At 37.6% G+C, this 254,888-nt stretch overlaps 2 protein-coding genes and 1 long non-coding RNA gene across 8 annotated transcripts; 2 read left to right on the top strand and 1 right to left on the bottom strand.

The window, feature by feature from the left end:
* Positions 1-16,543: 16,543 nt before the first annotated feature.
* On the bottom strand, positions 16,544-112,876 carry LOC309480013. Its single transcript, XR_014199502.1, has 4 exons — positions 112,762-112,876; positions 103,722-103,822; positions 18,076-18,273; positions 16,544-17,990 (listed from the first exon to the last, which is right to left on the bottom strand). It is a non-coding gene; the product is annotated as an uncharacterized lncRNA (long non-coding RNA).
* Positions 112,877-119,674: 6,798 nt separating this feature from the next.
* slco4a1 (solute carrier organic anion transporter family, member 4A1) lies at positions 119,675-155,523 on the top strand. 6 transcript variants are annotated; one of them, XM_082145439.1, is made up of 14 exons: positions 119,675-119,958; positions 127,843-127,982; positions 131,167-131,260; positions 142,882-143,446; positions 144,542-144,914; positions 146,230-146,320; positions 146,822-146,943; positions 147,037-147,148; positions 148,460-148,614; positions 148,727-148,979; positions 151,093-151,255; positions 151,589-151,764; positions 152,440-152,653; positions 153,628-155,523. In XM_082145439.1, the coding sequence occupies exons 4-14, from the start codon at positions 143,039-143,041 to the stop codon at positions 153,805-153,807; spliced, it is 2,247 nt and encodes a 748-aa protein (XP_082001565.1). In that variant the 5' UTR covers positions 119,675-119,958; positions 127,843-127,982; positions 131,167-131,260; positions 142,882-143,038; the 3' UTR covers positions 153,808-155,523. The 6 variants fall into 6 exon arrangements, with proteins under 6 accessions (XP_082001565.1, XP_082001566.1, XP_082001564.1 ...); XM_082145440.1 differs by lacking the exon at positions 127,843-127,982; XM_082145438.1 differs by lacking the exons at positions 127,843-127,982; positions 131,167-131,260 and adding an exon at positions 121,305-121,394.
* A 32,749-nt stretch (positions 155,524-188,272) lies between these two features.
* Positions 188,273-226,846, top strand: ntsr1 (neurotensin receptor 1 (high affinity)). The gene is made up of 4 exons (XM_082144360.1): positions 188,273-189,074; positions 204,516-204,717; positions 214,820-214,904; positions 224,640-226,846. Exons 1-4 carry the CDS (start codon positions 188,406-188,408, stop codon positions 224,887-224,889), a joined length of 1,206 nt encoding a protein of 401 aa, XP_082000486.1. The 5' UTR covers positions 188,273-188,405; the 3' UTR covers positions 224,890-226,846.
* The last annotated feature ends 28,042 nt before the right edge of the window (positions 226,847-254,888 follow it).

Genomic DNA, 254,888 nt, shown 5'->3' with positions numbered 1-254,888 from the left:
TGCTGCCCTGGGGCCTAGTGTGGCCACGCAGGACAGATACGCGAACGTACAGAGAAGACCAAGAGAGGGAAGAGCTTGTGTAGAGGCCACCTCCCAGGGTATATATACAGGGCATATAACAAAAACACACTGCATTCTATGAGAAGGTGATGTACTCTGAAGTCTGAGTCATTAAATAAGGATTAATTTGATAGGAGACATGATACAGGTGGGGTTACATTGACTGTTGGTTCTATCATAAAATGCATAGAATCAAAGACATAATAGTATCAAAAGACACTACACAAGACAGTAAATCATTCACACAGTGTCCTAGGGTGCATGTTCATTTACAGATCAGTTCGTCCATAAATTAATGCAGGAAAGTCTGTTTTAAGGGCTGTGGGTCTTTCCTATGGCCACATTTTGAACAGCAATATTATTTGATCATAGTCCTGGTAACCAAGACCCTTCTTGCCCTTATTGGGGGGATGGGACTATAGATCCCAGAGTGAGTTTTAAAGATTATTTGTTAAATATAACAAATAATTGTGTCTGATTTGTCTCAGTCGTTACATAAAGGTGAAGTTTTTCAGTGTTAAACTTTCGCATATTAAAGCTTAATATACAGAGACAAGTAAGTAAGTCATTTGTAGACTGATTCCCCAGAAAAGTGACTTTTTAGCCCAACAGCTAAGAGGTGATTGATTACATTACAAACTTTGATTTAAAGCAAGAGTATTTGAAAATCGGACAAAAATACAATGAAGCATTGTGAACAGAATAATCAAATAAAAAACGATGGAGAAAGATAAAACTACTCATTTAAAAATGTTGATATATTAACAATATATTTTAAGTTAATTGCAAATATGCATATATCCAAATATTTAAGTATTTTGAGAGCTCAAGAAGACTGACTTGATTATGTCATTTGCAGTGCTTCATTGAAGTGGGCGGAGCCAAAGAAAAGCTAATGCTCTTTTGGTGACTCTGATTGGTGGAATTTGTGTACAGCATCATGGGTAATGTAGTTTTTCACCAGGAATTCTGCTGTTAAACAATTATTTTAAAAATAAGTTGAAATAATGCAGGCTGATGGCTTCAACAGAAGCCAGATACCATCGATTAACAATCTCGCAGCTCACAGCAGAGTTGTCTGTTTATAAGTTATTGTTAAAAATCTATTTCCCCATGGAGTTTTTACTTCCGGAACCAAACTGTTGCACACTACTGTGCTTTTACAGGCGTTTATGATAAATAGATAAAGATTTGTTTTTAATATAATTTAGCAGAAAACTGCCTGGGTATATTTAAATTTGCATTTCAGGTAACAATGTTTTGATTGAACAGATTTGAATTATCATATTTATTAGTGTACATGCCTCTAACAAGTTTTACTCTATGAGCAAGGAGCAATATCAATAAAATATTTGAGATCAGTTCAAAATGAGAAACAACACACATTCATAAAAGAAATTTCCTTGATTTTGAAGATTTGAATAATTTCCATAACTTAATTTTTTTTTCAGTTTTAAATGATGCGAGAATGTGAGTGTTAAAAAAAAATTCTTTAAAGGGCACCTATTATGCAAAATTCACTTTTACATGGCGTTTGAACATAAAATGTGTGTTGGCAGTGTGTATACACATCCACCCTATAATGATAAAAATCCACCCAGTGCTTTTAAAAAAAAAATCCCCATAAATCATAAGCAGTGTCTCAGAGCAAGCCGTTCTCAGATACTGGGCAATGTGACGTACTTATGCACAAGCCCCTCCCACGACTGTTGACTGACACTGTGATTTTAGCATAGACCCGTCCCGAGTGAGCTAAACACAGTCCACCATTGTTTTGACGTCGGAGCAGCTGTAGCGACAAGAATGTCTTCTAAGCGACTGAGGTGTTTTGTTGTTGGATGTAAGAATGAACATAGCAGTCTTCATTAACTCTCGTTGTTACTCGAGAATGGATCAGTACCAGCTGTTCTTACAGTCCAGCTTACAGTCTCCAGATTGATAGGCCTAATGTTACTGATCACGGCAGAAATTAAAGTGAGAGCGCACACTTTATGACAGCTCATCGAGTCGTTTTACGGATATAAAGTTTACCAGTTTATTAAGCACCCACTGAAAAGGTGTGTATATATTTGTTTACTGTTATAGTTGTAACGAGTGTTTTGTGTACTTCGCTGTATATGTTGATGATAATGAAAGGGAGAAAGAGAGAGTTTATGGATAAGACTTTAATGCGCACTTCTTATACTGCATTTATTCAGCACTTACAGTGATTCTCTGGAGTAAAACTAACGCTTCATCTTTTGTGTGATGTACAATAAACTTCATTGAACACATCAGTATATTTTTGGCCATCATTCGGACACGGTCTGCTACAGCAGGCTTGTACTAATAGTGGATAAAAGCAAGATAAAAATAAGTTATAACCGTGATTAAACTATACTATACCTGTTCTATCTCCATAAAGTGTATATTCTCTGGCTCTGTGGGCGTTATTGTCCGACTCCAGGTCGAAATGAACACTGCTACTGAGAGTTTCTGTTTTGATATTATTCTGTGAGATGAGATTGTCCTGACGTGACTGAAGTGCGAGCTCGTGAGGCTCCGCCCTCTGTGCCGGCAGCAGCTGCTCATTTGCATTTAAAGGGATACACACTACAACGGTGCGGTTTTCTCAGCCCCAAAAAGTGACAATTTAAACTTGCTGTACAAAATCATCTGTTGGGTATTTTAAGCTAAAACTTCACATACACACTCTGGGGACATCAGAGACTAATTTTACATCTTGTGAAATGGGGCATAACAGGTGTCCTTTAAACAAGTCATTACTTTCCATTTGCCGATTTTTTTTTAATCTTTTTTTGAAAGAAGGCTAAACAAGGCTGCATTTATTTGATAAAAACTACAGTAAAAACAGTAATATTTTTTCTTCTGTTTTTCTGTATTTTAAAATGTATTTTTTTCCTGTGATGTGAAACTACATTTTCAGCATCACTCCAGTCTTCGGGGTCACGTGATCCTTCAGAAATTATTATAATATGCTGATTTGCTGCTCAAGAAACATTTCTTATTATTATCAATGCTGAAAACAGTTGTGCTGCTTAATGTTTTTGTGGAAACCATAAGAGATTTTTTCAGGACTCATTGATGAATAGAACATTTAAAAGAACAATTTATTAAAAACATAAATCTTTCATAACATTATGTCCTTACTGTCACTTTTGATCAATTTAATGCATACTTGCTGTTTCTTTCACAAGAAAAAAAAAATCTTACTGATCACAGATTTGAATGGTAGAGTAACAATTTGTTACAATATGTAACAGCCATAGGCTGAAATGCTTATTCAATAGAGCAGCACAATGAGTGTTAAAGTATAAATGTACATGGGGACAGAGAGCAGAGAGGGAGAGCACATGGGACTGAGTGACCTGAAAATCTCAAACAGGACTCGCAGGTAAGACTGCAGACTCACACGCAAATGTCAGCCAATAGGAAGGGGACGGCGGTTAGGAGAGAGAAAAAAAGAAAGTGATGCATTGTGCCTGATTGTTTTTAGTCAAACGATTCAAGGCGCCAGTTGCCCCTAAGATAGCCACTAAGTTAAGACTGTCTTAAAAACTAGTCTGATCAACTAAAAATGAATTAGGGATAATCAGTCTTACTTTTCAGACCAATCTACCTTTTTATGTAACTGACTTAAAGTTATGATCACTCTTGAAGAAAAACATTACATGACTAACTTGTAAGACTAGCAGTTTATGCAACCAGCCACAGGAGATGGGACACAACACAGTGTCTTTCTATTATCTGTTTATGAGTTAGTATATATTTAGGAAATAGTTGATAGGTGAAACTTCTATTTATAGGAACAATCAGACAGGACAGGGAAACGATGGGAGGAAAAGAGGATGGGTGGAAGCACGCTTCACCCACATGACCACCGTTGCGCTAATAGAACCGCTAGGCCACATTCTGTAAAACAATTCCGTCAACAATTCGATCTTGTATCCTTTCCTTTGGAAAATAATTTCTCTATATTTTTAAATACTTTTCTGTAATTAAGCTTTGGTTATCAAATATCATCACAGACAGTCCTTCACTTCTCTGCACCATCTTTTTACACACACAAACACCCTTTTAAATGAAAGAACACTGCCATTAATAAAGCTAAACTGCAACCTAATGAGAAAGTGAGAGAGAATGAGAGGACATGAAAGTGTATTCCCCTCTCCCATCAAATGAATGCTGGTGTCCTGCTAATTTGTATAGCCGTCCTTTGGCCTGATGGGATGCAGTGGTAGATCCATTCTACATTATCTACAGTTCTGTACAGCAGATTTAATGCTGAGGACTCAATATGCTGAAGAATGGGTCTGCATTGACACAGAGTCAGTCAGTCCGTTTAGCATTAGCATGCAATGTTTACTGTGATAAAAATTAGCATTCTACAAAAAATTGGAGTGTCAGACTTTCTACACGGCAAGCAAGAAATGCAACAAAACTACAACCCACCCTTTATAATCAGTGAAGCGGTCCACACTGCAAGCATGCGGCTGCATCCTTCATTATAACTGGAATGATTTTGTTGCAGTGCGCACTTGCAGCGTACGCAGTGTAAAGGAGATTGTTTATCTTACTGTAGGTTGGATAATTAAGTCATGTACTGTAACTTCTAGAGAACGTGAACTCCATGATAATATTTATTAATCACATATAAGTGACATCAATCGATTTATAATTGAGAATCAATACAAACAACCACATTGGTGGCTAAATAAATAAATAAATAAATAAATGAACCAAAATAAATGAATCTGAGATTTCAGCTCAAGCGAGGGTGAATTTGGTTTATACTGCTGCTGTCCTTAATTGCGACACTGCAGCAGGTCACGCTGTGCCGTATGTAGACCACAGAGGCCTCAGCGGGGCCACAGGCTGGATTTAGACGCTTCCCCAGCTGGAGGGCTTCCTGGTCAGGCAGCGCTTGGATTCACTGGCAGGCATGCCCTGCAACATTCCTCAAGGGCCTAGTTTGGCCATGTTAAGAGCGACCTTGAAATGCGACACGGAACAATAAACTATAAAATGGCATCCAAGCGTGTGTAGCAAAGGAGGGAAAAGGAGGGACGGAGGGACGGAGGGAGGGGAAATTGGGTGACACCTGTCATTCTGCGTTTGTTTTATAGATGTCAGTGGGCAGTTGGTTCGCTGGGTTTCTACTGGTTTTTTTTCCCTACACCCCCCTCATTCTCCCTCTTTGGTTGGAGTTTGGCAGACTCAGCAGAACAGGAGTAATGCTTCAGGCAGTGACCTTCAGGGGCGAGAGAGGGAGGCGGGGCCAGACAGAAGGGTAAGAGAGAGAGATAGAGATAGATAGAGATGCCATTGGCAGCTGCAAGGAAATGCTTTTCACGAATGCTAGGGCACAGGCCACAGGGGTTCAACAACAGATTATGTGATCTACTGCTGCCCTCACCTATTTTACTTGATTTTTTCTCTCTCTTTCATTCTTTCTCTTTAACCTCTGCCTGTACTTCCATGACCCCATGAAAAAAAAAAAGATCTGTATAAATAAACCAAGGACAACACACAAAAAATATGATGGAATTGTACATACCTGAATGAGGGCACAATGACACAATCATATTGACAAGGACTTTATATTGTGCTCTAGTTACATAAATGCATATACTAATTTTGAGTTGGTATAATGAGGGATTTAAAGAATATGGATTATTGGGGTAATGAAACAAACATTTGTAAATAAAATATTACCTGGGACTTTGCCCATGGGTAACTAATTACCAACAATAACAGTCATAAGGCATTAAACTAATGAATGCACATGTACACACTCATTTCCACAGATATCTAACATTTATATTAATATTTAATCATTTTTTCAGACTAGCAATTTTACAAAAAAGTACTAGCAATTTATCATACAAGAGTCACCAATATCAGCAGTGCTGCAATATTGTAAACCAAAGCTGGAGAAGTTTAAATTACTTTAAACGCACAGGAAAGAGGGGAAAAAAAGGTTTCCAGGATAGGCTATTAAAAACCTGAAACTGGGCAAACTGTGTGATAGAGCAGCTAGCTTAATTAAATTATTTACAATGGTGGGAAAAACAACAATGGCAAACAGATATTGATTAATCAGGGTTTTGTATTTATAAAAAATAAAACAATATTTTACATATTTATATACTATTTAAATAAGCAAAACATATTTGTTATTTTAACACATTTGTGATATAGTAGGTCTGACATTATTGGAAATTGACATTTTCAGTAGCTTTTAATCATGCTTCCATAAAAATATGTATATTTTGATATACATTGCTATTGACCAAAATTGTAAGAATAGTGTTATGAAATATTTTGCTTATATCCAACACAAACTCACATAAAAGCACAAGTATGTTATGAGGTTTCAATTTCGTAAAAAATTGTACAATGTGATTTGTAGGAAAACGTATGATTTATAATAATAAAAAAGAAACAAAGGTCCACCCCTACAAATACCCCTCAATGGGGCGGGAGCAGATAGTACAAAAACATACAAATGAATTCATACGATTGTCATCACGCGTAAGGCAAACGTCGGTACAACATGTTCCTGGATCAACGTCTTTGCTGATCCTGGAACAACATTCAAATCCACCAATCAGATTTGAGGGACAAGTTTACAGTTTATGTCAAGTTAAGGCTTACAACCATGGTTAGGTGCTTCTACATCAGTGTTATTCATGAATTCCCTCTGATTTTAGGGATAACTTATGGATAGGGTTAGGTTTAGGGGCAGGGATATGGTTAGGACTAAATTTTCAGACAGGAATGCTGTTCCAGGATCAACAAAATCTGTTGATCCATGAACATGTCTGTCTTGGCAAAATCACAGTGACCCAAAAGTCAACAGCAGTCAGAGAGGTGGTGGAAGGCCAGATGTGAATGCTGTGAACAGTCTACAGGTGTTTGAAGCGCTTATGGTCTTGTTTTGTTAGTAGACCAGAAGAGGAGTGAGTACGAAGCATTTTTTTGGCCTTCGTTGAGGGGTCTAAGGAAAGTAAGTGTGTGTATACAAGGGAGGGAGTTGGAGGTGATAAATCTCCTACAGGAACAAGCATGTAAGAAGCTGCCATGTTTTATGAAACGCAGTCATAAGCAACACTAAGTGAAATGCATTAAAGTGGCTTGAGTTTGCCACCGCAGCCATTAATAAGCAGAAATACATGCATGGCTAATTTATTAAGGCTCCATGTCTGACATTCATTATGAGCCTCAGCGCTCTCTCTGGGCATATAAAAAGAGAGAGAGATTAAAAAATGAAAGCAAGCATTTGGAATGGGAAAAATTTGGCAGAGGGACATGCAAGGGTGTCAGCGATCTCGTCTGATTCACGCACGGTTATGGTGGAACTTAAATCAATGCGAGACCCCCGAAAAGACAAATTGGATGGTGGCCAAATTACAGATAGCGTGCTCTTAAAAATGTGGAAGTTTTTAGGTGCTTAAACATAAATTAGCACTGATGGGTAGGAAAGGGAGAGGGAAAGCTGGGGCAAAATTAGCTGACAGAACAAAAGTTGAAAAGTGTAACAGATCAGGGGTCAGAGAGCACACGGTTTGCTTGACTGATTGTCAGTCTCATTATTACAGTTTCATTTGGGAAGATGGAATTGGAAACTCCCCGAACCCATTTGATGTCTAAAGTGGAGTTATGAAAGGTGCTTCAGTTAGGATAAATGACTGATTTATCGAAATAAATCTGAGCCAATAAGAAAATCTTTAATTTTTTATTTCCCATTGCACTATGCATCTTCGTGCTGAAAACGTGTTAATATCAATCAGCTGAAACCGTATTCAAGGGCTTTCCTCATTCTACCCAATGAAGCAGATCTGTTCAAAGCTTAAAAAATAGCCAGACTAAACTGCTGACAGCTGAACAGATAGCATCACTTCACAGGCGACCCACACACACACACACACACACACACACACACACACACAGTGATTTACGGCACAAAACAGAGTCACTATGTCAACTCTAAACCTTGGTTGAGGGGAATATTTCCACTCACACAAATTTGTGTTTTGTAATATGCTAACACACACAGTTTAAAGCAGTGGTTGCTGTTTTTTTTGTTGTTGTTTTTTACAGCCGTTTCCAACCAGCACCACCAAAATCTCAAAAAACATTAACTGTATATTTTTTGTTTTATATCACAGTTTCTGACTAATGGAGAAAAACTTTTTAAAATGTCTCTTTATTGAAAAACAAATGAAAATACAAACTGCATGTGCTCTCTTAAATCAAAACTAAAAGTCCCCCTGTGGTGAAAATCAAGCTTTTAAATGTTGTTATGTCTATGTGGTGTTTTTATGTTTTTAGACAAACCATGTGCAAATTCATAAGTCAACACCATTGATGAGTATTTTCTCCTTAAAACTGCAGTGAACCAAAGACAGTCTCAAAAACGCGGTTTGAAATCGCTGGTGTTTCAGATGTCACAAACTACCTTGTAACCAATCATGTCAACGTGTGATCGTCAACGAGTGGATCTCTGAGCTGGTGTGAGTGAGTGGAGGCGGGGATAATTTGCATATTTATAGAACCGCGTATACTTAATGAGGCAAGGGTGTAGAGTTACATTCAAGCTATTTTAAGGCATGACAATTTTTTTTCAAGGAAAAAACATTTAAATATGTAATTTTTGTGATCAAAGATGAGTTTTAAGGGATACAATTATTGACTACAGGGGGACTTTAAGTAAAAAAAAAACTCAATAGGCTTAAATTGTTACTTTCTATATAGCAAAAATACATAATGCAGCATTTCAATGCTGTTAAAATATAAAGCTAAATAATGGTTATTCTTAATGTCAATGTGTTTTTGGAGACAAAGTACGAAAACAACTTTTGTTCAGGCAAAATGCAGGAAAAAAAGAAACTGTACAAAGGCTTCATAGGTTGTTCTTGTATTATCATTACACCATGTTTAAAAGTGCAGTACCAAATTTCAAACTTCACAAACTACACGACTCACTCAGTGGCTCTCAGGTTAAAGAAATGTTACAGGTTAAGATACACAGATGTAGTCAGTTACCAATAAAATAATTCCAGATCATCTCTCAGTTTGTAAATATAATGTAAAATCATGTTTATAATAATGCCCTTACTGTAACGTTTTAAGTCCGATGATGGGGACTCAAAACCCTCGGGGACTACGGCTCGCACCGTAATAGTTTGACTGAGGGAGGGAGGGGGGTTGCTCTGGAAATGTACGAGCAGCTGGCGAAGAGCTGAAAACAGGCAGGGATGCTGGATGGAAAAACCAGGGTGGAGTAGATGGTGGGAGGAGCCAAGGAGGAGCTGATTTAGTTTAATTTCTTGTATTGCTCTCCTTATTTATAAGTCGATTTGGACAAAAGTGTCTGCTAAATTACTAAATATCTAAATGTAAAATGTAGCTGACGATGGAAGAACCCCTGGAGGAGTGGATGGTGGAAGGATCCATGGTGGAGCAGATGGTGGGTGAGCCCATGGAGGAGTGTATGATGAAGGGATTCATGGAGGAGTCCAGAGCGACCAAGGAGATGGCCAGGAAGGAGGTGACCCATGGTGAAAGCGATGTAGGGAGGAGTTAAGGTGGACCCTTGAGGCCAACCGTGTGTGTGGAGACCCAGGATGTGGAGACCCAGGCGGATACTGGACTGAGAGACCCGGACTGATGTCGACGGACTGGGTGACCAAGGCAGAGTCACGGTGACGAGTGGCCGAGGTGGAGCCAGGGTGCCAGAGGACTGCAGCGACGACAGCGTGAGTGAGGCCTGAGGTGCAGCTTCAGGGAAGGAGGAGCCCGACAGAGCCGCAGGGGTGGAGGAATGAGGCACAGCCGACAGGTTGGAAGTCTGTTGCTATAGTTGAGTGATGACAGATCAGGGAGGAGCTGGCTTCAGTGGAGCAAGCAGGAGAGGAAGGTTGGGTGCGGAGACAGACTTGGTTATGGACAGGGATGGTGGCGACAAAGACAACATTGTGCTGGACAGAACCAGTGGCAATGAAGACAACACTATGCTGGACGGAACTTCCAGCGATGACGAGGACAACCTTGTAATGAACGGGATTTCTAACAGCAGAAGATGTTCGTGGGTGGGAATCAGGATATGAAGCGTTACCTCAGCCATTCCTCCTCTTCCAGCTCCACTAAAACTCTCACTGGCATGGATGTGACAGCCAGCTCACACAACTGGTCAGATGGGACCTCAGGCTTCTCTTCCGGGCTTCCGAGGCTGCTGGTTTTGGCTTCGTGGCGGGCATTGGCTCAGGCTCAGTGTTCATGGTGGGCATAAACTGGGTCTCTAGGTCTGCGGTGGGCTCTGGCTCCTTATCCACAGTGGGTATGGGGTCTAGGTCTCGGGTGGTGACTGATGTTACATGGGGCTGGACACTGGCATCGAAATCCTCTTCAACGTTGCCCACCATAAAAGAGGATTCGTCAATCCACAGGGTGAAGCCGATATACTTCCTCAGGGTTAGGGAGTCCACTGTAGAATCCCTCCATGGGAGTCAGGTCGCTGCAGGTGGTGTGATGACAGACGGTGACGAACTCCATGTATTCCAGCAGGTCTCTGCCGCTTGGAAAAATAAGCCCATTAAGCTGTAAAAATTTCCCATTAGGACAATATTTATGGAGGTGATCTCCATCTTTCACTAGGGTCTAGTATTCTGTAATGTTTTGAGTCCGTTGATGAAGTCCTTTTATTAAACAAAGTAAAACAAAGTAAACTCAGATCCAGATCCAGTAGGGAACATTTTTTGTCAAAAATACAGTGTGTAGAACACAATACCAGACAATGAACTGATGAAACTGAAGGGCTTAAATACACAGGGTGATGAAGCATGGTTTTCAAACCCGCAAACGCTCTTGCATTTCAGGATTCCACTGTTAAGGCCCGTTCACACCAAGAACGATAATTATAAAGATAACTATATTAGTGTCCACACCAGTGGATGATATCACTATGTTTATTCTAAGAGCTTGCTTGTCTGTCACTTTAAATGCTCGAGCTCGTTACAGCAAGATTGATTCTGATTGGCTGTCAATGTTTTATTGTTCATCAGCTGGATAAAATTGTTCTGAAAGTGATTCCAACAATATCGTTTCTCTGTGATGTTATCGTTATAGCTTTAGTGTGAACTCTGCTATTCTTTAATATTAAGAAAGATTTTTGGAACTATATCTTTATCGTCCATTGCAAACACTTTTTAATAATATTTTACAAAATAAGGCAGAAATCCAAATGATTTTTGTTGCTAATTAACACTGTATATAACTTGGAATATTTCTTCAAGTCAAACCCAAAGGACCAGGCCAGCAGTTTTAAAACCACTGCAAACACTCACATTTTCATGTCCAACAAACTAGATCCACTATTAGGGGAGAGCGGGGTACAACCTAACGCTTTTTGACTTTCTCAGTTTGTGTAAATCTACTTATGGTTCAGAGTATTTATTTTTTCCCACATTAATTTCCCACATGTCTAGTACAATTATGTGGTTTTGTTTTATTAATACAGTATATACTTTTTTCTTGACATACCCCGAAAGAATGGAAGTGAAATGTGGCAACATGCCCCATAGGTGGGGTACATTGTAACATGTGTGGGGCACATTGTAACATAACATATGACAGCTTAAAATGTTATCTGATCTAATAAAAAATATATACAAAACAAACTAAAATATTTTCTAAATAAAATACAATTAAAAAACTTTTTCATATAAAATAATGGCAATTTTTAATAATTAAATATAATTTTTTTTTTGAGTTTTGACTACGAACACATGAAAACACAGTTATACAACATAGTTCAAAACAAATAAATAATTAGTCATTTCTGAACATTGAGACTCAGTCTTTATTCACCTTTTTCTCACGTTTTCCCAATAAAATTAATAAAAGTATAGAATATAATAGCATATTTCTAATAGGGGCTCATTGTAACGCAGTGTTACAACATGCCCCCGCCTGCACAACTGGGGTTTAAACCCTGCTAGTGTCTTCTGCTAGTTAGCGAAGCATTAAATAACTATCTCAACTGTTAAATAACATCTTGGAGATTAAAATAATATCAGATTTGTCTTATTTTAAATAAACACAAAAAATAGAGATGAAAAATTAACTTAAGTAAGAAATTTACTTTTGCTATGGTTTAAAAAATGTCTATGGATATCTTCCCAAAAAATTATAATTTTGGCGGATTTTTTTTTTCTATATAGTGTTGATATGGCAACTAGTAAATACACAAAGTTTCGTCATCCAAGCATGTGCGGAAGTATTTAAAACAAGCGTGTTACAACTAGCCCCGCGTTAGGTTGTGCCCCGCGCTCCCCTACATGTAAAACCACAACAGCTCATACTCTAGAACAATCCCATAACCCCATTGTGCTGAAGCATAATACATTCGAGCTCCAGTCAGATGGGTTATCACTGCACAGTTCAGGGTTACAATCAAGTAATGCATTATAAATCTGCTACATCAAATTCTATTGAATTTTTTAAGGTTCCAAAGAGGCAGAGAGCAGCTCTGAAGCAGTGAAGAACATGCATAAAAGCCGTCTATAAAACACCAGTGTGTGAACTTTAAAGCTGAGTTGATATGCCAGTCTCATAAATTTGGACCACATGACATTTCTAAGCGAAGGAAAAAAAAATCCCCATCCGTTCTTTGTACTCACTTGGCAAGCATGCTTATCGATATTGCTGAACCCAACAAGAGCACAACATGAGGAAGAGGCTTTAATGACTAGAGTCTCTGCCATCATTTATCAACAAAAAAAATAAATTATAATATGGTTGAGTGTTTTACAACCAACTACTGGGAATATGTAAGAAAATGAGAGAGAGAGAGAGAGAGAGATACCTCTACAGGAAACTTTAGCTGTGTTGCCCCACTATAAGTTGAAGCAGGGAAAGACTGGCCATAGGGAGCACCTGAAACCCAATTTAGATATCAAAGAAAATATAAAAAATAACAGTATTTTAAGCCACATTATACTAGGTGCTAGTGTATAGGCAACATAGACTACATTCACTAGGGAGCAGGTAAGTTAAGTGTTGGGGAGTGGCTAACTAAAAATATAAATGCTTCTAATAGCCAATTACTATAAACTACAGTGTATTTTTTCAAAACAGGTCAGCACTTTCACTACTTAAAAAATTATGAAAAGCTTATATTTTGGCAAGCTCTAATTTTAAAGCAGCATCCACAAAATGTCTATGCTTATATTTTCATCCTCACCTGCTGTATATCAAACATGGGATGGTTGTTGATTGGCCCCATTGACTTCCAAAATATTTTCTTCCCTATCCTATGGAAGTCAAAGGGGTCCATCAACTGTTTGGTTACCCATATTCTTAAAGATATGTTAAGCAGCACAACTGTTTTCAACATTGATAATAATAAGAAATGTTTCTTGAGCAGCAAATCAGCATATTAGAATGATTTCTGAAGGATCATGTGACACTGAAAACTGGGGTAATGATGGTGAAAAGCTTGCCATCACAGGGATAAAATGCGTTCAGATAGAAAACAGTTATTTCATAATATAACTTTCATAATATAAAATTTACTGTATTTTTTATCAAATAATCGCAGCATCTGTGAGTATAAGAGACTTCTTTCAAAAACATTTAAAAGATCTTACAGACTCCAAACTTTTGAAAAGTATTGTATATAGGTAGACAGGCATCGTATAAAGGTATATTGGTATAACAAAGTGTAAGAATAGTACACAAAATTGTGATTACCCTCAATGGGAAAACTTGATATAGATTGATCTCAAGAAATATGCAAAGTCATGATACTCTTGGGAACATCCTCTGTTTGACATGACCCATTTTATGTGAGTAAAATTTAGCTGTAATTTTCAGAAAAACGAAGTGGCCCGCTCATATCCAATACAGTACTGTAGATTTGCTTGCCTATGATGTCACAGGCCTCTGAGCTCTATTAAACAGAGATTCCCCCCATGGAGAGAGATTCCCACCTAATTATATAGCTCAGAGTCTCCTCATGGACAACTGCTTCCACATTAAAAACATCTATCAGTATTCCGCATCCTGCTTGAACAAGAAACTTACATAAAATGACATTTTCATTGTCCCCAGTGGGATGCTGTGGTTACCCGTGCAAGACACGCACTCACACTCTCATAAGCAAAGCTGCTGCTCATCAGCAATTCACACCAAACTCATTTTCTTCAGCACATCTCATTTCATGTCATGCTCCAGGACCAAACGCTGGCAGCAGGGTGAGGTGGTAAAAAATTACTCAAAAAGAGAGAGACAAGAAAACAGACAATGGACCCCTGGCCTCAGTTTTCTTAAATTTGTCTAAAATACAAATACACCAGATCACATAGTATATAAAGCCTGTGAAATGCAATCTTTACAAACCCAATCCAAAACACACTCATATGTGGTTTGAAATCCAGTTCAAATTTAATGTTTGGACATGGGTTTTAGTCTAACTAGTCAAATCGAACTTCAAGTAGTTTTTTCATTGTTGGGGAAGCAATGGGTAAATGGGTATATAATGGCATTCACAAGAGCTGTAGTGTCTTCAAATCATTAATTCGCTCACATGTGTAATTCACTGTATATTGAATGGTGAAATGAACAAACAAGTGAGCATTTTTGGACACAGTATAAGCAGGTTTTATGCAGGTTGCTTTAAACTATGAAAATCCAGCTTAAAAAAACTATGATGCCCTAAACATAGCAAAATACACACAAGGAAATTTAATATTTATTAAAATTTAATATTGTAAAACTTATAAATTTGAACTTAAAAAGACTTTCCCACAGTTGTGCCATTATTTCCACCAAAGTTTTTTTTCTTTAAAAAGTGTACTTATTTACCAAGAAGGCAACAGTCAAATTTAATCTGTAAAAAACATTAAATCTGTATATAGAAAACAAACAAAAATCAAAACAAATATCACTTGTGAACAGAATACAGTATGTTTATTGCATTCAAAGTGCAGCAGTAATTTTGTCAAATTATGCAAAAAATTTAAAACCGTGTGTATGTAGGATGCATAAAATACTGGTTATGAAAAAATATTTCAATCACATAATTTCATCACTCCAGCTATCACTCCCGTCTCTTGGCTTTGCGTTAGTCTTTACAGTAACCAATGTAGATAGCCTATACTGAATATTGCAGGCTCATTGGAAAAAAATGTGCCTGTGGTAACATTTCTCCAAAATTATACTGTATTACGTTGCTTCTTGCATGTTTCACTACACTTTCAAAGTGAAATGCCCAGTAAGTGATGCTAAAAGCGTTTTAAGTTTTATCCGAAACAGATGTACGTGAATCTGGCAAAGTTTAGTATGTTGGTTGTTGTACGTTTCACAGAAGTTCAGAAATTAAATGTCTGGTGACAACCCTACTCTAAACCTAACCGATAGTGTTAACAAAATTGGGATAGAAATGCACTTGATGAGGTAACCATACCATTTTATCTTGAGCTCTTTTATCTTGACCCGATTGCTCCACATTGCGATTTGCGAATGCAATGTTGAACCAGGTGAGCTACTGAGCAAGTTCAGTTTTAAAAAAGCCATACATGTGCACAGGCCAGTTGCATTGACATAGCCGTTATGTTATGAGACTGTCTTAATAACTAGTATGAACAACTAGCAGTTAATTAGGGGTCTTACTTTTCTGTATCAAATTAGGCCAATCTACATTTTTATGTAACTGACTTAAAGTTATTGTAGCAAGGTTTGTTATTCAGGGAAGAAGGAGGTGGGAACCAGCGAACGTTCAAACACTTTAATATCAAAATAAACAAACAAACCCAAAACTAAATTAAAGTGGCAGCCCCTCACAGATGACACATTAAAGGTATAGCGGAGGATCTTTCAAAATTTTAGATAAGACCCGCCTTCTCCACTTTTTGAAAAGTTTGATTGATTCACCAGAATGATTGACAATTAGGAGGACCAATAGTATAGGTTTCCCACCAGGAAGTAAAACATCCTCCGCTATACCTTTAACAAAACATAACGTAAATGTCCAGGCCTGGTCCTGGTCCTTCACTGTTGTCGCTCCTCTTTTTATGCCTCCGTATCTCCTCTGTGAGAGATTCGAGGACAGTGTGGCGCGCAGATGACACTCATTATCAATCACGCCACCGGCCCTGCGCCATTCTCACGGCTCTCTGCCCCGCCCTGCTTGCAATAGTTATGAACATCTTAAAGAATGAAGAACATTTGATGACTAACTTGTGAAACTAGTCCTTGAAGTTTATGCAACCTGCCCATGATGATTACGTGCAGCAAATGTCAAAATTTACAAATAACAAATCATGCACTATGCTAAACATGTTTTGAGGTCTTATTAATCAATTACCTGTCCCATAAAAACATTTTAAAAAAGAAGGGCCCTATTTTAACGATCTAAGCGCATGGTCTAAAGCGGAAGTTCACTTAGGGCGTGTCCGAATCCATGGTTGCTAGTTTAACGACGGGAAAAATGGTCGCCGTTTTGGGATTTACGTGTGTTAAACCAATCAGAGTCTCATCTCCCATTCCCTTTAAATGCCAGTTGCGCTCGCGCCATGGCAGATTCGCTATTTACATGACGGAATTTGATAGTGGCAAGACCGAAGCCGTCTCCAGAGCGCAAACGGAACTGCTCGTGCGCGAGGTAAGAGTGCGCTAGCAGACCATCTACGGGACAAGCCGGATTCCACCATATCTTTATGTACACAATAATAATCTTTTACAATGTAATCCTTTTATTTTAAATATTTGGCATGTTTGTGTGCTGCCCCACGTCCCTGTGTGTTTAATAAGCAGAGTGTACGCGCGTTGTGGACCCGCCTTTAGGCGAACATTACTAACGCACTCTTTAAATGACAAAAAAATATTGTGCCATTGACTTTAGACCAGGTTTCAGTTGGTCAATGGCGCAGTCTATTTCTGTTGCCTCAAAATAGCAACGTGCCAACAATGCGCCAGAACACACCTCATTTTTTCAGACCAGGTGCACAAATGGGCGCAAATACATTTGCTATTTAAACAACATGGCGCAGGACGTGAAAATGATAACTGCGTCGGACTGAAACTAGCAAAAAAACACTTGCATCGCACTTGGCGCTGCATTGCGCCGGGTGTAAGATAGGGCCCTAAAAGTTTTTGCTATTTTATTGCCACTAGTGTCTGATATAATCACTTACAGAGTGACTTACAGATTTATTCCTACTGATCAGATTTAATTAACGAACTGGAGTTAGGTGCAGTGTCACAAAACCAAAATTTTATTTTCAAGGTCCATATTTCTGAGCTGATTTTTATCAGAATTAATTGCAAATCCTGCCTTTTTGGCAGTTTCACAGCCAAGAATCGCTATTGATTTTTGTTTTCTGACTCTCTTAATCTTTAGAGGCTTTTTTCACATTAAGTCCAGGGCAGTAGATTCAAATGCACCCAAAATATAATTAACCTCAGGGCCCATTCGGGCTCTCAGAGTTACAACTAATTCAATTAATTGTCAGATAATCGGCTGATGTTAAGAGCATTAACTATGATTTCTGCAAGTGTCTGCTGCCAAAAACCTAGTGATAGATCCAAGTGAGAATGCAGCTAAATGATTTAACACACACAGGAATTCGTGTCAAAGAGAAAAAGAGGAGAAACTGTGAGAAGGGGGAGGGTGCTAGTGTAGTGGAAGTAGTTGTAGCAGTTCATCATCAGTGTCTAGAGGAGGAAAGCAAAGGAGGAACACGGCGTAACTGAAAGACAAAGAGGCGTAAACAGCTGGCACGCTGCTGCAGCGTCGCAATGCCAACGAAAAGAAACTTGCCTGCCAACATCCAAAATCAGGGCTAAAGAAAGACAACGCCGGAGGAGAGCCAAAGGATTGTGGGACCCTGGCGTAGTCAATAGGGCCAATCCTCAGGGACAACCTGCTAATTACAAAGTCAGACAAAAGTCAGGTGACCAACTCCTGCTTTTCTTTCACTCTTCCACCAATTATCTTCCTTCTATCACTACCTTTTCCTGCTGACTTTGTCCTGCTTGCTCTTGTTCCTCATACACTCTGGACGATTCCTCGACGGTTCTTGTCATTATTCATGTTTTCTTTGGTAAACAGCTTCTGGCACAGTTGTGTCATCATTTGGACTCTGCTCGCTGAACCGGTTTGGTGCAGTGGCAGACGCGGAGGCCCGTCCTCAGGCAGATGCACTGCGACTGGAGAGATGAATGAAAACCACTTGGATTAATGAAGCAAATTCAGAACAGTTGAAGTTACTGACAGCTCCCCTAAACTTCTCACCCTGCCTCCTTTACCATGAGTAATAGTCTCACACAGTTGCTGATACTTAAGATTACTGCAGTAAATGCTGATTCACACACACACACACACACACACACACACACACACACACACACACACACACACACACACACACACACACACACACACACACACAGAGAGAGCAGTTCAATAAGGAAAGCATCAACTATTATTGCCATTATTATAACAATTTTTTTTTTATAATTTATTATAAATAAATATCAATAAATACTATACTTGCTTTACTTTCAAACGTTAAAATACCATTGGGAGACCTTAAAGTCGCATGAAATAGAAATTGTGATCGTTGTTTCTTTCCAATTGTGATGTATTACTGAGCAAAAGAGCTTCTCAAATGAGATAAAAATGTAAGGCGGGACTTGATTTTGTCCATCGGGGATTGATTGGTTCATTGTCGTTTTTTTAATTGCAAGTGCGAGTGACAGGTTGGTGGAAGGGAGAAATTACTGCACTAACCTCGTGCAGTATATTTTTAGTAAAAGTTAATGTTTTGGTCAAAGATAAGACATGCTAATGTCAAATGCAATTAAAATAAGTCTGATGTGTGGAATGCTATTTGTGTAGCGTGTGGAGTTACTGCCTACAGTATGCCCATGAAGCAGCTCATTATGCTGACAAACAGAGTACAGCACTACAAAAGTGGCTATTATAGAACTGAAAGAGCTCTATATATTTAATATGGCACAGCGTATATGTGTGTTTGTGGGTGGGTGTGATCACTCCTGTCTGTATCTTCTCCAGTGTCTGTTTACTGCAATGCAGGAGTTGCTCTTTGACTGTATTCAGTGGAAAGCGCACCAGGGAATTTCACGGAGACCTTTCTGTCAGTTCCTACTGGTGCGTGAGAAACATCATTGCTTGTTTTCTCCACTGTTATTTACAGACTCTGTTCATTGATAAATGACTTAAGAGAGGCTTGAACAGAAGTGACAACACTGAAACGCTAATTTGTCCTCATTCCTTGCCTTTCTTTCTCTCCCTTCCTGTTCGTCACTCTCTCGGTTTTATCTTTCTCACTCAATGTGCCACTGACTCCACTCTCTACAGCATTACCAACATGGTGTTTTCTGAAACCATAGTTCCAACGTACATTCACAAATAGCATTGCAAACTTGTGTGGTTAGAACTACTGCAATATAATCTGATAATTAATTTGATATCAAACCAATTAGTTAGCAGAAGTTATTACTCCACCACCTCCATGACGTCATTAACAACAGTTCTACATTATTAAAATGATGGAAGTGCGAAAGAGTTACTGCTGTTTCTGGAAATAGTTGTGACTAGCTAGTTGATTTCTCCAATGATACATCATACTATGATAGTTAAATGCACCATTGGTGGTTGGAAGTGTGTTGTTTGTTAGGTGGATACTAAGGTGTTCTGTGTGGTTGTTTGGTTTTTGCATTACAGTACCAAGTTATGGATACGTCTATGTGCTTTTAACATCTGTCATAATCCACCAAATTAAACATCCTAAGTCTTTTAAAAAAGTCTCTAAGATCTCTTAGAAAAGTAACAACTTTAGTCAATAAGCCACATGATTTGTATCATTGATGTCTGCAGCAGAAATGCCGTTGGAGGAGTAACGTGCAAAATGTTACTACATTTAATATATTTGAGTAATTAAGAACAAACCCCTAACTCACACAATGCACAATAATAAAAGTCAGGCTTTCCTTCGCAAGCACCACTTATAAAAAGAACGTAATAAATTGAGAGACATTTAGCGTGTTGAACAGGAGAGAATGCTGTGGTGCAGTACTGCTTGTCAGTGTTAGGGTGGGGACTCGGGACTGCTGCTGGAATGGTGAGAGATGTTAGCTGTGGTGCTGCTGAAGAGGATACGAAGACTATAGAGGAAATTCTTTGGAGGTATAGAGGGTGAACGAGCAAGTACCACGGCAAGGTCTTATATTGTGCATTTTGTACTAAAAAGGCAATGTGCAGCAAGGTATAAAATGTACCTCATCCACTTAAAGATCAAAGTACACTTCTGTTTTTATGTGTATGCTAGAATATGGTCATAGTGCACATGGCGTAAATTTCATCATCTGCATAATACACGCGTACAATCCAGTTTTTCAAACCGCAAAGTAAGCTGTATGCTCAGTTTGCACAGGCGCCTTGAATTTTTTTGCACAAATTTGTTTGTCTAAAAGGTGGTGAAACTGGCCAGCCACATTAAAACTGAAGTACATTTTGGGGTTATATCTGCATCTTTTTGTTCCATCTTGTCAATCGCTTGGTTTCTATTTCTGCTGTGTTGCACCGGATAGCCCCTCCAAACTTTGAAAATGCTCCACATTAAAATAAAAATGAGATGAAAAATTGTGGGGAAAACCTATAAACCGAACCTAAACCTAACCATAAAGTTCAGCTCCATACCCTAACCATAAACCTAACCAAGATACACCAAGACAAAAAAATTGGTGTGAAAATGTTATACAATAAACACTTTCAGATCAGATTGAAACGAACATTTGTATGCTTTCAATGCAATGGATTTTTTTTTTTTTTTACAGAGGTGTTCTGATCTCTTTTCCCTCACACTCGAATAAAACTGGCTAACTGATAACATTTGCTCGTTTGGTTGCATGCCCAGAGCTGCTGCTGTTACATAAAACCATGACTTTGTGCTCACAAACGACTATTTTGCTAACTGACAGTGAATATCAGTGGAAGAATCCGGAACCAGCTCTCTTGTCTCTGTACTCTTGTATTTAATGTTGTTTGATACAAACCATAGTGAATACAAAAATCTGAACAGCTGTTTGAAAACATGTAAATACCATTCAACCTCCTTTCTTCTCTCTGACAAGCGGGTGTCAAACGAAAATTTACTAAATGGTTTGTGTCCCAGAGTAACCAAGGTATTTCTGCTTTTCTGAAGTGCCACCAACAGTCAGAGAGTGAATCAGCGTATTCACTCAGCCCACTGGTTCAGCCGCATTGGTCTGAACAGACAAATCGAATGCGAAAATTGGACCGGATTTCTGTCAAACATTCATGTTGATGTGAGCAGGCCTTAAAATACAAACGGTTTCGTACATGATTTGATCATATATTTGACTTTAAATATAATTGTCTTAATATATTTTGTATTTGGATGTAGTAGGAGGTGCCAAAAGACAGTTTGGATCACGCCAAACCTCACCAGTTTTTTCGCACTGCTAAAAGGGGTGTATGTTGGTGTTCAATATAGTCACTGAAGTTGAGGATTGAAGACATTAACATTCTAGTGTGCAGGAGAGTATCTGAAGGTCTGGTATCAGTCAAGCTGCCCTTTTCAAGCCTGAATGACCGGGCAGTGGCAGAGGAGGTCCCACGAGAGAGCGGGAGGGACACCCACACACTTTCCTGCGACAGCCCGCAGAAGAGGAAGAGTCAATTTAACAGCAATCATCCCCCTTGATCACAGCCCGTCTGTAACCTGCCACCTCGGCAATGATTTTATCATCTTTTCTCCCTCACGCCATCTCCGCTGTCTCTATTTTGCTTTGAAAGTCCCCCCTCTTCACTGCAATATCAGTGGAATAGAGATGCCTTTTATAGTTTTGCAGATTAATCAATTGTTTTATAATAGTTATACTTTAGTTTAAATTTAGCTGAACACTCTATAATAGCCTGATTAATTTGACATCTTACCCCAATACTATACTAAGTGTTAGGGGTTTGTTAAAATCCTAACTGTTTTTCTTGGGCAATAAAAACAGAAATGTTCAACAGCTTTTTTTTTGAAAGCCAAGACTTTAAGGGATGTGCATAAACAGAAATATTCACCGACTAAACAAGCTAACATTTTAGTATAACATAAAAGTATGACAACTAGCCCCAGTCTATAGGCTCATAGGGGCTATTTTGGTCCCCTGTGAAGTTTAGTAAACTCAGCTGGCCCCCTGGCCCATATCCTGTAGGTCTGTGGCAGTGTGAGGAGCGAGAGCTAAATCATAGGCTGACAGGGACCTTTCCTTTAATAGATGCCCCCTGTGTAACCAGCCCAGAAAAGGGAAGAGAACAGCAGCCATTTCTTCGCACATAGATACAACCATTTGCTTGTATCTATAGACAGGTACAGGCTTATGTGTGCATTCTTACCTGCGTGCACATACGTGCCTAAAAGTGGTAACTGGGGCTAGTTGATATTTCTGAGGGTATTAGTTCATTTTTGAAAGCCAATTGCTGTGTAGACACACACCTAAAGGTCTCAACTTAAAAATAAAAAGCAAATTACAATAAAACTTGCTACTGCTAATTGATACACAGAAATGATGCTGTGAGCATGTAAGATATGCTGTAAATAGGCATACATAAATCCAGGCAGATCAAGTATCAGATCTAGGCAGGTGGAGCTGGGGGAGGTGGAGAGTATCAGAGGAACTAGCAGTGTGCAGGACTAGCTTACAGCAAACAATAACCCTGGATATTTAAATGTTGAGCAAGTGATCTCATTGGGTGCAGGATCAGCAGAGACCAGCATGACCTGTGCCATGAAGTATGCAGTATTATATTTTATATTAATGGGATTTTTATAAAAAATGTAACTTACTATTAACAAAAAAACAAATAAAAAAAACATTGCAATTAAATAAATAAGACCGTCAGGAAAGGAGACTGTAAAGTTTACACACAAACACTTCATCCATGTCTCAGACACTGAGATGAATATAAAAATGTACACACACACTCTCACAAATGATCTCTGGGTTCCCAGTATAGTCTCAAACAGAGAGAAGCAGTGATTTGTATTTTCCTTGATGTTCCTGCTGCTGGCAGTGGAGATAAACAGTTATATGGGCAGTATTTATAATTGTTATCATCTTGATATGCATTATAGTGCAGTTACCCATATAGATTTGACTGTAATACTCTGGGCATGTTATGATGATTGAGAAGCATTTCAAGCCCACCTGGTCTGCGGGAGAGATGAGTTAAACCACTTTTCAAAGAACAAAATTAAACTGCCCTAGGACAGGCAGCTCTTTTTTTGTGTGCAAAGGAAGCTTTGACATTTGCATAGCACTGAATGTAAGTATGTGAGTGTGTGTAAAGGTCTAGGTGCATTTAAAATAGACAGGAACAGGTGATTGAGAAGTTACAGAAGTGCACACAGACACACACAGAGACACACACATTGGTACTCCTATCATTATGAGGACATTCCATAAGCTTAATGGTTTTTATACTGAGCTAATGACATTTTCTAGCCCGTAACCCTAACCATAAACTTACCCATCACAGAAAACTTTCTGCATTTTTAGCTTTTTTTTATAAAAAAATCGTTTAATATGTTTATTTAGCGATTTCAATTTCAAGGACATCGGCATGTCCCCATAATGTAGGGGCATTGCCTGAAACCTGAATATACTGCAGCTCCATAGTGACCGGTCACATGACATAAAATGTGGATGATAGATGGTATCCAGGTCTTAAACTTCTTGGCAGGGCTGCATAATGAGTGGGGAAAAAATTCTAATTGCAATTTTTCTGATAAAAATAAAAGGCAGTGCAGTGCTTGATTGCAGGGCTGCACATTTAGCCAAACATTTCTGATTATATATCAATATGACTATAAAACAATTATAAAAAATAACAATTAAACAAATATTAAACAAAAAAGGAAATATTACTATTGTAGTATTTCACTACTAAATAAAAAAAAAATGATGTAAGAAAAATAATATGTTAATTTCACAGTACAACTGTAAAATTACATTGCTAATATTTATGGCAGTCTAAATTTCTTAAACGTTAAAGCTTTTATTTTGTTGTGAACAGCCGATTTGAAGTTCTTCTCATTCTCACTCCCAAATGCACGTGTATAGCAGCATTTGCTACAAACCGAGCCACTCTGAGATGCTGAAAACACCGGATCATGAGCTGCTCACGTATAAATGAACACAGTGCTGTGCTTTACTCTGAAACACACACTCCATTCATTTAATTAAATTGCAGCTTTGGCGAGAAGTTAAATTTGGTTGAGATTAACCAAGCAACACAGTTATTATTACTGTGAAAAACACTGATCTAAGCCTCCAGGACTGACTGCCATTATGGACACAGAATGGAGTTTGGCAATTACACCTCTTGGATAAAATATCAAGGTCACAACACCTTGATAGTGTCCATGTCAACAGATCATTTTTCATTTCCCCAACCGTGTCCCCACAGGGTCAAATGCATCTGAAGTCCATTTGTTACCCTTAAAGTGTTGGTGACTTGAGGGAGGGGTTTAAAAATGATGGCGATAATGTAAGAGGGGGAGAAAATAAGAAGAGCTAGACAGTGACATCCTGTCACTTCCTCTAATGGAGCGTCTCTCTCCGTGTCGTGCGGTTGGAGGAAAGGAAAGTGTGCAGGTGGGACAGAAAATCCACATAAACTCAATGTTTTCTCACTGTCAATACACATTAGAGAAATAATCAAAACAAGAACAAGACTGCTCCTCCGCTTTACGGGCTTTACGGGCACAATAACATTCCATATTAAAAGATTTTTAAAAATCAATGGAGTTATGCAGGGAATCACACCCAAATAGGTTTTGAAATTTATATAGGAGAGCTTAATTTCTTTTCATGAAGTGGACTTCTCCAATGCCAATCTAGAGGTGAGATGAGAGCTGCATTCAAAGATTTATTCACAATAGATTCGAGAAAAATAGTAGATAAGTTATGAAACAGGACTGGTCTAAAAACACACATTTGAAGAGAATATATATTGAATTAAGTTCCTTTTATTTTTCAAAAAGTATGAATTTATAAAATATACTGACAATTTAGCTTAAAACCAGATAAAAATGGCATTGGAGTAAGAATAATAAACTTAATTCAAGATACATTCACAGAAAATAAGTTCTGCAATTTTGTATTTGAATTGCATGCAGTAAATGTATATAGGCCTTGTTAAAGAGGAGATTACAATACTGATGAATGGAAACAGCCCCAAAATGAGCTGTTTAAACTAGATAAACTGATTAAGCTTGTTCAAAAGGATGTCAGGTTTTGAATCATGTAATTATAGATATTTATACGTTTTTTTTTTGTTTAACAAAAATTTCTGGGTCATTAAAAAAAAAAAAAAGTATGAATTTACATTATACTGTACATGGAAAATGAAGCACAGACAAGTGTGATTTTTTGCATTGTGATATTTTTATTTGCCTAGTAGTAGTAGTATGATGCGAGAAAATCTCATTCTCATTATATTGCAAAAAAGGTTTATTATTTATGCATTTTAAATAAAAAAAAATAGATGAGAATTATGTTGCTTCTATGGCTATTGTCATGTCAAAATCAGGGTAGAATATATATATATAAAAAAACTAAAACCTAAATTAGATTTTTAAGATCCAATATTTTTGTTGTTGTTGTTGTTGTTTTTTGTTGAAATATATTAGGGCTGGGAATCGATTAAAAAAAATTAACTAATTAATTGCACAATTTGCTGTAATTAATTGCAATTAATTGCATTTCCTCCAAGCTTGTAATCATCAATAATTAAACTTAGAATCACCGGAAAAAAAGGAACAGAAAATAGCCCTATATTAAAATAATATTAAACATCAATATATCAATGTATTATTATTTTTCAATAATCGATCAACATAATCAATTTAAGATTTTTTTTTTCAATTTTTTCTTTTACTAATTATAAAAATAAACTATAGTCCTAAAAAAACTTTTATTACCAGAGCATGTGATCAGAGCAGGTAATTTTAAAGGAATAGTTCACCCAAAAATAAAAATTCTGTCATCATTTACTCTTCCTCAAGTTGTTCCAAACCTTTATGACTTCCTTTCTTCTGCTGAACACAAAAGAAGATATTTTGAAGAAAGTCGGTAACCAAACGACTGATGGAGCCCATTGACTTCCATAGTAGGAAAAAAAATACTATGGAAGTCAATGGGGACCAGCAACTGTTTAATTACCAACCTTCTTTAAAATATCTTCTTTTGTGTTTAGCAGAAGAAAGGAAATCATACAGGTTTGGTACAACTTGAGCGAGAGTAAATGACAGAATTTTCATTTTTGGGTGAACTATCCCTTTAACATTGTTGCCCAGCAATACTATACCAGCTCAGCAAACAGAAGTCTACAGAGAAAGTTCACCTTATTTGAGCGGACTTTGCTTTTCCAGTGCGTGATCGGTACATGATTGGAGCGTTTGGTCCGTGAACGACAGAGCAGAACATGCAGCGCAAACACGGAGTCGAACATCGCCGACACCTATGGCCGACACACACACACACACAGACACACGGAACGGAGAGTGCGGCCGCGCACACGGAGGGGAAAAGACCCGCTCTCATGAAAGCTGCGCGAGAATGAAACCCGATCCCCATATTTTCGGCTTTTCAATAGCAGCCGCAACAGGAAATCATTAAAACGAGGCAAAAAAAAAAAGTGCTGCGTTAAATGCGTTATTTTTTTTTAACGCGTTAAACATCTCAAATTAATCGCAAAGATTAACGCGTTAATTCCCCCAGCCCTAAAATATATGAATATATATGAATATATAATCCTAAAAAGGCTTTATTTTCTTAATGCTTCCCCCCCCCCATATTTTATTTGTTGATTTTGGGATGAAATACCATTCCTTTGAGATTCAACAATGAACACCCAGAACATATATAACCTTCATTCATTTGATTGGATGAGTTGGCAGGCTGACTTACTACGATCATCTATGTTTGGAAAGGGCTCTGAAATGAAGTGGAACCATTAATACTAGTATGCTAAATTGGTTAGTGAGGAGAGTGAGGCTAGAGGTCAGGACGTTCTCTGTTCTCACACTTATTCATCTGGTAAAGTAGTGGAGAGTATGTGATAGAGAGTTATGTGTGTGCTGACTGCCTGTCCTGTCCCACCACATCATGGGAAAATGTTGTGAGCGGCCCAACAGAGCAGAGGTGGAAAGTAACTAATTACAAATACTTTCATTACAGTACTTGAGTAGATTTTTTGAGTATAATCAAATTGTGGTACTTTTACTTTTACTTGAGTTGAATAAAAATATATTCAACTTCGCTACATTTATTTTTCACCAAAAGTACAAAGTACTTTGACAAAGGTGCCGACAGAGCAACAGGGCAAGCACACGCCTAACAGACAGGTCTGTCTCGGGTGCAAAACCAATCAAAACTTCCAGTTTGGCGAGGGGTCGGGGTGTTCAAACCGCACTTTGACATTCAATCACTGGCGCTCGTGTTTTGACTCAGTATCGCTAACGTTTCAATATTTCAGTGAATGTAAGTGAGCTATGCTCATATTCTGATTTAAAATTTTAATTATGGCAACTCCTGAATTGGGTTATCCCATTGATTTACTCACCCTCAAGTCCTTTAGGTGTATATGACTTTCTTCTTTCAGACGAATACAATCAGAGTTATATAAAAAAATGTCCTGGCTCTTCCAAGCTTTATAATGGGAGTGAATGGCAAAAAAAAGAAAAATTAAAAAGAAAAAAGAAAAATTACTCCACACGGCTCCTTAATAAAGGCCTTCGGAAGCGAAGCCATGGGTTTTTGTAAGAAAAATACCCATATTTATAAATTTATAATTTAAAATAACTAGCTTCCGCCAGACAGCCGTACACATACTACGCAATTCGACTTGCGTCACAAGAGTAACCCATGGCGCATGTATGACGTAGGATGTAGGAGTATCGTTAGCTTAGACGCCTCTCGCGGTTTAAACAAATAAGGCTGTGCAACAAACTGAAGCTCCTCTTCTATTATATAGAAATCCTGCGACATTTCTCTTTAAAATGGCTAATTCTCGACCAGGGTTTGGAGGACTTTTATCATGAATGGATGCACTTTTTTGGGCTTCAAATTTTCTCCAGCCATTCACTGCCATAAAGTTTGGAAGAGCCAGGACATTTTTAAATATAACTCTGATTGTATTCGTCTGAAAGAAGAATGTCATATACACCTAGGATGGCTTGAGGGTGAGTAAAAAATGGGCTAATTTTCATTTTTGGGTGAACTATCCCTTTAAAGACACACATCATTCTTATGAAAATACCTGAGATAGCTTGATGAACACAGATATATTATCGCTATCATCTGTTTGTCTTCATGTTTCATCAGTCAAAACATCTCTATTTGCATGTTATTATATCCATATAAGGCATTTCCTGAAATGTAATAAGTTTAATGTTTCTATGAATCTCACTTGTGGACTTTCTGCGTGAGGGATGAATCAGTTCTGGGCTTCCATGACGTGAGTGTTTAGCGTTCCATATTGCCATCATCTCCCCATGTTGGGTAAAAATAGAAAAATAATCCTAAAGTACTTTGTAACGTAGTGACTTGAGTAGTTTTTAAGCAAACTACTTATTTACTCTTACTTGAGTCACATAATTTTTCAGTACTTCTAACTGTACTCAAGTAAATTATTACTTGAGGAATATTTTACTTAAGTACAATTTGTTAGTACTCTTTCCACCACTGCAACAGAGACAGGGAAAGATAGAGGGACACATACAGTATCGCTGACTAAGCTCAGCCCTGAGCAAGGAGGGTTCCACTGGCACACATTAAAGTCAAGGAGATCCCTTTGACAGATCAAGAGAGAGATTTAGAAAAGTCTCACTGTATTGAGCAAAGGGCAAAAGGATAGATCAAACCACAGCTGCCCCCATGAGTGTGAAATGCAGGTCTCTGGAGCTTTCCAACAGAAAGCGAGAAAGAGAACACTTTCTCTCCTCCAAATATGCAGTAAACGATAAAATGGGAAGTCAGGGCAGAGCAAGAAAAGATATAAAGAGGTGGTAGCAAGGACAGAGCGATAGAAAGACGGCGAGAACAAATAGGAGGAGGAATAGGTGCTTTCTGATAGATGATTCTCTCCATTTTTATATCCGTTTTTGTAGCGATAAGAAGATGAGTTCTTGTGGACGGGGATGAGGATTGGTGCTGCGGAGAGAGAGAGAAAGTGCTTAAACGGAGGCAGCTCATGCCATTACTAATGAGATGGAGGCAGCCTGTCCTTCACATGTGACCATGGGTTTTGTGCCTGCTATTATGTTACGTCTATACGCATGCAATGCATATTATTGTGACATGTCCAACAGTGTCCACATATCCGTCTTTAACATCTGTGTCCATTTGCAATAAACCACTGAAAGCTGAAGTGTGATATTTCTGTAACACTTGTGTCACCAAACAGAACTGCAAAAATGTTCCTTTTTTTTTTATTTTATTTTTACATTTCTGGTTTTGGAATGCGGAAGTGAACTATAGCAGGAAAAATATTGAGAGATGGATTACAGCAGTCGGAAGAGAGAAAGTCACTTAGTTTAAACTTTGTTAGTTTAAAGTCACTACCAGAACTGAACTGTTCTTTTTTTAATGCTGGGGCAATATAACAATGTATAGTGTTTTAAATGTGCATTTAAATCAATGATAATTTAACATAAACAACATTTACATAGTTTGTTAAGGTGGAAAATGCATAACTAGTCTGTGAACAGGGTATACAAAGTCCAGAAAAGGTGTGACTTCGGTCACACTTTAGATTATGGTACTATTCTCACTATTAACTAACTAATAACTCCCTCAATAAACTCCTAATAACTGCTTATTAATAGTTAGTAAGGTAGTTGTTAAGTTTAGGTATTGGGTAGAAGGGATGTAGAATATGGTCGTGCAGAATAAGCCATTAATAGGTGCTTTATAAGTAGAAACGGACAATATAGTAACATGCATGCTAATAAGCAAGTAGTTAATAGTGATAATTGGACCGTAAAATAAAGAGTTACCGTTGCTTCAGTAGGTATCAGTGGTTCTCAACCATTTTGAAAAAAAAAAAAAGATTTGAAGGACCTCCTATAAGGTATTTCCAGTAATTATGATGAAGTTGCTTGTTTTCAAACCTTTTTTATTAACCTTTTTTGATTCTAGAAGTTTAAAGCAGTGTTGGGGGGGTAACGCATTACAAGTAACACAAATTACGTAATCTTGCATTTCCTTCACCCTGAGGCTTATTCAACAAACAAATAAGCCCAGCTCAGGAGAGAAAAATGTATGCAAAAGTTATTAACGCAAGTTACTTTTAGGGAGTAAAGATATTGTAACACATTATTTGTAAAAGTAACTTTCCCCAAAACTGGTCAGCGTGTTTTTTAATTTGCAGTAGATTAGAGTTAGATTATTTTAATACATTAATAATAAATTATTTATTTAAATACTTTTAAAGTCATCCTGTGGCCCCCTTTGGAGGTTTGCTGAATCCCACTAGTGGGCCCCGGGCCCTTGTTTGAGAACCACTGGTTGGTTGGTTGGTTGTTAAGAACATTAATATCAAACACAACTCTTTCTTGATTTAATTTTTTTTTCAACAAATTCTTTATTATAAAATGGATAGTTCTAGTTTAGTTGTGACTACATTCACTATATATTGTGGATTTCTTTGATTAATTCATAAACATAAATATGGACATAACAGAGCATAAACATGAACAAACATAAACAGCACATTCTCACCAAGGAAACCTTGCTGTACTATAGCAATGTATATATCAGTGCCTCTCCAAAACGCCAATGTGGTGTTTTTACATTTTTAAATTTGGACAAATCAAGGATAAAACAATTCCAAGGGGCTGTTTAGTAGCCTTTGGTACCAATTGTAACATTTTTATACTAGAACATATCTTTTAAAAGATTCATTCAACCCTTGGAATGGTTTTAAACTCCAAAAGATTTCAAAGAAGTCAATTAGGCTATCTTCTTCTGACCTGTCTCCATCCACCCTCTGCATTATTATGTATGCTCTCTCTTTCTTTGGCAAGAGGAAGGGCCCAGTAGGTCGGATCCGGTTATGGAGACGACAGATAGGGAGAGTGGCTGATATGGAGCTGTCTGTCTCCTCCTAATATTGGATTGTGTTTCTGTGTAATCCCTCCCCAATCATCGTCTATAAAACGCCTCCCCTGCCCTATAGTCCCTCTCAGAGGAAGCGCACTAATACTAATACATCTATTCTTTCACATTTTCCACACCTGGGTAGTCTTTGAGTGGGGAGTAAATTCAAACGTAACAATCCTTCCTTCTTATAGAGATTTCACATTTTTACGGTCCTCTAGAGTTTAGTGATTTCAATTTTGTCTTCTGTGCACTGCTATCATCTAACATTGGCAGTTTTCTTCAGCTCAGGACACTGATCAGAATATTCATAAGCGATCGATCCACTTGGATCTCTTTCTCATTGCACCCTCTAGACTGTAATTCCCTTCCCCCTCTCATTTTTCCCACCCTCACTCTTCCTCTTTTGGAGCAAAGGTTAACTAATGAAAAAGATAAAAATGAAGAACAAACGGTCCATAAAGCACAGTTCAAAATGGAAAAAAGGGGATTTTGAAAGGGAGAAATTGAAGGGTTTGTAGAGGTACATGGTGTAACATCATTTTGCTTTTCCTGCTCAGATCTCGTAAAGTTTTGCACTTCCATTTGTAATCGGTGTTGCAGTTAAAATCTCATGCAATAAGAATATGTTCTTAATTTGTTTATGGCTGCCCCTGGTTTATAAGAAAAAAGCCATTATTTCACGCATTTGACTATCAGCAGCTCACTAAATATATTAAAAGGAACAAAGGAGACGGCTAGGGTCAAAATGTATAAGATCACCTATGAAAATACAAATGACAAATTTTATTATCAGATAACAATCTTATCTTAATGAACTTATGTATAGTTTTGTATAGGGATGCACATTATATAGGGCGATATATGTCCATTTTTAATGTTACCGTTATTGACGCAATAAGAAAATTTGGCCGATATATTAAAGTTGATAAATAATGGATTATTTCCTTCAGCTGAGACACTTCAGATACGCACTGTTCACCATGATGGGTTTGAATTCCAAGAAATATGATTGGAATCACTTCAAAAAAGGAAAATACAGTGTGCTGTACAGTGTAATGTGCTGTCATCTAGGCTACATAAAATTATAATGAGAACATTATAATTGTTTGCTTGGGACATGGCTTTTAATGGTGAGACACTTTGTTTTTGTAATCAGGCTCTCAAAAAGTATTTAAAATTTGGATTTAAACGTATTGGCCAATTTATCAGTTATCTGTTTTCCAATATAAAGAATTATTGGTTTGGTATAATGTCTGTATGTAGGTATAATATTTGTATTTTGGTATAATGTCATTTGATTTAATGACAGCAACACTCCAGATGAACTTCACAGGCTCGTGTAACCTGATCATGTTCTCCAACATAATAAAAGAAGCATCTTGAGCTTTAATGGGAGCAATCTGACTATTTGTAGAGTTCACATGGTCACAACATGAAAAGTTTCAATAAAAGTAGAAACTTTCTACAGTAAATATATATATATTAGAGGTGGGCATAGATTAATTTTTTTAATCTAGATTAATCTAGATTAATTTTGAAATTAATCTAGATTAATCTAGATTAAAATGGCTCATTTGAATTCTGCCGAAGGCATTCAGAATATGTGTGCTACCCAAATAATGACTATAAAAGTAAGTCTTTGAGAACGGGTTTCTCAAGCCAGGTGGCGCATTAGACCAGGGGCTCATCTCCTGTTTCCAAAATGCATCACAAACTGCTTGAGAAAGCTGTTCTACTCATAGACTGTAAAAGGTTACTACTGTACTGTTACCGTCCGTAGGCAACATTAGGTAGGCCTATGTTATTATCAACTACTATAGGCTATCAATTAGGGATGGGCGATATGGCCTAAAATCTATATTGTGATATACATTGCAGCCTCTTGCGATAACGATATACAGTATATTATAATAAAACCATTTCAGAACAGATTACACAGACCCATGCTAAACAAATGCTAAATGTATTTTTTTTTAAAGGGTGTATGTAGTTTTGAGAACATATATTGTGCAAAACTGTAAGTATACAACATAATTTTGCAGATAAATAAAATTTAAGTACACTAGCTGCAGAGACTTAAGTAGATCTAATGTTTATTATGGCTTGGAGCTTATGAAACCCCAAATTTAAAATTAGAATATTGTCTAACTGATGTCTTTTCAGTTAAAAAGAAACACAACAACGATTCTTAAAATCGAGATTATGTGCTACACCACTAAGATATATTGGAATGGGAATAATACGCGCGCGCTGGTATTCAGTGATATCATGTTTCGTTTTGAATTTGAGGTGGTCGAACGGATTAGTCGTGTGTTAACTTACCGAACTGTTACCCCACACACTCTGTATATAGTTTGCTGCTGCTCGTCTGACGGTTTAAACCCGAACCAAGTCCAAATAATGGATGTTGCACCGATCTTTTTCACCAGCTTTCACTTTCAGCCGTGTTTACTTAAGATGACGACGAATATGCGTTGCAGCCGGGTTTACCTCGCGGCCGCGGGTAGATTGCGTCATCATAGCTTGTGTAGTATAGAGCCATCTCCCAACCCAACTTGGAGAATAGATTAACGGCGATATTTTTTTTATCGCGCGATAAGAGTCTCGCGTTAACGCAGCACGTTAACGCCGATAACGGCCCACCACTAATATATATATATATATATATATATATATATATATATATATATATATTTGAAATGTTCTCCCCTTTATGTCATCCTAAACCTGTGTGACTCTTTTCAATACTTTGATATAAAACAATGAATTTTTTTTTGCAGAACTGCTTGATAGATGAAGTGAACTAATTTAATAATTCATAATTTTTACAACGGAACTGAATCAACACTGAACTGACTTCAGCTGAAAACAGCCGAAATGCATAATTTCCCTGTTATCACTATAAAGATGCTTTGAAACAATCTGTATTGTATAAAGCACTGTACAAAGGTGACTTGACCTGACATTATTGTGCATAAAAAACAATGCACATTGTGACAACCAAAAGTGTTCACGTTTTTCCATTTAATTTATGTGCACAGTAGCAATAAATCATTCATTTCTATTGTATGGAGAGAGAAAAAATAAATTTTACAAAATATCTTCTTTCTTGTTCCACAGAAGAAAGCAAGTCATTCAAGTTTGGAACGACATGAGGGTGGCTATCCCTTTAAGACTTTTAGAGCCATTCTATATTCGAGGAGTATTCGAAGACATCAGTTGTAATGTAAATTCAAATGCCTTTGGATACTAGGAGGATTCTCAAATAAATAATATATTCCTATGACATCTGTTCACAGTGAAACACTGAGTAATACACAATCTCACTCTTAATGTGTCACTAACGTCTAAAAAACGCCTTCATAAAATAAATTATCCTCCCCTACAGACTCTGGTATTCCAGGGAAGAGTTTAGAGGTATTGCTATTTCACACAGGAATAAAAGTCAATCAAAGACAGACCAATGAGCATGAAATATGAAAAGGAGACATTCCTGTTTTAAACAGTGGAATCACATAATAACTTTAAATGCACCACTAGCCCAGACTCTCTCCTCCTACTACACACACTCATTGACCACGCTCTACAGAAACACTCCCATCTCTTAGACACGTCTAATCCTGCGTAATGAATTGGAATCCTTTTCTTTCTCAGTCAAGTAAAAAGGGATTAACTGTAATTAAATGTGTAATATTATAGAGTATAAATGTCTCACACTGAAAGAGGAATGTGTTTAATGGTGTGGAGTAAAAGAATTATACTAAACAGTTGCTCTTGTGAAAACAGAACTGAATCTAATATGTTGTCCAGAGGCCTTTAAAAAAAAACAAATGGTGATTTTTATTGATCATATTGGTTCATTAAGAATGAAGTGTGTATTTTATGTGGTACTTTCCCAGAAACACTAGATGTGTCACTGTGAGTAAGGTATAATGTTGCTGGTTGTGTTAGGAAACCCTAACTGAAGTGTTCAAACTATAATATTTAATGCATACCTTCAGAAGTATCGTCCTCTCTCACTGGCATAATATTTTATGGTCATTCTCTGCTATGTAAACGGGATAAATTGGAGTCTTTGTTTAAGAGCAGCATTTATAATGTAACGGGTGGAAAATATTTACATTGTCATTTATGGTATGGGTTAGGAATCTAAAGGCACCGTGGGTCAAATAGCCAAGGGTATTTTCTTTTTAATCTCAAATAATGTTCATTGTTCATACTATTTCATCTACCCCATTTATGCACTTCAAATTTATTAAGTCTCTAGCCACCCTGTGAAACCTCCTTGATGTCAATTTTTGTCTATGCGACGTAAATGGAATTTAATTAGTGCTACTAATGAAATATATGAACAAATTTGTTATACACACACACACACACATACACACACAAAATAAGATTTATAGATCTTGAACATAAGTCTGAACATGACTCCCATTCTTCATTTTGATGACTTTACTATTATTAAAATGTGTAAAATAGTAATAATAACAAATTCAATGTTGTGTCAACGATTTTGAATTGGAGTGTATGAAGAAAAGAGCATTACATTGACACTTTAGGAATGTATCAGTCAGATGATTAAGGGAGACAGAGAAAAAGAAAGAAAGGGGAAGACAGTAAAGTGTTCAGAAGCATCAGAGATCTAAGAGTGGTGACCTTGTAACTGAGCTCAGTTTGCAAACACTTCAGGAGAAATGGCAGGTTGACCAGAAAGACAGAATAAAGGAAACAGGGAGTGTCTGTGTGTGTGTGTGTGTGTGTGTGTGTGTGTGTGTGTGTGTGTGTGTGTGTGTGTGTGTGTGTGTGTGTGTGTGTGTGTGTGTGTTCAGGAGGATCAGCATATAGTGCCGGCAATGAAATGTGACAGGCTCAACTGTTAGAGGCCATGCAGAAAATAGTTGCCATACGGCCGCAACAAGCACAGGGTGACAGAGCTACAGTTACACTGCTGACAGCTCTCAGTTTCTCTGTGTGTGTGTGTGATGAGAAGGGGAACAGGCAGAGAAGACTGTGCATGTGTGCACAAAATACAGTTAAAATCAAGATAAATATGGGTGTTTCTTGGCCACTTCTGAACCTGTAGACAATCACACTTTCGTTAGTTTATTTCATTTGTCTATTAACAATGTCCCTCAGTGAACATGTAAAATGTACTTATGTCTTTCTTATTTTGTTTTTCTGAAAGTATTGATCATTTCCACCACAGTGTCATTCCCATCACATCTCATGCGTTTTGTTTCATAGCATTCAGTGGTGGAAATATATATTTTTTCCTTACCAAGGCTATTTTCATAGCTAGAACTTTACTGATCCTAATTACACACAATTAATATGATCAATATTTGCATAATTTCTCAAAATTACAGTTTAATTGGAAAGCATGCAGAGAAATATTCTACTCACAAGCCCCGAGACAAAAGTGTTCATTTTTGAAGAAACATCCATGACCAGTCTAAGGGCAGGAGGAGGAAAGTGGAGAGAAAGAACGAAAGACTGAGGGCAGAGCAAGAGGATTAGAGGCGTCCAAATACGATTATCTAGATGGCAGTAGCGGCATAATTGCATTTATTGACAACTCTCTTCTTTATGTACACGTCTTTCCTGCATGCAGCATGGATGAAATTGCTAAATGTGTAGTCAGCTACTTCAGATGAACAAAGTGTAACAAGTGAAGCAGAAAACAAAAATCGAGTCCATGTCCATCCTGTATCTTCTCCTCCAGGGAAAACAATCACTCTTTCTCTCGAGAAGCATTCATTGTTTTCAGCTTTTAGGAAGCATTAAAAAAATTCTAAGCTCACATAAAAATAATACACACATTTTTTGTACTGATTGTGTGGAAAAATAAAATAAAATATTAAATGTTTTAAATTAGTTTGCACATCATTATTTACTTTGTTCCAAACCCATGTACATTTGTTTTTGTTTTTTCGGAACATAAAAAAGGAGCAATTTCAAAGAATGTTCATGCTAACTTTTTCCATTTACAGACTAATTTCTTTTTTTCCATTCCACAGTTCACCAAGTACAAAAGTGCCAGTCTGGACTTCGGAATGGGAAGCAGATCTTAAGAATGGTTACTAACTAACTAACTAACTAACTAACTAACTAACTAACTAACTAAATAAATAAATAAATAAATGATTAGCATCCTGTTTCCCAGATTTGAGTGCAGTGTCCTTGTTTATATTTCCTTTAGTCAGGCCTTATTCTGCGAGAGAGTGATTACACACTGCTCAGGCTGTAATGTGTTTCGGTGCATTGGCTGATGTTTAATGCATGATGGAGATTACAGGCTGCTCCTCTGCTTTGGGTTGTTAGTTGAACATTATGTTAGGTTAATAACTGTAGTGCTGGGGCAATATGCTCTTCCTCTATCTCTCAAATAACATATTCTGCTGGTTATGTATTTGTGAATGTGTGTGTGCATTTGTTTAACTACATCTGAGCATATATAACATTAATAATTTAAAACAGGGTGTCCCAAACCGGGGTTGGCGAGGGAACTGTTCGTTGGTTGATGAAAAGTTCATAATTAAATCATAAAAAAAAAAAGTAGAATTAAACAAATAAATAATTGTAAAATGAAAAAAAGTCTCAGTTTTTGTATAAGTGTGGAGTGTGTATGGAACTGCAAAGAGTGTATATTTGTTAAATCATTAAGATTCAGAAAGTGCAGGAGCCAATACTATAAACTGACCATCATAATTAAATCAAAATATAAAACAGAGTTGTGTTGCTACATTTTGATTGGATAAGCCATGTCGAAGCCATAATACCACTATGTAGTCTTGTACAGCACAAATAACAAGGTCAACATCACAAACTAGTAGTTCATAATTAAGTGATCAGGACTGGAGCCTTCTGTTTAATTCATGCACAGTCACACATTTACAAGGTAACATAGGGTTTATTTGCTTTATTGGAAATGGCGTAAGCAGCATTTCTGCACTAACTGCGAGTTTGGCTAATCGGAAACATATATTAAAGCATATTAGAGCAAAGTAAATGAACTGTTTAATCTACATCTGCTACAACATAACGAGCTGAGCACACAATCATTTTTTCTAATTTGCTAAATGTTCATAAAATGGACTTGATCCTGCCTTTGTATGTACAGTATTACACGGTATGGCCATAAACTCTCTACTCATTAATGAATCCTGAAATTTTTTTATTGGTTTTCACAAAATGACTGTTTTCAACATTGATAGTAAGAAATTATGGTCCCACTTTACAGTATGTTAGGTGTCTTTTTACTATGTACTAACATTTAAATTAATCAGTTGCACTTATAGTGAACGTACATGATTTTACAGTTCATATCATGACAACACTCTAAAGATTTTTAGCATGGTAATGGATATGACAGTGTTCATGTATTTGGTGTTGGCGGAATAGATCTGCTACACTGCTTCTATTAATTATTGCTGTTGTAGATTATTGCTGCTGCAAAACAAGTACAGGAACTTGCTACTGCCAATACATACATGGCGATACACTGCTGTGAGTATGCAAGACATGCTGCTGCTGCACAAATAACATACATCAATTACCCATAGCAGCTCTATACAGGTGGAGCTGGGGAAGGTGGTTTTTTTAGAGGAACTCTGAAAGCATGCAGCAAACTGCTATAGTGAATGTTAACCAGCCATTTAAATGTTGAGCAGCAAGCTCATTGGCTGCAGATGCAACATGAACCAATCAGCATGTGCCAAGTAGTTAATGCGGTAAATATCATCAGCTTGCATTAAGGACCCATCAGCCTGCGCCATCCCAGAGTTTCATGATAGAATACCTGACAGAATAAAAAATACCTGCAAGTAATTAAATAATTTCTGTAATGACATCTATAATTACACTGTTGAGCGTTCCCTTACCCATTAACCCACCCTTAAACCTACACATATCACTAAACCTGTCCCTAACCTTTCCTGTATCCTGTTTCCTATATCACCTCAATAGCAGTAAAAGTGTTTTGCAATACAATATGAAGATAATAAGTACTTATTTATTTATGCAAGTACATAATGTTAGGTGTCCTTAATTACTAAGTGTGACCAAAATGTTTCTAGAACAACAAAACTAGAGCAACATATTACAATGATTTCTGAAGGACCATGTGACACTGAAGACTGGAGTAGTGATGCTGAAAATTCAGCTGTATCATCACAGGAAGAAATTACATTTTAAAATATTCAAATAGAAAACAGTTCAATTGTAATAATATTTCACAATATTACCGTTTCAAATAAATGCAGCCTTGGAGAGCATAAGAGACTTCTTCCATTGTTTTGAATGTTAGTGTATGTTCCTTCTGCATGGTTGGTGCAAACGGCCTCTGAGGTTTCAAAACATATTTTGTATTATGAAATGTAGAAAATAACCCTATTATATTTAACATAGTACCCGACATATTCACAACAGAACTCACAAACAGAAAATCTTTGAATCAGAAGTGTAAAACTGTGAAAAGAACAAGCTGGTTAAAGAAGATAAATCATAAAGAAGTGCAAAAAACACGTCACCGGGGAAATCTAACCATTCTTTGTTCTGTAGCTCCAGGAAAGAGCCAAAGGCCGAAACACACACACACACACACTCTCTCCAGCGAGTCCCACTTGAGTCCTTCCTCTATATGTAACACTGTACACGGTCTCTGACATGCACAGACTACAGTATAAACTCTCCTGATACAGACATCATTGGACATTATAAGCTTGTTCTCATACTTCCATCTTTCTTTAGCTGTCTGTACCCTCAGCCCAATCTCTGAGACACTGTGTGCTTATATTCTCAGACCTACAGGGGCTGTGATCTCCGGGAAGTGTCATAGAGAGCATCATTCTAGCAGTGCTCTTCCGGGCCTCCACAGCAGAGCTCTCGCCACTAGCCTGGATCATTAATCATATTGGTACATCCATACACCAGAGATTAAAAAACAGAAATAAAATGGAAATATATATATAAAAAATAATGAAATACACATTACATTTGCTCAATATCAGCCACTCCTGCAGCCCCTTTTTCCGTTTCTCTCCCTCTCTTTTGTGCTATTTTTCCTCTACTCTGTCTGTAGTTTCTATCTTGTGCTGCGTCTCACTAATTTCAGGACCTTGAATAAAATGTTGGTGATAAATCAAAGCTGCCACGGCAAAAACACACACAGATTCATCATAGGATTAGCGCTCCACTTTTATTCATTTTTCTTTTATCACCCTCCCTCCTCCTCACTCAATCTCTCTGCTCCTACAGTACAGAAAACACACAGACGAGACACACACATGCTGTACAGCACACACAGAAAGACTGTATACTGATCGCTGCTGTTCAACTGTAAAAGTGCGATGAAATCACTGGAGGTCACACAGTCACTGTACTATTAGTTTCCAGCAGAGGATGTGAGCGGATTGGAGCGACAGAGATTTCCCTTTCATGTTCAAAGTGTTGGAATCACTCCACTCCAAAGCCACTTTTACATTTGAACCAGCTAATCACTCTTTGACAGCGATGACAGAAATATAGAGAGCTACTGCAAAAAAAGTTATTTTTATTTATTTTTTACAAATGTTTTTATTTAAATTATAAATTCAACAAATCAAAGGAATATAATTATATATACACGTGGATACTTAATATATTACTATTGCAATAATACCAGCATATAGGATTATACTTTGTATAATACTGTACTTAACTTTGCAGAAACGTAGGAACAGGATTGAGCACCCTTGCATTAGTGTGATAAGAAATCTTGAAATAGCCTCAATCATTCTTCAAAAAAAAAAAAAAAAAAAAAAAAAACTGACAATAAGACAGTTTATATATACTGATGATGATATGGTGATGATGATTATTATTAATCAAATTGAAGGCGACAAGTACGAATGTCCACTTACAATAGGGTTATTTACTTTAGGGTTAGCTGCATGTAATTATGCATAATGTACAGTTATTACTACAGTATAACTAAAATGTAACGTGTAACAAGGACACTGTAGAATAAAGTGTTACCCAAGTTCATTTTAATTCAGACGTTTTTACATTGTAAGAATTTTCACCAGTTTGACAAGTCACAATCAAGCCAATTTGTGCAGATGTTATAAATATGATAGACAGGCATTATCAAATTGACAGTGTGATCAGTTAATCACTTTTTTTTAATCACTGGGCTATTAAAACATTTTATTGATATAATAAAGGTGGCTTAACTGCAAGACTGATGTTCACCTCCCTCATCTATCACATTCAACCACCCAGATCATTGTAGCATACACACCACTACCCAAACATACAGCACTATGCTAAAAACACTTAGCAATTGCCCTTTGCTACCTCATAGCAACACCATACAACTCTGATGTTGAGTTTACATAAACGAGCACAGTGACACTTTCTTTATAAAACGTTCAGGTCTAGTGTAATCTACTCTTTCAGGCAGAAAGAGTCCACAAGAAATGTAAGGGAGACAATAAATGTGAGAGGAAGACAACACCTCCTTGTCAAAGCCAGCAGTAAAGAGAGAATTGCTGCATGCGTTGAGTTACCAGAGGAAACAGAAGTCTTCTGAAACCTTCGGGAAAGGAGAAGCCCTGGCTGTCACACTGAATTATGGTCTGTTCAAAACAAATAGACCCAAAATTCCCAAACACACACACAAGCTCTCACGCATGTGCACCAAAAAAAAGAAACAAACAAAAAAATGGCTGGCTGGTGAAATGGCCTTTCACAGTAAATGTGGTGTGTACAAAAGTTCTGGTGCTAGAGCCGATGCCCGGTCTGGAAGCTTTTTCCACCATAGAAAAGTCCGAAAATTGGCCATGGGAGTGGGAAAATGACCATATCAAGGAAAGTGAGAACAATAACAAATCAGTCCGGCATGACTGATGCAAAACAAAACTATATTGTTCCCACTATATGGCCAACAAAGCTGGCTATGTCCTGTCGGTGTATAAAAAAAGATTTTACTTATTTTAATAAAACGTGTCAAATGATTGTGATGCATTTTATTCATTATTTAGTCATTATTCATAAACATTTGACTATTGTGTTAACGATCAAACAAATACCTTTGAATGTTAAAGGGGACTATACTATGCAAAATTCCCTTTTATAAGGTGTTTGAACACTGATGTGTGACCGCAGTGCGTGAGAACAACCAGCCTATAATGGTAAAAATCCACTCACTCATTTTTTTATATTTCCCATAAATCAAAAGCAGTCCCTTCAAACGAGCTGATTTCAGACTCCCCCTACAATGACATCATCGTAGGGAGAAGCCCCGCCCACAGCCAGTGACGATCTGGCCCTATTAGCATAGAGACAGCCCTGAGTCCGCCATTTCTGTATCCTCGCTGTAGCAGCTGGAGTTGTACAATGCCTGTGCCAAAGAGGCATTACAAGTGTTGCGTTATGGGATGTCTCCATAAACTTCCACCATCTGAGTCACTGAGGACATTGTAGTTCAATTTTATTTTCAAAGTAAATGTACTGAAGAAAATTGCTAAAGTCTTATATGCTTGCGCCAATCATTTTGTGCCGGACTGCTTCACAAACGAGGAGCTTTTCAATGCTGGATTTTCAAAAAAGCTGATTCTGAAAGATGGATCAATACAACCGCTTTGTGCGCAAACTTCAGATCCAGAAAAAGTATCACACGTCATGTTGTGAGTCCTTCCAAATTGCCTTTCTGAAAGAGCTTGTTGGCACTCTGTACGGCTAATGTTGCTAAAGCTACCATTGTCTCCGACTGTTTTCACTGATGCTGCCCTCACATGCTATCAAAAGGATAGTAAATACAAGTTTCCAAGTTAAAAAATTGCACATGAATGCCCTTTGAAATCGCCCACTTTAATGCAACGAGCTCATAATCACACTTCATAAGTGGAAATGATTACATTTCTAATAGAACATTAAGGCACCAGGAGCTATGTCATTATTTTTATCCCACCATGCTCACCGTCTGCGTAATTCATAAAAACGCATTTATTATGCACAGTACAGTCAGATGACTGAATATATAAAGCTGAACACCGCTACTGACAGTTTCTGACATTTTCAGTGCGTGAGATTGTCCGGTTTTGTTATTTGCCAGTATGCCAGAGCATGAGATCTTGAAGCTCCGCCCTCTTCTTGAAAGGAGGCCGGGAGCACCAGCTCATTTGCTTTTAACCCTCTGAGGTCGGAAAACGCGCCCCCGCGTTTTGCTGGATTTTCTTCACATTGTAGTACAATAAACTTAAATTACTCCGTCATTTATGGTTATACAGAAAAAAGAAATATAAAAAAAGAATCTGTGATATTTCTACTTTTGTATGTGTCCACTTACAATCAAATCAAAACATTGTGCTTTTGTAAAATAAAGAAAATAAACAGGGTGTGCGTTCTGCCTCTCCGTCGCGGTGAACTTTTTTTTCTTGAGCACGTCTATAAACTGAAACAAAACTCAGCGAATACTTCTCACACATTTATGAGCCATATACCTTTATACACATTTAACTGTGTACTTTTAAATGATCGGATTCAAACTGAAAACAAATATTCTCTGTTTAAGTAATTTGTATAAAACCAACAGGATGTCCAGTATCTCAAACCCTTGCTAATTACTTTTAATTCGACACGCCCACTCGCGCAAAAGTGATTCACATGCAAATCTCCACATGGAACGCGAATGCCCTCGTTACCTCAAACACAAAACACCAAAACACTTCACAATTCTCTGCTTTTCGTCGAGTTTGGAAGACACGTCTGAGCTTACATTGGATTTACATCAGAAGAAGAAGAACGCGATTTGAAGACAAGAAAGATGTAAGGTAAGAAATTCTTACTTATTAGTTTATGGTATTGTTGCATAAACTTCACATTGCAGTTGAACTGTTGCTAGATATATGGTGAATATTATACTATTTAGACCCGTGTTTACTGTTAAATACTGTTTGTGGATATCTGCTCAAACATAGATATGTATAACCATAATGTTTAATATTTTGGAGCGCGATGGCGTTTGAATGTATCATATTTTGGAGCGCGCTGTGGGTTTGAGTATCATATTTTGGAGCGCGATGGCGTTTGAATGTATCATATTTTGGAGCGCGCTGTGGGTTTGAATGTATCATATTTTGGAGCGCGATTGCGTTTGAAATAGGGATGTCAACGATTAATCGACGATCGATTAATTGTCGATAATACATTTAATCGATACAACTTATCGATCATCGATTAAGCAGGTCTTCATGCGCACGCGCGCTGCTCAACCCCGAAACATGTAAAGCGAGCGCGCTGGAGTTATGTTTGGGACCATTTTACACCTTCATCATGACTATAAGTTTGCGTGTGCATTCGCAGCCTTTTGTTTTCTGCAAATGTAAGTTGTAATACTGTTTATTTTCTGTAGGCCTATCTATATCTGATTTATCTCATATTGGATGCATTTGGTTAAGAATTAACTCTGTAGTAAAGCGTCAGCTTCAGTGCGCGCAGCTCAAACGGCAGTGCACGACTAATAATGACTATTGGGACTGTAATATTACATAACATTATAAAGAGAACAATATTGTAATAAAACATTGTGAATTATTTGGGTTTAGTTGCCGTGTCGCGTTGCTCCAGGAAGACCGCGTCCACAACATGAGTAGTTCTGAATGAATGGCACGTAACTTAGTTCAAGTTCACTTGTGCATGAATTTGCGTCATTTTGTGCAGATATAATTTGTAATATTATGTTTATTTTGAATATATCTTATTAATCTCATATAGGATGCGTTTCCTTTAGATAAATAACGTGCTAGCAAAGTGCTCCAGTTTAACGGTAGCAGATTCATTCAGCGCGTGCAGTTGTTCCAGGAAGAGCGCGTCCACAACGGTCACACATTCGCGTTGGTGACACGTTGTATTAGTAGTTATATTTGATTATTAAATAATTAATTTAATTATCAATCACATCGAAACATTTTACAATCCTACTAGCCCTTTATTTATATTTAAAACCATTCTAATTGATTTGGTGAGGAACATAGCGTTTTGAGCAGCATTTGCAGACCCTGTCATGCTGTCATAGCCACTGCAGTAGACGCATATCGCAGTATTAAGGATAACGATTAATCGATTAATTGATCGTTAATTTAAACGACGATCGATCATGGGAATTTGTGAAAATTGACATCCCTAGTTTGAAAGGAAAAATGCACCAAACATTAGGCTTTATGTTTTTACTATTATCTCATTTCATATCATCTTAACGAATGGAAACATTTGAAGTAACATAAGATAATCAATATATTTTTCTCTAGCATTGTTACTGAAATCTTTTGGAATATTTATAGGCTGCTTTGTAAAATAAAATTATTTTATGCAGTACTGCACATAGCTTATGCCTACAAGGCACAACAAACATGGTGTTCTTTATATTATATATTGTTGGAAACATTTGTGTGTGTGTGTGTGTGTGTGTGTGTGTGTGTGTGTGTATTCTGTGAATTTTAAAAAGCAATTTTAACCAGAAAAATCTCAAATGTATTCCCAAAATCGTGCAGGCCTAGTTTCTCTTGATACCAGTATGTTCACTTTTTTCTTTTCTTTCAGGGACCAGATGCAACTGAGTCCTGCTGACTTCAACATTCACATGAGTCTCTGTACATGAACATGGTAAAGTGAAAATCAAACACCTTGGAAATGGTATGTACAATGTTTTTAGGAATGGCACAAAGGTCTCTATCTTTGGATCATTGTTTTCAATGTGCTCTTTTGTCATTTGTTGTGTATTTTTGGATTATGTTGTGTTGTAAATAAATCCAAACAATCTAAAAGCCATTCTTTTTTAAATCTCCTCATTCTTTGTGCAAGGTTGCTCTGAATGACAGGGCCTGATCGCTCCTAATAGGGCAGTTAGGGGAGTGTCTTTGTCTTTCTCAGGTGTTAAAAGCTTACATATTCATGAGATGATCACGCCTCTTCGAATATGGCTTTGTCACACAAAACACGTCTTAGAAATTTTAAATCAATATATTGTCTTATCTGAATGAGCAGTCAGGGTGATTTTCACATAGTTTTGGAGCAAATATTCTAGGCTACGTCATACAATTTTCAAAAGTCTTGTGAAGAAATAATCAGTATGGGTTTCATGGCCTTATTTCAGTGACAATTTTTTTTTGTATTTTCACAAACCACGCATAAATGTCATTATCTCAAAACTACAAAATTTTACATACATGCTGCTGATATATTATTGTAGCAGAGTTTGTGCTGAATACAGTGTAATTAGACTTTAGCCATGAAAATGTCACTAGTAACAGAAAAAAACACAAATGTCAGAGCATGTCAGAACACCTCCAGGTCCAGAAAACAGCTCAGACCTCAGAGGGTTAAAGGGACACATACACAAAAACGGTGTGTTTTTGCTCACCCCCAAAAAGTGGCAATTTTAACAGTATTTTGAGCTAAAACTTCACATACACACTGTGGGGACATCAGAGACTTATTTCACATCTTGTAAAAAGAGGCATAATAGGTGCCCTTTAAAATATGCATAAAATATGTAACTCATGGGCAAACGATGAGGCATGCTTATTTGTGGCCAGGATATGTATTAACATTCAGTTACATCATTGTTCATGTTCTGAGGAATAAAAATGCAACCAACTATATAATTGTGCAAAATAAGTAAGCTTATTAACAAATGATGTCAAAGGCCAAGCATGTAATCAATCCATCACATGGAAGCAGCCAGCAAGCAGTAAGGCAAACGCTAACATGGACAGTCTACTTAACACAATTGTTTCAGAACAAACTTGAACAAAATACACAATGTAAAGTACATACAATTTAAGGCCAGTTGCATAAACATAGCCATTATGTTAAGACTGTGTCTTAAGAACTAGTATGATCAATTAGAAGTTAGTTAGGGGTAATCAGTCATCCTGTTCGGTGTCAAATTAGACCAATCTACGTTTTTATGTTACTGACTTTAAAAAGTTATTAACAGTTTTAAAGAATAAAATTGGATGACTAAAGCCTGGTTCACACGGGACGATTTTAAAATTGTCGGCCGATTTTCCAAACCTGAGAAACCCCACACACGGGGATAATAAAATCACGGGTCTAACAGTTTTGGTCGTACAGTGTGTGGTGCGCAGCCACACGGCAAAATCAACACATCACACACGAACCGATTTGACTCCCGAGCATTCCCAGATCAGACGGGAAATCGCGCAAAATACCTCGAGATCAAACGTGACTTCAGAGTAAACAATCATGGCGGACGAAGAGGATGCAGTGGCAATAGTTTGTAGTTTGTTTTTAACCGGAAAAAAAACGTTATCAAAAGAAAAGGCGATGATCTCTGACGTCCACCGGACTTTCTGGTGCGCCATGCCGCCGGCTGTTTTGATTATATTTCCCGGTGTTTCCTCGCCGCCTCGTCACCTCGCTTTCTGATTGGCTACACTCCACAGTCCACAGGCTGCGTGCTCGGGGGACACCACACACGAGAAGAAATCAGGCCAAATAAATCCAACATGTTGGATATCCCCGATTTGAGATCGGAGCGGTCCCGACGTCCTTCCGAGCAGACGAGAGCAGCCCTAACACACCACACACGGCAGGAATATCTGATCAGATTATTTTACGATAATCGGAGCATCCTTAAGATTGTCGGAAGGGGTGAATCGGGGCTAAAATCGACCTAATTATCCTGCCGTGTGAACCAGGCTTAACTTGTAAGACTAGTCTTAACAGTTTATGCAACTGGCCACAGACTACATTAAATACCAGTATGATCTAATAAGAAAACAGAACTATTTTACAAGTTTGTAATTTCATGTGAATTCCTATGATTTGTATTGTGCAAAAACATGCGAATTTCAGAAGAAGATAAACTTAGCACGGAAGTCCACACCTAAAACTAACTTTCAGTGTGGCATAAGCAGATCATACAAAACATACAAATGAGATTGCACAAATTCCTACAAAATTACTACCGATTCATCAGTGTAAATGTTGTATACAGGTTCCCTGGCACACAAAAAATAAACAGTTATACTGACAATAAAAAACAGTTATACTGACAACAAAAAGTTGTGTTCTGAAAGCACAAAAGCATTGAAAAATCAAGAAACAAAGTTGTCAGTTTTCATATTCAGCATGTCATGTTAATAATTTCACATATTGTTGAGCTTATGCAGTATACAATTCATGTTTTTCTTTTTTGTTTTACATTTTGTTTTACTTTTGTACAGTTTTGGATGTGTTGGGTTCCCATTTTATGTCCTACTGTACGAGATATCTTGATGAGATAGCTACTAATGTAGAGTGGATATGGACTCAGAGAGGAGTTAAAGGGACGCCTGGTAGCTTATGATTTGGTGGGATGAATCGAGGTGAACTGGACGTACAAGGGGGTTTGGGTGATACATGCATGTGCTGCCCCAGAGAAACCAGAGAGCCCCAGTGATTGAGCCTGAGAGATGCAGTCTGCTGCATTACAGCAGCTGTTTCCCCAACACACACACTGCTGTTACTGTCATTTACTACACTTTGATTTATACACTCACAAACTGTCACATCTGAGACATACAGGACAAAATATCAGATGATACATATTTTCCACCACAAACAGTTTACAGTGCCTCACGATTCCTGTTGTGTACTTTGAATGGACATTCATAGAAAAATCTATTTTTTTGCTCAGTTACAGAAGGCAGGACTATATTTAGCTGTCTTTATTGATTCAGGTCTGACACATTACACTGTGCTATTCTCCATATCTCAAATACACTGCAAGAGTCCAGACACTACTTACAAAAAAAAAAAAAAAAAAGAGAAAAATGGTAACAAAACAGCAGCGCGTTATTGATTCGATTTGCAATCGGAAAGAGATTGCGGTAAGAGGGATGTATTTTTTCCTTTCGGTCTCTCCTTCACTGTTTCATATGGTTATCGCCTCCCTCCATGTGTCAGGGTGACATTTTTGCCCACTGAAAAGCTTCGAGTTGTGCTAGTGTAGCTGAGATTTATGGAGCTGATCAGAAAGCAGATTGTGACAGGAATTTGTGAATCTATGGCTGTTTGGGCCGTCCATCACACTACGGCAATTTACTGCTTGATCAACAAAGGAATGGTAAATATTATCACAGGAGGAAACATAGCATACATTCTTGAAACTGACATTTTTACAGCCGATCAGTGCGGTCCTCAACACAGCTGATATTAAGCTATATTTGGGCTTTCACATTTGGGTCCTGGGTTATCTTGCTTCATGTTTCACACTGGTCATACTTTATCCTGAGCTAGTGATTTATCTTGGGCAGTCACGTTTCAAGATTTCACACTGCACATTTGAAAACCAATCCTACTGTAACCATTTCCGTTTGTCATTTTCTCAGAACGATTTTTGCTTTTTAGTAACATACATTACTGTTCCAAAGTTTGGGGTCAGTAAATTTTGATGGTTTTATTCAAATAATCCAAAGATATCCAAAGTAAAACGTTAAGTTTAAGTAAGAAATATTGAACCAAAGATTGTTTACGGATATCGCTAGTTCATTCCTAAGAGAAGGTGTATTATATAAAGCTTGTTTGAGTTAGTAACAAACAAAAACATTCTTCATTGCGTTTCTTGCTGTCAAATGTAGCACAGCAACAGCCAAATTGAGAGCTCAAGCAACACACATTCAAATGGTGCCATCTAAGTTTGCTCTGACTGATTTTTAAGTCACTTGAAACATACAAAAAATATATATATATATATTTATTTATATATATGGTCTCTAAGAAAATGACACAAACACTTTGTTGAAATGTTGCTTTATCAAGGGTTAACTGGATATTTCACTCAAAAATGAAAATTCTTTTAATTTGTTCCTCACTCAACCTGTATGACTTGGTTTCTTCTAATGAACACAAAATAAGATATTGTCTCCTGTGTTTTTTTGTCCATACAATAAAAGCCAAATCAACACTGAACCCCAATGACTCTCAGTGTATGGACAAAAAACACAGACGATATCTTCTTTTGTGTTCAGCAGAATAAATATATACAAAAATGTTTGGAACAACATGAGGGCAAAATGACTTTAGGAATAACCCTACAGATACAATTATGTTCAATCAGTCTGCTTTTCTGAGATACTCTAATTCTCTTACAGTCAGTCACAAACACCGACACTGACACACACACACACACACACACACACTGATCCAGCATCAGCCCATATCACAGCAGTCTTGTGCGGTGTTGTTCTCAGTGTTCTGGATCATGCCCAGTTTGGAAAGGCACTTGCCCAAACCTCACTAAAGGGTGGTGAGACTCACAGAGCAGCCGGAGGCCATTTAACCTCTACTGTACTCAGACACTCCTACTTGACACACCAGCTGTTTCCTCAGGATCACATGCTCTGACAGGAGTCTGGTGGATTCTTTAATTAAAGTTTTACTAGAAGAAAAAGACCCACCCCTTGCCTTCTGCACAAATTACAGCATATTCTCTTACTGGACCCGTTTCTGTCGTGTGAAATCAGTCATCATAGAGCCCACTAAAATCAAATGACCTTTGTTTCCTATGAAACAGGACGTTAGGCTGGGATTTTGGCTTATGTTTTTTACTTATTTAATTTTTAAAGACAATAGGTTTTTAGTAACAGCCATGAGTCATGCTTTACTACATGCTAGTCATTGACATTTTGGGGGAGGAGCATCCTCATTCAATAGAGCTTTTGATTGGGCAAAAATCTGTATAGTGTAGCATGAGTTATATTTTTCTAGTGAAAATGTCAATCCTTCTTTGTAAAATAAACATTCAATTGATTAAAAAAAAAGAAAAAGGAAAAGCACATACATATTGACTGAACAGAATATATTGTGCTACAAATATCTGCTTTGAAGCATCTGCTAAATTTGGTATACGCAGATCTTTTTCTTTGCTTGGTTTTGGATCCGGAGATGCTATACTCTTTCAGAAGACGCTTAATAGCGCCCCCTATCATATAACAGTGAAAACATGGAAAGCCGGAAAAAATTGTCAATGAAGATGAAGCATCGAGTCTCAAACTGTTTTCAACAATGATAAGAACTGTTTCTTGGACACCAAAATTATTTTAAATGAATAGCATTTCAAACTATTGCTGTTTATCCTGTATATTTGATCAAATAAATGCAGTCTTGGTGAACTTTAAAAAAAAATTATACATTTTTAAATGTACTGACCCCAAACTTTTGATCAGTTATGTATATATAAAAGATGAAATGCATGTGAAATGTTCACATCTCATTTCATTAAATGCTGTACGAAACAGCATTTGTGGTGGATTAAAATCAATTTAGGAACTGAAGCAAACACACTGTACATTTGTAAACCCCGAGCTAATGATCTTATTTGCATATTTATGAGGTCAATAACATTGATTAGACAAATGCAGCTTGTGACGTGCATGTGACGACCCATTTCAATAACTGCTTGTCCATCTGTGAAAATAATGCAACACAAATCCACTCCAGCTGAACCTTGTCATTGTTCAACTTCATTTAATTATTTAATTTAGGAAAAGCTCGCACAGACTGGAAACTGACACACAGAGTTTAGTTCAGATCTTTTTGGCACCGACCAGTAATGAAAGTGACAACTTGTGTGTGAAATCTCTGCCACAGAAACACACAAACCCTCTCTCTCAGATTAGCCCAGAGGTGTGTGTGTGTGTGTGTTTGAGAAAGAGTGAATGTGTGTATCCCCACTGTAATGCAGAGAGAGCATTCATCTCTTAGACCATTACAGTGCCACTAAAGCGACATTCCCCTGGGAAAGTTAACTGCACCCTGTGCAGAAACACGCAACCGTACTAACACACACACTCAAGCATGTTGAAAAACACTTTGTGTATGCTTCAGTCTCTGTAGTTTGTTTCTCTCGCTCCGAGAGGCAGCAGCTCGAAAGCTTTTAGCATATCTCACCTTCACACTCTCCTTCAGAGTCACCTGTTTAGAAGACATGCGTACACACGTGCAATCACGCATACACAAGAGTCAACTGGAGCTTGTATTCACATGCAACAAGATAAAATACACGCATGTCACAGCGTCATAGAGAGAAAATGTGTTCTACTTTATTTGTTAAAAACATTACTGACCAACTGTAGCTTGACTTTTACTTTGCTTTTGCTCTTTTCTAATGTAAGTCTATGGAGGATATGTGTGTTTGAATAGTTTAATAGTTTAATTTTGTAGAAATTATCCAAAAATATGGTAAAATGTTAATGAGAACAAAAAAACTTAACTAAAAATACTTTATGGCCCCATTTTACTGAAAATTAAGGTGATTATTCAAAAATATTCAGTTAATTAATATCAAAAGTCCTGTAAAGCTTGTCTGAGGTAGTAACCATAAAGTGGGAAGCAGGGCTTAATAAAGGGTCAATTGTGGTTAAACATAAATATTTCAAGATGACATAATTCACTGACCAACTTTACTTGGTATTTCAATTAAGAACAAATCCAGTGGAATACGTACACCAAAGCCCAAGAAATGCTCAGGAAACTGTCTGAAAGTGGACTAATATTTCTTTATATTTCTATCTTTATATTTCATAATAAAAATGAAAAATAAAAATAAAAGTTAACTATTATTTTTTTTTATTTTTTTTTAAGATAGCGGCTGTGAAACCCGAGTGTTGAACACTGAGCATATATTATCTGCCATTTTCCTCTTTCAGCCAAAAACTGAAAATGCCATTGCAATTTCTAATTTGCCTAATTTCTTTTCTCTTTCGTTAACCTTATGCCACAGACAAGTTCTCTCAAATAGTAGCATTTGAATTTTAACTGCACTGCAGTGCTTTTCAATAATCTCTTTTCCACAGAGAGCACAAGGAACAAATACTGAGAACCGTGAGCAAAACTTTTATGAACTTTATTATTATGGAAATTCACAGTGTGAAAAATGCCATGCACAGAAAATATAAAAATTTCTGAGCTGCTGATTTGGTTACTCATTTAGCCCAGCCTTTTATTCAATCCGACTAACAGGACACTAATTACATAGACAGTCACCCCAGAGCAAACCAGGATGGAAAGCCTCGCTCAAGGGCACAACCGCGACAACAATCCTTTGGTAACTCTCCAATTCATGAGTCACTCCCACTTTGGATCGAACTTACGATATTTGCATTTCTAGCCCAGAGCTTTAACCACTAGTCTATCACTATCTAAGACACTGAGCTTAAGTGTTCACAGAAGAATAGAATCAAGGAAATAAACTTGTGTACACCTTTAATGACACTTGGTGTTGTAATTTAAGACTGGTGACTACAGCGGCCGGGAACAGAAGAGGCATGCTGTGTAATAACGAGTAAGAATAGATACTGGCATTGATACCCCTCCATCTCTCTTTCTCTCAGTTAGTGCGTGTACAGTATTATTAGATGTTACTCTAGGTCTGAGTCATGCTACAGACAGAACGAACGACGATAAATAGATATATAGAAAATAACAGGTAAAAAATTCGAATAAATTGTAGAATGAAACCAGAAAAAGACAACTGATAAAAGATATAAAATTAGCTGCCTTCTCTTAATAGACAGAAAGACAAAAAACTATTGAATGTAAGATAGAAAGAACGAACGAGCAAATGAAGATACGATTGAACAAACAATCAACAGATTCAACAATCAACAGAGAGAGAGTCAGGCTGATAGGAAAACGGTGAGAAATAAAACGATAGATAAAATGACAGTGATAGATAAAGCATTAGAGCAACAGACGACAGACAGATAGACTTAGAACAATTGAAAGAAAGAAAGAAAGAAAGAAAGAAAGAAAGAAAGAAAGAAAGAAAGAAAGAAAGAAAGAAAGAAAGAAAGAAAGAAAGAAAGAACGACCAATAGAACATTGTCCATTGGGAACACTAAGGCAGCAGGTTATCACTAACTCTTTCATAACACACTCAAATACCTTCACACACACTAAGACATGCAGATAGTAGCTCACACACTGTGTTTCCCCAGAGCACTTGTGTGGAGATTGCCTTTTTAAGGTGGAAATCAATAATTTTCTTTTCTTTACCTGCTCCTGCTGCCCCCCTCAGTTATGAGAGAATTCCTCCCTTTTACAGTCTCCATTCTCTTTCACCATTTCTCTCTTAGTTGTCAGTCATCTCTTCGCATAACACTATAGAAACAATTAAATTCATGTTTAAATGATGTATAATGTTTTTTTTTACAGTACAAATTGTTCCAAAGAATTGTGCCTCATTATGGTTAACTCCCTAAAAGCCCAGTGCACACTATGCTTTCACACAGCAGCAGAATACGGTTGTTAGGCCTTAATACGGTTACGTTAACACACAATTCAGTTATTTACAGGAGTGACAACTCAAACCCATAAATATTCAGGACTCACAACCACATTCTCGGAAAAGTGTGAACAGAACTGGACTGGACAACTAGTTGTCCGTCACATACAGTGCGAGAGAGCCGCTCTATACTGTACAAAAGGGGGTCTTACTGTGCGTTGAGGGTTTTCATGTGTGGTTTCGGTTTTGGTAACTTACAGCAATGGAAATATGAGCTGTGTCACATCTAAACGTTTTTAGATATAGTTACTTTTGTCCAACAGTTTTGTGTTCTGTGCGCGACTCAAATGCTCCGCTCTCCACCCGGATAAAAAAAAAAAACTGCTGTTGGTTAATGAACTCACGGGGACGGATTTTCAGTTGTATGGACGTCACCATCTTTGATATTACTTTAGTCACTTTCGCTATGGTTGCTGGTAAAGGAATATGGTCTTGACTCCAGTTGCACGTTCATACTGACAGTATTCAAGACGCTACAGTTAGTTGCTGTTTAAACGGGAAATTGAGACTCACACCTGTAAGTAAATGCATTTGTCAATCTCAAAAATTGAAAGTGTGAAGCTAGCCTTAGATAGCTTTCGGGAATTGTAGAAGATAACTTTCTGATCACTGAAGGCCCGGGCACACCAAACCAACATAAAAAAATAACATTTACAAAAAGTCATCAAAATTGGCTCCACCACGGGTCCAACTAGTGCCAACACACCACAAAAATACTAGGCTGACAGACGCCAAACAATAGACCGACTTGGTGTGTCACAGCCTAGAGTGACATGCTTAGCAAGTGTCCGAAATATTTCTGTTCTGCAGTGTAACTATACCTATAAGACAGAAAAAGGGACCAGAATGTTGATACTAGCTTGTCAATATGATATGCAACAAACATCTTGTTAATCAGCATTTCCTCATGTTGTAATCGTAATACTGAAATGACCACAAGTTTGCTGTTGAAAATGAGCAGCGCACAAATTCCCACATTGGTCCTGCCACAAAAGATTTCAGATTTGTGACTTTTTAAAATTGATTAATTTCTTATAATTAGGTCCAAATATTCACTTCACATTCAATTCACATGTATTTGAATAGTGCTTTTCACAATACATACTGTTTCAAAGCAGCTTTACAGAAAATGCATGTTTCTACATTACAATTTAGAGTAATCTGTTCTCAGAGGTGACTGTCAAAGTAATGTCCATATGTCAGAAATGTACAGTTCTAAGACAATACAGTATGCCTACTTCCATACTATATAGTACAGAAGGTGAAAAGTATGTGAAAAAAAGACTAGTATGTCTGAATTCACAGTATTCATAAAACAGTTGGCGAAGGGTACCCAGATGACTTACTACTTTCCGCAGAGATTCTGACATGCGCATCTGATGTTTTACTATCCCATGTGGCCAATGGAGAGGATTTGTGAATGACAGTGAGTTGAGGTAACCGATGCTGGTAGGTCAGATGACAATGCCAACATGGCGGATGCAATGCATCCGGATTTCATTCGTACTACACACATTCATTCTACACAGAACATACTTTTTTCAGAGTCAAGAAGTTTGTTCGTCATCAAATGTAGTAGCCACTATGTATGCGATTTCAGATGCAGCTTGCTATCCTGATGACCTTGATGAGCTAGTTCAAGTGTGTCTTCAGACTTATATAAAAGACAGTTTGTGTCATGCAGGGTGTCTCTGGGGTCATATTGTACAATCTGACAAGCAACAAGGTTTCGGACAGAAATATCACACAGTGAGAACGGAGTTTAAGATGATAAGGAAAGTTGAGGGGAAAAAAAACCTTGGAAGGAACCAAATCTCTACAAACATACATGCACATCTACACTGCTCTATTACAGCAAATAACACACAAGTACAGACTACAAAGATCAATGTGCAAACAATTAAACACTGCATCAATCAATTATTCAATGACTAAATTAATAAACAAACAAACAAGATTCAGTGGGGAAAACGACTTGCTTTATTATGCGACTCAATTTGACTCACTTTCTGTAACATATCAAACAAAGATAACAGAAATTCTATTCCATTCCATCAATCCGATGCACAAAAGCAATGCAGTGACTCTTTATGTCTGCGGTTGTCTTCAATCTCAGTGGCTCTGACCATAGATAGCAGAGTGCACAGAGTTGCCGAACTACTGGGTGGTGCAGGGTAGGGCAAGGCAGGAACTGAACGTACCTCTTTATTTGGCCTGCCTAAAAATACCTCCAGAGGCTGAGCTGAAAGCCTGGAGGTGAGGGCAGATGGCATGAGGGATTTAGGGTGTGCTGACGGAAGGACAGGGTGGGGAATGAATTATATTAGCAGATGTTTTTTTTTTTTTAGGACAGGGAGAAAAGAATAAAAGGTAAGAAGGTGTCCGAGTGACAGAAGAAGATACGCAATTCTCATTTGGCAATTAACCCCTCCCCCAGTACAGGCCCCGCCCCTTCCAGATCAGAGCAAGCCAGCGGCACTTGAGGGGCTATTTTTTACCCTGCTTCACTAAATAAGGCCAGGCAGAGTAGGGGAGTGGGTGCAGGGCCAGGGGGGCTCCTCTTTGCCTTGACCCTTGGGGTATAAAAGCTTTGGAGCAGTGGGAGGCTTTTCCGACAGCCCCTCAGCGCACTTCCCGTCTGTCCCGTTCACATGTTCGGCATAAAATATGTTCGAAGTCAACTTTATGACGTTTAACTTTTTTTTTAGCTAACATTTGTCGTTTTCGTTGACGTGGACGTGTATCGGTGACGTAATTTTTGACCTTAATGGCTGCTTTCTCTCATGTGAAAGGACAAGGACGTTTATTGGACAAAGTATGGACAGAATTGTCTAGCAGGATGGAATATACAGTAAGGGCAAACAAGAAAATGAGGAAAAGAAAGAGAGACCATCATCTCTGGTGGCTCATATATATATATATTTTTTTTACTTCTGTTAAACAAACACTCTGATCTTTCGCTCTTTACTTCACATTGACTTCCTTTTCTGTCTCTCTCTCTCTCTCTCTGGTCGCCTGTCTCTCATTTAAAACTGTCAGCATACTGTCCATACTTTCTCCTACTCCTGTTTCAGCCGGTATTGGGGCGTAGTTCTATACGTAGCTCTCTTTCTCTCTCAGGACAGGTGGGGAGGTGTTACTGAGACAAACGTAGGTCTTTTGGGCCATTTTATGCGACTCGGTCACTTTCGTCCGATATGTTGGTAATTCACTCCTTGAAGAGCCAAGAACACTCCAGTATTGATGGCAACCCTCTGCATTTCTTTTCATCCTCATCTCTTTCTCATCTGTCCACCCCTCCACCCTCTCTCTCTCTCTCTCTCTCTTTCCTCTCATCCTCAAATTCTCAAACGCTGAATCAGCTGCTTGGGAATGGACGCTCTCCCTGCCTCTTGGCTCCACACACAAGCTGCCTCTCCCTGGTGAGTATGTGTGTGTGTATTTGTGAGTAAATATGATGCGTGTACACACGCATGCACGTACTGCAAGTGTGTTTCACCACGTTTCAGCCTGTCTGCGTCTCTGCATTTCTGTTGATGTATCAGCGTGTGCATGAGGATGAAAGGGGAACAATCATAGGCGGCATGTGCAGCCATCCGGCTCCTGTCAAAGTAGTTTTAGCAGTAGTGTTAGCATGCAAAGCTAGCAACTCCTTACAGCATCACGCAGAGAGCTGCGACCTTAGCAGATTTGTTCTTCATTTAATGACTTAAACTGAAATCAGAACAAAGGTTTTTTTTTATTTTTTTAAAAAAGACTTTTAAAAGTACACTGTAGCGCATCCACCACTGTTGGCCCCTGACATTGATATTTAGCCGTGTGGTGGTCAAGGGAGATGCTTACTTTTCTTTTTCTAATTTTACTTTGATGGCTCGAGGACAGGCATTAGCCCCTGGGCTGTCAGTCATGTTTAAATGTGGAGCAGACAGGAGCTGGGATGGATCAGGTGACATCAGGATGGCAGCAGCTGTTGCTTGTGAAGCTCTGGATGTTCAGTTAGACGCAGGAATGGTACACCTGCTTCTGTGTATGTGTGTTGATGCGAGCCTATTTCCTGGTAATGCTGCTATCTATGGCGTTGAGCTGCCGGGGCAGCAACTTGTATGAGGAGCCGGTCATGACTCTGTGTGTTAATGTGGGGTCACAGGGGTCGATTTACAAAAAACACAGTCTGATATCCTATAAGGAAGGGACAATGACAGAGGTGGTTGAAAACAGGAGTGGGTTTGATTTATGACGAGTACTTTTAGTTTAATTACTCAGAGGGTAGTGCTGATGCAGAAAGAAGAGCCACGATTTACTTAGCTATTAGCTGTTAGCAACCGATGGCTGCCTCTGGAAAAGAGCTGTTAATGCACCCAGACAGAAAATGAATTTCTTAAACTGTTTACTCAACTGTAATTGTCTAAGTGCATTACCGAGACTTTGTTACTTATTATGTTGTCCTATTTTGAAGTCACACTCTTTCTAAGTCTAAATAGACTTGAACTAATGAATTGTAAAACAAAATAAATTACTACATTTTAATTGCATTAAAAATTGTTACCCATTTATTCTCTTCTATTAATCAAATTTTTTACAATTGTTTAACAGTCTAAAATGAAACTCAATGGAATGTCGTTTGGATTGTGCCTAAAATATAAGAGCAAATGCTCTAATTAATTCAAATTGCGTGTAAATTAAATTAAATGAACTGAATTTAACTTAAATGAAAAAAAAAGCTTGATCCTATTAAAGTCAGTCTTTTTAGCAGCCTAGTTTAAACCAAACTGAAATAAAAATTAACTACCTCACTACAAACTGAACTGAATTATATGTAATGGATAAAAACGAATGCTCTTAAATGAAATAAAATTGAGTTCTCTTTACTAAATTATAATAGTTAAAGTGCATTCGAACGATTGATGTTTTTAACAGTTTAAATTGAATCAAAATAAACCTCACTGAACTGAACTATACGTAATGGATAAGAACAAATGCTCTAAATCATCTTGTTAATGATTTGTTTTGTTGCTCCTATTAAAATAAGGGTCTTGACAACACTCTAAACTGGACTAAACATTTTAGTTTGATAAGGCTCCCAGTCCAATGACAAAACAAATGTACTGTCAGCGCTCAAGCAGCATACTGTGGTCACATTGAGGCGACTACGTGTGAGCATAACACAGTGTTGGATAGTGGGACATGTGGTGTGTGATGGGAGAGGCTTCTCTGATCACATGCATAAATATGTCCTGCTCTGTATGCGCGCTATGACTCGCAGTGCGTCTTTGAATTCTCATCTACAGCGCACGCAGCATGTAGGCTAGTGTGTTTAAGATAGCATCAGATCACTCACCCACAATCTTTCTTGCTTTTTTATTGTAACTATTCGTATGTATTCACTTTTGCTTATCGATGATCAAAAGTAATTAACGCTTGTTTCAGAAAATATTCAGCCGCATGGTGTTAAAAACCATAGGGTGGCATTGGATCAGAGACATGGTCTGTTCCTCCTCTGACTGCCCTCTGCTGTAATTATCAGTCACATATCATTCACACTATCTCTCTCTCTTGCTCTCTCTCACACACACACACACTCACTGAGTACAACTGCGGCCATCATATATTCTTAGTCTCACTCTTTTCCTCATAGTTATCTTTTTTTATACACAGGATGGACTGGTAAAACACTTTTCCTCTTAAATACTCTATCACACACAGGCATATGCAAACTAACCCTCTGCAGATTTGCTTAACACTCCTGAGAAGGGCTTCATTAGTGGAGTGACATCAACGACGGTCTAATTCATTAAACGGGAGAGTCAGCTGAGCAGCATTTGCTTATAAATTGGTATTGATCAGAGTAGGATGGAGAGCAAAGGGGGTTTTCAGGTGAAAGATGCTTGCCCAACACACACACACATACATATTTCCCTGGACATACCATAGACTTCTATTGTTTTATATAAAACTAAAAGACAATTGCTACAGACTAACCTTAAATTTTTTTTTTTTTTTTATTAAAACTACACTTGTGAATGTATTAAGTCATGAAGTTCTGAAATAAAAAAAAAAGTCATATGTGAATCATTTTTATATGAAATATCCCCAGATTTAGTTCACTTATAGGGACAAATTTCTCCCTAAACTGTGTGTAACCATATACACAGTCTTTATTGAATATAGAATAGTTTTGATCCATTTATTTCCTGTTAATCACTTTTTGAGCATGACCCCTGAAAATGAAATTTTCTACTGTCATAAATCTTTAATGCTTTCACAGACTAAAGTTTGGTCTCTTTTTTAAAGAAGACACTTGGCAGATTATTGGTGAAGTGGAAAAAGTTTAAAAAGGTGAAAAATACATAAAAATACTTATTTAATTGGTACATTTTATATTAAATACATATTTTCCAAAACATGTTTTACTCTAAAATTGTGAGAAAAACGAAACCATAATTCTAAACAAGTTGTGTTCCAAATTTAAAGGTTGACATCTCAAAAAATAATCTTTCAGTAAGATTTGGTTTGGGCGCAGTACCAAACATTTCCACTAGATGAAATTTGCTTACCATTTTTTTACATAGCAAGTGCCAAAACTTTTACCAAGTTTTGTTTTTGTTTTTGCATTTAAGGTTTTTTGTTTGTTTGTCAGATTTAGTTCAGTTCTGGAGACAATTGTGTTCCCAAAATGTACCACACACATTTACCTAGCAACATAAATGAGGATATATAATAGACATCTACTGTTTAATTCATTTCTTTTTTTAAAAGGAGCTAATTATTATAATTACCACCCATAACCATATCCCTAAATATTTTCTTGAATTTGCAAAAATGCACAAACTAATTACCTTAAGGTGTAATACATATCCTTTAGGAGTAGATATAGCACAAACATTTTCCGTCAAAAGGCTACACCATGTGTTCCTTCGAGGGTGTTATAGCTGTCGCAGCCTTAAAGACACAATTTTTGGCATATTTAGTGTACATTGTTCCACACATTTTTTTCATCGCACCAATCTAAACTGAAATGACCTAAGCAATACAATGGTATATAAATTTGCCATGCCAATAAAGCACTTTAAACTAAAAGTGAATGGAGAGAGACAGTGTAAGAGTAAGAGACATGGTGAATGCTTGCATGTGTCAGGGGTCAGGAAGAGAGAGAGAGAGAGGGGATGGGTAAAGGTAGAGAGAATTAGGAGGAGGAGGAGTGTACTGGCTCTATAGGCTGTGCATTATGGATGATGAGAGAGAGAGAGAGAGAGAGCAGGACAGGAGAGATGTAGAGAGGGCAGGTCAGGCACATTTATTCCCCATTCATTTGCAGACATCAGAAGATCAGGGTACACAGCAGCCCTCCGCTAGACAAACTTTCTCACTACACGCATGTGTGTGTGAGAGAGAGAGAGAGAGAGAGAGAGAGAGAGAGAGTGAGAGAGAGAGAGAGATGGGGCAGAGAGAGGAGGGGGGGTGGGGGGCAGAAAGAGTGTAAGATAGAATGAGAGAATGTGAGGTAGAGAGAAATAGACTCAGATAGCAGAACAGAGAGAGAGAGAGAGACTGCAGAGGCAGCACCTGGGACACTGAGAGAGGAAAAGCTAGAGCACTTCTTCCTGTTTGCCCTTTATTGTTTTATTCCTCCTTGTGGTGCATTGGCCCATCTGAAGCTGGGGGAATCTACCTGACAGCTACCCACTAGGTAAGAACCAAATCTCTCTCTATCCTTCTCTCTCTCTCTCCTCTCGCTGCAGCTGTACCTCTCAGGCTGACAGTCAAGGTGAATCGTGTTTGGCTGCGCTCTGCGTAGACTAAGTGAAAAACTGCTCTTCCAGTAAAACTAGCACATGCTGCCTGGTGTGGGTGTGTGTACAGCAATGCAGTTTTTGCAGGGTGAAGAGGACAGAAGAAAAATTGTATGAATCTATAAAAGGAAGTGTAAACGCATTTTCTGAGATTCGCATTCGCCTTTCTGGAGTGTCAAAAACGGAGAGAGCTCCTCCTGATGTTATTTTTACGGACTTCAGCTGGCTTATTGAAGTGAAATGATGTGTAAAAACCCTCAACGTTAGTGACCTGACCTGTAAAGTCACAGGACCATGCAATTTCCGGGATATAATTGGCAAAAAAATATTAAAAAAGGACTACGCTGGTGTGGCACAAAATGAACTGTGCCGTCCTGTGACATTTGTGCGCAAAATGGACGTAAAGTTTTTAAAAGTACAAAAGACATTAGCGTGTGTATATATGTGTGCTGTAGGACTGCGTTTATTTAGTAAAAGAGTAATTAATGTTCAGTACCTCTGTGGTTTGGCCCTTAACCGCCTATATCTGTGGAATATTAGGGCTGAAAGATGTCCATTCTTCCATGTGCCCACATATCCTGCTTGGTAGACATACTTCTTTATATGCCCATATGAACAAGAGCAGCTATGGAATGTAAAGAAGTATGTATCCCAGGTGAGGGGAAAAACGGGGCTGAGGAACACACATACACGTTCTTAAGCAATTACTGAATATCTATAAGGACCAGTGTTTTTTCAATAGGTTTGAAGGGTACATTTGTTGCGTGAATAGCGTAGGTGTGTTTAAGCGCGGATGTAATATGTAAATTGAAATTTGTCTTATGCAATTATAAAAGACTACTCTTGGCCTGATAGTGACCATGTTACTGTTAAATTGGCCATTAACTAATGATGCACCGGGTGACGTGATGCAAGAATCGCAAAAACGCTTGGGTTTCTATGGAGTAATCAAACTGTGGTCGCCTCATGTCGAAAACACACAGACAGCAGTTCAGATGGTGCAGTGAACAAATGCTTACTAATGAATAAAATCAGGGAGGAAGAGAGAGACAGTGAAGAAGAGAGAGAGAGAGAGCTTTCACATAGCATCAGAGTGATACTGATGAAGCCACTGGGATGAAGAGTCTTCGAAATAATTGATGGCAAAGTCCAGTTGCTTTGAATGTTGAACATTTACGTCTGTGGTTTCCTGCTGAACTTGATTGTCCCAGTTTTGACACAACTGGTTATGATGACCTCTACTCTTCACTGGGAACAGATTGGCCAATGGAGTCATAGTCTATGTATCCATCTCAGTTAGGTGGAAAGGATATTCACAAGTTTCATATTGTTTCTACAGGATTTTTTTTTTTTAAATAACCACCCTTTTAACCGTAATACGTATCTGAGTAAATCCTGCAAAGCAAAAACTGTGTGATTGAAATCTGGTAATGAAGAAATGTGGTGTATTTTTTGTTTTTGGTATCTTTTAAAAATGCATATTTACAGAACTATATATATATATATAAAAAAATTATTAATTGATTTACGCAAAAAAAGTTGCAGCAAATTGCTTTAAATTGGTACTATTGGTAATATATGTATAATTTTATATTATACAATAACAAACTAAATGTTTTTGATATAAAAAGTAAAAAAGAAACATTAAAAGTAAATACACTATATATATATACACACACACTATCATTAAAATATATTCTCAAATTTATATATATTAAATACAAATATATATCAAATATATCAAGTATTAAAAAAATTTTTTTTAAATGCATAATCATTTTTTTATATATATATTTTTCTAAAGCCTTAATTTGGAGCTATACTCAATCCAATAATGATGATTTTATAAAATAAACTAAATCTTTATGACCAGTAAAATATAAAAGTAAAAAATATATATATTGATGTGATGTTCACATTATTTTATATTTTATTATAGAATAAAGTGTATTATACTAATATATATATATATATATGAAGAGTTCAGATGCAAAAGCCTCTAAATGCCATCTGAAATTTTCTTGTAGAATGATCATTTTTATCAAGCTCGTATATTTAAATTCAATAATTTCACTTAAATGGCAATGAAGATTACCTATTAATTGTCATTTAAGTGAAATTAATGAACTTAAATATACAAGCTTGATAAAAATGATCATTCTATAAGAAATTTTCAGATGGCATTTAGAGGCTTTTGCATCTGAACTCTTCATATATACACACACACACATATACACATACATACACTTATTTTACTTATATATATAAAAGTATAAAACAACATGCAACATCTGAGAAGGTTACACAGGCACCTTCACTTCACTGGCACAATTTTGTCCTCTTAGCTTCTGGCAGTCTTGACGCTTCATTAATAAATGTATATGTTTTATCTCCACAGAGTCTCTGTACTCACAGAGGGACTAAGTACATAGATGAACTTTTGGATAGACAGGCCCAGCTGTCCCGCTTTTGTGTCGAGTGAGTGTGTGTCAGCACTGCTGGGGAATATTCTCTCAGCCTTTAACAGCAGGGCTGTGTAGAGTCTTGATGTCTGTGGACTGTGTTACGGGAAGCTGTGTGATGGTCAGAGGTGGTCAGAACCCGGTAAAGCACGTCCACTGAGACCAATAACCCCATCAGAGGATGCTCTGGCTACACCAATACCAAGCTAAGCAGTGCCTGACTTGATCTGATGAGTCTGTATGCGTGTGGATTAGAGTCTAGGAATGATTTGAAAAAGAGATGTTGAAGATATATGTCTAAAAAGAAGTAGGTAGGACATCTATAAAAAAGTTATAACGGTCGCTATGCATTAGTTGTTTAAGGCCTTCGGTGGGTTAGGGTAGAAGAAAGTAAAGCGAGACATTGCAAATCAGAAAGAATGGTCAAAGGAAGAAGCGAATGAAAGTGGGATAAGCCTCCCATGGGATGACTGGAGAGAGAGAACGAGTGACCGAGATGAGAGAATGGACGATATGTACATAGACGAGTAAATCACAGGAGGAGATTCATGGGATAGACAGAAGATAGGTCAGGTTGTGAAGTGTGTGAATGTGAAATAGCATGTATGAGAGAAAGAGAAAGAGAGAGGCCGGATTGATGATGGCGGTGTTCCCGGCAGACGGGCTGTGAAGCTGCTGGACGGAGGGATGGAGGGGGCTGGGAGGTGTATTGTTCTGTCACTTTTCCTGTGTCAGCAGGTGGAAGCATTCATCAGGACATTAAATATGCAACAATGCTGACTGAGCCAGTGAGCTGAGACAGTCAAAGCCCAGCACTGAGGGGCCCACTAGAATCCCAACACACTTACTAGCCCCAGCTTAAATACAGGACAAATCCAGCCCACCATCCAAACTAGGTTTCCAACAAGCTATTTGTCTGTGACACAATCCCAGCCAAAGATATATGAGGTTTAATGTACAGTTTTGAAGAGTGTGATTTGGGACCAATGAGTTATAGGTGCATCCAGCACAACACTAGGGCTGTGAATCTGCACAAAAGTCACGATACGTATTCTGATACAGAGGCCATGATATGATATAGTTCACGATACAAGTCTGCACAAAATTTCATCTCAGTAGAATTTAGTATAACAGCTGTTTATTAAACACTGCATACTATATAGGGCCATTGCTAACTCTAGGCAGAGCAGGCAGTGTCCCTCTGCATTATGAAGGGCCTCTGTAACACTGTATAACAATATTATAGGTAATGGCATAGGTTTCGTGTTGACATTGGGCACTCCCCACCAGGTACAATATTGTGTTTGTTCTCTTCTGTTTTTAAGCACATCAATAATATATATATATATAATAATGTATTTCACTTTTCTGTGATTAGAATATTGAACTGGAAATCGCTAAACTACAAGCTTACTGGTGTTTTGCCAGGTTGAGAAAAATAAGTAAAACACTTAGCAGATATTTCCGTATCGCGCAAGTGTGAAGCTCTGATTGGGGAATTACATCTCTTGATATCAGGCGACCCCAGTTATGTTCCTCTGCGGGACCGATTAAACCTTGCTCTAGCCTATAAATTATATTCTATCAATTAATTTCAGCACATTTCCACTTCGTTTAAACGTTGTTCTTGTATTTAAGTTAAGCATGGTCCACTGATGCGCACGTGCTGCGGAATCGATACAGAAGCAGCTGTATCAATACTCATATCGACTAGTAATCGTCGTATCATTGTATTGATACGACACTGTAAAAAAAAGAAGAAAGCAAGTGAATGACAAAATGTCTGATCACTCATTGCATTGCAGAAACTTCAGAGGGATAGTTCACCCAATTGTTTCCTCACTCTCATGTTGCTCCAGACCTTCTGCTGACCACAAAAGATGATATTTTGAAGAATGTCGGTAACCAAACAGTCGAAGGTAGCCATTGGCTTCCATAGTATTTTTTTTCCTACTATGGAAGTCAATGGTTGCCATCAACTGTCTGGTTACCGACATTCTTCAAAATATCATCTTTTGTGTACAGATTTGGAACAACTTGAGGTTAACATTTTTGGGCGAACTAGGCTATCCCTTTAACAATTTACATGGAAGAAATAAACGTATCACATACACTGTCGACATTCTAGGCCATGACGTGGTGGAGGATATCACAATAGTAAGGACACATAGTTTTTACTTTTTATACTAACATAATTCTCAAAGTCAAAAGCATATTTAGACCAGCTAATAAGTTATTAGGAGAAATATTAGTTTAATGTTTTAAATGGCTAATTTTTCCACTTCAGTTTAAAAAGGAAGAGAGGACTGGAAATGATGGACAGAAGGCATAACAATTACCGGATAGGGTTTACTAATTTATATATATCAGCATATTTGCAGAAAGCACTGAAGACTAGAGTAATGGCTGCTGCAAATGCAGCTTTTCCGTCACAGGAATAAATCAAAACTTATTTCTATTTTAATATTTTTAATTATTTTAGAGCATGCTAACCACTAAGCCACAGACCCAAGCTAAAATACCTCAGAGATGTCAAATGAAATCAAGGCATTAAAAATAAAGGGTTGTGTATAATGATATCACAATTGATCTACAAGCAGTAATATCCCATTAGAAAAACATTCCAAATTGGCTTGAGTGGTAAATCATTTTTCCTGTATACGGGAAATCGCACTATGTGATGAAATAATTTCAGAGAATTAATCACTTGACACGTGTGCCAAGCAGAGAAGCAATAATGGAGGAGATAAAAAGAAATATTTCCAGGGAGGATTTGGGATTTGTTAAATCATAAATCGGTGTCTGATTTGTGAGATTATGAAAGATACGTTGGCTGATGGTGTCAGGTCGAGAGCAGTGATTAAGTGCAGTGCAGCCTGGGAGTGATGCGGGTGCGGGCAGATAAATCAAGCACAGTTTATCAAGGTGGGCAATAAGGAGGCAGGTTACAGAGCATAACATTATTAGTCTTCCTAACACAAGTGTACTGAAGGGTTGGGCTACTGACACATGATGAAAGGAAACCATTACACAGGATGTGACGCTTTTGTTAATTTAATACAGCAGCTTATAGACAGCATTTCTGATGGACACTGAGTGTTGGGGTGTACTGGGACAGGACCATCACAACACACAGCATATAATCCCTGACTACATATATATGCATATAATATGCACATAACGTTCACATATCACATACAGTAGTGGCCAAAAGTGATGTCCGGCGTAGGAAAATTGCTATCTTCTCCCCTTACACAAATATTATAACCAATTTTGTAAGCATATTGCATAGTTGTGCTTTGAGTCAATTATTTTATTCGTGATAACGCAATGAAACATGCCAGACATCATTTTTGGCCAAGCTGCCGTACAGCTTTTTGTTTTTATATGCTTTTTTTTTGCATAAAATCTGTAGCAATAGTTTGCCTTTTTCTGCCAGTCTTTTGTACTTCCCTCATATAAAAAAAAAAAAAAAAATGTTTCATGATATTTTTATGGTTTAATCGAACTTGTAGGGTCATTAAAAACAAATACTATTTGTTTAAATAAATAAATATTTATTTGACTTAATTTAATAATTATTATTTGACTGATAATAAAATTATTAATTTCCTCAAATTAATTGACCCCAAACTTATTTTTAACATTGGAAAGGCAACACTATTAAGTTGCACAATTAATTATGTTAAATCAGTCCATAATTGGGTGGTCGAAAGATAAAATATTTACAATGAGAAAATGGAAACCCATAAACTTTCAGGCTGGCTTTAATTGCATTTGTTTTATGATTTAACTGACTTAATTAACTTGACAAGTACCATACATTTTTAAACGACATTCATCCCCAACCATGTTCGTCCTGTAGCAGGTGAAGAAACTCTGCAGGCTTAAATAGGCGGCCTAATGATGGTGGAAATTTTATTCCCAGTCCATCCATCCCTGTTCGGGTGTGTGTTGTTAATTTATGAAGTTAGTTTCCAACAAAAAGACCAAATAAATCTGTGCTCTTTAATCTCACTTAATTTATCAATGCTTATTTTGGAAGAATTAAACTGTACAGCAATTAAAATTTTAAAGCGAGTGTGCGTGTTGACACTTTAAAGCGTATTTTTTAGTCTGTAAATCAGCAACATTAGGTATTCTGAGAGGTGGAGCAGTGGACAAAAGTCTTGTCTCAGGAGAGCGTGGCAGGATGCGATCAGTGTTTGATCCAAATCTTCTGTCCCTTCAGCCAACCTCCATGTCCTGTACTACCATTGGGGGCTCATCAAGCTGTCAATCAAATGGTGTGTGTCAGTGTGTCAATGTCCTCTGTTTGAAAACCTAGTAAGCTTCCTCACTGCCTAGTGAAGCAGCATCCTGACTGGAACAGAACCTTGTGGGTGACTGATTTTGAGGACTCGATGTGAACAGAAACTTCATCATACGGAGTAGTGCTTCACACCTAAAACACATAGGAAACTCTTCAACTTGATTTCAGTACACTACCGTGTAAAGTGACATGAGGGAATGATGCTAAACACTAATATCGCACTACAGTTCAAAAGTTTGGCCAGTAAGATTTTTAAAGAAATTAGTTCATTAGGAAGAATGGATAAAATGTTTCAAAAGTGACAGTAAAGGTATTTACAATTTTACAAAAGATTTCCATTTCAAGTAAATGCTGTTCAAGTAAAAAAAAAAGATCACTGTTTCCACAAAAAATAGTAAGCAGCACAACTCTTTTCAACATTGACATGAATAAGAAATGTTTCTTGAGCACCAAATCAACATATTAGAATGATTTCTAAAGGATCATGTGACGCTTTGCCATCACAGGAATAAAATATTTTAAAATATATTAAAATAGAAGACTTCTTTAAATTGCAAACTTTACTAAACTTTAAAATTGCAATAATATTTCATAATATTACAGATTTTACTGTATTTTGGATTAAATAAATGCAGCCTTGGTGAGCATAAGATACTTCTTTTAAGAACAATATTACAGATCCCAAACATTTAAATGATACGGTCACAAAATTGGGGTAAATTAGGCCTTATTTGAAAAAATATATTTTTCAGTACTTTTCAGAATTGAAATAAATATAAATATTTAATATGAAAATTAAATTATGCACCCTTATTTTTATCCTTAAAATGCAGCCTTCAGAGGCAGCTCACAACATTTTTAAAAACAAGGTGAGCAGTGACAGGGTCTCAGAAAAATTCTTACTAGGCAGCCATTTAAAACTATATAACCAATTATGAAGGTCATTATTCAGCTGCAACTCACTATAAATGAACAAGTGTGAATAAACCTAGAGAATAAAGCTTTTGAAATCTTTTTCACATGCCAATGCCCTGCGTCGGCGTACGCAGAGCGTTTCGTCTCCATGAACCGGAACAATTCCTTTGCGGCACACACACCTCGCTTCAGTGCCACTCACAAGGAACACTCTCGAACCGAGGATCAATGCGTTGGTAATTTGTTTCAATCAATTAAAGCGACATCTGCAAGCATTTAAATCCCAATAACAGTCAGCCTTATCTAAAACATGCTCCCACTGCAGAAAAACAGAGAGAAGGAAACAGAAAGACATGCTTTAAAGTCCTGCGAATATAATTATAGCACATAACAGTATAGCTGAGTATCACAGATGGACGTATTATTATAGGCTGTAATTTTTCTTTTAGCTGAGCTGAAGGAATTTTCTCAGTAGGAAGTTTGCAGTATGACATCATAATTACTTTCTCCCCATCACACGAGAATTGTTGGAAGAGCTCAACATTTCCTAACACCAGCAAAATCACCCAGAGATGAGCGTGCGGTTGTTTTCTTCCAAGTGCAGTTACGTCCAACTCTCCCAAAACGGCCCGATAGCAAATGGATGTTCTTCCCAAAAATTAGCATGTTGGATAATTAAAATTCACTGGAGCTGTAAACCAGGAGGAAGTAATTAAAAGAACAAGGGCGCTTCGACGCAAAGCTTCATTCCATCAGCGACGAGGAAAACATAAATTCCTATACTTTCTCTCTTTCTCTTTCCATTCTGATATGAAATGGGAGTTGTTCACTGCTGCAGACTGCATGCAGCAATGTGGCTCACCCTCAGCTCGAGGCATCTTCTTAATTGAAATAAGATCATATTAACAGCAAATTTATTACAAACACTAACTACACTGCTACTACATGGTAATAACTATGTAATTGGCATATTAATATCAGAAACCGCCCTGAGTATCTGAGAGTGGTGGGTGTGTGTGAGAATGATAAAAACTCCTGCAGTGGTCTATCTTTCCTCTCCTAGGGCATCCGCTCCTGCAGAGTCAAATCCACTACCTGAGAGTCCAACGCGCATTCAGCAATACTGGCCGCCATAAAAACACATTCTCTACTTTTCTTACTACTAGCAGGGACAGAGGAAATATTTACGGTTTGAATAAAAAGTAAACATAATGTGAAAAAAAAAAACTGAAATCATGTGTGGAATAAAAAAAGTATATGAACATTTGTAAACTCAGAGGAGACTAGGGACGACTGTATTTTTTTCCTTACATTAATGTTAACCCACTCCATCTCAAATAATTAAAATATAATCTCAAAATGAAAATATAATTATCTATTCAATTATTAATATTACTAGTTTACACCTTCATTACAATTACTATTTGTTTAAAGCAAAAGTCATCTGAATATAGTCCAAAATACTTTAAACAAACTATGGTGTTAACCTGTCAGTCATTTTACTCTTAACTAGGGCTGCAACTAACAATTATTTTTATAATTAATTAATCTGTCGATAACTTCGATTCGTCAATTAATCAGATGAAAATTGTATATTTTTTATTTATATTTTAAAACATTTATATTTTTAATTAAAAAAAATACACTTAATCCAAAAACGAAAAAAACATCTAACAATGTGTACTATAAAGGCTATGAAAACACACATAGTGAATGTATCTATGTAGGCTTTGATATACATTATGTGCAAAAAAGGGTTACTACTTTCTAAAACAAAAAACAACTGATTGCTTACCATTTTTTAAGCAGACGTTAAAATGACTAAGACAAAAACAAATGCACAAAATGTTAATTTGTACGAGGTGAGGAAAACACACATTCACTCATCTGTGAAATGTGTTGTTCACTAATCTGTGAAATTTGTTGTTCACTACTGTAAAGCGACATGACTAAAGGACTGTTTCCGTCCACAGCGGGCAGACGCGATTAATCGATAATCAAGTTCGTTGTAGATTTTTTCATTATCGATTATAATCGATTTTCATCGATTTGTTGTTGCAATCCTACTAACAACCTTGATTACGGGTGTGGTAGCAATCCAACACAAATGACTCAGGAATTCAATCCAAAAAGTCTTTAATCCACAAACAAAATAAACAGGAGAATCTGAGGAGAACATACACGCAAACCCCACTTAATAATGATGATAACCGACAATGCACTGAACTAAACAGGGGATATACTATATATACACAAGGGAATAGGCACAGGTGGAGCTAATCAGAAAACAAGGCAACTAACTGGGTGTAATTAAGATCAAACTGAACTGAAACAAAAGAAACTAATGAAACCACAATAACAACATAACCCTGAAAAATACAGATAAAATGGCTAAATAATAGTAAATAGGCAAGTCATTTAGACAGCAGAAGCAAAATACTGGACATCCCAATAAAAAAAAAATGAACCTTATTTTCATCAAATACCACAGTTGCTATACTGTAAAACCACAATAACTTAATATTCATACTACATTTCAAATATAAAAGTATTACATCAAATATTTGTTTTGGTCATTTTGATGACAGTGATGCATGCCAAAAATTAAGTTTTAAAAAATGAACAATTACTCCAGCAACTGCTATTTTGTGCAAATCTACGTTTACCATGGGAAATGTGTTGCAGTGGATAACTGGAGCAGAATGGAAGTTTAAGCACAGGTGAGCAGGCAGTACTCGCATATATAAGGAGCATCCGTGATCACACAGCCCTTTAAGTGAACATATATTTCAGAGGTGCAGCGTCAGGAAGAACCTAGTTAACATTCCAGCATCGCCGCACAGGGTGTTAGCCAAGTGCTGAGAACATTACTGAAAGAGAAAGAGAAATGAGGAGATTGAGTGATAGAATTCAGGGTAATAAGGAAGGACATTGGGGAAAGAAGGGTAAGATGATCCTGAAGAAGTTTCAGTATGAAGAGACCTCTGAAGAGTTCTCAGTGCTGATCTGTGTATTCATCATTTGCATTGCAGAGTTTCACCGTCTGCTGCTGTGACATTACACCGACCTCATTGCATTTGCAATAGAGCTGAAAATAGAGCCATAAAAATAACAAGACCCTGTGTTTGAATTAACATGCAGTAGAAGTTATTCTCAATATAAATGGAAGGTTAAAAATATAAATCAGCATGCCTCTCACTGAGAAACAGCAACAATGATGTGAACAATTATATGAACTTTGTACAAACTTGCAGAATTAGATTTTTTTATTATTATTTCTCATTTGAACTTTTTACTCACACTGTTATGCTGATAATATATTTGTAAAGAAACAAACAAGTACAGAGAGAGAGAGAGAGAGAGAGAGAGAGAGAGAGAGAGATACTTCATTTGTCAGTACTTTGATTTGATTTAATTTAAGGCAGCAATTAAACTCATGTTTTCAAATTTACTTTATAGTGCATGAGCAGAATACATTTAAAGCACATGCTTCTACGTGACTTCAGAGACTCTCACAACATATGACCTCAGCTCTGAGTGTGTTTAAACTTACAGGCGAGCTTAGCCCTCATCCGTTCACTAGGCAGGCACACACACAACCCTTCCACCGGCCCCTGGCCCCATTCTCTCGGTCATTGTTTCAGGTGGACACACATTTAAACAGTCTCTGTAACACCAGGTTTTTCTCTTTGAACACAGAGGGAGGAGGGGGACACAGCTGGGCTACAGTACAAATCGTTTCAGTCAGATCACTTTTCCACTTCAGTTCCTCTCCATTTCTTTTCTTCACCTTTTTATTCTTCTGTCCTTCACTGGTAGACTTTTATTGTGAGTAAGTGTGTGAATCTAAAGCTCTAGTGCTGTTTTCACAAATGCCTGTAAGTTGTGTTTGTATAAGTAGCTACTAATGAAGAGGTGTACAGATAGCAAGGAGAGTTAGAGATGCAATGAAACGGCCTGATATTTGACATACACTACTATTTAAGGGTTTGGTGTTTTCTTTGAGCAGCAAATCAGCACATTTGAATGATTTCTGAAGGATCATGTGACACAGTAGACTGGAGTAATGATGCTGAGCGTACGAGTTCTTTTAAAAGTATTTTTATCAATATCGCAAGCGGTAGTGTACTATTCAAACAGAAACATGATGTGTGACACACTTTAAAATAACTTTAGCTATAAGTTAGTTTTTAGCTTTTAGGCATCATTTGCTAGTTGGTTGCAGGTAGTATTAGGACTCTTATTTTACAAAGTATTTGATTGGACAAAAATATGCGTTGTGCAGGATGAGTCATCAATATTTTAGTTTTCCTAAAAATACAAATTTGAACATGGATATAACACTCTTGGACTAAAAGCCACAAACATTGCATGGGCTCTTTAAGGAGAGTGGAAGGTGAGGGAGAAAGAGCAAAAACAAGAAGGAAGTGGGAAAGCACATTTCTGAAAGATCACAGTATCAGATTACTTAAGCCCCTTTCACACAGCGCGTTGATCCTGGGAAATTGCCGTAAAATTGCTAGAGTGCCTTCTGTGTGAACGCAAACACGTCCCGGGATTGATGCCGGGATCGATCCCGGGATGGGGACCTAGTAACATTGCCGGCATCAGTACCGGAACGCGCCACCCTGTGTGAACAAAAGCCAGGACCAATGCCGTAAGGAGTATTTTGTTGCTCTTAGAAGAAAGTTTGTGTTCGTCATCAACAAAGAAAGAATGAAAAAATGTGTGCAAACTAGAATGAAGCAGAGACCAGGGAACTATCCGCACTGAAGCTGAGATTGTTCGCCAGCTTTGTGGAACGGTACGCGATGCGTTAGTGTACGACCGAATCCGGAAAAAAATCAGATCGGAAAAAGATCGAAAGTGCAGATCATTAGTAAACTTAAGACGCTGCGTAAAAAAATCCACCAAGTGCACGACTACAATGGAAAGAGCGGTAGTGGAAGATTAGACTGGCCTTTCTACAACACATCCTGACGTCACGTGTCTTTACGGGATCTTTACGGGATGTGTGTAAACGCACTCACAGATTCCGGAAAATCACTGGCAGTGAGAATGAACCAAAATCAATCCGTGTATTTTCTGGAATCTCTGTGTGAAAGGGGCTTTACTGAATTGTATTAAGTACTATACGCATATATGCATGTTGTAAGAATACAATCCAGACATACTACAACTGTTTGTCATGTGTCCATATGTCATGTGACCTATAACATCCACTGTATCAGTTTTCCATGCCATACATAGGAAGTGTACAATCCTGGTCTTGGAGGACCAATGTCCTGCAGAGTTTTACAGCCTGTGCAAACACACCTTGTTTAGCTGCTTTAGGTGTCCTTAGTTAGGGTTGAAGCAAAACTCTGCAGAATAATGACCCTCCAGGAGCAGGATTGAACAACCCCTGCTATTCATGAATATGACAATGACTCTCCCAAAGCCTCACCGTTTAGGTACTTTTTAAATGAATGTTGCATATTAGGACATAATACTTATTCGACATATACAGCGTTTTAACTGAACTTTTATCATATTCTATGGTGCATCTTGATCAGTGTTCTTTTGGTATTATTTATATACTATTATAGTGTTTATTAATATTTTGAATAAGCTTTTATTATTATATTTCAGTTTTCATTTTAATTTAAGTTTTAATACTTTTATTATGTGCTTTTTTTGTCATTCATTTTATCCGTTTTTATGTTTCTATTTAGATTTCATTTATTTTTATTTTAGTTTTTGTTTTACTAATTTTAGTACTTAAACTTATTTCAGTTAGTTGCAAATCAAACGAGTATTTCATCTAATATTTATATTTGATTTCAATTACCGAAAAATCTTCAACAGTAATCTCAGTGATATCATAAATACTTGATAGCAAAGAACATTTTCTGTTGATGATTCTCAAAACATTTTCTGTTTCCTTTGACTCTTGAGTCAGACCTCCAAGATATAAATGATGGTCATTAGGACATGAGAAACTCCATCAGTGCCTGTGGGTGTACAGAGGCCTTCAGTGTGTTGGAGACCTCTCAAAAACAGCATGTGAACTTGCTTTAGCAGCCACTTTAAAGACTTTAAAGCTGCTCCATTCCACATATCTCTTGGTGGACAGACAATATGATAAAAGAGAGAGAGAGAGAGAGAGAGCAGAAATAACAGTGCTGCAAATTAGAGTGGATAAGAACTTCAACGCAACCACAATTTAGATGCTGCAATTAGATGAAAATGTTACACCCCGGAGTAGAAGCCTCTATTAAACCAGATTACAGTGGCCCAAAGGCAATAAGAATTTTAGACCCCCTACAGTAACAGAGGAGCAAATGATCTAGATGACTCCCACTGATCTAACATCTGCAGAGAGAGAAGCACAAGTAAAAAGGGATTAAATAAATAATTAAAAGAAAAAAATCTAAATTGCTATTGATTTCCTTAAAAGGTGTTCCCCTTAGATTAAAAGGTTAAGAAATAAAACCGCTTTGGGGATTACATCATTCTGAAAGATCTGCAAAACAAAGATGCCAGTAATCTCAGAGTAACCAAAACACGATAAAAGATCTTTAATTAAATGAAACTGTCAGAGCATACAGTATAAAGCTGTGGTGCTCTTATGTGGACAAGTTTTAATCCTTCTAATTCTATTAATAATAATAAAAATAAAAAAAGCTAATTTCTGGTACCCAGAAAATTCTGATACTGTTATTATCATTTAAAAAATAAAACCAAAAAAGGAATATTTATAGAAAGTTGTGAACTGGTGAATGTGCTTGGAAGTTGCACAGTGGCGCTTTTTGACAGGAACACCAATCTTCCTATCATTTGCTGTCACTGTTGTTATAAATGGCCCAACGAAAAAAAAAATATATATATATATATATAAACCGATGTGTGAATAAGGATCCTTTGTGATTTAACAGCCCCACAGCACACAACATACAACAAAATGCAGCTTCAGAACCAAAAACCAAGTTCAATGATCGGTGAATCAACCAAAATTCAGACACTTTGTTCCGACAAAGGAGAGTCAAAAAGCTGACTACTGTCTACTGTATTTGTAGCGGTCTGATGCATGGATCAGCCAATCAGGACCAGAAATAATGCTGAGTAAGGGCCTACGCAAGTGCTCACGTCCGAATGCAGAGGAAAGGAAAGAAGCCAGCTCTGCAAGCACACTGCAGCACGCTCAGCACCTCTTCCCACATCCTCTGCTCTATCTGAGGGCACCTCCAAAACTCTAGCCCCAGGCTTTTGCGCAAAGTCAGGCCCAAATCACCAGTGTTGGGGTCGCTAGTTGCGCTACAACAATTCATCTCCTTTTTTGAGATTGGATGTATTGAGAAGGAAAAAGCTATTTACAAACTACTAAAGGCCTTTCTAAAGTTCATAGCAAAACACACTGGTCAGTTCAATGTACTGCTGCAAAGTGAATTAACTCAGTTAGCAGGCCAGCTAATTAAAATGTCCACAGAGACTCTGCTGTGGTGTCCACAGCGTGTGTATCTGATGGGGTCAGGTCTGCTAAACAATCCTCAGCTGCTGGCTTTTAAGAGCACTCTATGAAGCACAGACTCACACAGGGTGCAGTAAACCATTTCCCCTCTTTTTTGTCGTTTTCTATGTGTCCAGCAGTTTGGAATTTCTTCCGTAGCATCTGTTAAATAAAAGTGTCTGGTAGTGATGCAATGGTACAAGTGCTGCAGTCACATTTTAAAGTGTTGATCATTTATTCACCCTCATTGTCATTCCAAACCTGTATGACTTTTTTTATTCTGTAAATAAAACAGAACTTTATGGACTTTTTTTGTCCATAAAGTGAAATCAATGGTAATCAAAACCTTTTTGTGTTCTGCAAAAGAAAGTCAGTAAGTAACCTCTTGGTAACCTCTTGGTCTCTGTTTGGGAAGCGAGGGTCACTCACGTGGGCAACTAAGAACCCCTTTTGTCCAACTATGGAGATGGAAAGAGAGAAAAAGTCATAAAAACTGAAATGTAATTTTGTAACACCACGCAATACCATGTACGCACACACGTTACGCTGTCCTGATAATAAAAGTAATGTGGGGGATATATAGTACTAGAATGGACAGAGACATGCAATGTCTTTAATTCTGACACATGAACTCTTTAACCTGAAACTCCTTTAACATATAAGCACAACCATCCAAGAATGAGTCTTCCAAAAAGCCGATAGGAAAAGCTATTCTGGGAAAAAACACATTGTGTCTGTAAGCGGCTGAGTGTATGGATTGGTATTAAAATCTGTGATGAAACATGTCTTGAACATGATTCCGCACAGTCTCTTTATATCCTTTCACTTTGTCCTCTACAGCATGTGTGCGCTGATCCACAGACAAAGCTGAAATGAACACAGTGGACATAAAGGACATTTATCGTTATAGATATGAAGTATTATTGTTGGTATTTAGATGCTAATATTAGTAATTAGACTGAAATGGAAGGTTGTGTATTTATTATTATAAGCCAAATTAAAAGCAGAAAAAAAAAAAAGTTCAAGAAAACAATTCTGCAGTAATTCTGCAATGGGGTCATGTATTCACTCTGCCCTGCCTTGTTCTACTTCCTGTTTTCTTGTCCTCCTCTTTTCTCCTACACTGTGTCCTAACTAGGGATGAGGAGAACTTTTTTTCCCCTTTTTCCACACTGAAAGCAAAAATCTTGTCAAATGGTTAGGGGACAGTGTTAGAACCCAAATGGTGTACTAACAGAAAGTGTTAAGTAATGGTTACACTTTATTTCAAAGGTCCACGTTAGACATTCTACTAACTATAAGTAACTTGTCAACTACATGTCAACTAACTCTCATTAGAGTATTAGTACATTGTAGTAGACTGTTTGGTTAAGGTTAGGGTTAGGTTTCATGTTAGTAGAATAAATTGACATGTAGTTGCAAAGTTACTTATAGTCAGTAGAATGTCTGTTGGGGAGCATCAAAATAAAGTTTAAGCAGATATTAAGCAGACAGTCTACTAATACTCAAATGAGAGTTAGTTGACATATAGTAAAGTAATTTAGTTAGTAGAATGTCTAATAATAAATAATTGATTTGAATGAGATAGAAAATTCTAAATACTGCACAAAACATGCATTTTAATGTTGGGAAATAATCTGTGCAGCCCTAGTTAGAGAAAAAACTTAGAAATAATTGCAGAGAAGTGGAGGAAGAGCGAATTGGGGGGGGGGGGGGGGGGGGGGGGTATGTGGGTTGCTCTGAGGTATACTGCAAAACTGAAGTGGATGCGGGAAAGATTTAATAAATAGCCTATCATAAAAAAATATATAATGCCACTTTCCTTGAGCCAGATCAAACACACACTTACACTATGAATACATGCTTTTCTCTTCAGGCTGTCTAGGGAGAATGGCAGGCAGTTTCCCTAATGGCAAAATTATTAGCTCATGCTAATTTAAAGATCCAGCCTGAAGGACAAACATAAAGAACCAAGCACAATGAGTCGGCCTAAACTGCAAAGAGCCGCCTTGTAAAAGCACAGACTTCAGACAGAATGAGAAAACAGACAGAGAGAGCTTAAAAAGGCAACGAGGGAGAATGAGACATAAAAAAGACAAAGGAAGAGTGGAAAGTGAGGGGGGTAAATGGGAGTTAATTCTAGCTGTGTGTTGTCTTCTGGCTTCATTAACCATATTGACAAGCATGTGATGAATTCATTTTCAGAAGATTGTCCGCAGCCATCATTTACACTGATTCCTCTGTCATCGGTGGTCACTCCTATTTTCCTCTATAACCTCTTTAAATCCTTTCCTGCCCTTTCTCTATGAACAGTGATGCATCCACCTCCATTCTACATTCGTACACCACCGTTATCTTGATCCTGACTGCATTAATTCTTGTTTGTGTGCGTTGTCTAACCTGATACAAGCTGTAATTGAGTCTCTAAAACAGGTGTCAACTTCATTCTAGGTTCTGGGTTGGATTGGACTAAAACGCCTTCACAACGGGCAAACTTGGACAGTGCATGGATAGTAGGAAAAATAAAGTCAGATCCATGGTGTTTTTCTACTTTGGAAACATTATCACATGATGCTAATACAACTTAAAAGATAAACATTTTAAAGTGCATTGCAAAGTTCAGAATCACTTCATGCTGCTTTAACAATATTGGAGAAAAACAAAAGGGAAGGGACTGAAAATATTATTTCACTAACCAAAATAAATATTATCTGACTGTTTAAACAAAAGAGAGAGAGAATTTGTCAACTTATATTGACAATTTTTTTTTCCGGCTGAATATTTATCTATCCAAATCTGAACACAAAATTAGCTATAAAGAAAGATAGAAAGTTTCTCAGTCAAACACTTACAGCATTAAATCAGTTTATATTATTTTATAGAATTTCTATTATATCTACTTAGCTTTTCTTTTTTTTTCTTTTTTTTAGTTTTCCTTTTGATTTTAGTTTAGGTTTAGTCCAGTAATTTCATATGTTTTGGTAATTTTTTATTTTTTTTTGATATATTTCCATTTAGCTTCAATTGTTTTTTATTTCATTTTTAGGTTTAGTAATTGTAGTACTTCAACTCTATTTCAGTTAGTTACCAGGGCAACATTTCCAAATATTGTTTTTAAAGTTAAAATTTTATTTCAATCAACAAAAGCTAAAAGTTTTAGTTTTAGTTAACAGAGACGTTAACTAAACTAACAGAGAAAATGTTTTGCACCCCAGTTGTGGGCCACTCTCTTGGAGGAATGAACTACATTGCTCTGGGACAGCTGTGTCACCCATAGATTCAGTTTCAGTTTCAGTTTTGAAAAGTGCAAATTTATGCCCAAGTGCCAAATTCTGCACCAAAACACATACAGCTTTAAGACGGAGCCATAAATTAAAGTCAATCTATCTTGCTGAAGCTATACTGAATATATGATTCTCTCTAATAACCTAATGTATTAGATTTTTTTTGTCCTCAAATTGTCCCGCTGGACGTATTGGATGGAGGTGTCCAATATATCCAGTGAGATAACCGTCCTTCAGATGAGACGTAAAACCGAGGTCATGACTCTCTGTGGTCATTAAAAATCCCATGGCACTTCTCGTAAAGAGTAGGGGTGTAACCCCGGTGTCCTGGCCACATTCCACCCATTGGCCCTTACCAATCATGGCCTCCTAATAATCCCCTTACATTGAATTGGCTCTATCACTCTCTCTCCTCTCTGCTCCTATAGCTGGTGTGTGGTGAGCGCACTGGCGCCGTTGTACTGTGGCTGCCGTCGCATCATCCAAGTGGATGCTACACACTGGTGGTGGTTGAGGAGAGATTCCCTGATATGATTGTAAAGCGCTTTGGGTGTACAGTAGTACATATGAAAGCGCTATATAAATACCTCATTCATTCATTCATTCATTCATTCATAACTTGAGGACAAAAAAGGCCTGCATTTGTGTTTGCTCTACGCGGTTTCTGTGCGATGGAGTACAAATCTGTGTTGCTGCTTCTTGTAAACATTAAAGTTGTTGTGATTGACTTTTAAAAGAGACAAAAACCACCACTCAACTTTTCTGTTCTTCTTCTACAGGTTCTGTGGTGTCCTTCCCCGGTCCTGTTTGAGATTCTGGTCTTGCCCTAAAATGCTTTGCTAAAGCTGGTAAAATGGAACCAAATCAACTGTTTTATGGATTTGGTCCCCTTCAACCAGCTGTAGCTGTGCATTGATCACCCCGTAGAGCTGTGATGAAGAAAGAGAGGTGTTCAAAAGCACAACGTACAATAATTGCTCTGTGTGGATCTAAGTTCACAGTGCAGGACCGGCTGTTGAATGAATGTTCCTTTAAGCACTAATATCATGATTAAACACTCTTTGTCCTCTTAAAACCCAGGCAAGTATTATATATGTCATGTCATTTATTATTTATGAGCTATAATTGTTGATTATGTATTCAAGTCAAATCACTATCATTGGAAAGAGGGCTCTGGGCTCTTTATGGTCGCCCATTGATTTCTTGTCTCTCCGCTGAAAGAGTGAAGGCGTGGGGTGGATGGATGCAGGGAACGGGGGAGGAGGTGTGTGTGTCAAGCTGTTGAATAAGTAAAACAGTCGTTCCTTTTCTCTCTCTCTCTCTTTTCCTTCTAGACTTGTCATGATTCTTAATGCACATGGTTGATCAATAAAAGCTCATCCTGAAGTTCATAAACTGCTGAAGTGGTTTTTGCTTTTTAAGTGAAACAGACTATTCAGCGGGAAATAATGTAGGGCGGGGACGTGATTTTATCCATAGGGATTTGATTGGACTGAAATGCACAACACTACGATATGATTGGTTAGTATTATTTTTCTCTACTCGCATAGTCAAAAAAAAAAACTGCAGAAAAAACTTTTCAGAGACGTAAAACTGAATTATTAACAGATTGCAATTATATGATAGTACTGGTGCAAATATTTTCCTTTAAAGGGTGAAATGTATATTTTTCATCAATGTAAAATACCATCTTCATTATTTTAAATGTTGGCGTGTGTAATATGTATTTTTGCTGACAGTTAAAAAAAAAAAAAATTACTCTTACACCATGAGCAGTACTGTATTATTTTTTTTTTTCAATTCCATATCAAATTTTACACACATAAACTTTTCTTTTTGTATCATGAGAGTATCATGGGCTGTAAGGTTAACAATCATAGCCTGTCAAAGACTGGAAGAGATCCCTTGATGGATGAGATATTTAAAATATTTCTTTATGGCATTATAAAAAGAAGCCATTATAGAATAACTGTGTGTGTGTGCAATCAAAGATAAATGTACTCACTTCACAACTGTAAACATTGTATTATATTATAATTACATTTCATATACACTACTGAAATTACTGTGTAATCTGTGATATCTTTTTTTCAGGATTCTTTAATGAATTTTTTTTGAAGAACATCGTAAACAGTCACTTTTGATCAGTTTAATACACCATGAATACATTTCTTTTAATAAAGAAACATCGTATTAGGGATGCCATTTTTCATGGCCGATTCTGATTTACAGTAGATTGGCTGATTCAGACACCGGTTACAGATGTTTTTTCTTAAGTAAACATGTTTGTTGTTTATTTGCTCTATCACAGGTCAAACTTTAAAATGTCAAACACATAACCTCATCCAAAATGCATTTGAGTGAAACTACAATCTCTACTACATTCTATCTCCAACAGGTAAACATGCATACAAACACATACACACCATAAATTTAGACTCTTAAGTTAACCAAATAAAACAAAATTTCTCTCATTGCACAGCATATTTTTCATTATTTGCATGATCAAGGCTGCAGCCATAAAAGATCAGAATAGCTCTCTTTAACCTCAGCATGAAACCAGACACCACACTTACACGCGCTCACAAACACAGCAACTCAGCCAAAATACTGTATAATATGATACGGCTGCTCTGCAGAACATGGATTTATGTCGCAGGTGACATTGAAGAAGCCGGGAGCGCTGTGCCAAGTAACATAAAACAATAGCAGACATTTTAATATTGAGATTGAGAGGGAGGATAGGGTGGAACGGGACATGGCGGAGAAAAACAAAACGTCAACATGGCAGACTGAAGAGTCCAGCCTCGTTACTCACACCGTATTGATGTTTGAACACATTCATCACCTGCATTACAGCACGGACCAGTGAACTACGGGAGCAAACATGCACACGTACACTTTTACTGTCCCTCTGTGGTCTCAGAATTTCTCCAACTCACATATTCTCTATTTCATGACTGGTTGTGTAAAAACATAAATGTTTCATGCCCATAAATTAATATTCTGGGTTCAGTACAAGTTATGCTTAATTGACAGCATTTGTGGCATAATGTTCGTTACTACAAAAAAGAACTTCAACTTTTCCCTCTTTTACTTGCAATGGCAGAGACTGGGACCAAATCGTAAACCATGATTTTGAATCCAAAAAATTGCTTAAAGCTTTTCTGTGTATAGTTTTATCAATTTTTCCAACTTTATTGCCTTTTTAATGCAATAAACCCAAAAGTTGTGTAAGCTCTCGCTCAATCGGCCCAATGGAGGCATCCGGTCAGCGGGGAAGGTCTCTGCGTGTTACTGTCTTTTCAAATGGCAAAGTATTTTTGATTAAATGCAATATATTTTCTCATATGTAATTACTTCATTATTTCATCTGACTCCATAAATGAAAAGGTTTTAATGATATCTGTGCATCATTAAATGTGAGCGAATGTTTGACTATTCCTTTTAACTCTTTACTGAAAATAATGTCCTAGTCCGTTAGAATAAAATCAAATGTTTACAATTTATTATGTCAGGTTAATGTATCATGCTAATTTCATAATCAGTTCAAAGATAATAGATACAAAACATCAAATGCTCTGGAATAAAGAGAGAAGATGCAATACCTTGACATTATAAAATACATGATGCAAAGTGTTTTGCTTGCACTTCGCATCACGGGCTGATCTGGGTTACAGAATCGCGCCGATCCTCTAGTTGCATTTCATTATATAGACAGAAAATACCTTCACATTGAAACATCTGCAAACAATGGGAATTTACATTCAGAGTTGACACCTTTTGGGAGTAGGAGACCATTTGCCTAGAGACCACCTTCCTTTGTGTGACAGTTATCTCTAAACTCTTAAAAACCTTATTACCTTTCGTTTTACTTATTTGGGAATGAGACCTTTGTACCAGTCGCACTGAGACATTTCAAATGATACCAAACATGTGTAATACTGTAAGATAATTATTCACATTAAACTATAGAGATTCTTGGGTGAATTTTGGTGATCTCAGCATGAGGGAGGAGGGGGAGGGAAGAGGGGAAGAAATGTAGATTAGGATTGCTTAGGTGAGAGGTGCTAGTTTCACAAGAGAGAGTTCCAATGTTAATTTCCAGAAAGGTCCTTTGTCTTCTCGAGGAGTGGTCGTTCCTCAACCAGTTCTTCCGGTTTCTCCAGCTTACAGTTGCAAAAGAAAAATTAATGTGTTTTCATAAAATTAAGCTTCACATTTCTGCTTTTAAATCCCACAAAACTAGCCACATTTAGGTGCCATTGTAATTTCCTCAACTTAACCTAATTTCTTTATTTTTTATGTGTTAAATCAACATTAATGTTGGAGAATGGAGAATTGTAACTGTCAGCAGGATCTGATGTAAGAACTCAATTATCTAGAAGTCTCTCTCTTCCTCAACAACTTAAAGAACAGTGTATCCACCATCATAAAAACAGGTCTGCTAGAGACCTGATCGACTGCTGAACTGACATACCAGAGCAAGAGAAATCAATGAAGTCAACGTTGTCAGAAGATCTTGTCTGTGTCAGCCCCTATATGCGTCGTTATCCTGCGTTTCTCTCTTTCTCACACTCACACTCTCTCACACACATACAATGTCAATGTCTCTATGCATGCCTTCTCTACTGTATGTTTGGCTGCATACAATGGAGTTTTTTCTTTGAAAGAGAATCATTTTCACATAATTTGCAAGAAATCACATAAATATTCCAAAAAATTAAGACATTCAATGAAGTTTTTACATGTGAACAAAAGAGCATGCACCGAAATGAAAATTCTGGGCCAAAACCTCTGGATGCACTCGGATGAAAACCGAAAAATAGTTTTAAAAACGTTTTATTTTTCATTTATATAATTGTATTAATATAAGACTTTATGAAATTCAATCATTTTAAAGATGCTGAATTTTAAAAATACAAGACAATAAAAACAAAATAACCACACTTTTATTGACACTAGAAAGTAACACTACAATTGGACAGAACATATATTAATAACGTTAAATATTAATATTCGGTTCTATGTAACAGAATCAGATTTTTACAGATTTATTTTTTGACCAATAAAAAATGTATAGTCCTACAAAGCTATTATTATCAGGCTCATATTTGCATCCATTTTTCTCTTTCGGACAAAAAACGAAAATGCCATTTTCTAAAAATTCGGTGCATCCCTAATGCTCTGTAAGCACAACAAAATAAAGAAAATCAAACCACAAAGCATTTTGGTAAATCTAAAAAGATAGGAGCACATCATACAGATAGATCTGGATATACTGCATTGGATAATGTTTATACTGTGCCCACCATGCAAAAAAATAAATGATATTAATAATAATTTTTATCAGAATGAATGCTTTTAGGTCTCTCAAAACATCGGACGACAAAGGCAAGTGTTTGCATTTAGCTCAGGGATCAAATATCTTGAGCTGCATTTCCCATTCTATGAAAATAATTTTTCCGATTCGCCATCACATCACTGGGTCTACTGGGAAACATGAAGGGAAAGAACTTTGAGTTCGGTCAATGAAATAGGGCAAAGTTGCTGATGTGGCAATGGTCAAATGCTCCAGTCATCATCGCAACAGCATGGGCAGTTTGAATTGCATTGGGGTCCTCTGATATTTGAAGGTAGGAACATAGTGGTTTCATAACTATGTCACTTCAGGACAGGGAAACTTCCCTATTTCAGCAAAGTTCACTTTTTTGCTGTTCAGCAGAAAATTTACAGCATTACTGTAGATACATGGAGTCATGTAGGAGGTGGTTTATTGAAATAATAAATCTGCATACATAAGTCAGTGGTTCTTAAAGTGCCCCTATTATGCCATTTTAAAGGTAACTAATTTTGTTTAGGAGGTCTCCTACAACAGGTTTACATGCATCTAAGGTCAAATAGTTTCATTTTCTCATAATATACATTGCACATCACCACATTTTTCAATGATTCTCAAACGACTCGTCGGATGAATAAGTCTCTCTAAATCCCTCCTTTCTGTGAGCCTGCTCTGCTCTGATTGGCCAGTTATGAAATAGAGTATCGACAAAGAGTTAATGGCCCAGTCTGTTGTGATTGGTCTACTGCGTACAGCGCGTGTCGGAAGCTAAACGTATTGCTCCGTACGGAGGCTTCCAACAGCTCAGCGAATGAGCACACTGTAAAGACCGTAACGATGACAATCTGAATTAATAGACACAGTTTTAGTAAATACTGGCCCACAGCTAATTAGCAGAAGTATTTCAGTAAGACAGTAATAACAACAATAATCCGGTTAGCCGGAAAAGTACACAATATAAAACCCAAAACTACGCATTTCCAACACCCGGTAGAAAATATATACATCTATAATTATTCACACTTACAGGCTGTGATTTTGAGGAGCAAGTTAGTCCAAATAAACTGGGTACTGACCCTTTCAAGAGAAAGCGTTTTGAGAATCCCGCGTTGAACTCCAAGATTTGAGAAGCAGTCGTCAGTAAAATTGTTGGCTGGTCAAATTGTTCAGAGGCGGACAACGCGCAACATAGCAAATATGCAAATATCTTTTCTAGTGACGTAGAACCGTAAAGCAGTAGGATTCGACACAAACGACTCATAAAGGCGGTTCAGTGTCAATTCTTTCTTTTGGGAGACAATAACTTTATTTATCGTGCACTTCGACTTTACAACTTTGTAGAACATTTACATTCTTAAACAGCTATATTACACACTGCATGAAAGGGAATATTTGAAAAAACATAATAGGGACACTTTAAAGGGGGTCCAAAAGCCTGACGACAAAACCTGCAGCACACGCTTATAATAAACAGAGTGTTATTGTGTGTTGGTGTAGACATTAGTATAGTTATCTTAATAGTTATCTTTGTAGTTGGTCTTGGTTCTTGGTCTTTAACGTTACATGTTATTTAATTTCATGACAGCTTCTTGCTGATTTTGGAGACATCTGCAAGCACAGGCGTAACTATCGGTAAGCAGGGTACGCGGTTGCTTACGGGCCTGGACCAATCAGGGGCCCGTGTGACTGGAAGATATTGATTGACAGCCGGGGCCCCCAATCGCATTTTACTACTTTTAGTCTGATCGCATTTTACTTTATCGCAAATTTATTTGAATAAATAATGACAACAACATATTTTACTGATCATTAAATACATGTTTGAAACGAACAATGATTGATTTTGGTGTAATTTGTTTCGAATTGGGACTGGGGAATCCCCGGGTTCCAATTCGAATCCCGGATATGGTAAGTGAACATGCGTATTGCGTGCAAAACAGTAAAAACGTTGAACTTGAGACAGACAATATCGATATGGAGTCGTCGTCAAATTACAAACACAAAAGTGGCTTTCAAAAGCGAAAACGAAAAGAGGAATTGGAGAAAATAATGAGTAAATTACCCAAAATAGGAAGCTTCTTTAAAAAGATAGCACAGGAGGGGGAGATTGAGATTGAGCTGGTGAGTAACAATGTGTTATGGTGCACCATCACCAGGAGTGTTTTTTCATGTGTTATGGTGCACATTCACCAGGTTTTTTTTTTTTTTTTTGGTGCACGTAGGCTACTCCTGATTTTGTCAGTCATCTCATCTCTTATCTCTTATATGCTGTGTCTCTATGATCCTATCCCGGCCTATTCATGGCAGCCTACTCGTGGACATTGCGTCATCACGTGCTGTAGTAGGGGGGCCCGCCTTGATAAACCTGCATAAGGGCCCGGTGTTGGCTCGTTACGCCACTGTCTGCAAGCTACAAACAAACATTTACAAGTGTTACAGGGGTTTATAGAGTCTTACTTTACCCTGCAGTCCTTTGGGGTTAAGTATTGTACCCATGAGACTGGTAACTGTCCCAGTGCCAGGACTTCAAGAACATGGTGCTGATTTTCTAAACAGCCTCCTGTGGTCTCATGTTAATAGCAGGTAAAACAAAAAGACTACTAGTATGTAAATCTTGCAAAAGAGTGTTTGAAACCAACAGAAGTAAACACAAAAATTACTTTCTCTTTGCCTGCTTTAATTACTATCATTAACGTTTCCATCAGTCTATTACTGTGATTAACCTCAGTTAGCCTCTCAGTGGGGTCTGCATGATGCTGCAGTGTAATTTAGTACCACAACGTACAGTTTTTTTGCATGCTAGAGTAATTGAATATTAATTAATTAGGCATTAGCTTAATGTGAAAATAAAGGAGATTTAGGGGAGACTGGATACAGCGTCTCTAACTCAGAATAAAAGCACAAAGCAAAAAAACAAACAAAAAAACAACAACAACTATATAGTAGCCTACTTTTAATTTCAGTATCAAAAAAGTTTGTGGTCAGTAAGATTTGTGTTTTTTTGAAAGAAAAAAACACTTTTATTTAACAAGGATGCAATAAATTGATCAAAAGTGACATACATTCATGTTACAAAAGATTTCCATTTCAAATAAATGCTGTTATCTTTTGAACTTTCTATTAAAGGGGTTGTATAATGCCCCTTTTTACAATGTCAAATAAGTCTCTGTTGTCCCCAGAGTGTGTATGTAAAGTTTTAGCACAAAATACCCCCCAGAGAATTTTTTCCAGCATGTTAAAATTGTCCCTTTTTGAGGGTCAGCAAAAACGCGTCGTTTTGTGTTTTCCTTTAAATGCAAATGAACTGCTGTTCCCGGCAAATAGGGCAGAGTTTCAAGAGCTTGTGTGTGTTAGCAGCGCCGATTACCTCAAGCAGACAAGCACTAAAATGTCAGAAACTGTTCTGCCTTTTATGTTTAAACTGGAGTCGGACAATGATGGAGAGACTCAAGAAGAAGTGACAACATGTAGAATGCAACAGGACGTTTCTGAATGGTTCGTTGATGAATTTATGTTGCTGATGAGGAGTTATCAATCTTCAAGTCTTTGATTAGCATATTCTGTTATGATAATCTATAAAATTGCTTGTGTGGGAACTGTTGTAAGATGCCTAGAGTGCATTTGTGTTACGTACTGTATTGCATGTGAAAAGAGGGATGCAACAGCTTGAGCAGACTCACAAATGTGCAACAACGCTTCCTCTTCTCAACATATGCTGCGTTCCAGTCCAAAATTGTCATACCCTTCACTCGCTAACTTCCCTCCGTCTCGTTCACTCGGATGTACGTCATTGCTTACGTTGCACGAGTGCCCACTACTGGCGGAAACTGCAATGGGCTGAATTGGAACGTCCTAAGCCCTTGATCACTTGGAATCAGCTATGGAGTTGATTTATTATTTTATTTATTTTTCCTTTAAGAATTTGTTTAATGCAGCATCCAAACGTTTATATGTGTGTTTGGGTGGTTTTAAATTAAAAAAATTATAATTAATAAATCATAGAGTTGTTTGTTGTGGTGGTGATTAGACGAGATATGTGGTGACGTCACAATCGTACTGCATTGTGGGACATATAGGTGCCTGAAGTGTACATTTGAAGTAGACTCACTCCCTCGGTCAAAATTGAGTGAACGAGGGTCTGACCATATAAACTTCCCTCATTCACTTCACGAAGTGGAACGCACTTCAAAATGGCAGCAGGGATTCCCCCAAGGGGAAGTGCTTAGGGAAGTTTGCAAGTGCGTGTCTAAAAGTGGACTGGAACGCAGCCATGGACTGCGTGTTCCTGGGGAGGGGTTTATGTAAATTCTAGGGTTCGTGATGTCACTAACCCGGGAGGAATGTTGTGTAGTCCCTACCAGCTGTTTGTTGTAGTCCTTAAAAAACGATTTCTTTAAAAGCAAATATATTCCTTTGCTTTGAACTTCATGACTACATCATGATTTCCACAAAAATATTAAACACACCAACCGTTTTCAATAAGAATTGTTTCTTGAGCACCAAATCAGCATATTTTAATGATTTCTAAAGGATCATGGCACACACACAAAAAAAAACAGTAGAGTAATGACTGCTATAAAGCATCACAGTAATAGAAAACAGTTATTTTAAATATATTCACTGCAGTGATGCGCGGGTCAATGTATAAACAACCCGGACCCGACCGACGTTTTCAACTAAACCGCCCGCAACTCGGACCGCAAAAAAAAAGAAAGAAAATATTGTACCCGACCCGCTTCCTGACCCGCATTTTTTAAAAGTAGGCTAGTAAATGCATAGCAAGAAATACACATGACAAAGCCAGCACTTTGGTCATTATCTTTCATTATTTCGGCAACTTTGCTCTTTCTGTTTGTGTATTTGCGGAGCTTCCACTTCCCAGTCTTCACCTTTTCTCTTGCCGCCTCCATCTCTACCTGCAGACTGAGCTCGTGCGTCATCTTCGCGCCAGTTATTCAGCCAATAAAGTGTAGGCCTATGTATTTCATAGAAAATTGCATGTGAGCGGAGTGGAGCGGGAGCAAGCGGGCGGATCTTGGACAGAACGCAGAGCGGCATTTTTAAAAGGATGGAGCGTCGCCCTATTTCCCGCTCCAATTTGGCTCCGCGCACACCACGATTCTGAAGCATGCTCAGTCAAGCCTGACTCAGTCTACTGTTGATGACTGCAAGATGGATTCTATTTTCAGTCAAAACTCGGCTCAATAATGGAGTTCAAAAAGTAGGCTACTTCAAAAAGGAAAATAAGAAGTCATACAGGTGTAAAACTAACTATTATGTGGTAGAAGAAAACGACATCGTTTCAGTCAGTAGGCCTAAAGATTAATTTTGGAATCTAAAAAGACACATCTCTCGAAAACATGCAGTGTGATATGTGAACACGCTGGGAAGAAAGCAAAAGGTTAGCAAATTGAATACGGTAACTTAAAGTGTAGCCTAAATTAAATACAGCGTAAAATGCAAACAATTGATACAAGCCCATTTAAATTTTAATCCTGCGCGCTGCGCACAAGTTCAGTTATAAGAATGTTGTCCTAATAGTTAATTTAGCATAGGCCTACTTTTAAAACGTTTATGTATATTTATTTTATATTTTTGTTTATATAAATTTTATTTATATTATTAGGCCCATTTATTCGTTTTATTTTACAGCAGTTTGTGTGTACAATGGATATAAGCCCATTTAAATTTTTATCGTGCGCGTTGCACAAAAGTTAACTTATCAAAATTCTGGCCTAATAGTAATTTTTTTATGTAGGCTATATTTTTGTTTATATAATTGTTATTCATATTATTAGGCCCATTTATTCGTTTAATTTTACAGGACTTTGTGTAGGCTATATTCCTTCTTACATAGGCCTAATTTGTCATTTGAAATAAAACATTTCTATTTGAAAAATGTTGTTGTTGCTCATTAGTTCTTTAGGAGGTAAGGCTGTGGTCTAAGCTACAGTGATATAGGCTACATGTAGATTTTTTTCCCCCTTTTTGGAGCGAGCGGGGGGCGATTTGAGTGGAGCGCGGATCAAACTGCGTTGAGCGCTGATCGAGCGATAATGAGCGGAGCGGCCTGATGTAGCTTTGAGCGGGGGAGCGGAGGGGTGGACAGTTCCGTGAGCGATGAGCGAAGATTCTCACCGCTCCACTCCGCTTATGCTCTCTATACTACTATATAAATTACAAAGGTTTAATTGGCATCTTTATTTCAAACGACCCGACCGACCGCGACCCGAATATCATTAAAAATATTTTTGGATGACTCGTAACCGCGGGTAACCGCGGGTGACCGCAGGCACCCGCTCATTTCGGATGAACCCGCGCATCACTGATTCACTGCGATTCAAAAGTTTGGGATCGGTAAGATTTTCTCTTATGCTCAGCAAGGCTGAATTTATTTGATTAAAAAATGTATCAAACTTTTGAAATGGCTGTGCATATATTTCCACCTGGCTCAATTACAGTAGATGTGATTATAGTCACTATTGAAATGCACATACAAACATACTTTAATAAAGAGGATAATTACCTCCTATACTGTATACCGGAAGTTCTCTCTTCCCCCACCCTCTTGTGTTTCTGTCCCTTGTTACAACAAAAAACTTTTTTATCCCTAATAAAAATTCATCCACCTACTGAGGTCAACATCACACTTCCGTGCAACTTTGAGACAACATACAGCACCTGACAACATAAGGCTCTTCAAATGCCGGCATCTCTATAACATGCGCACACACACACACAAACTGGCTGCTGAGCCTGTGTTTACTGCCTGTCACATCACAACTACACACACAGCTGAAAACAAACCCTCTTGAATATGTCTAATGCAATCATGGAGTTGTACATCTACAGCTGGTCCTGACAGAGCAGAGAATCATGTCTCTCTCTCTCTCACACAGACACACACAGCTCCTCCAGACTCCAGGAGAGAGAGAGAGCGCAGAGCACCACATTACGTCCTTCAGCCGACCGCCACCGACAAAGCATCCCATGAGACCGAGAGAGAGAGAGAGAGAGAGAGGAAGAGAGAGAACGCTAAAGAACTGAACAGTGACATTGGCAGGGACACAGGGTGAACTACGCTGCAGCCAAACGACAATACTGAGAAAAAGATACAGAGAATGAGAGAACAGAGTGATAGAGACTGAGGAAGATAAATCCAAAAGATTTGCAGGAAATTCGTTTTGAGGTTGAATGTAAAATCTAAGATAGAACTAGCATACTTTAAGCAAAATATTTCACAAAAACTACATTTGTGAGAACAACAAAAGTTCTGATAAAAAAAAAAAAAAAAGTTTCTGGACACTTTCTGGTTGCCAAATGCAAGTCAAGTTTATTTATATACTGTAGCACATTTCATACACTATGGCAATTCAAAGTGCTTTATAGAAAGGAATTAAAATAATCACAAAATAAAAGCAAGGAAAATTAAAACAGTTATAAAAGAAATTAAAATAGATATATGGTATAGTTATAAAATGAATTAAAAGACTATAAAGATGATACATAGATAAACTTCTCATCTGGCATATATTTTTCACAACTCCCAGTTTTACTCTGAGATTTTCCCATGGTGGTTACACTGTGTCTGTGGTGTTCTTTCGGCATGCCTAAGAAATCTATTGGACGTCTCCGATGGACCCGATATTCCCCTAAAATTGGACAGGAGAAGCTCTAGGACTGACTCACAGGGTAACCTCGGGTTCACTGCCTCATCAGTCCGCACCCCAAAAACCCATTTCTTCGGAAGCTCTAGGAATGGAATCAATCCAGTCCGCACCCCACAGACCCTCGAGTTTAATCACGTCAAACTCACTACTCCACCACAGACCCAGGCCATCAGCATGGTTTCATCTCTCTTACCCAATTCTCAGTGCCATTTGAGTTCAGTTTAGAATCAAAAGGAGGAATACAGTGGATACAGTTATAAAAAGAATTAAAAGAGTAATAAGATTATACATAAATAACTTTCTCATCTGGCAAAACACCGGTGTATCATAAATGTAGAAAGAAGAAAATCCAAGGCACTCTTCTTCAAAATTATTTAAAAAGCCTTTATTTTACTGGCTTTTTCTTAATAGAAAATTGAAAAGACATTGGGGAGAAACAACCCACGCGTAGCGGCGCAAACAGCCTTCTTCAGGGTGTGCTTTCCAAACAAACAATTTCCCTTTTTGTGTGTGCTAATTAGAAACACCTGAGTGACATGGTGAGTTACCAAATGAAGCATGCCAGAATAATACATACACATACAGAGAGACTCCACTAGGTGGCTACATTGCAAATTGAATCCAAAAACAAAATGTACATATTTTGCACAGCTGCTTGTTTTACTGTGAGATTTTCCCACGTGGATTGTACTGTGTCTGTGGTGTTCTTTTGACGCGCCCAAAAAATATATTGGACGTCTCCAATAGACCCGATTTTTCCCTAAAATTGGACAGGAGGAGCTCTAGGACTGACTCACGGGGTAACCTCGGGTTCACTGCCTCATCAGTCCGCACCCCAAAAACCCATTTCTTCGGAAGCTCTAGGAATGGAATCAATCCAGTCCGCACCCCACAGACCCTCGAGTTTAATCATGTCAAACTCACAATAGCTAAAAGCGGACTCGCCATGCTTAGAGTGAACCCTTTGTATTTCTAGCTGATGTGATCCTAATGATCTGAGTGATCTATTAGTTTATATTTAGTGAGCATATCTGCAATGTATTGACTAGTATCAAACCAAATTACTAGTATCAACAACTACACCACTTGCCACTTTGATACTTTTTTTCTGATTAAATGACTAATTAACACCTAAGTGTAAATAAACTGTTCAAATACTTTTTGGGGCCATGTGTGTATGCATGCAAAGGTATGTACAGTAGTGGCCAAACGTGATGTCCAGAGGGGTATTTGCTTTTACACTACAGGTTCTATTAAAAAAATCAAAACATGAGTAGTATGTTATATTGGGAAGAAGAATACACTAAACTTGGTTAAGGTATTAAAAAGGACACAATTATTTGGCAAGAAAGGCAAACCTTAGGATATAATAAAATATGGGGTTTATTGTATTATGAAAAAAGGCATATTAAAAATGTACAGTAGTAAAGCATTGACTACAATGTAAGCTGTTATTAATATGTAGTTGGTTCTCCCTTGTTTTTGATTACAGCAGCCATTGTCCTGGGCATTGAACTACACTTTGTTTAGTTATGTGTATATGTGTGTTGCTCAACTTCTTCCCAAAGTTTTGCTTCATTGGAACACCTGCATGACATATCACAACTGAGGTTTATAATTTCCCAAAGGTTTTCAATGGCTTTAAGGTCAGGGGTATGAGGTGGTCACTTAAGGGACAGTTCATCCAAAAATGACAATGTTGTCATTATTTACTCACTCTCAAGTTGTTCTAAACCTGTATGCATTTCTTTCTTCAGCTGTACACAAAAGGAGATATTTTGCAGAATGTCGGTAACCAAACAATTGATGTACCCCATTGACTTCTACAGTATCTTTCCCATCAACTGTTCAGTTACTGACATTCTTCAAAATCTCCTCTGTGTATGTGTAAGGATCATGCTATGTGTAACAACAACAATCACAAGGCCATCTGCACCCTCTACAGGCAGTTGTAATAATATGTACATAAGTTGATTATGTTTATATTATGTATTTTACATTATGTATTTTAACAGTGTAGTTCAATAAAACCACATGATTACTTGATACTTTATTTTCTTTATTTTTGATACTTTATTCTTTATGATTACCAATTATTATTGCCTCATTGTTTTTATGTATTTTAAGTCATGTTGATGGTCATTGTTTACGGGCATATTTTTATTATCACAAAAAAACAAAACAAAAATTATATTACTCGATTAATTGCAAAATAATCAACCGATTACTCAAATAGCAAAATAATTGTAGTGACAGCCCTAATTTAATTATAGGCTTGGAATAATGAGTGCAAGCCTGGTATGACCACTTGGCCAAAAATGACGTCCACATGATTCGGTATATTTCTAATTGTAATGTGAAAGGCGTAATTAGTTTTATACTTAAGGCACAACTACACACACACACACACACACACACACACACATACACACAATAACTAAATAAAGTAACAACAGATTGACTTCTGTAACAACGTAACCTTGTTTCTGATTTGCCTTTGTATGGTAAATCTCCTGAAGGTTTTGGAGTTGCATGGTTAAGCTCTATAAACTGCAGTTACACAGCGCTGCATTATGGTTCAAAAAGTAAAAAAAAACTGGATCGGCACTGCACTCACTCTCACTCCCTCTCTGAGGCAGAGAACAGGACCCTAAAGGAACGAGGAGCAGAGAGAGAGAGAGAGAGCTAGTGAAGTAACCAAGCACTAAATTCTGCCGCTCCACTCCTCTAATGCTGCCTATCCTCTGTCTCCGTCCTCCTTCACACACCAGCTGCTCTCTGCTACTGACAGGAGCAAACACACACACACACACACACACACACACACACACACACTTCTTAAATCTGATATTGAATCGTAATAGACTAGGTACTACAGGTACATGACAAGTATGTGTGCATAACAGCCATAGAGAGAGTATGTGTGTATAGAGGATAGAGCTGCTTCTCATATGTGCCGTTTGTGCTTTCAGGATGAAACAAACCTTACACATACATTCTAAGGCCCATTTAACAAGGACAGTGAAATAAAGGACAAGACTGAGGGCCACAGAGACCAAACACAGACAGCAGTTCACACGCACACATAAACACCTTGACTATCTCATCAGACAAAAATGTGTAAAAAACACATTTTCTCGTCTGTAAAGAAATATCAGTTGTGCAGAAGGTAGCAGCCTCCTTCCTTTACACCTGCAGAGGTGAATTATGAGAGGAACATTGTCACCAATAACAACACATACTGTGAGAGAGAAAATGTGGAAAAAGACAGATGGAGGTATGTGCATATAAACAATCCTGAAGTCATGTTTTGAAAGTCATAATAGTGAGTAAATGCCGATTTTTTTTTCTTTTTTTTTTTTTTCTGTTCTGGTTTAAACTGTGTTGCGGTTTTCTTATAGGCAGTGCTACACTAGTTACACAGTGTGCAAATAGCCAATCATGTTGGCAAAGGTACTTTTCACTAACTCCGCCCACAACTGCTCAGATATTACTTCTATTTACACTTTGTGTGCATAGCATCCATCACTATTTGCACATATTGCAAACAAGATGCTATTTTTATATACACTACCATTCAAAAGTAAGATTATATAATGTTTTTGAAAAGTCTGCAATTATTTGATCCGAAAATAAATTCAGTAAAATACGGTAATATTGTGAAATATTATTACAATTAATAATAACTGTCTTCTATTTTATAAAGCTAGTGTATAATTGGTGCAAACAGTGCCTGCAGCACCACTATTTACACTCAATTTAAATAAGTCATTTCATTTCACACATCAGTCATTTTCTATCAATAACATGTTGTATGTATTTTGTAACAAAGGATATAGAAGATAGTAAGTCAAATTATGTTGCTTTCTTTAATAGACTTTAACATGGCCTTTTAATTATTATTAAAAAAAAATTCAGCATTTGTTTTTCAAAAACTTTATTTCTGTAATATTGTAATATTTTATAACAGAAACAGAGACATAAACAGCATCCACCCCCAAAATGGCTCTCCAAGGACCAGGAGTGACGAACTCTGGGATTTCGAGTTTGAGATAAGGATCATGAAAAAGAATTAAGTCCAAGCCAAGTAAAGCCAACCTGTTTAATCCCCTCATAGATCCCAACCCAAGGCTATAAAAGAAATTTGAACTGACAGTTCATCCTTTACTTCCAATTTCCCTGAGCAACTTCTAATTATAACCCATTTACTACAAGACGCACCAGTGACAGCAGACTTGGCGATCACAGACTTACAAGTGCAAACTCCAAACAAAACCGATGAAGTCAGCCATTAGGGATGTGACGGTGAGGAAATTTTCCGGTAATACCGGTATCACTCGGGGGAAGGGTTTGGGACCTGGGACTTTTTCCCTCTTTTCCACCTCGCTTTTAAATCGCTTATGAATGCCTGTGCGGCCGTGTGCATTTTACTTTACAAATTAGCGGCAATTCTGGGGCAGCATTTGCTTGAATGGAGGGTTTATTATTATTCTTGATGAAAAACAACAACAAAACAGTACAATGACAAACTCGCTTATATTACGAATAAGCACGGCATACACCATGCTGATAAATGAAATCCGACTCCTGCTGCTGACCTGCTGCTCTCGTTCGGTTCACGCTGAATTGAGATGACGCGTTCAGTTTTTGATTGTAGTGTCTGTTCTCCAACTGAAATGCTTTTTATTAGTATAAAAAAATCTAAATGACGGTGGGGGGCGGTGCCGTGGTGGGCAAGTAATGTAATCGGGGCTGAACACTGTGTAACACCGGGAACACTGACTATCGCAGCAAGCCTAGCAGCCATACACCTTCTTTCCTTAATATATCATTACCTTAAAAAAAAACATCAGGATCAAGAGGTCTGCACATTTTCCTTCAGATTCCTCAGCGTAATGACTTTGAGAACTGCTGATTTTATTAGCCGTGATCGGCTCACCCACTCTGAAAATTACCAATTGAGTTTCTCCAGACCTGGGCAGGGATTCAACCCCACAGTGGGTCACAGTGCGCATTTAAACTTTGTCACCCATGCGCATCACACTCCCTAATCTAATGATAAATTAATCAAGATTTTAAACTGACCACTATTTTAGCATTTTTACTACAAAACTGCTGACACGGGAGCTTTAACAGGCTCCACTTTCTTCCGTCAGACAACAGGCTTGAGTTACCTCACAGCTGTTGTGTGAGAAGATATGACTGAACCTTTTATTTTTTAGACAATTAACACGATAAATTAACTTAATGTTCAAGTCAGCCTGTTTTACAACTTCTTTACAGCCTCATTGTCTTTTCCCTTCCGCTCTTGTCAATACACCCATAACCAGAACACGTCTTATATGTTAGTGGTTTTCTTGCCATGCGACTTTGAGAGGACAGGGAAAGGAGAGAAGAAGAAATCAATAGGGAACCAAATTGGAGAAATTCTTCCCATTACTCTCCCTGTTTCCCATTCCACACAACGCATCACAGATACAGCAGCTGCTGCTGCTCTGGTCGCAGCTCATCCTCTTCAGACACACACACACACACACTCACTGACAGGTGGTACACACAAACAGGCAGTTTGCACTGATATGTTGTCTCTTTTCTTGTACTGTGATTGTTTTTAGTTTTATGTTTGTGTGACACAAAACATCATGATATACTTTTATCATAGTTCTTTCTTTCTCTCTCCAACAGACATCAATTGAGTTTGAATCCGTCGTAAAGCCACAATGATGTGGTTCATACTGAGATTTATGACTTCAGCTTGTCCGCACGCTCACCCACAGCAGTTTGACTCCATCAGTCAGCCAGAACAATTCTGAAGCTCATCAATTTCAATCTGGATAGATCTCCAGCATCAAATTTAATACATTATGTGAGTTCGAGAATGCAGAGACTCCAGCTTCACGTTAACATGGACCTAATGATACTGATGCATTATTCTCAAATTTAGCGAGTACACAAACAATATGAAGGGAGGAAGTCATCAGTGATTGAATTGACGAGGCTTCTATTATGTGGCTATCTATTACAAGTTAAGGGCTTTAACACCATCGTTGCAGCGCACAGTGCTTAACCCCAGGTGTTTGTTGTTCTAAAACTTGCTTTTATCCTCGGGGTAAAGGAACGTTTCACACTTATTTAGAAGTGTGGTAAGCACCCCTATTACCCGGGGGTTATGAAACCCTGCTCCGGCTCCAGACTGCAACCAAATGGTTGCATTTTGCTACCTTTTTTATTGCCAGTGCAACTAAATTTGTTAGAGGTCGCACTGGTGTGACCACCACATTGCCAAACTTATAAGAGCTGCAACTTCACATATGAAAAACATCAAACGGCATATAAACTGCACTTCTTGTTCGAGCTGCGTAGCACGGACAGTTTATCAGCTCGGACCAATATTAAAGTGCAGCGCGAGCTCAAAACAGGTTTACTCGCGGGCCGATCTTGAGCACGCAACACCGTTACTACTACACAGTGCTGAGAGATCCGGTGAGAAAGCGTTTGAATTTGCTGCATTATCAATAACATCGCTGCAAGATCCAGTGAGAAATATAAAAAAAAATGCAGAATTATCTGTTATAAACCATAGATATCAGATCAGATCAAACAGTGCAGACTTGGAAACTAGGAGAAACATTGTGCCATGAACTAACAAGTTCATAGAAGGCTTTTCAGTCCACAAATCACCAACATTCACCTTGGATGCTAACTGTAACCATGGTATTGTGGCAGAAATAGTCTAATGTTTTTACATTATTCATTTCAGGGTTCGTAAAACCTTCTGAGAGTGAAATTCAAGCACTTTTTTCAAGGACTTTCACGTGCTTCACACTTTTTCCCAGCAAAGCTCAAAATATTATCCAATTTTAATGTTATTTTTAATGTGATGACCAAATAAATTTTTTTTTTTTTTTTTTTACATATTACTGTTGTTAAAGGTACGCTGTGTAGTTTTTTAAAGTATTTTATGAGCTAAAATCAATGTCTTTATTCAAAAATATGTCCTCATTGGTGTAAAATTACCTCTGCCAATGATCTGACTCATCCTCGTAAGCGAATTTCGAATTTCTTATCTTTATTTACATTGGACGGGTAAATCCAAGGTGGCTTCCATGTCGTTCTGCCATTTTGAAAAACTATAATAGCAGAGAGGGACAAAAAGCACTAGCCTACCTCAACGCGTTTCCACAACGCGTTTTTGTTCAGAGCCACGTGACTGAAACCAGCTGAAACGGACAAGGGGATCAGTAAGAGGCGCTTGACACTGCCCCGGCAAATTTGAAAGGCTGCACTGCACGGTACTTCATAATGTAGGATCATACTTATACCGAGCCACATGAGAAGGAATCCTCGTCGCCAAAAAAAAGCAAAACATTTCATTTAAAAGGAAACGTGACCGGCGAATTAAAAAAACGAGGGTAAATATCGGGGTAGCTTTTCCCAGGTGGAAAGAGCTAATGATGGAGAAAGACTTTGAAAGGGACGCTGAAGTTGCCTGCTTTCTTCTCGACAGGTTAGTCAATGTTACGGTCTAAATTACTTTTTTTCACTGCTTGAAAATTACTTTTTTTCACTGCTTGAAAATTACTTTTTTCCATTGCTTGGTTGTGTAATTATTTATATAGGCAGCATAACAATAGAACATGTATAGTTAAACTCGATGAAGTGCTATTGGAAGATATGTTGTCATAGCTTTTTGGTACATAACGGCTACCGTAGTTGCAACACACATTTGGAAAAAGCGAGGTGCTAGAGGGCACTATTGGTTTGAATGCAAAATACAATTTCACCGCTAGATGGGAGAAATTCCTACACAGTGTACATTTAATACGTTTTTTTTTTTTATCTGCATCTCAACTCAAGCTCAGTGCTTTAATGTCAAATGTGCATTTCCAAAAAATAAGCATGTAATATTAGTAGTTACTGCACTTATTAATCCAAAATAACAAAAAAAATATGATTAAATTACTTTTATGATTAAAAATCCCTTCAACACCCCAGAACTACCAAATCAGGTGCTGGTTCCACCATCTGTAGAACTTCGTAGCACTGGTGCCACTGCTCTCAAATGTTATTTTGCAGCCCTGCAAATGTGCGCAGAGTGAAATGTTGTGGTGTTACTAGATGCTTAATTGACAACCAATCAAATGGCTCATATTCACATGCTTTGAACAGTCATGGAAACACCACATGTTGTATAAACAGTAGTTTAGTGACAAATAGTGATAGAAAACACGACAATTGAGGTGAAGAAAGAACATTTAATCCTAGGGTTTAGGAATGTACAGTGTGAAACGGCAGCAAATGAATACCCAGGATTAATTGTTAACACCAAGTAAAGTATGAGCAGTGTGAAACGTAAAGGAAGATAACCCACAATTCCGTTTAACCAGGGTTAACTATTTCAAGTGTGTGTGTTTTTTTGTTAGTTTTTTTTTGCTAAAGACTAGTAATGAATTTAAATGAAACATTTTCCCCAAAATGGTAGCTGTGGGGTAAAGTGTACCAGGTGCTTTGGAGTAAGCTAGCAGCTCGACTAATAGTGATAGTGAGCTCTTTCTCCAAATATTATTACAAATGCTATTACAAAATGTTTAAAGTTGCTTTACTACATTCACATATTCTACATGTTAAAGATTTTACTTGGTGATTTACACAAAAAAGCAGCTAAATTAGGTTGAGAATTAGGCTTTACATTTATTTATATATTTTTATATATATATAAAAATTATATTCCTGTGCTAGATGCTATCATCTAATTTAACTTGAAAGCAGAGATACAGAAATATAAATTAATCATAGTTATACCTCAACTTCGTAATAGTTATAGCTCAACTCTGTGGCCCATTTCCACCTCAGAGTAAAAAAATTTAAAAGGTAATAGTGAGAGTTTAGAATAAGAAATAAAGTCACATGGTAAAAGTGAGAGTTTAGAATAAGAAATAAAGTCACATGGTAAAATATGAAGTAGAGTTAATTTCATTAACGAAAACTATGACGACAAATGTCCGTCGACAAGCTTTTCTCCCATGACTTATACGAGATGATAGCAAGGTGACAATAAGGTAATTTACCCTTTTCACAAGCAAGTTTAAAATATTCTAGCTGAGCCCCCAGCGTGAGTTGACGCGTCATGCTTGTCACGTGACACACCGCAGCCACAATAGTGCTGTTTGACAGATGAATTGCTTTTATTTTGTTTTTCCTTTTTTATCCAAAAAAACTCACAAACTTAACTATATCATGAACAATCATATATTCCGACAGTTAAATGTGTACGTAAATGTGTTTTGACATTTAAAAAACTTCATAATGATCTGATCTGTAAGGCTTGATGGGCACCGCCATGTTAGTTTGCGTCGCAATTCAGATAATCGGATAGCCTATGTCAGATTTACATCACGTAAATTCATCCACTTCTCCCGAAATACATGCAAGTAAGTGCCCGTTGAATTGGGAGAAGAATAGAGTAAACTATATAGTTACCTATACAATGTGTATCTGATATAAATAAAACACTTTGTCTAATTATAATACAAAGTATTATTTTTGCCACTTCCATAGACATCAGTGTGTATTTTACAAACTATAAATGTATTGTTTTGTTAGTACTTACAGTATGTGCATTCAAATGTCTGAAACATAAAATAAAGATGATGTGGTTGAAAACTGAATAGTTATCATATATCATATATGTTGATAGGCTATTGCTCAGTGCCAGTCAAAGCACGAAATCACATTTGAATTCAGCAGTTGATCACGTGATGCACTGAAAGTTCTAATCACACCGATCGTACGCTCCAGGGACCAGCCAAGACTGATCACACTGATGGGAATTTAGTAAAAGTGGCACATCTTACCCCATTCTCCCTCTATGCTGTGTTTGAGAGCAGCCACTTCCACTCATCCATCCTGGAGTCTGATCGAGGAGAGACTGTGGCCATCTGCCAATTAGTTCAGCCTGAGGACAAAAACAACCTCAACAACAAAAAAGAAAAGAAAAAGAGTTAATATTTAATTTTCAACTCCTGCAAACACATTATAAATACAGTTGCAAATATGCAAATATATTCCTATTTATTTAACAAAATATGATATGAATACCACAGAGCAATTATGCTCTATTTGTGTTTTGCTATAAAGTCTCAGGAACAGGATCAACCATGTTTGTGAAGCTTTCTATTGATGTTGAGAGGAATGTCACATCAATCGTGCCATTTCAAAAGGACTGCTACACTGGGGAATCCAAACTACTTCTTAAAATAGTGTGCCCACTGGAACAAAGTGAGCAGGGTTTCCCAATTCCTTCTCTATGGGAGCTAGGCATACAGTGAGGCCTACAGAAGGGGACTGTGGAGAGAAAGCAGAGCAGAGAAAGCAGTGTGAGCTTCTTCTGCAGCAGGTACAGTACACTTCTCTAAACAGAACAAAACCATCATTTCAGAACATTGTCAGTATTTTGTGAAATACCAGAAGAGAAAGAGAAATGACAATACTGTTTTGACCAGTGTTGTGTTACTCTCGTGTGTGATATTTCAGCACAAGTACAGTGCATCTTCATGGTACACTGCATCCTCCACAAGAGGCTTACAAGATATATTGTGCAGTGCAACCTGAATTCAGGTCTAAGTTTTTGGTCATGTTTACAGCTGATTTACATAGGCTAATTAGTGATTCAGGAGCTGAACCAACAGGGACATCACAAATAAACAATGCTCAGTGGGCACAATTCATTAGTGATTTACCTGACTGAACGTCAAAGACAGAAAGAAAAGAGGTTACATAAAAAGGGGAAGGGGGGGAAAAAGTCAACTGGATTATGGAAAATTCTGCAAGAGAGGCTAATTTTAGAAAAACTTGATGGTAAAGTCACTAGACACTGATCCAAAGTCACAACAACTCTGCCAACGAGACGACAAAGTGTTCTATTCCTCTCCTCCATTCTTTGACTATATTTTTCTCTTTCTTTCTCAGAAACAATGAAAGAATTATACAGTGCTAAATACAATTTAAAGCACACAGAATATAATTTCAAACTTTAAAACCCATTTTACTATGAAAATGTGTAAGCCAATAATATTAGAGGTTTAATAACAGAAATGTGGAGGGGAAAAAACACTTTACTTTACTTTCGATGTGGTTGTGGTGGAACAGTCCATGTTATATACAAATGTTACACACAAAAAAGTTCTAAGACTAAGATGATTAAGAATGAACATGTACAGAAGTTATTTTAGTTAGTGTTATTGCAACATTTACCAATACATTTTTTAAATCAAAAGTTGCACTATTGAACGGACATGAACAATCTCGAAGATGACATGAAGACATGTATTTTGATATGTAACATGGAGAATTGTATTTTTATAAATTAACATTAACAAAGACTAATAAATGTTTAAAATATTTCTCAATGCTCACTGTTAGTTCATGTTAGTCAATATACATTAACCATAACCAATGTTAACAAATGAAACCTTATTGTAAAGTGTTACCAAGATCATATTTCAGGATAACCTTATTCATATTCATGAGCTATGCGCAATAATATATATATCATATAAAAAGTGACTAAATATTTATGTCATATTTCAGCTTACACACAACAAAACGCAGAGAAAGTAGAATCTGTAATAAAATCATTTAGTAATAGGCTAATTGTTTCATTTGTACTATCGGCAGGCACATAAATATTTGAGAACAGACTTGAATTAGCACAGGATCAATGAGCCAGGACATTGAATTAATTAAACCAACTCAGTCAACATTCCCACACACACACACACACACACCAAATACATGGACAGTTATAGAATTACAAGACACACACATGCTACACAGCGTCCTTCAAACAGCACTCGGAGTGTAACACATTAGTTTAAGGAAATGACAGGGGCAATAATCAGACAGGTGGATGTTAGTGCTGACGGCGCTGTCCTAAAGGTCACAGTGTACTCACACACTCAGACTAATCAACATGCTGTTAGTGTCTCTAGAGAGAAGTATTTAAACAACAGTCAAATATCTTGTTTTAGATGCACGCTGTTCGCCATGATAGGTTTGAATTTCTTGAAATTTGACCGAAATCACGTAAAAAGGAAAATACAGTTAAGTGCAACGGAAATCTGTCGTATAGACTATAAAATATAGAATGAAAATATTACTGAAAAAGAATGTTGTGAAATCATTGTTTTAGCGCATTGTCACGGGATAAGGGCATCCACAGCATCTTCATGACTAAGTTCACTTGTGCATTCACAGACTTTGGTTTTGTGCAATTGTAAGTTGTAATATAATGTGTTTATTTTGTGTACATCTGATTTATCTCATACACTGCAAAAAATGCTTTTCTTACTAAGTATTTTTTGTCTTGTTTCCAGTCCAAATATCAAAAAATTCTTAAATCAAGATGTATTTACTAGATGAGTAAAATGACATAAGATATTATGTCCTGTTTTAAGGGGGATTTAATCAAAATTAAGTGAGTTTTTGCTTAAAACAAGCAGAATTATCTGCCATTGGGGTAAGCAAAATAATCTTGTTTTAAGATTATTAAAATAATAAAAATCTTGAAACAAGATTATTTTCCTTAACCCACTGGCAGATAACAAGACAAAAATACTTAGTAAGAAAACATTTTTTGCAGTGTAGGATGCGTTTGGTTTATTTTGTGTTTGCAATTAACGCAATACTAAAATGTATACGTTTATAATAAAAATATATATATTTTACACATTTACACAATTAAAAAAAATTGTTAACTTATGTTTATCATTACTGATCATTACATCAAAATGTAAGCTTCCCATGTAGGGATTGTGACCAAGATTATCAGTGAATAATGGCATGAGGATTAAAAAAACACCTTTGAGGATAATGAGTAAATAATGACAGAACTTTCAGTTTTTTTGGTAGACTATCCAAAATTTAATCTAATTATTCTGCTTTTTTTTAGACAGCTGAGCATTTATGCTGAGGGTCATTGTATTGAACAACGGTGTTAGTTTCACTACATCCACACAAATTCACAACTGGTACACTACTGGCATTCACTTTGCATGTCAGTGTATTTGAGAGTGTTCAGTGTTTGCATGTGTGAGTGTGTTTGTGTCATCCTGCTCTTTATAGAGCCCAGTGTAATCTTTTTGATTTGCTGGATTGACCCCACTTAATTCAATGGAACAGAATTGCTGTGACAGCAGCACTGAATGGATTTTCAATGCACTGCACCTGCACTAATAAGTTTAAGGATAACCTCCTTCCTTCAGCGTAGAGAGACCGAAAAAGACAAAGAGAGAGCGAGCAAGAGAGCGACAGCGGGACAAGACAAATTAGCTCACAAGTCACTAACACACTTTACATAAACAAGGGTAACACATGCTTCAAAGAGAAACAATCAAATGTGTCCATGCAAAGACACACTCACACATACACTGGTCAACATACACTTATAGAGGCAAGGACATATATTCTGATGTAAAGGCAAACACAGTCCTCTCAATCTGAATATGTGGCCTATCAGTTTAAAAGACTGCAGCAGAGCTCTGGATCAATGTGTGCGTTTAACGGCCTGTCTACATAACGTCTGGCCTGGGAGAGGACGATGTGCTTCCAGCACATCCGCCTATAGTCTGTAAATGAGAAAGCGACAGACAGGCAAATACAACAGCCGAGTTGAGCACAGGCAATGCAATCTGAACACAAAAACATGTGTATATACAATGTCATTCCCCAAGACACAACTCCAAAGTGATATATTACCATATATACAGTAACAGTAATATTTTTATTAGCACCTCACAGACTCGAATATGGCACACAGGTTGGGCTGTCACGATTATGAAATGACGATTAATTGTCTGAAAAAATAATTGTGATTATGCAGATTAATTGTCAGTTTTAGGCCTTTGTCATACATTTTTGTGTGCGCTTCATTCATTAAATAATTGTGATGAATTTAATATTTTGCAGTGTAAGATTACAATTAACACCTTTACATATTAAAGTAATTATTCAATTCAGTAAATAACTTCAACAATCACAACAAACTGGCCAATCAGAGAAAAGGCCATACACATATCATTCATACATTGATTCATACACACACATATATATGTGTGTGTGTGTGTATATCCCAGTATGTAACATGCCAGAAACATAATAATCACTGCAATGATGATCTAATCACAGACTCTTAAAGGGGTGGTTGAGTGTGATTTCACTTTTCTAACTTTAGTTAGTGTGTAATGTTGCTGTTTGAGCATAAACAACATCTGCAAAGTTACAACGCTCAAAGTTCAAAGCAAAGGGAGATATTTGCTTTTACAGAAAAGGACTACAACAAACGGCTGGTTGGGACTACACAACATTCCTCTCGGGTTAGTGACATCACTAACCCTAGAATTTACATAAACCCCACCCCCGGGAACACGTAGTCCATGTTGAGAAGAGGAAAAGTTGTTGTATAAGAGTACATTTGTGAGTCAGCTCAAACTTTAGCATCCATCTTTTCACATGCAATAGAAAGTCACTCTGTGTGCATCTCACAACAGTTCATATATGAGCAATTTATAGATTTATCATGACAGAATATCCTAATTGAAGATAGTTAACTCCACATCAGTAATTCATCAACTAACCATTCAGAGATGTCCTGTTGCATTCTACATGTTGTCACTTCTTCTTGAGTCTCTCCATCCTTATCTGACTCCGTTTAACATTAAAGGCAGAACAGTTTCTGTCATTTTAGTGTGTCTGCGTGAGGTAACAGCAGCTGCTACAGACACGAGCTCTTGAAACCCCGCCCTCTGCAGCAGCTCATTTGCATTTAAAGGGCCAGGCACAAAACGGTGCGTTTTTGCAAACCCTCAAAAAGTGACAACTTTAACTTGCTATATAAAAATATCTGTGAGGTATTTTGCGCTAAAACTTCACACACACACTCTGGGGACATCATAGATATATTTTACATCTTGTGAAAAGGGCATTATACCACCCCTTTAAGCACTTGCCAATTTAAATCCAAACAGCTACTTTTTTTGGCCGGGCAGAGTGTGTGTGTGTGTGTGTGTGTGTGTGTGTGTGTGTGTGTGCGTGTGTGAGGAGTGAGTGAGTGAGTGACTGAGTGAGAGTGTGTGTGTGTGTGTGAGTGAGTGAGTGAGTGAGTGAGTGAGTGAGTGAGTGAGTGAGTGAGTGAGTGAGTGAGTGTTTGTGTTTGTGTGTGAGTGTGCGAGTGTGTGTGTGTGTGTGTGAGGAGTGAGTGAGTGAGTGAGTGAGTGACTGAGTGAGAGTGTGTGTGTGTGTGTGTGTGTGTGTGTGTGTGAGTGAGTGAGTGAGTGAGTGAGTGAGTGAGTGAGTGAGTGAGTGAGTGAGTGAGTGAGTGAGTGAGTGAGTGAGTGAGTGAGTGAGGAGTGAGTGAGTGAGTGAGTGAGAGTGAGTGAGTGAGTGAGTGAGTGAGTGAGTGAGTGAGTGAGTGAGTGAGTGAGTGTGTGTGAGTGTGTGTGTTCATACATAAGATGTATTATAATCAGTAAATAATTATTGTTACATTTACATTATATATATATATACATATATATATATACATACATACACCCACACCATACACAGACACATAGGCTATATAATAACAATTAATAACTAATACATCTTATAGGTCGATAGTTCAATAGTAGCCTACCTGTAAACAAATGAGCAGTCTATAGTCAATAATTAAATAAGTTAAACGTCACAAAAGGTTCTGCTTTTTATGAACAGAAGCTGAGCCCATACTTTCCAGCAGGTGAAAATCCACTGCGAATGTATCATTCATGCTGTTTGAAACGCTCTGAGAGTCATTCAGTTGGTGTTAAAGGAGAACTCCGGTCAATTTTAACATTGAGCACATTTTTTTGTAAATTTGGAGTGCTGTCAGTACAGAGAACAACGACAAAAAATCTCTTTTTAAAATTTGCACCCTGTTGACTTCAATGGGGCAAGTTTTAAACCTGCTTTTAGCCTCTTAACATCCTTGATGTGTCATTACAAGTGCATTACAACACGGTGAATCTGACTGCAGTAGATGTGAAAGATATGAATAAAAGTGATGTTAATTCAGCCAGCGCACATACCTGTATTTACTTCCTGTTTTCGGTCGAAGTCCACAGTAGTCGATTGTCGAGTTCACGCTCGTGATCATATGTACTAAACCTATGCGCGTGAACTCGACAATCGACTACTGTGGACTTCGACCGAAAACAGGAAGAAAATACAGGTATGTGCGCTGGCTGAATTAACTTCATTTTTATTCATATCTTTCACATCTACTGCAGTCAGATTCACCACGTTCACTCTGAAGGAATCACTCACAATGGCTGGGCACTTGTAATGACACATCAAGGATGTTAAAGGGTAACAAAACCCCTGGTCAGAGCCTGACTCCACCCACTGGCAATATTTGAAAAATGCTGGAAAAGTAGGCAGAGCCCAGTGGAGAGGGGGCGTGCATCTGTGACGTATCTCTCTGCAGGCAAGGGCGTGGTTAGTCAGAGGGTACCACAACTTCCAATAGGAAAATTCAACTGCAGTAGCCACTGTTCAACCTGAAGAGGGCAGCACTCAGACGTTTTTACACCATATTTTGTAAAATTAAAACACTTTAAACACAAATGTCAAAAAAACTACTTGAATCAATGAACAGCACTAATAAAGCCCCATTCTTACAGATCATTTACTAAAAAAAGTTGGTTTAGGGTTTAGTTACCCTAAAAGCAGATTTAAAACATGCCCCATTGAAGTCAACAGGGTGCAAATTTTAAAAAGAGGATAACACGGTGTAGGCAACACCGATTTTTGTCGTTGTTCTCTGTACTGACAGCACTCCAAATTTACAAAAAAATGACCGGAGTTCTCCTTTAAGCAGGAGTTTATTCGCATGATTGACAGCCCCTAAATCGTCTATTACAGTAGTTTATCACAATGACCTGGGTTCATTTCAGCTTCTAGTAATGCAGCCAGTTTCTTTTTACACAGATCAACTCCACAACAGTGCTCCTTCTACTCAACAGTACGTGCACTTCAAAGATGGCTTTCTGACTCGCTAAAGGGAATAGTTTTAACAGAAAATACACACAAGTCATTATGGCTTTCTCTGTGCGTAACTTCCATCCAGTAACATTATAGGGCAACGGAGTCTGTCCTCTAGTGGTGACTAGAAAATACTACACAACAGAGTCACAGGTCACAGGCAGCACGAAAGCACACTGCTGCTGAAAAAAACAAAGCTGTCATTCATTCATACATATATAGTTGATGGCCGTGGAGGAGAGAGGATACAGCAAACTGTGACCAATTGCTCACAAAGACAAGTGGGAAAATCCTGATCGGACAGTTCGTGTCAGTTTAAACTGTCTTGTACAAGAAAACAAACAAATAAATGAATAAATATTAGAAAGCAAGCCCTTCTTATTGTCCTTAATAACATATTACAGAGTAACATTCAAGACCATTAGATCAGTTCTAATTATATGCTCCCAAATTAATTCCTGGCTCTCTATTCCCCTTTAATTCCAGAATCCAAAAAAAGTATTAAATATGTATACACGTAATACACATTAATTACAGTTTTTCTGAATTGCTAGAACACATTTCTCGAAACCATAACCCACTTTGTCGAAACCTTAAACACAAAACAAAATCTTCAAACTACATTCAGAGAACCTCTGACTCTTCTGGCAAAATCAAACAATTGCCTCAAAAACCATTTTATCTGTGCTCAAAATCAAACAATGCTCTCAGATCATACACACAGCGAGTCAAAATTATAAACACTACAGATCGTTCATTAGACACTACATAAAAAAATTGAGAACGCAGAATCCAAAGCATGCAGTTACAGAAAAAAAGTATAACAAAGTAAACATTTTGCAATTACATAAAAAAGTATATAGTAATGACAACTTACAGTAGAAAGGTGAATAAATGGTATACTGTATGCACTGCAAGTATAGTATTGTACTGAATATTGTATAGTATTGAATGTCTGTATACTTGCATACTGTGAAAATACAGTGACCCAACTGCAAAAGCCAAAAAGGTTACAGTAAAATACTCTAAATGAAAAGCATGTTACAGTCAACATTTTAAGTCAATTTTAGGACTCTGAACTGACTTGTATTATGTACAGTTGGTTTGGTCACATCATAAGAAATAAGTGTGAACAATTTTGAGTCGTTGTGTGTAAACGATGACAACTGTGTTGTAGTTGTGTTTCATTTTTGCCTGTCTGTGTTTAGCGTTTTGAAACATAAGTGCATCAGTGCAAAATGTGTTTATAGTGAGTGAGAATATGTTGAGAGTTTTGAAAAAAGTGCATGAGATTTGCAAACAGTGTTTTAACTACCTGAACTTGTTTAATGTGTTACAGAAAGAGTGATTTAATCGACAAATTGGTTTAAGCTATTGAGAATTTGGTTCACAGAATGGGATTTAGTGTTTCAGCAATTCAGAAAAAAACTGTAATACACTTCGGCTATTCCAGAAGAACATGTCGTTACATCATAGGCAACCAGCACTAGCCAACCGACAATCCCGTGCTTATAACACCCTCTAGTGGCAAGTAGGCGAAGCACAATCTTACTCATCTAAAACTCGTCTCACTCATCTAAAAACAGGCTTTAACCTTACGTGTTGTATAGTTACATTTAAAGAGGTCTTACTGTTAAATTCAGCTGCCTATACACGGGCTCGACTTTATTTAATCCTGCAAATGTCAACACATCTTTCACGAAATCAGACAAACTGACAATCTCCAAAAAAGAAACAAAACACTCCATGAGGGCAGTAGAGTATGTTCATTAGCAAAAGTGTCATTGTGTGCACTAAATGAGAAAGTTTAATAGATGTTTTACAATTAAATCTTACCGTTTGTTTGGTGAAATTAGTTGCTTGAGTCGAGCAGCCGAGCTGGCACGCGGCTTGATTGACGATGATGTCATAAAATGGAGACCTTAACGCGCTAAAAAGTTTCAGCCAAAATGGCATATTTACTTACCAGTTAATACGACAAAACGGTGGAAAACCAATGTCAAAAAAATAATTGCCGGTACATAAAAATCACAAAATTCCTAAAGCTTCTTTAACTGACGGAGATCATCTCATTATCGTTTTTATTTACATTTATCCGAAATTAATTTAGGCTATGTTTTTATCATGCAGCATGGCCTATATCGAATATATTTTGATTTGTTTTCTATTCTATCAGGTTCTCCGAACTGTCCTCCTGATTAATTGGGTGTTTAAATCGATTTTAAAAATAAAAAATTTTGATTCTGCTATTTGCGGCCTTTTGAACTATTTCAGCCTACATACTACCAATAGATGAGAACAGTCAGTGTGTCACTTCAACAATCGCAAAATAGGCTACTCCTATGTTCACAGTAAGAATAATCTTAAACTTGCCCTTTGCTCACCAAAAAAAAGAAAGAAAGTTAGGCCTATAAGGTAAGATATTGTCGCTCTTTGTTATGAGTCTTAAATTAATAATACATTAAAAAAAAAACACAACAAATAAACTGGCCACTTTATTAGGTACTGGACTGGATTGGATTGGACCCCCTTTTGCCTTTAGAACTGCCTTAAAGGAACCGTATGTAAGATTGTGGCCAAAACTGGTACTGCAATCACTTTCAAATTACTGTAGAGCGTTGTATCCCCTCTTAATTTCTTAATGTCTAGACATATCAGGGCCATTTTATGATTAATTGAAATACATTTCTTACATATGGTTCCTTTAATTATTGTGGGATTGATTCAACAAGAAACATTCCTCAGAGATTTTGGTCCATATTGCCGTTGTAACATCAAACAATTGCTGCAGATTTGTTGGCTGCACATCCATGATGCGAATCTCCCGTTCCACCACATCCCAAAGGTGCTCTATTGGATTGAGATCTGGAGACTGTGGCGGCCATTTGGGTAACCAGTTTAAAGAAACCAGTTTGAGATGATTTGTGCTTTATGACGGTGTGTTATCTTGCTGGAAGTAGAAGTACCATCAGAAGATGTGTACACTGTGGTCATAAAGGGATGGACATGGATAGCAACAATACTCAGTTCAATACTCAATACTGGCTGTGGCGTTTAAATGATGCTCAGTAGCCGCGTTTCCACTGTCGGGCCAGTGCGAGCCAGGGCTTTAAACGTGCCGTGCCGGGCTAATAGCCTCGGGCTAATAGCACCGGGCCTGCGTTTCCACTGTCGGGCCAGAAGCTCCACAGCGCTTCACTAAAACACGCCTGTAACACACCTCTCTGGAACAACGTCACACTAACCCATTCACCAACAAATGGAAGTTTTATCAGAAAACTAATCAGAAATCACAGGAAACAGCGTTGAAAACAAACATGATAAAAGCGGCCGTTTGCTGGCATTTTTGTTGTTTACTTGAATATTTAAAACCCAAGCATCGATGATTTACCACAGGTTTACAATAAAAAGTGATACATTGATCATAATGAATTAATTTATGTCAAAATTGCACATTAGTCACTCAGAAATAAATTACCGTTAGGTCTATTTCACAAAAGAAAGAGGACACACTTACTTCTTCAGTCACGTCTGTTACTGTTTATCTGGTAGTTACAGGACATATTTACATCACATTTAGAAAGAATGATAATTTCTACAAATATATGCCACCAAAGATACGACCTGAGGAGCTTTAGCACTCTCTCGACTCCCATACAGATATTTTCAGTCTGAGAAACAGAGGAAGCTCCCGAAAAAAAAGTTGCTTTATTTTATGATAGTCCGGTATAAAGAGACGAGACGTAGGCTACTGACAGATAAAATAAAAACATGACTGTGATAGCCTTTATGATTGGTCTGATTTCTTCAAGCGTTCACTATGTTTTTACACTATGCGTATCTTCAAGCGTTTACTATGTTTACTATGGTAATGGTTAGCGCGCATAGTCTTTTGCATCACAAACACAAGGTATTCAAACATGAACGCGAGTTAAATTATTTTAAAAGTCTTTAATGCTGACAGAATCATCCGGCGCTGCCGTCTCCCGACTCAGGTGAACTCCGCCTCTGTTCGTAACCACTCCTCTAGCCCGAGCTGGCCCGCTCTGGCCCAAGGTATTCGACGGGCCAGAAATCCTGGCCGTTGGTCCAGAGTAAGCCCCGATCAAGCCCCGGAAGTGACAGTGGAAACGCGACTGGCCCTGGCACGCACTAGCACGGCCCGGCCCTGGCCCGACAGTGGAAACGCGGCTAGTGTGTCCTAAGAGGCCCAAAGTGTGCCAAGAAAATATCCTCACACCATTATACCACCACCAGCAGCCGGAACCATTGATGCAAGGCAGGATGGATTCATGCTTTCAAATGGATGAATGTTGCGGCAGAAATTGAGACTCAGACCACGCAACGTTTTTCCAATCTTCTATTGTCCAATTTTGGTGAGCCTGTGTAAATTGTAGCCTTAGTTTCCTGTTTTTAGCTGACAGGAGCGGCACCAGTGTGTTTTTCTGCTGTAGCCCATCTGCTTCAAGGTTTGATGTGTTGTGTGTTCAGAGATGCTCTTCTGCAGACCTCGTTTGTAACAAGGTTGTTTTCTATCAACTGGAACCAGTCTGCCCATTCTCCTCTGAAACAAGGCAGTTTCGCCTACAGAACTGCTGCTCACTGGATATTTTCTCTTTTTTGGACCATTCTCTGTAAACCCTAGAGATGGTTGTATGTGAAAATCCCTGTAGATCAGCAGTTTCTGAAATACTCAGACCAGCTCGTCTGGCACCAACAACCATGCTACGTTCAGAATCAGTTAAATAACATTTCTTCTCCAATTTGATGCTTATTTTCAGCTTCACAAAAGCAGCAACTTTTTCATTACCCTAAGACAGCTCTGGTGAATATAATCTATGGGGAAGGATTTGATCATGTCAATCGGGAGGACAGAGAAGTGTGAGATATGCTCTTCTTAATGGTGTTCAGATTGGCAGCACTCCTTGAATGATTCATCTGTCCTCATGGTCAGGTTATATGTTTTCAGGATATATCATCCGACCATCCCAGATCCCCTCTGGTTGCATCTATCGTACCCATAGTATCCGGAAAACTGCTTTACACACTTGACCATAGCTTTTGCTGGAGCATCGCAGGTAATACATCTTACTTGGATGTTTAAGAGTCTGCCTCCTCAGGTCAGACCATCCTGGATTAGTCTTTCAGAGCTGCAGAATATCTGCTCTGAAAGACTGTTTTGAGAGCTGATCTGCCACAATAAACTTTACACTCTCGACACCATCTTTGGTAAAAAGTTAATATAGTGGTTCTCGTTTCCAAAGAGTATCCTTGCAGTATGGGGAAGTTCTTCATGTCCATGTTTTTTAAAGATGTTTAAGAGAGCATTCACAGCATTATATTTAATTTGAAACACACATGCCCATTCTGGAAGTTGTTCTCTGATCATGGGTGTACTGTCTTGTTCGCTCAAAGGGAACTTGACGGGGCTGGATCTGAAAACGAAAGATTTTCCTCCTCAAAGAGTTGGTTGTGACTAAGACTGTCGGTTTCAAGAATGCTGTCCATCTCAACTGAACTGATAGTTTCTTTGTTGGCTGCCTCTTTTGTGCCCTTGACACTCTAGCCCAGGGTGACCTCCTACGCTCTTTGGATGTCATCAAGCTACTGTACTTGTGTCTGCCAAAAATCCAATAAATTATGTTTTTCAGTGTACATGTAGATTTAATCTTGATTTAGGCTTGAATCAATGGTCTGCACAGTCTTCACCTAACTGTGACGCTAGGAATAAGTTCATGAAGTGAACCACATCTTTCTACAAACAAGAAGGTGAATTATTATTGTGATTTGGCCCAAAAGCTATTGCACTGGGGCACCTGTTGTTTTTACATTCAACCCTAGACCTCATTTTAATTAAACTCCAGTACAATAGGTGGTGGCATGCATAGTGTGCTGTCCGCCAGTAAACCCACAGGTAAACAGGAAATTGGGCCTGTTTTGGGAAATTTTGGGCAACGAAAGTGCTATTATATGCACAGAGAGCCGGCCCTCCCTATACGTGAACTAAGCGACTGCTAGGGGGCCACCAAACTATGGTCCGACCATAGACCCTGACCGTGACCTGTAACTCGACGTACATTCACATCACATGTTAACGCAGTGATAGAGTTACTCACGGGACACTGCACTTATTCACAATCACAAAAGTTTATTATTTGCATTTGCTTTAAAGCCTTGCCAGTTAAACATTTCATTTGCGTGCTGTTCTGACAAGGGTTGTTTGTTTGTTTTTCTGAGCGCGTACACACCGAGCGCACGCAGAGTAAAAACCTGTCAAACAGCGCCCAATTACTGGACTTTATCTAAATTGCGTCTGATTGTGCAAATACTGTCAAATACACACAGGGTTTACATAGCTGGTTATGTCTAAAGTGAAAGTAATCAGTTGCGTCTGTCACTTTGTTAGAAGCGGAACAGCAGCCTATACTATACATGGATAGTTAAAGGGATAGTTCTCTCAAAAATGAAAATTCTGCCATTATTTACTCACTCTCCATGTATCAATTTCTTTCTTCTGCTGAACACAAAATAGGATATTTTGAAGAATGTAACCAAACAGTTGCTGGTCCCCATTGACTTCCATATAGGAAAAAAAATAAAATACTATGGAAATCAATGGGGTCCATCAACTGTTTGGTTACACACATTCGTCAAAATATCTTCTTTTGTGTTCAGCAGAAGAAATAAATTGATACATGGAGAGTAAATAATGACAGAATTTTCATGGGTAAACCCTTTAATGTTAATACATTTATTATTGTTATCTTGTTGCAGGGCCATATGATCTGTTCATTTCATGTATTATTTAAAGGTATAGCGGAGGATCTTTCCAAATTTTAGATAAGACCCGCCCTCTCCACTTTTTGAAAAGTTTGATTGATTCACCAGAATGATTGACAATTAGGAGGACCAATAGTTTAGACTACCCACCAGGAAGTAAAACATCCTCCGCTATACCTTTAAGTATTTAAATTAATATTGTCCGTTTTGTAATTAAATATTTTTTTATATATATATATAAGAAGAAACTGTTTATTTAAAGATATTTAGTTAATTGTTCTGCACATTTTTTTTTTTTTTTTTTTTTACCAAAAGCAATAATGTGGTTAACTAGTTTACAGTGAATACATTGTTTGCTGGTTTATTTAGTACACCACATTGAGTATACCACTTAGTACTGTAAGACTTTGAATATTAAAGTGCAAATTTAGACCTGGCCACTCTTGTGGGTTTGCTACTGTTACAATTTGAAACCGTAGAAGGTAAAAACATGCCAGCTGCCAGACATTGATGTAAGCAACACAGCTACAACTAATGAAATTGATAATGGGTGTGTTTTGTAGTCTGTGAATAATCAAGCACTGACAATAGTCAGTCATATTGGTGGCACCATGGGCCCCCAAATAAAATTCTGCTTAAGGCCCCATAAAGGCTTGGGCCGGCCCTGACTATAGCCTTTGGATAGCTATAACACGGTCATTTAAAAATGGGTGTGGCATAATATACCCAAAAAACGTATAAATCTTAAACGAAAACTAAAAACTTCACGAAATCAGATGAGCAAATGCAACATGATTCTACACAAGCATGCAAACTTTTATGGAGATATGAAAATTGGTGGAATGTCAAAAAGCTTTAAAAAACAGATGTTCCATAGTAAATTGCCTGTATTGTCTATAAATGGTATTTTCCATCTCTACGTGGTTACAGGCTTGCTAAATAAAACATAATACCTTTTTTATGCATATGCTTAAAGGCCTTAAAGCGCGCTTGAACCCTGATAATTGATGCTTGCAGCTATATTTATTTTTAAATATGTGTCTTTGTATTTCTACTCCAAAAAAATCCTGTTGTTACAGGCACGCAATGAATTCATGGGGTTTGCAAGGCTGCGAAGGATCCATCTGTTGTATCCTTCATTGCTCGGGAAACGAAGGCCGCATTTGAAGGAGCCTTCGAATTGGGACAGCCTTCGTCGCGCTGCTGTGACGCAATCGGCTTTGAATGCGGCCTTTAAAGAATGTGATTCATGCTGGAAGAAACTATCAGAATCAAACATTTTTTTCTCTTTTTGTCAACATACAGTATGTTGAGAATATATTTTTCATTTTTCAGCCACATACAAAACCCAATATTTTAGATGTCCTATCAGCTGGGGTGCACTATGCTCTTTGGTTTTAGTTTTGGTTTGTTTGATTATATTAATGCTAATGGTCATGGGTCCATATGCCTTTCAGTTAACAATTTGCATATCCTGTATTTGTATTTTGCACCCCTGCCTTTCAGTGGTACAATGCTGCTATTGCTAATAAAACTAAAATCCCTTACATTCTTTTTTCCCCTCTGCAATGCAAACTAGATATTGATGGAAAAACTCAAGACAACATTCTCCAACCAGTCAAGCCTTCACCTGCTTGCATCAAGTCACACCGATATAAACACTGAGAATAGCTCACTTCCTGAAAAAAGCAAGAGACAGAAGAATTGAAACCACTAAAGAGTAGAGATGTCTCTTTTAGACCACATAAACAGGTCACGAACCTAAGAAAATAAGCAACAACAATTGAGTTCAACACTCAAATTAAAAGGAATCAGAGGCCACCGATGTGAAACAAGTGGAAAATAATAATACTTTTTTTTAGGTTTTAGTGTTTAAACCTTTTTAATTCAACATTTTAAAACACGAATGACACAGAAACTGCGTGCATCAGAGTCAAACCAAACCTGCTGGTTAACCGAGGATGCTCGATGCTGCTGCTTGTGCTGCTTATAAGCGCGGGTAAAGACAGTTGTCAGACTGTAGCAGCCGTTTGGGCGGATGACACCTATTGGTCCAGCAGCATAACGCCATGGGGGGCGGATTCTCATTGGGTGAACGCTGCTTAATCCGAAAGCTGAACATTCTATAACATCTTCAACCAAAGCGTTTTTTCGTGGATTTACGGAGAGACAAACTAATGCTCGCGAACGTGAAATGCACTGAAATCTGTCTGAAATGGAGAAGTCGTCTAAAATCCTCAGTAGCGTGACAACGTGAGTAGCTTTCATGACATTTCCATGTTGAGACAGGGATGAATGAAGAACACCATGTGAGATTAATTATAACTGGGTATAGGATACAGTAAAGCAGCACTGGCCAGATAGTATACCGAACCACAGCGAGCCATATGGCTGATAAAACGCTCAGACATTAGTGCAGTGCAGACGACAAAGACTCATAAATGAGTCTGGACTGCGTATTTCCTCCACATGTCTCCAGTATGCCAGTGCGGAGGCACGTACATGGTCATAAACACAAACCGCAGGTCACTTCATGAGACATGGGCATCCTAAAATATAGCTATTATTGTTATAGCGTTTAACAGTATCTTTTTTTGCAATCGACCAGCGTTGATTTGTTAAGTGTTATGTCACGAAACCTACAGTGAATGGCAAATTGTCTATATTAACAGCGTTAATGATCAACAAGCTTTACTAAGGGAGCGCCACTATACAATGTATTTCTAACCGTTTGTTCCTCTGAAGAGCGCAACCATGCTCAGATATTTGAGGACAACATTTTGCGATGTCCGAATCACGAACAAAACGTTATTTTATGTCGAATCTTGTCTCGTTTAAACTGGACTACGTTGGTGACGCATAGAACCGTTAAATCGTTTTTGAAACGAACTGTTCGAAAGAATCGATTCGCCGAGATGAGCCGGAATTCCCATCACTATAAAATAATTCTGCTTTCCTGTGTTCTCGAACAACGATGCAACGTGAACACCTCCGTGTTATTATGGGTTATATTTGTCCGTCTGTGGTATTAAAACGAAATAACGCACTAGCGCAGTACTGTGTAATATGAATGACTGGTAATTGGGATTAAGCTAAGTATTCAAATCCACTTATTTTCCAGTCCTGGAAATCACATGGAAAATGAAAAAACTACTGGTAGTTTGGTACCAAGTCGATGCTGATTTTTATTTATTTTTTATTTTTTTGTACAATAACCAATTTTTCTGCAGAAGTAGTCATTTTTTTAAAGGCTACATGATAATATTTTAATGTATTATATACTTATATAACTATTATTAGCATTAACTTTATTTAATATTTTTATTTTCATATTATAGTTAAATAAACTAGCCTATTTAAATGGCTCATATTAATTGATTTTATAGTTAATGGTTAATAATAGTAATGGCCATAAACTGTATGTCTTTTAAATATTTAATGGAGAGAGGAATATATATGACAATCCTTGTCTTTTATTCCCAATGTAGTGAAATTGAAAATGTCATGGAAAAGTCTTGGAAAATGATTCCTCAAGTTGTTTTAAACATGAATGAGTTTCTTTTTTTCTGTTGAACACAAAATAAGATTCTCATTCACAGTTCCATGCTGGTGGAATGATCTCCCCATCCTCATCCGGAATGCAGAATCCCTGACAACATTCAAAAGGCAACTGAAAACTCCTCTCTTCCGTGAGCACTTAACCTCATTAAAAAAAAAAAAAGCTTTTCTTTTCCTTTAATCCTCCCTGTCTGGCTAATGCTACTCTGAGCAATGCCTGAACTTTGTATTTTGAGCACCTCTTGACTTTTTTCCTCTACACGATTACTCGCTTAATTTAGTCTTCATTTGTAAGTCACTTTGGACAAAGACGTCTGCTAAATGACTAAATGTAAATGTAAATGTAAGATATTTTGAAGAATATATTAGGTACCAAACAGTTTTTGTTATGACTTCCATAGTATTTTTTTCTATACTATGGAAGTCAATGGGGACCAGCAACTGAACAAAGAAACTCTGAGGGTGAGTAAATGATGACAGAATTTTCATTTTGGGGTAAACTATCCTCTTATTGTCAACATAGTATTTCGTAATTTTTGGGAAACCAAAATAATTACATTCTAAGAATTAGGGCTGGGTAGTGTGAACAATTTGGCGATTCGATTCTTATTTAAATAGTTTCGATTTTGGATTCAATTCAGTATCGATTAGTTTTCAATATTTTATTTAAAATGTTAATTTTGTAGACATGGAATCCATATTTCAAATATAAATGCTGGTAACTGGAACCCTCCTACTTAGCTATATTACTGAAATACACATTTGCATTAACAGGGCCCACACAATTATGTTTCATTCATTTTTACTTTTACTTTGAGTAACAAACATTGTAACAGATTTAAATAATAATAAATATGCTCATACAATGCACACAATGTAGGCACAAACTGTACAGTGCACATTACTGTAAAAAAACAAAACAAAAAAAAACTTGTAAATGTGCAACATTGAAATAAAAAAATTTTTACATTATTTTTCTAAATTCAAAACGGCTCATAAAGCCCTTGTCTGGACATTGCGTATACATACTAACTGTATACATAACTAACAGTTCTTTAACAAGAATTCATAAAAATGCACATACAGTGAACACAAGGTAATTAACACAAACTGCACAAGGCTCATTACTGTAAAAAAAAAAAACACCTGAAATTCATTAACACCTTGAAACGTTTAAGAAATATTTTTTTTTTTTTTTTTATGTTAAAACACGCTCATAGAGCCCTTGTCTGGACATTGCTAACCCTAACCCAAACATACTAACTGTTCATAAATATAACGGCCCTACAACTCATTTTTTTATTGCTGGTCAACATGGTCTGACCTAAGGCAGCTCCTTTGCGCTGTGATTACATCACTAGCAGTTGAAAAAAAACTCTGTCTTCAGGAACACTTGTTCCAGACACACAGAGATATCACTTTGCTTGTTGTGCTAGACTGAGGATACTCTTCTGCATGCATTTGTGTCTTTTCAGAGAGAAGGACAGGTTTCACTTCCCTGTACCTTGCCACTTCCTCCTTTACAATTTCAGTGACAGTTTTCTTTGATGCTGGGGCTTCTGCTTTGTAGACTGGTCCAAGGAGATCCATCAGTGCAGATGTTTTTGGCTTCTTTGGTGATGTGGGGGCTTCTGCATCTCTCACATCATCAGGAGGACCCAAGGAGTTGTTATTCTGCAGAACAGGCACAGTGACTTCACCGCAAGCACCATCAGTTAGTTGCTTAAAGATAAAATCATTTAAAATTACATTTAAAATATAATGATAATAAATTATCACAAAGAAAATACCATCTGGAAGTTCTGATCAAAATAAACCGAAAACATTATTTCCTTTCTACACTGGTACAACTTAGATTCAGTGTTTTCATTTGCTCCAGACTAACAATTTCCCTCATCAGTCTTGAAAATGTGTCGTCACGATCATCTTCAGACAAGAAGGGAAGGGCCTTAAAACGAGGATCTAGTGCTGATGCTGTATACAATGTTTCCTTCAGGCCAGCATATCTTCAATAAATCTTCAGCTTATAAATTCAAAATGACTTAAATCAGATTTGACCATTGCGGTAATTGTTTAAAAAAAAAAAAAATATAATTATAATTTTATAATAATATTTAAAATATTTGGAAATATTTATAGTTAGTACAATGTTACAGCACTCTCCTTTCTACATTAAAATTTTGATGTTGATAAATAGTTCATAGTCAGATACTGTATATGATTACCCTTAATATCACAGTCACTCCTTGTGACTAAGCCTTGAACACACTCTTCTCCTCCAGAGATCTTCCAACAGTAATGGTTAAGTGAAATATGAATCGCCTGACATATTGCGAATGTAATGCAACTAAGAGATTAAATTAATTTGAAATCCCTATTGACTCTTTGTGCCCCTCCTCCTCTCACTATACTACCTCCTCTATTAATCTGTAAGCCAGTTTAGACTGTATGACCACTGGTAATCAGCTTTTTATCTTTCAGCCTTTTAGTCGTTATGAAAATACACTGTCATGGAGCCAGAACACATTTCCGGGGTTCACAGAAGTCGTCATTGATGCATGGTACATTTCTATAGTGGTGATGAATCGAAACTTTTAACACATTAGATGGAACACATACAGTATTCATTTTCCCTCAATACACCCCTAATTACTGCTTATTAGATGAGGGAACACATATTCACTATTAACTAGGGGTTTTCCCTCAATAAATTCCTAATTACTGCTTATTGATATAGTAAGTAAATTAGTTGTTGTAGTGGTTATGTTTAATAGGTCAGGTCAGGTTAAGGGATGTAGAACATGGTCATGCCGAATAAGGCATTAATATGTGCATAAGTTGGGCTGCATGATTAATCGAAATTAAACTGAAATCACGATTTGGTTCAGTGCAATCAGATTTCTTTTTTCTTTTTAATTCAATAAATATATGCACTTAGTGAAGAGCGGCTCTGTGATCAGTTGTAAATGCTGCTCCATCTCTGAAAGCACTGTAGTGTATGGTGTAAAAGAAAAAAAAATATTGCTTAACATTTTGCGCTAGTTAGCTCCCACAATGTAAAACCACAATGTTTAGCTAACTTACAGAATGTAATACCAAGAGGCCAGAGCGGATTCTTAGAAAATATATTTTTGACATGATTAACATACTCATTCCTGATCTGATCTGGACATAGGTATAAATATTGGCAAATATTTATAAAAGCTCATACATTGCTTTTGCTCTTGCATCTCGCTCTTATTACTTACAGATGTATCTAAATATTCATTGTTTTTATATTTTTATTATTGTGTTTATTCTTTATTAAAATAAAAGCATTTTTATCCATCACATCTTCATCTGACTAGATCTCACTGCATCACACTGTGAGTTTGAGTCGCTTATAATGTGCATTTGAACGTGCATCTTCCAAAACTTGTCATGCGAACTTGCGAAGCGTTCATAAACCTGTTATCCAACAAAAGACATTTAATAACATGCTTTTTCTCCAAACTCATTTCATATGTTTGAAATAACTTCCTTTTCGTGAACTGATGTGGCTTCTTGTCATAGAATTAGGTAGACAATATATTATTTTATAGTATTTATTTACAGTGATAAAGGCTATGTTGATTAGCAATGCGTTTGCATGATAAATACATTTTATTATTATGAAAAGACCCAAGAAGGCTTTGCCTTAGTCCACATTAGGGTTTTCCTGGAATGTCATAAATTATTTTACTTCTGTGAGGCAAAAAAATTATAATTACTTCTCTTAGGTATATGTGGACTTTCTGCGTGAGGGCGCCCTCCGGCTTCCAGTTTGAATGAAACAGATGTGTGTTTAGTGCTCGGTAATGCTCACTCCACCCTATTTTGGGTAAAAAATAGGAAAAATTCTAATTTTCTCCAAAGAAATGTATATTATAAATTATATGATAATGGATGAAAATGTTTTTCTCCAGTGTACAGGAGGTTTTTTTTTTTTTTTTTTCAACAGTGGATGCATAAGCGGCTCATATTTCATATTAAAACCATGGACATGAATTTTGCATACCTCCAGACCTTTCTAATGATTTATAGTCATAGGCTGCCTGCATGTTAACAGGTAACCCTGCAGTTTTCCGTAAAATAACTTTACTGTAAAATAAAAAATATTATTATTATTATTATTATATTGTTATATTCTTAAATATACTCTATCTTTTTTAATAATGAAAGTGTTATTACAGTAGTATTATTTCTTATTTTGTTTAATATTTTTATTTAGTAATAATAATAATAATAATCACAATAATTATTAGTAGTCATATTAGTTTATAAGCTCAAATTATTAGTATAAAAAATATAAGCAAATTGTGCATCCCTACAAACAAGCCCATCAAACTTGGTATTGTATTTATTTTACTAAACACACACACACACACCAGCAAAAAAAAAAAAAAAAATGGTGAGATTGATTAACAGTGGTCAGAAGAGAGAAAGATGTCAAAGTGCGTCACTCCCTCGGCCATTGTATTTAATACACCCACACAGCAGCGTTAACTAGATTTTGGTCAGTTAGTTAGCATAGTGTTATAAATGAACATTAAAGTTTTTGAAAATGAAACTATAAAAAAAAAAAAAAAAATAGGTTTACAATATTATTAACTGAGAAGTCTGTGAAAAAATACTTTATTTTGCAACTTCTTTTTTTTTCAGATGTTTCATTGATATCACAGTGGTATTAAATATGATATAAGCTTATACCTTACCTTGCTGCACTTCCTATGAGTAAATTATAATTTACAGTTGTTATATTGAAACATCTATATAAAATCAATATCTCCCTATCAATAACAATATTTTTTGTAATTCAGAGATGATGTCAGGAAGTGTGGTCTTGTGTCTATAGAAAAGGTCTGTTGGGACTAATACCATCATAGGCCTAATGCCATCATAGGCCTGATAACCATCATAGGACTACATTTATGCATTTGGCAGACGCTTTTATCCAAAGCGACTTACATTGCATTATCCTATACATTTATACATAGGTATGTGCAATCCCCTGGGATCGAACCCACAACCTTGCGTTGTTAACGCAATGCGTTTACCACTGAGCTACAGGAAAGCTAATGATGACTGTGCGTTTATAAGATCTGAATGATGGAAATAAGTTGTGGTGTCTGTGGTGATATGCTGTTAGACACTTCAGCTTCTACTAAATTGGAAACCCAATTCTCCTTTTGAAGAAACTCCTTCTCCTTTTGTAATTCTCTGTACTAACATGTCATCTGATACTAATTTCTCAACTTTAGCTCACTGTCATTGACTATAATATAGAGTAATATAAAATAATTCTAGAATATTCTAATATAGAATATTCAGGCTTTTTTTAGTCAGTAAAAACAAAATACCAAACTTTCCTGTTAAATCAGAACCAGCAGATCTATCAGTTTCTGTATAAGCAACTGATATAGTCTTCAGTTGCCACAATAGAATCTGTTATTGAATGAAAATTTTAACTGAAATTATTATGAAACATAACACATCATGAAACTATGTAAAAATGTCAGTCCTGGCCAACAAATATTGTAATTTATAACATGTATAAATCAGGAATATTAATAAAAACTAATATCATTAAAAAAATACAAAAAAACATTTTTGTTACATGAAATCAAATAAACGTTAACTGAAATGAAATAAAATAAAATATAAAAAACATTATTTTATTTTATTTCAGTTGCCAAGGCAGCATTAGATAACATTGCTAATTGTCATTTAGTCTAACATGATGTCCTAAAATAACTACAACTTTTTCAAAAATCAATACAAATTATATAGCCTACTGTAGACAAAAAAAATTATAAAAACATAACAAAATTACTAAAACTTTAAGTAAAATTCAAAACTATAACAGTATCTCAATGATACTAAATTAACACTAAATAAATGTAGTGTTTGAAATGGTTGTTTGAAACCTACTTACAAAACAAAATTGATATTACTGTGTGTGTATGTGTGTGTGTGTATGTATATATATATATATAATTTCTAATAGGAAAAAAAAAAACAAGTAGACATTTCTGTATTGAAAATTAAATAAATAAAACAATTCATTTTCCAGAGTAGACTTTTACAGTATGTTACACTCCGGGTCAAAGGCTGGAGTTGAATGTGGTCACATGGCAATCTAAGCAAATGTTGTTACTGTATTGTTAGGACAGTCTGTTAACCCACATTGCCCAGTGCCAGAGGCAAAACCTGGAGTGCTGAGAAGCTGATTGGCTGCTACTGTAGGTCATTCATTCCACTTGGTTACACCTACAGGTTTACAGCTAAATGATGAGAAAAGCCCCTGGAGATATGGGACATTTAGTCTGCTGCACACATGATATCAAGAGAACTATACTGTATATACAACACACATAAATGAAAATCATCTGTCTATCCATCCTACCAAACAGGTTCAGGTCAGGTGATATGTACTGTATAGTGTAAAGGACTTGGCATAGTTTTGTAGCTAATAATTTAAAATGGTTTCCTGGTTTGCATGCATGATTTTATATTTGCAATTGTGGTCATTGTATGAAATCAATGTCCGTATCTATGCAGGATGTAGCGAGATTTGCAGTCACTGCTGGGTCAGAGACTTCCCTTGTCTGGACCCATCACATCACTTCATCCCACAAGGCCATGCAGCAAAGCCCTGGTGAGACAGGGCTCAGCGAAAGCTAGAAAGATCCTGGGAAAAGGTAGAGAAAAAAAAGGGGGCATACTGACTTGGTGGCTGATTTCTAGAAAACCACATTTTGGTTAAGGTGTTCGGCTGGCTAACTCACAAAACCTTCACTTGTTTTTCTAGCATCTGATTCTGTAGGCTGTTTAACTGTCATCTCCTTACTGATATTGAGTTTTGTATTGAGCCTCAGTATGAGCTGGGTTTTATAGCTCTCCAGCCAGTGATAGTGCAGGATAACAGCAACTCTGATAGGTTGATCTGCTTTGCCATCATTTCAGAGAGATGAACCTGTTGTATGGAGTTTTATTTGCTGGAGAAAACATGCTTGCAATTTCAGTTATCAGGTTTGTGATTGTCATATTCTTAAAGGGTGACTCTCGCCAAAATGCAACCTATGGTCTTTTTGTTAATCTACCCGAGGCAAACTTTCGTTTAAAAGCATAATTAGAATGGAAACGCCACTTTTAAGTTGGACCGTATTTTCGTTTTCGGTCAAATTGTCCTTTGAATGGGAGTGCTAGGGGCACTACTATGATAGCATCAAAAATCGCTCATTTTAAAACACTAAGGAGGCTTGACACAACATGAAACTTGTAAAGATCTGAACATGAAAAGTATCACCAGGGACGTTAATTAGATTTTGGTCAGTTAGCATAGTGTTATAAATGAACATTAAAGTTTTTGAAAATGAAACTATAAAAAAATGCTAGATTTACAATATTAAAGCTGCTCTAAGTGATGTCACGTGTTTTTTAGGCCAAACATTTTTTTGTCACATCCAGCAAACATCTCCTCACTATCCGCTAGCTGCCTGTCCCCTGAACACACTGTAAAACAAACGCAGTCTCTGTAGACAGCCCAGGCTCCACAAACGGCAAGAAAAACAAACTGGCCCAGCCTGGACCACGAAACATTACAAACAGTGTTCCAGCCAATAACCGACAAGAATGAATTGGGACGGGATGGGTCGAGCTAGCCTCCGTTTTGTTTGACAATACTTTGAACATCAACAAGAAGTGACGTCACCCGACATCGCTTAGAGCACCTTTAATAACTGAAAAGTCTGTGAAAAAAAGTGGTATTAAATATGATTTAAGCTTATACCTTACCTTGCTGCACATCCTATTATGATATGATAATCTGCAGTTGTTATATTGAAAAATCTATATAAAATCAATATCTCCCTATCAAGAACAATTTTTTGTAATTCAGAGATGATGTCAGGAAGTGTGGTCTTGTGTCTATAGAAAAGGTCTGTTGCTGCTTGTGAGGGACTGGTAATGATGACTGTGCGTTTATAAGATCTGAATGATAAGAAGTTCTGGTGTCTGTGGTGATATGCTGTGAGACACTTCAGCTTCTACTAAATTGGAAACCCACATCCTTCTCTTTTTGTAATTCTCTGTACTGACTAGGGAGGGATGGGTATTTTTAGGTTTTAACGGTATTAATACTCTCACCGATACTGCTTATCGATCCGGTACTTTAACAGTATTCTTATTGGTTCTTTTTGTTATATTAAAAAAAGGAAAACATTTTAGAACATAATTAATATTGCTTTATTTTGAAATGTAAAATAAATATCTAGCAAAAGAAAAAGCAATGCTTTAACAAAACAAATAAAACATCTATGATATGCAGAAGGGTGCAGGCTTTTTTGTGTTTTATATACAGAAGACATAGGACACGAAAAACAAAAACAAAGTACAAACACATGGTCAAACAAAAAAAGTTTACAATAAAACAAATATACAAATTATATAAACAGTGCTTTAATTTCAGTAATGTCTACTGACATTACTTTTCAGGTAAGTAATATGGCCTAAAAAGAAATCTAATAAAGTAATCAAATGTAAAATAACACAGCATAGTTTATCATAGATAGATTAAAGCTTATAAAAGCCAAATGTATTTATTCAAGAGCTGCTACTGATTTTCTCTTTGCCTTTTGTTGTTTGATTCACATTAATGGAGCAATCGTCAGCAGGTTTATAAGACTGCTGCCTCTTTAAGACCAAATGCAGATCTAATAATTATAACACATCATATTTTCTCCTAACTATTTACACTCATTTAAGACATAGAATGTATTTAAGTGAATAAACTTTAAGTGAATCTCCAAGACGGTAATTTTGACATATTTGTGTGTATATTTGATCATTTAGAAGCACACGAAGCCCAAAGTATAATTTGCTTGGCTTGTTGCGGTCTGTTTCGGAGCGCACGCTGCCTTTGGAACAGCATCTATTGCGTCGACTTTTTATTATCAAACGCATCCCACAATTTAGCAACAGTATAGTCTGCATTTTGACGTTACGTTTGGGTTTTAGGGAGAAATGTCAGTGTACCACTGTGAAGGGAAGGAAGTTGCGCAAGACAGAATGCGGCTATAGTTGTTATTGTTAATGGTTTTACCTCAAATGTCTTCTTATTTTATAATCATTGGAAGCCAAAATTGAAATCTAATATAAAATCAGACTAATATCACAGATCTAAAGTGTAACCAGGCTACGTTTGAATGTTTAGTTCTGTCCTCCATCGTCACTCATTAAGCAGGGGCTGTCGTGTTGTGTGTGCTGTGGCTCCGCATGAGAGAAATCTCTCTCTCTCCTGGACTGCGATTTTCAAAAATGCATCACAGACAAATGGTTCAATATTATTTTATATAGAAGTGGCTGGCGATATTAAATTTGCAAGATAATGTCTTTATAGCAATAATAAATAGCATGTGTACTTTCTTAAATTTCTCCAGTACCGACAGCAGAACCGATACCGTCTGAGCTTATCAATCCAGCGGTCTTTCATAATTCAGCACCGAGGCCCGTTTAACCCTTATGGGTCTAAGGTGTTTTTGGGGTCCTTGAGATGTTTTGACATGCCCTGACATATGTGCTTTTTTCAGTTGCTTATATCAATGGCAAAGGTGTCATTACACTCTATTCAGCAAACAGGGCTACCATAATATGTGAGCAACATGTATGTACATGTTTGTATTTTTGAGAGAATAATGTTTATGCATGGTTATTAAAAAAATGAAAGTTTCTGAAATAAGGCCACAAAACACATACTAAATATGTGTGCACAAGACTTTTTACTAATGGATGTTTTCGCTTCAAAGTGATGTGAAAATCATCCTGCCTACTCATTCACATAAACAATACATTGATTTAAATTTTGTAACTCACTTTTTTGTTTAGAAAGGCAATATGCATGGGGGCGTGAATGATCATGAATAATGCTGTGATTCACACCTGAGAAGACAATGACCCGCATAATGAGCCTTTCAGTCAGGTATGTCACTGAGAGGGAACCACAATAAAAGTGAGGACAAAGGAAATATGTATATATATTTCCTTTGTCCTCACTTTTATTGTGGTTCCCTCTCAGAATATAGTTAACAATATAATCCAAATATAAATGAAAGTCAAAAGCACGTTTTGAGTACAGTCATATCTGGAAACAAATCCTGTTCACATAGGCTATATGGGCCATAGAATAATTGGTTCAAAGTCAGAGTTGGAAAACATCTTGAAATTTTCTTTTCCTTTTCCACAAATTTTGTATGCATGCAAATTGTATAATATCCAAGGTAAACATTTCTAGTAATTGTGCAGTTAATTCTCATACTGTATTTTCAGAAAGTTTTGGAATAATTATCCTCTCCCCAAATTTGTCATTAATAAAAAAACAATAATAAATAATTTAATGAGAAGGCTTATATTGGCCTATTAAGATTTTGTTTACATCTACCTTGTAAATATATTTTGCTATTTTATTAAATGGTTTTCACATGTAAATCAACAACAATTACAATTTCAACAATATTTGAAGTGTAATCTTTCTTTGTAAAAAGCATACATTTTATCACACGTATTTCAAAGTTAATACTGGGTTTTGGTACCCATCCCTAGTACTGACATGTCATCTGATACTAATTTCTCAACTGTAGCTCACTGTCATTGGCTATACTATAGAGTAATATAAAATAATTCTAGAATTTAATTCTTATAATTTTTTAGTCAGTAATAACAACAAACCAAACTTTCCAGTTAAATCAGAACCACCAGATCTATCAGTTTCTGTATAAGCAACTGATATAGTCTTCTGTTGCCACAATATAATCTGTTATTGAATGAAAATTTAAACTGAAAAATGATTCTGAAACATAACACATCATGAAACTATGTAAATATGACAGTTTTGGCCAACAAATATTGTAATTTTTAAATTGTATAAATCAGGAATATTAATAAAAACTAATATCATAAAAAAACAAAAACATTTTTGTTACATGAAATCAAATAAACGTTAACTGAAATAAAATAAAATATAAAAAACATAATTTTCTTTTATTTCAGTTGCCAAGGCAGCATTAGATAACATTGCTAATTGTCATTTAGTCTAACATGATGTCCTAAAATAACTCAAACTTTTCCAAAAATCAATAAAAATTATATACTGTAGACAAAAATAAAAATAAAAAATACTAACACTTTAAGTAAAATTCAAATGAAAAATAAAAACAAAAAAATAATTAAACTATAACAGTATCTCAATGATACTAAATTAACACTAAATAAATGTAGTGTTTGAACTGGTTGTTTGAAACCTACTTACAAAACACTGATAGAGAAAACCGATACTACTGTATATATATATATATATCATTTCTACTAGGAAAAAAAAAAGTAAATATTTATGTATTAAACATTTTTATAAATAAAAAAAATAATTTTCCAGAGCAGACTTTTACAGTATGTTACAGTCCGGGCCAAACAAAGGCTGGAGTTGAATGTGGTCACATGGCAATCTAAGCAAATGTTGTTACTGTATTGTTATGACAGTCTGTTAACCCACATTGCCCAGTGCCAGAGGCGAAACCTGGAGTGCTGAGAAGCTGATTGGCTGCTACTGTAGGTCATTCATTCCACTTGGTTACACCTACAGGTTTACAGCTAAATGATGAGAAAAGCCCCTGGAGATATGGGACATTTAGTCTGCTGCACACATGATATCAAGTAGGGATGTCCCGATACCACTTTTTCACTTCCGATACGATACCGATGCCGCAGCTTTGGCTATTTGCCGATACCGATATCAATCCGATATTTTTATTTTATTCTTGAACTAATACTACTAATAATAAAATATATGGAAGCACTTTGCTCAATTAGCCACATAAAAACATCTCACTCAAATGGAGAACAAATACTTCTCCAGTATAGTCCACAACAACAGTTGATTATGAAAGACTGCCACCCTTTATTCAAAAGCCCCTGAGATATGTTTGGTAACCTGAATGAATTTAAAATTAATTTGCTATATTTTAGATCAATATATTTGTTTCCTTAAAATTTTAATTAACTTAAATTTTATTCTCATCTGAATTATAAATAATTTATTTCTGTATAAAATAATACTACTTTTAAAAACACATTTGATTTTCTTTTTTAATCAATGTAGAATGTGTAAATTAAAAATAAACAGATTAGTGCTCTGTTTTAGGACAATAAATGAAAACCAATGCAATATGATGAATGTCCAAAAGATGAGATCATTTTTGCTTTTAAACAGCGTGTGTGTGTCTGTGTGTGTGTGATTTTGGTTGGGTGGCAGTTACAGTTTGACAAGAGTTTACAGTTTGACAAAAGCACAATGTTGTGTTTTACACAAATATAAGTAGGCTAAACACTTTTTGCAGTTTTAATGATGTCCTGTATGAAAATGACGGAGTAAGTTTTTATGTTTCCACTGTTCGATCGCGCCCGTGCCTCTCTCTCTCTGACACACACACACACACACACACACACACAGCATTGCAATCTTGACATCGCAGCCTGTTCATTTTGCTGCATTCACACCAAACGCGAGTACAGCGTCAAATTCGCGTCTATCGCGTCTAGTTCGATGATTGAACAGTTTGAATCCATTCGCGCGTCCAAAGCGAATAGAGCTCGGGCGTAGATGTTATGGAATGGTGCATTGTGGGTAACGGCGGCCATTTTAGAGGCACCGCAAAAGCCTGTTTATAAGATATTAGCGTAGCCGGCCGGTATCCAGAAAGAGTTATGGACCGTGACAAAAAAAAGTTGGCTATACCATATACGGACAAACTTCATAATGAAGCCAAACAACGCTACTTTAAAAAAAAGTTGATTATAGGCGGAATCGATCCCTATGAACAAAGCCTGGAGTAATATGAAAGTTTACCAAGCCTCAGTTTCCCTGATATTTTCTCCTATCCAGGGCCGGATTAACAATTTCATGTGCCCTCAACAACATTCACACACACACATTTTAATTGTTTATTAATAAACAAGTGTTTTTTTTGTTTGTTTTTTTTGTCAGTCGGCTGCAAAGATGAGGTTGACGACTGGCGATCTTCGCTGTAGTGAACGCGCCAGAGAGAAATGCACATTGCATACGGATTAACGTACATAAGCAGAGAGCTGTCTGTTTTCTTTCGTTTTGAATTGTTTGTTTAAAAGTAGACATTTCTATATAGATATATTTATTAAAATACAAATTAATGCAAAATGAAATTCACTTTAAAGAAAGGCTTTGTGCTTTCTGTTGTTTGAAGTCTCTGCTCCGATCAATTTAAAAACTTGTCACTGGAGGCTTACTTGCATTTCACAAATGAATGAGTGCAAGATCTGCAGATCTACAAAGTAAACGCGGAGAAAACAATCGTTCGCACCGTTAACCAAGCATCAGTGGTGACACACACACTTGTCAGATTCTGTGAGCTACGAAGCTTGTCTATGCGGGTTTGTTACACTTCGGGAGTAATTTATCATACGTGCAATAATCCACTGTTTTCGTCCGGTAGCTGCTAGTATATTGACGACCAGCGGCGACCCAAGCCATCCGACGAAAATAGGGAAAACTAATATGATTTATGAGGCGTTTGCCCTGTCGATCATGATACCGATTACAGCAGTTCACAATACAGCAATACTGAACCATTTTCCAAAAAATAACCTAAATTAATGACCAAATGATCAACGTTACCTACTGCCTACTATACAGTACTACTTCCGTACCGTGATTCCCACAATGCATTGCGGCGTGACGCAACGATCCCGAACTCTATAGGACGCGCCGTGCGCGTATAATGATAAAGCGAGCATTTGAAGCGATATAGACGCGCGTTCAGAGCTAAGGCGGGGCTACAGATTAGGTGTCCCTAAAGAACCTGCATATGTCTATGCGCGTATCTAACAGTATCGTTAGTTCCGTATTACATTAAATAATGTGCACGCGAGTTTTATTTATTTTTACACCGTGTATTCTCTGTGTAAATCCATGCACCGAACGTACGTTCAGTACGAATACATGTACCGTTCCACCCCTAATAGGTATCGTATCGGATAATTTTTTTTCTCCCCTCCGATATCCGATCTAGCATTTTGGGCCAGTATCGGCACGATACCGATGCCGTGGATCGGATCGGGACATCCCTAATACCAAGAGAACTATACAACACACATGTAGTAAATGAAAATCATCTATCTATCCATCCAACCAAACAGGTTCAGGTCAGGTGATATGTACTGTATAGTGTAGAGGACTTGACATAGTTTTGTAGCTAATAATTTAAAATGGTTTCCTGGTTTGCATGCATGATTTTATATTTGCAATTGTGGTCATTGTATGAAATCAATGTCCGTATCTATGCAGGATGTAGCGAGATTTGCAGTCACTGCTGGGTCAGAGACTTCCCTTGTCTGGACCCATCACATCACTTCATCCCACAAGGCCATGCAGCAAAGCCCTGGTGAGACAGGGCTCAGCGAAAGCTAGAAAGATCCTGGGAAAAGGTAGAGAGAAAAAAGGGGGCATACTGACTTGGTGGCTGATTTCTAGAAAACCACATTTTGGTTAAAGGAGAAGTTCACTTTTAAAAAAACTTTTGCTGATAATTTACTCACCCCCATGTCATCCAAGATGTCCATGTCTTTCTTTCTTCAGTCGAAAAGAAATTAAGGTTTTTGATGAAAACATTCCAGGATTTTTTCACATATTATGGATTCCATTGGGACCCAAACGGTTCAAGGTCCAAATGACAGTTTCATTGCCGCTTCAAAGGGCTTTAAACGATACCAGACGATGAATAAGGGTCTTATCTAGCGAAACGATCGGTCATTTAAAAAATAAAATAAAAAGTTGACGTTTTATAAGCACAAATGTTCGCCTTGCTCTGTTCTGTGATGCGCGTTCGTGACGTCACGTAATACGCAATTACGTTGAAAAGGTCACGCTTGAAAAATTGAAGAAAATGTTCTTTTTGGCTTTTTAATATTAAAACACTCAGGATGCGCACACGAAATGGGCATTTTAAACGATAAACTGACACAAATACATTTGAAAATGTTTATATGGTCCTCCTTCCGCACATTTGTAAACACATCAAACTTGACCTTTTCAACGTAATTGCGTATTACGTGACGTCACGAACGCGCATCACAGAACAGAGCAAGGCGAACATTTGTGCTTATAAAACGTCAACTTTTTATTTTATTTTTGAAATGACCGATCGTTTCGCTAGATAAGACCCTTATTCATCGTCTGGTATCGTTTAAAGCCCTTTGAAGCGGCAATGAAACTGTCATTTGGACCTTGAACCGTTTGGGTCCCAATGGAATCCATAATATGTGGAAAAATCCTGGAATGTTTTCATCAAAAACCTTAATTTCTTTTCGACTGAAGAAAGAAAGACATGGACATCTTGGATGACATGGGGGTGAGTAAATTATCAGCAAAAGTTTTTTCAAAAGTGAACTTCTCCTTTAAGGTGTTCGGCTGGCTAACTCACAAAACCTTCACTTGTTTTTCTAGCATCTGATTCTGTAGGCTGTTTAACTGTCATCTCCTTACTGATATTGAGTTTTGTATTGAGCCTCAGTATGAGCTGGTTTTTATAGCTCTCCAGCCAGTGATAGTGCAGGATAACAGCAACTCTGATAGGTTGATCTGCTTTGCCATAATTTCAGAGAGATGAACCTGTTGTATGGAGCTTTATTTGCTGGAGAAAACATGCTTGCAATTTCAGTTATCAGGTTTGTGATTGTCACATTCTTAATTCACTGTTTTCAAAAAAGTTTTATCAGAATGATTATCATAAGTTTAAATCACAATTTTCTTGCACTATACTGTACTGTCCACTAAAGGGTTCATGGTTTGCTGCTGTTAATCTAAAGCAACCTTGATGAATCTGATGATTTGTACATACATGCACATACAAGCGCTGCAATAAAGCGCATGACTTCGCTTCTCCGTATATTATATTGGAGAATATAATAAACCGTCTTTATTAAATCTAACAGATAACACTCAGGAGATCACTAGGGGAAATAAACACAACCAAGTATAACATAGATGCGAACACAAATTATGTTGGATCAAGAACAGAATGAACTGAAGGTGTATATATACAAGGGCGTAATCAAGGGAAAACAGAACAGGTGTGGTACTAAATTAACAACCATTGAGACTAACTAGGAACACAGGCAAATGAGAACAGGAAAAACCAAACCAAAACACAATGAAACTAAGCATAACCCTTACACCCAGCAGCTGAATGAGCTATTACACAACTTATAAAAATAGACGTTTGTGTGAATGCTTATTCACCAGATACCGCTTCCTTCCTAGAAATCCTTAGTGAAAGTGGCGTTCTCTTGATCTTGCTTTGTTTCCTTTTTTTATTTTTTTCTCTGTAATTCATATCTCACCGTATGACCATCCAGCACGGTTCAAAGAAAAGGGAAGGAACCTGCATTCCACAACAAACACATGTTCCCACCCTGAGACTCTCACTGATGTTATCCTTCCCTCCGTTTGATCACACGTTTAAAATTAGAAATGAAAGAGTTCATAGAACACAATAACAAATAATTACACTTTTTTATTAATCTCATTGTAACAAAGCATGAACTACAGACCTCTTTTGAAGACAACTGAAAAAAATTCACTCACACAGCCTCAGCTGCACCACCAATACTCTTAATGTTAAAGTCACACCACAACTTTTCAACCATGTGTTCATTATTCATAGATGCATGCAAATGAATCAGTCAGATATGAAAACCAGGGATTGCAATGACATGGTCATTCATTTTGCTTATGTTAAACTTTAATATTTCTAAACTAACTGAGAGCTTAACCAAGAAACTGTGATGACATTCTAATGTTTGGCTTCACTGCATGATTTAGGCTACGTCTACATTAATCTGGATACATTTGAAAACTGTGTTTTCATCTTAAAACGCTCCCTGTCCACACTTACGTCTTAAAGAATATTCCAGAAGTTGCTCATCCACATTGAAATGTTCCGAAAATGCTTGAATCAACTTACTGCGCATGTGTAAAACATACTAAAGATGATAGTATGATCATAGTATTTGCAAGATGATACAGAGAGAGATGACATAATAAAGTTCACAGATAAAAAGTTCCAACAATAGATATCTATGTACAATATGTGTCACATGACTAAACGTGTCATCGTTTTCAAATACCTCCGTTTTCATAGTCCACACTACAACACGAAAATGGCATTTATCAAATGTATCCACTTGGGAGAGCATTTTCAAAAAGATCAGTCTTTGTTGACCAAAATGCCTTCTCAATGTGGACAGAAGGCCAAAACGAAGAGAAAAACATGCGTTTTCAAATGAAAACGTGTTAGTGTGGACAAGGCCTTATATGAAGAGCTTGTACAGTTAACAAACTCTGATTTCATCTCATTGCATCAGTAATTGTAATGGCTCTCTATATGTGGAGAGTGTTATTGGAAAAAAAAACTGAATGTGTCAAGGCTGTTAGCTTTCCCATTCACCTATACTGTATTCTCGGCTGGCACAGGACTCATGGACACTCAGTTCCACATCCTGGTTGTGTGTGTGTTTTTTTTTTTTTACATAAGACAAATTATTATATTTGTGGTAGGGTACAGTGTTAGCAGAGCAAGTACAAATTTGTCCGGGCCTACTGGTCCTGATCTTTGGCCGTGCTGGACAAACACATTCATGCAGTGTGAGTGAATTGTAATGAGTTAAGACGAGACATCTGTGATGCATGAGGTGCTGATCATCATTCCAGGTAGATACAGTGGACAGGACTGTGTCAGTGCTGCTTGAGTCATAGATGTGAAGGAGTGAGAGGCTGGAGTAACGCCCATTTGGGACTGTCTTGCTTGTTCCTTGTTCTCTTCTCTTTTCTTCTTTCGTGCACAATCAAACCCTCAGACCCTTTTAGACCAATGAAGTGTGAGGCACAGAGGTAGGCAAAGTGACTTTTTTGTTATTATTTCAGTGTGACAATTGTAATGCAGTTCTGGGCTGTAATATGTGATTCATTTGTGAACAAATCTCATGTTTTTTTTAACATTCAGGTCATGAGTTTTATTTCCAGGGAATGCAGGTACTGATAAAACTTTATTGCTCTGGAACATACTTTAGATAAAAGTGTCCGCCAAGTTTGCATTTCTCTCTCTCTTTGTGCACGGATGCAGTTCTATTGACTAGAGTGATCTTTGTTCTATCATTTTACAATGTCATTGCTTGAACACAAAGCTGCAGGAATGTTATTATTTAAAATCTGAATCTGAGTAAACTGGCCAGGTTCATTTGCACTTACAGGAACTTTTTATTCAATGCATTGTTCACATTATCTAGGCAAAACTAAAATGTTAATATATTACAATATTACATTACAATATAACATTTTATTTATACCTGTTGTATTATAATAATACAATGAAATACAACGTCTAAAATGGAATGCTGCGTACATATACTATAACCAACACACAGGCAGGTCTAGATCTAAATTTGACTATAATGTGGAATGAAATACATTGTAAAATAATATATACTTGCATAGTAGTGTGTGTTTGCTTGAATTTAAAGTATTTTAAGAAACAGGCTGAGATTATTAACTTAAATTGAGCTTAGGGTTAAAGACAAAGAAGACTGAAAATCTCTTAATGGTTTTACGCAGGTAAAACTTGCCTAAAATAGCACACCTTACGTTTGTACGCCTGCACTTTTTAATGACACCGTTGCATTCTCAGCGTCATTTCTTTTGTTAACACTTGAGCCAAGGATAAGGATAATGATTTTGAGTTGGTGTAATTAGATCTTTTTTTCCTTCTAATTCTTTAATTTGAACTTTTAAGTCTGGCTCTTAAAGACAATAAGGGCAAATTTGAGCTTGTGGTGTCCTTCCACATATTCTATTACATGTAAAGTGTTTGTATCATATATATGCATGATTCTCAGATTTGAAAAATGCTATCTTTTGCAAGCAAATGACTGCTGTCCAGCCTTTTTTCCCTCTCATTTGCACAAAGCTGAGGATTTAGACTCTTTAGAACAACTTAGGTTAGGTGTCCATAATTCCACAATCCCTTCTGTGAATGTGCAGCTCTGCTGTATTAAAGAATAAACTGAAAATGCCCAATCATATGAATATTTGGTACGGCTCTTTTGGTTTGGCATGCATGTCTACCCAGTGAATGCAGCACACGTGTACCACTGCATGCGTAGAATGTAATTTTAACGTAATTTCCCCCCATGGGACAATACAGTTTATAGATTTTCTTTAATGTTGCGAATGCATCTGAAAAATAATGAAGGACGCAGAGTTAGCTGCTGTGAGAAAATTGCAGCTAAGCGGAACAAATGTATTTGTAAGCATACAGGTTAATGCATTTGAGACATGTTTTCTTCAGCGCATAACTTGCGCCTTTCAGTTGCATCCTTATCTGTAAACAAACAAAACAAAAACATTGATGTGTCCACAAATACCTCGTTTACAAATAGACACAAAAAAGATTGATATTCAATATAATACAATGTCAAATATCTCTATTTTCCAGAGAAACGAAATTAGATCAGTTAACCTCAAAACTGTTTTGACTAAATCCCACAAATATTGATATTCAGCTGAAATGACACAATAAAAAATAGTGCTGAGGTGAGATTTTGTGCCATATATGGTCAGGAGAAAACAATTAAGGTGTGTGTGGGGGGTGGGAGGGGTCATCTTGTTACCTATGTTACCCTAATGTGGTTACAAGGTGTGTATAATTTTAACTACGTTATTAAATAACTCCACTAACAGTAGCTGCTGTTCAGTTTGCATACTGTTGCTCTCCTTCTGCTCTCTTCTGAACTCTTTCTTCTCTTCATTATAGCTCCTGGTGAAGGGTTGCCAGATATCACAAAAAAAGGCTAAACAAACCGCTTAATATCACTGTTTTGCTCTATGTATTTTGGGACTCTTAGTTTGAAGTTCTTTCTGTTCTGTTTTGCCTAGTTTCTCTTTTCCTGTTTAGGTCCTGTTTTCTTGGTTGTCATAGTTATTCATTGTTTAATTGATTAGAGTCTCACCTGTCCCTTATTGCTACTGTGTATTTAAACCCTCAGTTGTCTTCTGTTCTTTGTATTGTGTTAACATTTCGTGTTGGTATGTATCTTTGTTTGGCTCCTAGTGTTTATTAAATGTTATTTCATTGTTTGTCTGTGTCAAGCCTCATTGTTGTGGATAATCAAGGCAGGTCGGTGTAACGCTTAAAAATGCAATATAATAAACAGACATGGCAAAACTGTACCGGGGAACAAATCTAAACAATATCGCTAGTATTACCAATTTCCTGAAAAAATAAAAGGCAGGAAATGTAATTATTATGAATAAAATAGTTCAATATAAAATATTCAGATATTATAAGTTGACTGAAAAATAATCAATCAACAACTTTAAAGTTGAATTGCACCTATGAGTTGTATTTTATATCAATCAATTTGGGGCACAGGTTTTCTTATATATAAGGAGGGGGCTTCAAGGAGAATAAATTAAACAATCGAAATTTTTCAAAACAGAAATTCGATATTTTATCGAATTGTGACGCTAAGAAACAATTTTTAATCAATTCGTGCCCCCAAAAACTTTTTTTTTTTTTTTTATCAAATGGTGGCCCCAAGAATCAATTTTTATTGAATCATGATCACAAGAATAAATTTTTATCGAATTGTGACCCCAAGAAACGATTTTTAATCGAATTGTGAGCCCAAGAATCGATTTTCCTGTGGTAAATGTAACGTTATGTGACACAGCTATTGGTGACAAGCTGTTTTAAGGATGTAGCTCAGCTGAAACACTGTACAGCGATTACATGAGACATGATAGGCTACATTTCAGTAAGTTGTACTGTATCTTTCAGCATACCTAATGTTCATTCAGGTTTGTTTCGTGAACTGGTAGTAAAGAGGAAGAGATGATCGGTTTACGTGCTGCTTGAACTGAGGCGTTCTGTCACGCCACATTATAGAGATACAAAACGGCATTTTTATTAATTTTTTTATCATACAATTGACAGAATTTGAGACTTCATATCAAAAGTAACATGCTCTATCTTGTGTCATCTTTGATCCGCAAAGTTTTTTCACTGCGTGAGAATATGGATGTGGTGCATATGTGGTGTTTGCGTGGTCAATTGCGTGGGTCTCACGCTGAAGGCTTTACTTTACTTCTCTAGTTTGCATAGTTCTACTCAGCTCAGGTCTGGATTAGGAATATTAAAAAACTCCTAACGGTCCTGTGGGCTACTGTAGGTCATTGCACTCTGAAGAAGGTGAAGGAAAGGTTCTGCCAAAAAACAGGAGTGCAGTGTGAGTCTGGCGTGCTTGGTGTTTGTCCCCAAAAGAGTGTTTTGTGGAACAAGGATGGCATGCAGAACTAATCCCAGCTCATTAGAGTTTTTTGGGGTCCGTTTGGACATCACAGTTCACTTCACTGAATAAAGAGAAAAGTCTTTAATTTTTTAACAAGTTGATGATTTACTGAGAATTTACTGAAGTTGGCTACAAACTTATTGAGTGTCTCTTTCTCCCTCTTCTTTGCAGAATTAAGTTTTCCAAGATCTGTATGACTTCACTTTAAACTCTAAGAAACTCTGTAAAGGGATTATTGTCCGCATAGAACAGAAACAGTGTTTCCTGTGGAAAAGTTTTGTTTTCTTATTCTTCACAAAGTCTGTCACAGCGCCCCCTTTTTGGGGCCATGCCCCACCTGTTAAACAATGACACTTCCTTCAGCTCCAAGCAAGAGCTTTTGGTCCTACATGACAGTCCACTGGGACCCGGTCCAGACAATCCTAGCCCCGTGGAGTCCCAGGACTCTGTGCCTGGCAGCCCATCTGGAGATGCACTCACTGTGTTCCACAATACAGGCAAACTGGGGCTTGAGCTCACAGAGCCACCCATTGGGCTGAAGTTTGTCCCAACGGTCTCCGAGAATCTGTGTGGATGGGGAACACTGAGCCCACGGTGTATCCAGACCTTCAACACCCCACGCTGGTTTCTCTTCTTCCTCTGTGTGGCCTCCTTCCTCCAGGGCATGATCATCAACGGCTTCATCAACACCGTCATCACCTCCATCGAGAGACGTTTTGATCTGCGCAGCTACCAGGTCAATTTGTTTGTAAATATAAATGTCAAGTTAGTGTGGCATAAAATATTGGTACCATATTGCTTATATGCATTATATATGTTATAATGCATATAAGGTTATATGCATGAGATTTTTAAATGTATTAGTATCGATTGATGTTGAATATTTATCAACTATGAAATGTCACTGTTCTCTTGGCCATTCACTGTTTTAAAGGATGTTCAGTCAGCATTTTAAAATATTGATTTGACACCCAACACTTTTGTATAGTACTTTCTAGATGAAAAACATTGCTTAACCTTAGGTCAAATCCCAATTTCAGACTTATACTAATTGTGCTAATGATGATAAAGTGAACTACCGTTCAAAAGTTTGGGGTTTGTAATTTGTAAAAAAAAAAAATAATAATAATTTTTAAGCATTTATTTGATCAAAAATATACAGTAAAAACAGTAATATTGTGAAACATTATTACAATTTAAAATAACTGGCAACTGGTTTCTATTTTAATCTATTTTAAAATAGAATGTATTCCTGTAATGAAAGCTGAATTGTCAGCATCATTACTCCAGTCTTCAGGGTCACATGATCCTTCAGAAATCATTCTAATATGATGATTTGGTGCTCAAGAAACATTATCATCATATTTGAAAACAGTTGTGGTGCTTAATATTTTTGTGGAAACAGTGTAACATTTATTTAAGAATTATTTAATGAATAGAACGTTCAAAAGAACAGTATTTACTGTCATTTTTTATCAATTTAGTGCATTCTTGCTTTATTTTTTTCCCCCTTTTTATATATTTTTTATATACATTACAAACCCCAAACTTTTGAAATGTAACGTATGTATTCTTAAAATTTCATTCTAAATCATAGAAGTATTGCAAACCAATCATCTTGTATGTCGCAATGGGTTGTAGGTGATAATAGTCGAAAAGTATGCATGGCCCAAAAGACACGTTGTGGAATAGATTGTATTCAAATTGTGATTCAGCCTTGGTATCCATTGCTAGTTTGAAAGTGTACATCGCAGCATTATTAACACAATGTGTTATTTGTTTGTTTTTGTTTGTTTGTTATTTGTTATTGTTGTTTGTTTTGCCATTACAGGCGGGACTCATTGCGAGCTCCTACGACATTGCTGCTTGTGTGTGCCTGACATTCGTGAGCTACTTTGGTGGTACGGGTCATAAGCCTCGATGGCTGGGCTGGGGTGTGCTCATCATGGCACTGGGGTCTCTGGTCTTTGCCCTGCCCCATTTCACCACACCACCCTATGAGGTGAAAGTACCACAGCGCATGGGATTGTGCTCGGCCAATCACACAGAGGCATGTGTCGGTGAGGAAGGTGGGCTGTCAGCGTACCGCTACGTCTTTATGCTGGGCCAGTTTCTTCATGGGGTCGGTGCAACCCCTTTGTACACCCTCGGGGTCACCTACCTAGATGAGAATGTCAAGTCAAACTACGCACCTGTATACATTGGTGAGTGTGATGATGCCATGAAAAACATAAAACATATACTGTATACAGACTGATATTAGATATTTTATTCTGTTTGCCCATTTCCCCTATTTTGAAAATTAGATTACATTTTTCTGTCATCTAAAATTAACTTATAACAAAATATTAAAACACTAATTTAATAACACTGTTAAATGAAATCTAGCAATTCTTCAAAGGAATATACATTTTTCCTACGGTACATTGCGTAAATTTTTCTCATTTATTTAGAAAGAATAGTGCAGCATTTTATTACTGTATGGCCCTATATATTGTTATATGATTCAAATGAAATTTGGGGAAATTTGGATTAAAAGTAGGTCTGTACAATTAATCAAAAAAAGAACCCTATAAAGAAATTATGACAAATATATTACTATCGTTTTGTAAAATATACTTAAAGTTATAAAAAAAAGAAAATATTTATTAAAATATTTAAGAAAAGTCACACAATCAACAGAATTTACAAAATTACAGAATACCGTGAATGTGAAATGTTTAGTTGTACTTGTTACTAAAATTTTAGATGATAAATTAGGAAAAAATTAAATAGTGTTTGGGACAAACACTGTAAAACAAATTTCATAGGGCACCATTTTTTTTTTTTTTATACAATTATTAATTCAGTTGATTAGACATGCTTTTTGATTATTAAAATTAAATAAAAGTATTAAAGCGGAATCCAGAGATTCAGAAAATTTACAATGGAAATCAGAATTTGGAAAAACACAGAATTTATTCACATGTAATAAAGATTTCTCAGGGTTCTAATATTGGTGCATGACTGCATGCCCATTAATTGATTGGACATGATTTCATCAGAGGGTGTGTGTAAATGTGTAGCTAAATGTATTCAAGCACTCAGAATCCATATTCTTTAAAAAAAGAAAAACAACACCAAAAAATCAATTGTCTTATAGTTTACATGGAAAAACACTCAAAAATTCATATTTGCCCTCAATGAACCCTGTCATTTTGTCTAACTCAGGCTTTGACACACCTACTCACTTTTCTTTTGTCGTTATCAGTGAGCCCCACTAGTTTCCACCTCAGACATAAATAAAACCTCATTCCATTGTTTTTCTCCCCACCGTCCACTTATCAAAGGCCTTTGCATTGAGGACAATCGCTACCCTGCTTGCCCCCCACTCCAGACATAGGCACCGGAACTTTCAAACTGCATCTTACTGTACCTTTGAATCAGTGTGAAGTCTGTGAACTCAGACCAGCTTTTATATGACTCAAGGGGCAATGGAGAGAGCCACAAAGACTTGATGTGCTGCTTTTGTTTTCTCAGGGATCTTCTACACAGCCGCCATTGTAGGACCTGCGGCCGGATACTTGCTGGGTGGATTCTTTCTCAACATTTACACAGAGATCGACCAAACGTAAGTGGCTAAGTAGTAGTTCACCCAGAAAAGAAATTCATAATTTACTCATCCTCATGACTTTCTTGTAGGAAAAAAAAAAGGCTGTTAATTTTCATGCCATGGCTGATAACTGTTCAATATTAAAACTGTATACTATTTTGTCTAAATAAATGTAAAATAAAAAGCTAAAAACTAAAATCAATCATTGTAAATGCTACAAATGAATTTAGGCATCACAAATGTATAATGTACATGTGTAGTGTATGAAAATTGGATATTCATTTGGAAATTTGGGGGGGAAAAAAGATTTTAAGATGCAAGATTATATAGCCAAGCAAAAAAACATTTTTAGTGAGGGTTAAATTTACATTTCTTCAACAGACTAGGATTGATTTGGATCTTATGACTTCCATGATGCAGAATTCAAACTGAAATCTTGCATGAAAAAACAAACATATTTTTCTACAGTCTTATTAGCAGTAAAACTTTCCAATGCTAAAATCTCTCTCTTTCCCTCAGGACAGAGCTGACTCCTGAAAACCCACTGTGGGTGGGAGCTTGGTGGATTGGTTTCCTGGCAGGAGGAGCAGCAGCTCTGGTTATCGCTCTGCCTATACTGGGTTACCCACGCCAGCTACCAGGTGCTACCCATAAGCGCAGAAGTCAAGTGACTGTACAGTACAGTGCAGTATAGTATTAGTGTGAATAACTGTCTCACTTTCTTTATCTTGCAGGCTCTCAGAGATATGTGGCCATGCGTGTCTCAGAGGCCCACCAGCTGAAGGATGGCAGTCAGGTCACTGCATCTGATCCTCAGTTTGGAAAAACAGTAAAGGACATGCCCAGGTATGAACACATGACAGGAGAGAGAAAGTGAACTAAAAAGTGGTTTCCCTGCTGTACCATAACAGATTTTATCACCTTTTAACATAAGTGTACAGCCATGTTTATATTTAGAAACTTGGTTGATGGGAAGGAGCTGAGGCTGTAGTTTTCTAGTTTGCCGAGTTCAGCGAATTCAGATGGGCAATGGGTCCCTAGATAATTTTCTTGAGATTGAGGATTAGCACTTTTTCAAATTAGCACTTTTCACTGTCACTTTACTCTTAAAGAGTCAACAAACTGCCACATACAAGTTATTGGGTTGTCGTTTCTCACTTGGTGTGCTAGTTTTTATTTGGCCACAAGTTTCCACTAGATATCACTAAAACCTCCTTCAGTTGTTATCCTGTCCTCCATTCAGTTTTCAAAGGCCATTGAAAGACAAATGCTGCATTTCACCTATGAGTCTTTTGAAAGAAATACAAGACAAAAGCACAAATCAATGCTATAAATTGATGCTGTTGTATGTTATCCATAAATGGTACTCCACAGAATTTAAATAATTTGTATTCGCTACACTATCTAGTAGCACTATCTAGTGGATTTTGTTTTTAAAGCGCTCAAGTCATTTGCACATACGCCACACTGTCCATGCGATCACAAAAAATTGGGCTGCACACAATAAGTCCGTAGACCCTCCTGATGACAAAAATTGCGTCACGCAGACGGCTGAGGTATACTTTGGGCTTGAATGAAAACAAGGTTTTAGAAAATACCGCTCCACGGAAACGGCATTGGTAAAAGTTTCAAACGACATACTATTGACAGTTGATTTCAGCAAGTGTACTGTGTTAGTGGAGTGCAGCATTTTACACATTTGACTATGCTGTTCTTATCCCATGTTTGGAGCATTGTGTGGGCATTCAGGGGCATTTCAGTCTTATTTAAAAAGTAAAAAATGTGAGTACTGGTGAATTCTCTTTGGGTGCAGCTCCTCTCACTTGTGGTGTCCCTCAAGGCTCCGTTCTTGGTCTGATTTTATTCTCCTTGTGTGAGCTTCCTTTAGGGTCTATATTTGAAGAAACACAGTATCTCTTTGCAATGTTTCAATGACACTCAAACCTCTCTGTCCCTGGGATCCAACAAGAGGGATTTGAATATTCTTTTGGCTCGTCTTGCTGATGTCCACTTGTGTCATGTTTCTCTCCCATTCCCCCTTGCTCTACCTATAAAATCCATCTATAAAAAGTAGAGAGCATCGTAACACCATGGTAACTGTGACAACTGAATGAGTAGAGGAGTAATTTTTCTCTCTCCCTCTTTTTTTTTCTATAGGTCAATTCTGCTTCTTTTAAAAAACCCTACCTTCATCTTTTTGTGTCTTGCTGGTGCCACAGAGGCCACTCTCATAGCTGGGATGTCCACGTTTGGCCCCAAATTTCTGGAGTCTCAGTTTAGTCTGAGTGCTTCAGAGGCAGCAACCTGGTTTGGTAAAAATCACAATTAAACGCAATGCCAAACCCTCTTGCTCAAATTACTCTTAGAATATAACAAACAACTACATACATTGAGTTGTTTTTAACTCCCATCTTCTCATTCCAGGGTACATGGTGGTACCAGCTGGTGGAGGTGGCACCTTCCTGGGCGGCTTCATTGTAAAGAAGCTGAACCTTCGTTGCCGTGGGATCATCCGTTTCTGCATGCTGTGTGCAGTGGTCAGCCTAATGGCTATCTTCATATTTTTGGTACACTGTCCTAATGTGCCCATGGCAGGAGTAACTACCCCATACTACAGCAACTTCACACACAGCAACTACAGCGCCCTCTACCTGCAGACAGAAATCCACAAAAGCAGGTACTGAACACTTTGAACTCATTACAGATCTGCAAACAATATAAACTGCAATAAAAAACGTAATATTTGTATTTATTACAGCATGAGATCAAAACCATACCTCATCAGTTTGAGATTGTTTTAAAATAAATGCATCAACAAAATTAACTACTTCATGCTAATTTAGCACATTTATTATTTAATGAAAAAATGCACCGTCCCGTTTCCCATTAGTCTTGCTTTCCTGACTGTGCTGTGGTCTACTGTCCCATAAAGTGAAGAGGGGAAAATTAAATTAATTAATTGATGTGAATATACATCTTTGTTTTTGAATAAACATATGTTTTTTCTTCTCCCTCAATACTGGGAAATGCTATAGAGACTTACTTTTTCCCATCAGGAGGTTTTTGTCATGATTTATTCAGTTTTTATCAATAAAGATAAAGGGGCTTGACAGATATGTTATTATTGATTTGATGAGTCAAGTCTGGAAATGTCAGATTAATAATACAATACAAAAAAAGAAAAAGATGATCTTAGTAAAGAAAAACACAAAAGAGTTACGTCTCTATGATATTAATAATGACACTTTTTTATTTTTTTTTTATTAATTCAACTTTTAGTTACCTATAGGTAGGGCTGCATGAAGAATCATATTTAAATCGTTATCACGATTTCTGCTTCTCTAGATTAATTAAGAATAATCATCTGCGCTATTTGCCCCGCTGGTTATATATATATATATATATATATATATATATATATATATATATATATATATATCCTGAAGACGTTTCATTTGACATTTGTGTTATCTTGCATTGGCAACAAAGCTTAAAGGTGCAGTATGCGATTTTTCTAAATCATTGTTGAACACTGTTGATATTTGAAATCAACCCAAACAAACACACCCCTCCTTTCATTGCTCTGCCCCCCAAATTGCTCCCTCAAATGCATGAACACGCAATGCAAGAGTTTCTCTTTTATCATAGCAAAAGCAAAGAAAAATAAAGAGAAGATGTCAAACGAACGATAAGGAAGCACAAAAGATGAACATACAGTACACAAGAGTATATACAAGCAAGAGTCCGTTGTTAGTCTCCAGGTGCACACACTCAAAACCAATGTTTCTCACGTATGGAGCAGAAACAACGCAACCTCTGTGTCCGATTTCAGGCCTTCCCATTTCGGTTTCTTCAGTGCTGGAAAGATTTTTTAATATTAACGTGGGTCCTAAAGCTCTTGCCTGACCATATCCCCTTCCATTTACATTGATATTCCTCTTATCTTTTCTATTTTGTAATGTCTCTCAGCCATCTCTCTTTTCTTCAAATCTCCCTCTTGCTCATCTCTCTCTCTTCTCCCATCATTAGTGGACACGCCCCCTACTGCTGATTGGCTACAAGGTTGTTGTTGTGCATGGTCCGAGCATTTTTCAAAAAACGCTTACTACACCTTTAAAGACTTTAGATATACCAAGACTTTGCACTTGTATTACTATGAATGAGAGAGAGTGCAACGTGCAATATGGCGGCATAAGTCCCTCCTTCTAAAATAGCCAATATTTTGCTCAAATTAAAGTGCATGGTCGACCAAGAAATATACATGGTCGTTACATGGTCATTTGCGGTGTTTGCTGTGACTAAATCTGGATCAAACCTCAATGATTAACTGTAATAAATCAATGAATAATCAAACAGTTTTTATTAGGAATTTCACTGGATTAGCTTTTAAGAGAAGCTTCTTGTTGTACTAGTTTTTATAATGTACAGTAAAGAGTGTGTTAATTTATTGGCCAACAGGGAACTATATGAGGTACTATGCCGGTTGACATTTTCTTGATTTGTGCTAATGTAAAAGTGCAATAATCTTCTAAATTTCTAAAATGACAATATTCATGATTATAATTTTTAGCACAATAATCATGATTGTCAGTTTTACTATTATCATGCAGCCCTGCCTGTAGGTATTAACCTTTTCAATCAAGTCTGATATGCCGGGTGAGTGATTTATTACACAGATAATGGTCTAAATTAATATCCAGAGCAGGAAAGAGGGGATTGACTGACAGTGTTTTATTGATTGGTTGAGGTGAAACAAAATTTATAACTAAACATTTTCTCTCTCCCTTCAGCTTCTCAGATCTGGGCAATCTGACCGTAAGCTGTAACATTGGATGTCACTGTGTTGAGGAGTTGTTTAACCCTGTGTGTGGTGCGAATGGAGTGATGTATTTCTCTCCCTGCCACGCCGGCTGCAGCTCCCTCAACCACACGAACAGCCCCAGAGGCAGACAGGTACACTAACACTCTCTCAGTGCCACGTACATGCATTTAACAACACGTTCAGTCAATTAACTCGACATAACTGCATACATTTTGTAAGGTAACTTAATTAAAGGGGTCTTATCCTCCCAAATATGACCTTGTACTATGAAGGAATACTGTAAGTTTCAGAACGTAACACTAAACTGAAGTGTTAAAACTAAGATGCAAAAATGTTTTTGACTCTTAGATAAAAATTAGTCACGATAACTAGATTTGGCATAAAAATGTTTACACTCTCAGAATAAAAATAATTGTTATTCTTGATTATGAATTTTTCATGTTGGTGTGTTTACACATTTATAGGTGTTCTCTGGCTGCAGCTGTGTGGTAGGGAATATATCATGGGGAGAACAAGGTTTTGCTGAAGAAGGGAGGTGTGTGTCATCCTGCAATCACATGCCAGCCTTCCTCACCTTCCTCTTCGTCGTCATCTTCTTCACTTTCCTCTGCAGCATCCCTGCACTTACTGCCACACTCAGGTATGACACTGCATATACACCATTCAAACGTTTGGGGTCAATACGATTTTTTGTTCGAAAAACTTTTATTAAGCAAGGATACCTTAAATGTTAAAGAATATTTCAATTTAAAATAAATGCTGTTATTTTGAACTTTCTGTTCATCAAAGAATCCAGAAAAAATATATCACGGCTTCCACAAAAATATGAAGCTGCACAACTGTTTTCAACATTGATAACAGTAAATGTTTCTTGAGCATCAAATCATCATATTAGAATGATTTCTGAAGGATCATAATGTGATGATGCTGAAAATTCAGCTTTGCATCACAGGAATAAATGTAATAATATTTCACAATATTACTGTTTTTACTTTATTTGTATCAAATAAATGCCACCTTGGTGAGCATAAGAGACTTTAAAATAAAATAAAACATTCTATTGGCTTTTCAATGGTAGTTTAGACTAAAAATGCAAAATAAACGTAATGTCATGTGACCAAAATGCAGCATACTACTGTTTCAAATGTATTGTGCAATAATGCCTACTCTTTCACTTTACATTTGGAAAAAATCATTATAAGTAAATGCTAGTAAGTAGTAAGCTAGTTTTTCATTCCAAATAGACAGTAGGATCTCTAATGGCATACATTAAAATGCAGATGTTTGTCATTAATGTAACTGTCGTCTCCTGCAGGTGTGTTCCTGACAGTCAGAGATCGTTTGGGCTTGGGATCCAGTGGATCGTAGTAAGGACTCTCGGTGGGATCCCAGGCCCCATAGCGTTCGGCTCAGTGATTGACATCTCCTGTCTGCTGTGGGAGGAGCAGTGTGGGGAATACGGCTCCTGTTATCTATACCACAACTCAGCCATGAGCCAGTACTCGCTCATTGCAGGCATCATCTACAAGGTAGAGAAAAACACTTGAAAATATGTGGAAATTATGAAAATAAGGTTCCCTGAGAAACCAATACTGACTCATTCCATATTAAATACACTTTAGCTTGTATGAAACTCTTAAAACTGACTTTTCAGTGGTACATTGATGAGACAAATAGATTGTTGGTCCCCACTTGATGGTGTTATACTTTAGCTTTTACAAAACTCTTTGTCTCATCAATGTACTACCAGAGGCCAATTAGTCTGACACCACAAGTAAAAATGCTTACATTTAGCATTTTTCTAATTTAATACAAATGTTTTTGAATCGTTACAAATTATATTATCAGCTTAACAATTTGAGAGAAAGGTTGAATTGAAAAATTAACAAATGCCATAATGTCTTAATATTTGTCGCCATTTTTGTGACATAGAAGTGATCTAGAAACAAAATCTTTAAAAAAAAATTTTTTATAAACTATATATGCAGTAAACTACTGTTGGTCGGTAAGAATTTTAAATGTTTTTGAAAGAAGTGTCTCATTTATTTAATAAAGAAAATACAGTTTATTCCTATCATGTCAAAGCTGAATTTTCATTATCATTACTCCAGTCTTCAATGTCACGTGATCCTTCAGAAATCATTCTAATATGCTGATTTGCTGCTCAAGAAACATTTTTGATTATTATCAATGTTGTAAACAGATGTGCTGCTTCATATTTTGTGGAAAACGAGTTAATTTTTTTCAGGATTCTTTGCTGCATAGAAAGTTCAAAAGAACAGCATTTATTTGAAATATAAATCTTTGTATAATTTTAAATTATACTGTCACATAAATATTTTTATTTTCGCGTTTAAATCCGATTTTTAATCCCAAATTTTTAATGCAGCCTCCCCATTGAAGCCTATTGTTTATAATCAATAGCCGTTCACATCAATCGCAGAAACCTTTTCAAATGAACCTAAGGGCAATCTAATCTAAACTCTATCTCTCTTTTTCTCAGGTTTTAGGCACTTTTTTCTTCTTGCTGGCCAGCATGCTCTACCAGCCGCCCCCCGAGTCTCCCCAGAGCAGCTGTGAGAGCACAGATGTGGGAGGGCATGACAGTGGGGGGAAGAACAGAGACCTGCCAATCAAAGACATCCCCCCTGAGATCATCTCCAATCCGCATGCCAAATTATGACCTCAGTCGAGTCTACAAAAAGCACCTCACCTCAAATTGTGTGTGTATGCTTCTGTGTGTGTGTATAAGGTCAACAACATCACTGTTCACTGTGCCCCGTCCCTCCGGGAGTACATTGTTCCCAACATTCATCTATGATATGTTCTCATATACTCTCATTGCCCACCAGCCTAAAACTCCTGAGAACTGAAAGCATCTATGTCACAATGAATGACCAAAGGTCAGAGGTAAAATCAGAGCATACAGTATGAGTTATATAAACAGAACCCACCAAAAGCAAACATAATCTTAATTTAAGAATAGCTTATGCATATAAACTAAAATTATTTGTATAATTTAAGTATAAAAATTAGAGCCTTTTTGCAAGGAAAAAGCCATGGACAATATATGAAAGAGCACTTAATATAAATGTAACGGTAAGAGAGAATTACAGCAAATGTGGAGAAATTATGACAAAGTGTTAAGCTGTTATATTAAAGATAGCGTAAGGAAATGCTGCTCAGTTATACATAAAGAAAAACTGAGTTACAAACTGTGCCTTTAAAGTATTTTTCATAATTCAGCACAGTTAGAAAGAGATATTGCAGAAAAATTTAAAATACCCTACTCACAAACCCTTAAATCTCTCTAAATTGCACTTTAAACTAACTTCACTGATATAAATTTACATCAGAACCATTTACAGTAGTGTTATTATACCAAGTTTTGTCCTGCAGCACCATTTTACGTTCTAGATCTAGTTCTAGTCCATAGTAACGCATGTAAAACTTGTGATTCTTGTATTCATAGATTCTGAATATTTTTTACCATTTTAAAATGTGCCAAAATACTGTAGCGCAGGACAGGGAGGCTTCAAAGTGTGAGGTCACATAGAGATGCTAGTGAGAGTTGAAGGGGGAGCAGGTTTACAAAATGAACTTTTTGAATGCCATGTTGCGAAATCCCACCAGAGATGGGATATTCCTGAAAAGCACTTCACTTTGAGATTACACTAAAAAATGATTCTTGCACTGATTTTCAGGATGACATATTAAAAGACAATTTCTTGGTTGTTCATAAAGTAACAGAACAAGAAGGATTTTTTTTTTTTTTTTTTTTTTGTATGTAGGATTTTCTCCTGGTTGAACATTGAAGTACCACAAGCTGCTTAAATCCAAATATAAGAAGCATAAACTAATATCTAATTTGCTTATATCAAGTGCTATTAAAGACATCTCACCAATGATACTATATGTTGAGGTTTTTTATTTGTTATTAAATGAATTTGTAAGGATTCATGTTGTATCAGAACTCTCTAAATCTTTTTTTCTTTTTCTTTTTTTTTCTGATGTGATGGATTTTGATGGATTACATTGACTCTCTGATGGCAAACCCTGAATGACAATGATGCACTCAGAAATTTAAGATTTGCACAATGAAACTAAACATGCAACAACAAAGAGTAACATAATATTTGTATTGAATTTGTGTTGGTTCATGTGTATTTTTTATCCTAATGACTGAAAGAAATGTGTCTTGTGTCACAAAAGGAGTTTGTGAGTGGGCCTGTTTTTGTCTTCATTGATATTTATTTGACTTTCTTTTTTTTTTACCACTGTGTTTCTAATCACTTGCAATGTAATTAGTTTTGGTACTTTCTTTGTCAAGTAATTTTTAAGCTGAAGTTTCGATAAAAGTTTTGAGTAACAACCAAAAAAGCAAATTGTCATATTTTATTCCTGTCTATACCTGTATATGCACACACACATATTCTATGCAAAGTCTCATACACATTCTATGCGCAGTCTCATGCACAAATGACACAATTACAAATGACACAAATATGCTTATTTGATTAGTGAACTAGAAATCTGAAAGCGCACAATCATAACATTTCTTTGTTTTAAAAAACTCAATACAAATGCTTAAAAATCCTTTATAAAAATCTTTTTAACATTTACTCTCCCTTTCCAGTATGGAAATCATGTTTAATGGAGGCTAGCTAGTAAGAGCTGTGCATGTATGTATGATAATAAAAAATATTCACGTAGTCCAAACACAAAGGATACATTTGTAAAATGAGATGTGAAAATACAAAATGCTTAAGTATTGCGTTGCTTTTGCTCATTAAATTGAACAAACAGCAAAGATCACTTTAGAGTTTACTCACATGCGTCTGGTAATTCTGTTATGTGTTGGTGCCACTAGATGTCACTAGCTATACATTGTAAATTTGTCTCGCCAACTGAAATGACAAGAAGCCATTCTTAGAAAAAGAAAAAGAGATAGTAATAACAATAACACAAGATGTGGTTAGTTCAGCAGCATGCAACACTTTAACATTATGCTCTGAAGATATGTTCAAACGAAAGAATTTCTGCTGGAAAAGGTCATTGGGCTCTTATTTTATTAGATTAGCAAATCTGCAATTTGTCTTGATTTGAGTTGTAAAACGTAAATCAAAATGTTAAACCAAAAGATACGAATTTAGAGTGGAATATATGTTATATGGACAAACTGATTTAAAAAAATAATAATAATAATAATTATGTGGCTGAAATGGGCTTCCATAGGCTACTATTAATAGATAAAGTAAATATTTTTCTAGTGATACATATTATACAGTAATACAAAAGTATTTTTGCAGGTGATGTCAAAGGGGATAGAGAGGTTTTGTGGCAGTTGAGAAAAACGTGTTTATTATTAGCAACAGGCCAAACATTGGCTGGAAAGGCAGGGTTTGAATTGACATTCTAATGGACGAATGGAATCATGCAAGGTAACAAATCAGAAGACAGGAAATACACAACATTACTGTTAGTCATGAATTCTCCTCATTCTGTAAAATAAGATTAGTTTACCATGATTAGATAAGTTTACCATGATTAGATTTGTCTGCATCAAACAACCTCATGAATCTTAGTGCAGCTAAATCATTTCAATTCACTTTTATGATTTATTTGTATAGCGCTCTTCACAATACATATCGTTTCAAAGCAGCTTTACAGAAAATGCATGTGTCTACATTACAATTTAGAGTAATCTGTTATGGTGATTGTGTCCAAGTACACTTAGAAATCACACAGTTAGCATTTAAGGCGAAACATAATGAGCTCATTTAATCATTATTGAATTGAAGCACTTCAGAGCCCTTTGAAACTGCATTGATTTGAACTTCAACATTCTGGTTGCCATTGAAGTCCATTGTGTGTAGAATTTTATTTAAAATTATTTTCCACTGAAGAAAGAAAGACATGGACATCTTGGATGGCATTGGGGTGAGTAAATTATCAGGAAATTTTCATTTTGAGGTGAACTAATCCTTTAAGAGAGTAAGTTGCTATGGCTACTTACAGTACATACCCTGGAAGTTACAGTACCTCGTTTGAGCTTCAGTAAGAACCAATGAGATTAATTCTCGTGTTACGCAGCTCACTTGAGCTTCAGCAAGAACCAATGAGGTACATTCTCGTGTTACGCAGCACGTTTGAGCTTCAGCAAGAACCAATGAGGTTCATTCTCGTGTGTTACGCAGCACGTTTGAGCTTCCATAAAAAATAGTGATGTTTGTTCTTGCGTCTCAAGCAGGTTCGGTTGAGCTTCTGTTTATGTTCGCTGATCAATGTTTACATTTTAATGTTAAATGTTGCAATTTAAAATAACGGTTTTCTATTTCAATCTATTTTAAAATGTAATTTATTCCTGTGATGACAAATTAGAATTTTCAGCATCATTACTTCAGTTTTCAGTGTCACATGATCCTTCAGGAATCATTCTGATATGCTGATCTGCTGCTCAGGAAACATTTCTTATTATTATCAATGTTGAAAACAATTGTGGTGCTTTTTGTGGAAACTTTTTTTATTTTTTTTATTCTAAAGGTAAAAAAAACAGCGCATATGTAGCAACGTAAAAGTCTACTGCCACTTTTGATCTATTTAATGCATCCTAAGTGAATAAAAGTTACTGACTCTTAATGTTTGAACAGTAGTGTTTAGTGTGTCCATAGCATTGATATAACACAGGGAGATTCAAGAGCTAAAAGGAGATCCAGAAGAATGAGAATATACAGTGGGTACGGAAAGTATTCAGACCCCCTTACATTTTTCACTCTTTGTTATATTGCAGCCATTTGCTAAAATCATTTAAGGTCATTTTTGTCCTCATTATTGTACACACAGCACCCCATATTGACAGAAAAACACAGAATTGTTGACATTTTTGCACATTTATTAAAAAAGAAAAACTGAAATATCACATGGTCCTAAGTATTCAGACCCTTTGCTCAGTATTTAGTAGAAGCACCCTTTTGATCTAATACAGCCATGAGTCTTTTTGGGAAAGATGCAACAAGTTTTTCACATCTGGATTTGTGTATCCTCTGCCATTCCTCCTTGCAGATGCTCTCCAGTTCTGTCAGGTTGGATTGTAAACGTTGGTGGACAGCCATTTTCAGGTCTCTCCAGAGATGCTCAATTGGGTTTAAGTCAGGGCTCTGGCTGGGCCATTCAAGAACAGTCACGGAGTTGTTGTGAAGCCACTCCTTCGTTATTTTAGCTGTGTGCTTAGGGTCATTGTCTTGTTGGAAGGTGAACCTTCGGCCCAGTCTGAGGTCCAGAGCACTCTGGAGAAGGTTTTCGTCCAGGATATCCCTGTACTTGGCCGCATTCATCTTTCCCTCGATTGCAACCAGTCATCCTGTCCCTGCAGCTGAAAAACACCCCCACAGCATGATGCTTCCATCACCATGCTTCACTGTTGAGACTGTATTGGACAGGTGATGAGCAGTGCCTGGTTTTCTCCACACATACCGCTTAGAATTAAGGCCAAAAAGTTCTATCTTGGTCTCATCAGACCAGAGAATCTTATTTATCACCATCTTGGAGTCCTTCAGGTGTGCTTTCATGTGTCTTGCACTGAGGAGAGGCTTCCGTCGGGCCACTCTGCCATAAAGCCCCAACTGGTGGATGGCTGCAGTGATGGTTGACTTACTACAACTTTCTCCCATCTCCCGACTGCATCTCTGGAGCTCAGCCACAGTGATCTTTTGGTTCTTCTTTACCTCTTTCACCAAGGCTCTTCTCCCCCGATAGCTCAGTTTGGTCAGACGGCCAGCTCTAGGAAGGGTTCTGGTCGTCCAAACGTCTTCCATTTAAGGATTATGGAGGCCACTGTGCTCTTAGGAACCTTAAGTGCAGCAGAATTTTTTTTGTAACCTTGCCACAATTCTGTCTCTGAGCTCTTCAGGCAGTTCCTTTGACCTCATGATTCTCATTTGCTCTGACATGCACTGTGAGCTGTAAGGTCTTATATAGACAGGTGTGTGGCTTTCCTAATCAAGTCCAATCAGTATAACCAAACACAGCTGGACTCAAATGAAAGTGTAGAACCATCTCAAGGATGATCAGAAGAAATGGACAGCACCTAAAAGCACCAGCACCAGTTAAATATATGAGTGTCACAGCAAATGGTCTGAATACTTAGGACCATGTGATATTTCAGTTTTTCTTTTTAAATAAATGTGCAAAAATGTCAACAATTCTGTGTTTTTCTGTCAACATGGTGTGCTGTGTGTACAATAATGAGGAAAAAAATGAACTTAAATGATTTTAGCAAATGGCTGCAATATAACAAAGAGTGAAAAATGTAAGGGGGTCTGAATACTTTCCGTACCTACTGTAAATGAACAGTATGCGAGAAGCTGAAACATTTCTCACAGGTATCATGATAGAGCTGAAACATTAGCCTGAAGGCACAAAGTCACATACACAAACACACACTCACACACAATCAGATAAGATCCCTCTGTGTGTGTTAGGGGATTGAGGCAATATGGTTGGACTGACATCTAACTGTCCTTACCCCTTGACCACCTCACAAAATGGAGACTTTTTTTTAGATAATTCACTCAGCCATCTGTTTTACCGACTGTGTAAACTCTCCTTGGTGTTGCTGGAGGAGAGCGGAGAGCAGGGGTGGTTGAACAGATATCAGCCCCTCTCCCTCAACACGATGAGGCTTTTAAGCCAGCACTTATAGAATGGAATATAGAGTAAACATTAAACAGAGAAGCAGCAGATTATTTCCTTTAAACAAGCAGGAGTTTTCCAATTTCCCAGCAGAATTGTTTAAATCTATTAACTGTAGTAAAGACGTCACAGGTGAATTCAAATCTTCCTTGAAACGGGAATGTGAAATACAATTATCAGTGTTTTGTTCTTAACATTTCTGTCACATTTCTATTAGGATGGATGGATGGATAGATAAAGTCGTTAAGTAGTTAAATACAATGAAATTCAATAAAGCTGAAGATGCGCATATATAGCCTACACACAAACACCCATTTCATATGGCCGCTGTTAAAGCAGCTTTTGTTAGATATTAGATATCTCTGGTGGCTGTGAAGCTGACTGTGAAGGTCAGGTCTTTCATGTCAGTCTCACACAGAACAACCTCTCCATATGTCACTGAGTGATCAAGATTAGAGAGCGTCAAGAAGACAGTCAGTTCCCCTCTGACACCCTCTCTCTCTCACACACACACACACACACACACACACACACACACACACACACACACACACACGCACGCACGCACGCACGCACGCACGCACGCACACACGCACACACGCACACACGCACTTCACACCTATATCAACATAAACAAATCAAGTGAACAAACAGGCATTGCATTTCTATGAAAAAAATCAAGGCATAGTTTTGGTTTTCACATTTAACATTATGCAGATGTAAGTGGAAGTATACGCGGTCAAAAAATGCACTGTAAATCTCCATTTAAAGTCACACATTCTGTGATTATGTAAACTGACCCCTGGTTTCACAGACACGGCTTATAGTCCTAGTGACTAAAATGTATGTTTGAGCTGTTTTAACTGAAAGCAACTTGCACTGACATTTCTTAAAATATATCAGTGCCATTGTTGTGTCTCAAGATGCACACCAGTAATGTTTTTTTCTAATGAATGTTTACAAAAGCTACTTAATTTGTTCTAATTGAACTAAGTCTTAATCCTGGCTTAATCATAGCCCTGTCTGTAAAACCAGGACTAATAATCACAGAGACTAAAACTTTTCCCCCCTAAACATTCATGTTATGAGAATGTGCATGCTTTAAAAAAAATACTTCACCCAAAAAAGGGGGATTTGGAATAACATGAGGATGAGTAAATGATGAGTGAACTGTCTTTTTTGAACCATTAATGCACAACATATGAAAACAATGGATAAAAAAATATCACTTCACAACATGAAATGGAAATCATTACCTAAATAAAAAGAATATTGTATTGAAATTGAGTAATGGGTCAAAAGTTTAAAATAGCAAAGAACTAAATATTAGTGTAACAGACTTTACATGACAGACTTTAATGCATTTGCCTGGTTTTTATGTTTTTAACTTTGACTTTATAATAAAATAAAATAAATTATGGAAATAATTAAAGTGCAGAAACTTTAATTATGGATTACATAACATTATCTAAATTAAAATTGACAAGATTTTGAAATGGCCACCATGATTCAGTGTGACCATGATGAAGCTCTTCATTTGTTAGATTAAAAAAAAAGTCATTATGGTGTTTCTAGAAGATTGTCCATCAAAACAGGTTAAGTCTATAACAACAAAACAAAATGGGAGGGAACAACATGTCTAGATCTGTGTAAGCTATATTACAGACAAGATGTGATCTTAACATGAGAGATCTAGAGCAGGAGAGACAAAGAAAAGCTGTCTAATCTGTGTGACTAAAATCACTTCTTGGATGAGAGTGTGAACTCCTCTCCACAGAGACTGACAATCACTACCACAGGAGGCACAACAACATAGCAAGAGGGAAAAATGTGATCGGAAGATGACGACAATTACTCACAAAGCATGTCAAAAATGTTTGAAGAGTAAAAACAGCAAAGGACAGTTTTTTAAAGCAAATATCAACCTCCTGAGACCCAGAAAAAAAGAAGAAAAAAAAGAGTTTTTTTTTTTTTCATGTCATCACATTGTTAAGAGCATAAGAAACAAATGGTAAAAAAAAAGAAGAAAAAAAACCCTTTTTGAAAAATGATATTTTATTCATAATATGTCCTCTGTAATGGACACCATGACTCAGTTGTTTGAAAAATAAAATGACTTGAAATTATATGTATAGGCAAAAACAATGGGATTTTTTTTTTTTTGTCACCAAGAAATTTTGGGGTTTAAGGATTTTTATTTATTTTTTTACCAAAATTTGTATAAAGATGATTCTCAACTATGTTATAAAATATATAACGGAATGAATTTTAATTTATGCAATATGTGGGTAAAATGGCCATACATTAAATTCCCATTCAATGCAATGTACCGTATCCAATGTGCACATTAATGTGTTCTTGGAGCAACATTTAATGAAAAAAGAAGTGTAATAATTGGAGTAATAATTAGCAACATTTTTATAATAATATCTAATATTTCATTGGAATATTGATGTATAATTTGTTTTCATATTCACTTGTTGTGTCTCCCAAAATGCCTGATAAACATGATTTAAGTCCTGATGTCCTCTACAGAAATGAAATCAATGCCCTGTTTTGTAACAGAAAGTCTTTTTTTTTTTTTTTTGAAACCCAATAACGTTTTCCTGAGATGTTGGTTTATGAAATTTTGAAAAGAAGTCCGATTTAAATGATAATTACAATCTATTATCATATTTCCATAAGAGTGCTACATTTGATCACTAAATTAATGTCAGACATTTTTAAAGACCAAGGATAAGTTGTTTTCATGGTGAAACCTCCAAACATTTGGTATCTCTGAAAAGCCCTGTGCTCTTTACAGGACACCCAGGTTGTGACATGTGACATGGTGTCAGATAAATTCACTAAAATATAATGTCCACTAAAGTGGACAAAAGTCTATTCCTGGGCCCAGGAGGAAATATTAAAGCAGAAAACTCTCTACAGCTCTTCTGTGAAGTCAGTAACACTGTGACACTGATTTCTCGCATGGCTTGATGTTGTGGTAGATTTTTCTTATTTCGCACATGCGCATCTCCAATCGACACCAAGTGTCTACAGTCGACACTTAATATCTATATCGTGGGCATCTACAGTCGACACTTAATAATCTTTATACTCTAGCTTTGCGTCTACAGTCGACAACTGGCTTCGAGTTCGGAAGACGTCTCGTCCATTTCCCTATCAACGTGTCTAGTAAGCTTCAATAACTAACTTGCTGCGCAGCATTAACTAGACAGACTCCAGACAATGCCTTTGAATATGCTTTAATCACAGTCGGAGGATCTCAGACAAAATTTCAGAGAGAATCCCACCAGCAAAAAGAATACAACAGTTTTTATGGAATAGGAGCATAGCAAAAGTGACATGATACATTATATAATGTGCCTACAATTTGATTGGTTCTTCATATGCAAACCCTTCTGTTACAAGGTAGAAGCAAACTTAGATCTCAAATCATTAAAAAAATGGTTCAGTTGATTACTCAATATGTCATGAGACTATTCTAGACTGTTATATTTTTTATATTATCTAGTCAGCATCTCAGAATTTTCTGCTGGTTTCGACACAGAGTACATTTTGTTCAAATGTTAGAATGTTAGACCTAAAGGAGAAGTAGGGTTAGATGTTAGAATTATGATTAATTTAAAATACAGTTTACTATTTTATTTATTAAAAAAAATCCATCACAATGTTTTCCAATAAAATCATAAAATGAAGTCTATGGCTAGAAAGGAAAAAACACTCCAAAGCACGAAGCTGTCTGTGTTTTGTAATGTTATATTGATTTAAAAAATATGTGAAGCAGAATGCCAAGGATTCAGCTGTCTGTAAATTGAAATTCCACTGATCAACACAAAGAGATGTATTAGGAGTTTGTAAGCTCATTCCTGACTGCCATGTAATGCCACAAACACAATTCTGTCATCAACAATAGCGAATGAGTAGGTCAAATATTGGCATCCATCTTTATTGTTAATGCCAAAATGCTGTTGTTGCTGCTGCCAAAGACCCAGAAACAAAGCTGTCCTTGCAAAAAATAAGTATACGTCTTCAAGTTCATTTTATTAAGTATACTTAAAGTGGATGTTGGGGCATGTGTTGGTGGGACCCCGCGATAACCGCCTCTAATTCCCCCCAGAACACGCTTTCTAAAGAGAGGGGCAACGGACTTGCGATTTACGCTACCGATCAAGATTCATACAATTCAGTTTAGTGATCAAAAAGGGTTTAACATAATAAAAATCAATAAAATATTCTAATGGTATAAGCTTCAACATCATCTTGTACATGATGACTAGCACATTATCGTTATAAAGCTGTTTTTCTTTAAGCTCAACAGAATAAATGATATCTTTCATCCAGAGCGACAGGACAGGTAGTTTGCCATTGAGGGGATAAAAGCGATTGAGACCAGATAGAGGAATCTAATTACTGCAAGCTGCTGATGGATATCTGTAGACCTCTTTTGTTAATTTTGCTTTCAAACAAAGCTGAACAAAACAGTTCATACCCATTGAAAGACACAAAATGAGAGCTTGTGAAGTAGAAACATTCACGTAACTCCACTTCTTCTGTCCCCAAACCTTGTGAGCTGTTTCGGCAAGTGTGCTGCTGAAAGACAACAGCATAATTATGCTTGTCGGCATGAAATGGGAATGGGAATTCACCCAATCTATTTTCAAAATACATTTCATTGAACATAAATTCAAGCATGTTTTATTCTTTTTTAATTGCATTTGAATCAAAATGCTATAACTTGATCTTCCCATGAAATGACTCGCATTCAGATGTGCCTCCATCTATTCAACAGCCGATGGATTGAACCAAGTCCTGCCCTAGATGAGATAAGAGAAAAAAGAAAAATAATAAAAGTATATTTCATTTATAGTTACAAAAAATATCAGTGTATTCAGTTTAATTATTTTACACATTATTTGTGGATTCTTAAGTGTGTAGTGTATTTTCTGTGTAAAGGGCAGTATACTTCAAGAACAATAACTGTTAACAATAACTATGTAAAGAACTTTGTTAAATTTACAATATATCACAGAGGCACAATATTGTTGGAATCACTTTCGGAACATTTTTATATGAACAATAAAAACACTGACGGTCAATCAGAATTCAAACTACATTACAGAGCCCGAGCATTTGAAACAACAGTGAACATAACTTCAATGTGCGCTTCTAATAAACAGAATGATATCGTCTGTTGGTGTGGACGCTATAGTTATTATTACAGTTATCTTTATAGTTATTATTCTTGGTGTGAATGGGCCTCAAGTACAGTAATACTGCCAGTCAATCATATACTGTAAAAAAATTATATGATCAATAAGTTATAGCAACATAATTTTACATTGCTTTAACTTGTCAAAATAAGTTAAGCAATTTTTTTTTTTTTTTTTAAGTAATACAAAATTCAACTTATTTTAAGTCAGTTTAATTTAAATTGAAATGACTTAAACATTCAAGGTGATTGACAGCAACTTTTTTTGTTTCATTGTAGATGTAGCCAAAAAAAAACCCCAAAAAAACCCAACCTTTTTATAGAATGTATTTTCTGAGTTGTAACGTTTTCCAAATTGTAATTTTTTATGTGACTCTTGTTCTAGGCAAATTAACTAGTTATTTGGCACAATGTTTAGATTTTTTTCTAAACAGTCCTTCTTTTGTATAATTTAAACATCACGTAAAAGACAGGGTTTACCATTTATGGTAATGCCAGGAGTTACACAGACAAAGAAAGTTAGCAATACTATCACACTAATCTCATGTTATCATGGAGAATGTGTAAAACTTTTGGCCATGCTTTAAAAACAATATTTACTGGCTAGTCGTCACTTTTTACTTAGGTGTAAAGTTTCTAACTGAAATTTATTTTATTGACATTATGCCACAAATGCTAAGCTTAACTTGTATTGAAACTCTTTGAATTTCACAAGGAAATCAGAAAGAGAGAGAGAGCCTGTCAATAACTTTTAAGAGCTCTTTATTTGCACTCTGAGCAGGACTCCAAACAGACAAAAGCTCATTCTTTTTTCGAGTTAATTAACTTCAGCAGAACATTATAGATATTTCTCACTTCCAATCACAATACGCAAACTGCGACAGACATGCAGAAGAAGGTCAAGAGGCTCCGAAACAAATAACTAGATGACTGGAAGACAGAGAGAGATAGAGCGAGAAAGGAATGTGATGAGATGAGTGTTTGTGTGTGTGCGCTAATGAGTTTTTCAATGCGTTCATATGTATGGTTGAAAAACCTCAGGTAATGAATTGTTGGTAAAGAGATTAAATTCTGGGCAGAACTGGGCTCTGGGTGTTATTACTTTGAAAGAGGCCTCAAGAGTGAGTGTCATGAACAGAACAGGCACAGAGAATCACCTCTCACATCAAGACTGCTCACATCCCCAAATCAAAGTAAAGACACAGAGCATGACTCAGAGCACAACTCTATTCAACATGGTATCTATAAATAGAAAGTCTTTTGAATGGTACAAGACGGCAGAAATTGATGTCCATTTCAAAATTTCATGGGTAAGATTTCCTTCTAAATTTTACCTCATGAAATCATCATGCAAACCGTAGGGCTGCAGTGGGTATTTTGGGATATTTTAAGCACATCAAATGTTTCGGAGAAGATTATATGGCGGAAACTGCCATCATATCTGGGGTTTTTTTTGGCATCACATCATCTCATGTCCGAGTGGGATTGATATTTAATTCATGAAGTTTGAATTTAATTAATCAAACCCTACAAAATGTTGAATTTAAATTCAAATCAGAATGAGAGAAAGATGGATTTAATGAATTGGTATAACAGAAGTGAAAGAAAAACAACAAAAAAACAATTTATCTTGACTAATTATGCCTAATTGACTAATACTGATATGCAGAATACATTTTGTTTCTGATTAGACCCATTACTATAAATTACGTTCAGCACTGTCAAAACTATATACAAGGCATCAAAACAAATACATTTTTTGTTACAGCACCACAACATTTTTCCACATTGTTTTCAGAAGAGTGTAAAGACCAGTGAGCAAGGACACTGAAAAGGTTGAGTATTGTTTTTCTTTCCTTTTATACAGCTTGTTTTCACTATGTGCTGTTTTCACTATGTGCTTCCAAATCTCTACTATTACTAACACTTGTAAATCACGTCTCACGTAGGAGGCAGTGCAATCCTACCAACCTGCAAACTTTCCATGTGTCTTCTAGTACATTACTTTCTTTTCCTATTGGTCTCTGGAATTGCCAGTCTGCTGTAAACAAAGCAGATTTCATTACATCTATTACTAGTCATTCAGGTCTCAGCCTCATGGACTTGACCTTGACCTGGATCAGACCAGAGAACACTGCCACACCTGCAGCCCTTTCCACAAACTTCACTTTTTCACACACCCCTCGGCTGACTGGGAGGGGTGGAGGTACTGGTCTGCTCATAGTAATTTAATCCTTTACCATCTCTGTGTGACAACAGCTCATTTGAATCGTATGCAATTACTATTACCAGTGCTAAAAATCCATTGTTGTACCTTATCGTCCCCCAAGTCAGCTTGGCAGTTTCTTGGAAGAGTTGGATGTGTTACTCTTATCTTTCCCTGAGGGTGGTACTACTCTCATAGTTCTTGGAGACTTCAACATCCACTTAGAAAAGCCTCATGCTGTTGATTTCCACACTCGGCTTGCCTCATCTGACCTCAAGCGCGTATCTATTGCGGCTACTCACAAAACAGGTAACCAACTACACCTTATTTGCACACGCTACTGCTCCACTGACCATACGCTGGTCACTCCACTGCACACCTCAGATCACTTCCTCCACTCTCTTAACCTAAACCTGGCTCAGGAAACAACACCTACTCCTCCACAGGTCAACTTTCGGCGTAACCTACGCTCCCTCTCAGCCTCCCGCCTGTCCTCTTTGGTCTCATCCACACTTCCTCCCCCTAATCAGCCCTCATCACTAGATACTAACAGTGCAACTGATACTCTTTTCTCCACTCTAACATCTTGTTTAGACAACTTCATCCAGGCCAGCCCGCACCACCCCCTCTGCCCCCTGGTTAACTGATGTTCTCTGCGAGCATCGTTCTAAACTCAGGGCTGCAGAAAGGAAGTGGCGCAAATCGATAGATCCCACTGACCTTGTTTTGTATCAGTCCATCCTCTCTTCCTTCTCTGCTAATGTAACTACTACTAAAATGACTTACTACCACAACAAAATGAACAATTCCTCTGATTCTCGCATGCTTTTCAAAACCTTCTCCTCTCTTATTAACCCTCCTCCTCCTTCATCAACTCTAACAGCTGACACCTTTGCCACATTATTCATAAATAAAAACACCACCATCTTCAGTCTATTTTCCACACCACAATTTGACATGCGCATCTTAACAGCTAACACACACATTCTGCCTTCCTTCTCACTGCTCTCGGAGGCAGAAGTCTCCAAACTCCTTTCCAGTCACCCCACTACCTGTCCACTTGATCCTATCCCCACTCATCTCCTTCAAGCCATTTCTTCTTCAGTTTTACCCACACTCATTCATGTCATCAACACCTCTCTTCACAATGGTACTTTCCCCACAGCATTTAAGCAGGTTTGGGTAACCCCACTTCTTAAGAAACCCACTCTAAATACGAGTCGTCTTTAAACAAGTCTCTACCTTTCTTGCACAGAACAACCTCCTGGACAACAATCAGTCTGGTTTCAAAAGCGGCCACTCAACTGAGACTGCATTGCTCTTGGTTATTGAAGCTCTGAGATTGGCAAGAGCAGCTTCCAAATAGTCAGTACTCATATTGCTGGATCTGTCTGCTGCTTTTGACACAGTTAACCACCAGATCCTTCTGTCATCTGTCAAGACAAAGGGCATCTCAGCAACCACACTCCAATGGTTCAAGTCTTGACTCTCAGGTAGGTCCTTCAGAGTGTTGTGGAGAGGTGATGTCGCAACATCTAGCTACTGGGGTGCCTCAGGGCTCAGTGCTCGGACCACTTCTCTTCTCCATCTACATGTCATCACTACGATCTGTAATTCAGAAACATGGTTTATCTTATCACTGATACGCTGATGACACACAACTCTACCTCTCATTCCAACGAGAGAATCCAATGGTAGCTGCTCGCATTTCAACCTGCCTGACAGGACATTTCTTGCTGGATGAAGGACAACCACCTTCAACTAAACCCTTCGAAGACAGAGCTTCTAATGGTCCTGGCCAACCCAACACTACACCACAACTTCTCCACTCAGCTAGGTTAGTCAACCATAACTCCATCCAGGACAGCCAGGAACCTTGGAGTTGTGATTGATGATCAGTTGAACTTCACAGACCACATTGCAAGAAATGCCGGTCCTGCAGAATTGCCTTATACAACATTAGGAGGATCAGGCCCTTCCTATCGGAGAATGCTACATAACTACTTGTCCAAGCGCTTGTTCTATCCAGACTGGACTACTGTAATGCTCTCTTGGCAGGCCTTCCAGCAACTGATCCAGAATGCTGCAGCAAGAGTGGTCTTTAACGAGCCAAAGAGAGCACATGTCACACCTCTCCTCATAAACTTGCACTGGTTGCCAATCGCTGCTTGCATCAAATTCAAGGCACTGATGTTTGCCTACAGAACAACCACTGGTTCTGCACCCCTACAGCTAAACTCACTACTTCAGACCTGTGTGCACTCCAGAAGCTTGCGTTCTGCAAGTGAACGGTGCCTTGTGGTTCCATCTCAAATAGGCACAAAATCACTTTCACGGACCTTTACCTGGACTGTTCCCTGCTGGTGGAATGACCTGCCTATCTCAACCCAAGCTGCTGAGTCCGTAGCCATCTTCAAGAAACTGCTCAAGATGCATTTCTTTCTGCAACACTTGACCCATTAATACTAACACTTACTATTCTATATCTATTCTAACACCTTGCTACGTGTTCTGTGCTAGACTAACTGGGGCTGGTCACAGCACTTGCATATTGCTGCCCTATTGTTAGTTTGTAAGTTTGGATTGGTTGTTTTGGATAAAAGCGTCTGCTAAATTATTAAATGTAAATGTGGATGAACATATTTACATTGAATCTATTGATTACATATTGAGTAAATTGAAATACTTTATATGATGCTATTTTATATGTTATTGTATTTAATTTATCGTTTCATAAAATAAATAAAGAATAAAGAATAAAGTTAATTTATTAAATATAAATTATTAAATATCATAAAACAAATTCATATAGTAATATTATTAATTTATTTGGATTTAACTCTGTTTTAATTACTCTAAATTATATACAAACTTTTGCATCTGGTTTGCAACCTCAATTCAAATTCTGTTCAGTTCAGGAATTGAACTAAAACTGCATTAGCATTCTCAATAAAATTCTGAGTGCTGGCTTTGATGACAAATGAAAAAAAAATGAAAAAAAAGAAGCCTCATAAATATAGTCTGGTGTGATATAAAAGGTAGAAAGGCAAGAGAGAAAAAAACCTTTTGTGCAATAAAGTAATGGGGAGAATATGTCAGACAATTAATATACCCTGTAAAGCAGTTTATAATCACCTCTGCTCCATCTCCTCCCTCTGTAGCTGACATCTGAGTGTTGGGTTTGTTTCTCCGATTTCATGCACCACAATCCATTTCATTATCTCTCTGCTAGCAGATGTCATTGGGAAAAAAAACTGAATTACAATATAAACAAACAAAAACTCATAAATATTTATTACACATCCATTTTTGTGTATTGCTTTTATGGGTGATTTGTGTTTCTGTCTTCCTCCATCTTTCTTCTCACATCCATGTGGGTATTGTGACTTGAACCACTCAGGTTGTTTGATTGATGAGCTCCATTTATTTCTTCACAATTGCTAAGCAGGGCAATAGTGTTCAATATTCTCTCACCTTTTTTCTCTCCAAACTTTGTTGCCAGATTCATTTGGAGTTTGTACCTGTGAGAAACAGATTAGGCATCTGACCAACAGCAGTATGGCACAGACTCAAACGGAGGCTGCATTCCCCTGATGGATCCTCCCACTCTGAAACACTGCAAAACAGTTTAACAGCTTGAAAGCTTACCAATGGCTGAAAGCTCAAATGACATTTCCAGAGAAGATGATGCCAATTCCAGTTTGAAGTGAATCAAGATATTTGTACTTTATAGATATTTAGCTCTTTAAAAGGGAAAGAGAGCTATGTGTACAAGTCAGCAACCCCTACTGTAGGTTGTGAGTTTGTTTCCCAGTGAAGGCATGAATTAAATCTATACTTTTATTACAGTGTATACGTTGCTTTGGATAATAGTGGCTGCCACATGGATAAATGTGGTGCAGTAAAGAGAAAATAACAACAACAAATAATATCCATTTAATAAGTTTCTTGCATGAGAAATAAGGTGAGCAACTGAATCTCCTGAGAAAAACTTCCTTGTAATCTCACATATCCCATCTAGATGTGTTTTTATCTAATTCAAAAACCAGAAATAAAATTGTAATATTTGATGAAAAATGAAAAGTAAAAATGTTGCCTTGGCAATTAAGTGAAATAACATGTGTAAGTTGGAGTATACTAAAATACTGAATCTAAAACTGAAATAAAATAAAAATATTAAAAACCATAAAACTAATATAAAAGTAACTTACCTGAAATAAAAACAAAAATAAAATGATGAACAAAAAAAATGATCAGCTAATTCAAAATAAATTCTACAATACTATATAAATAATTCTAAAATAACACTAATTCAGAGTTTCAGAAGAGATTTCAACAATGTCTCAATGATACAAGTCTCTTGCCAAGATACCAGTCTGCAATTAAAAGTCAGATTTCAAAATAAACTAAAAGATTTCTTATTATATTCCCCTATCTAAGATAGGCTATGCTATATCCACATTCATTTTATGAATTTGTGCTGGTTCTATTTTTATATCTTGAAGGGAATTTTAGAAGAAAGACCTGAGACAAAGTTGATATCAATAATACATAATTAAGAACTCCCGAGAGATAAAGAGCAACCTTTGAGCGGAAATATTTAATCGTCACAAGTAACATCAATCTCCCTTTTTGCAAAAAGCAACAGGTGTTTGTACACTCTAAACAAATATATGATCAATAAGTTATGACAACATATGTTTTTACATTGCTTGAACTCATCAAAATAAGTTAAGCAATTTGCACAAAAAAAATTTAATAATAAGTTATACAAGATTCAACTCATTTTTTTTAAGTCAGTTTAATGTGATTTAAGTTGAAATGACAACTTGAAACATCCAAGTTGATTGTACTTAATGTAAGGCACCAACTTTTTTTATTTTTATGGTGTATCCCAGAATAAGACATTTAGATATTTAACATGCATGCCCAAAGACCAACAAGTAAGCCAACGCAAACAGCACATCTGATTCTGGCATTTGCGATCCATGGATGAATAACCTGTCATCTGAAGGGACAGAAAAGCATCATGAGTCATGCTGCTGGAGGTACGTCATTTCATTGACCGCACCGAGCATCACAGATTGCTGCTTCTGGACCTCCTGTGCCACAGCCTTTCTCTGAGGCAGAAGAGTCACGTAATTGGATCAAGTGATGAGATCAATCACTGCTGTGTCAGAGCTGCCAACAGAAACACACACAAACAAAAGCATTTCAATGGGTACAAACCTGAAGCTGTCACTCCGTTAGATTCCTATGGGAAGAGATGTGGTACTGCTTGACAGTTGGATGGTGGTAAATGTTCTTGTGATAAGAGGACAGCTTCTTAGGAGATCACTGGATCTCTGCTAAAGGCGAGCCAAGAGAAAAATCCAATAATTCTATGACTCTTACAGAATGGACTCATATGCTCATGCAGTAACACCATGTTTAAATCAATCAAATCGTCTCCAAATGAAAGCGAAAGAAAGAGAAGAAATGAGCAAGAAGAAATCAGAGATAGAGAAAGAGAGACTGGTTAAGGGCACTGCAAAGTGACAGTTCAGTTCTGATGTACAAACAATTTATGCCATTAAATTGTAAAAAAAGCAATTTAAATTTTGAATATGTGGCAATGAGCATGAAGAAGAAAAAAATTATAAGTTCAAGACTTCCTACATTGCAAAATAAACAAACAAATAAATTCTTAATCGGTATAGTTTCAGTAAAAAAACACTTAACTAAACATCCTTACATTTCCTTAAACCAACCAAACAAAAATGTTACATAACTAGTAAATACAGAAGCTTTTATAGCTTTAAAAGATATATTTTTTTATTATTATAATTTTTTTAAGCATAAATCTAACTTGCATGTTAAAGCCAATTTAACATTAACAATTTAACGCACTGTTTTGTGTCTGTTCCTTTAAATGCAAATGAGCTGCTGCTCCCGGCACAGAGGGCGGAGCTTCAACAGCTTGCACTCACACAGACATGCACTGAAAATTTCAAAAACCTTCAGCCTTTTATGTACAAACCAGATTCAGACAAAGATGGAGAGACTCAAGAAGAAGTGACAACATGTAGAATGCAACAGGACATTTCTGAATGGTCAGTTGAATTTATGTAGCTTATGTGTAGTTATCTTCTAGTCATTGATTAGCATATTGTAATAAGGGATCCACTGGAGGCAAGTTGAGAAATGAGAACCCAAGTGCAGTTTATTGTAACTAAAATAAAACATGAAACAAAAACATGACTTGGCATGAAAACAAAAACCATGGCATGAACATGAAACTTACACTACAACAGAATTACAGGAAACAATACATGACAAAGACACATGGCAAACATGAGGGCTTAAATACACAGACTAATGACAAAACAAGGGACACCTGTGAACAATGATCAGACAATTAACCAATGACAAGACATGGCAGGATCACATGACAAACAGGGAATCACATGACAGACATGGAAACAAGACATGACACAGAAACATGACAAGAACAAACCCAAAACGTGACAGAATCCCCCCCCTCTAAGGGCGTCTCCCGACGCCCAACAAAACCAAAACACAACATAAGACCAGGAGGGTGGTGGAGTGGAGGAGGTCATGGGGGAGGGATGGTGTGCCAGGCCCGTGCAGGGGGACAGGACATGGGACGTGGCATGGCGTGGACGGGCCTGGGTCGTGGCAAGGCGTGGGCGGATCCGGCAGTGCAGGAAGCCAGGGCGGATCCGGCAGTGCAGGAAGCCAGGGCGGATCCGGCAGTGCAGGAAGCCAGGGCGGAAATTTTCTTGGGGACAACTATGGGGTTATGGGCTGGAACAGACAATGACTCCAGAACAGAAATGACATGAAAAGTCTCAGCAGTCGTGACGTGAACAGGCTCTGGCTCGGCAGACGTGACGTGAACAGGCTCTGGCTCGGCAGACGTGACGTGAACAGGCTCTGGCCCGGCAGACGTGACGTGAACAGGCTCTGGCCCGGCAGACGTGACGTGAACTTCAAATGTGTGCACCGACCACACACACCATGGCTGTGGCCATAATTGTTAGCGTAGCCGTAACTGAGGGCTCAGGTTCAGGCTCGGTGGCGGCCATCTTGTCAGGAGACACAGGCTCGGCGGCGGCCATCTTGTCAGGAGACACAGGCTCGGCGGCGGCCATCTTGTCAGGAGACACAGGCTCGGCGGCGGCCATCTTGTCAGGAGACACAGGCTCGGCGGCGGCCATCTTGTCAGGAGACACAGGCTCGGACTTGGCAGGCGTGACGTGAAGAGACCCAGACATGGCAGACATGACGTGAAGAGATTCAGGCTTGGCAGACATGACGTGAAGAGATTCAGGCTTGGCAGACATGACGTGAAGAGATTCAGGCTTGGCAGACATGACGAGAAGAGATTCAGGCTTGGCAGACATGACATGAAGAGATTCAGGCTTGGCAGGCTTGGCAGACATGACGTGAAGTGGCTCAGGCTTGGCAGGCATGACGTGAAGTGGCTCAGGCTTGGCAGATACTGTGGGTTTGTGGGCTTCTCCTCAAAACCCACAGTAAATGAGGAACCGCTCAATAATAGGGCATAGTCAATATATTGGGCCAAGGACCAGTGGATTTTTCCCCCAGGTAGCTGGTAGCAAACAGGCTCATTTAAACCTACCCTAAAAATGTCTTTGAGCGCCACATCATTAAAATCCACCAGGTGAGAGAGTTCACAAAATTCTGCCACATACGTTTCAATGGGAAAATTCCCCTGGCGTAGGTTCAGGAGGGCAACCGCTGGGTTCATTGTTGTAGGTCAAGTATTCTGTAATAAGGGATCCACTGGAGGCAAGTTGAGAAATGAGAACCCAAGTGCAGTTTATTGTAACTAAAATAAAACATGAAACAAAAACATGACGTGGCATGAACATGAAACTTACACTACAACAGAATTACAGGAAACAATACTTGACAAAGACACATGGCAAACATGAGGGCTGAAATACACAGACTAATGACAAAACAAGGGACACCTGTGAAAAATGATCAGACAATTAACCAATGACAAGACATGGCAGGATCACATGACAAACAGGGAATCACATGACAGACATGGAAACAAGACATGACACAGAAACATGACAAGAACAAACCCAAAACGTGACACATATTCTGTCTTGATAATCTATAAATCGTGTTCAGGGGGCGGGGTTTATGTAAATTCCAGGGTTGGTGATGTCACTAACCCTGGAGGAATGTCATGTAGTCCCTACCAGCCGTTTGTTGTAGTCCTTAAAAAGCAATTTCTTTAAAAGAAAATATCTCCCTTTGCTTTGAACTTTGAGCGTTGTAACTTTGTAGATATTGTTTATGCTCAAACAGCAACATTACACACTAACTAAAGTAAAAAAATCATAATCAACCACCCCTTTAAATAACTTGAAGAACCCTTTTCCACTGTAAAGAACCTTTGTTAAAAGTTTAAGGTTCTTCATGGAACCATCAGTGCCAACAAAGAACCTTTATTTTCAAGAGTGTTCCTCTTTTAAAAGCTCCAGATGCAAATATTGATCCAACAGCCTTTCAACTCAGCTGATTAATCGGCTCATTTCACAGATATAATTTATAGGATGAGTTTGAAGCTCTCTAAGTTGAAAACAACACATAATGATTTTCATGAATCTTTTTGATTTTAACCTGCATGCCTCAGAGCAGCTTAATGGATATGCCATTATCAAGAAAAGCAGCAGTACGAGCAAACAGAACACACTGCTGGCTGCTAGTGTGTTACTGTAATACAATTTGCTGTACAAATCACATTTTCACTCATTACAGTAATTCTTCAGAAGAGGTGGAAGCTGTGTTGCAGTGGTAGCACACATACTTGCTGGCTGCGCATAATGGGGCATTAACTCTGACAGACATTTGTAGCCATCAAGCAACAGGGTGTTCATTCATTTTCAATGAGAATTGGAGATTTGAAGCAAAAAAAATAAAAGAGTTGAATGCTTAAACCTTGGGTCTAGAAACTAGAAAAAGAGGTTCACTCAAGAGAGAAATGTCGGTTCTTGGTTTTTTTTTATTATATGCTAACGAAATGCCAGATTCCCCTCTTCCCTTAATTTTTCTAGCACACACATGTAAACAAGCACAAATGTAATGTACCTTATAATGTACTGTGTGTGTGTGTGTGTGTGTGTGTGTGTGTGTGTGTGTGTGTGTGTGTGTGTGTGTGTGTGTGTGTGTGTGTGTGTGTGTGTGTGTGTGTGTGTGTGTGTGTGTGTGTGTGTGTGTGTGTGTGTGTGTGTGTGTGTGGTAAATATTGGACATAAATAAATTCTCTTCTTTGGAAGCCTGAATCAATTGAGCTATTAGAGTCTAGACGAACCTATGCGATGCATATGAACATTGTTAGTCATCCTTCACCTGATAAAATTCCTTCCATTGTTGATGTTTTATATGTAACGTGAAATTGGTCTTTTACTAAGCACATCAAGTCCACCTTTATGTTTTCATCCTTTATGCATCAACAAAAGTATGTGGGAAGAGAGATGCAAGGCATGAAAGGAAAGTGAGATATTAGGATGAAAGAGAAAAACAGTGGGGGGAGTGTGGGGATGACAAAGAAACTCAAAATGAGCTTTTCATTCTTATTCTCTTATTTTTTTCCCTCTTTCTCTCAGTGATTGCTCTCTTCTTATCATCATTCATTTACAATGGTCCTTCTCATTGGACAATACCAACATCTTCTGTTTTACGCTCCCAAAAAGAGCTTTTTAAAATGGCTCTTTCAGCCAGGGTTAAGGATCTCCTTATAAAACCTCAAAGTCACACAATTGCCACTTCACATAGAACCCACTCATTTAACCCCCTTTTGATTATTCATAGTTGCTATGAGGATGAGGATGGGGAGGGGGAGGGGGGAGGGGGGGGGGGGGGGGTAGATGAGGTCCATCTATCGACAAGTTTCAGCATGATGTAATATGTAAATTACTTGGATACTAGTGAGTTTTAGAGAGTGATCTACATATTAATATATTCCCTTACCTGTCCAACCTGGGAATTACTAAGTATTTTCTCCAACATCATATCTTTCCATCTTGTGTATGCCATACCGATGTGAAGGGGAGAGCGTACAACGTAACGCTACTTGGGGTTCAGAGTATTTATTTTTTCCCACATTCATTTCCCTCATGTCTAGTACAATTATGTACAGTATATATCATATATAATATAAAATAATGGCATTTTTTTATAATTAAAAAAATAAAAATAAATTTGTTTGACAACAAACACACCGGAAAACACAACTATTACAACATAGTTCAAAACATAATAATAATTAATTATTTCTGAACATTGACTCTCAGTCTTTATTCACTTTTTTCTCATGTTTTCTCAATAGAAGTCATAAAAGTATAGAAAAGAATAGCATAGTTCTAATAGAGGCTCATTTTAACGCAGAGTTACAACATGCTTCACCTGCGCAACTGGGAGTGTCTTCTGCTAGTTAGCGAAGCATTAAAGAACTATATCAACTGTTAAATAACAGATTGGAGATTTAAATAATACCAGATTTGTCTAATTTTAAATAAACACAAGAAAAATTGAGATGAAAAATGTACATACAGTAAGTAAGAAGTTTACTTTTGCTATGGTTAAATAAATGTTCAGTGATACACTGTAAAAAAAAAAACTGTAGAAATTACAGTATTACTGGCAGCTGCTTGCCAGTAACTTACTGTAGATTTAAATTGATGTTATTTACTGACAACAGTTTGTTCAAAGTTAAATGAACATTAAACATTAACAAGTCTTTATCTTTACAGAATAAAACTAAAATAACAGCCTCATGCAAAGCATTCTGGGAACCAAAATCTGAAGTAAAAAAAAAAACTGAAAAAGGTTGATGAAGATTTCTGGTTCCCAGAATGCTTTACATCAGGTTGTTATTTTATAGTTTTATTCTGTAAAGACAAAGACTTGTTAATGTTTAATGTTCATTTAACTTTGAACAAACTGTTGCCAGTAAATAACATCAATTTAAATCTACAGTAAGTTACTGGCAAATAGCTGCATAACTACAGCAAATTTTTTAAAGATAATAAAATTTGAGCAATTTTTTTCTCTATATAGTGTTGATATGGCAACTAGTAAATACATTAAGTTTTGTCATGCTAGCATGTGTGGAAGTATTTAAAACAAGGGTGTTGCAAGTAGCCCCGCGTTACGTTGTGCCCAACTCTCCCTGTTTGTTTTTTTGTCTTTGTCAGACTTTCTGTCTTCAGACCTTTTCTGCTTCTTTGGCCGATGACTTCTACTGAATGTGCAAACAAATATTGCTAGTTTCTTCATGTATTTGTGCTTCATTTGTGAAAATAGTTCCAAACGAAGTAAAAGCACAGTGTCTCAACAGACAATTGTGGTGTTCCATTCCTGAATTAATCAGTGTTTTTAAACTAAACCCGTTTAAACGAAACAGAATGTTTCACTGTTGAATGAATGCTGATTAGCAAATCAATGCCCATTCACATTTTTAAAACATAAATGATGAAATATTGTACAAAGTGTACCTGTTCAGCCATGTTCCCTGCACAAATCCTTCGTTTATATGCCCTGCGAGAAGTCTTTGTCTTGCACAGTTCTCTTTGTAGAGCATTACACGGTAGATGTATTTATCTGAAGGCTACTAACTGTCCCTAAGTGACCATTAAACATAAATGGCCTTTATTCAGGAGAACAGGCACTCTACACCACTCCAAACATCTGGAGAACAACACATCTACCAGCACATGGAGTGCAATCAGCAGAGCAGAAAAAAGCAAAAGAAAGTTCAGTCTTGTATCGCTTGTTCAGGACAGAGAGATTTCTGCTGTTAAACTTCTGTGATATTTGCATTGTCTTATCTTAAGCCACAAATATTTATGTTATGTGGTTTTATCTTTAAAGACCACCTCATTTCATTTGTCATTACATGCAAATACTTCAATCACAACACACCAGTCAATATTGCAGTACTAAGTTTCTGGTCTATGCACAGTTCAATATTCAGTTCTATGCACTGTCTTCTTAAAATTCAGTCCTCATTCAAAGATAATGCATGATGGAATAAAGGGACATAAAAGAGCATTCCGAGAAATGATTATAGTTTTGATGTAGTAGCAGAGCAAAATTTGCAATCTACATAAGAGGGAGAGAGCTGTGTAAAAGTTCTTCTATTTTGCATTTAATAATTGAATAGAAAAGTTTTTTTTAACAACTTGCAGTACCAGCATAACAATTTGAGTGCATTGTTGGTTTAAAACATGCACCATTTGAGAACTTCCATCAGATTTAAAGGAACAATTCACCCAAAAAGTTATCATTCTGTCATCAAATACTCATCCTCATCTCATTCTAAACCCGCACAACTTTCTGTCCTTTGTGGAACGTAATATATATACATATACTATGTAGTACTAGTATCATTATATATATATATATATGTATATGTATGTATATGTACAGTATATGTATATGTGAATCATCAGTTGTTTCCAAGCCCTTCAAAGTTCTCAGCTCCCTCCAGCTATTAAAACCTTAGTCAAATCTCTTGCTTCTTACTTCTCTTGACTTGTCATTTTCTGGTCTCTTTATCCTCTTTCTTCCTTTTAGGATGTTGTACAAACACTGCTTTAAGTTCATGTTCTCAGTGTTCGGCTTGCCATATGTGACCCTGGACCACAAAACCAGTCACATGCCACATGGGTATATTTGTTGCAATAGCCAACAATACATTATATGGGCTAGGACATTAAGAAAAGATCATGTTCTTTGAAAATATTTTGTAAAATTCCTACCGTAAATATATATATAAAAAAATATTGTTGTGAGTGGATGCAGCACAATCGCGAACATAAATGGACAACTTTAAAGGCGATTTTCTCAATATTTCGATTTTTTTTGCACCCTCAGATTCCAGATTTTCAAATAATTGTATCTCGGCCAAATTTTGTCATATCCTGACAAACCATGCATCAACGGAAAGCTTATTTATTAATGTATAAATCAAAAGTTTTGTGGTCCAGGGTCACTATAATATTGATTTTCCGCTGTGATACTTGCCATAAAATAATTGTTAGGAAGAAAGTCCCCCACAAGCTTTCTGATTTACTAAAGAAACAAAAAAAATTATTTGTGTAATTGCTTTCAGAGAGTAGGATTTTTTTTCTGCATACCATTCCAAATCACATACAGAATGCTGCCACAAAATGCTTCCTACTAAAATAGATTATCGCTGTCTTCTAACAACAGCGGTAGGGCTACACATTTTGTGATCAATCTGTCTAATGAGTTTTCTTATTCAATCAAATGATTTATGGCCAGAAGTTACATGTGTTTTATCAATTTGATGGTTTGGATTTTATCAGTCCACACAAAGGCCAGTTGCAGATCTGATATTAGCATGATGACAGTGATGTAGCTGTAATAATGGAGAAGGTGCTCTGCAGTCTAAAGGAAAGATGCTGTTTGTTTCTGATTTATGAACATGTGCGCTATAGCACACTAGAAAGGAAGGGAAGTGTCTTGAAGCTGCAATTAGCAAATGAGATTCTCATCCAGAGCATCCAATGCATTTAAATGCTGGTGAAAAAAAAAAAAAATCACAACACTAATTGATCAATCAATCGATCAATCGACCAATCAACCACAAGAATAAGAATAAGATGAAAATAAGAATAATATGTATTTTTTTTTATGTTTGCTATGAAATGACAGTGAAAATGTATTTTATTCCATCTGCAATATTTTGTTTTCTTCACGTCAAGACCCCTGAATTCACCACACTGTTTTCAAGCACACAAACGCATCCTTGACCTATTTCATTAAGCCGGTTTCAGTGGCTACTTTATTCACTTGGTGAAGTGAATGAAGTCACTCCCCCTGTATCTCTTGCTCCAAATAAAAGCAGTAAACACTGAGAAGCATTTTAGAGGTGAAATTGTCAGGCTTTTGCTGCCTAACTTTAAACATAACTAAATTAACTGGTTGGATTAAAGATAAACTTATCAGAATTTTTTAAGATCTAATAGGCCAAACTACAGTACTCTAATTTAAATGTTCATTTCATGATATAATCACAGCTGCCTTTTTTTTCTTTCTTTTTTTTTACACTGAACAATGATAAAAACAAAGGCGTGTTGGAGACAGACGTCAACACCTACAAACCTGCAGCTTTTACTTGTCACCTGCAGAGTAATTGAAGGGTAGACCTACTGTTTCCAGAAGTGATGTGCCCTTTAAATGTCAAAGATTATAAATTAGATGCAGCATTAAATCTAAAGACCTCAGAAAAGAAGAAATTATCAGCTACAGAAATGTGAAACATTTCACCAAGTGAATAAATGTCACAATATATAACTCAAAGTACTCATAGATCAAGTATTCAACTTAAAGTGCTACAGTATATATCCCTGAGTGGTGGACTGTTGGCTTTTAACATCTAAATCACCACCTCTCTATCGTCTCCTGTATGATCTTTAGTTGATTTAGAGTAAAGTAGTTTAACAGGTAATGCAGAGGTGCATCTCACATCTCAACAGTTCAGTTGTGTGGGCAAATGAAAAAGAAATACCCAATTCACCAAATGTAACCAAAATGAATTATTCATGCCACCCGTAAACTACTCAGGGGGAGGAAATGCCAAATGCCATCATGGAAGCATTCAGACAAAGGGAGTCAAAGAGCAAAGGCAACCCTAAGCTAATGTCTGTCTGAGGGAGATTTATTAATTCATTCAGAGGACAGGACAGAGAACAACCAGGGGAGACAGACGAAAGTGTTTATATTTATAGTATTGTAGCATTTAACACATGTGACCATGAAAACAGAGGATAAAGCCAGTGTTAGTCATGCTGATTCAAAGGGTGAATTTATTATTATAAATTCTAATGATCCATTGCAGCCGCAGAGTGCGCAGACACTGCCTATTGATTTTATTTCATAAATGTTCTATATAATTGCTTTAATTAATTAACAATATAACAAGACAAAACAATAATTACTTACTTAATACACTTCTTAATAAATGATTTTCATCTGTACTACATGCTCTGGGCTTGCTCATTTTGAGGGACTCTAAGTATAAATGGTCAACACTTTATTACGGTGGTCCACTTTAAACATTCTACTAACTAAAAGTAACTCTGCAACCACCTCTCATACAAATATCTGCTAACACTTTGTTTTGATGGTTCTCCAACATTCTACTAAGTAATTTTGCAAAAACATGTCAACTTAGTTCACTAACCCTAACCCTATAACACCACTTGGGTGGTAACACCAAATATTGATTTGATTTAGCTAATAGAAATTCATTGATGAATAAATCTATTTATGACATTACTTTTGAAAGCATCCTCACTTTACAGCATTTTTAACCAAGTCCCTAAAACGTTTCACAGTACTATAGCTTTGCAGGAATGTTTCTTCAAGCGTTATTTCTTCATGTAATCACAGACAGACTCAATGATGGTGAGATCAGATCTCTGTGTGGAGCACCGGCTGTTGTCAGACTCCGTGTGCATTTAAAATCTCACTAGGTTATTAAAATAAATGGAAAAAGGAATGTTTGGAAATGTATGATGTATCCTACTGACACACTACAGCAAAATATATGGTCTTAAAACCTTATTTGAGGGGTGAAAATACTACCATACCTTTTTGCACAAGACTTTTGCAGAGTATATGCAAGGCGATGTAGTTAGAAAGCATTGTAAATTGCTATTAATGTGTTTTTTGTACTTTTGCTTGGTGAGTGGTTGTGAGACTCAGTGAGAATCAATGAGATTTTTGTGGCAATGAAAATTCTGTATGCATGGAGAAATTCATCATTCACAAATGGAAGATAATTCGACTTCCCTGATAATAAATTTCTTGTTAATTTCCTGTTCAAAGACTGCTTAAAAGGGAACAAGATATTTATAGCACAAAATAAGTGCTTTAAATATTTCTTATCTTATGGCAATTACTTTTATAGCAATGGATGAATGACCCACAGATAAATGCTTGTTTTTTTTATCTCAATGACCCTTGAAATGCTCCATCTCTTAAATTAGATTTATTTTGGCAGTAACATTTAGTACAAACCAGGAGGTCAAGGCTCACTGGCCAGTTGGAGAAAACAATAGAAAACACAAACTCAGCAAGTGACAAAGGCCATTTAAAAACACAATAAATATGGTCAAAGTCCTACATGTATTTAATCCTGGAAACAATTGCTATGCACTATACAACGACATTTATGAAATCCACAACATGCACAGAAAAATCAGCACAGCGGGTGTAAAAATAGTAAACCTCTACAGTCTGCATTTCACTGAATTCATGTTCTTTCCACTCATTTCTGCATTTCTTTGTCAAGACTTCTCAAAAACGAGTTTTATCAAGTGGGCCTTTCTTGAGTGCAACATGCTTCTTTGCTGACCAGAAAATCCTCTTTAAGGTTGAGACAAATTCTTGCACTCTGCTGTTGGGCTATTAATGGTGCTGCAAATATAAATTGCAAATTATATTTTTGCTGATGTCTTACCAGTGCAGTGCTCATTATTGAAAGGGCTTTTGATAAAATGGACTTTTATAAATAGTGAAAGCCACCATGATGTTGTTATGATTTCTGTCTTGTGTGGACTTTTGTCATTTCCTGTCCTGTGCCATGTTTTGTAGTCCTTTGTAGTTTTTCTTGTTTATTAGTCTCCCCAGGTGTTTCTAATTAGCCACGCCCCCTTTTTAGCTTGTTTGCCTGTGTATTTAAGCCCTGTGTTTCAGTCTTTGTGAGTTCTTGATGTTGTTTGTTCATCCTGTTCCCGAGTCTCCTGTTCCCGAGTCTCCTGTTCCTGAGGCCTGATTACAGATCAGCAATATAATCCAATATGCCTGCCACGTTAGTCTCAGAAAACATTTCAATGGTGCATGACACTTCAGGGGGAAATTAGAGCTCCCATTGGGAACCTTCCTTTCAACTCAGTTATAACCAATAAATTACATGTTGGCGACACAGCGACAAATGTTCAAGAAATCAACCATTCTCAAAGCCAGAGATGGATGTTTTTAAAGAAATTTGAATCTTAATAAGGGGACCTATTGTGATTTACTTTTAAATTTAGAAACACTTTTGTAGTCTTCTTGAGTTCTGGCTAATTATGAAAATATGTTTCACACCTATGTTTTCCCATCCATGCCAAAAGGGAAAGAGGCACTTATGTGAAGTTGAGTAGAGTGTATTTGATTCATAAAAGGATGTCATAATGATGTTTTAAAAATAATTAATACATGTAAAACCAACCACATGTAAAAGCAGTAAATGAACAAAGCCATTTTTCTGTCATGATAACTCTCTGGAGATTGGTATGGTAATAGAGTTCGGCATGGTAATAGATACGACAATGTTAATGTATATGGTCTCGGCTGAATAGATCTGCCACGCTGCTGCTGCAGACCAAGTATCGAAACTTGCTATTGGCAATAAATTCACAGACATTGCTGTGAGCATGTAAGACATGCTGCTGCTGCCTCATATGGCGCTTTTCCACTGCATGGTACGGCTCGGTTCGGTACGGTTCGACTCGGCGCGGAACGGTTCGGCTCGCTTTGCTTTTCCACTGCGTGGTACGACTCGACTCGGTACGGCACGGTTCGGTTCGCTTAGTTTATTTTAGTATTGGTACGGTACGCTTGGAACTTCAACAGAGGTGGTACCATTTAAAGCGAGCCGAAGCGAACCGTACCGTACCATGCAGTGGAAATGCGTCATAAGTGAGCCGTACTGAACCGAGCCGTACCGTACCATGCAGTGGAAAAGCGCCAAAGCGTGCCATACCGAACCGAGCCGTACCGTACCATGCAGTGGAAAAGCGCCAAAGCGTGCCATACCGAACCGAGCCGTACCGTACCATGCAGTGGAAAAGCGCCAATATGTAACATACATAAAATAACCCCCATAGCAGATCTATACAGGTGGAGCTGGGGAAGTTGGAGGGTTTCAGCTACAGACTGCTGACAGCAACTCTACCGGTATTTGCCTGAATGTTGAGCCGCAGCTCATTGGACGTGCTGTAGATAATGACGTGTTTGCTACCGAATAAATGAAAGACCTATCAGCCTGCACCATCTAGAGTTTCATGCCAGAATTAGGTATTAACTACAACAGCAGGCAAAGTTTCTGCTTTGTAAAAAAAACTCAGGCTCTATACAGAAAATCAAGTAATTACTCTACTTTTAATAACGGCCATAAATTATAAAATGGTTATCAGGATGGGCCATTGAGAATTATTACAAACTTGATCACTGTAAAATCTAATTAACATGAGAAAGGGGGTCACATTTACATCCAAATGGTAATTAATCTACACAGAACTGAGCCAAACCACAAAGTGTAGCTAAAAACTGCCTAAAGCATCTGGATTCAGATTTAGTGAACTGAAAGTGCTATAGACAGTCTCATAAGACATGATGGATGCAATGAACGGGACATTAACAGGTTAAAATGAATGTTCTTTCTCTTTCTTTCTTTCTTTCTTTCTTTCTTTCTTTCTTTCTTTCTTTCTTTCTTTCTTTCTTTCTTTCTTTCTTTCTTTCTTTCTTTCTTTCTTTCATCTATTTTTGAAATATGTTTGGTTTGGTTTGTTTTTTCTTCTTCTTCTGTTTGCTTCTGCATGATTTATGATTGTGGGAAACAAAAAAGTTATCACCAAAGAGGAGAGGGAGAGGGAGGAGAGTGCTAACCTCAAGAGTCATGGTTTTCTGTAAAAGCCGTGATGAAAGAAAGCACAAAAATAACAACATTTGGCAAGCTATCTAGTCTTAATCTGGATTTAACATTTTTGGTTGTAATTGTAGCCATCACTTCTGACAGTTCTAATAACTACATCCTGGCATCATATCTGTGACATTTAAAGTAATATATTTAGATATTCATTAGACATCATTGTGTGCTTGGGGCATGGATTTTAATGGTGAGACTTTTGTCTTTGTAATCAGGCTCTCAAATTATATAAAAAAAATGGATTTTGATTTATTGGCCAATATATCGGTTATCGGCTTTCAAATATAAAGAACTATCGATTGTACAATCGGCCAATATTTTCATATTGGTGCATCCCTGATGTTTGTAATTCTTAATGATATCAATCAACTGGGGAAGTATTGTGATTGATATCTGTTAGTTAATTATTTATTTGTTTACCCTATTCACCAGGGGTGTTTGCATAAATGCATAATACTTTTCTTTTAAGTACAACTGGGACAAGCATAGATAAGACGCTATTTTCAGTTTTGTTATAATGTGCATCAGAACATCACTTATAGTTTTAACTCAAATGTTGTATATGCTAAGATAAGTGAAGCATTCAATTCAAATAATTTCCAACAAACTGCTATGGTGTGCTAGAGCATTTTGAAAAATGGGCATACATAAAAACATCATTTACATTATGTCAACTAATGAAGATGGGATTAGGAAGGGGCTCAACTTCATCCTCCTTGTGACAGCCAGAATTAGGGGCAGGTGGTGAAGAGATTTATATAGTCAAAGGACATTCAGAGACCATTATTCTGGAGACAAGAGACAGAGCTGACGAAAGAGATCACAACACTGAGAACAGTTTGATGGCGCCTGCTTATTTCCAGCAATTACCTGATTCATGACAGCCTTGATTCATAAAAACATAGTCTTCATTAAACTTCATTTCACAATAATAGACAGTTATTCTATAGAATTAAATGCCATTGACCTTTAAACATTTTCATTTTTGTTTTAATTATGGTAGCACTTGCAGACAGAAGTCAAATTAATAAATTAATATGCCTTCATCATTTATATCCAAATAATATTCAAATGTTATCTATTTAGACATACAAACACACCAGTCACACAGTCAGGACACAATCTGCACAACTAAAATCTGACAGATGCTTCTGGAGGTTCCCGTCACGAACAAGATTACAAAGCAAGCCCTCAGATACTGCACTGCCCACTTTACTCAATTCCTCTTCTGATTGGTCAATCACGCCCTTTAGCAGACAAATATTTCTAAATGATTACACTTGACCAATCATCCAGGAAACCTGTTTACTACATTGCTGGGCCCCTGTTTTGTCTTTCAACTGTCTCATCAATGAGCGAATATAATAATTTCTATAAAAACTCATAATTTTCTGACTTTTTCATAGTCATAATTTTCATAGTTATAATTTTGACTATGACTGCATCTGAATCACATACTTCCCTACTATATAGTAGGCGAAAAACAGTGTCTGCTGAAGCGAGATTCTGAAGCCTGCATATGATGGACACTTTACTATCCCATGAAGCCATGGAGGAGGATTTGGGCAGTGAAGCGACGCAACTGACGCTTGTCTGTCATATGATAATAACAGCATGGCGAATGTTGTACGTCTAGATTACATTCATACTACACACACTCATATTACATAGAACATAATTATTTAGCAGTCGTGAATTAAGTACATTTTCAATATAATTACCTACTCAAGAGAGTATGCGATTTCGGACACAGCCATTTTTTTTTTTCAATCTACTCAAGCCAAGAACTCAAGCCTGATACCTTAATTTTTAAGTAGCCAAAATTAAAGTGGAGCAAAAGGGATAACCATTGATGAGTAGGTACAGATTTTTTTTTTTTTTTTTTTACCATTTATAATTCCGTTACAACTTAAGAAAACACTGAAAATTCATAAAGTGGAGTAGAAATGATAGAAACAAATTGGATGGAAAAATGGAAACAAAAATGCTAGAAAATAATCATTATAATATTTTACACTGTAGCCAAGGAAAATGTAAAATCAGCATCCAATGTATTTTAAAACCAGTTGGTTTATGCTTAAATTCAGTCCATTTCAATAAAGCAGTCAGAACTGAGACTCAATAAATGTGTTCAAGGTAGCTCAGCCTCACAATAGAAATACACCAATCGTTAAATGGCACTGCGTCATTGCTCAAGGTTTGCGTCTACGCCTCCTCATCATATAAAGGCGTCTGGTCGTCTCGCTTTCACAGACCTGTGAGAGTAAGTTTAGAGCAGTGGCCAGTATTTCACCTGCTTTACGCATAGCTCCTCAAGTGTACAAATGTGAAACACTTTGCAAGGAGCGCGCTATTAATTTGGCACTCGTTTTTATTATGTGTTGATATTTAACGAATACCATGGAGGTTAATACTACGCTACCAGGGCGCAACTTCATAGACTTGCGCATCTTAACACAGAAACTTCTCTCTTCGGCGAACCATTCTCAGCCATTTCTGGACAATGAAACGGAGCACGTCTCCGAAGATGATTTGGACGTGAATACAGACATCTATTCTAAAGTTTTCGTCACTGTGATTTATGTGCTATTGTTTGTAATCGGGTGTTTGGGGAACTCGATCACCCTGTACACACTTCTCACGAAAAAATCTCTCCAAAACCTCCAGAGTACGGTGCACTATCACCTGGCGAGTCTGGCCATATCCGACCTGCTCATCTTGATCCTCTGCATGCCCATCGAGTTATACAACTTCATCTGGGTTCATCACCCGTGGGCTTTTGGGGAGGCTGTTTGTAAAGGGTACTACTTTCTGCGGGACGGCTGCTCGTATGCGACGGCGTTCAATATCGCCAGCCTGAGCGTGGAGCGCTTCATGGCCATCTGCCACCCGTTCAAGGCGAAGAGCATCATGTCGCGGAGCCGCACCAAGAAACTCATCAGCGCCATGTGGATCGCCTCTTTTCTCCTGGCTACTCCGATGCTTTTCACCATGGGACAGCGACTGGCGCATGATGAATTTATATGCACCACAATCGTGTCCCCGATAACTGCTAAAACCGTTCTACAGGTGAGCGCGCACAGCTCCTTGCTTGCAACGAGTGGATTATTTCCATATATTTCTGTATTGATTTGGTTATAGTTTGTATTGCGTTGGATTTTTTATTTTATTATAATAGCTACTACAACCAAAAGTGTCTTATCATAAGGAACAACCTGTTGCGTAGCGTCGCTGGTTAATACCTAATCATTTTTAAAGGAAAATGGTCAACATCTAACACGAATTTCAACATTGTAAATAGCCTATTGTGGGCTTAGTTTTTCTTTTCTTTTTTGCTAAAAAAAAATATAAAAAAAATACTCAGAACTTTTGATAAATAATGCTGTTCCACACGAGAGAAAGATATCTGATAACTGATAACAGATAATTGATATTCATATATCAGTTTTCCCAAAAAATTATAAAAATCTTGTTTTATTCTTTATGGAGAGGGTCGCTCCCTCGTGGGCAAGATCACGTGATCAGCAGCATCACCGACTACTAATAAAAATAGTAATGATGATAACTATAGTAGCTTTTACTTTATATAATGCTTTCAAACAGGTATCAATGCAATTAACTGCACAAAGCATGTTTTTTTATTTTTTTTATCATGGTCCACTTTAAACGAAAATGTTCAATATCCAACATGAATTTCCTCTAGAAATATTAGGCTAATTTAACTGGCAGTTCAACATTGTAAAAAGTGTGTGTTTTAATAAAATAAAAAATACTCAGAACTTTTGATAAGCAATAGGCTCACGTGAGATGAAGACTTTATTCCTATCAGTTCCTATCCTATCAAGATCATGTGGCCAGCAGCATCACAGCTACTAAAAAAAAAGGATGATGATGATGATAATAATAATAATAACTTTTACTTTATATATTGCTTTCTGCCACAGAATACAAAAATAAAAAGGTAATTGCGACTTCTCACAATTCTGAGGGAAAAAAAGTAACTCGTAATTGCAAGTTTATATCACGCAATTCTGAATTTAGAACCTGCAATTGCGAGTTTATATAACGTAATTCTGAGAAAAAAATTCTGAATTGCGAGATGTAAATTTGCAATTGCGAGAAAAAAGTCAGAATTGTGAGATAAATAGCAATTTCCTTTTTTTATTTTTTTATTCTATGGTGGAAACACACTTCCAGACAGGTATCAAGGTAATTTATATAAATTAATTATATAATTTACAAAGCATTATATAACTTTATTTCGAAAGTCCACTTTAGACATTCTCCTAACTTTAGGTAACTTTGTTAACTAACTACCTGTTAACTAACTGGTTGTTGATGTCATCCCGACATCGGGTTCTGACGTCAACTGACTTTCATTTCCAACCAAAATGCAACCCCTGCAACCAATATCATCCCCTAACTGACGTTACTACTTTCTACTCAAGGACCTTAAATGAAATGTAGTGAAGTAAAAAGTATGATATTTGTCTTTCAAATGTAGTGAAGTTAAAGTAAAAAGTTTCCAGAAAAACTAATACCCATGTAAAGTACTCAAAAAGTGTACTTAAGTACAGTACTCATGTAAATGTACTTTGTTACTGTCCACCTCTGACTACATGTCAACTTATTCTACTAACATGAACCCTAACAACCTATATTAACACTAACCTGACAGTCTACTAATACTCTAATGAGAGTTAGCTGACATGTAGTTGCACAGTTACTTATAGGCAGTAGAATGTCTAAAGTGGATTGTCTAAATAAAGTGTAACCCAAAGGGTTAACAAAGCACAAAAAAACCCATCTAAACAAAACAAGCAACTAAACAAAACAAAACACAATTTGCATACAGACACAACACAACAACCATACCTGAGTAAACAGCATTGCCTAAAATGATGGCAGAATAGTCTTAATTATAATTCACGCAAAAAACATGATTCACACATGCGTAGACAATTTCACATGCATAAAACCTAATTCACATACACACACACAAAAAACATATTCACAAAAAGCAATTCACATCCGCAAAATAAAATTATATATGAATAAAATACATTTCACAAATGCAAAACACAATTCGTTGATATACAACGGTGCACAAAAAAATGTACGAGTTTATCCTTGAATGTGAATGTGCAAATCGTCATTCGTTTGGATTTGTGTGTGTGTGTGTGTTTTTGAGACTTTCCTGGCAGCGCTCTCCTTCTACACAGATGAGTCGTACTCTTTAGCCAATCAGATTTAAGCTTATCAATCGACCAATCAGTATCACGTGAGGGCGGGCCTACCTGCATGTTACAGCTTTCGACCAGTTCATGGCTGAGCAGAGGTATGTGCAGTTGATCGGTTCATTTCTGTGTGTTTATTGAAGTTAAAGAAGTTTGAGATCAGTTGAAGCAATAGTTTATTAACTGCTGTTTAGTCCACATGTGAAGATAAACATTTATTTTTAGTATTGATGGATTTTCATGTCCTGTCCACCCATAGGCGTAATTTGCGGGTGGGGCAGGTCCATGTCCCCACCACTTTTTGCTAAGGTCGATATTGTCCCCACCACTTTTGAAACATCTCGCGGCTCGAATGTACCAATACAAATAAATAAAACATCTCCAGTTAACTAGCAGGGCATTCATTTAGTTCGTTTGTTAAATAAGAGGTGATCTAGCGCTGAAATGTGTTGTTTTTGAAATCAAGTGATTAAAGTGCTCGTTGCTGCTGCGATCAGTGGCGCAGATACTGTGTTCTCTTGCGCGCTTCAATCCGTTGTGGAGACTCTCTATTCGATCCGGTGAAATTACAAAACAAAATGCACACAAACGTGTCCCTGCTTGATATACAACCACTGCTAAACATAATCGGTTTTGATGAGAAAAAAAAACCTAGACGAGTGCGGATTAGAACCCAGAACCTCTGACACGCTTGGCAAAAGTACTGCCACTGGACCATTTAAATACACACTTAATGTAGTCGGACCTCATTAAATGACAATTAAACCCAATGTACCATTTAAATCGATTGCTGGACATCGTAATGTTATTGTGCATACATCTGATTTATGATTTAGCATTGTGTTAGCAAGGCATTGTGTTAGATTTGCCTATTTTACTAGGCGAAGTAAAATTAATGCTTTACAACATTGTCCTGTGACACTAAAATGACAATACAGCACAAAACATAAGGAAATGAATGTTGAATATATTGGTAACACTTTACAATAAGGTTCATTATTTAACATTAGTTAATGTATTAACTAACCATGAGCAATACATTTGTTGCTGTGTTTGTTAATCTTTTAACGTCTTTTAAGTAAAAAATACAGCTGTTCATTGTTAGTTCACAGTGCATTAACTAATGTTAACAAGATTTTAATGAATGTTGAAATTAACATTAACAAAACGGTATACGTGCAGTTCATTATTAGTTAATATTAACTAATGAAACGTTATTGTAAAGTGTTACCAAATAAGACAATACCAAAAAATTAAGTATAAAAGAGAAAAAAGAAACAACATGAATTAAAATGTTTGTGACTGCTATCCAGATGTCATGCCAAAGGTGAGTATTTACTGGTGAGTATAGTAAAGGTGAGTATAAGTGTTTAATAATTTAACAACAAACACAAATTGCACAAATGGCAAATAAACAATGGGTGCTCATTAAAATAGGTCTATTCACTATTTAAAGAACAATCTTTAAAGGCCAGTGCTAAGAGAGCTAGGGTGGGTATTGACCACAGATGATTGTTTTGCAATCATTAGCGTGATTGTTGTAGCTGTGAGAGCTGTCTGTAGCCTACCTGCAGCTAAAATACAACAAAACATTCTTCTTCATTTTTGACACTATATGGGACATCTGATTACCACAGCACTTACTTGCATCAGTTAATAGTTCATAAACTACTGCTTCGAACTTCTTCAGTAAACACATACATTAACCGTTCAACTGCACACACCTCTGCTCAGCCATGAACTGGTTGAAAGCTGATATGTAACTGATATGCAGGTAGGCTCGCCCACACGTGATACTGATTGGTCGATTGATAAGCTTAAATCTGATTGGCTAAAGAGTACGACTCATCTGTGTAGGATGAGAGCGCTGCCCGGAAAGTCTCAAAAACACACATACACAAATCCAAACGAATGACGATTTGCACATTCAAGGATAAACTCGTAAATTTTTTGTGCACAATTGAATATCTACGAATTGGGTTTTGCATTTGTGAAATGTATTTTTTTTGTGTGTGTACGTGAATTCGGTTTCATGCATGTGAAATTGTCTAGGCATGTGTGAATCATGTTTTTTGCGTGAATTATAATTGAGATTATTCTGCCTCCATACAACAGTGCCAGACACTTCAAATCGAATGTGTGCGAGATGAAAATAAAATGTTCAAACAAGCAGTCAAACGTAAAATTTGACTCCCAAGTTGAAAAAAAAATGTCAGCAAGTCCAAACATGTTGATTCACTATCAACAGTCCAAACAGAATGAGTGGAAAAATAAAAATGTCTAAACAAACAGTCCTGAAGTCCAAAACCACTGGAAAAATAAAACAAAAACAGGCAAACAACAAAAACTTACCAAGCACACTTTTAAAATACGCTAATTTTACCTTAAGGAGCTATTTCTGTGTAAATAAGGATCTGATCCTAAACTAATGGTTTAAACTAATGCGGTGGATTAATTCAGTTGAATTGAAAACATTTTGCTGTGTATTTTATTCTAAACCACAAGAGCAGTGGGTAAATTAATGAATATGTATTATGCCCCTTTGATTCTGTTGGAATTGCAAATTAAATGTTGATGTCTTCATTAGTCAAACACATTAAAATGAGAAGCAGCAGGGTCCGAATTGCTTCTGTTGTGAGCACTGATGGTCATGAAAGTCAAAATAAATCAGTGATTCTAATGAATTTAATTACTCAGTTTCTTGAAAATACAAGCCTTCAACCAATATGACTCTTAAGGGATTTTCTGTACATTAGTTTAAGTAACAAGTGCCAAGATTTGCTTCAAAATAAGGATTTGCTATCTTACGAACATAGAATGCTCTCTACCGTTCCCTAAAGTAAATCCTAATTGCCTGGAAATGGAGACATTATGCTTTGATTCTTGGGAAATTGTTCTTGTAGACCTTAACCTTGTGCCTGCCTTATTTTTTTCTATTACACAGTGAATCTAATTTAGTTTGGAACACAATCCATTTACAAGGACAGGAGGTCTCCTGCTTGTAACACTCAGCTTTCCATCTTTCTACATTTGAAAACAACAACAACAACAACAACAACAGAGTTTGCCTTTTAGTAGCATAAAAGGCAAAATAATGTATTAAAATGATCCTTAATTTTAAATGGCGTAATATTACAGCATTCAGTGCTTGAAATGCCCGTGGATAATTGGAACTCATAGAACGGCGGAAACAGTCAGTGAGTCACAATCTGAATCAGACGGCAAAAAGAGAGAGAAAAGGAGAATATGAATGCACACCGAAACAGAGGCAAAGCTGCAGAAAAACTGGAGAGAGAGAATAAAGAGAGTATGAATACGTGATTAATTGGTTCTGACAAATTCCATCAGTCTGTGCTGAATGCGTGTATCATCCTGAGATATTCCAGTCAAAAGAATGATAGTTGCAATATCAGCTTATTGCTACTGGACAAATGGTTTATCATGTTTCAGTCTTGGCAAATTGGTTACCACAGAAAACCCCTAGATGTCCTCTTTCAAAAACAGAAGGTTTCACAGTATGAAATACAATCCAGTCCACTAGTGCTCTGTGGGACACAAAATTATTGCAGAAAGAAAACATAAATGGTCTTTTATTGCTTTTTGTGATGTGATATAACCTTGCCACATAAAGTGTAAACTGACATAAATATGTATGTTACCGCATCTTTCGGTTCAGTAATGGTTTCTTGAATACGAGCATGGTGCCTTTCTAATGGTTCATCCGCTTCTGTTGATATTGGACTGGCACTTTGTTCTGGCAGGTGTTTAGAGATCTTCTAGCCATAACAAAAGAGGAGAGATGGACTGCTGAGTCCAAATTTTCATGTTCTGACATTGCACCCTTTCTTTCAACAGTACAAAACCATTCATTAAGCACAGCTTTCTGGATTCAACAACAACAACAACAACAAAAAATGCTGAAAGACAGATAAAAATAAATGTTAACTTCTGAGAGGGAGATGAAATTTGATAGATAATACTTAGCTGTGCTCTGCTGAAACACTTTTCGCAAACAAATTTATTGTAAAAAATAAGGAAAAAAATGATCACAGTTTTCACAAAAATATTAAGTAGTTTTACATTTTTGATTATAATAAGAAATGTTTCTTGAGCAACAAATCAGCATGTTAGAATGATTTCTGAAGGATCATGTGACACTGAAGACTGGAGTAATGATGCTGAAAAAAATATGATTTTTAATTGTATTTTTTGATCAATTAAAGTGCAGGCTTTGTGAGCAAAAGGGACTTTCAAAAACCTTACAGATTCCAAACTTTTGACCGGAAGTTATTAGTATTAGTATTATTAGTTATTATTTTAGGTCTGTCAGTCAATGCATTAACTTAACATATTAATTAAATATGTTTAATATAATCAGTTTTAAAACATTTACTGACTTTAAATATTATTGTATTATTTAGTTCTGCTTTCTAAATGCTGGCCAGAGGTCATTATTCTATTGAGAGCCCTAGTGTTTAACAGTAAGAAATAAAAAAACAAATGTAGTGTTATTAAAATAAAATCTTTTTTTTCTTGCAGCCCTGCTGAAATATACATCATAAACCTGCATGTTGGTCCAGGCTTGTTTATACTATAGTGCTGGTATAGCTGGTGGACCAACATGCTGTTCTCAAACATATACCTGGACGCTGGATTTTTCAGCAGAAACCCTTGGACTGTTCCCTTTATCTTGCTCAGTTGTAAGAAAGCCTCTGTAAAATATTTAACGTTATTTAAATATTATTTATTTGAGACAAATAATGAATGCAATTGTCTGATACAACTGTCTCAACAAAAATCATCAAAACTAGCCCAGGCTGCCCACAAAAAAAATATATATTTGCGCTTAAGCACAACCGGAAATAAATGTAAGATGACACATGTCAGTGAGCTCTGGAATCAGCAAAGATAGAGATGACGTGATGTCTCTGTTCACAGTGTACTGACGGGTATATCTGCTGCTGTTGTGTAAGATGGGGCCTTTGGTGCATTTTTATTTTTTTTTGGATTTTGCTTTCCAGGCAAGTGTAGGTCAGGACAAATACACTTTGTAAATAACGGTTTCCTCTGCCCAACAGTTCATTCATGAAGCTACAGTATAATTACATGTTGTGAAGCATCTGTGTCCCTCCCTCATATAGATCTGCCAGGGTGGAAAGCACAGCAAATGAGTTTAGCAGCCTGTGTGCTTGAGAGCTGTAAACCCTAATGCTCAAATTTAAAAGAATAATGTATTGGTTTGAGTAAACTAAAATTAAAGAAATTAGTTCAATCAAATTAACTTTTATGGGTATTTGAACTTTCTTTTTCTTTTGATTTCACAAAATTGACACATTTTAAGTAATTTGAATTATTTAATTGTTTTGAGTTTTATGAAATTGTTTCTTTTAATTCAGACAAACTTAAATTTAACTGAAACTGAACTGGGATTTATATATCCCAGCATGCTTTGCCATGACACTTGAAAGGGAGAGTAAATTCAAAAATTAAGTGTTTAATTATGACATTATGTGTTTGAGCAAGATTAATGTTAAGTGAGGGATTTAGTAGTGTTTTTTTAGCATCATAGTGACGAGTGAGCATGAGCTTAGTTTGAGAACAGATATAATGTCTACTCATTCAGTAATTGCTAATGCTACCAAAGCATTGTGTTACCAATTAGCTAGTTAAAGCTTGCCAAGTTTCTAGATTACATGATAATTTTAAGCTAAATGTATGAACTAGCTTACTCAATTAATTCAAGTTTAGAGAAAGTAAAATGTATGAGTACAAAATAAAAAAATCGACCAGTTCTGCTAACTTTGAATTTCTTAACTTAAAATATAATACAACTGATTACCAAATTATTTTAGAGTTTTGCCAACTTATTTGGTTTACAGTAAGTGAATTTGTGGTGGGACCGAAAGCGACACAATGCACTATACTTTCAGTGAATATGTAAAATGTCAGTCAGTTGCATTTTGAGTTCATTCTCAGTGGCCTTGAGTGGCAAGGTATGCTGTTACTTTTGACCAACAACCTATCCAAAGTGTGAATTACACATTTCAAGTACTTCAAAGCAATCAACTCTTTACTCAAGACACCTTCACAGACGTCAGGGCAGCAGATACTGACAGGCAGAGAGATGTCTGGCAGATAAAAGAAACCTCAGCAAAGATTTTGGGGAGGAGAGTGGAGGAGAGATGGAATTGAAGCCAAAAGAAGAGAAATGATAACTTTCAGACAGTAAATAAGATGACAAGTGTTGACAAGTTGAATCTTTTTGTTACCTTACATCATGGGTGGCACTAGTCCTGAATGTTTTTAAAGGCCTGAAAGTTTTTTTTTTTCATGCCTCCTCATTTTTGTCACAAATAAAATTACCCAGAGCAACAGTACTGCTCTATAAACCAGATAAAGTGTTGCAAGTCACATTTTTGACTATACTACATAGTCTGGTATTGTTAATCCTGCCATGAAAGCTTGTTTAAAATGTGGCTCAGCATTTGGTTTTGCTCAGCACTAAAGAAATTTGAGGAAACTGTGTTGACTTTGTTCTATCCAGATGTAGCAAGAAGAACCAAATAATTCACAGAAGTAATAATTCGCAGTGTGCTTGAGAAATGCTACAATTTTGAAACTCTTGTTAAGATATGATGCCATGAACGATGACAAAAAATAGCCGGCACAGCCTGAATGACAGCAGCAGAAAAAGTCATTTCAGAGGAGGAGTAGAGAAGTTATTATATTATAATGCAAAATTACAAAGACAAAGTTTTTCTTTGAAGCAATGTACTGTTCAATCCAATAAGACCAGGAACATGTCAGAAGACAGTAAACTTGTTGAACATATTTCCAGTCACTTTAATGTAAAATCGCCCTATTTTAAATGCAGAAACACTGGCTCATTTGTGACATTAAGTGTGTATTTGAGAAGAGAGAGAATTAAGATTATGACATTTACATTTATGCATTTGGCAGACGCTTTTATCCAAAGCGACTTACATTGCGTTATCCTATACATTTATACATAGGTATGTGCAATCCCCTGGGATCGAACCCACAACCTTGCGTTGTTAACGCAATGCTCTTACCACTGAGCTACAGGAAAGCTGTATGAGAAGAACATTGCATATTTGTAGTCTTTTGTCTCTTATGCAAACAGTGTGCTGTTAGTAACCATAGAAACCTCACTAATCCAGCCTCAGCTTTAACACACAAAATGGACATACTGCTATCTGAAGTGAACAAATATGAATTAGCATTGCTCATAACCCTTAAGGACCACACATGCAGGTTGCAGCTATACACACCACTGGCCCAAGATTTAGCTAATTACTTCATTAGAGCCTCTAAGGGTCATTAATTGGTTAAATCAAACATTGCATGACTTTAACAAATGTACAAGGCACAAAGAGCTCATTTGAACTCCAACCTATTACAGTGCTACAACTGTGTTTTATTAACACACACCACTGTGCATGTTGCTCCATTAGTCTATTTATCACCCGTTTCATAAGAACCTCTCCTCTATCTCTGTTGTATTTCCATGGGGTTTCAGTTTGATGTTGTCGCCTGTTGGGATCAGACTGTGTTGACTGAGGTATAGCTTAGAAATCGATTTATGGTAAAAACAAAAATGAACTGGCAGCTGATCTGTTTAGCACCTCAAAATGCATTTTTTAAATGTTTTAAAAGTGCTGTGCTGAATAAAGAGAGAATTTAATTATGAGTTCTGCTCAGGTGGTCTCACATTGGACACAATAAACTAACAGAATAATAACTAATCTGAATGAATTAATCATAATATTAATCTAACAAACAAGGGAGGAAAACATTTCAGAAAAAATATAGTATTAGTCAATGGATAAGCTGCATTAGCTGTAATTTTGTGGATGTTGTTTGACTAGCTGAATTTGAGTAAATGGTTGCCTAATAATCTCTCAAAACTTGTGTCTCACACAAATTGCGGTCTCACAATTTTTTTCAAAGAACCATATCAGTAAAGTTAACCTGCTCAATAAAATAAATGTTTTAAAATGCAATATACTGATGACCACCATAATAATAGGTGGTAAAAAGTTTAAAATGACCATTTAAATGCATGAATGTTTTACCAATCAATTATATCTAACACGTTGCGATAATATAAAACTCTCCTGATATTAGAGTAACAATTACAGAAGAATAAAATAAAGCAAATTTTGTTACCTTTTGGAGCTTGAAAGGGTTCAGTATGAACAGATGTTTTATACAATCATCACTGTCCTCGTCAGAGCTCATTTCCCAGTACATTCAGTATCTGACTCATATTCACAATCTCAAACATATTCTCGAAAATAGCATTTTCAACATCTTCAAAATCAATATTTGGATCGCTGATAGCTTCTTCACCAGAACCACCATTTGAAATTTCAAGTTTTGCTGATGATAGTTCCTAATTTTTTGTTTTCTGCCTGCGGTAACTATGAGTAAACAGCACTTCATCATTGTGTATTAGACATTGCCATCTTTTTAAATAAAGGTGAATTGCACTTATTAAGTCGTCAAAGATTCAGTTATTGTTGTGCAGAAAAAATATTGTGGTGCGCCCGGGACTGGCCTACATACAGTATGTATGCACAGTTAATCGTTGAAAGTTTGCAATCTCAATTCAAACACACACGTGATCTTATTCCTAAATGACAATGATTCCGCTATGTGTATTAAACCTTTAAAATTACGATTACAGTGGAATATTTAAACCTGCTTTGACGCTGCCGCTGAGCCAGAGAGAACAGCGCTCATGTAAGCTTTATATTTGAAACAGCTTCACAAACAGTCTTTTCAACTACAGTTATAACTAGGCCTACATTATTTTGCTATTTCTGTGTTGCAAACATTAAATAATAAAAGTAATGGGATAAAAGTGTATCTGGAGATGTTGCAACTAGTGACTGTTAAAATGTGCTATGACCGAATAATAGATACATTGACTTGATCAACTATGCTGGGTCTGGCCTTTGCATCTTACTGAACTCAGCCAAAGAATCCCTAAAGAAATTACATTTGTTTGCCAGTATATTAAAATAATATATATATATATATATATATAACATTTAACTAGTACTAATACCATTTCTAATATTAAAATGTACAGTATACTGTAACATCTACAATCTTACAAACTAGGATGAAGTCTGTGTACATTAACAAGGATTTGGGACAATTTTAATGCATTATAAATTTATAATGGAGGATCCTGGAGGATATAATGGAGGATTTTCTTATTCTACGAAGATCTGCAAACTACGCCCCTTTAGCAAACCTCAAGGATTTTGAAAAGTCGTTAAACTTTTGAAAAAGTCGTTAAACTTATTTATTCTCCCCTAGTACTTTACAGTGCATTGAAATAAAATAATATATATATATATATATATATATTTGCTCTTGCTCTTGCTAAAAAAAAACAAAAAAAAACTGAATTAGAAATTTGACTTTTTGTGTTTATGTCTGCTTTACTTATTCGCCACAATAATGTGTTTGGACAATAATGTGTATTTCTCATAAAGTGTAGAATTCCATAATTTGGAATTTATTTAATTCATCAGGGTTTCATGAAATTACTTTGATTCTTTTTTCTATTGTTCTACAGCCCTAATTATTTTTGTTTTCTAATTATGTTTTTATGAAACAGTTATTTATGGAAAATTAAGACTGAGCCATGATCATGCTGTTCTAATGCTTCAGTTTCCAGACGAAATACAAACACAGTGAGCGTCTTCAGTCAAGGTGTAGATAATCCACGCATGGACTAGGACTGCAGTAACCTGAGCACAGGCTCCTTGACAAGCAGACACTTGAGTGGAATTTGATTTGCCACATGATTTGTTTGTTTATCGTGAGTGCATGTGCACTGTGCCTAAGTGAGATGTACCTGCTAGAAAGCTTTGATGGAGAAGTAATACTGGAATGTAGTCTGGTTATCACCAGACCAAGCTCAATCTTTTAAGATTGAACATTGGTCTGGGGAGTCTGCTATGTATTTTCTACTGCACAAGAGGCGTGATCATCAGGCATAGTTCAAATTACTCTGTACGCAATTGGATAGTCCTTCAACCAATCAGACCAACGATCCGGGTGAAGTACTTTGCAGAGCGACACGAAAACTGCAGGCAGGAAATGTGTAACCAAACGTGTTGATCAGCGGTTTGCAGAAGCAACAATGGAATCGAGCAATTTTTGCAGGTTTTGCACCAAAAAAACAACAACATGAAAGTCAGTGGTAGTCACACCCACTCGAGCGATTTGTTTGTTAAAAAGAAGCCATTGAGCATCATCGAGAGGTTAAAAGGAATTGGACAGAGCCGTAACGGTTCTGGAATTGGATTGGATTAAACCTGCCAATAGCTCGCCAGGTGGATAAGCCAGTTTGTGATTGGTTCCCGCAAATTTGTAAAGGAAGCAGCAGAGATAAATGTACAGGTTTCCAGCCTGAGCTGCAGGGCGAAATCAAGTCGCCGGCAGATCACTGCCATTATACTATATTATAAGTGTTACTCCGTTATACAAACTCTGTCATTCAGATAAATTTGAACTGTCTCCAAAAACCCTTTTGGTCATTTTATAAGGTGGTTGAAAACTTTGAAATAGCCTCTGTGGTTTCCATGGAGATAGGGTCTTTACAGGGGAGTTTAAAATAATGTGTCTGTGCAATCACAGCATAACATTCCATCTATGATGCCTGGGAAATCAATACATATAAAAGAATGACATTTTTGTGACTGTTGCCATGACCGAATAATAGATACATTGACTTGATCAATTATGCTGGGTCTGGCCTTTGCATCTTACTGAACTCAGCCAAAGAATCCCTAAAGAAATGACATTTGTTTGCCAATGTACCCATAGGTTATTAACATAATGCAAACCAAAATCTTACTTTTGCTTCTGTTCGTGTGTCTTCATAAACACACAAAGGATTCTTCTCTGCATTCTCATTTTTGCTCAGTGGGAGTACTGATCTTACAAACATGATTAGTAAGACAGCCTGCAGTTACATAATACATAAATAATTATCCCATTAAGGTTCTTAAAGCCACACAACTTAAAAATGCTTATATAAAAAGGTAAGGATGCAGCATATGAATCAGACATACTCTTCATGTACTGCTTTTCGTCTACTATATATAGTAGGCATATTTGGATGTGGACATAACTTGTTTATTTATTAAAATTAATAAAGGTGATTTGGATATATTGAACTGTATGTGTCTAAACTGTTATGTTATCAATTTTCATGATAATGGCATTATACTGGTCTCATCTTGTACGCTTTAACACAGTTTTAACATTTCTGACTTTCCTCATTAAAGACAAGATATTCCCATCCTCTGTGGGGCAGTCGTGGCCTAATGGTTAAAGTCAGACTTAACTCGAAGGTTGCGGGTTCAATTCTCAATATCGGCAGGAAAATGTGGGGGGAGTGAACTAACAGCAACCTCTTCCACCCTCAATACCCACGACTGACAAATTCCAAGTATGGGTTACCATACTTGGCTTTCATGTCACAACATAGAAACCATGCGAACAACATAGAAACCAGACCTAATATTAATTATGACCAAATAAAGTCCACTTTTCATGGCACTTTCAAGTGAGTGGAACTAAATCTGTAACCAGTCATGCTTAGGCAGGTATGCAGGCAGGTGCAAAAAAAATTATAATATATATCATTATAATATAATATTCTGTTTGTTTGCAACATACAGCTATGTTAGCACCCAAATTGTCTTACCAGTGAACTCCTAAAGTAATGCAGTGCGTATGCGGTGCAGGAGCAGCACGCGCTATAGTGCTTTCACATATGCTGCGTTTGCAGTGTGTAACTGATCCGCGGCTGTACCACAAACACATACTCACTATTTTTATTTCAAATTCCTTAAGTAATGTAAAAAAAATAAAATAAAAAAAAAAGTGTTTGCTTTAGTCCTAATTAATTAATAGCTCTGGTTCAACCTTGCAGTAATAAGCCAAAAAATAAAAAATGTTCCCCCATGGTCAGTTTTAACATCTCTGACCTTCCTCATTAAAATACTCAAAATATTCACATCTTCTTTCCCTTCAGTGGTTTTTTGATATGTTCCTTCTGATCTCTTTTATGTTTCTCAGTCTGGAAGGAACAGTGCTGGACTCTTAAACTCCAGTCATCTGTTCAACACCAATTTATCATGACTGCTTAAACCAACACTATGTTCTTCTAAATTAGTGCTGAGGAGTATTTCAATAGTCTTGGCTTAATCTCAGTTTTTTTCCATGCAGTGCAGATTGTCAGATCACATGAGATTAACTTGCTTTGGCAACAGCAAAAAAAAAAAGAAAAAAAAAGAAAAGAAAAAAAAGGAAAAAAGGAAAGGAACAAAAGACCAGTTTAATGACAGATCTAGGAATGTGACCAGTTCAAGAAAAGAGCCCTGCATACCTTGCAGTAATAATTGTGCGTGTCTGTGTGTCTCTGTGTGTGTTTGTGCTTGTTTATATGATTTATTAGGAAACAAATATGTATAATGACATAGGTATTACACTGGTATTACAACGTAAATGTGATTTATTGGGACATTTCCTGAATCCTTGTAATTAAAATGGCATACTAATTAAAACATACTAAACTATTTTTATAAAAAATTAAAAAATGCAGAAAGGTTCCTGTGATGGGTAGTTTTAGGGCTTGGTTTAGTGTAAGGGGAAAGAATATACAGTTTTTACAGTAACCATTAAGCCTATATGGAATGTCCTCATAATGATAGGTGAACAAACATATGTGTGTGTGTGTGCATTTTGGGGTGAGTTTATTAAGAGGTATCAAGAGAACCTTCTTATCCAGGTGGAAGAATAAATGTAAAAAAATGATGACGCTGTGCACACATAACTGATTAGAAAAAAAGAAAAAAGAAAAAAGAAAAAAACATTAGGCCTATTCGACATACTTGGGTTCGACTCCCAGGAAATTATAAAATGTACTGAATACCTTGAATGTGTGAAATAATTGCAGTCCTGCTTTGGATAAAAATTTGGATAAAATTTAAATTCGATCCAACTGACTCCCTGGCTTTTATCATACACATTTCCCTAGCCGGTCTTGTCAAATTGAGATAGAATTGTGCAGTTCTTCAGGGTCTACACAAGTCTAAACAAAAGGCATACCATAAAAATAATTTAAAAAAAGACATTGCTTCAAACAAAAAAGCATCATAAAAGTCAAAGCCACTTGCCTACTTATTCCGTCTTTTTCCTTTGTTCCCTATAACTCCTCAAGGTCAATGCCTTCCTGTCCTTTGTGGTTCCCATGGCACTGATCTCCGCATTAAATGGAGTCATAGCCAGTCAGCTGCTGCGCATGTTTCGGGAGTCTGCCCAAGACAATCGCATCTGTATCATCGGAGGCAACGCTACCATGCTTAGTGTCGCTGTTGAACCCAACCGTGCCCAATCAATGCGCCATGGAGTCATGGTGCTACGTGAGTACCTTTATGTTTTTTCAAGTGTACAATATAATATTATAAATTAATTTACAATGTATGCATACAGTCAGTTGTATACAGGAGTCAAACACTGAATATATTCAATAAGATAAACTTTTGAGGTGGTGGACTTCCAACAGTGGTACTGTCACAATTCCCTATGTGTCTGTTTTCAAGGACTCTTATTTCGATATTATTTTGTCTTGTTTTGGCTGTGTTCAGTTCCTGTGTGTTTAGTTCGTGTTTCCTTAGTTACTCATTGTTTCATAGATTAGTGGCTCATCATCTTGTGTATTTAAACCCTCAGTCTTTGTCTGTTCTTGTTCCTGTATTGAAGTTTCATGCTCTGTAACGTTCTTGGTGTTTACTAACTGTGTTTTCATCATTCACGATCACGGTTTGTTTCACGATCAAGCAGCACAACAGTTTTAGACATTTATAATAATAAGAAATGTTTAAGCAGCAGCAAATCAGCATATTAGAATGATTTCTAAAGGATCACATGACACTGATGCTGAAAGTTCAGCTTTGCCATCACAGGAATACATTACATTTTAAAATAAATTCAAATAGAAAACAGTTATTTTAAATTTAAATAACATTTCACAATATTACTGTTTTTACTCAATTTAAGCTACAGCTTCAATTTACCCCTATTATAGAGATTATGTCGAAATCTTTAACAAACACTTGCCATCTGGTTTCATTCTGTAGGAGAATGTATGTGTATGTGTATGTGTATGTGTATGTGTATGTGTATGTGTATGTGTATGTGTATGTGTATGTGTATGTGTATGTGTATCCTTATTATCATGACAAGTGTTGTGCAGAGTCCCACTGAGTGCACTGATCAATGAACAGAACGTTAATAAGAGTCTGGTTCTCTCATTTAATCCAATGCAGTCTCTCTATGGTTGAATATGACCATAAACTCTTCAAAGTGAAACAGTGAAAACTAAAAGCAATTTATTTATATCCTCATAGATAATACAGGGACAAGGCTGAGTCACAAACAACACCTATTATAATGCTCAGAATACACTGCAGGGCTCTGTACACTGTCTTGCTTTTATAAACAGCTATTTTCTTTACACACTTATATATTTTTAAATTTTACAGGCAATTGAAAACTGAATACTGTATGTGTGCAATGAAAATTATGTTTGCTCACACAGCACTTTCAGTGATTTTTATCCCGTTGTTTGGATTTAGATTATGTTTTGTGCTGGTCTAACAAGGGGATGATTTGAAAGACGAGAGCTAAAAATATGAAAATATGCCACAGCTATTCAATTTAACTTAATTTACAAAGTCATTTAAATCACTTAAACAGGAAGAACATGTATTTTCCATTAGAGATGCAGTTGAGATATGTTCACCGGGGAAGAATCCAGAGTTAGTTTGTTTTGCCAGTTGACTGCAGCCTCCATTAAAGGGTCAGTGTACCGGTGTAAGACTTTTGACTGCTCTCACAGCAGCTTTCAGCACCATGGGGGAGACAATCATTACTGTTCATTTAATTTACTGCATCATAAGAGACCGTTTGATGTGATTTTTTGCCAGAAGCCCCTTAAGGGTACTAAGTGTAACCTGAATAATTTAATGGACTGAGGGAATGACACGACATGAATGCAGTATTTCATGACAAAATGCAGTTACACTGCAATGCATTTCAAACACAAAAAGACAAAAGCAAGGGGCTTTATATCGTCAATAAAATAGTCCTCACTTCCTTCCCTTGTGGTAAAGTAGTGTGTTAATTGTATTGAATGTGCAAATCTTAAAAGTATATAAAAAAAACCCCTGAACTTAGATGATACCGTATTAATGAAATAAAAGGCTTTTAAGTGTAATAGAGTACAGTTTCATGACAATGTTTCTTAACACACCAAAGTATACACTTTTAAAAAGCAAATTAAAGGTTTTACCTTAAAGTTTTTTTTAAATCATTAGGTTAATGATTTGTGTTGCGTTAATAAACATGTATATACAAGCTACTTAATGCCCTAATTGAACTCAGGCCTAATCCTAGTTTAGTCAAGTATGGGTCTGTGAAACCGGGCCATTAAGCTGTACTTAAGTCCTATTTAAGTGGGGCATAAATGTTATGGAAATTTAGTTATGTTTGTTCTTAGTTTCACTTTCTTGGACTTTTAGTTAGTATTCATTGGTTCCTGTTTTCATTTGCTCAGTTTCCGGACCTTTGTATGTCATCATCATGGTTACTAATATGATTTGTCATTTGTTTCCGCTGTGTTCACCCCATTACCATCTGTATAAGTATATTGTTTCAGTTCTCAAGTGTCCGGTCTACGTTTACATTAGCGTCTGTTTGCGTTTGTGTTTCTTTTGTTACCTGCGATATATCTTTGAAGCTTATTAAAGCCGATTTACCTAAATTTTCATCTTCGTGTGCCTGTCCTCAACCCTTGCTGACAGAAGACCGGACCTGAAAATGGATTTTGCAGCCAGAATTGCTGCGTTGGCCCGAAACAGTCAACATAATGTCTTTACGGTGGAATTTTGCCGTTTCGCCATTCATTCCCTTACAACAACGAGACACGTTGAGAGCGTCTACCCCCGATCCATACATCAGCCACAGCCCGACCCAGAGCCCAGCCCGTCACCACAATGATCAACAGATTTTGCGTTTATCGTCCCATAGTCCCATGTCTATTCAAACCAAGTCTCCTTATAATTTATACAAAGCTATTTTTTAATGCAACTTCCAAATAAGTGATTGCAATAAATAAATAAATCAAAAAGCAGGTGTGTATGCCATATCCTGCAATTAATGCCCCCTCAAGAAAGGGGAAAAAAAAAGAAAAAGGAAATGAAAGACACCTCTCATTTCTGCACATGTGCGAGTATGTGTAAAAGCTCAGTTATATCAGTAATAAAATACAGTCTGTGGATCCACATGCCCTTTTACAAAGTATTGATTTTGTTTTTGGGGTGTACTAGAATATGCTTTCATGCTTGATTGTTAAAAATAAATAAAATAAATTCACATATCTTACATTATTACAGCTGGTAATAATAATATTATCTGGTGTAACGCGTCGGTTTTGATGAAGCTTCTCCTTCCGAAATATGAAATGTGCTGTGATTGATTAGCTGGCCCAGTGAATTGTGATTGGCAGCGCTTAGCACGTGTTCGGGAAATGTATACCACGCCTCCATAACTGCGAGCTCTACTCTAGTGTAAATAAAGGATGGCAGCAATTTAAAACCAATTCAAGCTCGATTCAGACCCTGACAATGTTATTGTTAACAAACAAAAGGATCAGCCAGAACAGATTTCACGCACAGACTTTGCAAGCACGGATTTCACAGGACGTTTCAGAGGTGTATGTTTATCTTATACATTATAGATACAATGTTATCCACCATTTAATCATGTTGTAGTCCAAATGAGACGTTCGTTGTAGTTCTTGAAAAGTGGATTTTTTGGAGAGGACTTTGAGCTTTTTAACCTTGCAGATCTTTTTTAGTTTTGCTCAAACAGCAACATTACACAACTAACAAAAGTTAAACAAAGTGGAAAAGCATAATAGCACCCCTTTAGGAGTTTGTTTTCCCAAATGAAATGCATGTTCTCTCACACTTGACCTAACTTCAAACAATAATTTCCATATATCATTATAGGTTGTTCACCTTCTATCCTCACCATTTCCGATCATGTACTGATAAATCTAGCAGAGTTTGTCTATAAAACACTTAATCTGTCACTGTGACAGCATGAGTGGGTGAGGTGATCCATGGTTGATGTAAGGAGCCTGCAAATTGCTGACTAAAAGACTAATTTAGGAAAATCTGCAGAGGGCACTTTCTTGTGCCCAGCAGGTTCATACAGGGTCAGAGAGTGTTGGCAGCACTTTTATCCATTCTTCTCAATTTATCTAATGTTGGCTCCACTCGCTTCTACGTCAACTGAATTTGAATTTGTACGAGTGCTGTTAAAATTCAGAAACAGAATTACCCACTTTCATTCTTGAACTGGATCGAAGGCAGGCACTTAGTGAGACATCTCGAGTTATGGTGATGTTCTGTATTCTATAATGAAAGAGAAAGATATTGTTTTGTAGGCTAGTGGGGTTTAGGGCCATATAACTACAGCACATTCTATACAAAACTCCATGTTAGTGTAGTCAACAAAGTGCTCATCAGTGTTGTTATTGTTAACTGAAACTAAATCTAGTAAAAAATCTTTTTTTAATTGAAATAAAGCTGAAATAAAATCAAATAAAATATTAGATTACATTTTTTTTTTTATAAATGTTGTCTTTGAACCTAACTGAAATAAGTTAAAGCTGAAATATTAAAACTACTAAAACTGAAATAAAAAATAATTAAAGCTATCAAAAATAAATATAAACTAATAAAAATGTCAAAAGTAAAAGTTAACTTAAAGTAAAAAATACTGTCAATAAATACTAAAATAGTATATAAATATCAAAATAACAGTGGTGCTGAGTCAAATGTGGAGAAAAAGTGGGGAGAAAAAAAAATAAAGCAAAAAAAATTAATAATAATAATAATATAGCCATATATATATATATATATATATATATATATATTAACTTTTCCATCTATTGTCATGGTCTGGACATTTTTTCTTTATTATGAATTGAGTCTGCTGGTTTTATAATTAGTCTGCACCTTTACTTTTCTTCATTGTGTTGTACTTTATTTATTTGCCTAATTCGTTAGCTATGAGCTAATAAGTTCTAAAGTGTTACTTACCATGAAAAAGCATGAGTCACATATAAAGTTGCTTGGTTTCGGCTCATTCTTCTTGATGTTGTAACAGTGTTGTGTACTCAGGAACAGGCTGAAGGGTTGAAATCCAAACAACGCTTTAATAATAACACTCAAGAATCAGCTTACAGGCCGGGAAACTCACATTAACATGACAGTAGGTATTACGGTGACTGGACAAGGAGCGCAGGAGAAGGAACAACTCAGGCCCCGTTTACACGATGGGAAAACGCAGATATTTCCCTGCGTTTTGGCCTGTCATTTACACGAAAACGCAGTTTTTATCCCAGAGAACGATTATTTCTAAAAACTCCGGCCAAAGTGGAGATTTCTGAAAACGCCGGTTATGTGTTGCCGTGTCAACTGGGAGAAACGGGGTTTTAGGTTCTCAAACGTCACATTATGCGCCAGAAAATGCTTACGTCATGTGAGCGCCCTATGTTCAGAGTTTGTTCCATACTGTCTATGAGTTTGTTTGGCTACTATTTGATCATGGATGCTGTTAAAGTGGTACTCATTTTTACTTTTGTGAAAACGCTTTTGGCCTGTTTGCATTTGCTTCGCTGTCTGTCCACACGAACGAACCTCGCGCCATGTCTATTGTTTTGAAAGGAACAGGAAGTCGCTCGTGCTATTCGTCGTTGTCGATTTTGAGGATTCTGATTGGCTTGCATGGCTTTATTCTTCTCCTTACACTGCCGCCCCTTTGTATTTATGCGGGTTGATGTAAACGACAACTTTTTTTGAAAACGATATTGTGTGCACGATGTTATTTTTGAAAACGGAGGGGGAGAAATATTCGTTTCTCTAAATACCCGGCTATGTGTAAATGTGGCCTTAAGTAGTGAACACAAGAGGATAATTACTAAACACAGCTGACGCACATGAACTAATAATGACGATAACCAAGGAGACGGACAAGTAGCAGGAAAATGAACAAAGAAACATGTGACAGATAAAAAAACACTGAAAGTCCATGAACAAAATTAAACGGAACGTGACAGATGTCAATCATCTCAGTCAAGTCAAGTCAAGTCAAGTTTATTTGTATAGCGCTTTTCACAATACAGATTGTATCAAAGCGTATCAGTCACTCTGTATGTAAAAAATACAAATGTCCTGAAGGATGGGATCTGACTGTGGGACAGCATTTAGGAGAGACGAAGTCAAACAACAAGACAGACAGACAGACAGTAGATATGGATTCACTTTTGTAAGAGAGATTGAAAGAGAGGTGATCTATTCTGGCTTGCAGTGTGATTAGGTGCTCATCTTGACCCTGTGCAAGAACTGTGGCAGCAAGTGTTGATCTGACTGAGAAGAGGAAGTACCATCTCTGGTCCTTTTCAAATGCTAATAATTGCTTCGCATAAGATATTACACCATTTTGTATAATTTTCTGTTTCTCTCACAAATATGCTATACACAAGCAACATGAATAATTCAAGTTTGTTAATGAGTCTTAATCTGCTAAATGAGACTGAACCCACCAAAGAATTAAAGTGGGTTGGGGGCACAATTTAATGGACAAAATACTCAATAGCACTGCCTAATTACCATATTCACAACCTAAAATAATATAACTAATTAGGTCTTATCAAAGCATGGCACTGGGCAAGATATTTGTCATTTGTGAATGTTGTTTATGCGTCTGCTGATTTCAAATGAAAACAACACATACTGATACAAAGACATGAGATAGAAAAGCTTATTTTTTTCTTCACTCTGCTCCTGAGACACACTAAAAATGCGGCATTATTGTGTAGGCAACCAATGTGTTTGTATGCTGTACACATTTATTTATGTCGACAGCGCTGTCTAAAGCAATCCGTGTTTTTGCTGCTGTGTAGAAGCCTAATCCTCTTCTGTGCGATCTGTCGCTGATCTGTATTTATGTTTCTTTATAAATCCAAAGCTATTGTGAGGAATGGGATCAGCCGGGCTTTGAGAATAAAGATTGACTGACTATTGAAAAACAAACATATATCACACATGCGTGTACCCAAATGATTTAATTTAGCTTTTCATTTCAAAGCTAATCAGACAAAAGTATGATTGAATTTCACAAATTTCATCCATGGCTCTGCGCCAACATTGTCCTGACACATTAACATTTCAGATATAGGGTGACTTACTCGTTTACTGCTCCATTAGTGATAAGATAAGGAGATAGACAGGTGGAATTAGGAGAAAATGAAATTAATCAAAGAAAACAAGATAATTTAGAGTGGCGGTGAGGGATTTGAATTAACCGCAGTCAAAGTGTTATAGCAAAAATGCCTAAAGCAGTCGGCATTGCACTGCAGTGGGCTGAAACGAGCAGAGGCGGATTTACAATAATATTACATTATCAAAGGAAAAAGTTTATAATGTACTGGGGGCAGAGAACCTCTGATAAACAATTTTTGCTCTTGTAATTATTTTACTGTTCAATATTTTCATGTTACTGAATAAAATGATCAAAAGAAAGGGCAACACTTACACCAGTGATTGCTGATGGTGGAAACCCCCGATAACTGAGAATTTCAAAAGAAACAAGCTGAGACCATGCAACATTTATCTGTCTCCAACCTCCCTCTCTTCGGCTTTATCTTTTAATTGCTTTTTTGCACACACACACACACACACACACACACACATGCACAGCCATTTAAATCACCATCTGTGTGACAAATTGGTGAATAGTTTGATACATTAAAAAATTAAATGGCTGTGCTTTTGGCACAGAGAGATAAACAATACGTGGAGCTGAATGAATTTGCTTGAGGTGAATTGGTGCTTGACAATAGTTAAACTGATTTGAAATCACCTACAAAGCTGATATTCTCCATAGTTCTTGTAAATACTGTAACAACACATGATTTGCTATTTCGCTGCACACCAAATAATGGAACAGAATATTTACAGTAATAATGTTGAAATTCCAGACAAAATTCCAGTTTTGGGGAGTAAAAGTAATGATGCTGACGCTAATAACTTACATTTTCAGTAACATGAATATGCTCATATGTAGAGTTAAGTCAGAAAAATGCTATCAGTTTGCCCTAAACGGTTCATTCTAGTGAATTGGGTTGTTCAGGAGGTTTATGAATTAAAAGAATTATCCACCAATTTTTACTAATAAAAATTATAGTTTCAAAGTAGCTTCCACAACACTGGAAAGAAAATGAATGAATGAATGAATGAATGAATGAATGAATGAATGAATATATATATATATATATATATATATACCGTAGGGCCAAATAAAACACAACCAAAGTTAAACTCTTTATTTAAATAAAATAAAATAAAATAAAATAAAATAAAATAAAATAAAATAAAATAAAATAAAATAAAATAAAATAAAATAAAATAAAATAAAATAAAATAAAATAATGATAGGTCAACTTATATTGTAATATACAATTGGCATAAATTATCTTTTCATTGGTATTTCTCATTTCATTACCACAAATTTTAACCATTAAAGGTGAACTAAGGCCCTGTCCACACGGAGACGCGTTTCGCTGTATACGTATACATTTTTTATCGTATTGGCGTTTCGTCCACACGGATCCGGCGTTTTCGGAGACTGAAACCGCTATTTTTTGAAACCGGGTCCCAAGGTGGATAAATCTGAAAACGCCGCCCTTGCGTTTTCGTGTGTACGGCCAATCCGTATATTTTGCGAAACGATGATGTCATCACACCAAGTGTCAACTAGTCAGACACCGTTAAGTCACAGCAACTACATTTATGGTTTTTCATATTGTTCAACAAAGTTCTTGATTAAAAAAGAAAAAAAGAAGCAACTGTGCCTAATATTATTGTTGTATACAGCGCGCAAGGTTTATGCGCGAGCTCCAAGTCTTCTTCTCCGTTTTTAGTGTATGTCTGAGGCAGAATTACAGCGCCACATTCTGGTCTGGCATGTATACTACATCGTTTTGAGTCGGTTTCAGTGGTTTCGTGTGTACGCTGATATTTCTTGAGACGACGCCGTGTTTACGGAATTTTTTTTTTGAACGGGGAAAAAAGATATCGGATAGGGAAAGCTCTGGCTTCGTGTGGATGTGGCCTAAGTAACTTTTTTTACCTTAACTGAACAGCTTCGGAGTCATTGGAATGGTTATATTACTTATTTCGGGTTGAATGGTGGTCGTTTCGCACCCCCCTGGTGCCCGTGAGCAGAAAATACGCACTTGCAACTTTGAGCCGGCGGGCCGCCGGCCGCTGCGTCAGTTAGTCTCGCGTGATATCAGGTCTCGCGATGTAAACAATTGCTTTACGGCCAAAAGAAATCTGCTAAAATGCTGTCATTATTGCGCTCCCTCATGCTGTCCGAACCCGAATGAAGAAGACGTTTTAAAGAATGTCCCATCTGCTTTGATGTCGTTGATCTATAGCCTCTGGCGTCTGAGAATCACCAACGAGTTTTTACGACAGTGTTGTCAAATATCTATTCCGAAGCTGTGGGGGGAGCTCTAGAGAGAAACCTGCGAGCAAAAAGCGAGAATACAGCGAAGAAGTCCCGAAGCTACTGAGTGCTGCTTTAAGTGATTACTAAATGTTTTTGAACATTTTTGCACAAACTAAATATAGAATATGAATTAACACAAGTTTGTACTAGAACTCTTGAATAACCAAGGACAAGGAGGTCATTAATACTATAAGCTATGTGTTAACATTCATATTCATCTCAATGTCCAGACGTACATGACTTGTAATCTACCATTAGGTTTTATTTATGAAACACAAACAAAACAAATTGCTATGTAAACAGTTCATGAAGCCATCCATGTGTAAATTGTCACATTAAACTGTGTGACAGTGTGACCACTTGCGTATAAATGGTTGTACATACAATTTATACAGAAATTCATTCTGCTTGTTTTTCATGAATAAGTCCCATAATGTTGAAGCCAACTTAAAAAAAACAAAAACAAAAAATCTAAAAGCCTTGATATGGACATGAAGTTGATACAGAGGAAGGAAGCAATTTTTTGCTGTCACTGCCTCATACTATATGAGAGATCAATAGCCTTGTGCGTCTAGTCAAGAGCCTCATACAAAGATACAACTGAGATGAGTGAATCAATCCCTGCTTGACTCGGATCAGACCTAAAGGGGTTGAAAGATTGAAAGGGGGTCGGTAAAAGAAAAGTGTGAGAGTTCAAATTCATTTCTGTCAGGAAATTCTGTTTCTAAAAAATGTGACTATTACATGCTGAAGCCACCAGTCCTCTTAAAACCTGTTGATTTACATATATGATTTCACAAAAAAAAAAAGGAGGTGAAATTGCTCCTTATTATGAATGTTTTAACTAATATTTCTCTTTTATTTTATTCTCCACAGGTGCCGTGGTCATTGCTTTTGTGGTGTGCTGGTTGCCGTACCATGCTCGAAGACTAATGTACTGCTATGTCACTGAATGGACACAGTGAGTTTCAGTTTTTTTTAAAATCACAACACAATACAATAATAATCAAATGAAACTTCAAATGTAAAACATTCTCTCAACTCTTCGATTTGCACTCTCTTATTGGACAATGCACACATGCTGAGAGTATGCAGATGCACAAAAAAATTAACTGCAATTCGCAAATGATATCAAATTCCTCTGTTTTTTAGAGACAGAGTTGCTGAAGTCCATGAGCTTTTTATTAATAACATACAAAGTAGCTTATAATAACATACAAAGGCACAAAAGATGAAAAGTTATAGCCTGTAGCCAGCTCACCGCACATTATAGCTCCACAAATCAATGCTTTGTTCTGGGCAGCGCCCACCAACAGCAGTGCACATAAATCATGATGCATCTGGTGGTGGTAGAGATTATTTCTGGGAGTTTTCTTCTATGATTCAAGGGGTGAATCGATAAATCTGTGGCACATACTCTTACACTCAGCTTATAATTCAAACAGAGCACCACATACACAGAGCGTGTACATGTGATTTTTTTTCAGTGGCTGACTGCACACAGATTTATGTTGTGGTTGTCATGCATAGCTTGCGTGAACTTCCTAAACCATATGCTGATGAGTGATGGGACATTTTTATGATTTGATGCACAGTTCACCTCAGTGGAATTCCAATATCCAGATTGGCATGACGTTTGAACCCTTGCTCAAAAATGCATTGGTTTTGACAGTAATGACAACTAGATTTAGAAATATTGTGGTATATTGGTACTTAACCATAAAAACTACAGTGTGTTTCTATGCAGTTGCTTTGGTGTTCTAAGTGGTTGTTGTTTCTAATGATGTGAACTGTACAAAATATAAGCCAGCTCAGAGAGCATATGTGCACTGAATGTTGATACCAACAGTGGATGGAAACAATCTGAGAGGGAGAGGAGGAAGAGTATGCGTAAGAGGTGGTGGACGAGGAGAAAGAGGATGAGGAAGTGTAAGGTGTGGAGTGTTGTGAAGGCAGGATTTGGCACACCAGATTTTTTATGAAGTGTCTAATGAATGATCTATAGTGTTTATATATTGGCTGTGTGAATTATCTTAAAGCATTGTTTGATTTTGAGTACAAGTAAAATGGTTTTGGTGGCACGGTGGCTCAGTAGGTAGCACTGTCGCCGGTTCAAGCCCCAGCTGAGCCAGCCTCAGCCAGGACTCCTTTCTGTGTGGAGTTTGCATGTGCTCTGGTTTCCCCCACACAGTCCAAAGACATGCAGGTTAGATTGATTGGACATGCCAAATTGGCCATAGGTGTGAATGTGTGTGAGTCCCAAGTCATGTAATGGGTTGGGGAAAGACCTGGCAACCTACCCCAGAAAAAACATTGCCAAGAAAATTCATGGACAGTCTCTCGCATATGATGAGAGATGGCCATATAATCACCAAGAGTCGGATACGACTGAAATGGTTATTGAGAGAGAGATAAAATGGTTTTGAGCGGATTGTTTGATTTTGCCAGAAGAGTCAGGGGTTTTGTTAATGTAGTTTGAAGGTTTGGTTTTGTGTTTGTGTGTTGTGAGAAAATGGGTGAAGGTGTTAGGAACTGTGTTTTAGCAATTGTGAAAAACTTATTCTCACTTCTAAGTTTATTGCTCATGGTTTTAATGTGTTGCTACTGTATGTGGTGTTCTAAGTGGAGTTGTGTCTTTCTATGAGTTTGCTATGGTGTTCTTGGTAGTTTTAATGTGTTGCAATGCATTTACATTTATGCATTTGGCAGACGCTTTTATCCAAAGCGACTTACATTGCATTTCAAGGAACACATTTTAAATTCTTATCAGTTCTTGCTTTCACTGGGACCTTGCAACCCATGACCTTTGCGTTGCAAGCGCCAACGCTCTACTGTTTGAGCTACAGTACAGGAAGGCTTGCAGTTGCAATGCTGTTCTGAGGGGTAATTGTATGTTATGCAGTTGCCAGGGCATTCAGGGTGGTTTTTAGTGTGTTGCTATGTGGTTGATATTGTGTTCTGAGTGGTTTGGTGTGCTGATTATAGGTATGAGATGCATCTGTACTTTTTACCTGCAAGGGTTACTTTTTATTTTTTTACAGGAGTCCTTTAATATGTGCCAGTGAGCTGAGGCAGTACTTGATGTTGTAGTACGTTTGATGTTTTAGTAAAGCAGAAAGAATCAGAAGACGAGGAGTGAACATATGAAAGGAAAATGTTATGGAAAGGCAGCATCTTTTGATGAAGAAGCATTATGGTGACAAAAAAGGATTTTACAAAAACACAAATATGGACAATATTGACAATAGGGGTTAATACCAGACTCGTAATGTCAGCCTGACATTTTATTTGATTAAAGGTCTTTTCATTTAGGAGACTGTTGTGATTCCAAAGAATCACCACAAATAAGGAGAGAACGAATACATTTACATTGCTGAAATCTGCACTTTATTTCACTTTTTTTTTTTTAATTAAGCCGAAGTTCGGCCATTTACAGCTATCTGTATCGACGCGAAACATTAGGAACCGCCACGCCGAACCAGAGCAGAAGAACCCCCGCCAACAAGAACCCGACAGCTTTTGTAGGGAACGAAGAACCTGCGCACCGGTGCTCCCAATCACGCCGCAATCAGCTAGTCACCTGCAGACTATACAAACGCAACACACATACACACACACAAAACAAGGAAGGACTGACAGGGACGTCACACCTTCCCCCATAAAAAAAAATCCAAGCATAGAGGTCACTCTGACCCTGTATCAGAGCACATCTCCTTCGCTACCATACAATCACTATTCCCCGACCTGGAACCTAGAAAAAGAACACAATGATAAACACAATAAAGACAGAGTAAAACATTAACTCTTAAGACACAGGTGCCCGGGACAATGCGCCAATGCCTCTTTTTCAACAACTGAATAATTCAGCTGATATGACAAGAATTTTCTCGAAAAGAAACATACAACTCCCTCATCATCATCTTGTAAAAGGACAGCTCCCGCTCCTACCTTGCTAGCATCTACATGCATTTTAAACAATCTATCCCACTGAGCAGCGGCAAGGACTGGAGCACTAGTAAGAAGCGCTTTAACATTCTCAAAAACATTTTGACAGATTGAACTCCAAACAAATGTACGTGACGCTTTCAACAGATCAGTCAACGGAGCAACAATATCTGAAAAATTCCTGCAAAAATTACGATAGTACCCCACCATTCCTAAAAAACGCATCAACTCCTGCTTCGTACAGGGTGGAGGATACTTATTGATGGCCTCATTTTTTGCATCTACTGGTCGAACAACGCCATGACCAACGACCTTGCTTAGATATGTCACCGTGGCCTGAGCGAACTCACACTTCGCTAGGTTTACAGTGAGCCGAGCCTCTTTCAAACGATTGAACAAAGCCTGAATTCTGAATAAATGTTCCTCCCATGAATCACTATACACGACTAAATCGTCCAAGTAAACCGCACACCCCTCAAGCCCAGCTACCACCCGATTCATTAACCGTTGAAATGTGGCCGGGGCATTTCGCAGTCTGAAACTCATAACATTCTAGGAATATGCCCCATCTGGGGTAATAAAAGAAGCGATTTCACGCGCACGTTCGGTCAACGGGACCTGCCAATATCCTTTTAACAAGTCAAACTTGCTAAGATATTTCGCTGTACCCACCCGATCCACGCAATCCTCTATACGTGGGAGCGGAAACGAATCTGGTTTAGTAATTACATTTAATTTTCGATAGTCTGTACAGAATCTAGATGTCCCATTCTTTTTCTTTACTAAGAAACAAGGAGATGACCAACTTGAGAGTGATGGAACGGCTAGATTATCATCAATCAAATACTCAACCTCCAACTCCAGTTGTTTCCTTTTCTCCCACGGTACTCTATAAAAGCGCTGACGTATCGGAGGGGAATCAGCCACATCAATATCATGCTGTACTACATGCGCCTGCGAAGGAACATCAGAAAACAAGGACGAATATTCCTGAATTAACTTAACCAACTCAAAACGCCTTTCAGTAGGAAGATGTTCCAGGAATGCTGACACATCTCTCAAAGTTTCCGAATTACTTAACCGAGGACACAGAACGCAGTCTTCAGGTTCAACGGCCTCCTCATAATCGATCAAAAGCAACCCGTCCATTGATGAGCTCTGATCTACGGACCAAGCAACCGAATCGGTTTCATGAGATGATGCCCGTCCTCGCCGCACATAATAAGACTTTAGCAAATTCACATGACATAACCGGGTTTTAGTTCTTCTCTCTGGCGTACTGATGACATAATTTATCAGATTCCCGTCGTAAAATGACGTAAGGACTGGCAAACTTAGCTTTAAACGGAGATGAAACCACAGGCAACAACGCCAATACCTGATCACCCACACAAAAAGAACGAGGTTCCGTCCTACGATCATACAAACGTTTCATTTTTGATTGTGCCTGTTCCAGGTTCATCTTCGCCAATTTAACTGCTTCAAAAAGTCGCCTTTTAAAACCATCCACATATTCTGTCAACTTTTTCGGTGGTTCAGCCATCCCAGCCATCTCTCAAAACCGCTAACGGCCCACGAATGGTATGCCCAAAAAATGAGTTCATAAGGGCTAAACCCAGTACTCTCCTGAGTCACTTATCTTGCCGCTAACATAAGCCAGGGTAAGCCTTCCTCCTAGTCTCGATCCAATTCCGTACAGTACGCACGTAATAAGGACTTAAGTGACTGATTAAAGCGTTCTAACGCACCCTGACTTTGCGGATAATAAGAAGTTCATATATTATGCTTAATATTAAGTTGACTTAAAACTTCCTCAAACACACCAGAAGTGAAATTAGTACCCTGATCTGACTGTATGATTTTAGGTATTCCGAAAACCGACATAAATTGAGACAATGCTTTAATCACATATTTTGCCGTGATTGACCTTAACACAAAGGCAGCAGGATACCGCGTAACCTGACACATAATGGTCAGCAAATATTCACTGCCAGATTTAGAACGGGGCAAAGGTCCAACACAGTCCATTATGAAGTGATTAAATGGTTCACACACAGCGGGAATCGGCCGCAAAGGAATCGGCTTTGGATTTTGATTAGGCTTACCCATCACCTGACATGTATGGCACGTTCGTATATATTTGGACACATCGCGTTTTAGGCGAGGCCAAAAGAAATTACGCATAACACGGTTGTAAGTCTTCTTCACTCCAAGATGTCCAGATAAGTCATCATGAGCAAGTTTTAGTACCATCGAACGAAACAGCGTTGGAATTACTACTTGGACCACAGATTCCTTCAGGAACGCCTTGGCTTGAGGTGTCCATTTTCTTACCAAAATTCCCCCACGAACAAAATACCCCTGTGCAGCACTGTCGTCGGTCATTACCTGTGAAAATAGAACATCCAGAGTGGAATCTGCCTTTTGTTCCTTAATCAACTCACCTGGAGACACTGAGAGAAGAGAATGTGGCCACAAGATGCCTTCATCCGCCCGAGATGGTTCCGCACTCTTTGTAGCCGCAGCTGCTTGACTAGCCGCACGCGTAACTACACATTCTGAAAAAACATCAGATAAACTCTGCACACTCTCATCAATATCCCCAGTAGAAACAGGTTTAGATGAAACAATCAAAGGTAAGGACACATCACTCCAAACCCACCCCCCAGCCAGATTGTTGCCCAGAATCACCGAAATTCCTTGTACTGGAAGAGCTGGTCTCACACCCAATTCTACTTCACCTTGAATTAAATGGGAATACAAAACAACCTTATGTAAAGGTACGGACATTTTAGTCATACCTATTCCACAAATCAACAGTGAATCACCAGTAAATGTTCTTCAGTTCTTCAACATGTGACGTGAAGCAAGAGGGAACTGAACCACCAATCATGGGAACTACTGCAGCCAATGCCGATGGCTTGGGCACACTATAGAGGTTTCAATCTTTTGCTTTAAGTACAGGGCACCTTTTTTCCAGTGACCATGACCAAGACAATAGTTACAAATTAAAACCAAATCGGGTTTACCAACCAATCTCGTATTCACATAACGTGAGGATGTAGACATATTTGAAGTCTGATTCGACGGTGCTAACTTTTTCCTAGTGTGTTCATTTTCCAAGCGGCCAACATCAAAGCAGGATCTATGCATCAACTCATATTCATCTGCTAAAACGGCTGCTTCAGCCGCTGTAGACACCTTACGCTCTGCAATATAAACAGCCGTTTGACTTGGCAGCGTGTTCTTAAACTGCTCCAAAACAAGCAAATTAATAAGCTCCTCATACGAGTCCACCGCAGATGCATTACACCAACGTGTAAAACACAATCCTAATTCATGTGCCAATTCTACGTGTGTTTGAACAGAATATTTCCTCAACCCACGAAATTTCTGGCGATATGCCTCTGGAACCATTTCATATGCTTTAAGAACCGCACTTTTAACCTTCTCATAATTCTGACTATCAGACCAGCTCAAAGCAGAATAAGCTCTCTGCGCCTTACCCATCAGAACACATTGTAACATCAAGGTGCGTTCTGTTTCAGGCCATTTTTGTTTGTCCGCGACACGTTCAAATAACACAAAAAAAGTATCTACACCTTCCTCATCAAACAAAGGCATCAACCGCAAATTTGCTGCCACATTAAAATTAAAAGAAAGCGGTCCACTCTCTACCACTTCATGTAGATCACCTTCACGCCACATTCTTACCTTACCTTCTTTCATAAGGTCAAGACACTGTTGTTCCATGTCTAATTTTCTTTTTTCTAAAACCTGCTGTGCAAACACAGTCTCCTGTTCTAGTTTTCTTTTCTCAATTTCCATCTGAAACTCCATTTTACACTGTTCCATTTGGAGAAGAACTAATTTTTTTTGTTGCTCAAACGACAACGTTACAGACGGAGATATAGTTCCCGGTGAATCTACCAACGCCGCCAATCCGCCAATCTGCCAATCCGCTACACACAAATTTGAAGTACACACAAATTCGAAATATCAAATAATCTCGCCAAAACCAATCCCAATCAATACAAATCCATAAACAATCAACAACGCAAACTGTTGTCTAGACTAGGCTACTTACCAAACTTAACGGAGAGAGAAAAAAAAAAGAAAAAAATGAACTATAAATATTTCGGACGAGCCCCCATTTGTTGTGATTCCAAAGAATCACCACAAATAAGGAGAGAATGAATACATTTACATTGCTGAAATCTGCACTTTATTTCACATTATTCTTTGAATTAAGCCGAAGTTCGGCCATTTACAGCTATCTGTATCGACACGAAACATCAGGAACCGCCACGCCGAACCAGAGCAGAAGAGCCCCCGCCTACAAGAACCCGATAGCTTTTGTAGGGAACGAAGAACCTGCGCACCGGTGCTCCCAATCACGCCGCAATCAGCCAGTCACCTGCAGACAAAACAAACGCAACACACATACACACACACAAAACAAGGAAGGACTGACAGGGATGTCACAAGACTCATGACAAGTGATTATTGCATGTATACATTTCAATATGATTGACTAAACTGCTGCAGAATAATGTTATGCTGTATAATTTCCACAAAAGCCTATACAGCCACTGAATTAATTCATCATTCATTAATACAATGAAAAGAAAAGTCTTTCAGATTAATGATTCTTATCAGTTCTGTTTAGCTTTTTATGATACAGGGCTCATCATCAATGTTGCCTAAGGGAGGACATTAGAAGCTTCTTTAAAGATGCATTGCAAATTATTATACTCATTATTCATACTTTAAAGGTATTCAAGCTGGAAGAATACATATATTTTAAATACATTTGAGAAGTGTAGCATGAAGACTGATATTATAATAAAAAGCGTTACATTTTATATACATTTGTAGAGCTACGGGGCAGTGGGACATCAGTCTCAAGTATTTTTTGCTGATGGTTAGGCCATTTGCCTCCAAAGTAGATGGGTGTTTGATGTATTTTTTCTGTCCTCTGCACAGGTTTCAGAAATATAGGTTGTACTTTTTGTTAGCATATGAATGGGGAGATGTTAAGGCATTCAAGGTTTTGGTATGCTACCAAGATGTATAAGGAATTGTAACAGGCTCAAATGGAATGGCAACAGACAGTTTATTAAATGCCTGATGTATATTGCACACAAAAATTGTAGGAGCTTTTTGAAAACAGAAAACTCCAATCTGATTGGCTGGCTTGGCACAATTTTCGGAAGTCAGGGCGCACAGGTCCCCAGAGACAGTTTTGTTTACAAGTTCCCAGGCTGCTGCAATAAGCACTTGCAGAAATAGTTTACCAAAGTTTGCAAAGATTGTTGCATTGAATGTCAATACTCTTGCTGAGCTGATAGAGATTCATACTGGTTCTGTCTTCTGTGGATATGCTACATATCATAATACTGATGTGATCAAATATCACAGGAATAATGGATAATGGAATATGAATATGACATTTGCCCTGTGTAGTCAAAATCGAATTTCCTTTTTTTTTTATGCGATGACGAGACATGAATCCAAGAGATATATGATTATTCATGAGATGGCACCAGGGTGGGTCAAACGCAGCCTTCATTTGAAGCATTTGACATTAATATTACCGACACACACTCAAATCACTATGCAAAACCATCCCTCTTTCTCTCTCCCACACTAGAAAAAAATTGCTCTCACTTTCAGAACAACAAATCATTGAATATAGTGCACCAAAGTCATCGAAATCCAGCAGATAAAAAATTAAATCAGCCATAGCATATACATAAACATTTATGTTATGTATTTATGTGTTAAACATGCTCATTCTTTCTATATGTACACACATTCTCGCAAAGGCTGCATTTATTTGATAAAAAATACAGTAAAAACAGTGATACAGTGAAATATGATTACAATTTTAAATAACTGTTTTGTATTTTAATATATTTTAAAATGTGATTTATTCTTGTGAGGGCAAAGCTGAATTCTCAGCAGCCATTTTCTTCAGTGTCATATTATCCTTCAGAAATCCTTCCTGATTTCTGCTCAAGAAACAATTTCGTGTTAACTGTGGCATTTTTTACAGGATTATTTGATGAATAAAAATTGTGAAATATTTGGGGGGAAAAACAGCATTTATTTGAAATAAAAATCTTTTGTAACATTATAAATGTCTTTACTGTAACTTTTGATAAATTTAATGAATCCTTGCTGAATAAAAGTATTCATTCTTTCAAAATAATAATATAATAAATATGGATTTCTGACGGTGTGGGGAAATTGAGAAAGAAATAAAAAAGTATGTTTTTAATGGATAGCTGAAATAGATATGAATTAAGCATGAGTCATAGCAAAAAGGTTTAATCAAAGCTTAGTACTTTGATTTCTTTATGAAAGCTGAGCAGAAAACTGAATCTACAAATAATTATAATTACTTATACACACAATATAGCATGTGTGCCTGTGTGTTACTTTATATAAAAGGTCAAAAAAAGATTGGTTGAATGAAGATCGTCATCATCACCATCATGTTTGTTTATAACCACAAAAAGTGATGTAAAAAGACCCAATATTTATCATCAATCAGACTACATACAGTAGATACTCAAGACATAAAAGGCATATGTAATGAACATTTGCTCACCTTCTTACTGGCAACTTTCTTTACACGTACTTGTTGTAAATGTTGTCTGGAGCTTTCAGGCTTCAAATATCTATATGCATGACAATGGTGCACCAACATCTCTCTCAGTATATACTTATTTTTTCTCCTCCACAGTGCTCTCTTCGATTTCTACCACTACTTCTACATGGTCACCAATGTGCTCTTCTACGTCAGCTCGGCCATCAACCCCATTCTCTACAACCTCGTCTCGGCAAATTACCGGCAAATTTTTTTTTCCACGCTTCGCTACCTAATCCTGCCCTGCCGCCATAATAAGCAGAAGCGCATTCTCACCAGACACTCTATCAGCATCTGCAGCAACCAGACCTTCTCCACCAATGTCATCAAAGAAACCATTTACTAAACACTTTCAAGATTCAGTCATTCAATTCTCTCAGCCAAGGAGAGACCACTGAAGCGAAGCATGTTTTCATATTGAGTTATTATTACAAGAATTTGTTATATATTCGTGCTACTGAATCGCCATATGGAGCTTTTGTGCATTGCAGAGACTCATGTTTATGGGAGGGTATGTAGCACAAAATACACACCAAAAACAATGAATAATGAGCTGAAACAGTGTAAATACAAACATATTATATCAAATGTATATCTGGATGTACATTGTTTCTCAATCGAAATATGAAATAACAGTGTTCCATATGAAGGGAACAGACTGCAGACAGTTGCTGTTGTGTACACAGAGTCTTTATATCCAGCTGATGTAATTTACCAACACTGGAATAACTGTGAACACAAGGACATACACCATTTTCAATTTTATTTTATTCACTGGCGCACAACAGGGACATTCAAAGTGGAGGCTGCTACATTGTCAAAGAAGTGACTCTTGCTTGCGACATACTAAGACAGTGTCACCATTCCGTAGCCTTAGCAACAGTCTACATACAAAGAAGGCAGTGCTCCTGTGTGAAAACTGAAGAATGCTCTACAGGATCACGGGCATAATTGATTCTCTCATTCTAAAGTAGCTTCATTTAAACACTGCCTTGATTTGCAATTTGCAGAGAGAGAACAAAAGGAGAGTCTTCAATGATAGAATATGCAACATGGGCTCATTGGAAAAATGTGCTATACAACTCCAAAACGCATACATACAATTTATTGAAGTTTCCACCTGAAATGAACACTTGTGGCAGTAAAACACCAACGACTTCTATTCCTTTTGACACAAATTATTGTTAGAAGTGCAGATTGTCGATTAATAAAGACTTTTTTTTTTTTGTACCTTGCACAATACTGTTATAACCTCAACAATCTTTTGCCATAGTAAATAATTTGTAAACTAATTCATTTTTACTTTTGCATCATATGTATGGCTTTTCTGCCATGGCAAAATAGCTCTGTAGCTCACCTGGTACAGCAACCTGGTACAACAAGTTTAATGTAATTTAAGTTGAATGCAATGTGCAATGTGGAGCACTTGGATTGAGTCCTGTGACACACAAGTTATGATGAAAGAGCTTAATGACTTGTAAAAGCAAACTTAAATGGCACATGTGCTTCAGCATATGCTCACACTGGACAAATTGTACAAAACCAAGCCCCACCCTACATTTTTTCTTGTTTATTTCACACGGTTATTTGTCACAAAAGGGAAAAAAAGACTATAGCAACTCATGTTTCATGCCAACTTTAAACGCCACTGAATAGCTACTGAATTCACTCACTTAACTAACATTTCTGTGATTGGCTACAATGCTCAACGGTGTAAAAACACGTTGTAAATAGAAACCTTTGACATTCTTTACAGAGTGCTCAGCATAGCTGCCTTCAAGCAGGTACAGAATTGACCCGGTACTCTATACAACAGGTATTGCAGAAAGCATGTATCATCAATTTTTTTAAATTGAAGTATACTTGGTTCCAAAGAACAGGTACTTTTAACAACACTGGATTAGTGTAGGTAGTACATACATTATTTCAAACACGATAGACCATAAACCTTTCAGCACCACTAATCGGACATTTCATTTTTACAGTTGAAAATAATTAAACTGCCACAATACATTCAATAATCAATGTAATAGAAATGTGCCACATCTCATTTTTACAGTTGAAAATAATTAAACTGCCACAATACATTCAATAATCAATGTAATAAAAATTTTCATCTGTATCTGAGAAAACTGAACATGGTTTTAGTGCCACTCACTCAACATTTCATTTTGAAAGTTCGTAATATAATTTTGCAGAAATGTGAGAGGTTGCTCACTGCAGAGCCAATGGCTGGAGCTTGACGTCCAGCTGCCCCTCTCTGGACCTTATCAGTGGAGCTAAAGGTCTAACCACATCTAACCCTAACACTAGCCGCGTTTCCACTGTCGGGCTAGGGCCGGGCCAGGGCTTTAAACGGGCCGTGCCGGGCTGATAGCCTCGGGCTAATAGCACCAGGTCTGCGTTTCCACTGTCGTGCCAGAAGCTCCACAGCGCTTCACTAAAACACGCCCGTAACACGCCTCTCTGGAACAACGTCACACTAACCCATTCACCAACAAACGGAAGTTTTATCAGAAAACTAATCAGAAATCACTGGAAACAGCGTTGAAAACAAACATGATAAAAGCGTCCGTTTGCTGGCATTTTTGTTGTTTACTTGAATATTTAAAACCCAAGCATCGATGTTTTACCACAGGTTTACAATAAAAAGTGATACATTGATCATAATGAATTAATTTATGTCAAAATTGCACATTAGTCACTCAGAAATAAATTACAGTTAGGTCTATTTCACAAAAGAAAGAGGACACACTTACTTCTTCAGTCGCGTCTGTTACTGTTTATCTGGTAGTTACAGGACATATTTACATCACATTTAGAAAGAATGATAATTTCTACAAATATATGCCACCAAAAATACGACCTGAGGAGCTTTAGCACTCTCTCGACTCCCATACAGATATTTTCAGTCAGAGAAACAGAGGAAGCTCCCGAAAAAAAGTTGCTTTATTTTATAATAGTCCGGTATAAAGAGACGAGACGTAGGCTACTGACAGATAAAATAAAAACATGACTGTGATAGCCTTTATGATTGGTCTGATTTCTTCAAGCGTATGTTTTTTTACTATGCGTATCTTCAAGCGTTTACTATGTTTACCATGGTAATGGTTAGCGCGCATAGTCTTTTGCATCACAAACACAAGGTATTCAAACATGAACGCGAGTTAAATTATTTAAAAAGTCTTTAATGCTGACAGAATCATCCGGCGCTGCCGTCTCCCGACTCAGGTGAACTCCGCCTCTGTTCGTAACCACTCCTCTAGCCCAAGCTGGCCCGCTCTGGCCCAAGGTATTCGACGGGCCAGAAATCCTGGCCGCTGGCCCAGAGTAAGCCCCGATCAAGCCCCGGAAGTGACAGTGGAAACGCGACTGGCCCTGGCACGCACTAGCACGGCCCGGCCCTGGCCCGACAGTGGAAACGCGGCTATTGACTCTATCCCTAAAGCTAATTAGGTTAAGCTCCACCCCTAAGATCCACCCCTGGATTAGATCAAGCTCCAACCATTTGGCTCTGCAGTGAGCATCATAAGAAATGTTGTCACGGGCATGTTTTTTTTCCAATAAGCCTGGAGTGAGAATATGTGTGGATGAAGGAAAGAGAAGTAGCACACAATAACTTTTTAGCTCATCTCTTTGGCCAGAGACTTGTGGACAGCGCTGTGCTGTGCTTTACAACAAATACACCCATCAGTCACAGCGAACCATTTCACGAGTTCACACGTACATGAAATCGGATGTAGTATTTTAAGCGTATTTGGCATGCTGTCCGGGGGAGGGCTCTGAGCTCGGAATTTGGCCCGAACCCAGAGTACTCCCCCTTTTTACTGGGATAGAAACCAGATGAGAGTGAGGTGATGGGGTGGTGGAGGGATGCTGTGAAACTTGACATGAGACAGAGGTGAGGAAAGGCTTTATTTATACCGGCTTCCTCTTGTGCTGATTGGTTGATTACCTGAACGTGCTCCTCTCGAACTTTGTTACATAAAACTTCATTTAAAGAGCGAGATGAGCGGGCTGGGATGTAGAGGATCTGTGACGATGTGGATAATAGAATGTGATAAAACTAAAGGAAAGCTAGAGAAAATGGGGAAATTCTGGAAAATGGGATAGTCTGCACTGCTTTCTTATGCCTTAAAAGCGAGGATGAGGAAGCTCTCTAGTTCATGGTGCAGTGAAGGCAGCTGATTTTCCATAATACAATGTTTAATATTTAAAAAAGAAGATTATAATAAAAATATGAAGGTGGAAATGGGGAAGGGTTGGTTCCTAGCTGGTGAATGCCCATATTGTGCTGAACTTATAGCAAAAGTAGACAAGTCATTTTCAGTTACTGATGCCATTGGCCTATTTGCAGTCACTATTAATTTATTTCACAAATAAAAGTATCCAATAATATAACTTTTTCCAAGATGAAATTGATATTGATCTTTAGCTGGTCATGTGATCTCAACACAGTTGCCCCCATGAGTAAATACACTCCATGTAAAATAAAGCTTTTGTTAAGCTCCTGAGATGACTGGATTCTTGATGTGAATATAGATGGACCACATTTTGGTACCGTCTTGTTGAAATCCATCTACATCAATCACCGTGAGTGAATTCTAGAGAACAGGGTGAATATTCACAGCAGGGAGGAAGCTGAGCACTTGAGCGGAGTTGTAGACCGGTATGTTGAAGAATTCTGAATGGAAGAAAATGTGCATAACATGATGGTATGATGGCCAGGGCTGTAAGGGCAGAGCAAGCAACATAAAAAAAGGAAATGAGAAAGTGAACGTATGAGAGACCACCTGCTGAGGCTGTAGAGAAAACAAGGCCAACACAGTAAGAAAGGTTCAAATGTTTGCTTGATGGCTCTCTGGGGTATCCTGGGAAATAACAGCCATGTGGACCAGTATGTCTAACTCATTTTGTTTGGATGATCTAGATTTTTGCCGCTATGACTTTTTTATTGTAATGTTATTGTTGTTGCCTTCAAAATCGATACCTTTCTCTATGTGAGCCTGAAATAAGGCTACATAATAACTAATTTTTATGGCGCTAAACTTTATAGTGTTTAAGATAGATTGCATGCCTTTAGACTGTGCCTCCATGCTCATAGTGTCATCAATCAATTAATTCAAAACCCATCTGAATCAATACAATCTAAATCCCACAATTGATGTTAACTCTGTTTGTGGTATATGTAACATTCTGTGTTTTTTTAAAAATATGTTAGTACTGCAGTTAATACTGGGTTTGGATAGTATAATGTGCTGATGTTGATGTGTCTTGTTATTATTTCCCAAATTAAGACAGAAATTCAGTTTTATTATGTATTCTTTTGAATGGGGGACTAATTCTGAATAATTATTGTTCAAAAAGCTTTTCTTCTGCATCACAGTTTAATTGTTTATCAAGCTTGTGATGTTTAATAATGGATTTTGTTTTGCAAATAATTGAATAAAAATGGAATTATGTTTCTCTTGTGGCTCAATTTGTATTACTCACATCAAATGAAGTAATAAATCTCAGTTTATTACACTGAAAACCCTAATAAGTTGATTGAACTCAATTGATTTGAGTAAACTCGTTCCCTCAATTTAATTGAGTAATGGGCTCTCCCAAAACGTGCATATTTAAGTTTCCTTAACTTGGTGCTTATGTAGACTTGACTTAAATTGTTTAGTTCACCAAACTTGACGATTATTGAATGTACTTAAACAATAAAGTTCACTTAACTTAGTGTTAATTTCAAGTGTACTTGTATATTTAAGTAAACTCAACAAGAAAATTTTACTGAAATTAGAATTCTAAATTTAATTCTAAATTTTAAAGTTATAATTTTTAACTGTAAGCTTTGTGCACACTGCACTTAAATAAAACAATGAACAACATATTGATCCTTTGAGTCTTTATTGACCAAAATGTCAAATGGAAATGAGTCACACCCGTACATAACTCTAAAGGTGGCAACAATGTCCAACACTACATCAATTGTACGACTCTAATCACTTAAACATTACACTTAAGTCTCACATTTGTGTTAATGTACTGACCAAATTTGCACAATATTACAGTACAAACTATACTGTAATTGAAATATTGTCACAAACACACTGTAGAGGTAGCAACAATGGTAACAATATACTAAATTAACTACAGCACATTAATTATAGAACTTTGAGCATTTAACAATTTAAAAAATGTTTTCCTTCATAAATGGATAATGGAGTAAATCCAGGGGAAAAAACAAAACATTGTCAGTGATATTAAAGTCTCACAGTGACGTTTTTTAAACAAATATTTTCTGGGTCACAAACTGAAGAGGTAGTAACAATGGTAACAATATACCATATTATTTCTTGCAAATCATTTGTAGAACATTCTCACAGTGGTGTTAAAGTCTCACAGTGACGCTTTTTTAAACAAAAAGCTGGTTTGTCAAAGACTGCAATTTAGGCTTGAGAGAATTCTGTCCCATTGACATTAGCACACGCTGGATGAAATCAAACATGTTGGCAAGTGATTTTGGCTAATTCAGGTCTAGTGCGTAGATCAGACCGAAGAGGAGACACATAGCCTGTGGGAGGTCCTGCATTTTTTTCCATCACCACTTGACCTTCAAGTATTATCCCAATCGTAGTAGTTAAATGCAAGGAATTGGGGGGCTGGAGTTCAGTGTCCTTAAATAAGATGCCCACTGGCACATCAAGGATGGAGTTGCGATGATCAGACACCTAGTGAAAAAAAAGGCATAAATAGAGTATTGCGATCAGGAATCAAATGTTTATCAATGCATGTTTATCAGAACGTGCACTAGATTTATTAAAAACACAAATAACTAACCCTAATCCCAAATATGGACAAGTATGCATTTGAAAATGTACATGTTTCCAGCAAAGACAATACTTTTTTATAAGTATGCAGTATAAATGACGTTTATTAATTTGAAGACTTGACCACATTTGTATTTTAAAGGAATAGTTCACCCAAACATGAAAATGCACTCACTCTCAGGCCATTCAATATATAGAGGAGTTGTTTTGTTTTTTTCATCTGAAAAGATTTGGAGAACTGTAGCATCACATCACTTGCTCACAAATTGATCAATCAGAAATGTATCATGAAAATATTGTCAATTACTGGTGAAACTGACAAAGTTTGCCCGGGAAAAATAACCCACATGGTCTAAGCAGTAGCTGCCATGTTCTTTCTTGCACAGAAAAAAAGATCATCAAATATGTATCTCACAGGTAAAGAAATAAGCTGTTGACATTTCAATAATCATAACATCACAAAATCATGAAGAAAATATCGTTAATTAATGTCGAGGTTGTCAAAGTTTGACCAGAAAAAAAACATACCTAACGTTAACTGGTATAACGTAGTATAGTAGCTGCCATGTTCTTTTGCCGAGAAATACACGATTACACAATGATTAAGTTTATATTTTACTAATTACTATTACTAATAAAATAAAGAATCGTTTGACATCGCATTTATCATCATATCATCACAAAACCATCAATAAAATAACGTTAATTAGTGGCTAACGTTATGTTGGAAAAGTTTGACCAGGAAATATTGTAATTAATGTTATGGCTGCGTTCTCTTTTATTATAGAACCGTGCAAGGATTTAAATAAACCTATTTCAGTTTTAAAAAAGTCACACAAAATAACTTTATATCTTAATAGTTGTACTTACCGAGAATGGCACACCCCGTGACCGTCTTGAAATTTGCACTGGTGTCAGCAACAGATGATGCGAAAATCCCCAATTTTGTAATCCACCAATCAGTGCATTAGTTCTCTTGTTGCCAGGCAGAACTGCTTGCGTGGCCAATCGCATTAAAGGAAGACTAGAGAGAGCCATTTTAATTAAACCGATTTGAAATGAATTTGATTTAACGTTAAAATGTGTCATCGTTGTATTTCTGTTATTTCGTATATTTTTTAATGAGACTTGGGAGGTGGCTGTGAGGAACTATTTCATGCATTTTGGCATGTGGCATATATGTGCACGTCACGTGCCTGTTTATACAAATGTATGAGCTTGTATTAAAAGGCTACTGAGTGAAAACTGTGCAACCCCCAGTATTACAAAAACTCTTGTATATGGGTATTAACGTTTATTTATCAAGTTTAAAGTATCAGGGTTTTTAAAAAAAAAAATTTTTTTTAATAAAAATCTGTTTATTTCCATTACGATCAATAATTGTAATATAATGAAAGCCATTTGTTTTCTGGTAAAATAAGAATGACACCTTGCACTCGAATAAAGCATGTATGAATGTATTATCATTTCACAGTCAAGAAAACAACATTTGTGAAAATGACCTTTTGTGAGGATTAATCATGATTTTGAGTTCAAAGCACTTGAGATCTTAAGTTTTTGTATTTTGAAGGTAAATAAGTTATTTGAACTTATATTTTTGAGTGACAGGGCCAAAATGCTAAATTTAAAGTAATGTTTAGTCAAGTACACTTGATTGTTTAAGTAAAGACAACATTAGGGTTTACAGTGTATGCATGTTAAATTTCTGGTTTTGAGACATGAGACATGCCGACATGCCGACACTTTGAGACATGCCGACACTTTGCAATTCACTGGTGTCTATCCTAAATCACACAAACACGCAAACAAATGGCTAATGTGTTTGACCTTATCAGACTGTCTTCAGGCACTGCCCAGTCTGGAGGTTGTCTACGGTCTGTGATGGATGTGATTGTTGAGGTGATTGGATCCCAAAGGGTGGAGCAGCACTGAGAAGCAGTCAAACATAATTGGGCTGTTCAATCACTTGGCAATCGATGCACTGCTTCCATTTGGATCTACATATTTGTGCGAGCAGAATACTTCCGCTGTTATATACATGAAAAATAAATACAGATCACATTTTGATGTTGAGGATGATCTGCGAGTAGTCGTATCCACCATCAGGCCACAGATTAAGCTTTTGTGCACCGAAAAACAAGTGCACCCATCCCACTGAAAGGTAAGCCTAAATTTATATACAGTAAATATAGTGGAAGTTATAGAAGCTTGTTTACGCAACAACATTTTAAAAGATAATTGATAATTGTGACTTTTTATCTAAAAATTGCGAGTTTACATCTCGCAATTTTGACTTGTTTTCTCAGAATTGTGAGATATAAACTTGCAGTGCAAGTTATAAAGTCCGAATTGCGTGATATAAATCGCAATTACCTTTTTTTTTTTTTTTCTGTGGCAGAAACAAGCTTCCATAGGAAGTGGATGCAACATAATTGAACTTTTGTGAAGGATTTAAAACAACGTTTTTTTTGTTTATTGTTTGTGTATGCTGTTGTAGTGGGGGTCGCGAGTTCTCGTCGACGTTAGTTTAGGGGTCACTGGCTTAAAAGTTTGAGAACCACTGACCTAGGGCACCAAGTGAGCCAGGGAAACGTTTCTCACGTTCAAAGACACATCAAACTTTTTCTCTGTGTTTTTCAAACTTTACTCTTTCTTTGCATACCATGAAACCTTATAATTGTTCATAGTTTACATTGGCAGATTTACAGACCAATTCACCGACCAATTCAACACATAATTAGTAAAAAAAAAGAAAACTGAGCTGAAAGAGCAATAGCCCGAAGATTCGCTGTACATTAAAGGTGCTCTAAGTGATGCCGGGAGTGTTGACATTCGAATTGTTGTCAAACAAAACGGAGGCTAGCTAGACCCTCCCTCCTCCTCATCCCGTCTCCTCCCTCCTCCCCTCCCTTCCGGCATAAAGGAAAGTCAAAGTAGTCACTAAAAACAAAATTAAGTGTGTTCAATGTGTAATGTCACCAAGTTAGATAAATGCTTTTATATATTGCAGAACAGAATGCAGAAAAAGAGAAACATTGTCTTAAAATCGTTTCGCCACCTGAGGTTATAGCTATAACTATAGCTCCCATAACAAGGACGCAATAATAGCAAGGTAACGCTAGATTCGCGTTTCCCAGTGAGCATAAACAACGGCGGCGGCATAAACAAATTTAGTCAAAGTTGTCAATAGCCTATAAATGAACATTCAAATCCATAACAAACAGTGGGTGAAAACAATCATTCACACAAATTGTCGCCCTACTGTGAATTTGCTTGACCATTTACAATAGAGATTGATCGCTAGCTGAAACATATATGTTGTATTCACCAAAGCTAACGCTGACTGCATAGTTCTAGCTAATTACATCCTTGTGTTGGTTTGGCGAACATGAACGTCAGTTTAGAAAGAAAAATGGATTTACCTGTTCTGCAAAAACAGAGCAACTGAATGTCGGATTGGAAGCCCTTCTGCCGGCGGAGTTCTCGCCACATTTCGAGGGTTTTTCCGATGTAAATTCGGGACTTCGCGCGTTCCTTATCCTTGTCCCTCTTCTTTACAATTTGTTCATCGGAACGTCGTCCCTTTAGTCGTGTGTCGACCATAATTCAAACTTCCCTCTTCATGCTTCTCTCTCGTCTCTCCTCCACACCCCCTTCATGTGCACGCGCACTAACCCCCAAACCACACCCCTCAAATACTTCTTGTCGGTGATTGGCTGGAGCACTGTTTGTTGTGTTTCGTGGTGCGGGTGAGCCCAGTTTGTTTTGGTTGCCGTTTGAGCCTGTGGTGTCTACAGAGACCGCGTTTTTTTACAGTGTTTTCAGGGAACAGGCAGCTAGCGGATAGTGAGGAGATGTTTGCTGTATGTGACAAAAAATGTTTTGGCCTAAAAAACGCGTGACATCACTTAGAGCACCTTTAATAATTACTAAAGACACATTTATGACACTTTGTTTATTTAATGTCCAGGGCTGCATTTCCCAAAAGCATTGTAGGCCTACTGTAAGTAGATTGTAGAAACGGTTGTGCGAATCATCTTAGAAATACAGGCTGTTTCCCAAAAGCATTGTAACTTAAGTTGTACTAGAAACTTGTCACAGATTTACAGATATTCTTGAGTAAATGTAGAGTGCTAAAGTGAATCATAAGGAGACAGATACATGCTTGCACCTACGTAACAACTGCAAAATTACATCTAAACAATACGAGTGTAATATAAGTGCAATACATTTATTATTATTCTATTTACTTTCATTTAAATGTTTTCTTTTAAATGAATGATATTATTAAATTATTTCAAAATAAATAAAAACAAGTAGGCCTAATTAAGCACACTGATTAATAAGACTACTACAAAGTACACTGATTTTTGTGGACGTAGTTTGGTACAATCAAATTTGTTGCATGATTGTTGAAGACAACTTACAAATTAAATTCAGAGGAAGAGGAGATGTTATATTTGAGAGGGAAATTTTACAATTTGTGAATGCTGATAAAAATAAAGAAATAGGGAGAACATGTCAACGACTAGCTGCCACACATGAAAACTGGCCAAATATTGTAAATGTTGGCTCGTAAAAATGTCTTTCACATCTTCCTCCTCTTCAACATCCTTTTTCTTCCTCTCAACCCAAGGGCACTATACCGCTTGCACACGCACAGCAATGCTGTTCAGCATTAATGTCATCATTATCCCTTTTGGGGAGTAAAAAGCAGACCACCGCTTGATAGATAAATGTCACTAAAGCGCAGCTTCCGCTACTTCAATGTGCACTCTGCAATATTGGCAGCACTGTCAACCTTGTTACTCAGTAGTCACTCAATCGGTCTGTGAGTAACCACTGTCTCCATGTCTGCCTTTGATCCTGGAAGCTTGTGAATTTGAGAAAATTAAACACTGGGAATTGCAATCAGATTAACAAAGCAGTAAATGTGTAAGTAATACGCACAAAAACAAAACAAAAACGAAATTATATTTATGTAGAAAATTGGGTTATTAGAAATAAAAAAAAAGAATAATAACTTCAAACCTTTCCCATTAAGTAAATTACAAATATTTATAATTTATTATGCAAAAAAGCTATAGATGGATTGACATTTCAGCTCTTCATGAATGGACAGTGACTCTTAAGTAGTACTTAAAACTCATATTCGCACATTCATGTCAAATTCACCTTCTGATAAGTGCATTTTTGGTAAATGCACGTTAAAAAAGTTGCAAACGATCACACGATGAAGCTCTTAAAAGCTTCTCGGCAACGCGGGCCAGTGCACATAATTCACACCCCACAGCATTTCCAATCTCTGCCCAAACAGAAAGCCATCATCATATCTTTACTTTTGCACATGTGCTTAATTACACATTCTGTAAGGGCAATGAGCTTGTGACTCTTCCAGCTTCATGAAGGGAAAGTGGAAATGAGCATCTCGAAAGAAGCCGCCAGAGAGATTTGTCGTAAGCAAATCTGAAAATGCTTTAATGAGTTTCTATGGGCAACTAATGTGGGCACTGGATGTAAGGTATAGGCAATTATAATCTAAGAATAATTCAATGCTAACTTGCTCATTCGCATTTCAACACAACTTTCTCTGTACACTTAATAGGGGAGATTAGATAGGTTGTCAAACAAGAAAGTTTTCATAAAGATCTCAGTAACTACAGGTTAACTAACTGTCATCTAATTATTTTTTAGCCCCATGTTTTGCGATAGGTGTTTACTAAGAATGTGAGAAATTATACCTCATGACATGTATGAAGAACCAAAAGTGATATTAGATATAATCAAGGCAGAAAAAGTTGTCACAATTTCATTTGGGCAAGTTGTCACATGTCATGTATTACAGTGTTAAATATAAATGTTAAATACAAATCATTATGGTACTTAATGTATTTAATAATTTTATGGGAAATATAATTAATATTTGATAATATGTATAACATTATTTAATATTTATATATTGAATATAATTTACAGTTTTTTTCGATTGCTAAACGACAGTGGGCACAACTGGAGTCACATGTGCAAAACGTACTCGGTTACTAACGTAACCTCGGTTCTCTCTAGAAGAGGGAACGAGTACTGCGTAAGATATCTTACGCTAGGGGAAAATCCTTTTCCGCGAGATATTGAAGCCAAAAATTATCCTTAATTTTGTAATAATGCAAAACGCGTTGCAGCAGCAATGCAGACATAGGCGAGACAGCTCGCGGGCCTATTGGCTGCTCTGCGGCAACTGCAGCAGCCTATCGAGCGAGGCCTGGCGTGACGTCAGACCCAATCAGGGCACTTCGCGCCCGCTGCGTCACGTCCCGCCGAAATGGGCGTGGTCTAGGCCTATAAATATCGCTCGCAGGCAGCTATTATCTGGTTTTTCATCATCGAAGCAACCAGAGCGTGTGCATGCACGGCAAGATACGCAGTACTCGTTCCCTCTTCTAGAGAGAACCGAGGTTACGTTAGTAACCGAGTACGTTCTCTTACGAGAGGTCTCTCGTACTGCGTAAGATATCTTACGCTAGGGGACCCAATGTAAAACGCCGTGCATGCTGAGATCTGACACCAAAGACCCAAGGGCGAAAGCCCGGGGTACATATAGTGCACAATCACTCAGTGAACTCACAGGGAGTCCGGGAAGAGGGAGGGGTGCAGCCTCACTTTTCCACATAAAGTAGCGTCGATGGGACGCGAATTTCATCATACAGACAGGGCGGGGTACGGCCTGAACTGATGGGGAAAAATGTGGGTCTTACACAGTTTGCCCAGCTTTATACTGTCGAACATTGAGCTGTGCTCAGCAAACGCAGCATTCTGAGCTGAACGCATCAGGTCAGATAATACTGGTAGTTTAGACCGACAGCAGCCTGGCCTGCAGGGCGGGAACCTCTAGGTTATAAAACCTTATAAATGTAGACGGGGAGGCCCAGCCTGCCGCCATACAAATATCTTGCAAGGCAATCCCACTTGACCAGGCCCACGAAGAGGCCATGCCTCTCGTGGAGTGCGCTCTGACACCCAAAGGGCACTGCATGCCCTTGGAGGCGTATGCCAGCGCTATAGCATCAACTATCCATCTGGATAGGCTCTGTTTCGACGCGGCTAGTCCCTTAGAACGTCCGCTAAACGAAACAAAGAGCTGTTCCGTCTGTCTGAAAACAGACGAGCGAGACACATAAGCTCGTAATGCCGTGACTGGGCAAAGGAGGCTCGCGTCTCTTTCCTCATCAGGGGACCGGTAGGGCTGACAGGGAGATAACCTGCGCCCTAAACGGTGTGTTGAGGGATTTTGGAACATAACCGTGCTTAGGTTTGAGTATAACTTTTGAGTCATTGGGCCCAAACTCCATGCACGCCGCGCTCACAGAGAGCGCGTGCAGATCCCCTATGCGCTTCACTGAAGCGAGAGCCAGCAAAAACACCGTTTTGAAAGACAGGTGTTTCAAATCGATTGACTGTAAAGGCTCAAATGGCGCACCTTTCATGGCTTCCAGAACCGTAGAAAGGTCCCATACGGGGACTGAGGGAGGTCTGGGAGGATTCAGTCTCTTAGCTCCTCTAAGGAAGCGGATGACTAAATCGTTCCTTCCTATTGACTGACCAAGCGTTGTTTCTGAGAACGCTGCTATAGCCGCCACATAAACTTTGAGCGTGGAGGGGGCCCTGCCCCCATCCAACAGCTCTTGTAGGAAGGAAAGCACCTCCGGACACACCACGGGCTGTGCACCAGCCCGAAAACACTGACCATTTCGAAGAATAGAGTCGTCTTGTAGACGGAGCTCTAGCCTGCGTGATCGTGTTTAATACTCCTTTAGGGAGTCCAACATGTACCCGTTGATGGCCCAGACATGAAGGGACCATAGTTCCGGGTGAGGATGCCAGATCGAGCCGCGGGCCTGTGAGAGGAGATCTCTCCTCACTGGTACTGGCCACGGGGCAGTACTTGCTAACTGCATCACGGCTGGGAACCAAGGTTGGTTTTTCCAGAACGGTGCTACCAGCAGTACTGAGCATCCTTCTTCCCTGATCCGTTCTATCACCTGAGGCAGGAGAGAGACGGGGGGAATAGCATAGAGCGGGCGGCGGGGCCACACATGGGCCAGTGCGCTCCTGCTCTTGGAGAAAAATTCTTGACAGTGAGCGTTTTCTTGAGACGCAAACAGGTCCACTTCCGCTCTGCCGAATTTCTTCCACAGCAGTTGGACTGTCTGTGGGTGTAGAGACCACTCGCCTGCCGGAACATTGTTCCTGGACAGTCTGTCTGGTCCTATATTCAAGATCCCTGGCACGTGCGCTGCTCTGAGCGAGCGCAGGTTGCACTGAGCCCATACCAGGAGGCGTTCTGCCAGCCTGTACAGTTTCTCGGATCTGATGCCGCCCTGGCGATTTATGTAGGACACCACAGACATGTTGTCCGAACGGACCAAAACGTGGTGACCTTTTATTTGGGGACAAAAACGCGTCAGCGCGTTGTCTACTGCCAGCATTTCGAGGCAGTTTATGTGCAGGAGCTTCTCCCGTTCTGACCACTGGCCGAAGAACGGTCTGCCCTCGAGCAGCGCTCCCCATCCCAAGGTGGACGCGTCCGTGGACACCACTTTCACCCTCGAGGAAGTCCCCAGGCTTACACCTGATTGGTACCAGTCGTTCGCTTTCCAGGGTTTCAGAGCTGTAACGCATTTCTGATTGACCCTGAGGCGAAGCAAACCGGGTGCCCACGCTTCGCGTGGGACTCGCGCTTTCAGCCAAAACTGCAGCGGGCGCATGCGGAGCAGACCCAGCTGGAGCACTGACGATGCTGAGGCCATGAGACCTAGCATCTTCTGAAATCTCTTGAGCGGGACAGACGCGCCGCAGCGAAAAGAGTTCGCTGTGCGTCGAATGTCTACCGCGCGCTGTTGTGATAGTCATGCTATCATGGATAGTGAGTCCAGTTCTGTCCCCAGGAAAGATATTTTCTGACTGGGTGACAGGGAGCTCTTCGCCCAATTGACACTCAGACCCAAATCCTCGAGGTGATCGAGTAAAATGGTCGTGTGTTCTATGAGCACTGCGCGAGATTGCGCTAGAATCAGCGCCGCATCCATGCACTTCGTAAATGTACGGGGTGCTAGGGACAAACCGAATGGCAGGACTGTGTACTGATATGCCTGGCCCTCGAAGGCGAATCTCAAATATCGCCTGTGACGTGACGCTATCTGTATTAAAATACGCGTCTTTCAGATCTATTGACACAAACCAATCTCCTTGGCGAATCTGCACAAGGATTTGCCTGGTCGTGAGCATCCTGAACTGTCGCTTCACAAGCACTTTGTTCAGTTGCCTTAGATCTAGTATGGGTCTGAGACCCCCGTCTTTTTTCGGTACCAGGAAGTATCTGCTGTATAGCCCTCCCTCGCTCTGATCTTGAGAGAGAGGTTCTATGGCCCCTTTGCTCAATAGTTTCGTCACTTCGGCTCGAAGTAGATGTGCTACTTCTGTTTTTACCGTGGTCTCGACGCGCGCCACATAGCGGCGAGGGCGTCGGCGAAACTGCAGCGAATAGCCTCTTTCTATAATGTTCAGCACCCACTTCGAAACCCCGGGTAGCTTTGCCCATGCGTCTGCATGGATAGCTAGGGGTCGAATACGAAGCGCGCTCCGCTCGCTCAGCGATGGAGAAGCTTCGGTGTGCTGTAACACAAGCGTGTCGCTCGTGACATTTGAGGCATGGGGCGCGCTGATGACAGCGGGCAGATTGCCCGCGCTCGACTCCTCTGCGGTGGTTAACCGCGAGGGGGAGGGCTGGGCGGTTCCCGTGGGAACTGTCATGTCTATGTGTGGATGTGGGCGCGGGACAGCGGGCACATTTATCACACCGAAAGCATCGTTCGCTTGCGTGAAGCGAGTGCACGTTGGTTTAGTTTTTACAGAAACCGTGAGACATGCATAACGTGGTGTTAGTGGGCACTGGGTAGTGGGCACGTTCACCATGTTTGAAGCGCAACCGATCTGAGTCGGTTTTATGTGCGCGAGCCCTGTGTGACAGGCTGTGCTTATGTGTAGGGATGGGCACTGGGCAGTGGGCATTCTTACTACACACGAAACACCATCGGCCGTGGCCGGGACACCAGAAAATACACTCTTTTGGGGATTTATCTGGGTAGCCGTGAAAACGGCATTTGTGTGCAGGCAAGCGGGTGACAGAACCGACTTGTTGGCTGCAGAAAACACTGGAACAGTCACATTTTCTGGAACTGGACGAGCGAATAGCTTTGGTGTGAGTCCGGCCGCAGCGGGACTGGAACACCGTCGTTTTCCTAGCTGTGCTAGGACGACTTCGGGGCCTCGGGCTTCACCGTGATCCTAGGTCGCGAGCCGCGTCCTGCGGGGCGGCGACCAGATGAGAGGGAGCGCGGTCTCGCGCTTCTGGCCTGGCGGCGCTGTGAAGTGGAGGCAGTAGACGGTGGCTGTGACTGTGAGCTCTGAGCAGACGGTTTCGCACGGCCTGCTGCAGAGCTGGAGCGCTTCGGGAGGAAGTGCTTCATAGCCTGAGACGCTTTCTGTACCTCTGCGAATCTCTCCGCGAAATCCTTGACGGAGGATCCAAAGAGGCCTGTGGCGGAAAGCGGGGCGTCGAGGAACGCGGTGCGTTCAGACTCGGCCATTTCCGAGAGCGTCAGCCAGAGATGTCTCTCAGACACGGTGAGAGAAGCCATAGTCCGTCCAATGGCTTGTGCTGCGGACTTAGTAGCACGAAGAGCGAGGTCCGTGGCACTCCTTAAGTCCGGCACGCAGATCGCGTCAGGTCCTTCCTCATCCAGCTTACGGAGGAGATCGGCCTGGAAGATCTGGAGCGTTGCCATGGTGTGCAACGCTGACGCAGCTTGCCCGGCGGCGGAGAAAGCGCGGTGGAGCAAGCTTGACGTCGTGCGGCAAGCTTTAGAGGGTGGGGCCGGCTTAGCGCGCCGTCCAGCGGAGGGCGGGCATAAGTGGGCCGCTATCGCCTCTTCAACCGGCGGCAGCGAGAGGTATCCTTTGTTCTTGGCATCGTCAACGGCGGAGAATGCCAAAGAAACAGCAGGACGCACTCTAGCAGAATAGGGGGCGCTCCAGGACTTGGCGACTTCTTCGTGTAACTCAGGAAGAAAGGGCGCCAGTCTGGACACAGGGGAAGCGCGCTCCCCAGGCAGGAAAAATCCATCCAGCCGGTTGTGAGCGGGCTGCTCAGGCGAAGACCACTCGAGGCCGAGGCTCGCCGCGGCCTGTGCGAGTACTCGCATGAGTTCCGTCTCAATGGAAGCTCTCTTGCCTGACGATGTGCGGGCAGGGGGTGCGGGGTCCTCAGAGCCCGCCCAATCCTCACTGCCTGACGCCAGGATAGAGCAGGAATCATCCTCTCCCAGCAGGGCTTCCTCATCCGCGATATCAACGGAAGCGGCGGCAGACGGCGGCCGCTGTCCGTCAGGAAGCGAAACAGAAGAAGCCGGGGAAGCAAGCGGGCGAACCGGCGAGCTTTGGCGGCTGAGGGAGGGTTCCGGGGCCCGCTGGGCACGGCGCTTTTTACGGCGCGACGCCGCGGCGGGCGGGGGAGCAGTCTCGGTGAAGACGGCTAGGCGAGTCCTCAGAGTCGCCATTGCCATCAGCTCGCAGTGAGGGCATCCGCCGTCAGCGAGCGCGAGAGCTGCATGTTCCTCACCCAGGCAGGAAACGCAGATCACGTGGCGGTCCCCGTCGCTGAGTGTGGCTCTGCACGAGCCGCAGGAAGGCATCTTTAAAAAGACGCTAGCTCTTTTAGAAATGTGTGTCGCGGCGGCGACACACACACACAGAAATACAGTGTAATTAAAAGAGAAGGATATAAGCGCCGGAAAGCGCAGCAGGAAGGCAGGAAGGCGGCGCAGCCAGCGACTTCAGTGACTCGTCCCGCTGAAGGTGCTCTCTCTCGACGGCGCGGCTTCTAATCCAGCTCCAGCGATGCGTGTGCTTCGCTTGAAGGATGAAAAATCAGATAATAGCTGCCTGCGAGCGATATTTATAGGCCTAGACCACGCCCATTTCGGCGGGACGTGACGCAGCGGGCGCGAAGTGCCCTGATTGGGTCTGACGTCACGCCAGGCCTCGCTCGATAGGCTGCTGCAGTTGCCGCAGAGCAGCCAATAGGCGCGCGAGCTGTCTCGCCTATGTCTGCATTGCTGCTGCAACGCGTTTTGCATTATTACAAAATTAAGGATAATTTTTGGCTTCAATATCTCGCGGAAAAGGATTTTCCCCTAGCGTAAGATATCTTACGCAGTACGAGAGACCTCTCGTAAGAGAACTCTAACTACAGTCTGCACAGCAGCAGTTCATGTGGACCAAACTCTAGTTCGTTTTTCATTGCTTGAACACAGTTTTCAAAACTCTACACACTTATCCCATGACTTTAACCACAACCTGCACAACACTGTGGATTTACAGCACTTTGTTCAAATGCTAACACACTGCTGTCAAAACTGTGAACCACACATTCAAAACAGAATAGATTTCAGCCTTGTGCCTTTCAAACACTGCTGATTGTGGCCTGATGCTAGAGAGAGGCAGGATTAGCCCCTCAATTATTTGTTCGAATTACAGAATGTACTTTTGGTTTTTACCTTTTTTTTCCTCATTACTGTAATTCTGTAAATTACTACAGACTATTGAAACAAACTGCTAATTTTCATTTACCTTAAAGAATTGTTATGTTCTAAAAAAAATTATAAATCATGTGAAAGAATGTCACTCTTTTCTTTGAAGAAAATATTACTTTGTATGAAGTCACTGAAATTGTTCAAACTGTAAAGATGAAAAGTTTGTATTTTCTGTATTGGAGTTTGATGCTATAGTGTTTTTACTCTCAGTGTGTTCTGAGTGACAGTGTGTGTTATCTCAGTGAGGGTTGTGCATAGTGTTTGGCTGCACTGAGCCTGTATTGAGCCATGTGTTAAGAGTTGTGTTGCTTGGAATGAGTTTTGCAGGTGATGTGAACTGTTTAGCTCAGGTGACTGTTGGTAATGCAGACTGTAGTTAGAGTTTTGCACATGTTTATTTATTTATTTATTTATTTATTTATTTATTTATTCATTCGGGACAGTGCACATTAATAAACAATCTAACATTTCTGTACAGACTGTAAATGAGCCAGGTTATAGCATAAATGCTAATTTTCACCTGTAGTCCCGAGGCAGGAAGACAAACATAAAAAAAAAATTATGCAACACAAAAGAATATGACAATATACAATATCAAGCAAGAAACACATTAGCACACATTCAGGCTGATTACATTACATCAATAAGATTAGTCAAAATGAGGACACAACTGGGAACTTTTAAGAAGCTGTTTAAGGTGCTTTTTTTTTATGTGTTCAGTAAGTGGGACATTCTCTAATGTTTGTTGGGAGGCTGTTCCAAAAATGACCTCCTCTGATAGACAGAACAGTTTGTCCAAAGGTAGTTTTTCTGTGCGGGATGTCTATATCTCCTCTAAATGAGGCTCTGGTACAAAAACCTCTGTCAGACCTTGGTTTGATGTATGTAGAAAGTGAAGGTGGGGCCAGTCCGTGAAAAACTTTATAAATTAAACAGCTATTTTTAAAATGAATAAAATTGTCAAAATTGAGCATTATTGTATTTTCCCAAAATATTACACTGATGGAATGACAGAGGCTTTTGATCAAGTATTTTTATAGATTTTTTAAATAACATTTCTATGGGTTTTAAAATTGTATTTCCAGTGAGTGACCAGGTTGTAATGCAGTAATCTATATGTGAAAATATCATTGAATGTAGGAACATTTTAGCAGAAGTAATTGTCATTGATGGTCTGATTTGTTTAAAGTTATGTAAGTTGAATTTGATTCTGTTCGCCGTAAGTTTGATGTGTTTTTTGAAAGAAAGTGTTGGGTCCAGTGTGACCCCGAGGTACTTGAACTCTTCTACAATGTCAAGTTCCACTCCCCCCAGGAACACACTGGACCGCTCCAGTTTTATGAGTTTTTTTTTTTAGAAAATCATGGCAACAGTTTTCTTTTTGTTCAATAGTAGGCAGGATTTAAGCAGCCAATGCTGAATATTCTCCAGTGCTGATGTAAGAATGGATGATGCTTCCTGTGTGCTTTTAGCAGGTGTAAAAATAACCGCATCATCAGCATACATTTGGAAATTGACTTTTTGACAAACGTTTGGCAGATCATTTATAGATACAGAGAACAGTACTGGTCCCAAAATAGAGCCTTGTGGGACTCCTGCTGAACATTCAAGGTAAGACGACATAGTGCCACCAACACTCACAGCTTGTCTTCTATTGGACAAGTAAGATTGAAACCAACCTAGCGCATCTTCTGCAAAGTTGAAGTGAGTCAGTTTAGACAGAAGGGCTCGATGATCTACTGTATCGAACGCCTTCTTTAAATCCAAAAAGACTGCACCAACACATGTGGTTTTATCAAGCGAGGATTTCACTGTTTCTATGAAGACACAGTTTGCTGTCTCTGTGGAGTGGTACTGGCGAAACCCAAACTGCATGGGGTGCAGGAGATAATGGCCGTGGCTGAGGTGTTTATTCAGCAGCTTGGCGATCCACTTTTCTGCAACCTTAGATACAACAGGGAGGATGCTGATGGGGCGATAATTTGAAATGTTTGTTTTGTCTCCTGATTTAAAAATTGGTGAGACTATAGCCACCTTCCATCCTGATGGAACAACTGCCGTTTTAATTGATAGATTTATCAGATGTGTTAGCGGGCATACCAGCACATCTTTGTGTATTTAAAAAAAATGTGTGTCAAGGCCATACGCATCTTTGGCCTTTGATGGTTTCATGGACTTAATAATGTTAGCCACTTCCAGATCAGTTATTTGCTCTAACCTGAAAACCGGCTGTCCAGGATTAATAGGCTTACGAGCTATCTCTGAGGAACTAAACATTTGTGTTATTTCATTGACAGAGTTAATAAAGAAATTATTGAATTCGGTTGCTAATTCTTTTGGATTATTTAGCAGCTCGTTGTTAACTTTTATTTCCAATCTATCGTTGTCCATTTTATTTTGCTTTCCAATTAGTTTATTAATATTTTGCCATATTATTTTGCCATTTCCATTTGCACTTGTAATGACATCCAAGAAAAAATTTGCCTTGGCTTTACGTAAGGTATGAGTTGTTTTATTTCTCATAGAAGTAAATCTTTGCCTATCAATGGTAAGACCAGATTTTAAAAACACTTTGAGTAAGATGTCTCTTTCTTTCATAAGTATTTTGCATTGATTATTCAACCAGGGTAGATGATTTCCCCTTTTTTTACCTTTTCCTCTTTTAATAAAAGGTTCCATAACATCTGTAATTTTAGAGTTAAATATCTGGGAGTTGATTTCAGTATCATTATCAGAAAATAATTCAGACCAATTTACTTCATTTAGAAAAATATCAAGATTTTGATGTAGATGTTTTGGAATAAAATTGTAATGGTAATTAAATGTAGATGAATTAAATCGCTTTTTACTTAATTTTCGGGAGAAAAATACAATATTATGATCAGAAAGCCCTGTAATGAGATTGTATGTTTTATTAATCCTCTCAGCATGGTTTGTGAATAACAGATCTATTAGAGTTTCCGAATGGTTTGTTATTCTGGTTGGTGTTTTTATAATTTGTGTTAAATTAAAATAGTCAGTAATTTGTTTAAGAGTTGTTCATTCCCTCTTTACATTCCAGTTAATATTAAAATCACCCATTAAAATAATTTCCTTGGTTTTATCACAGTGTTTAAGGAGAAGTTTAAGTTGTTCATAAAAATCATTTTTTGCAGTAGGCTTTCTATATATACACACTATAACAAAAGACATTGTTGTAGAAAGTGATATGTCAACACCTACACATTCCAAAACAATTTCACTTGGCCATTCAATCATTGTACACTTTAGAGTATTTCTAACATACATTACTGTATTACTCCCCCACCCCTCCCATTATTTCTGTCCTTTCTAAATGCATTATACCCAGGCATATTTACAACAGCCTCAGGGGAAGAATGGGTTAACCACGTCTCTGAAAGTCCTAAAAAGTCAATACTGGAACTGCACTGCAGATGTTCCAGTTGTTCACGTTTTGGTTTCATGCTGCGTATATTTAAGTGTCCGCCAAATAGTCCCTTTACTTTATGTAGCTCCAGTTGTGCTCACTGTCGTTTAGCAATCGAAAAAAAACAACTGTAAATAATATTTATAATGTAATTGTGTTACCTTTTTAATTTTCCATGTTTTTTGTTTTGTTTCATAATTGTTTTATGGGTTTTTTTTTTAGTAAAGCTATAATAGTCTATAATAATATATATTTTTAACACAGATATGTTGTGGATTGGGATTTAAAACAAATAAATAAAAATATCATTCAGTGTGAAGTGTGTGTGTGTGTGTGTGTGTGTGTGTGTGTGTGTGTGTGTGTGTGTGTGTGTGTGTGTGTGTGTGTGTGTGTGCGTGTGCGTGTGCGTGTGCGTGTGCGTGTGCGTGTGCCTGTGCCTGTGCCTGTGCGTGTGCGTGTGCGTGTCTGTGTCTGTGTCTGTGTCTGTGTGTGTGTGTGTGTGTGTACTAGACTTCTGGTATTTTGAGCACACACACTAGTCAAATCAAAATGCACCCTGGCTTTGCTTGAGCACTAATTCCTTTGGGATTGTGATGCTTTGGCAGCAAACTCTCCCAGCTGGCATCCCCAAAAGGTTAAAAAGACAGAGAAAGAGGGGAAAGGATATGAATGAATAAATAACAAATTCATGACCAGAAGATGACAACCAAAGTGTGTTGCTGTATCAAATCCCCTAGGATTTTTATTTCTTTTTTGAAAGCTAAAGATAACTAAGTGACTAAAGTGAGCATAGGTTACCTTTTCCAATAGATACTGTTGGTGAAGGATGATGATATAAAACTACTCACCTTGATCTAGATTTCCCCAGGTCTTTTTCATTACTGACAAGTAAGATTAGTTACGAGACATAGGCTCGATATAGGGTACACTTTCAATAAACGTGGGTACACGTTTATTTTTTTGGTTTATTTTTAAAGATGTATTCAGTAATTCTTTGGCTAACGTTATAAGTAATATTTTAATTGTTTATAATGCCACGTGCACATCTTATTTTATTATTGAATATTAAATTTGTTGTCATGATTTATTGTATAGATATTTTATTCTGTAGGCAATTTGATTACATTGTGCTTTGTGTAACTTGGACTTTAAGTAACTGTATGTTTTGAATGTATTATTTTTGAAAAATGGTTTGTTCCACTTTCTTCTGTTATATTTATGGGTTGTGTGTGTGTGTGTGTGTGTGTGTGTGTGTGTGTGTGTGTGTGTGTGTGTGTGTGTGTGTGTGTGTGTGTGTGTGTGTGTGTGTGTGTGTGTGTGTGTCTGTGGTTTTCATTTGTCATATTTGAGAAATATGTGTGGTGCATTTTAGTTTATCAAACAAATAATGTACATAATACTAATATGACTAAATGTTGTTTTCAGGAATGACGTGGTTCTTTCTATTTAATGTGCTCAGTCAATTATGAGCTGCTTTTAAATTATTTTAGTTCTATGTTATCGTTTAAACATATTTGTTTTCATTAAGAAAAAAAAAATGTTCTACTTGTTTAAGGCTTTGTGTTAAATGTTTATTTTGATATGATTAAATACAGAATATTTTACATTAATTGCCCATACTCTGTTTTTAATTTGTAATGGCATGAACAAGAAGGTAATAATACATTTATTAAAATTAAATATCAATTAATGAGCACCATTTATAGCATTTATTACAATGAGCAAACTATTACAATAAGCAAACTATTGTTTTTAACATAACATTAAACAATATTTATATATTTTAAAATACTGTACTTTTTAAAAATACTTATTGTATATTATAATACCACATGCATGTTTGTAATGTGTAGGTCCAGATGATGAAGATAAAAAAGATAAAAAAGGTTCCACAATAAAATATTTATTTATAAAACAAACTCCAACAACACAATAGCGACAAGTAGGCAATGTACAGTGTCACGGAATGGGTAAAACAGGAAGCGAGGATTCATGTGCGTAAAAGGAATTTATTAAATAAACGAAACAAACTTACAATCAAAACAACCCCGTGGGGGGGAAAAACAGGAGAGAACTCAGGCAGGCATCAAAAGGAACACGAGGGAACATAGACAACGAACCAGCACAGGACTGCAAACACAGGGAGACTAAATAGGGAACAAACAAGGAAGGTAACGAGGCAGGCAGGTGAGGGACATTAAACAATAACGAGATAACAAGATGGGCGGGGTTTGACAATTGACAGGAGAGCACATGGCACAAGGAAATAACATGACAGCTATGTGCTCACAACAGACCAGACTAACACAAACACATGACAAACCGGGAGTGTCACAGCTCTGTCACTAAACCAAGAGAAAACCCAGACAAGGGTGACAGAACTGTGACACTACCCCCCCTCAAAGGAACGCCACCTGGCGTTCCCAAGGAGGGACACAAAAAACAAGACAAGAACATCAAACGTGCAAGACTAAAGAGCAGACAAGACAAGCAGATCAAAACACATACACAGAGAGGGAAAGGAGGGAGGTGGAACTGTGGGGGATTAGGGGGAGGGATGGAGGGCCAGGACCATGGGAGGGAGTGGACACAGGGGATGACAGTTCATCGGGTGGCCTGGGCGGAGACGACCCTTCAGGCGACCAGGGCGGAACAGATAGTCCATCGGGCGGCCAGGGCGGAGACTTCCCCTTGAGCGACCACGGCGGAGACGACCCTTCGGGAGGCCACGGCGGAGACGACCCCTCGGGCGGCCACGGCGGAGACGACCCCTCGGGCGGCCATGGCACAGGAACAGACACCGGCTCAGGAACTGGAACAAACACCACCGGCTCAGGAACTGGAACAGACACCACCGGCTCAGGAACTGGAACAGACACCACCGGCTCAGGAACAGACACCACCGGCTCGGCGGTGGCCATCTTGTCTGAAGACACAGGTTCGGTGGCGGTCATCTTCTTTGAAGACACAGGCTCGGCAGACGTGACGTGAACAATCTCTGTGGCGGCCATCTTGTCCGAAGACACAGGCTCAGGAACAGTCTCTGGCTGGGCAGACGTGACGAGTTTGGGCGGCGCCGGCAAGGCGAGACGTCTGGGTGGCGCCGTCAAGGCGAGATGCTTGGGTGGCGCCGTCAGGGCGAGATGCTTGGGTGGCGCCGTCATGGCGAGACGCTTGGGTGGCGCCGGCAGGGCGAGACGCTTGGGTGGCGCCGGCAGGGCGAGACGCTTGGGTATGGCTTTCAAGCCCTGTGGGATCGCAGACGCCCCTCTCCTCCTCCTCCTCCGTTTGCGAGGTCTCGGCTGTGCTGCAGCCTCTCTGATCCCCACTGGCGGTGCAATAGGGAGAATGGGAATCTCTGGGACAATCGAAGTCAGGTCCTCCGGGGCTACAGCGGCCTGCTCAGGGACGGCCTCCGGGACGACAGCGGGCTGCTCAGGGACGGCCTCCGGGACAGTTGGCTCCTGCTTCCTCATCCTCTGCCGTGTCTGACGGCGAGGTGGTGGCGCCAAGCTTTCCGCCTCTGGAACCGCTGCAGGGTTTCCGAGGTCCACTGGGACCGCTGTAGTTTGCCTCACTGGAGGGTTCTCTCGTCGTTCCAGAAAGTCAACAAACCTCCAGAACGTCAATCGCTCCAGCCTTGTCATTGTCCAAACATCAACGGGCTCCTCAAGGGCATAGTTAAATAGGTCCTTAACCCTCTGAGGTCGGCAAACGCGCCCCCGCGTTTTGCTGGATTTTCTTCACATTGTAGTACAATAAACTTAAATTACTCTGTCATTTATGGTTATACAGAAAAAAGAAATATAAAAAAAAGAATCTGTGATATTTCTACTTTTGTATGTGTCCACTTACAATCAAATCAAAACATTGTGCTTTTGTAAAATAAAGAAAATAAACAGGGTGTGCGTTCTGCCTCTCCGTCGCGGTGAACTTTTTTTTCTTGAGCACGTCTATAAACTGAAACAAAACTCAGCAAATACTTGTCACACATTTATGAGCCATATACCTTTATACACATTTAAGTGTGTACTTTTAAATGATCGGATTCAAACTGAAAACAAATATTCTCTGTTTAAGTAATTTGTATAAAACCAACAGGATGTCCAGTATCTCAAACCCTTGCTAATTACTTTTAATTCGACCACGCCCACTCGCGCAAAAGTGATTCACATGCAAATCGTCCACATGGGACGCGAACGCCCTCGTTACCTCAAACACAAAACACCAAAAAACTTCACAAGTCTCTGCTTTTCGTCAAGTTTGGAAGACACGTCTGAGCTTACATTGGATTTACCCCCAGAAGAAGAAGAACGCGATTTGAAGACAAGAAAGATGTAAGGTAAGAAATTCTTACTTATTAGTTTATGGTATTGTTGCATAAACTTCACATTGCAGTTGAACTGTTGCTAGATATATGGTGAATATTATACTATTTAGACCCGTGTTTACTGTTAAATACTATTTGTGGATATCTGCTCAAATATAGATATGTATAACCATAATGTTTAATATTTTGGAGCGCGATGGCGTTTGAATGTATCATATTTTGGAGCGCGCTGTGCGTTTGAATGTATCATATTTTGGAGCGCGCTGTGGGTTTGAATGTATCATATTTTGGAGCGCGCTGTGGGTTTGAATGTATCATATTTTGGAGCGCGCTGTGGGTTTGAATGTATCATATGTTGGAGCGCGCTGTGGGTTTGAATGTATCATATTTTGGGGCGATTGCGTTTGAAAGGAAAAATGCACCAAACATTAGGCTTTATGTTTTTACTATTATCTCATTTCATATCATCATAACGAATGGAAACATTTGAAGTAACATAAGATAATCAATATATTTTTCTCTAGCATTGTTACTGAAATCTTTTGGAAGATTTATAGGCTGCTATAGGTTATTGTAATAAGAAACATTTGTGAGATATATAAGAAACATTTGTGTGTGTGTGTGTGTATTCTGTGAATTTTAAAAAGCAATTTTAACCAGAAAAATCTAAAATGTATTCCCAAAATCGTGCAGGCCTAGTTTCTCTTGATACCAGTATGTTCACTTTTTTCTTTTCTTTCAGGGACCAGATGCAACTGAGTCCTGCTGACTTCAACATTCACATGAGTCTCTGTACATGAACATGGTAAAGTGAAAATCAAACACCTTGGAAATGAAAGGTATGTACAATGTTTTTAGGAATGGCACAAAGGTCTCTGTCTTTGGATCATTGTTTTCAATGTGCTCTTTTGTCATTTGTTGTGTATTTTTGGATTATGTTGTGTTGTAAATAAATCCAAACAATCTAAAAGCCATTCTTTTTTAAATCTCCTCATTCTTTGTGCAAGGTTGCTCTGAATGACAGGGCCTGATCGCTCCTAATAGGGCAGTTAGGGGAGTGTCTTTGTCTTTCTCAGGTGTTGAAGGCTTACATATTCATGAGATGATCACGCCTCTTCGCATATGGCTCTTCACACAAAACACGTCTTAGAAATTTTAAATCAATATATTGTCTTATCTGAATGAGCAGTCAGGGTGATTTTCACATAGTTTTGGAGCAAATATTCTAGGCTACGTGATACAATTTTCAAAAGTCTTGTGAAGAAATAATCAGTATGGGTTTCATGGCCTTATTTCAGTGACAATTTTTTTTGGTATTATCACAAACCACGCATAAATGTAATTATCTCAAAACTACAAACTTTTACATACATGCTGCTGATATATTATTGTAGCAGAGTTTGTGCTAAATACAGTGTAATAAGACTTTAGCCATGACAATGTCACAAGTTACAGAAATAAGCACAAATGTCAGAGCATGTCAGAACACCTCCAGTGCCAGAAAACAGCTCAGACCTCAGAGGGTTAAGGGCCATCTCACCCAGCCCCAGCCCCTCTGCAGCGGAGCTGAACTCCAGGGCAAAGTCTCTCACATTCATCCCCTTCTGTCGAAGGGAACTCAAGGCGGTGAACTTAACAATGCGTTCATAACGCGGGCAGGAAATAGGAGAGGCTGGTGGCTGGCGTGAATCCTTCCGCTGAATCCTCATTAGGGCTGGTTCGTTCTATCACGGAATGGGTAAAACAGGAAGCGAGGATTCATGTGTGTAAAAGGAATTTATTAAATAAACAAAACAAACTTACAATCAAAACAACCCCGTGGGGGGAAAAAAACAGGAGAGAACTCAGGCAGGCATCAAAAGGAACACGAGGGAACATAGACAACGAACCAGCACAGGACTGCAAACACAGGGGGACTAAATAGGGAACAAACAAGGAAGGTAACGAGGCAGGCAGGTGAGGGACATTAAACAATAACGAGATAACAAGATGGGCAGTGGTGGACGAAGTACACATACCATGTACTTGAGTTAAAGTAAAGATACTCAAGGTAAAATATTACTCAAGTAAAAGTAGAAGTGCTGCCTTTAAACATTCACTTGAGTAAAAGTACAAAAGTATTTGCCTTCAAATGTACTTAAGTATCCAAGTACTATGATTTTTTTATTACTATAATGTCCTATTATAATTTTTGTCACAAGACTCTTGCTTAACTCAGTCTACGTGAAGACTCTGTCACTCTTGGCACATCAATCTATTAATAAAATGACATTAATTACATAATTAGTCATATATATATATATATATATATATATATATATATATATATATTTGAATTGAATACATTTTTTGTGTGTTTAATTTTGGACGGAAGGGGACTGATCCCATAAGGTATAATACATTTACAGTATTTACTGTACATATTTTTCACAAGCGTCTATGGTCATAATTATAAACATCCTAATGATATGATACATTCACATAAACCTGCACAATGCCATTGAATATACACACTACATTATGGGAGCAGCCAATTTCCCTACAAAATTAAACACCAAAACGTATTAATGCAGTGTTTCTGCTACTCCTCAGAAAAAAAAATGCTATTATATGCAAGTAATTTTAGTGTCAAGGTAATAAGCAATGTTCATTATGCGTCAGTATTTACCGATAATTGCTGCAATAATAGCTGCTGCTCTCTGCCCCGCTTAAAATTATTGGCAACACAAATTGTTTGGAACTATTGAGAGCTACACGAATCACGTGACCGCGCGGCGGCGAGATCACAGTAGGCTTGCTCGACTTGAAACGGCACACTGCACAGACCAATCGGTGAATGACATTAAAATACCGCAAGAGCGGAGAGTAGACGGCTCTGTATGCTTTTCAATCGCTCTCGCGATTTCGCTCTATACTTTGATGTCATAAACTGATCGGTCTGTGCAGCGCCGGTTCAAGTCGAACAAGCCGTGTGTGTCGCAACCTCTTATATACTGTCTATGGTCGCAACTCTCATATTTAACGGCTCTGGTTCGCGCTTAGTAGATACCACCAAGGCAAGTTCAAAACAAAGCGCGCACGTTGTAGGCTACTGTGATAGGTGGCTCGTTTGACCAGTTA

The sequence above is a fragment of the Leuciscus leuciscus genome (genome assembly GCF_965113295.1).
Source record: "Leuciscus leuciscus genome assembly, chromosome: 18".
NCBI lineage: Eukaryota > Metazoa > Chordata > Actinopteri > Cypriniformes > Leuciscidae > Leuciscus > Leuciscus leuciscus.
Note: the sequence above shows the minus strand (reverse complement) of the source record. Positions and strands in the feature narration are given on the sequence as shown.

Coding starts and splice junctions, on each gene's coding strand:
- slco4a1 (XM_082145436.1), top strand. CDS start 143,039: ATGCCCCACCTGTTAAACAATGACACTTCCTTCAGCTCCAAGCAAGAG. Junction 146,321..146,821: donor TACACAGAGATCGACCAAAC/GTAAGTGGCTAA, acceptor TCTTTCCCTCAG/GACAGAGCTGACTCCTGAAA. Junction 146,944..147,036: donor TTACCCACGCCAGCTACCAG/GTGCTACCCATA, acceptor TTTATCTTGCAG/GCTCTCAGAGATATGTGGCC.
- ntsr1 (XM_082144360.1), top strand. CDS start 188,406: ATGGAGGTTAATACTACGCTACCAGGGCGCAACTTCATAGACTTGCGC. Junction 189,075..204,515: donor CTGCTAAAACCGTTCTACAG/GTGAGCGCGCAC, acceptor TAACTCCTCAAG/GTCAATGCCTTCCTGTCCTT. Junction 214,905..224,639: donor TATGTCACTGAATGGACACA/GTGAGTTTCAGT, acceptor TCTCCTCCACAG/TGCTCTCTTCGATTTCTACC.